Source organism: Cydia splendana, chromosome 1, assembly GCF_910591565.1.
Source record: "Cydia splendana chromosome 1, ilCydSple1.2, whole genome shotgun sequence".
Lineage (NCBI taxonomy): Eukaryota > Metazoa > Arthropoda > Insecta > Lepidoptera > Tortricidae > Cydia > Cydia splendana.
Genome location: NC_085960.1, coordinates 22947519 through 23210837, shown reverse-complemented (window position 1 = coordinate 23210837; position 263319 = coordinate 22947519). Strand labels below are relative to the sequence as shown.

Genomic DNA, 263319 nt, shown 5'->3' with positions numbered 1-263319 from the left:
TTGCAAAATTTCCACACGCGTATCCAAGTTTGAATAATTGTCGCCGTGGCGCATAAGTACCGGGTGTGGCCTATAACAAGAGCAAAAAATTAAACTGTAGGCTGTACTCCTCATACTGACCAACATTTGTTCAGCGACTTTTAAAAATAACTTGTGGTTTGATTTTTAATACACTTTAAAGTTTATTCTAAGACGCAATGTATTGCGAATTTTGTTATGTTTAAGGCGTGACAAGCAACGTCAATCACAATGATATGGCGTGGCGATGGCGTCCATTGAAGATAATATTTATTTTGTATGAAAAATAGGGAGTCTAAATACTTCATAATTTTTAAAAGTTGTTGAACAAAAGTGTCACGGTTTGAGGAGTACAATCTATGTTTTAATTCTTTGCTCATGTTACAGGCCACACCCGGTATGCTACATATTTCATTTTTCGATTAATAAGCAGTATATATTAATGTTCAAAGTACAAGAAAATTATTACACGACAAATCCGTAGTTAACTCGAGAAGTGGTAGGTACATCGCCGTCATCGTCACTCGAGTCTTGATCGGCAGCGGCCCATTTGCTGCAAGATATGAAATTTTTCTTGACAGCAGTTTGACGCGACGAGACATGACCAAAACAGCGTGTGCCTATGTTGCAGCAAACCTGAGTTTCACTAAATACTGCCAGGGTTCAGCTACAGATCTACCTTGGGTATCTCCCAAGTGCTAATGAGTCGGATGACCAAAACAGCATGTGCCTTTGTTGCTATAATTTTAGCAGTTCCAAGCAAAAGTAACACTAAAACTGTTTCTCAAACTGAAAATACCCGATTTAAGTTTGCTAACACAATCAGTTCATCAGCGTCGGATGACCAAAACAGCGTTTGCCTATGTTGCACCAAACTCAGGTTGGAACTCAGGTTCCAATAGGTACTACCAGGGTTCAGCATCAGCTGTCTTGGGTAATGCTCTACCAAGTGATCATCATGACGAATCAGATGTCCAAAACAGCGTGTGTCTATGTTGCACCAAACCTGAGTTCCACTAGGTACAGCCAGGGTTCAGCATCAACTCTATCTTGGGTACTGCCCTTCCAAAAATGCTCATTAAGACGTGTCGGATGACCAAAACAGCGTGTACCTATGTTGCACCAAACCTGAGTTCCGCTAGGTACAACCAGGGTTCAGCATCAGCTCTATCTTGGGTACTACTCTCCTAAGTGCTCATCAAGACGAGTCGGATGACCAAAACAGCGTGTGCCTATGTTGCAACAAACCCGAGCTCCGCTAGGTACTGCCAGGGTTCAGCATCAGCTATCTTGGGTACTGCTCTACCAAGTAAATTTTAACCCACCTTTGTATTCATCGTTGTTGATGGCGTAAGCGCCATCGACAATATTGAAATTGAAAATACCACATAGGTATCGTTGTCTGAGTACCCACAACACAAGCCTTCTTGAGCTTACTGTGGGACTTAGTCAATTTGTGTAAGAATGTCCAAATTTTTTTTTACTACTAACGCCATCTGTTAGAAAAATAAATAATTAACATTAGCACGAATGTTAATTCATATTTTTTCTAACAGATGGCGTTAGTAGTAATACAGTGTTATTCCTTTATTTTATTTTTATAGGTTTATAAAATGATGATATATTTTTGTTTGATAACACATCTAGACATGAATTTAAAATTACTATGTTAAATCTCATTCCTGAAAGTGCGATAGCTTTCCGTAAAGTGTAGGTACCCCAAGAATGCATAGATTGTCGAATAGTGAACACGTTATCTACGCCCGTCTCAAACCTTCTCAAACAGGATAGATAGAGTTAGACCAAGAAAATTCTGCAGCGATTTTGATAGCCCACGCAGTGCAAGTGTTATTAATTTATACGTCATAATTTCATAGAAGTTTGACGTTTAAAATGACACTTGCACTGTATGGGTTATCAAAATCGCTGCAGACTTTTCTGGGTCTGACTCTACCGTCATAACCCCGATAATTCACAACAAACACCGTTAACGAACTCTGCGAAACATGAAGTCATAAATGTCATGTGAAAAATGTCGTTCTGACTTTTTGACTATTTTCAAAAAGGTTAGGCAGGGCAAACCCTTAACCCGATCGTCTTTGTTTTAGGCTCAAATTGTAGCCGACGAAATTGTCCAGAGGAGTTTTTCTCAAATTTTTGATATCATTCTTCGTTTTCAAGATATCGAGCGCCAAAATCAAAAATTCGGAAAAAATTAAATTATGTTTTCACTATTTCGACCATAACTTTTTTCGTTTTTGACTTTCTCGAATAATACTTTTTGCACCTTACAGCTCTTGAGCCTTTTTAAATATCATATCTTCACAACTCTCCGAGATATCAGGGGATCGCACTTTTTCGTGAAATCGGGGCCTATACTGGAGCGAACGAAAAGACATTTCCAATGTCAAAAACTAAATTTTAAGCGATATAATTCATAAATACGGCGTAATTTCAAACATTCGTCCGCCATATTGTCATTTTTAACAGGACAGGTTAGGTATGGACGTAGTATAGAGGTTACAAAGACTGCAGTATTATGTCTAAATATCTTTATTTTTCGTTTATCGTGATTAATAGCGAAAGCCAAGAGTCTAGTTTTTAGGAACAATAGTCAGGAAGATATTACTACAGCAAAAGTTGCAATCGTTTTCATAAAATATAGTTTTAAAAGACACATTCCCGTAGAAAAATTTTCCACCGAAGTAATCGTCCACCATTTCCTCTACGTTCATTTTTAAATTGTAGGTGCCCTGAAAAAAAAGAAGGTACCTACACTGAGAGTTTATAAAATATTACATTACAGGGAACTGTGGAGAAGCTTATAAATACGTGAGGTAATTTGCTATACAAATCAACAATTTCCGGGTGAACTACCGATATCGATATAACTATTCGGTATACAAAGCTGATGCTTTTTAAGTAGGTATCTATACAGTGAAGGAAAACGCGAGGAAGATGATGACGTATAAAATCCGCCATCTACTACTTTAATGACTTATACTTATAAACGTAATTAGGTAAAATCCAACATTTGTGGCCGCTAATATTTATTATACCCAAAAGTATAATTACTGCACATTAATTTTAGGCATATTCTTATTTAATGGCGCCATCTACTTTTCAGATTATTAAATTATTAAACCTTTTCAAAGTACTCATAATGATTTAAATAACTGCGTTCAGTCAAGTCTCAGTTCACGTTTTGAAATTGTAAATAGCAATAGGATGGCAGTTTTTATACGTTAAATAACTTAAACTTATAATAACATTTAATGGCATCTGCAACATTGACGAATCTCGAGGCGTTGTATGGGGGCTGTCAGTCTTCTTTACTTACTACTAGACTCTGATATTACTTACCTTCAAGATCATGCAGTTTTTTGAAATCTTAAACCATTTCTCTAATAATGGTCTGAGGAACAGATGTTCACACGGGTTGTTCATTTGGAGTCTGAGCAACTCTTTACCATTCGACAGAGCCAATATTTTCCCCTGAAACATACCAATCTAATTATTTTATTAGGTAGGTACCAAACAAATAAAAATTCAAGATTATTCATTGGCTTTGGTCTCAGTTCCAAAATGCTTTATAATAGGTAAGTTTAGTATTTAAAATAGGTTCTAAGATGATCTACGGCTGCCGCTTGCGTCAGTGTCTACATGGCAGCACTATGTTTTTTTGGACTGGAATCTAAATGTAACGATTTATTTTTTGTTACATTTTCTGCTTGGTGACAATGCCTCTTTAATTTTGTTTATTTTTTAAGTTCGCATGAAAACCTAAATACATATTGACCCGTCCGTCAAAATAGACTTTTTGCAAAAACTTAAAAACCGCTTAACCGATCCTATAGTTTTCCATGAAAGTCTTTATTGCTTAAGCTTTACTTTCACGATTTTTTCATATTTTTTGAACCCTGGTTCAAAAGTTAGAGAGGCAGGGACCCAAATTTTCATTTGTTTTCTTTCAGAGCGAATATTCCGAAAATATAATGTTTATAAAATGATTCTTGAAGACCTATATTCGTTTTGAAAGACCTATCGAACGACATCCTGCACTAATAGGGTCGATGTAAAAAAAAACATCCCCACTTTTCGTGTAGATATTTGTCGGGGTAACTGATGCTGATCCATGCCAAGTTTTAGCTTTCTAGCGCTAACGGAGTAAAGCCGCCGACGAACGGACGGATAGACAGATGGACATGGCGAAACTATAAGGGTTCCTAGTTGACTAGGGTAAGACCTCCAGTGAATGAACACTTAAGCAATTATCCAAGTTTGAAAAATCATTTCTCAGCATTCATTAATAATTGGAATAATTAACTGCAATTTAATCAATCCTCATTTAATAAACAAGAAAGTAATTTCTGCGATTTTTTATTACTTTCATAGTTTTTGAGTTATAGCAGAATTTATCAAAAAGTACCCAAAAACCTAATGAATGAACATAAAAACTAGTGAATGAACACCGCAAAACCCAGTGAATGAACATTATTTACATCATTTTAATCAGCATTTAAAAAAACATTTTTAACATAAAAACCGTTTCTAGCTCTATTTTAGTAGGTATAGCTAAAGCGTTCATATCTTTTTATCCCTTCATATTGATTTCAATTAAATAAAATGATGGTTATTCACCAATAACACAGCAACCCGTTACATATTAATAAGAAAAAGAGAATCAATTTTTAAAACAAGAAATAACGTGCATATTTTGTTGAAAATAGGTCAGGCTTAGCAAGTAATGCTTAAAATAATAACCTTGTCATTACGTTATTCGTGGTTATATTGTTCATACATAGAATTAGTAGAAATCTAGTAAATGAACAAGCCACATTTTGTATTGTTCATATATAGGCATGAAAAATCTAGTAAATGGACTATAGAAATTTGGTTTGTTCCAATACTGGCTGAATGAATCAGAATCGTTTTCTATGCAGAATCACAAAAAACAAGCTCAATACCATTTCGGTTACATATAAATTTTGAAAAAAATGTAAATCTAGACTACACCAGTAAATGAACACACCGTTCATTTACTGGTTTCAGAACATTTGATAAGCCAGTAATGGAACTATAAAAAATAAAGACTTAATCGCATAATACGCCGACAAAGTGTACATTTATAGAAGGTTTAACTCTTAATCTAACCAAATAACTCAACTTTGTACAGGTAAACATTAAATAAGCACTTCATATGTTGCTCCAAACGTACACTGTTCTTACCTGGGATCTAATTTTTCCTTACAAAACTTCAAAACCAGAAACCTGTAAACTTCAAATGCCAGTCACATTCAAACTGGTCGAAAATAAATTTATCACGGGTTGCCATTGCATAGAAAATAGAGTTGTTAATAAGAAAAAAAATACGAAAAGTGGTGGAAATTGCTGTATTTCTTATTTTAGACAAAAAACGTGATTTTGTTCATTCACTGGGGGGTGTTCATTCACTGGAGGGTTTACCCTATGTTACTACCCTTATCATATTTGTTAAAAATAAAAGTGACGGTAATTGTTATTGTTTCCTGTCGGCCATGGGTGCCACCAGGTACTACGTTACCTTAGACGGAGTTGTGTTTTCCAAAACTGTAACCTTTGTGACCAGGTGTCCATTGTCAATCACCGTACCTGAAGGATCAGAATACGTGCAATTTTTGTTTTTAGGTCCCTGACACGAATCAAACTTCATAATATGCAATTGGAATGGTCCCTGAAACAAATATACTCGTACCTATTATTAAATTATAACTACATGTATAGTCTGGCCACTGGCCTACCGTGTTTGCCATTGCCATTAGATAAAGGAGCGAAGTTTTCAAAATAGTATAAGTAAAAGTTTTAACATTCATGGACAATTATAATTTTAACTATAAAATTATAATTGGTTATAAGACAAAGATAATTAGAACAACAATTCTCTAAGACATTAGCAACGCAAACCTTGATTTCCATACATTATTTAAGTTTCGATCGTCCATCGAAGACCCAGTTTCCCCTCTGGGTTGAAAGGTCAGATGGCAGTCGCTTTCGTAAAAACTAGTGCCTACGTCAAATCATGGGATTAGTTGTCAATTGTCAAGCGGACCCCAGGTTTTCATGAGCCGTGGCAATATGCCGGGATAACGCGAGGAAGAAGAGATTTAAGTTTCGATCGGCGTTTTATATCAACGATTGCCACCTTAGCTAGGCCCCTGGAGAACATGTCGAAGACTACGCGTACCTACCGTAAAATGGGGTGAGTAAGGACAAAACTGACATTCAAACCTCGATAAAACTTTATTTTTACATGTGGCAAACTGATTTTTATACATAATAAATGTTCCGGTCGTTTTTATTTTAGTTTTTTATGATTTTGTGTAGTTACATTTCATAACTTTAAAGATAAATACGAAATAGTAGGAAATCCCTGCTCACCCCGTAGTAAGGGTGAGGAGGGATTTCCTATTTAGGTGAGTTTTGAAAATTGTTGGATTGACACTTTGGGATTATGAGCATTATAATAGCTTGATTTGTTATTAGAATACCTATATAATTTACGTAGCAGTAGCCTGTAAAAACCAACTCACCCCTCTGTGATCCTTCCCCACCCTTTTCATAACTCATAACCCAACTGCCCTCGTAATTCCTACTCACCCCATTTTACGGTACCTATGAGAAATATCACTATGTTACGTTGGGTTGGGATAAACGGAGAAGCGATTGTTGTCCATGAGTTAGTAATTAGGTCAAATAGTTTCCTTCTAGGCTCGTCAGAAAGAGGAAGTCGAAGTCTATCAATTAGTCAATTGTAAGCGACTCAAGGAACTGAACATTGGTCTGTAGTTAAGTGTAGTTGGTTGATCGTTTAGGTTTACAGATTTAGTATTTGACATTATCTCAAAAGCCCACAAAGTCCAAACATAAAGTTTGCAAAAAAGTTATGTAGTGCAGCATAATTTTATATACATACATGTGGACATGGACATAGTACATACAAGACCTTGAACAGAACAAATATACATAATTAATAAATTTAAGTGTCATTACATTTTCACCACATATTTTCTATCTCTTTTTAATAATAATAATATAACAACTCACGTAGCCTGGAGAAGAACTAGACACACTGAAAAATGCGAATAATAAAAAGTAAAGCTTGATTAAATGATCCATGATCCAACGGCATCCAGTAGCGAGAAATGGATTTAAATAATAGTCGTTTTATACATACTTTTTTTATCTGATGGGCTTGCGGTTCGCTGCTCATAATAGGACTTATATTATATTTAATCATGTACAGTCAGCTGCAGACAAAATTCATACATTCAGTTATCTCTGTAGCTGACTGTGCGTCCGTTAAACTTATTACCAAAGTTATTAAGTACTAAGTTCATAGGTATGAATCGCTAAGTAATAAAATAAAGGTAGGTATAATTTGTTACCGCAAAATCCGAAATGCCTTTTTAAAACTGGTTGGAGGTATGGTTGTACCTCGTTATAATTACCTCGGTGATACTACAAATTAACCATAGGTCATAAATTAATTTCATCTTGAAGAAAATCAAGAAAACGCATGTTCAGCCAGCAGTTTTTGAAAACCTACAGTTAAATAAAAATATCCATCTTGGCAATCTTGGCAAAAGCCTTTCTCTAGTTACTTAATCGACTTGAAATCGATTAGACAACTTTCGACCTACAGAATCACGAACATGGGTCTAAAACGCACCATTCAAAATATCATCCATCCATTCAACTCTTATTGCACAAAACCTACAAACATGAAAATTGCTTAAAAAATATCAATAATATCCGCGATATCGGGCACGCGGCACGCACGCGTTCGAAGATTTCACGTCGATTAGTGTGACACTGTTGTGTTGTGGCATACATTATTTTGAATTCTACGAATATGTATGTATTCATCTCGCGTCGAATGAATGGTTCGGGACAGTTCCTTCGGGGCTGTTTTGCTTGGGCTAAATCAAAAAAATAATTTAAGAAATAATATTTTTACCGTATTTTTTTTATTACTCAAATGTTACGTTCATAAATAAATTAATGTGCTGAACTTCACGTGACAGCTACTCAACATAAAAATGAACTATCAAGGGGACCATTATTCGACGCGAGAGGTAGAGTTAGAGCTCATTCGCACGAGCGCTATTACAACGCGCGTTAATAAAGCGTTTGAATGACACAAATGGATACATGTGTATTTATTCACACGATGGCGATGGCGCTTTTTATCAAGCGTTGTTGGATTTTCGACTGTCGTTAAATCGAATTTATCGTGGGAAGGTATTCAAGCGCTTTTTAACGCGCGTTGAAAAAGCGCTCGTTAGTTGGAGGCCTTAGACCGAGGTAAGTCTGCAACGATTTTGATAGCACACGAAATGCAAGTGTTATACAGGTTGACATTTAAGTCGTGAACCGTAATATGTTTTTCTATACAATTTAACTCCATAAACAACTCGGAGTAAATATCAATGGAGCGGCCATTAACAGGCGTTCCCCTCTGCAAAAAGTCCGCGGCCGCCGGTCAAGGAGGTTATATAAAACTAGTTGCCACGCGTCATACGCCATTCAGCAAACGTCAGTCTAAGCGGAATGATAGGAGCCGAAAATGCCGAATTGCAGCGTTTTCTCGTTCAAAATGAGATCGAAAACGTCTAGTCTACAAAAAGAACACGTTTCTTATCATATGTAGGTACTATTACATCTAAATATTATCAAATAGTGCATTAACTTTACAAATAACTAAAAAACATTGTCAATCTGACAGTGATACCAGTGATATGGTATTAGATCTAATTTAGGGTAATTCTAAAGAAGACTTCCTAAATATTATTTAGGTACGAGTAGAATTTCTAATAGGAAATATTATGCGAAACTCTGCGTAGGGGGCGCGACTACCACAATCCATCACAATCTTGGGGTCCTCCGCGGAACAAGAAATATTAAATTTCGTTATCTAACCTCTCTATCACTATTGCATATTTGAGCGATAAAGAGAAAAGAGAAAATTTACTAGCTAGCTTAGTGCTACACTCTGGCGGCAGAACATTGCAGTAATACGCCCTATTTGCGTTGCTTTTTGTTATATAATTTATGTAACACATTATTTTTATATAACACCTTAGTTTCATATCAACCTAATCTATTTAATCAAATAAATAGATCCATAAGAATAAAGAAAAGGGGGACGGGGGATCAAAAAGTAGTCGAAAACATCTCGCGTGATTTGTGCACAACCCCTAAATAACGTAAAATTACCGATAGACTATTGTTTGAAAATTATTTTTTCCTTTAGTTTCTACATATAGCTGGTCAAGCAGATCTTGTCAGTAGAAAAAGGCGGCAAATTTGAAAAATGTAGGCGGGAAGGGATATCGTCCCATAGAAAATTTGAATTTCGCGCCTTTTTTACTGACAAGATTTGCTTGACCAGCTATATATTTTTATTTAACATGTCAAATATTTTATTAATTTAAGGTATTTACGGCTGTCACTTTCCATAAATAGGCACTTTTAATTTATTACTCTGGTATCACCATAGCAATATTAGTGATGGGACACCATAAAAACCAATATCGGTAAAATCGATATAAACATAATGAATACTATACAGATGGTCATGATGCCTAGCGAACACCAGCCATATCGTACAAACCTCAAGGAGTGATATTCCTAGGCAGATTATGATCTGCCTAGTGACCACCAGCCATATCGTGCTAACTTCAAGGTGTGATATTCCTAAGCAGATCATGAAACGCCAGCATGTCATGTTCTGACTAGTGATCACCCGCCATACCGTGCAAACCTCAACATTTAGGCATATCGAATAAGTAGGATGTCCTACATTTTAGCAAATGATAACCATTGAAATGGCTTGACAGCCTACTTATAGTACGTGTTTGGGTAGCGTATGATTTTAGTACCTACCTAGCACCTACGCATTCTGCTCCAAATGCCACATAGAATGCAGCACTAGCAGTGGCAAAAAATGCAAAAGGCAGATTATTAAATGGCGGAGTTTCATGATATGCCTAGGAATATCTCGATATGCCCGATTTTACGATCTACCGCCGATATATATACTAATTATCCCCTACTCAATATCCCTTAAATGACATCCTATGGCCGCGTTCCATCTCTGTCATCAGATCTGCATGCTCGATAGTATATTGCATTGCTTTCATAAGTAAACCAACATGTAAAATATTAACTAATGAACTGATAATAAAAAATCATTCTATATCAGCTTGCAAGATTCATCATCATCATCATCATCTCAGCCATAAGACGTCCACTGCTGAACATAGGCCTCCCCCTTGGACCTCCATACGTGCCGGTTGGAAGCGACCCGCATCCAGCGTCTTCCGGCGACCTTAACAAGATCGTCTGTCCATCTTGTGGGTGGACGTCCTACGCTGCGCTTGCTAGTCCGTGGTCTCCACTCGAGCACTTTTCGACCCCATCGGCCATCTTCTCTGCGTGCAATGTGGCCTGCCCATTGCCACTTCAGCTTGCTAATCCGGTGGGCTATGTCGGTGACTTTAGTTCGTCTACGGATCTCCTCATTTCTGATTCGATCACGTAGAGAAACTCCGAGCATAGCCCTCTCCATAGCTCGTTGAGCGACTTTGAGTTTTGAGATGAGGCCGATAGTGAAAGACCACGTTTCGGAGCCGTAAGTCATCACTGGTAACACACACTGATTAAAGACTTTCGTCTTGAGGCACTGAGGTATGTCGGACGAAAAGACATTACGTAGTTTCCCGAACGCTGCCCAACCGAGTTGGATTCGGCGGTTGACCTCTTTCTCAAAGTTGGACCTACCTAATTGGACTACTTGTCCTAGGTAGATGTACGAGTCAACAACTTCGAGTACCGAGTTCCCAACAGAGACTGGGATGGGCACAACATTGGCATAAGTTTCGTCTTGTCCATGTTCATTTTCAAGCCCACCCGTTGTGAAACTTGGTTGAGGTCATCGAGCATCATGCTGAGTTCCTCCATCGACTTTGCCATGACTACGATATCGTCGGCAAACCGAAGGTGAGTGATGTATTCGCCGTTGATGTTGATGCCAAGTCCTTCCCATTCCAGGAGCTTGAAGGCGTCTTCCATTACGGCAGTAAACAGTTTCGGAGAGATAACGTCTCCCTGCCTTACGCCTCTTCGCAATGGAATCGCCCTCGTGCTCTGCTCCTGTACTCGGACCGACATGGTGGCGTTACTATACAAACACTTCAACACTTCGATGTACCGATAGTCAATATGGCATCGCTGAAGAGACTCAAGCACCGCCCATGTTTCCACCGAATCGAAGGCTTTCTCATAGTCCACAAACGCTAAGCATAATGGCAAGTTATACTCTTCGGTCTTCTGTATAACTTGCCGCAGCGTATGGATGTGGTCTATGGTACTATAGCCTTTTCGGAAACCGGCTTGTTCGGGAGGCTGGAAGTCATCAAGTCTGTGTTCGAGACGGTTCGTGATGACCCTTGAAAACAGCTTATAGACATGGCTCAGAAGCGTGATGGGTCTGTAGTTCTTCAATAGGTTGTTATCACCTTTTTTGAAGAACAGCACCACCTCGCCTCTATTCCATGTTTCAGGCGTTATGCCCTCGGACAAGACGGAATTAAAGAGCTTCTGGAGGACTTTAAGTACCGGTGTTCCACCCGCTCTCAGAAGCTCTGAAGTGATTCCGTCTTTGCCCGGCGCCTTGTTGTTCTTAAGCTGCTTCAGGGCCATCCTAATCTCGTACAGACTGATGTCCGGGATATCTTCGGTATAATGTCGGGACAGCTTGGCTCTTGGATCTCCTACCAAGCTGTCAACGGGCTTTGCGATCGAAGTGTATAACTGTCCATAGAACCTCTCGATCTCACCTAAAACCTCCGCTTTGCTCGACGCTATGCTGCCATCTTCCCGTTTCAGCTTTGTCAGCTGGCTTTGCCCAATAGACTTGTCCTTTGCGAACACTTTGGAGGCTTGGTTTCGCTCAATAGTCTCTTTAATACGGTTAGTATTAAAGAGACGCAGATCATGTCGCAAGGACTTAGATATACGTCTATTGAGCTGCCTATATGACTCCGCGTCATCGGGAGACTGCAACTGTAGCGAGCGTCGTTCACCCATGAGGTTTAAGGTTTGCTCGGTCAATTTCTGAGGTCTATCTTTACGGCGGGGTCTAAAAAACTTAGACCCTACTGTGTGGACAGTTTCCACTAGCCCGTCGTTGATTTCGTCCACTGAAGCCAAGTTCTCTAGGCAAGCAAAGCGGTTAGAGAGCTCGAGTTGAAAGCTTTCGGGGTTTTGAACATGGGCTCGAGTAGGTCGGAGCGTAGACTTCATCAGGCTGGACCTTTCAAGTTTAATAATTGAATTGCAAGATTCGCCCTAAACAAATTGACAAACTATTAGAACAACATCTAAAAACAATACAAAAATTGAAAGTTAGTAAAATGCTGGTATAAAGACTTGATATTGTAATGTTATTATTATAATTGATAAAAGCAGATATTAAAATTCATTGTCAATAAAATATCGACAATATTATCGGCGCGTCCCTCGCACTATCTAGGTTTACTTAGGGCTACTATTTAACTGATCACCAGATTTAGTAAAATTTAATACCAAAAAAATATATTTTACCACCCTAAAATAATAAATGATCACCAAAATTATAACACCATTTTAATGTGAAATGATTACCAATTTTATTACATTTTACTATCCTATTAAAGGAAATAACACCAAAAAAATCATTACTAACCCAAAAATAGTAAATAATTACCAAATTTCAAATCCCATTTTAATGTGAAATGATAACCAAATTTTTACATCTTGCTGTCCTATTAAAGAAAATGACACCAAAATAATCATTGTAAACCCAAAAATAGTAAATGACCACCAAAATTAGAACTCCATTTTAATGTAAAATTATACCCAAGTTTTTAAACGTTGCTATCCTATTAAAGCAAATTACTCCAAAATAATCACTGTAAACCCAAAAATAGTAATAGACCACCAAAATTGTAACCACATCTTAATTAAAAATGTGCAAATATTTAATATATCGTTATCCTATAAAATTAATTAATCCACTTCGTCACCTTTTTCTAGTAGCATATTATTTCTGTAACAGTCGCAGTTCTAACCTAACCCACTTTTCTAGTAGCATTTCGTTTTTGTAAGGGTCGCAGTTCAAACCTAGCCTAACCCACTTTTCTAGTAGCATTTCTTTTCTGCAAGGGTCGCAGTTCAAACCTAACCTAACCCACTTTTCTAGTAGCATTTCGTTTCTGTATGGGTCGCAGTTCAAACCTAACCTAACCCACTTTTCTAGTAGCATTTCTTTTCTGTAAGGGTCGCAGTTCAAACCTAACCTAACCCATTTTTCTGGTAGCATTTCTTTTCTGTATGGGTCGCAGTTCAAACCTAACCTAACCCACTTTTCTAGTAGCATTTCTTTTCTGTAAGGGTCGCAGTTCAAACCTAGCCTAACCCACTTTTCTAGTAGCATTTTTTTTCTGCAAGGGTCGCAGTTCAAACCTAACCTAACCCACTTTTCTAGTAGCATTTCGTTTCTGTATGGGTCGCAGTTCAAACCTAACCTAACCCACTTTTCTAGTAGCATTTCTTTTCTGTAAGGGTCGCAGTTCAAACCTAACCTAACCCATTTTTCTGGTAGCATTTCTTTTCTGCAAGGGTCGCAGTTCAAACCTAACCTAACCCAATTTTCTAGTAGCATTTCTTTTCTGTAAGGGTCGCAATTCAAACCTAACCTAACCCACTTTTCTAGTAGCATTTCGTTTCTGTAAGGGTCGCAGTTCAAACCTAACAAGTAGTAGCATTTCGTTTCTGTAAGGGTCGCAGTTCAAACCTAACCTAACCCACTTTTCTAGTAGCATTTCTTTTCTGTAAGAGTCGCAGTTCAAACCTAACCTAACCCATTTTTCTGGTAGCATTTCTTTTCTGTATGGGTCGCAGTTCAAACCTTACCTAACCCACTTTTCTAGTAGCATTTCTTTTCTGTAAGGGTCGCAGTTCAAACCTAACCTAACCCACTTTTCTAGTAGCATTTCTTTTCTGTAAGGGTCGCAGTTCAAACCTAACCTAACCCAATTTTCTAGTAGCATTTCTTTTCTGTAAGGGTCGCAATTCAAACCTAACCTAACCCACTTTTCTAGTAGCATTTCGTTTCTGTAAGGGTCGCAGTTCAAACCTAACAAGTAGTAGCATTTCGTTTCTGTATGGGCCGCAGTTCAAATCTAACCTAATCCACTTTTCTAGTAGCATTTCGTTTCTGTATGGGTCGCAGTTGAAACCTAACCTAACCCACTTTTCTAGTAGCATTTTGGTTCTGTGAGGATCGCAGTTCTAACCTAACCTAACCCACTTTTATAGTAGCATTTCGTTTCTGTAAAGGTCGCAGTTCAAACCTAACCTACTTTTCTAGTACCATTTCGTTTCTGTAAGGGTCGCAGTGCTAACCTAACCTAACCCACTTAACTGATAGCAGTTCAAACTGATAGCAGTTTAACCTACTTTTCTAGTAGCATAACGAAATGCTACTAGAAAAGTAGGTTAGGTTAGGAAGGTGTGCGGTGCGGGGTACGGGGGGTTGAGCGGGAGGGGCTAGTAATTTTGGCATCAGTTTACTTTATTTGGCAATATACATACAGTATACATTTTTTGATAATCATAGTGGTTTATTTAGGTGAACATATCGCATTAATTTGGTCTTCAAGATTTGGTGATCATTAATGATTTTTGGTGATCATTCAATATATTTGGTATTTGAATACAATTTGAAGTACAGTCGTAATTAAAACGGTGGTACTTTTGTATTTTTAGGCCTTATTTTTTTGGTGTTCAGTAATTTTTTTTGGTAAGCATGATTTTTTTATTTAGGGTACCAAAGTATTTTTTGGTGGTCATTATATTTGTAGCCTTTACTTAGAACTGACGTCATCTCGTTCACGGACAGGGTTGTCTGTGTTTGTTCTTGTACTTGTGTGAATATAGTTTTTGCTAGTGTTTGATAATTTTGTCGTGTGCGTGTGTAGCGACGCATGCTAAAAATGCATTAGTGTTAACATTATTTGTGTGCGTTACCTCGTCCCCCGCGCCAAAAACGACAGAATTTTTCAGATAGAAATTAGTGCGCGTCTCTGCTCCAAACATATTTACTCCGAGATAAACAACGAGCAATTTAATGCCCCTACAAGTTGTATGGAGTTATGGAGTTAGAAAAACACATTACGGTTCACGACTTAAAATCACCCTGTATATAAGTCATGTCATAATATCATAGACATTTGACGTTTCGAATAGGTAACATTTGCACTGCGCGTGAGAGGCGTGTGATATCAAAATCGTTGCAGACTTATATCCATATACTAATCTTTGCTTATCTCGGTCAGACATTATTGCTACCGACGACCTCTTATTTGACGACCGGTCTGGCCTTGCGGGTAGTGACCCTGCCTGCGAAGCCGATGGTCCTGGGTTCGAATCCCGGTAATGGCATTTATTTGTGTGATGAGCACAGATATTTGTTCCTCAGTCATGTTTTCTATGTATTTAAGTATTTCTATATTATATATATCGTTGTCTGAGTATCCACAACACCAGCCTTCTTGAGCTTACCGTGGGACTTAGTCAATTTGTGTAAGAATGTCCCTAATATTTATTTATTTACTAGAGGTACTAAAAACTTTACAATACTGATGGTATAAGTAGTCTGTCCGTTTTGCTGAGATCAAGTACGCCATCCATAGTAAATGTATGGCGAACTTGATCATAGAAACCGGACAGGCTATACAGGCTATAACAGTTACCAAGGTTATACTATTACCTATTTGATAGTAACCTTAAGCTTGGGTAGCTAAAGCTTGTCAGTTGTCAGATTCAAAATGTCAGACAAACTCTATATTATCATCAAAATATTTACTATGTTACTAGCGATAGCTGCAGGTGGTATTTGGGTAGGAGCTGAAAGATTAATGACACAGAGACCTCGGTACAGAGATGAACAGACACTAGTCGGGGGCACGATATGGAGTCAAACTATCATCACCTTAGGACTTATCTTATCAGAATTAACTGATGATAATTTAGCTATATTGATTCATGGCTTTTTCTTGGCGTCCGGTATCTTGTTATTTTTATTGACTGGAGTTTTATTGGTGAGTTACCTAAATAATTTATAATAATATTTTAACTACATATTTTCTTTTTATTAGAAATGGGTTGGCTATCGAAGCTGAGTTTATCTTCAAAACCCTACTAACAAGGGCATACATATATCTTTCTTTTTCCTCGCGATATCCCGGCATTTTGCCACGGCTCAGGCTCCGCTTGACAACTAATCCCATGATTTGACGTAGGTACTAGTTTTTACGAAAGCGACTGCCATCTGACCTTCTAACCCAGAGGGAAAAACTAGGTCTTATTGGGATTAGTCCGGTTTCTTCACGATGTTTTCCTTCACCGAAAAGCAACTGGTAAATATCAAATGATATTTCGTACATACCTAAGTTCCGAAAAACTCATTGGTACGAGCCGGAGTTTGAACCCGCGACCTCCGGATTGAAAGTCGCACGCTCTTACCGCTAGGCCACCTTCTGCAGGGCAGGGGCATACATATATAATATATTTGTACTTAAACGTAGCACGGCTGCCTGTACTAATCGGAAACTGTAGTTTAACTGTAACTAATATGAACGATTGCAATCTACAAAAGTTACACGCGCGCTGCTAACAATTTTTAACCGACTTTAATTCCAACAAGGCGGAGGTGGCCCATTTAAGTTATTCTTTTTTTTGTTCGAAAGGTTGAGTTTACATCCAGAGTGGTTCCATATTATTTTGGTCGTGCTCTGATTATGGAATCCATTAGAATTGAGTGAACTCCGTAATTTTTAAAGGCATAAATGTATAGTGATTTGGGTGTTTCCTTAAGCAACTCAAGTATTTACTCTCGAAAACCGCCAGTGTGATGTAGTGTACCTGATGATGAAGACCACATGGAAACACATATGCGGAACTTCCGTTACGCAAGTTGGGTGTACTTATGATTTTGAACGTAGGTGGTAGTGGTGACTTACCAGTGACTTACCAGACTGAGAGGCAAAGGATTTATTTATTTATTTTTTTTCGATGTGGCGCGCGCACAGCTCTTGTGAGCAAGGACCCCGCTAAGGATACGGGTGAGCCTTGCTCATATGCATATCTGTCGCCAGTTTTCCCTTAGTTGCCTTATACGACACCCACGGGACGAGATGGGGTGGTGCTATTGAGAGGCAAAGGATAGGCGTGGGAGGTGAAGGCAGAGGGTGGTGTTTGAGGGGTCAACGATTTTGGGTTGAGGAGCTCCAGCTCGACAGGTCAGGGTTTGAGGGACTGAGGGCTCGGGACGTCGGGAGTTTAGGGTTCGGAGGCGGATTGCCTTCCATACTATCGAAGTGATCGATAATACAATTTTTGTTTTTGTAGATTTTCTACGAATTAAATGTTTGGAGGCGCGAACGAGCGAGACTTAGACAGCAGAGCGATAGAAGAGCCAGTTTGGTAAATATAGTGACAAGAACTTCACAGCGAACGCGGACGTTTAATTTATCCTATTGTTGCATCGGAATAGTATGTATTCTTGGTGGTTTGACTTGTATTATTAACTTAATATTAATTGTCTAAGTATGTTATAATCTCAATATAAAATATAATTACAATAAGTTAACGCCCCCGATTCTTTTTTTGTAATTTCTAAATATCATAAATATATTTGTAATTTTTTTGGTTTGAGTAAAACTTTAGGTACCTTCACTTAAATTTACTTATGCACTTAGATCATAACCACAGGATTACAACGACATAGTATCATATAATTAAAATTAAAATTTATAAAAACTCATGTTAGAAAGCACTAATATGTGATGTCTGATTTATAAAAGGCTTATTATTAACCAGGCAACTAAAATATTAAACAGGAACTTTCATTGGGCATATAATAATATAATTTGGCAGTGCATTAATATTTTAGCGCCAAAAAATATATATTCGCCTCAAATATAAGCATCATATTGTTACAAAAAACTGGCAGCAAAATCAAGCCACCCAAAAAAATTATAGGGAACTTAAAGTGATAGGTTGGCGACTAAAATAATAAATTGGCAACTAATATTGTAAAGCGATCATAAAATTTTGTTGTCATCTAGTTCACACCTAAGTAATCAACTATAGTCATAACTGAGCATGTCGTTTCAGCTAGGTAGTATTTTAACACGGAAGCAGTTAAATTTAATGTATATTGGTCACTTTTTACACAAAACACCTCAAATAAATTTACCAATACGTAATAGAATAGTCAGTATACTTATAGTCGAAATTTCTAATCATGAAACGCCTAATGGCCATTATACCATTAGATCTTTAAATTTTTAATTACTAATTTCAATGGTTACCACTGTGTTCTGCTAGAGTCAACAGATAGGTGCGACGACGAGCAAAGCGAGGAGGAGCGTGTAAGGTTGACCATATTTTTAGTTTACTTAATTAACCCAGGTGATCTGAGCTGGGTGAACAGAGTCAACTACAGGGTAATGACCAAACAAAATATTTTAAAAGAACTTCATTTTTGAATTAATAGATAGCCGTTTTCTTTTTAAAATGTGCTTCATAAATGGTCTCCAATATAATAATTTAGTTGCCAAATAAATACTTGGTACCTGCCTAAGAATAATCAAAAGCTGTAATGGCATAAAATACAACTCATATTGATATATTTTAAGGCTCCGTTTTTGTTGCCAAACTATTAATTTTAGTACCCATTTCTATTTTTTTAAACCATCCAAATTTGATTAATTAGTTGACCGGTTAAATACGTGCCTTTATAAAACACAATTGTACGAATTCCGATAGGTACTGATCTTTAGTAGATGTTACTCATCGTATTGTTTAACAATGTTAATCATAATTGTTTAAATAAACACCGGCGTATAGTCAACATAGTAATATATTGTATTAATTAAGGCAGTAATCCACCAGAAGCAAATATTTTGGTAGTGGCTTTAAAAGAAGACTATTGTCTTTAGGAGCTCATAGCCTCACATATTAAAACCATGAGAGTATCTAAGCTAGTTACAGGTTTTAAAATAGTAAAAAATACGTCAAATGCCTACTACATTCTTCATTGATCTCTATTTGGAGTTGTTTACGAATATTTCCACTCCTTTCAGATCCTGTCGGACTATTGTTATAATCAGGTAACGGGATCTTCCGGGGTGCCGTATATTTGCAACAACAAAAACAATACGAGTAGAGTTAGACCAAGATAAGTCTGCAACGGATTTGAAGGCACACGCAGTGCAAGTGTTATTTTTAACGTCAAACTTCTGACGTATCAGTTAACTTGTGATGTTCGGTGATTATGACTATCTAAAGGCTTATTATTAACCGGGTGACTAAAATATTAAACAGGAACTTTTACTGGGCATATAATAATATAATTTGGCTGTGCATTAATATTTTAGCGCCAATAAATTTATATCAGCCTCAAATTTAAGCATCATATTATTAAAAAAATAGCAGCAACATCAATCCACACAAAAAAAAATATAGGGAACTTGAATTGATAGGCTGGCGTCTAAAATAATAAGTTGGCAACTAATATTCATAAAATTTGGTTGTTTATATATGTACATATACAGAATACCTAAGATACCTATATACATAAGCTTTAAATACTCAATTTTTAAATAATTTAAACATATGCATACCTAGTACTTTAAATTGTCAAATTTCCTAATCCACAAAACACCACAAATGTATTTACTTCAAAACTTCAACATTTATTCAGCCAATAGGCCACAAGGGCACTTTTACACTTCAACATTGAATTTACATACAAGCAAAAATAATAACAATTACCAATGGTCAGTACCTATACTTATAAGCCGAAATTCCTAATCATGAAACACTTAATGGCCATTATATCGTTAGGTCTTTTAATTTTTAATTACTAATTTCAATAGTTATCACGGTGTTCTACAAGAGTCAAAAGATAGGTGTGACGACGAGCGAAGCGAGGAGGAGCGTCTTAGGTTGACCGTGTAGTGATCAAAGAAAATATTTTAAAAGAACTTCATTTTTGAATTAATAGATAGCCGTTTTTTTTTAAATGTGCTTCATTAATGGTCTCCAATATATTAATTCAGTTGCCAAATAAATATTTGGTACCTGCCTAAAAATAAACAAAAGCTGTAACGGCATTAAAATGTTGTCTTATATTGATATATTTTAAGGCCCTGTTTTTGTTGCCAATCTATTAATTTTAGTACCCATTTCTATTATTTTAAACTACTCAAATTCGATTAATTTGTTGACCGGTTAAATACTTGCCCTATCTAAATCGTTGCAGACTTCTTTTGGTCTAATTCTAGTAAATTGTTAAGGTTAACCAATGAAGAGATGAAAGGCACCCATTTTTGACGAGATTCGAGATTCGCCAACAATTCGAGTCAGAAATGGGTGCTTTCGCCCGAGTTAAACAATACTTGTTAGTTCAAATACGAGGAAGTAAAACACATGTGTAACTATTGAAGACAATTTTAGATAAAAGGATCGTTATTTATGCAATCGGAAATTAAATAGAGTTAGACCTATGTCTAACTCTCTCTCTGTAAGTCTGCAACAATTTTGGTAGCATACGCAGTGCAAGTGTTATTTTGTATACGACATAACTTCATAGAATTTTTCGTTTAAAATACCTCTTGCATTGCGTGTGCTATCAAAATCGTTGCAGACTTATCTCGGTCTGACTCTATTACAATCGACATTATACAACAAATCCATTTAGACCGATTTTTTCGTTGTTAATCGCAAAAAAGACCTAACTGGCAAGTAGCTAATGCTAGTAAATACGCAATATCAAATCTGTTAGTGGTTTACCACCTTAAAATTAGCAGCATTATATAAACTTTCAATGTATTTATTTAAGTTTCAATTCACTGAAGATTGCAAGAGAGGAACAGTTCGCTAAAATGGCAATAGGATTGTAAGTTTTGATCAGATACACTGTATTATATTTGAGTGTCTTGAATCCCCAATAAGGTATTCATTTCTTGACTAAAGCCTTGACCGGTTGACGCCGTACGCTGGATACACCGTCAATTTTTCCATACAATATCAGTTGTGACACTCTAGGTATGTACCTAGTAGTATATGGCATTAACCGAATAATCAAGGCACAACATGCATGATACAGTTACTCAGGCGTACCTATACAAAAAAAACAAGGACATCAACACTTTTTTTTTTCTTTTTCTGTCTGGAATTTGTTCTTCTGTCTGGCTGGATTGTGACCTGTTTTCAGCCTGATTTTGACCGGCTTGCTGGCCTTCGGCACGTACTGGACCACCAGGTACCTGATCTCGGCGGCGGAGCCTAACAATATCGCTACTGTCTCCCCAAACGACGACAGTATACTACGCTTGATGTTCAACAAGTCGTGAGTATAGTTTAATTTAACTTTGCACTGAATAAAATTAATTTTATAAAAATTAGGTAGTTTTTACATTATTAGTTTTTAGAAAGTAGATGCTGAAAGGCATATTTTATTAAATCGGTACCGTAAGGTAACAGTTAATTTAATTCTAAATACCAAATACCCAGATACGAAAAACATGTTAATTTCCTTTTCACCACACCAACTCGGAAAGGCTTACTTTGCACTTCAAAAACGGATAGCAAAGTTGCACTTTGCTATCAGTAATTCAGATGTGAGGCAAAGTAATCAAATGCAAATATTGAGTTGTTTTCTTATGTTTGCTGGTAGAATTGACTTTTAAATGATGATTTTGGATGATAATAGTAGATTGTTAACCAAGGGTTGAAAGGCACCCATTTCTGTCGAGGTAGTTTGGCGCTCGAACGCAGTGAGAGCGCCAATAGTCCGAGACGGAAATGGTGCCTTTCACCCGAGTTAAACACTCTACTTTTCATATCGAATGCGAGGAAACCAAACAAGACAAGGCAATTTCGTAAAATCAGTAATTGAAGTATACCTAATAGACCTACGGCCATGATTTTTTCCTTAAGACTTACTTGCAATCGGAGACTTTACATGTATGAAGATTAATAACCCCTAGCGAAAATCATTTAGATTGCAATATTTACGAAAACACACATTTTTTAACAAACTGCAGTATTTTAAAAATGATTTGTTCAATATAGTATGAAAATCAGCGGGATTGCCTCTTACTTTTTAATTTTATACTTTTTCGTTCTAAAAGCCGCAACAGACTACCGGACCGCACCGCGACCTTGGTGCGCCGCACCATGTAATAACATAATAAAAGTATTTTAAATATTAAATAACAATTTAATTAATAATATAAGAATGTTTTATCTTGTATTTTATTTTATTTTCATGAATATAGTGCTAAATAACTTTTAAAACCAATTTAATATCGTACAAACGTTTAACTGTGGCTGTATAAGATTCTGCCTTTGCTTATTTACGCAAGTGTAAGGTTTAAAAAAATATTTTTGGTGTATTCCTTTTGGTTCCCGTCTTATGAAATCGAGTAAATAGAATTCAACGAAAGAAATCAAGAATAAATTGTTTTTAACAATTTACTTACATCATTTTGTATAAAAAAAGGATCAACGTGGGATTAGTAAAATTAAACAATTACCAATTGTTCCAGGCGAGGAAATAAAGACACTATTTTTCCAATTTGTTTCTACCCGGTTGTTTGTGGGACGGGGACGCAGAGGAGTACACCATTTTTCTGCACTAGAGCATAAACGTATCACTTTCTGCGCACCTTCTAGAACAACAACGACCCACTTTCAGAGCATGAGATATGAAAATATTTAATAACATTCATTTGAATTTGATTTGGTTTGATTTTGTTTGATATTTTACATTTAATATTTGCTTCGGGTTGGTGTGGTGAAAAATTTTGTGTTTCACTCGGGGGCAAATTTTGTTTAACCCTCGTGCTTTGAAACCCTCGCAACGCTCAAGATTCCATTTTTCGAACCACTCGCTACGCTCGTGGTTCAATTTTGGAATCTTTCGCTTGCTCGGGTATCAATATTAGCACGAGCGGTTAAACAACAACTTTGCCCCCTTGTAAAACAAATAACTATTTAAATTTAATTACCTACACCTGCACTTATTTAAAGTTAACCTGAACGCCAGGTGCACCAATTCTGATATAAGATATGAAGTGTATTTAAAATATGAAATAGATTAAAATGTTTACTGCTGCATGTTGTAGGTTCTGTATAAATGTGGCTCAGTATTTTGAATGCTTAAAATTATGTAGTATTAGAAAACTAAAAAGAGAGGTGTCAATTAATCAAGAGTTTTAATCAGCATTAACGCTAAACATTATAGTAGATTGCACTTTTATTAAGTAGGTATATCTGCATTTTGGCTTTGTGTCTCGACGGTTTCTTAATATTTTGATATTTATAATATTTTTAATTATTCACCTACATTTCCAATGATAGTTGTTAACAACCCTGGTGGGTTGTAGGTCCCATACCAAACTTAAATGCGAAAGAAGAAATTTTTGATGAAAAATTTATGAAGTTTTATAAAAAAAAATATTGCTCTATATTTATTTAGATTATGTGATATTTTTTATATTTATAATAATTTATTTCAGTGGTTGACATCGCCATCAGCTGTCCCGCGTCTACTTGCATACCTACTTAGCGGACTCGCGAGGAAGGCATTTAACGTTGCAACTAATAGTGCTTAAATATTAGTCAAATTGTATTGATTATGTTCTTTTATTTATCATTTAATTTTAATTTCCACCGGATGCATCTGCAAGACAAAGTGCCTGCTTTTTCTGATGTTTCATATTTGCAACATGTTTCCAGTCCCACGAGATCGGCAATTTTAAACATCACATCTTGATTTAACTTTCAGTGCGTTTCGCTCAAACTCGTAAGCAAATTGCAAAAAAATAACTCTGACTAGGACCATTTTTGTACATTGGTACATGTGATACCTATAAATTCTATCTGAAATAACTTGAACACATTACATTATCGTCGGGTGACAAGCAAAACTCACTAAGTACTATCAAAAAATTAAAGTAATAATACACTTTATTACACTTGTAACACGGTTTATTGTCCAATAATTTCAATGATGTTAGTTAGTGACTTTTGCTTGTCACCCGACGATATGCTTCATTGATCGGAAATTGAAAATTATGCGTGAAGGTAAGAATGAAACTTGACATGGGAACTATGAACGTATTTAGTTTTAAGATTCTTATTAGATTTTTATAAGTTAGGGTACCGTAAAACCACCCAACTATAGTAAATTACTACAACCATCGTTCACAAGTTCAATAAGTAAAAATAAGTATCAAAACCAAAGTATTTTTTTGTATTTTACGAGTTAAATATTTCTCTTATATTTTATGAAAATGTTTTTGCTCAGAAATGCGTCATTCAAATAATAGTCACACCTAAATGATAATACTATTATTCTGTGCTTAAATTAATATATTGGAGTTCATTTAATCCATAGTTGGGAGATTTTGGAGTTTTAGGACTATAATTGGGTGGTTTTACGTTACCTATAATATAAATATTATAAATAAGTTTATTGACTTAGTGTGATTACATTTACTTTTTGTGTCGTCATTTTTATACGATGTACGAGTATTAAGTAAATAAAGAGTTTGAATAAGTTACACTTTTTTTCATCTCTATTACCTGCAAAGTGGGTCATTGTGTATCTGAGAAGAGGATTGAAAGTTATTTTCGTATTTCTCTTTGTCTCTGTCCCTTGAATTAGATATTGTTCTCATTCTATTTAACTCAGGATAGATTTTAAACTGGGTGTTATTTTTAACCGTTAACTTCGTCGTAAGTACGACTGAAGTACATTTAAGGAAACTAAAATAATTAAATGCTCCATCTATCGCTAGTGTAAAACAGGTATCTAATATAGTGGTATAATACGAGGTACCGCTGATAAATCATAGCCAAGCTGTGAGGACCGAGTCAGCGACTTCATTTCATTACATTTCAATGTTTCGTTTTACAACTTTGTTAACCGATTACATTATTTTTGTTAGTTTAAAAATAAACTAAGTACAAATTAGCCCCCGTATTCATAAAACTCAGCAAACATTTGTTATATTCTGTCCCTTCCTAACAAACACAAATGTTATAATGACGGATAAAGACAAACCATTATGAAGGACTTGTAAGACTTTATTATAAAATCTATTTTTTAAGTAAAGATAATGTTTACATTATAATATAAGTAGGTACCTATAAAAAAATATAAACCATTATATTGTTTTCTTTTTATCACTACGTATATGACGACAGACATAGCACATCGGGTTCTATCTTAGTCAGTGTTTTTCAAAATGTGGGTCGCGACCCCCAGGGGGGTCGCGGCACTTGTCCAAGGGGGTCGCGAAGCTCAGATTTGAAAGAAACTTATGGAAAGCAGATTTAATTTTATTTAACTTCTAAAATAATAATCCAATCCTTTAAAATTTAATGGTCGTTAACGTACATATCAATAAAACAAATTATTATTAGATAGGTAAACTGTATTTATTAAACAGTTAAATAAGTTAAGATCTGTTAGGCCAGTCAAATATGATTTTTTCCAGGAATTTATTCCCAGCAAGCTGGAAATCATCTTAATACCTTCATTTGGTTCTAAATTATTGTAATCCAAGTTTGCTCTATTCCAGGAATTGTGGAAAAATTTTTGCTCTTTTCAGTTTTTTGCTTGTAGTTCAAAAACGGTACGTCCGACAGATAATTTGCTCTAATCGTGATAAAAATTGTTATCTGAGGATCCGAAAAGTACCTTAATATGAATTAGTAGTCAAACATTGTATAAATGGCCGCCACTTTGAATTTGTTTTTTTTTGGTAAAATAGTGTTAAAATCCGATTTTTTTTACCAGTGTCTGATCCACAACAACCTAGCTTGGTGGTGACATTAATTTTGACGGTGGGTTCCTTCTACATTGAGTGGTTTTGTGAATTCAAGGTGAAATGTATGTCCCAGGGCTTCTAAAATTTATCCACACCTCCTGGCATGGAGCAAACTCAGATTATTCGCATTTAGGACCAAATGAAGGTATTAAAAAGATTTCCAGCTTGCTGGGAATTAACTTAACTTTATCTTAAATTACTTAATAATATGTAAGTCGTTTATATACGGATTTTTGCTCCCGTGATAAAAAAATACCATCCTATAAAAATAAATACATATATGTAGAGTGCGTCCTAAAACGCATATGTAAGTGAGTGAATGATAGAAAGGTGCGTTCCAAACACTGGTCTGTGGTTCCAAATTTGTTAGAGTCTGTGCGGAAAGAGAAGAGCCGTAGAATGTATGGGATCCCATACATTTCACGACTCTTCTCTTTCCGCACATGTGCAGTCTGCAGACTATTTTTACATAGACAGAAAAACGTAGAAACGGGGTTTGGGGGGTCGCGAAAAAAATTTAGTGGTCATAAAGGGCCGTGACACCATAAAGTTTGAAAAACACTGTTCTAAGTAAATCCCAAAGTGGTTATTATTTATTACATAATATCCGGGAGACCGAGCTTTCCTCGGAAAACATATAAAAATTCAAAAATGCACGTTTTCCTAGAGATAAGTCCTAGCTAGATCGATTTTTCGGCTCCGAAAACCCCCATATACCAAAATCGAAATCGTTAGAGCCGTTTCCGAGATCCCCAAAATATATATATAAATAAATATACAAGAATTGCTCGTTTAAAGGAATTAGATAGATAGATAGATTTGCATGACACTTTCTGACATCTATCTACTAAAAGATAGATACAGGGAAAAACCATATATGCCTTTATCTATCTGTCTCTATTAAGCCCTCATACATTGTGACATTGACTTACTCGACTTAAAGTCCTTGTTTCCCTTGGAAATCCACCATGGCGTACTTTATCGGGTGTGCCTCACCTTGGGCCATCATAGCCCGATTGACAGAAACTCGGGTGCCACTGAGCGACACCAGGGGGCCGATTTTTGAATTTCCAGCGCTCGATTTCGTGTGGCTCCCTGCAATATATCTCCACTCCTAGACATTTAAATTCTACTAATAAAATTGAAAACGAGTTGTCAATACCACTAGATTCCCAATTCTTATTGCTCTTATTTAAAAAAATATCAGTGCTCTGTTTTCCATAAATTTTCGAGTGACGAAATCGAGCGCTCGAATTAAAAAAAATTGGCCCCGTGGTGGATCACTATGATATGATAATTCAAATAAGTATTTGCCACGTAAAACAGCAGAAAGTTCCAAATGACTAGCATATCACTGGACGTGAGATGTTCGAGTGAGTGTAGTTGCTTAACTTTCCTTGTTGTCCTGATGTATGATCTCGTATTTTGTATTTAGATCTCACAGCAGTGAGATAATTGTAAATGTGATCATTGTTGTCGTATTCCTTCTTAAACAAATAAATATCACGTAAGCACTTTGAGTCATGTGTAAATACGTCTATTGTCTATTAGATCCGAAAATAAATTTATAATCGTCAGTCCATTTGAAGCCCTGTACGCGGGTTGCGAAGAACAACCAACTTCAACGATAATTAAAGAAACATATATTATGGACTTCGGAGTGTAAGTAATAAATAATTTATAATTAAAATTGTTCACAAGCAAGGTTATGTGAAAAATTGATTGTCTTAGGAACATGTCCATAACACCGTATATATTTATATTCTAAATAAATATTTGACTTAAAAACAAAGAAAATATATTTTGTAAAGATCTTGGCCGGACACACTCCCCGTGACCCGATTGTGAGCTTAATAAATCAGTCAATAAAATAAATAAATTAGCTTTTTAATATATAAATTATATTGACTGTCTAATTGCAGGATAATGTTCATAGCAACAGTGATGTACGGAGTAACTGTATACATATGCGGTATGCCACGTTCAAGTGATGTGAATAGTCTTTCAGGCGACCTAACAATACCCGGCCCAGTCCTATTTTCAGAATTATTGGGAAAATTTGAGAATGAAAATCATACAGTGGACAATCTGGAGAGGAAACTTGTCAATCTGAGTTTAGAAGCTACGGATCATGATATAATGTCTCTGACAAGCAAAGGTATAAACAAATCAATTTCCATAGTTTATGAAGTTATCATCTCCTTTTCCATAATAATTTTAGGATAAAAGATATTAATAAATCAATTACATTTATCGCCTTTATCACCAGTATATAGTTTTTTTTTCTACAATGCAATTAAATTTTGTTGTGCTCTGTGCTGCTGTGACAACAGGGGGTATTACTTTAATGTTCTGCCGCCAGAGTGCAGCACTAGCGCCTATAGTAAACCCTAGAGTAACTTATACATACATACTGTGCCTTAAACTGTTTTTTGACAAGTTTTCACAGACCATTTGTTAACAAAAGCCTACCGGGAACGCGAAAATCGAAATGTAGTTATCTGCCTCTTTATCGCTCGAATATGCAATAATGTATCCCCTACGCAGAGTTTCGCGTAATATTCCCTATATAAAGTACTTTTTTAAATCGTAGGAGTAAAATTACCAATAAATAAATTGTCTTAGCGTGTTTATTTATAAAAAGGAATTTACTATTTTACAAACAAATTATTGCAGTGGCACATTGTCTAACTTTTTTTGGAATCTAATTACGATTTTCAGTTTAAATGAAATACAGTAGGTAATAATGCCATGACAATACAATGAAACTGTAAAAAGGTATTGGAATTATGTACTTACTTACCTACTTGTATTATCGAACGAGCGAGCGAAGCGAAGTGAAGTTCTTACATTCAACTTCGAGCACACGGCTGGCTAGGGGCACGTCCCGGCATTTCGATGTGTTTAAGCTGAACTATCAGAGGATAGTTTGATACTCAATAACTTAAAGTCGGACCAAAAAAAGTCTGCAGCGGATTTGATAGCCCACGCAGTGTGTGTTATTTTAAACGTCAAACTTCTATGAAATTATGACGTATAAATGACACTTGCATGCACTGCGGGGGCTATCAAATCCGCTGCAGACTTTTTTTAGTCCGACTTTATGTAAATTTGTTCTAATTTAAATGAAATTGGGTAAACGGGTAGTCGAGGGCATTATATTTTAGTCATTAAATTATGAGCAGGCTCGATCAAGGGGTTATTGAGCTGGAAGAGCTTAGAAGGCCAAAAGGCTGTTTGTGAGGGGTCTTGCTATTCTGGTCATTTTATTTGCAAGAAAGTATGGTCGAGTTTGGTATCAAATGAAAGTGCTCGGCTTACACTTTTATAATATCGTTTTTAAATTTACAAATTAGCAAGTAAAAATAAAATAAAATAAACATAATATAGATATTTGATATTTCGGCTTACCACAGATACAGTTTATTTTAATCTCTATGGCAGCCATTCTCTAAGTGTGTTCCGCGGAACCCTAGGGTTCCGCGACACCCCTGCAGGGGTTCCGCAAGAATTTAGAACACTATGCTTTAGTCGCCTCGAAAAATTTTACTATGCAAAAACACACTTCTAAAAACTATTGTTTTATTGTAGGGTTCCATCAAGTATTTCGCTTTCCAAAAGGATTCAGTCAAAAAAAAAGATTGAGAACCGCTGCTCTATGGTGACTTAAATCTATCAGTTAAGGGCTCCACAGACCTTGCAATAAATCTACGCAATTTTTGATCCATTGCCGCATATAGTGCGACATAAAATAGTAGAAATTAAATAAAATGGAACTCAAAAATTTAATGTCCATACTAAATTGTTGCCATGTGTAAGCATTTTACGTCAAAAATGTGACAGTTACGTAGAAAGTGGCGCCCTCATTTATTAACCGACTTCCAAATCTCAAAAGGAGGAGGTTATCAATTCAATTGTTTTTTTTTAATGTTTGTTATATCTCCGTCATTACTGGACCGACTTTGAAAATTATTTTTTTGGTTGTATGTATATGCATACAGATTGGTCCCGTTTTTGTCAAAGCCCAGTTCTGATGATGGGATCCATGAGGAATCGAGGGAACTCCTCAAATCTTAAAGGCATACATATAGTGATTTATGTATTTTTATCAACAAATCAAGTATATACATTCAAAAAAGTGACATTTGATGTAGTGGAACTGCTGATGATGATCAGAATGGAACTCTTCAACGACGCATAGTTCACTTTTGGCGATTTGTCCTCTTCGTTATGTTTGTTAAGCAAGTTACGTTTTTAAGCCACATTTTGTCAAGCTCGAGTTCTGATGATGGGATCCATGAGGAATCGAGGGAACTCCTCAAATCTTAAAGGCATGAGTATAGAGATTTTTGTATTTTCATCAGAAAATCAAGAATTTACATTAAAAACTGTCGCATTTGATGAAGTGGAACTGCTGATGACGATCAGAACAGAACTCTTCAATGACGCATAGTACAAGTTTGGCGATTTCGAATTTCGATTTTGACGGAGCTGGCCCTGGACCCAGACCTGGACCTGGATCCGGACTCTTATCTGGACCTGTACCCGGACCTGGACCTGGACTTGGTCCTGGACCTGGACCAAGACCCAGAACTGGACCCGGACCCGGACTCGGACCTTGACCCGGAAAACCACTGATACCTATACTAAATAAACCACTATGATTACCTACCATAAAATGTAGGTCTAAAGTATAATGATGCCAAACTTACTAGCCCCTCCCGCTCAAACCCCCGTAAACCGCACCACACGCGCCGTTAAGTGGGTTAGGTTAGGTTTGAACTGCGATCCTCACAGAACCGAACAAAAGTGGGTTAGGTTAGGTTAGAACTGCGAGCCTTACAGAAACGAAATCCTACTAGAAAAGTGGGTTTGGTTAGGTTCGAACTGCAATCCTCACAGAACCAAACTGCTATCAGAGAAGTGGGTTCGTTAGGCTAAAACTGCGACCCTTACAGAAACGAAATGCTACCTACTAGAATAGTGGGTGGTTTTACCTCCTTTTCTACATAGTGCACCATCTATGAACAATAATCTTTTACCGGCCCCCATAGATGTCGGTTTTTTTTTTCTTAAAAATTATTTTCTACTATTTTATGTCGCACTATACGAGTAAGTAGGTGCAACAAAGTCAATCGCTCTATATAATTTTTGGAAAACCGCGAGTTCTCAGTTCGGGGCGAACTACTAGTGTTAGTATTTTAGTAATAGTAAATGAAATAAAACAAAATTTGTAAATTAAATGTAAACAGAACTTTAATTGAAATTATACAAGAACGTACTAAATGTTAGCGCCATCGCCACATCGCTTGTGATAAGTTACATCTTTAAAATAGTCCTACTTAAACATTATGTTTCCGCAATACAATATAAATACGGAAATGTAAAGCCTTTTATTAAGTACTGATTGAACACTGATACGTGATGTCGTTATACTGTATATCAATTTCAGACCGTTCCTTTTTTATCAAAATGCACGTAAGGATCGTGGAATTATTTCAGTCGGCTTCCGATGAGAAAAGGAGGGTTGAGGGTGTTTTTAAACAGCGGCGTTTTATTTATCACGGCCAAAAAAAATTTTTTTTTTGGTTTATCATTGTCTTTACTTTCCTGTGACAAAGTAAATATCCTCGGCTGTCATAACATCTGTATATAAAATTGCCTACGCTTCTATAAACATATAATTATTGGTTGATAACTATATTTTAGAAACTTATGTATAGTTAGCAGATGGGCTCAGAGGATTTTCGGAAATTTACGAATTCAGAAAGACTTAGGTATTAATGCGTTGGCCTAAGGCATGTTTTCATTTGGTAGAGCGATATTATTTGAGATAAGTCAGATAAGTATAAAAAAAAACTCAAAAAATCACATTCATAATAGGTATAAAATTAAGTAATATTTTGTTTAAATACTCAAGGACTGTCGTGAGAATATTCACGCAATGATATTTATTTGATTACTTAGGTACCCAAAAAAATAAAAATGAATGCATCGAAAATTACGCACAATACACGACCGTGAAGCAAGTTCATTCCAAAGGTTATTCAATTGACTGTATACTGTACATCAATAACACGGCCGCAGTGATTGTAGAAACAGCGATTGACTCTAGCAAACCATTGTCATGCTGTACATTATCTTAAAAGTCAAGGTTTCTTGTACGTAATTTGCTTTATGATTGGTATTTATTTTATAGCTATTTTAAGACAAACGAGACACGACCTAGTGTAATAGGTTTGGAAACTCCATGGTTATGATGTTTATGGGCTCAACAGACTGCGTTTTATCAACACAATACTTACATACATAATTATTAAGACAAAACTTGTCAAATAAATTGCTGCTGCTATAAGCGGTGACATTCATACCCTTTAGCAAGAGTTGTTTAACAGTCGACGGCGTACTCGACTCGACGTATAAATAAATGCCATTTTCCTTATGTTAAAATTTTAATCTTGATTGTCAATTTTATAAAACCCTTCTAATACTTACCATCTACTTTAATGAAAATCCTAAATCTATCAATACTTATCCAAATATACTGTTAATGTGCGTTTCAATTTACTCTAAATTCTCAGGTACTTCTAACTAGGTGACCTATCTTTGTTGTTTTTTGCTTTTCGAATGGATGCCGTCCATGCCTTTTCCGAATGGAGTTTTTGAATTCGTTGTCAGGTAGTAAGAGCCCTGCGCACTGAAATCAAATAAATAAAAATTACAATTAGTGTATTTGATTACTTCTTAGAATGCCTCCTCCTTCACGTTTCCTCCTTGTCGTCCATGTAATACCTAACCTCACGACATTGAAGAAGATTGATGTGTTGGTGCTGCGCTATTTTTCTACGTTGTTTTATTGTTACCCTTATTCAGCACATTCGTAGTTTACTTAGTGCTAAGCAAAAAGTAAAAGATTGTATAAAGTTAATTGGTACCAATGAAGCTTTAAAAATAATAAAGATGTCGGCAAAAAACCAGTGACGTTGTTATCAATGAAACAATATTTTAACTATTAGGTATATGTATTTTTAAGGACTCGGGACTCTTATTCTTTGCGGTATGGCTGTGTTATTGTAAAGGTTAAGTAAGTGGTAAGGCTATTACGCTTACCTGGTATCACAATTTTCGCCCATGTAGACCATTCCTTCTTCCGGAGTGGGGTTGTCACGGAACTTGTGGTAAGACTCTGCAGGGGATGCTGGGAATGCCTCGGGGTTCCGAATCGACTCTGCGTAGAAACGCCACGACCTCCAGTGACTGCATAAATCTGAAAATATACAAATACCGAGTTAATCATCATTCATATGTCAGCATTATGAATAACGGTGTGTTTATCTCATAATAATAATTTATATTCTCTAAAACTTCCGTATAATTTTCGCTGTGCATAAGTTTTTGTGCAATTTAAAGCATTTTATGGCAGTAGCTCGCGACAAGGCGAGCAATCGGCGACGTATCCTATTGTATGCGCAAGCGAGCCAAGCGAATCCCACAGCCCACAGCTTGTCATAAACGCGATGAGGGTAAACCGCTTGTTTTTAGTCGATAGTCTGACATGATCAGGTCACGAGTCACATCACCGCTTCTGCCCTCGAACACGGGTAGGTCAGGTAGTATGCTTCAAAGAAATGTAATAATACATTTCTAAATACTTGAAGCAAATACCCGTTTGCTAAATACTTGAATCATACATTTCTTGACAAATAAAAGGAGTAAATGAAACTCGTACAGGGGGCCGATTTTTTAATTTCGAGCGTTCGATTTCGTCACTCGTAAATCGGTGGCAAACAGCGAAATGCTAATTTTTGAAATACGAGCGATAGAAATTGGGAATCGAGTGGTGTTGACCAGGACCACTCGTTTTCAATTCTATTAGTAGAATTTAAATGCCGGGTACTGGAGATATTATTGAACGAAATACACGAAATCGAGCGGTCGAAATTCAAAAATCGGCCCCCAGTATGTACTTACTATCATCAGAGAGCGGTATGGGCGCGAACCTCGGGCAGCCGGGCTGTATGCTTTTGCCGCCGTTGGGCCAGAAATCCGCGGTTCCCGTGCGCACGGGCGCGCCGTAGCCGCCGGCGTCCGTGTGGATCACGTCCACGAACTCTGCGTCCTTGGCGCTGACGTGCTCCATCATCACGCCGTCGGGGTAAAACGCTGGGAAGGCCGGATCGAGAGCGGTTAATCTAAAACAAAATATTAAATATTATGTCTATGAATGGTTTCAGCGTGACAGATATGTTCAAAACATGCATAAACGGACATTCGAAGTTTGTTTAGGTACCTAATTAATTTCCGTTGACTTATTTTTAAACAAGCAGATACGTCTGCGAGCGTTAGTCCAAATTTTATATTAAAGGAAAAAATGGATAAAATTGCGGAGGTTGCAGGTTCAAGTCCTGCCGGAAGCGTAAATTTTCCAGTTTTTCCTTTAATATAAAATTCGTTGACTTAGTTTTAAAGTTCCGTGTGCAAACATTATCTACCGTACGGTTTGAAATGGTATTCTAACCTTTTGACAGTCTTTTGATATTTGTTCTTGAGCTCCCTCGCCGTGTAGCCGGCGACGTGGCTGCCGAGCGAGTGTCCGATGACGTGCAGCTTATCCAGCTGCAGTCCCGATTCTAGTAGATTGTGGATCTGCTCAGCTGCCGCTGCGCCCACCTGAAAAGTGAACAAACAAACATTTATTTCCCAAGAAATTCAGCAGCTTGAATATAATATAAACTTCTCGGTATTATGATTCAATTGTCGATTGAGTTCTGCAATCGACTTCTATGGAAAATAACCGTTTACGCACTCAATAATCTAGGTATTCTAGGTAATTGAATTGCGATTGGTTTTGTTTTCTATAAAAGGCGGGTTGAACAATCGACGAACATATTAAAAAGTATTTAACTGTTATAATTAGGTATGTATTTTATATTTTATTCTTTTTTGGCCGTTTTAAATACTTTTGTCAAGTGTCAAAATACATATTCTACTTATTCTTATTGCATAAGTACCTAGTACCTAAGTACAAAATGAAAAGGGGATTTAATAATGTTCTCTATTAATCTCTATTCGAGTAAGACACTAAAGACTAGTCCCAAATAAAATATGGGTACTCAAATAGCAAAGTAAGTTTATGTCAATACTCATACCATATTAAAATACTTAGGTAAGTGTTATTAAATCAAGTAATAGGTACTACAAATTTTTAGTAAAATATGAGACACAAATTAATCTCATGATTATGAACCGTTTATAATCATTTATAAACGGTTAATCGGTGTCCAGACTCTAAGAGACATTATTTGCACATTCTTGTGAAACGCGGTACTTAATGTACTTATAGGTAAGTAAATAAAATAAAAATTATATTGTATAACCAGAATTATCGCTTACTCACTCATCGATATTATGAATGAAATAAACAAACAAAGAGAAACGCACATAGTCGACAATTTGATACAGATTTCAGGTAGGCGTTATTCATCTTCGTGTAGGTAAGGTAGGTAAACTACGTGTACGCTGTTACACGAGTAAGTAAAACCGGCTCTTATCTTAGTAGGCTGTGCCTCAAGGACGAATACCTATTTACATAACTATACATTTTTATGCAGTTTCTATACTGTGACGTTGCTAGTAAGAACTATTATGCCCATAATCTGTGGTTGCGCTATTGTTCCTAGAAACAGAAGACGAGACGACTTACTAGCGTTCAAATTTGGATATTATATCCATAGAGATATGAACTTAATTGCTGTGCATGTGCCACGCGCATTAATTACCTTTTTAGTGTTCCTTGCAGCGTTGACCAAGTACGAGCCATGTGACATATTAGACCAGTCCAGGAGCACGACATTGGTGCTGGGCTTCGCTTCCAAGTAGGCGCTCACCATGACCTGGAAACGGTTAAGGAAACAATTGTTATAATCTACATGTAGGTAGCAAAAGTCAAGGCCGCTTTTTATATTATTAGGTAAGCCACATAATTATTTCATGACGAGTATGTTTTCGATTGAAACTTTTTGAGTTAGGCACATAATAATAAACGACAGGATAAATATTAATGCAAGTGTAACTTGGGTAGAACGGTACGGTTACCATCATTTTGTCACTGACATAAACGCCGTCGAGAACGTAATTTACTTTCTATACATCCCGTTTGCACTAATATACGAAGTGCGAGCGAGAAGTACGTTAGCGGTAAGTACGTTAGTACGTTAAGTCATATTAAATGAACGTCCAAATTTCTCTATAGGAATGGGTGAATTCTATGTATATCATAGGTACCTAAGTACATATTGCATACATGTCTGTGGAGATACAACTTTATATCAGTTTCCTTTTTTTAATATCCTGTAGTTAAACAGTAAAGAATGACTCACGTTAGACTGGGCCGTGTCCGGCCCGGAGCTTCCGGCGCATCGTTTTCTATGGGAAACATCACGTGATCACCTGTCCTGTCAGAAAAGTAAGCCCCGGAAGCTCCGGCCCGGACACGTCCCGGTCTAAAGTCAGTCATCCTTAATTCCCACATAACAGATCTCTTGTACAATGGATAAAGAGTCACACGAACGTACTCGTATCAGCTGCCATACATATGATACATATAATTATATAGCTTTTTGTCGGCGGATACGTGTGGCTCTTAAGAGGATATACTAACTGAGCCCCTTTTCAGATTTGAGAATTTTAGCTAAATATCTATGTCGCGCTGACGGGGACCGCTCCTATAAAATTAGTGCGATAAGGACAAGATCAAAATTTCTCGCGACAAAAATATAAACTCTAGTTTTATTTAAACAAATTATAATTTTAAGTTTTGAGTTGTGAGGGCTTTTGTATCGCCAACGTTCATAACTTACGGATACGTAGGTACAAATTGCAATACAAAGCAGTTTTAGCGTTAACCCCAGCAGCTGTCTAGTTATCAATAATTTTTCAATGATTTGTCTTCTCTTAGTCAATCAAACAGATATATTGTTTTGAGATAAAAACGAGTCATTGTTTTAAATACCTAAGGGACAAAAAACAGTATTGTTATTGAATTATATGCCATAAACTTCTATGCCAGTGTAATAAGTTTACAGTAGATATCTAATGAAAAAGACATGTTTATTGTCTCCAATTTGAATTGTGCATAATATCATTAACCTCTCTTACATGCCTATCTGTTATTACTTATTACGTATCCGTTTTTAGGGTTTCATAGTGAACTAGGAACTCTTATAGTTTCACCATGTCCGTATGTCTGTCCGTCCGTCCGTGGCTTTGGTCCGTGATCGTAAGGTAAATTGTGAATGTTTTTTTATGCGTAGGTTCTATTTTAATCACCTGGACACTCTCCTGTTGCGCCGTTTCGATGAATCCATGTATGTAAAGCACAGTGGGATTGTTCTTGTCGAAACCCTTTATTTCGAATAGTCGAGAAGCTTGGCCCAGGGGAAAGTCTACGTACTCCTCTTCTGTACTCCTGAAGATAACAACATAATGAAATGAGCCTAACAAAAAAAAGTCCGTATTCTGGCGTATTAAATTACAAGTTCGAATTTTACTAAAAACTACAGGCCAATTCGAACGTACACTGACATCAGAATGATATCTAAATGATGTGCATTTTGCTCGTAAGTGTCCGTATTGGTGCGTGCGAGACGCACGGTAACTGAATCATCATTCTAATATCATTCTGATACGTTTTTAGTTTTCCACCATTTTATGTGAACTTTTATAGAAACTTTATCAATTATCTATTTAAATTATCATAGAATTGAGATGGGCCATTTAATTAGAGCAAAGATCTGTTGCTTAAAATTTGTGTAGGATGTGTAATTTTTTGACGTCACGTATATTAACGTAGCCAGATAAAGTAGTAATAGTTTTCATTTGACTACATTTTACCATTAGCCTCATGGCCTCATGGTTTGTGCCTTTGTGTTAGGTATGTATGTGACAACATATATCAGCTTCAGTTATTCATTCAACCAAGATGATGAATAATTGATTATGATTTATGATACTGTGTGGAAAGGTGAAAGGAAAGCAAGGCTACATGATTGAGCATGAACATTGAGCACGTAACTATACTAACTATAGTGCGACATAAAATAGTAGAAATTAAATAAAATGAAACTAAATAAATTCTACACTAAATTTTTGCCATGTTTAAGCATATTACGTTAAAAATGTGACAGTTATGTATAAAGTGGCACCCTCAATAATTTTCTACAATTTCTTGTCGGACTATAAACAGGTTACAAAAACCAATTGCTGCATTTATGAAAGTAACAGTGAAGGTAATTGTGTAATGCCTATACTGTAATTAATTAACAGTGATCGTACATTTTCCAGCATTTTTGGTGCAGCGGAGTGGTGTTAACGGATTTGGTATAAATAATTTCAACCCTAATGATTAATTAGCGTTAATTACGTTAATATTAACATTAATTTACGATTTCAGTTGAAATTATTTATACCAATTCCGTTAACACCACTCTGCTGCACCAAAAATGCTGGAAAATGTACGATCGCTGTTAATTATATATTAAGACAAAAGTGACGACACAGATATGATTTTGAAACAGCAAACCAAATATAAGTAAGGAAAAACAAGTACATTCTTATTTTGGGCTTTATTTGGGTATAGTAAAATAAAGCTTGGTGTCCCCATGCTTGTTATTTTTTTTTCAACATATACCTTGTAGTTATAAAAAATATGAACTTACCCGTTGTAAAATCTTAAGTAAATGTCTTCTATACGATTTGTTCGGTCTGGCAAAATCCCTGAAACAAAAAAGTGAAATGTAAGTAGCTAATAATGTAATAAAGTCTTTATTTCCTTATTAATAGCCCAATATCACGCTATTTAGCGACGGCTAATTAATTACGATCGTCGAAAATTGAAAGATTCAGGCTATGATTTGTTCATATATGTAGGTAGGTAGGTATATTATATATGTATTATACTGAAACCATGTTTTCATTACGATTTGCGCGAAATTATTTACCGTCTTCCTTATCATAACAGTTTTTCCTCGTTGCAAAATAAATATTTGAATAATATTTACGATAAATACCATCGTCGATTTTAAAAAACTCGAAGACGTCTATATCTGCTATCACTATCTCAAACTGTAGAAAACAATAAATGATACAATAATAATAGAATTTCGAAAATGACTGGAACAAATACATTGCGACTTCTTAAGAAACGTTTATATGTGAGTATTTCCATCATACGACCCACCTTTTATAAAGCCTTTGTACAGTCGGCGTTAAAATGTAGGCAAGTACCTACCTAGGTACCTAAATTCATCTACTAACTATTGACCTTCAATTATCACCCTTTATTGCGATGTTTCTTAACTGGCCACCTGTTAGTAACTGCCCACCCTAAACTAAAAATGAATTCTAGTCACCTAGGGGCTGTCCATAAATTACGTCATCGATTTTTGACGATTTTTGACCCCCCCCCCTATAATCATCCAAAAATCATGCTTCAAATGACCCCATTTCCTCCTACTTCATGCTACCGTCATCCGATGTCTAGACCCCCCCCCCCCTAATTTGAAATGACGTAATTTATGAATAGCCCCCTATATATAAACAGAATTCATTTTAGTATAAGGTGTCTAGTTATTGAAGGCTGGCCAGTTATTGAAATCTTAAACTAAAATGAATTCTGTTTATAGATGAATAGAATTCATTTTTAGTTTAGGGTGGCCAGTTATTGGCCGGTGGCCAGTTATTGGCCGATGGCCAGTTACTGGCGAATTACCCTACTTATTTACATGTTGATTGGTACATATATTAGGATCTCTGAAGGTTCTTTGAAAGGAACACTTTGAGGTCATATAATAAAACGAGGCATGGAATGCATATAAAAACAAAAATATAATATATCCATGTAATTACGACTTCAACGTGATCTACATCAATTACAGAGTTAGAAAAAAATGATCCTGATCACCGATTAAAAATCATCGTGTATATGTCATTCGGCTGTCATTTGTATTTCAGGATTGTGGACGAGTCGAATACACGCGACATGCAGCCCCAAAAAATGAATTTCTAGAGTTGGGTATCTAATTCTGGATACAAACATTAAAACTAAAATAAACTAACTTATCTATAAAATAAAACTAAATTAAAACTAAAAACTAATACTAAATAAAATAAAATTAAATAAAATTAAAATACGTCTAAGAAATTGGGCCCCTTTGGCATGGTGCCGAGGACGCTGGCAGCATTTCCCCGCTGTATTGCGAAGCTAATACGTTGAGCGAGAAAGCTGCCAGCTCTTCGGTCACCAGTGAAATCGATAAGCCTTTTTGAAAGGTCTTTAAAAAGTTGTAGGGCATTAGGACCCCACAGGCCAAGGGTCTCAACCCCAAATGGCATAAAAATATACTCGGGGCCGAGACCCCTGTACTTATGGAATTTGAGCTTTTCGGCCGCTTTAGCCGCCGCACCTGCTTGGTGACTGGTTCCCGTGAGGTGGGAAGGGGCCAGAGTGTATTTCTAGAGAAAATATTTTCAATATTTGGTTCAATTGTACCATATTTACTTAGGTATTTAGGTAGGTATTATATTAGTGTAACATTGTTGGAAAATCTGTGTTATTAGACATTTTTCAATATATTTTGCCTAAAGCCAGTTATTGTTATTAAAAGTATATAAGCACACTTAATATTAGGGTTAATATACTCAATATAATTCCTTGAGTTTGACATTGCTTAATGTTTATATACTTAGTCCGACTGTACTATCATCATCATTATGTAGGTATAATACAAATAACATACTAGTTTGAATCATTTCCGTGACATTAGCTTATTTAGTCCGTAATGGGCCTTGTTTACTCGGAAGACATCCGGAATATTTTGATTTTTAATCTGCCGTTACTGCTGCTACCTGCTACTGCTGCTAGCAACTAAATGAAAAATATATCTTCAGATTGAGGAAATTAAAAGCCGTCTATTTTTCTACTTGCAATCACAGTAACGTATCTGGCTCACTTTTCTATCATAGCTGGGCTTTATTCCTTTTTTCATGTAGACCGCATTTTTTGCCGGTGTCAAAAAAAGGAAAAAAAAAACATGAATATAAAACAAAATAGCTGAATTATAAAAATAATCATTAATTCAATGTATTATCAAAGCAAGAAATAAGCGAATAATTAAAGCCCTACCATAATTTTTATCAAATTATTACATAATATTTATGTAGACCGCCTTTTTTGCCGGTGTCAAAAAAAGGAAAAAAAAAACATGAATATAAAACAAAATAGCTGAATTATAAAAATAATCATTAATTCAATGTATTATTAAAGCAAGAAATAAGCGAATAATTAAAGCCCTACCATAATTTTTATCAAATTATTACATAATATTTATGTACAAATAGTCATAGTCACGCCGGTAACGGTCTCAAAATTTCACAGATCAAGATCTGTTAATTACGATCTCTTCCACTTTATTGTGTCCCGATTTGATAATTTTGAATATTACGAAAGAATAAATATTTGTGTTCTTTTGTTCAAATGTATGTACCTGTACTTTACATAATAATACCAACTCGTACCTACCTCATTGAAATTGTTCTCGCCTTCTCGGGTTATACGTTATCGTTAGGTCTGTCTAATGTAGGTAACAGCGGCGGCTGGTGACTGTATTATGGGTGTTTACTGACAGTAAAAAAAAAAACTAAAACTACACATTCAATTAACCTCGCAAAATACCTATAGGTACGAGTAGATGTCGGTTTGCGTCCACCCGGTCATTGAACTTTCTTATAGATTTTCGGTATTACGAATATCTTGACGACCGATAGACGCCATCAACTGCAGCTCATTTTAGAAATGGATTCGAGGTTGTGAATGTTTCTTTAAAATTGTATGGAAAGATGAGCTAAATTGATAACACACCGGTTTCGGTCAAAACAACTCACCGCACAGCCGCCGCCCGCGCCCGCTCCAAAACACAAGACATAGGTAACACGAACAACAAAATACCTAGTTACTTTTATCACTGTCTTGGGTGAGATTTGAACTCACGGCCTCGCTCTGCCATCTGAGCCACCAAGACCTCATCCGTGCTCATCATTGCTGGCTATGGATGAGGTCTTGGTGGCTCAGATGGCAGAGCGCTGGAGTATCGATCGAGGCCGAGAGTTCAAGTTTCACCCAAGACAGTATTTTTTCCACTTTTAAATTTATTCTAAGCTTAGTAGCATCGTCAGCAGACGTTTCTGCTTGTTAAAAAATTAAAATTACTTTTATCACATCCACACAACACAACCACGGTGTTTTTGCATATTGATCCGATTTAGACATAGTTTTTTTTTGACGAACATTGTTACGAAACTTCAAAGTTGGCTTTTTGTATTTAACTCGAGTCGATTTTGTAAACTTTTTTCACATTCTGACGTTAAATTCATTCATTTTTAAACACCTCACAGCAAACTAATTATGTGCACTCATTGTTTAATTATTTATAATGAAAATCGCATTCACGCGCGTACTTTAAAATTGACTAAGGTCTGTTTACAAACAAGTGACAACATGGCGCGCGGAATGCGCGAGCATTAAATGAGAGGGCGCAAGATCAAACGGGCTAGGCGCGAGGCGCGCCGCTCCAATTTTACCTCTTTCTTCATAGAAAATCTTCTATTTCACGTGCGAAACTGTGGCTAAATTTCTCTTTCGCTCTTATTGAATTTCCTATTGATTTAATGTACATAAATCTTTTTTCACAGGAGCGCAATCCATGATTCCTATGAAATTATAGGAGTAGTATATAGGCTGTGTATAAACTTATAACTTATAATGAATAAAGGTAATTATTTAATTGGTATTGACTTTTTTACGATAGATCTTAAAAAGTAATATATTAATTAGGTACTTACTATAATTTCATTATGAATATTTATGGGAGTGCACCGCACAAGCGCTCCATTGGGCGAGCCGTGCCTGGTAGGTAGGTAATGGACATGTAAGCTGAGTGGCCTGACTGACACTTAACCCGGTTCTACTCTAATGGCATTTCATCAATCTACAATCTGCATCGCTGATTATTCCACAATTTCTTTGGAAGTTTGATCCCCAATGGAGATTTTGTAGAACTGTAATTTGAATTTTTAACAAGCAAAAACGTCTGTGAACGATGCTATTAAGCTTAGAATAAATTTAAAAGTGGAAAAAAATACTGTCCTGGGTGAGACTTGAACTCCAGGGACCTATCCAGGGGTCGTGAGTTCAAGTCTCACCCAGGACAGTAATTTTTCCACTTTTAAATTTATTCTAAGCTTAACTGTAATTTGATTTTAAATTAGAGCAGCAGAGAGCAAATTAAATGAGAGATTCATAAACAGGTAAAAAAAAGGTTAGTATTTATAATACTTGGGTATGAAATAATTAGAGTGCTTGTTATGTATATGTTTTACGAAATATTTCAAACATTAAATACAAAGGGCGCGTAGTGACTGGTGAGTGGGTGACTAAGTGAGGTAAAACCTTAACATTATAGGCGTTAAAAATGACTCACGAGAGTTTAAATCCGATTATATACATCTATAACTATAAAAATCGTTAAGTGCTCGAAATCATAGAAGGTAAACAACATCACTAAAGCTGTAATTGTTTTGGCCTTATACAAATTATTTATTACATAATTGAGGTCAGTGCCGCTGGCCCTTCAGAGGCCGTTGTCATGTCAAGTCTGGGAAACTTTATTGCCCTTGTGTACGTCTCTCGCGGAAAATTGACAGGCGTGTGACACCTTGCCGCGCAGGGATATTGTTCACAACCAAACCTCGTCTCACGTGAACAAGTGTATTGACCTCGATATCCGTAACAACTATTCGTAATCCAAACCCAAGGTCTAAATTATACAAGTCTACCTGAAGTTAACCGTCCAGTTAAGTAGAGATCGCTTTTTAGCGATAAGACCGCCTGTTGTTTAACCTCTTCTTCCTGTATTATTTGTATTGTTTTCTGTAATGAGGTGTGCAATAAAGAGTATTTGTATTTGTATTTGTATTTAAGTAATGTTTATATAAGTTTTATAACAGTCCAGGTATTTTATCCTTGCCGGTGTAGGAATTCACTCTAATTGCGATTGAATTTCCGGAATAAGTTATTTTTGTTCTAGTTCATAAAATTTTACAAAAAATAGTTCATTTATTTTTTATCCGCTAATTTAATGACAGAATAAGAGAAACCATGGCCTGTAGCGCGTTTATAATTAAGCCGTAAGAAACTTAGTTAAAAGCATACTTAGGTACGAAAGTAAACTGTAAATTGATATGCTCATGAAGAATTACGGCACATCCAATGTCTTCCTGTTACTAATTTCATGTACCCACTCAAGATAGTAAGTTAAACATCACGTTTAAACTCTAGGTCCATGGGGTCCCAGCGCGCATAAGTTGTTCGCAGAAATCGCGAAGCGTCTGGTTGACGTAACTGGTGACCGAAGAGCTGGCGGCTACCTCGCACAACGTATCAGCATTGCGATACAGCGTGGAAATGCCGCCAGCATCCTTGGTACAATGCCTCAAGGGCCTATTTTAGATTTAAGCTAGTTATTAATTTAGTTTAGTAGTACCACTGTATATATATTGTATGTAAAAAACCGGGCAAGTGCGAGTCGGACTCGCGCACGAAGGGTTCCGTACCATAATGCAAAAAAAAAACAAAAAAAGCAAAAAAAAAAACGGTCACCCATCCAAATACTGACCACTCCCGACGTTGCTTAACTTTGGTCAAAAATCACGTTTGTTGTATGGGAGCCCCATTTAAATCTTTATTTTATTCTGTTTTTAGTATTTGTTGTTATAGCGGCAACAGAAATACATCATCTGTGAAAATTTCAACTGTCTAGCTATCACGGTTCGTGAGATACAGCCTGGTGACAGACGGACGGACGGACGGACGGACGGACGGACGGACGGACGGACAGCGAAGTCTTAGTAATAGGGTCCCGTTTTACCCTTTGGGTACGGAACCCTAAAAAATGATTAAAAAATGTATACACAATTACACGTGCAAGTATTCTTGGCTCGCGGTTATAAATAACCAGTTCTGCTACAATTAAGTGTTAATTCATAATTACCACTTGGTTTATTTCAAGATAACATGGACATTTATACATAAAATTGAACAATGTTTATGAATTATGATTAGAAAGAAAGTTTTCATGGAAAGTGTTCTTAGTTTCATATTTAGTAGGTACGTTCCCTTTCCTTTCTTAAATTTTAATAGAGAATCTGTATCCATTTTTTTTTTAAATCGAGATATAGAAATATGACCACAATGTCATGTTTAAAAGCGTCATGCCTACTAGAACTACAAGAATGTTGTCTGTCCCTATAAAGTATTATTTAGACACAAATAAATTTTAACCAAAATTACTATTCTACATCAGTTGTGGCATAGCATATAACATTAAGTAGTCTATATACCTACAAGGTGTCCCAAGAAGTAGTGATATACTGAAGCTGGGAGGTAGAGGACCTAGAGGGCTATCTGAATCACCCCCATGTATGTTCCGTGAAATTTCGTATTTTCGGAGTTATGAGTTTTTTAATTTTTCACCTATCGCCGAGTACGATGAGATTTTTATTTATGGTGACGTGAATTATTGCGGTAGATGCTTGTTTTTAGGGTTCCGTACCCAAAGGGTAAAACGGGACCCTATTACTAAGACTTCGCTGTCCGTCCGTCCGTCCGTCCGTCCGTCCGTCCGTCCGTCCGTCCGTCCGTCCGTCCGTCCGTCCGTCCGTCCGTCCGTCCGTCTGTCACCAGGCTGTATCTCACGAACCGTGATAGCTAGACAGTTGAAATTTTCACAGATGATGTATTTCTGTTGCCGCTATAACAACAAATACTAAAAACAGAATAAAATAAAGATTTAAATGGGGCTCCCATACAACAAACGTGATTTTTGACCAAAGTTAAGCAACGTCGGGAGTGGTCAGTACTTGGATGGGTGACCGTTTTTTTTTTGCTTTTTTTTCGTTTTTTTTTTTTTTGCATTATGGTACGGAACCCTTCGTGCGCGAGTCCGACTCGCACTTGCCCGGTTTTTTTTGTGTGCTAAGCTGATAGATAGGCTAATTCAGTATGGTAACATTTACTATCGTTAGATCTTTGAATGGAATTAAAAAAAAATCATAACTCCGAAAACACGAATAGGTAGGTAGTTAAATAGGTACCAATATGTAAACGTAACAAACTCATAGACATATCATTAAAAAGTAAAGTTGTAATTTGATACATTATTGTTATTGCCTAAAATGATTAGAATTCATATTTCTTGAAATAAACAAGTAGAGAGAGACCAAGAAAAGTCTGCAACGATTTTGATAGCCCAGTACCTAGCCCACGCAGTGCCAGTGTTATTTTAAACGTCAAACTTCTATGACATTATGACGTATAAATAACACTTGCGTGACTTTTTCTTGGTCTAACTTTAAGTCAATAAAGCGAACGATTATAAATGTTCTGATTTATCGTCGGAACCTTAACCCCATAGGAATGTAATCATCAATTACCCCATTGTTCGCATGCCACATCAATGGAGACACTCACTTCTGATTAGTGCGGGATTCTTCCAATTACTGATACTGCAGGGGCCACATAAGCTAGCTTTATAAAGAGAATGGCTGCCATGAATTATGCGATGATCTTGTGGTCAATGAAAAAGAGAACTTGAATTATTAAAGTTAAAATGAAATTCAATAAATACTTCTCCTCGGTTTCCACCAATGCAATATCGGGTTAGCAACGAGATTCAAAATTAAATTACTATTTTAAAAAGCGTAGGTCGGTTTTTGGCTAGCGATTTCAGATCATTTGCAAGCAAAGCTACAAGAAACAAAGAAAATAAGCGACTCCCATTTTTTAGATAAATGATAGTCAAACATATCATATTGATGTCGGTATACTTAATTATAACCACTACGTTTTAATAACTTCTCCAATATGACGGAACTTATCATATTTGTCAATCATTTGCCAACCGACTGTCATTCACGTACATCAATCAATCAGCACATCATGCACGTAGACGACATTGTAAAGCATCAATTAATTTGAATGCGTCTATTCGTTCGTGATTGATTCACGTTAATAGTCTACAATTACCTATAGCGAGGACGTAAAACAAAGCTAATTCATATACATATGGGACGCCGGCTCGACGCGGATCGATTCCAGAGTTGACTGATCGAAATCGAATCGTCCTATAGGCATATTATATTACTGTAACTTCGGAATCCGTAAAATTCTATATTATAAGTATTATAACTGGAGATTACACTTATATTGCTGCGATTGTACATGATTGTATATACAAAAAATTCAGTAAAGAGACATAACTTATTTTATATTATGACAAAGTTTCAGTAAAACGTTCTGGAATTTAAGTATATTTCATTAAATTTCAACGTTTAATTTAAGTTAATTTAGTAGTTTAGCGGTAAAAAACTAAAAGACGATAGACATAGTTAGGTACTTCTGCATATACGAGCTGTATATAAATCAAATATGCAAACAATAATTTTAGTTGTACTAGCAATATAAATAACATTAAGTGATAAAATGATTAGTCCCATTCCAGTCTTTTTGACCTAGGTCAACATGCAAAAAATATTTTATAAATAAGTGTTGGTAGCGATTTTGATAGAAGAAATTATAAATCACAATACACGATAGTTTTCCCTGGTAATAAACAAAACAATTGAGTGTAACGAATGCCCAGAGTAACGATTACCTACATATTTATATATGAGTGTAAAATAAAGATTGTTTAAAACACAAGCATAGCTTTTCTTTCGCAATTGGGTAAAATGAATTAGCTGTGAAGTCATCACGGGCTTCATTGGATGCGTTTGCCTCCAGGCCAAGGTTTCATGTTGCGTGTTATCTGCATATAAACCACTCGTTAACTTATAGCGTCTTGTTGTGACTATAGAGCCCTTATGATGATTAAATAAATGTTAAAAGGATGTGATCAATAAATATTAAGTATACGGTTCTATGACTGCTAACAACCCAATTTGTAAATATGGTGAAGTACCTAAGTAAGTTAATATAGGTACAGGGTATTCCGATTAGTACAGTACGGTTACCAACAGTTTGTCAGTGACATAAACGCCGTCGAGAACGTAATTTACTTTCTATACGTCCCGTTTGCACTAATATGCGAGTGCGAGCGAGATGTATAGAAAGTAAATTACGTTCTCGACGGCGTTTATGTCACTGACAAACTGATGGTAACCGTACAGATCAAACAAAGCCCAATGATAACAAATATTTTAGATAAAGCACTAACAACACAATATTGATGATTTCTCAGGAACCATTAATTTGTGGAACATTAACCACTCTGGATCTGGACCTGGACTCGGACCCGGACCTGGACCTGGACCTGGACCTCTTGGTCATGATCCTGGACCTGAACCTGAACCTGGACCCGAACTAGGACCAGGACCCGGACCCGGACCCGGACCAGGACTCGGACCCGGACCCAGGCCTGGATCTGGACCTGGATAATTTATATGGCATTTCAAACAGTTTTGAGAAATCGGTTTTTTCTATTTAAGATTATTGTTCTTCATCTCCAGTGATACTGGATTATGTTTCTATCGACTTTTGTAGGTAAGTATGCACAATTCTACAAAGGTACGTACCTGCGTCATACGCAATACCTACGCACTTAACTATTAATCAAGTCACATTACATTAGGTAGGTATCCGTGTTATGTTTACATTATTTATGAAATAGAAATGATTAAACCATAGCCATTTTCGAAAAAAATATGATTAATTGAATAGAATATAGACAGATAGGTACTTTATACGAAAACACGATGAATGATCGCTCGTGAGAACTGGAGCGCGGTAGTGGTTGGGAAATTATAGTTGGTCGGCGGCTATTTAAACATGTATGAGGACCAAATTGAAACAGTTTTGATTTACTTCCATTCATTTTTTTCATGGAGGGAGATAAAATTAGCTCTTTGATTCTTATATCATTGTATTTTGTAATTAGGTACTCATATAACAATATTGAATTCAGCAAATAATTTAAATACAAGAAAGATTTTAATCATAACATTATACCTACTTAATACATTGTTATTCGCATGGAAAATTTAATTTAAATGTAATAATGATTAATCTGATTTATTAATTACCAAGATAACTTAGAACAATAATTAAATAATACGTTAACGATAACACATCACTAGATAGGTTCGATTAGAACCTAATCACGGCCATTGAAAGGGCCCTTTTGCAAAAGATAACGATTAACCATTACAACGCACCACTGATATCGTATTTATACAGGTACTTTGACGCCAACGGACGGTAGATATGATATGAGAAACGTCGGAAGAGAATCCTTATCAGTTTCGCGAGATAACACACCTGTCAAAGTCTTATACAACCACGTGCTCCGGAAAAGGCCGAGCGGATACGAAGCAGAACGAACGTGGACGTAAATAGTCTTGCGGCACGCGTACTTCGCACCGGTATTAATTTGGTTCCCGTTACTTTAACTAAGTTGTTGAAAAAATGTGGAGTCGCAAGGGTGAGGTGGCGACCCTATGCGATTTCGCGCCGGAACGTAATATAATTGGGAAGTTTATTGAGGAAGTCGTGATTGGTTGTTCCGTACCTGTTCCCCACCAGTAGCGCTTCCAGCCTTCCGTCACGGCGCGCAGCATGGCGTCCGCAGCCGCCTGCGAGTCGGTACCGACTGAGACTGACTCACGATCACAACACACCGATTCGAAAGTCAGCTTCACGCATTTTAATGGATTCGAAAAAAACAACCCTGTCTGTGACATAATGAACGTGTCTTTAACACTAAAGAAATCAATTTGAACTCATTAACATTTGATTGAAATTCATATTTGAAACATTAAACTTTAGTTAAAAATGTGACGTTTAGTCAAAAGACTTATATTTTATTGTAAACAAACGATCACGACATTTCAAAATGACTATAACCGCTTAACTTAGCTAAGTATTTAATAGGTTTTAGTAGGGTCTTTTATGTAGTTCAGCAAAGGGCTCTTCGGAGCATGCTGATTCAATTAATTCCTAATTAGGACGAGAGTGCTCTTAATGGCAGAGTAGACTCGGATTTGACATCGTCGCCTGTCAGGGTAAATGGGAAACTGACAGGCCTCGCCTCGTCTATCGGTCGGTGGCACCTACCTGCCTTTATAGGTCACGGCTAATTTAAAAGGGAAATTTTGTTGAACAATTAATAATATTTATATTTATTTGCTTAATGTTTCAATAAAGGTTTGGTATTGGTAAAAAAAAACTAAGTATAGGTATTAGATATTAGGTAGGTATTCAACTATGTAAAATGTATAAAAATTGATTAGGTACTTAACTAGGTATCTATACCTAAAAGTAATGGTAATTATCTATGGATATATCACAGTACGTTTTTATAGGTACTTTTCAATGTACCTACATAAATACCTACATACTGGTATAACGTACCTACTTAATAAAAAACTTAAGAATTTAGTTCATACGATTTATTGATCTAAAATCTAAAAAAAATATCTAAAGTCACACACACGCATAACACATTTTTTAACACTATGCACATAGATTTAATATGCTTACTTTAAACGTTTTATTACCTAAGTAATTTAGACGAATACCTGGGTGTCCACGTGTCTAGGAAACATGGAAAATCATTGTTTTCACTACCTAACGAAACCTAGCCACACAATGATATATAAAATGAGTCATTTACGTAACTTATCAGCTGATATGACGTTTTCGGGCTTACGTATATTTAAATAAGATAACTGTCTAATTTCAATGATCCTCCACTTTCTTAGTGCTATTTTTACAAAAATTGCCTAAACTACAACAAAAAAATAATATTTACATTACTTACATATATACGAACACGAACATTGTCACAGAGCCTACTGCGAATTTTCACTCCAATTAAAGTGTAATTACTAATTACTAGAGAGACAGAGAAAGAATTCGCGAACTTCGAGTTTCGGTGTTCGCGGTAGGCCCTCAGTTATAGTTGGTTATAGTTATAATAGGTCTTCTCATCGCTAGTAAAGTAGTTAGGTTGGTACCATAGAGTTATATATTTGACAGAGGGAATGTCACTTAAGACAAACTGTGACACTGCAATGGCGGACGGTTTTTTTTTTTTTTTTTTTTTTTTTTTTTTATGGCATCGCGCTCCTGGCGCATTCAGCCAGACGAGTAAAGCAGGGAAACGGAATTAAAGGATTACATTATAACGGGTAAGACGGAATTTTGGAAAAGGATCAGGAAAAGGTAAATTATAGGCAGTTAGAGTTTAATGTTATGACGTGAAATAAATGAATACAATGATTTAAATATATATGGAGAAGAATCATTAATATACAGGAGTGTTGTAATAGATGTGGGAAACGGAACTTTAAAATCTGACAGCTGTCTTAATAGTATAGAACGATCATAAAGGTTACATGCAAAGAATATATGGTTAAGATCAGCGGGATCAGCTCCACAAGTACATGCAGAACTGGCCACGCGATTTAGTAGTTTGAGGTGTTCCGGTGTACATACGTGACCCAATCTCATTCGAATTAACATACTAGTTGCAGGTTTTGGCAGAGAGATTTTAGCAAACCAAGGTTTGGCAGGAATTGATTTTTGAATGCTTCGATAATGTAACGCAGCAGCACCTGCACCAGATGTCCATAAATTCCTCCATTCCTTTCGTAGGTATAATTTAGGCAGTGCCAACAGGTCTTCAGACACATTCTTAAACGGAAACATGTCCCCACAACTAATGGCATCTCGAGCTAAATCATCCACCCTTTCATTACCTTTAATCCCTCTGTGTCCAGGGATCCAGGCAATGGAAACCGAATACCCTTTAATGTGACATTTTAACAATAGGCTACGGATTTGATAAATAATTGGGTTATTAGATTTAGATTTGAAAGGAAATTTACATATTGCCTGTAGTGAACTTAGGGAATCTGAGAAAATAATTGTTTTTTTGAGATGCATTATAATGATGAACTCTATTGCTTTCAGGATTCCAAAGCACTCACCACTGTACACAGAGGATTCTGGTGGCAACTTTATTTTTTGGTAAATATTAGATTGGGTGTGGAGAACACCAACGCCAACACAACCATTCTCTGACGTCTTAGAAGCATCTGTGTACATATGATGAGCACCCAGGCCATCTGTTCCAATGAATCCCAGGAATTGTTGATTTTGTTCAACATCATTCTTGGAGACTCCAACATTGAGGAGAACTGGAGGAATAAGTGTCAGAGAATCATATTCATATTGGAAAATGGGAAGTGTTGAAGAGCTAACAGTGGGACCTGATATAGATTTAAGTTTTTGAAAGCTTTTTACTAAACAAGGAGGACTTTTGTGTTTCCAATAGTTGGAAGTAGTTATTTGAAGCACAAGGTTAGACAGGATAATCCAGAGTTGGTGATTAGAGAATTGGGAACAACGGAAAATAAATCTATCACTAAGATATTGGCGTCGTAAATGAAGTGGAGGCTCAACACACTCAACTTGCATGGCATTGATAGGGCTTGAATTCATGGCCCCACAAATCAATCTGAGTGCTTTGGATTGAATACGATCTAGTTTTTGGAAGCCAGCTACATATCCTGGCTCTAACAAAAATGTCCCATAATCTAAAATACTTCTTATCAAGGCATTATACATGAGTTTCATGCAAAAAGGATGTGAACCCCACCAAACTCCTGAAACGCACCTGAGGATATTAATATTTTTTTCACATTTAGAAACTATGTAATCACAATGTGGAAGACCCGTTAATTTATTATCTAAAATAACACCTAGGAATTTGGTTTTATCTTTAATGGAAATGGAGCAGTTATTAAATTGCACATTGATCGGAGGAGGAAACATTTTTCTAGTAAACAAAACTACAACACTTTTATGCACTGAAAGTTCCAGACCATTTGAATCTAACCATAACTTCAATAAGCCCAAAGAAGAAGTGACTGATCTACTGGCTTGTTCAATAGAAAGGTTTGGCGAATATAATAATAAATCATCAGCATATTGCAAGACTCTAACCGTGTCATTTAAGGATGATTCTAAATCAAATGTGTAGATATTATATAGCAAAGGACTTAATACGGATCCTTGGGGAAGACCTCTCCACACCAAACGGGAAATCCTATTGTTGTCATCTATGAGAAGGCTAATGGACCTTTCTGATAAAAGGTTTATTATGAAATTGGTTAACATTACTGGTATAGCTAATTTGTGAAGTTTTGCTTGTAACACTGAGACTAAGACATTATCATAAGCGGCGCTTATGTCAAGAAAAGCAGCTACTATAGACTCATTTCTAGAAAATGACAATCGAATATCTGAAATTAAAATACCCAAGCTATCATAAGTAGACCTACCTTTTCGGAAGCCAAATTGACTATGAGAAAGTAATTGGTTTTTTTCTACAAAATATTCTAGTCTGTTTTTAACTAAATGTTCTGCTACTTTAACAAATACTGAGGAAAGGGCAATTGGACGATAAGAAGAAACATCTGACACTGGTTTGAACGGCTTTAAAATAGGAATAACTATTTGAGATCTCCAAGAATCAGGAATTTTACCAGACTGGATAACAGAATTTATTATATTTAGATAATAAGAAAGAATACCATCACTAGCATTTGCTAAAAAGGAATAAGGAACTCCATCTTCCCCAGGTGAAGTATCTTTTAAACCACTTAATACAGCTTTTAACTCCTCCATTTTAAAAGGCTCATTTAAAGTATTATAATAGCATGAGTCAAATGAAAAGGCAGCAGGGTGAAATACATATTCTTCGGGGACGGAAGCAGGTGCTAATCTATCCATAAACTGTGTAGCAAGGTTAGGAGGAAGGATCTGTCTAGAGGACTCATTGAAAGCATGTCTAAATCTTTTAATATTATTCCATACTATGGATGGTTTTACGCTAGGACTAAGAGACAAACAAAATCGCTTCCAGCCTTCGAACTTTTTCTTTCGCAACAATTTTTTTGTCTCACGAGCAACTTGCATGAATGTCTCAAAATTTTCATTTGTCATAAAATTACAATATTTTCTTTCAGCCTCCTTACGGTTTCTGATAGCTTGTGTGCAATCATCATCCCACCAAGGCGGAGAAGGTATTTTACCTGATGCACTGTTTTTAACCGGAAAAATTTCATCAGCTGCTTCAGTCATTATCTGAGCTAATGCAACTGAACAACTAACTACATTACTATCATCTATGGACGGTAAACACAACAATTTCTCCTCTACACGGGTTTTGAAAAGTTTCCAATCAACATTACTTAAATTATACTTAAGCCTAGGGCTAGGTTTCGGAGATGGCGGAATAGAAGATGGAAATGTAATAATGATAGGGTAGTGATCACTCCCATATGTTGATTCCAGAGTATGCCAAGTGAGAGAAGCCGCAAGATCAACTGAACAAATTGATAAATCAATAGCGCTAATTGACTCTGTTGGAGCTGTTCGGCGGGTTGGAGAACCGTTGTTTAAAACACAAAGATTGTGTTGGTCTATGATATGAATGAGGCGATCTCCATTATAATTAGACGATGAACTACCCCAAACCTGGTGATGTGAGTTAAAATCTCCTAAAATTAAAACGGGCCTAGGAAGAGAAGAAATTATTTGTTCAAGCTCAACAAAAATAGATGATGAGGGATGAGGAATATATACAGAAATAATACAGATGTTATTTACAATGGCAGCAACAATTGAAAAATCATCGCTATGGGATGGAAGATGAAAAGGTGAAAATGATATGGAATTCCTGACAAGTAGAGCTACTCCGCCCCATCCGCCAGGAGTGCCAGGTCGCGAAGGACGGTCCTCTCTGAGACATGAATATCCCGTGACTCTAAGAAGAGCCCCAGGCTTGAGCCATGTCTCAGAGAGGGCAAAAACAAATGGTTGAAATTTGTTTAATAAATGAATTAAATCTTGTTTTTTATTTATTACACTTCTGCAGTTCCACTGTATAATTTTGGCCATTATTTTTAATAGTTGAGACAAGTTCTTCAAGCATGGGGGCAACGTGGGACGGTATTCTTACATTAGGCTGAGATAAATGATCAATTAACGCTTGTATTTCCTCAGCTACTGAAACATTATCTTTAGGAGACTCTTGCTGTAGTGCACAGCCATTTTGAGGAGATGGAATGATATATTCTTTAACTAAAGCATTGTGAGCTGCTGCATCATACCCTGTTGTTATAAGTTTTTTAACTGTACGTGGTTTCAAAAAAGTTGTCTTTTTATAACTGTGTGACTGCATGTTTGTACCCGGGGCTGGATTATTGACACTGCGATGTAAATTTGGCTGAGACTGTGGCTGTTGGGGTGATTGTGTCAGAAGGACATCGGCAAATGATTTTGAAGCAGCTGGATGTAATTTAACAGCCTCACCATAAGAAATACAATTGTTAGCCATAGTTACTTTAATATCCTTCTGTCTCTTGTGTTCCGGGCAAGCCCTGTTCGTGGCGAAATGGAAACCATTGCAAAGGCAGCAAACGGCATCGTCCTCCTCCACTGAACAGGTATGACCGGAATGCAATTGACCACACTTAAAGCACTTGGGTTTAGATCTGCAATTAGTTTTCGTATGACCAAATTTAGTACAGTTGAAGCACTGGATTGTGGGAAAGATATACAGTTCGACAGGCAGTGAGTTGTAGCATGAGAATACCCGTTTTGGTAAAACTTGACCATCAAAAGTTAGGACAACTGTCTCAGAGGGTTGCCACGAAACGGCACCATTAACTGTAACTCTATGATTCAAACGCCGAACTTTAAGCACTTTTCCACACCCAGTGGGCACGGAAATGTTGGACACTATTTCCTCCTCGGACCACTGTGATGGAATACCACGGACTAGGCCCATGCGCGTTACTGTAAATGATGGTATGTATGCTGTTAAATTTTCGTTGTCAAGTTGAGGATTGGTTACAAACAAATTAGCATCGATATGATTTGCAAAAGCCATGGAAATTCTTGTCCTACCAATACGTTTCACGCTGCCATTTATAATATTTTTGAAGCCGTTTTTTACTAAGAACCTACCAAAAGACACCGGGTGCAGAGACGAGTTTGGATCAGTTTGTTTTAATTGAACATGCACCGTAAACGGTGCAACATCAGCTGTTGAAAATAAATTTCTGCCAACTTTTGTTGTTTGAATATCAGAAACTACTTTATTTGTGTCAGTATTTGTTATAGAATGAGCTTGGGTCTTTTGTACAATTTCACACTCGCAAACATATTCCCCACCAGCATTTCGCTTTCTCTTTTTGTTACAATCTTTACACCTCTTATTTTTATATACTTTTCTTTTTAAATCATTTTTATTATTTACAGATGTATCAGTATCCATGCTAGACTCTATTTCAATATTTATACCAACCTGGAGGTTTTCTCCTCCAGGGTCGGGAGGATCATCCTCCCCCATTGTAAAGAATTACAAAAGACTTACCTAATATGAGTGAATGTCACAATATATACAGAAAACAAAAATATTTACATGTAATACTATCTAAAATATATACAAATTACCAATTCCTTGATCTTAAATTGAATTAAATGTACGAGAAACCAAAACACACAACCGCCACGTTTCACGTTTCCCGCGCTTTCCCCGGCGGACGGTTTGAAAGTGTGCTTGTAGACGAGTGATACCATGTAACACAAATTCTCCCCTAATGGTGAAACAATTATTTTCAATATCGTCCTTGTTTTCAAATATTAAAATAGGACAGTTTTACGTTAGACAATAAAAAAAAGTGTGTATCTAACTGATTTTATAGGTCTTGAAAATGCGCATTGTTGCACAATTACTTTGTGCAAATATTATTTTCAATACCTAATGATATTTAACTTGTAACATATCTGGTTTTAAACAATAAATAAATATAAGGTAAATGTACTAGTGCTCGACATGTTAATGCCCAATAGATGACACCTTGCTGTCACCTCTATTGACAATGACTTATAACTCTAAATCATAATTAGATTCCAAAAAAAGTAAGACAATGTTGCCACTTTTTACTAGCGCGTCTTGTATTTATGTAAAAATAAGTAAATAAAAGTACTTTTTTAAATCGTAGTCGTAAAATTACCAATAAATAAATTATCTTAGCGTATTTATTTATAAAAAGGAATTTACTATTTTACAAACAAATTATTGCAGTGGCAACATTTTTTGGAATCTAATTATGATTTAGAGTTTAAGTTTCAAGATGACATGTACTGGACTGGGACCGCGTCGAGCACCATGTGTATGTTTACCTTACATAACAAATAAACGTTAACTATCAAACATTATTCATGTAAACGTCTTTAATCTCCTTATTATCGGGAAATTACCATACCGACCTAGTTTGAAATGCAAAATCAATAATTTAGCTATTTACCTAAATATCCTAATCAGGGATGTTACGGAGCTCCGGTTCCGTTTCCGTTAAGGCGGAACTTCCGTTTGGTATTACACATCTGTTTCTGTTCCGGTTCCGTTATGTTTGAAACGGAAGTTATAACGGATGTCAATGCTTCGCGCGGCGGCGGCGTACATCAAAAACAAACAGGTTCATACCAGTCATTCGCTCATCGCCCCGCTTGCCACGTGCTACGCTAATTTGTTGTTTGTTTGTATACTTTGTTTTATTCGTGTTATTAAAATTAAAATCGTATGTGTTCTGTTGTATACTGACTACTGACTGTGTGTAGTGTGTGTGGTGAATGTTAGTGTGTAAAAAAACGCACAATGAAGCCGAAATCAAGTTCGATTTGGAACTATTTTGATGAAGTTAGTGGGGACACGGCTAAGTGTAAACTTTGTCTGAAGGTTTATTCTAGAAAGGGGAAAACGACTACATCGTTAAAAAGTCAGGCTCCGATTATGGTTCCGGTTCCGTTTCCGTTTTCGGTTCCGTTTCCGTTTTCGGTTCCGTTAAACTAAATTGAAAACATCTGTTTCCGTTTTCGGTTCCGATAAAACCACATCCGTTACATCCCTGATCCTAATTAATGATCTCTTATACACATAATGATTTAATAAGAAGGACATCAATTACCCTACTTTCGGGAAATTACCCTATTCAACTTACTGGTCACACTCCTGTTTCGCATTTATAAATAATGAAATATGGAGATTTTATGTACTATACCGTGATAATTCATAAAATTAGCTATGAAAAGTTATTCCGTCACTTTTTTTCTTTCGATCGGTACAATTCTTGCAGGATTTAACTACGCATGCCAGCATATTTAACATTTTTCTTGGACAAATTTACTTCACTGACGTTTCCATCCGTCTGACGGCAAATTGGTGGATGAGAGCATTGAGATAACTGTCAATGTGTGTGTGTCACGCGTAAATACTAGGAAATTGGTGGATGATGGAATCACAGTTTTTGTCTTAGCAAAACTACGTCCGATGGTTGGTACAGTACCTAGTTGCGTGGTAATTTTATATTCTAGTAGAAGATAGCTTAGTTTTGGAAGTAAATCTAAGTAGGTAAGTACTACTTTAAGTGTAGTAAGTACTAATTCTCCTTGGCAACCGGTAAACACGTCACTAAAATCAGTTTCTTCCACAAAAATATTTAATTTAACTAATATCTACAAATTCGTCGATACAACAAATAAGCCAATTTATAGTCATCGCTTAGCGGATGGTATTTCTCCGCGGAGGCCGCAGGCAGCAGGCCTAGCCTAAACCAAAGCCTAAACAGAGCGCCGCTACATGGCTTGTTTGACATATCAAGAATGTCAGTTAAAAATATCAACAACTGCGAATGCACAAATTTTCGTTTACCAGTGATTTTTATTGTGTTCTTTGTTATTACACGCCCCCGTGGCTCCGAATCTACCTAGTGCGTATACCTACTTAGGGGACATAGCGCACTGTAAGTTCTCCAGTTCAAGTACAGGCAGATACGGCATTGCTACAAATAAACGGCTGCGTCCGGAGGTACCTATTTCGCTCCTGTGAAACAATCCGCGGATTTAAGACTGTAAAATCTGTTTTAACCACTTTTAAGTTCTTTATATTTAGGTACCTATTAGTGTTCCCTTTTTCTATAGGTAGCCCTCGTTTGTACCTATTTATTTTTGCGGAAAATGTTTCGAATATCCTTTTCTAACGTTTCTGTTTGCTAATTCACTAGTTCATAGTTATTTAGTTTCCTATTTAGTTTAAAACTTTATACTTCTTATACTTAAGTTTACCTTTTAACTCATTGCTATTTAGTTTTTTCCAATGCAGGCTACGTCTACTTCCCATTCGCAGTGCCCTCACTGCCCTAACTCCTCGCGCACCTTCTGTCCTCATGGGTTGAAAGTTCATATAGGACTCAAACACAAAACACAAACGATCGCCCCTAGCCTCACGCCCACTATACAGCGGCAAGTGCCCCCTAATAACACTAATAGTGTAGACCTGGACGACCTCGCAATACTCAAACAATCTGTGCGAGTTTTGCGCCACATCCCTAAGGGAGCCCGCAACTTGGCGGCTGGTAAACTATCTGATACTATAGATAAATGTTTACATAGCAATAATACGGCAGACTGGTTTTCACTGCTATCGTTTGCCTACACCGCTTTAAAGGCACCGGAAAAAAACGGCGCCAGCAGCCTAACCACCATAGTTAAGAGGAACATAGAATCTTCTGGGGCGATCGATTCACTCTTTGTCGAAGCCGACGCGGCGGCCCTGAGACCGCCCTCGGTTTTAAGAACAATTGAATCCAAAGTTTACGAGGGCGATCTGAAGGGTGCGGTTCGAATTCTCATGTCGGACGATAGAGTGGCACCTTCCGATCCTGAAACCCTCGCTAGTTTAGTACTGAAACATCCAGCCCCTTCACGGCCGCTCCTTTTTCCACCCGAACCGGACAGGTCTTGCCCCGCCCTTTCTGCCAAGCCAGATGAAGTCGCGCAGGCACTTAGCTCCTTCAACAACAGTTCTGCTGCGGGCTTAGATGGTATCCGCCCCTTACACCTGAAGGAGCTCACTTCAGGTTCTACCAGCGACAACGGGCACGTTTACTAGAGTGCTTAACAAAACTTTGCAACTTTCTCCTTAGCGGCCAGCTGAACCCCGCAGTCTGCCCATACATCTACGGAGCATCATTATGCGCTCTATCGAAAAAGGATGGAGGCATAAGGCCAATCGCTATTGGAAGCGTATTTCGCCGTTTGACCGCCAAGCTCGGGTGCCGTGCTGTGCGTGATGAAATGGCCTCCTACCTTCAACCACGCCAACTAGGGTTCGCCACTAAACTGGGTTGCGAGGCAGCCATCCACGCCACCAGAACTTTCACGCTCAATCCGAGCAATACAGACTGCGTGATCGTCAAGCTTGATATTAAAAACGCCTTTAACTCATTAGAGCGCGATTCTATGTTATTGGAAGTTAAAGAGAAAGTTCCAGCACTATACCCCTTTCTGTACCAAGCGTATTCATTTAATTCCAAACTCTTTTTCAGTGAGTCGCCCATAATCTCTCAGGTGGGTGCTCAGCAGGGAGATCCGCTTGGCCCCCTTATCTTCAGCCTAGGTATCCAGAAAGCAATCTCAACACCTCGATCCCCACTAAACGTTTGGTACCTAGATGACGGCATACTCGGAGGCAAGCCGGAAGAAGTACGTGAAGACCTACTGACGCTTCTCCCACTTCTAAAGGAACTGGGTCTTGAGGTAAACTCGAGTAAATGTGAGTTTTACCCCTGCAGCGCAGACTCTCGGGAGAGTTTTCCTTCCTTCAGTGCCATACTTCCCGGACTAAAAGAGCTGTCCACCCAAAACTTCCAGCTCCTAGGATCCCCCATTTTTCCTGAAGCCGTTCCCGAAGCCTTCCAAATAAGAGAACAACTCCTTCATTTCGCCAAAGAAAGGCTTAAAAACCTATCAGCTCATGTGTCCCTTACTCTGTTACGGTCCTGCTTCGCCGTTCCCAGACTAACATATTTTCTCCGCACAGTACCAACCTGGCTATACCCCGAACATATCGACTCCTTCGACCGTACACTAAAAGAATCGGCCGAGTGTCTGCTTAACGTATCCCTTAACACAGACCAATGGGATTTGGCATCGTTGCCCATTCGGAATGGTGGCCTAGGACTACGCCGCGCTCGTGACGTGAGTCTTCCGGCCTTCTTGGCGTCGGCGACAGGGGTTGTAGAACTTGTCTCTAAAATTTTATCTTTGGATGGAGACAGGACTACCATACCCTATGCCTCTGACGCTCAGTCGGCCTGGATGGCTCTCAACTCGGTTGCGTCTGTACCCGAAAAACCGTTCCTCCAACGTTGTTGGGACGTCGTGGGCGTCAAGCGGATCTTCGATTCCCTGATGACAAACGCTGTTGGTGCAGATAGGGCCAGACTAAACGCAGCTTCGAGGCCTGAAAGTGGTGCTTGGTTACACGCCCTTCCATCTCCAAATCTTGGCACCCTGCTCGACAACGACTCACTGCGGGTGGCCGTTGCTCTTCGTCTGGGCTGCGATGTATGTCAACCTCATTTGTGCATCTGCGGCTCTATGGTGGAGAGTAATGGTCATCACGCATTGAGCTGTTGCCGCTGCGCTGGTAGGTTCCCACGACACCATGCCCTGAACGACATCATCCGCAGGGCATTAGTGTCGGCAAACATCCCCTCCACGCTAGAACCGCCAGGCCTCAGCCGGTCGGATGGTAAAAGGCCTGACGGTCTGACACTGGTGCCATGGGAAAAAGGCAAGTGCTTACTATGGGACGCTACGTGTGTAAGCACTTTTGCCCCCTCACACCTTTGTCGCGCAGCCGCTGAGGTGGCGGCCCTACAAAAACACCAAAAGTACTCAGCACTCACCAATTACCTGTTCGTCCCAGTAGCCGTAGAGACGTCCGGTTGTTGGTGCGCTGAGGCAAAAACCTTCCTTAGGGAAGTAGGTCGCCGCCTGCAAGAAAGGGGCCTTGACCCGCGCTCCGGGTTTTTCCTGGTGCAAAGGCTGTCCATCGCAATTCAACGCGGTAACGCAGCGAGTGTGATGGGCACCTTTGCGCCGGGGGTAGCGCGTGGAGGCCTGTTTCAGTAGTTTTTATATTCCTTGTTTTATTTTAGATATATTTAGGGTTGTTAGTTTTAATTTAGTTTTATTCATAGATGTATTTAGTTCATAAGTTATTTATTTGTCCTTTTACTGTCTTTTACAATGAAACAAAATTTTTCTCATTTACGGTTAAAGTGTGGTTGAGAATAAATTACCTTTAAGTGTCTGTTTAGTCATAGTATTTAATTTTTAAAATTTTATTGCACGTATATAGCCTCCATTCCGTAAACATTCATAACTTATTACCGTCTCAGTTAAATGGTAGACTATAAATTGCTATAAATAAAAACTTGTAAATATTGTTTTCACCACACCAGCTCGGAAAGGCTTACTTTGCACTTCAAAAACGGATAGCAAAGTTGCACTTTGCTGTCAGTAATTCACATGTGAGGCAAAGTAATCAAATGCAAATTTTGAGTTGTTTTCTTATGTTTGCTGGTAGAAATGACTTTTAAATGATGATTTTAATGATAAATATTTAATAACATTCATTTGAATTTGATTTGGTTTGATTTTGTTAGATATTTTACATTTAATATTTGCTTCGGGTTGGTGTGGTGAAAAATTTTGTGTTTCACTCGGGGGCAAATTTTGTTTAACCCTCGTGCTTTGAAACCCTCGCAACGCTCAAGATTCCATTTTTCAAACCACTCGCTACGCTCGTGGTTCAATTTTGGAATCTTTCGCTTGCTCGGGTATCAATATTAGCAAATATATTAGCAACAACTTTGCCCCCTTGTAAAACAAATAACTATTGTAATCAAGATTTTACGCCATCTGTGTTAAAATCATGTAACTATGAAGTAACATAAAAAGCCATCATGGTGAACTCTAAACAGTAAACAGTCTCAGGCAGTGTAAGTGCTGTTGACTAGATGGCGTTGTGCTACATCTTTTGCGTTCTGGATTTTAGGTCCCCAGAATACTTATTTATGAAAGAGCCTAACGGGTAAGACAATCATTTAGTTTTTCCAACACTTGAAAGTTTTTATACTTACTAGGATCTGACGGTGTCAAAAGTGAGAGTTTGGTTGAAGAAATGTCACTTTTGACACTGACAGGTCAAATCCATATCTAATCCAGTAGGGCTAACTATAGTGTAAATAACATTATTTGCGGTATTTGACACATTATGACTGACGTATATAGAGATGTAACTAACGCAAATCGATTGTCACAGCAAGCGATTACGATTGGATGGCACGTAGACTGAGGTATCGAATTGTGACGTATAATGAATTTTTATTTGAGATTTAAATAAAGCTAGAATTATATGGTTGTCCCGCAAGCTACCGGTCGGTCGGTGTATTTAATACACCGACCGAGTAGGTCGCACCCATTGTCAAAATTGAAACTAACTGGGGATCTATTTTAAAGTTTATTTATGTTATTTCTGTGACAAATTTGTTGTCTGTTAAGTGACGATAAATATATCCATATTTACAGTTAATTATCCACCTTTTCCTTATTTTTATTAAAAGAAAAATGAAAAATTCATATCGATTTACTTAGACGACTACCGATTCATAACGGTGGTGTCCGGCCAACCCTAAAATTAAAAAAAAAAGACGTAGAACGTAAACGTTCGCAGTGCAGTTGTTTTCCTTTGTGATTTCGATGTGCAAAACATTTTACGTAGTATTGCTGTTGTGAGTGACAGACGTCAAATACCGCAAATAATGTTATTTACACTATAATAGACTAGACATAAAAATTCAAAATCGCTCTCCTTCTTGATTCGACTGGCAAATCATATTACTTTTTGGCAACCGGGTTTTTAACCTAATTAGACCCCGCTGAATCCGAATTTGCCGGTTGCTTGACCGGAAGTGAGATATTTGATATTGAAGGTCCCTTTTTTTAGTTTTTCGTAAATAACTCCTAAACAGTGGCGCATAGCAAAAAATAATTGTCTACAAGAAAGATACCATACAATTTTTCGCTAGGATCAATATTCAAAGAGATATTAACGCGGGAAATTTAATTATAATCACAATTTTATAAATAAATTAAATTTAATTAATTTATAAAATTGTCTACAAGAAAGATACCGTACAATTTTTCGCTAGGATCAATATTCAAAGATATATTAAAACTCGTAAACGGTGGCTAATATCAAAAAATCTTGTTAAACTTTAATAATCTACACAAAATTTTGTACAAAAAAGATTCAGTACACTTTTCGCAGGGATCAATATTTAAAAACATAAAGCAGCGGATTGAGTCCTTCGTAGTTGTCGTCCTCATATAATTGTATTTTGTACCTTTTATCAAAGATGGCTTGTTTGTGAATTCGATCCGTGCCCGCCCTGAGCACTGGAAATTCGTTGTATACCTCCAGGCATGTTGTGTGAAGAGCTCCTGTGATGTTAGACCATATATTGAGGGTTCGCAACCTTACCGCTGAGAGACAGGCCTCTTGCTGTATGTGTAGGTGCAGCGGTGGAAGGTTTAGCATGACCTCCATGGCTGCAGTCGGAGTGGACCTCGTGCAGCCAGTGATGGCCGCGCATGCGAGCCTCTGGAGTCTTTGTAACTTGTCACGTACGCTGCCTAGGTTTGTTCTTGGCCACCAAACCAAAGCAACGTAACAGAGTAGGGGGCGGATTATAGTCTTATAGAGCCAAAGGGTAATTTTCGGGTTGAGTCCCCACCTCTTACCAATCATCCTTCTGCACTGCCAGAAGACTACTCCCGCCTTGTCTATTACGTTTGTTGATGTGATTGTTCCAGTTGAGTTTACTGCCGAGAGTTAGCCCTAAGTACTTAACTTCATCGGTCAGCTGTAGCTCAGTCTGGAAAAGTGTTGGTCTGGTAAAGTTGCCAAGTGCCCTTTTATTGGTGAACTTACCATTTCTGTTTTGGTGGGGTTAACTGATAGGTCAAATTCTTTACACCAATGGTGATACCTACCTATTATACCTATAAAATATCTACCGCTTTGCGCGTTAAAAGTTCAATATCCTATTCGTCTTTTATGTTTTCGACGTGTTTAATTAAAGCTATTGAGATTGGTTTCAGCTGTTTGAGTTTCGATAGCGTCCAAATTTATGCAAAGGGAAAGAAAAATCACTCCCTCTCGAAAATATTTAGTGTTTGCTCTATTAAATAAAAAGTCTAAATAATTTTAAGCACTGTTCTAAATCTGCTATTTTGTGGCAATATGAACGTATTACCCTCTATTTACGGTTCCAAATTAGAAGGAAACCCATGAGTTAATAGGAGTTCTCGGAGGTAACTCTCGGAACCGTCACTAAATCAACGGATTCAGTTTATCACGCGCCTGCAGGTAAGCTTTCCCACATTTGTTATAGTTTGGTACAGTTACAATTATTTAGTTTAGTAGATTAAGAACAAATCCAATTTAATCGTACTCAACAACCGTTAGCGAATATGTCAGTTTGACACTGCTAAGGCAGTCGTGGTAAGGCTACTTAACTGGTACGATCGAAAGTATTAATTTATGACCCATTTCGTACCTTTGTCACAGTAACAATCAATATGAAAGTCGCTAGAGACCTCATACTATTGTCACTGTGACAAGGTACAAAATGGGTCATAAATTAAAACTTTCGACTGTATAGTCAGCATCAAAAGTAGCGGATCAGACTACGCGTCAAAATTATCTATTACCATTCCATAACAGCTTAATGAAAAGAGATGTAGTCTTGCGGCTAGCGAACGATAAGTCTTTTAGAAATCTATTTTCGTTCATGTCGTCTCGGATATGGATGAATATGGTATCGATGCATTCAGTGTAATATCCTCACAAAATCTAATAATATCCTCACAAGGTCTAAATTTACATTGAATATAGATAAATCGAAATCTATACGCTACCTAAATCATCATTTACATAACACCGACGTACCTGACCTAGTTTTGCCTACAGTTACTCTCACAGACCTCAATCGTGCGTTGAAGTCTATGAAAAAAACGCGCGGGACCATGGATATATATGACATATCGCTGAACATGCTCGAGTGCATCTGGCCGGTTGTCGCGGGGCTACTATTAAAACTCGTTAACACCATGTTTACATGCGGCGTTTACCCCGACGTACTGAAAAGCACTCGAGTATGTCCAGTATACAAGGGAAAGGGGGAAAAAAGCGCCGTGGACAATTATAGGCCCATTACTATTGTACCAAATGTATCCAAATTAATAGAATCTGTTCTATCCAACTGTATAATGCACCATCTTGAGACAAATAACCTACTGACAGACAAACAATTTGCTTACCGAACAAATAGGTCCACCACAACAGCTGCATATAAAATATATGACTGCATAACAACAGCGTTAGATGAAAAAGACAAGGCGGCAGGGGTATTCTGCGATCTGTCAAAAGCGTTCGATGTAATTAATCATGAGCTACTCTTAGAAAAGATAGGGCAGTACGGAGTCAAAAATAATGCTCACAGATTACTTACATCGTTCCTTAAAAACAGACGACAGACAGTTCAAGTCAAAATAGAAGGTAAGAACATTAACTCTAAAGCCGGAATGTTAGAACTGGGCATACCACAAGGCTCGTCGCTCGGAAATACCTTGTTTTTAATGTTCATGAACGACCTTCCTTCCTCTGTTGCCGAAGGTATGATGGCACTGTTTGCTGACGACACAACCGTGGTGGTGAGGGCGAATACATACCTACAGCTGGAACAAAAGATTGCAAATACATGCAGCCAACTCCACGAGTGGTTCTCGGCGAACGGCCTCATCCTTAATGTCAATAAATCAAACGTATTGTTGTTTTCAGCCAGTAGCCAGGTTAACATTCCGCAAATGCAGATTCCGATACCGCGCTGTGATTCGTGCAAGTTCCTCGGGTTTACTATCGACGCCGGACTGAAGTGGAAGGAGCACGTTAACAACTTGTGTGAAAGGCTGGGCAGTGCAGTATTCGCACTGCGCAAACTGAAGCCAGTTGTTCCCAGTGACGCATTGCTCCAAATCTATTACGCCTATTTTTTTTCACTTATGTCCTATGGTATCGTCCTGTGGGGGAACTCAACACATTCGGACAGAGTGTTTAAACTGCAAAAGCGAGCCATACGCGTATTGGCAGGTGTAAACTCGAGGCACTCGTGCAAAAACCTTTTTAAAGATTATAGCATTATGACGCACTACTCGCTATATGTGTATGAAGTCATAATGTTTACACGCCGTAATATAGACAGTTTCAAACGGTCTAACAACTCGTGCAGAATAACCCGCCAGACCGGGCGCCTGCTGCCTGTGCGGCGGCGACTAGCGCTGCTCGACAAGTCACCGCGCGTTATCGGCCCTGCATTCTATGAACGCCTACCCGCTAGTCTCAGAAATGAAACCTCCATTGATATTTTTGGACGCCGACTCAAAGAAATGTTAATCACAAAATCGCTGTATTCTGTTAAAGAATACACTGACATGAAACGCGATTAAAATGTAAATATTTTTCTATTATAATTTAATCTGACATTGTTATATTTTATTGTTTTTATTTCTTATTGTTTTTAGCTGTTTGTTTGGAATTTTATTTAATTTGACTTTGCAATATTATTAGTTATTATGACATTATATTAACTAGGGTGCCCTAGCATTATATACATTTTGACCGCTTTATTTTGACATACATAGGTAACTTTTTGACATTTAATATTAATATAGGTACTTTTAATTTTTATTATGATTATTTGATTGTTTTATATTTTTTACTTATTTTTTAATTATTTTAATGTATTATTATTATTATTGTTTACAATCTGACGATCTTTTTGTGAATTCATGTTATTTGGAAACATTATGACATTTATGACATTGTTAAATATCATGTAATTTTCAATAAGAAATAAATTAATCTAATCTAATCTAATCTCAACACAAATATATGAGATGACAAGCGCGAAAGTGGTGGGGGTAGTTGCTGTGACGTAATAAAGTCGGCAGTACAAACTTTTTATTTATTTTCTTTTAAACATACCATGTGGGGTACCAAATGAAAGGACTTTGTGAGTAGATCACAAATATGTAAGTAACATAATATTTGTGATCTACTCACAAAGCCCTTTCATTTAAATTACAAAGAAGCTGCAGTTTATTTTAAAACAGATAATCAAAATAGATTAGTTAGACTGTGCCAAATATTTTTTAACGCGAACTGTAGATAGGTATATATTTCTATTTGGGAGAGTATTCCAGGGTGGCAGATACTTTTGGAACTGACTGTAACTAATTCAAAATTCTCATCCTGATACTGATGTTAAAGTTTTATTTATTTTTCTATTAGTACCTAGGTATAATGTTTATTTCTGCTTAAAATACTTAGTCCTTCTTGGTAGCTAATTTCCTTTCCAGCGTAGGTATCCCTTTTAGTCTCACTAGTGTTTAGTTGGCGGCTTCGAAATATTAACAAACATATCAGAGCATGTGTTGTCGTTCTTTGATCAAATACTAAAGCGATTATCAACCACTGTAACGTAAAGTACAAGAAGTGTTCTGCACTCACAAATATTACTAATGGAATGTAGTTGTATCCAGAGAACAGTCTCAGGAGCGGAGAAACGTGCTCGTAGATTATTATACTGTGGCCGCATCTGATAATACGTATAAAATATACAAGGTTGCTAAAAAATAACCGCATTCCCGTTACCAGGGAGGTTTTGGGATTATACTGAACAACTTTTACCATGGAACCAACCCCAAAATCGCGAAAAATAATTTTGGCTGTTTCATACATTATGGCTAGTCCATTTTCTATGGGAGGGTAAAAAAATTTTTACGCGATTTCGGGGTTGGTCCCATAGTAAAAGTTGTTCAGTATAATCCCAAAACCTCCCTGGCAACGGGAATGCAGTTATTTTTTAGCCACCGTGTATATTAGGTACTGATCTGTGGGGGCTGTGAGTTGAGTTAGTAATCAATGTGTGTCGTATTGGAAGGTTAGTTAGACCACAGATAGATGACTGAAGATGATGAGTAGAATCTTCTCAATGGCCAAAAAGGTGAGCTATGTTTCACTAACTTAAATTTTTTTTTTTTGAGATAATAATAATAATAGTCTCACTTACGTAACAACATAGACAGCAAGGAACATAGTTAACACGATAACTCCAAATACGAGGTTCTTGGGTCTTCTCCTCGGCACCAGGAGGAGGTCCAATATGATGAAGAGCAACGGTATTTTATGTTAGTGGTGCAGCCGCAGCGGTACCAGCGAGTCCACCGCGGCCGGCGCCACCAGCTCGCGGTCCATCTACAACCATAACTTCCAGAATAGGATATCGGAGAGCTAGAAAATACATTGGAGATGCGTACTATATATGCGTGTTTGTATGTTTGTTGCTTTCCTGCATATAAAGTAGGTAGGTACTTTTAGTTTAATATTTACTGATAGGTTTATTTTTTAAGGTGCATGGGATCCAGTCAGCAGAGTTTTGAGAAAGCGCGCTTGTAGATCATAAAATAATACAGTTTCTAAAAAATATGAATGGTAATTTCGTGGCCTCTGCTGGTTCTCTAGTAATTTTATTGATTCGGAACCTAATCGAACAACTTTCGCGTGATAGAAACAAAACACGAACACATTTAGGTCTAAAACGCACCATTAATTTTTTTTACTATTTTTGCACAAATGCTATTAATATGAAAATTGCTTCTAAAAATGGGTAATGTTATTTTTAATCGAATTCATTGATAACTTATTTGATGATAAATGTTACTAACCGTAGGTATTAATCTAAGCAATCGACGGCTTTATCTTCATATTTAAATAAAAATAACCTTCATTTAGTACTAACTTCATGTAATAAAATATTATATTTGGGTATCAGTTTCAATTTGTTAACAAGCGCGCGTAGGTACTTGCGCGTATTGCCGCAAGCGAGACACACGGCATTATTTTGACATCAAAATATATCGAATTGGCTAAACTTTTACATATTTTGAACAACTTGCCCTCTTAGAAAATTCTGCTGACTATTCTTGTCTCTCTCTAGCCATTCTACTAGTAACTACGTAAATGGTCTTCAACTGAGTTGCTGAGTTCGGTGCATGCAAACTAAATAAGTTTAAGTGGTGAACTGGTGAGCTACTTCCTCTGAGCTTTGCACGCTATATTGACAACATCGCCTCTTCTCTCCAACAACTAAATTTAGTTAATCGATGCCATTAGATACTCGTGCTTGAATCTATTTAAGTAACAAATAATCAGATACCTAGTTTGCTACATGTAATGGCTAAACTGATAATTTCAATGGGCAAGCTGAGAATTGGACAGGACAGGAAAAATGCTCGAAATAGTAAATGGAAATTCTAATTGTAGATACAAAAATACTTTGAAGAGCTTAATATATTTTTCATCACACTCGCTCAGTAAATGTGGAATTGCACGCAGGTTTAGCGGGAGTTATAGAAAAAGCGTTCTCCCTTGGGAGTTATGAAGTTTCTAGTGCCATAATTGACAGCTTTTTGTCTTTATACCTACTTAATTTTTGTATCGCAAGTGTGATGAAAAACATTGTGTGTAACTCGGGGCGTAATAATATTGCAAACTCGAGTCTATAAATCGCTCCGGCAAGCCGTCGCGATTTAACTTACTCTCGTTTACAATATTCAACTTACGCCCCATGTTGCACAATGTACTATTACCTTAGTAGGTATTATTACTTTCTCGCCCATTGCAAACCTTCGGAATTTGAAAGAGTAGGTACCAATGTGACTGTAAGCTGAGTAATGAATATGGTTAAAAAAATATGGTTGACCTAAATTACTTACCTACTCCCTTATCATTTACTTTTTAAGAACGAACATATTTAATACTAAGTAGATACACTTAAATTCTGTGCATTTTTAAGTTTCATTTGAAATATATTTTAGTTACTTATATTATACACATTACCTAATACCTACTGTTATTAGACGTTTGTAAACAAATGTTGACCAAAATTTGAGTAAAATTACTTGAACGTATTTACAAGTGTTTACTTGTAAATACATTAATGAAAGATAATATATACTAAACCAGTTTAGCATTAGACTTAATGTGTCAAATGCTAGCCAAGTCAGCTATGTTATTTTATATGTATGTTATTACTTTATTTGAACTTTCTTAATTGCTAAAGTTAAAGTGTAATCTAAACTAGATGTAATGTCACTCGACGGAGATTGATAATTTCTCTAATCAGAGCTTATCTTCAATTCGTAAGAAATAATTCGTATAATATTAATTTCGAATATATAACACTTGGACTCGTAAATAGTAAGTGTGACTAACAAATTACGTGGACAGGTGGTTTATTAAAACGGCAGATCGTGACGTCACGTCCGAACGAGGTGGCGCCATTTTGCCAGGTTAAAATCGGCTGATTGTGACGTCACGTCCGATCAAGGTGGCGCCATTTCGCCAGGTATAAAAGACCTGGATGAGTGGACAACTGATTATAGGGGTCTTTTACGGTTGAGCTGTGAAGCCATTCACAAGTGATAAGTTAAAATTAGTATTGTATTGTAAAAACAACTTGTTAAAATAATAGTATCATTATCATTTTGCGGTGTTAAACTTAATAAAAACCTAGTGACTGAAGTTCTGGTGTTCTACTTTTGACCACCTGATTCCTCCTAGTAGCAATCAAAATGATTAATCTGAACATTTGATATGATTAATATTTTTGCTGATATTTGATTGATTGAGTCACAAGAAGAAATAAGTAGCTTATTAGGAAACTCACACAAGTAGACGGGAATCTAAAGTCGTTAAGGATCGTGGCGTGCTTCACGCCGCTGGTGCCGATGCCGTGGAGCTCGCGCCTGTCGCAGTAGATGCAGATTGGCATGTACACTAATGATATCAGCTGCAAACAAAATACCTACTTAACGGTGACAGTCCATTTCCAACGACAGCTGCACTACTGTTAATTTTACTATGGGAATTGATAATAACACCGACGCGTTCAGTACCAGTAGTGCAGCTGCGGTCAGAAATGGAATGTTACCCTAATGCAAATTTGACCATTTTCTACGAGTACTATATTTTTATGTTAATGTAAGTAAAACCTTAAATATATCGCATTATCTTGAACTATATTTACCTACCGTAAAACGGGGTGAGTAGGTTTCGCGGGGAGAGGTGGGTTATGAATGGGGAGAGAAGGTTTGAGAGGGGGGTGATAAGGGATTTTAAGGCTACTGCTACAAAAATAATGTATTCCAATTTAAAATGGAGCTATAGTAATACGCATAATAAAAAAAAATCGATCCAACAATCTTCCAAAATCACCTGTGTATCCCTCTCACCCCAAATACGAGGCACTACGGGGTGAGGTGGGTTTTCCTCTTTATCGTCAAAGTCATGAAATGGAACTACCCAAAATAAAATAAAAACTAAAATACAAACGTCCGGAACACTTATTATATACACCATTCAGTTTTCATATGTAAAAATAAAATGTTATCGAGGTTTGAATTTCAGTTTTGACCCTACTCACCCCATTTTACGATACTCGTCTAGTCTAGTAGGTAAATCTATAAATCAGGGTGTTTTAGGTGTAGCATAAGACATACATTTTAATGTTGCATAGTTTTAAAAAATTAATAACGCGGTACTCTTCTTGGAATATACGATTGTATAAAATAATACCTACATGTATTCTATACATGTAAAAAAACTCACATTAAACCACGAAGTATTAAGCAACCAGCGGTTGTGGACATATAATCTCACCGGATATTTAGACACGGGGAAGTCTATTCGAAGCTGAATAATAAACATAAGGTTACAACATAACAAACATACTGTTAAACTATAAAACCATAATCTTAATTTCAATAAATAATTTTTACTCGTTATGTTTCTGCTAGCGAAATATTATTATCTTGTGAATTGATGTGGTTAAAGTTTGTTCACCGATGGAAACAACTTTACAGACTGATAAACATTATGCTAAACCTAAGGAGTAGTTTTTCCGGTTTGAGCTTTGTTACCCCGGTGTTCTTAAACGTGTTTGATGATTTTGTACGAGTATAGGTAATTCGGTGATTATGTTATTTCGAAAGGTGTTTTTTTGGTTATGGCATGGTCGGTGACGCTTGATGGTTATCTTCAAAGATCGTACGAGTATGTCGAGTATCATCAGCGGTAACCGAGAGAGCACTGCAACTTTCTTTTGGGCAAAGTTAGTCCAGTGCACAAAGGAGTCCTGCCACTAAAAGGTGCCGCCTGTGAAGCCCGGAGAGAATAGCACGAAGATATGTCACTTGATGGTGTAAAATTGAAAATAGGTATAAACTATACACGCGAAAAACGGCAAATATCGCCGTTTTTGGAACTTCAAATGCGATTTTGTCAGAAACAAATAATATTGAAGGTACAGTTTTACATTTTTTTTAAAGCTTATAATACATTGAATGAAAATATATACATACCCAGTCTTTTAATCCTATAGACTTCGAGTATTAGCCGTGGGACAGCAAAAAATACCAATTTGAAAATTGACCCATTCAATCTAAAAAGATTTCACTTTGAGTCAATAACTAGTCGAACTTGCGATATTTCAGAACACCGGTCCGATCACTCTTAATAAATGAGCTGACGTTTCTGGTTGAAGAAATGTCACGTCATATCTAAATCATATCCTTTTATTTAAATTAGAATACACTTGATAGAGGATTGCCTATTTTTTATATATACGTTGCAAAGACAGCCTAGTAGCAAACAAACTATCTTGATGTTATGTTATCTGCGTGCACGATGCATTTGTTACCGAGAAGCTGCTTTTGTAAATAGAACGAGGGACATTAACTAAGTAAGAGAGATAACGAGACCTGCTGGTGACTTGATTATTTAAGCAATTCTAACAGGAGATAAACAAGATTTGTGTTCTGATTAGTTTTTTTTTTAATTATGCCAAGGCTCGACACGGAAAACGGATTGTTAAAGTGTCCAAATACTAGCAAAAAGCAGAGCTTTGTAAGGGCTCGCGGAGTTTTTCTACCTAGACGTACCGGACCGCGACTTTGATCCAATTCAAACCCGAGCTCCACTAGGTCCTGTCAGGGTTCACCATCAGCTATCTTGGGTACTGGTCTACCCCAGTGGTCACATGACGAGTCGGATATCCAAAACAGCGTGTGTCTATATATGTTGCACCAAACCCGAGCTCCACTAGGTACTGCTAGGTTTCAGCATCAGCTCTATCTTGGGTACTACTCTCCTAAGTGCTCATCAAGATGAGTCGGATGACCAAAACATAATGTGCCTTTGTTGCACCAATCCTGAGTTCCACTAGAAACTGCCAGGGTTCTGGGTCATTTTGTTAAACTGCACACCGACGTTGCAATTGGCGTGCAGTCGGCGTGCAGTTCCCATACAAGTTGCAGTCGTGTATCGGCCCTAAGTCACTGAAGTTTGTATTAATATTATGCTTATATTTATTTATAATTTTAGCAGTTCCAAGCAATAGTAACACTAAAGGCGCCATTCATTAATTACGTAAGACAATTTTTGTCAGTTTTTGACCCCCTCCCTCCCCTATGTAAGATATATTAAGAATAGGTTGACCCTATATTACCATATATTACGTAAGAATCTAAAGGAAAAAATGAGTACAGGTTTGGTCTGTTTTAGTGTTTATTATTCAAAAAAATATTTGTATGAATGTTAGTTTGTGTACAAAGGTACTTGAGCTCGTTTAAGCTTACTCTGCACCGTGTTTGATAGCATAGTGTGGAAGTATTATTATTATTTTAAACGTCATACTTTCATAGAAATTAAAAAAAAAACGCATCTTTGTGATCTTACGCCAGAACTATGAAAACCCCCTTGTAAGAAAAAATAAGATATGTTCGACCCCGCTCCACCCCAAAATTGTCTTACGTAATAAATGTATGGCGCCAAAAACTGTTTCTCGAACTGAAAATGCTCGATTTAAGTTTGCTAACACAACATGACTGATCAGTTCAACAGCGTCACAAAACATACGAGTAAACTGACCTCCGCAGTGAATAATATACATACAGCAAGATTGATTGTTCTAGTAGGTATTCACAGAAACTTAATTGCGGAATTGGGAATCAAACCAAGCGAAGCGAGGTGGGTCTGAATCCAAAAATTTAACCCACTTTTGTATTCATCGTTGTTAATGGCGTAAGCACCATCGACATTATTGAAATTGAAAACACCACATAGGTATCGTTGTCTGAGTACCCACAACACAAGCCTTCTTGAGCTTACTGTGGGGCGTAGTCAATTTGTATAAGAATGTCCAATATTTATTTATTTATTTACTACTAACAGTCCTCTAACAGTAACCTCGTAACCAGTAACCTCGTAACCAGTAACCTCGGCTGGGCGGAGCTGGAGGAGGCCGCGCTGGACCGCGAAGAATGGAAATCCCTTCTGAGAGCCCTATACGATACAATACAATACCATTTATTTCTCTCATATAAGCTTACAGTAGGTAGTTTACCAATTCGCTTACACGGTAAATAGAACATATGACACATTAACAAATTATAAATTCAAAGAAGTAAAACACAAATACAGTGAAAACAAAACAAATAGAAATATAGAGCAGATAGGAAAACAAATACAAATAGCGGCATAGCCTTAAACAAAGGTAAAAATTTAATATTAACTACCAAGTTCGGTATGGTTTAGAGCAGACAATCATGGTGGCTTTGATAAATTTCCCCAACCTGTCAGTGAATAAGTCGGCATCCGGGACCTGGGGGCCGATTTTTGAATTTCGACCGCTCGATTTCGTGTATTTCGTACAATAATATCTCCAGTACCCGGCACTTAAATTCTACTAATAGAATTGAAATCGAGTGGTCAATACCACTCGATTCCCAATTTCTATTGCTCGTATTTAAAAAAATTACATTTCGCTGTTTTCCACCGAATTCCGAGTGACGAAATCGAACGCTCGAAATTCAAAAATCGGCCCCCTGGGTGAGTATATTATTTATTAGAGAGATGGCTCGGGCGGTGGGCGCGTTTGCGGCATACGAGTACACAGTGCGTGTCTCAGGGCTCGCCAGGAGGCGTCGGCAACGCGCGCCACCAGTACTCGTACCTTCCAAACGGAAGCTCGGCGTGGGAACTACTAGACCCACCCGGCCCAAAATAGTGGGATTGTCGATCCCGCCATGAATCAGGGAATGGTAATGCACTATTAACATCAGTTTTCGTCTGAGCTCCAAAGTACCGAGGCCTACCATTCCCAGGACAAAGCGGGATGGAAAGAGGTATGGATAGTATCCATAAGTCCGTTTATAAACGTATTTTCGTTGAACTCGCTCAAGCATGAGCCCATACTTTGTTTCGTGCGGGTCCTATGTCCCTGATGAGGGATAACAGGATATCCTCATCATCACTACTTACAGTACTAACGCCATCTGTTAGAGAAATGAATAATTAACATTATCACGAATGTTGATTCATTATTTTGCCAACAGATGGCGCTAGTAGTAATACAAAGTGTTATTACTTTATTTTGTTTTTTTAGGGTTATAAAATGATATTTTTATGTTTGATAACACATCTAGACATGAATTTAAATTACTATGTTAAATCTCAAACCTAACAGTGCAGTAGTTTTTCCGTAAAGTGTACCACAAGAATGCATAGTTTGTCGAATAGTGATAGGGCTCGCTTCGCTCGCCCTAATTACTTACGGATTAGTGGTCTTCATACAATTCTACAATCTTAGTGCCACTTGCACCATACCACTAACGCGGGGTTAACCGGTTAAACCATTAACCTAGTGTCAAATTGTACTGGTAACCATGGTTACTCTAGGTTGAATCAGTTAACCCCGTGTTAGTGAATGGTGCAAGTGGCCCTTAAAAGTGTAACTACTGGTGAGTTAATGTCGGTAATATAGGAGTAAACCAAAAAAAAACTAGGGGTTTGTGAATATTTTTTTATTTACGATTTCACTTTATCTGTTAATTTTCTCCAATATCTTATCCATAATTAAAATAATTTAGCACCTAAATATTACTTAGAGACTAATAATGTATGTATATTGTAGGATCTTGCAGGTATGTTAGCTAATGCAACTACATGTTTAGTTTAGGAAGTTTTTATTTTGTTGCTGTTTTTAATTTGGCTTCCAGTATTAGGTAATTCCATTTTATCTTTTCTAGTTTCGTTTAATTCTAATTGGCGACTTGGAAATCTTAGTAAAGATATCAAAGCATGAGTTTGCGTCGTTCGACCCCATATTAAATCGAGTATCAGCCACTGTATTGTGAAGTAGAAAAAGTGTTCTACGCTCACAAATATTACTAACGGGATAAAATTGTATCCACTGAACAGCCTCAGCAGTGGGTAAATGTGCTCGTTGTTTACTATACTGCGACCGCATCTGGAAATATATTATTAATATGTAAAATTATTCAGCGTTGCACCCACGTTATCATTCTTTTATATTTGTATAGTATGAACATACGAACATAGATATATACGAAAAATGTTTACCTACACATCATCATAATAATAAATTGCATATCAATATAAATTAGGGTAAAATGCTTTTGATGTGCAACCATTTCCGTCACTATTAAGAAAAGGTATGACTTTAGAAATGACTGAGAAATGATGACAATGGTTTGCCGAACCAACTATAAAATACAAAATAAGTTGGTTGGCCAGTGTATAATCTTATTTAAAGCCTTGAGTTTTGAGAATTACTGTAGTCCAGAAAATGTCAAGGATTTGTGACAAACATTTGCGATAAAAGTTTTTAAACGTGAGTATATGCCCGATTCGAACTTTAAGATAATAGATCAATTAATAGATCTAGAAACGATATGGATTAGATGTGTCAGTGTCAAGTGACGTTTTTGTTTGAAGAAACGTCACGTTTGACACTGACATATCTAATCCATATTTTTTCTAGATCTATTAACTAACGTATCTTAAAGTTCGTTTCGGGCAGTATGTTCCTTGGGGCTCCTCCTTCACTTACGTGACAGCGTAGGCAGCTAGAAACGTTGTCAACACATAGACCCCAAATTTTAGGTTTTTAGGTCTTCTCTTCGGCACCAGCACGAGGTCTAACAGGATGATGACCAGCGTGATGGTGTGGAGACAGTGCTGCAGCCACAGAGGCACCAGGACGTCCACTGCAGATGGCGCCACCAGCTCGCGGTTCTTCGTCCACAGCCTCCAGAACAGGATATCTGAGAACTGGGAAACAGTTAATCATTAGAAAAACTTCTTGCTTGTTGCTTGAAGAGCGCGAGAAAATATGCATAGTTCATTATTTATGTGTAATATCCAAAGCAAACAGACTTTTCCAGTATTTAACAAAATTCTCTCTACAGCTTTTATTTTTGATTTCATCTTTTATCATGATATTCATGATTCTACTTTTCCATAGAAATTAACATATCTACTTCCTTATTGAGACGATTTTAATGAACTCGGTGTAACCACATGTAGCGTTGTTTTATCACCGAGTTCATACATAATGAATATCTCAATCGTGTCAAACAATCTCAATATTTGTACTTTGTAGACACAAACCCCTATTTTACCTTATTCTGAACTCTACATCACTATTTACTATACTATCGTATCTACCTATCTAAACTGATTAGAATACTATTTATTTATGAATCATGCACATAACACAGTCTTGATCCTGATATTTAGCCATACAGTTCGTACTCAAGCGAGTTGGTAGTGGGTGGGAATCCCAATATACAAGCTAAACGGGTTTGTTTTCATTATTAAAATGGCATAAATTGCGATTGTATTAAAAATTGTGTAGTTGTTTTGATAAAAAAAATTTTACCTACGACCTTATTTTTTGACATTCAGTCACCTTATTTTTAGGGTTCCGTACCTCAAAAGGAAAAAACGAAACCCTTATAGGATCACTCGTGCGTCTGTCTGTCTGTCCGTCTGTCACAGCCCATTTTCTCCAAAAGTACTGGACCAATTAAGTTGAAATTTGGTACACATAAACATGGTACACGTAAACAAATTAATTTTAAACATGGATGGAAGCCACTTTTAGGAAGTAAATGAGAAAATTAAAAAATAATGTTTTTAAACTATTACCGTGTTACATATAAAATGAAAGAGCTCATTTTGAGAATCTCAAATATATATTTTTTGTAATTTTAAAATAAATAGTTTAGAAGTTATTTAAGAAAAATAGCCAATAAATGATCATTCCCCCCCTTTATCTCCGAAACTACTGGGTCTAAAATTTTGAAAAAAATATACAAAATAGTTCTATATCTACACCGTGTTTTTTTTGATTTCCGTTAATTTCAAGGGTGCATTCCTGAGCTTAAATCAAGTAACTTTCTCAAAGACACCGATGTTCTAATTAAGTCCATTTCGGAGATAATCCATAATTTATTTTTTTCCTATAAGGCCTCTACAAGCGTGTACACTTGCCTTAGGGCCGGCTTACATATTGATTAGTGTTTAGAATGAGTTCATATATTTGCTACTAAACTTAAGTACAATCTCGGTCGATTGATGTACGAAATGACATTGATATGTCACAGATTTCAATTGTTTGGTTGAGTTAAATGTAATGCCCGTGTTACAACAACGCTATATGCTACATTTAATTACTTTTTAAACAAAAAAAAAACAAAACTGAAAACAAAAAAAAATTTTTTTTTTGAAAATTAACTATGCCATTTAGTTCTTATAAACGTACTTAACTATACCCCGAAGTTAACGGAATTCAATAAAAATATAGATGACAAGAAAATCTATTAGAAGTATGCAGTCAAGCGTGACTCCGACTAATTACTTAGTTTTTGATCCGACCCCTACGGGTTTTTTAAAGGCAATTTACTCGCGTTTCACATATAAATAATACGTTGTTAAAAATTGAGTACGGAACGCGAGTCCGACTCGCACTTGGCCGGTTTTTTGACACCGAAATACGAACTGTGTCGATTTCGCACCATCAAAAATATGTAGTAGCAAGTTCAAAATTTGCTCAATAAATATCTTTAAATATAAATAATTTTTAAGCGTATTTTTAAATAAACTTAAAAAACACAAGGAAACTTACACAAGTAGCTGGGAACAGGATGCTGGAGAAACATACGAATCTGAATTTGTTAAGATTGGTGACGTGCTTCACGCCGCTGGTGCCGTGGAGCTCGCGCCAGTCGCAGTAGATGCAGATTGGCGTGTACACTAACGATATTAACTGCAAACATATAAACAAAATAACGCATTATATCAACAAATTAACAAGCACATCATTCATGAACTATTCCCAGAATAATGCGGTTTTATATTTATTTCGTGCCTTTAAACTTTCGATTGAACTTGTGCTAGTAAGTAACACAATACATATTCATAATTTCAAAACCTTTATTTCAATATGTTCATGTTTGACTCTTTCTAAACACAATTGTCAAAATGATAGACTAACGATTATTTAACAACTTGTTATAACTTTTTCATAGAAACGTTATTATCTTCTATAACTACATATAAAATTGTCAAACATCATTTATAAAGTTTAGACAAAAAAAATCCTCCAGTTGATAGTGTTACATATTACGATCAAAATCCATCCAATCACAAATGGCACACCGATACACATCAGGACGTAAAATGCAGAAAAAACAAAAAAAAAACCTGAAGTTACCTGTATACCGGAGCATAACCTCTGGCTGTGACTTATATCATCCAAAACCGGGCTCAATATAGTTTTCAGGTAGTTATATCAAACGTTTTGGCAATTTGTATCACAAATACAATATCCTTAACTTTCGGGAACAAATGAAAATACTAAATGTAGGTACTTATGCTTGATCCATAGACACCATAGATATACTTATTGCCTTAAAAATACAAATAACAGGGTCATTGCGTCAGTTTACCGTCCAGTGCCTGTTTCCGTTCACTTGGCGTAGTTTCCACAAAGAATTGTCTATAATTTTAATATATTGAAATTATACGCAATTCTTGAATCCTTGAAATTATAGGTACACAATTTTTATAGCAACTACGCCAAGTTGACGGAAACAGGCACTGGACGGTGAACTGATGCAATGACCCTATATGCTACGGCCACTTACATGGTTAGTTAGATGTATAGATACATAATCATAAATATTATTTATTTTTTAGTCAAACTATTAAAAAAACTCACATTAAACCATGAAGTAATAAGTAGCCAGCGGTTGTGATGATACAGTCTTACTGCAGGATCCTCGGCAACAGTAAAGTCTATTCGTAGTAGTATTAACCCAGTGACGACCATGAAACAATATGTTAAACTGTAAAACCATAGTCTCATTTTCAATAAATATTTTTCACTCGTCCAAATACTGTCACTTAAATATTCATTTAGTATTTTTGACATTGTAAGTAAACACTTTGCAATTGTATGAATATCAAAACTTGTCCACCATCCAAATCAGACGCAAGGACTGCAAAAAGTGTGCCATATAGCACGTATTTATGGAGAAACGTTAAACTCGTTTGATGTTTTTTCCTGGTAGATACAGTTATAGTCGAGGGTGGAAGCCCTAAACGACGGCGTTGCATGAACAAAAGATTTCCTTTGGTAGGATTGGTTCTTAGGACCCAAGGATGGTTTTAAGAAGTGGAGCCGCCGAGATTTTTGATGTTAATTTTTAGGGGCGGGGGGGGGGGGGGGGGGGGCTCTCAGCTTTATCTTGATATCTATATCATTTTAGTTACTAGGCCAAGTTTGGTATCGTTTTCGTATAAATCGGGGATGCCAAATTCATTTATGATATCATTCCGGCACCATTCCGAAGTAAAAACACATAAAATATGAAAATATTTTTTTTTATTCCTCTTCACGCTTAAACTGCTGAACCAATTTAGTTGAAATTTCGTATAGAGATGGTTTGAGTCCCAGGGAAGAACATAGGATACTTTTAATCTCAAAAATAATCCCTAAAGGGTGTAAAAAGGGAGGCGGAAATTTGTATGGGGATTCAATAACCGCTGAACCGATTTAGATAAAATTTGGTATAGAGATAGTTTGAGTCCCGGGGAAGAACATAGAATAGTTTTTATTCCAAAAAAATCCCTTAAAAATGAAAGGTAAGGTGTAGGATTGTATGGGAAATCAAAAAACGCTGAACCGATTTGGATGAAATCTATGTCTACATCTTTGATTTAGTTGAAAATAATACTAAACTTGACTTATAACCTAAACTTAAAGAATTATTAACCTCAGACGTCGCAGACGCTTAAATCCATCCTTGGGTCCTAAGGACCAATCCTGCCAAAGGAAATCTCTTGTTCATGCAACGCCGTGGTTGACCATTTTATGCTCTGAGCACACTCAACTATTAACAAAACCTGTGGTCCTCCACTACTACGTAGTAAGGTATCTAAGTGTAATCAGAAAAACAACGTTTGTTTTGTTTTCTAGATTGCTGTAGCCAAATAAGAAATGATTGCCAAGTCTGTTACATATGGACAATAAAGTCAATAAAAACACTAGTAGGTAGCGTAGTGATAAGGCGTCCGGCTGCCAAGCCAAGGCTGTGGTATAAACCTCGGCTTGTAGCAATAAATGATGGCATATTGAAATTATGATAAATTAGATAGGTAATAAATACCTAATGTAATGTAATGTAATGTAATGTTGTGTATTGGTTATCTTTTCCCGGATTAGCAAAGTAATATTTTGGTTTTAATTAGGTATTAAATAGTAAAAAAAAGTTATAGGTTTACATAAATAATCTGGAATACATTTATAAATTTTTCTCCGTCTGTGTCGTACCGTACATGTAGGGAAATAACAATAAGCTGTGTAACATACCTACACAAGTGTCTTTTAATATTAATAAATAAATAAATATTATAGCACATTTTTACACGAATTGTCTAAGCCCCACGGTAAGCTAATGAAGGCTTGTGTTGTGGGTACTTAGACAACGATATACATACATAATATATAATATATGAATACTTAAAATACCTACATAAAAAACAACCATGACTCAGGAACAAATATCTGTGTCAACATCACATAAATAAATGCTGTTACCGCGATTCGAACCCGGGACCATCGACTTCATAGGCAGGGTCACTACCTACTATTTAGGTCAGACCGGTCGTCTAATATTATAGTAGACAATTAGACATCATTCTTGTATCTATAGTACCTAACCATGATCAAGATGCCTTATTCCTTTCCTCAAAACGTGTTGCAAAATTATTCAATGAGGTCAATGACACCTCATCAGTAGTCAGCCCCTTTGGGCGGTTGGGACAAAAATCGCCAGCCACAACGTACCGTGATATGCTTAGGTACTTTGTGGCCGATTTCGATTTTGTCTTTCCCGCACTAATTACATAAGTAACTGCTAGGTGGTGTACCTAAATGCTGTTAACAGCAGATTTTTGACCTTGTGTTAACTAGGTACTCATTACTGTCTTTGCTCTTATAATATGTACATATATCCTATTTTCCCCAAAATAACCAAACTATTGCTGAACAGAAACTCTAGGAAAAATTGTTTCGTGCACAATAAGGGGTCGGAATAACTTCAAATAACTTCCAAGGTGTTGACGTCAAAGTTTGTCGAACAAAAATCAGACTGATGTGATACCATAATATTTTTCTATTACCGATTCTTCCAGTGCATTATTTTTATTAATCTTTCTTTTTGCTATATTTTTACTAAGAATACTATGAGTAAGTACTTAAGATGGTGATTGTGTCTATATAGATGCTTGTTACTCAAATGATTGTTAATCAAAATGTATTTTATTCGTGCTAGTTAAAAAAAATAGGTATGTAATTATTTGTAGGTAATAAAAATTAAATACTTTAGGGGGTTTCTGTATTTTCCTGCCCTCCCTTCACTCCTTGTAAATTAAATAACTAGTTGTTGTTGCAAAAAAAAATTGCAATAGAAGCCTATTATGGATTCACTGTCTATTCCATTAATTAGTTTTCGAGTTTATTGATACCAGCCCTCGGAAGCTGGTAGCTTAAGTATATGGCGTAGGTACATGATCTGCCGGCCTAGCTAAGGTTACAATCGCTATCGCTTCGACAACGAAAAGCATTAGGTCTCTCTATCACTCTTCCATATTAGTGTGACAGTGACAGTTGCGTTTCGATCGCTACGGAGCGTAAGCGATTGGCATCTTGGCTTCGCGGCCTGACAAGGTGTAAAGGCCAGCGCACACCGGATGCGAATGTCTCACGTCACGTCTCCGTCTGCAGTTCCTACCAAATAAAATTGAGACTATAGTAAAATTGAGTGTATGGTCTGGGTCATATTTCAGAGTGCCTTGTTTCCATTCGGCTGTTATAAACGGCATACTTAGTTATTTAATTTATTCCAAATATTTTATAAGACGCGATAGATACGTCTCATTATTAATATTCAAAATTGCCTGCCGTGAAGTTTGGTTCCGGACTGCAAATCAAAATTATAAGGGCAAGTCTCGGCCTGGCATCTCGGGTTGACATGAATCTCATTGCCGGAATCCCCAACAAAGTACTGGAATTTATTTGGGCTTTACGATAAGAATGTCAAGTTAATTAAACTTTACGCAATAATTTTATCCCTTCGTTAATTGACTACTGTTTAAAGTGAAGTAGAGAAGACTTCGATGTGTCTTCGACAGATGTCTTGACTTCACGCATACTAGAGATATTACTCTTGTGTCTATGTATTCATTCGTCTTGTTATATTAAATGTACATAAAACTAAGATGAACATTTGTAAAAGCTGTTACTTATTCAATAGTATATAAAACTATTATGCAATATATTTAAAAACAGAAAACCGACTTGAAATAAATCATTTTCTCAAAATATGTTCTAAACGGTTGTAGCGCCATCTCCATTAAGCTTTGCGCGTTAGTTCTCGTATATTCTCGCTTAAGAAGTTTTAGTAGCCTCTGAGACCCAGAAGAATTAGTTTTGTTTTTGAATTTGGAACCCGTAGTTACTTAACAAAAGTTCAAAATAGATTAGGGAAAATGTATAAAAAAATATACGCAGGATCTTCAAAATTAATTTAGTAATACCTGGACCAGGCACGCTATTACTTCGCAGTATTCTGTAGTAACTAGATATATAGCTGAAAAAAAATAAAGGTTTATATAGGTTTAGTTTCTATGTAGTTACGAAAAAAAATTATACTCACTAGCGTGTTTTAGCATTTTATATACTACTCGCATATTAGAGGAATACCCCTATTCAACGAGAAATGAATAAACCATACCGAGTATTTAATTAGTTCTGCTCTATGCTATTCAACAGTTATGCCATCTTCCACTTTTATTAACACGTATGAGAAGTTTTCAGGGACAGCTCATGTGCAGTACAATATTAAAATCTACATGTACAATAGTACTCTACATACTGTATTTAAATCTATATCTGCAGTATTAAAAATAATATTGATGTTTTAATAACGTAAGAATCTGTTTGGGATTCTACATTCATTCTTTTGACCTCAGAAATGCGTGGTTAAAATTATTCGGTTTCCTCATGTTACACCGTGTATAATGTAAACTTTGTCATAATATTATTACTTAGCTTGCAAACCAATCTGCAATCTAATGCATCATCATCTTTTCCTTCCTCGCGTTATCCCGGCATTTGCCACGGCTTATAGGCACTAGTTTTTACGAAAGCGACTGCCACCTGACCTCCCAACCCAGAGGGGAAACTAGGATTTATTAACCTTTTGAGCGCCATAGAATTTGTCATCGAGCGTGCTCGTGTCGCCGGGGGGCACGAAGTTATACGAAGTTTTGTCTTATTTATCAGACCGCGGCGAAATGAGCCCGATGTTGTTTGTCTTGTATATCAGACTACGGTGGTCAATAGGTTAAGGGATTAATCCGGTCACCTCAAGATATTTTCCTTCACTGAAAAGCAACTGGTAAATATCAAATGATATTTCGTACGTATATTGGCTCCGAAAAACTCACTGGTACGAGCCGGGGTTTGAACCCCCAACCTCCGGATTGAAAGTCGCACGGTCTTACCGCTAGACCACCAGCGCTTGTCAATCTCAGGCATTATCATATTCTAGTAAAAGTGTAAAACTATACGTATTTACCTTGTTTTAGCCGTTCACAATTCAAATTAACAAACACGAACCAGTTTCTTGAATGATACTTCAAATCAGGTTTGAAACTACAATTTTCCTCGTCTTACTCCTAAGAGTTGTACTAACTTTCCTCAAGTAGAAGGGGAGTCCGGAATACCTACATAGACATGATGGGAGTCTACATAAGTGTATTCATATTCTTTATTTGTATTGATCATACATTGTCACAGAATACAGATGCGTAATTTATACAATAGGTATGTCAGAGATATACAATTAAAATTAGGTATCATTGTAAACATTGGAAAAATAATAATAATTAGATTGTCAATAAAATAGTTATACCCCGTTCCAATACGTTGGGAATAATAATAATAGCTTTCCATTTAACATTCCTTAGCCTTCTAGGAATTGTAACTAGTTACCATAAGTGTACACAGTTTTTTAAACCAAAAACATTTTAACATTTTATAAATATATTATTTGGCATGCAGATAAAATAAACCTATTGTGGTTTTGAAACTTCTGAAATAACAATGGTTCAAGTCTACCACTTGGGCAAGTCTCCCGGACTCCCCCTAAATAGTTAGGCCTATTACCTAAGTTTCTCACAAGAACCTTAAATACGATAAATATTGAGTCTTCGTTTCTGGCATACTCGTATACCTGCGGTATGAATTATCGACTCTCTCTTTCAGGAGTATGGAAAATACCAATGTGTTTTCCGTCAGTAAGGCGGTTATTACAATGGCGCCGAATGCGAATTGCGAGCGAGACAGCGCTATGCAGCCCTACTTTATCTGTCTGTTTGTTACCTCTTCAAGCCTAAACGGACATATTATACAGAATACTGGTAACATAATATTGTTTGGCGTGCCGTTACTACCGTTACGTTACTTTGCGATTTGGATATTCCCAAGAGGAAATTCTCGACTTACTTTTATTTGTTTACGTAAAAATGTCCACAGAATCAAATTAAGACTGAGTCGACCGTCCAGTGGCATATTGGAGTCATACTGATTCCCCAATACTATATGTGACAAAGACAAAAGGGTGGTACTGGGATTTTTTTCTCAAAAAGCTAAACTTTTCAGTAGCTACCACTGGTTAGAATTTGGTGATGACTTATATTTTTTTTTTAATAACCCTGATAAATAAAAATCTTTTTCTTACCTTTCTAGTCGCTTTTCGAATACTCAATATTTTAAAAAGTTATGACCAGTCGCATAAAATTAAAATAGTTATATCCTTCAATTTGTTTTACAAAATCGTGTTATCCCGGGATTGCTTATAATAAGAACAGGAGGTCGGATCTGATGCAACATTTTGTTAAGGGTTTAATTTGTTTTGACACGACCTGAAAATCATTCACGCTGATTGGTTCCGCGCGCGTGTCATACGGCCCGATTAGAACTTTAAATTACGTCGATATTACGACTAGATGGTGACATGGACGACGATATGGATTAGATATGTCGTAAGAATATCGTATAAAGTCGTGTCATAACCAGTGATCGTACATTTTCCAGCATTTTTGGTGCAGCAGAGTGGTGTTAACGGAATTGGTATAGATAATTTCAACTGAAATGGTAAATTAAGGTTAATATTAACGTAATTAACGCTAATTAGGGTTGAAATTATTTATACCAATTCCGCTGCACCAAAAATGCTGGAAAATGTACGATCTCTGGTCATAACATAAGGCATTTCGCTCGTTGTTCATGCGCGTGAAATGAACTGCCAGCCGTGCTGCCGTGTCACGCCTAACTCCGTTAACTCTAGTTACATGAGTTACGGATAACCAGTCTAAATCGTCTTAAAAACCATTTAAGATATATCTTCTAAGAGAAAATTTTGAAAATCTTCATTATTTACTGAGAAAAGCATATGACTAACTCATGTAACTTCATTTTTTTGCCGATGGCGTCAGGCACAACTCAGTTAACTTGAGTTGTATGACTGACACAACCAAAATAATACCATCGTTTCTTAAGTTGCCGGAGTTAGGCATGACTGGCCGAGCGCTTGGTTTATACGACAACAATATTGGTCAAGTAATACGTGTCACGTTTTATCACGCGTATGTCATGTAACTTGACTTACATGACTTCGTGTGACCACTATAGTATGGAAGAGTTGATCATGCAGAACCATTTAATTCGAATAAAATGAAAACTATTCAATTATGTGGAAAAAAAATTAAAGGGCCTATTCTGTGACCATATTTCCTACATGTAGATTAGAAAAATTAAAAAATTGACGATGAACCGTCAACGATAACAGCAGTTGAATCTTTAAAACTTTAAACGTAATTATCTCGAAACTCAACTTTTAAAGTTACATGAGATGCGCGTGACACGGCAGCGTGTCAAGGTCGTGTCTTAGCAAAATCAAAACTGTTACAAATTGATAAATTTGAATCGGCATTTAAGCAATATGAATAATGTAACAACGTGATTTATCTGGACTTTAACCACTAGCCCCCGTGCAGTTAACGGCGTTTATAAAACCGTTTAACTGCGCTGTAAATTAAAATCCGCTCTTTTATCCGCTTTATAAATAATGAAAATGCGTTTTACTTGCTGCACTGGTAAATAACGTATAACTATGGTTAGAAACTGAAACTATTATAAATTATACTTGTCGGACATTATATTCTTGGTCATTAAATTATTTTTCTAGTTTCCGTTTTTAGTGGAACTGAGTGTTTAGATTCTTTCTTCTTTTTAGGTTTCCGTACCCAAAGGGTAAAACGGGACCCTATTACTAAGACTCCGCTGTCCGTCCGTCCGTCCGTCTGTCACCAGGCTGTATCTCACGAACCGTGATAGCTAGACAGTTGAAATTTTCACAGATGATGTATTTCTGTTGCCGCTATAACAACAAATACTAAAAACAGAATAAAATAAAGATTTAAGTGGGGCTCCCATACAACAAACGTGATTTTTGACCGAAGTTAAGCAACGTCGGGCGGGGTCAGTACTTGGATGGGTGACCGTTTTTCTTTTGCCGTTTTTTGCATTATGGTACGGAACCCTTCGTGCGCGAGTTTGCCCGGTTTTTTCACAGCAGTCTCATTTCTTAGTAGTCTACTGTAACAAGGTGACAAAATAGTAATATTTATGAATATCGGTCAATGAAAAATCTTATTACGTACTGCTTTCAATTGAAAATTTAAGTAGATTAGTGTTAATATTATAAGCTCCAATAGCAAGCGTATAGGATCTATGTAAATTACAGTTTTATGTTATTTTTACGGTCCTGACCCTAAACTTGTTGGTATCCATCAGCAAGGCGTCGTAACGGCTCTTCGGAATAGTAGTTTAGAACTATTCCAATCAGGAACACATCGGTTTGCCGCGACACAAACTTCTTTAGTCGCGATCAAATTCACAAGTCTTCAAGATACTCAAACGAATTCGCTGGAGAGCGAAATTTACTCCTACTGGGGCGGGAAGACAAATAAGCTTACAAAGTCACTGGCTGTGAAATTTCATTTCATTTCATTTATTCATGCTAAATAACATAAGTATACAAAATATACACATCATATTATTAAACCCGGGTGGGGCATAGCAGAAAAATAATTATCTAGAACTTAAAAACGAAATTATCCTAATTACAATAAATAATAAATAACAATAAATACAAATCTTATGCGTACTAAACATCTTTGTCCCTGAAATACTCCTCTATATGATAGTAACATTTGTCTACTAAGTTCTTTCTTAATTGTTTAAAAAATACTGTGTTGTTCTTTTCTCCTTTTAAGGTGTCACTCAATCTATATATATAAAACAATCTATATATATAAAACAAAGTCGTGTTTGTTCCAGCATCCATAACTCGAGAACGGCTGGACCGATTTTCATGGTTTTTGATTTGTTGGATTAGTCTCGGCCTAGAATAGCAGAATAAGCATTAAAAACATTGAAACATTTACGAAAACAAAATAATGAAAGAATGATCATTCCCATACAAAATGTTCCTAGGTATCTTACCTGTCAAACATTTGATCTTCATCCCGTCGATAAGGTAAACTCTCACCTCAAATTAAAGAACGTATTTTAAAAGGGTTTCGAATCGACAAGATATATCCACATATATACTCCGTATTTGAGATTTTGAAATTGTAAAATAGTGACAGTAATGACAAAGGATTGACATATTTTTATTTATGCATGCATGCATTATAGTGATGAGGCTTAGGTATCGTTTGTCAAATGGAGCGATTATAAACTCCCTGTTAAACACTTTCGAACGCACCCATAAACAAAATGACAACCAACAAATACATACATACTAAATAATAGTACTACCTTAAGGCCCCAGTACACAATGGGTCATCGCCGGCCACTCCAAGGGACGCAGCCATGCGGTAGAATGAGATAGCAATATCACTTGCTCCCTCTAACGCATAAATGCGTCCCTTGGAGTGGCCGGCGATGGCCCATTGTGTACTGGGGCCTTTACTCTTTGGTACTACCGTAAGTACATAATGGACACTTCCTACAAAACCGAAGTTTGACAGCGATTCAGGGATGAATCTTGCTATCCCTTTTTAATGTATGGTACTATCCCTTTCGGCTATTTAGGGTTGTCAAAATTCAAGTCATTATCTTATCTGTGGTCGTGCCTGCAAAAGGACGTCAAATGGTAGCAACCCTAATAACTGCTCGCAGCAATGCTGAGCCGAACGGAGCCGAGTTTGCCCGAAGCACAGAATAAATAATAGTACTACCGTACAGAAAGGAAACTTCCTACAAAACCGAAGTTTGACAGCGGTTCAGGGTCGAATCATGCTATCCCTTTCTAATATATGGCACTATCCCTTTCGGCTATTTAGGGTTGTCAAAATTCAAGTGATTATCTTATCTGTGTTCGTGCACGCCAAAGGAAGTCAAGTGGTGCCAACCCTAATAATTGCTCGGAGCAATGCTGATCCGCGCGGAGCCGAGTTTGGCCGAAGTCAGGAGTTTCGCACCCCTGCCCGAAGTCAGGAGTGTCTCGCCACTGTCTGAGGTGCCAACAGGATTAAAAAAACCGGCCAAGTGCGAGTCGGACTCGCGCACGAAGGGTTCCGTTCCATTACGCAAAAATCATCAAAAAATCACGTTTGTTGTATAAGACCTTACTTACATATTTTTGTTGTTCTGTTTGTTGTCATAGCGGCAACAGAAATACATCATCTGTAAATTTCAGCTGTCTAGCTATCACGGTTCATGAGATACAGCCAGGTGACAGACAGACAGACGGACAGCGAAGTCTTAGTAATACGGTCCCGTTTTTACCCTTCGGGTACGGAACCCTAAAAAACAGCGTTAAATTTACGTGTCCTGGATGACTGACTGACTGACTCATCATCATCACGCAGAACCGAAACTACAATTAATGTTAGAAAGTTGACATCTGCACACCATTACAGGTTACATTTGTAATGTGTACAAGAAATAAGAACAGATTTTGAAGTTAGCACCTCTATTTTATCGGTCATAATCTTAAGGCCCCAGTACACAATGGGCCATCGCCGGCCACTCCATGGGACGCATTTATGCGTTAGAGGGAGCAAGTGATATTGCTATCTCATTCTACCGCATGGCTGCGTCCCTTGGAGTGGCCGGCGATGGCCCATTATGTACTGGGGCCTTTACAATCGAATAAAAGGGAATCGGCAAGCAAAATGGAGTTTGCAACCACACCACACCACCTGATTTGATCAAACAATTTAATCAGATTGGAGCAAGACTGTTCCCGTCTGGACTGGTTTAGTTTTAAGTACCCTGATCCAATCTATGGTAAATAATAAGCGAATTCATTTAAATTTAATCATTTATTAATATACGTAATCTAACTACCGAATGTAACACACAACAAGACCTACGTTTCAACACTTTCAATAAGTAGATAAGTGTGCACCTACTTTAACTAAACGTATTTTAAGATGTATTGAAAATGACCACCGCTTTTCTAGACACATAAATCTGATTCTTATGAATACTCTTGAGATTATTTAGTCTGCCAAGAATAAATTCATTGGTTTCACAGAATTGAACACCTCAATTATCTTTTGGCGAAGTTCATCGAGGGCATGGTATAATAATATACTCCGCCTGGTACTCCATTCCGAGATTCGCGTATGACCTAACTGACACGCGCCTACGTCATCATGCTGTTTACAGGTTCTCAAACTTTGAAATGTGGGAGAATTTTAACCAACGGTGAAAATTATTTTAACGGCATTAATTTTAAGTTATTCATGTAGAAACATAGTAAAATAAAACAAATCTAATGTATTAAATTAAACTTTATTTATCTATACAAGACAAACGTTTAAAAAACTAATTCACAGTTACACATTAATTACCAAGCTTACGACGTGAAAAGTTTGGAAAACACTGCGACTGCTGACACTGAGCGAGAAGGAAATAACAATTAACACGCGTTCGACAAGGATGACGGTCAGGGCATGAAGTTATCTAGATCCGAATTGTCAAATGTGCACAGCGCTATCCTGTGTTGCCAGTAGTATAAACAGAATTACCCGAAAGTCTGAAATTTCTTTCGTGAATCGGAAGATATTGCTAACGAGTAATTAAAAATGACGTGTTATTGTAAAATTTAAGCTAAAATACATATAAATGAAAATTATAAAATTATAAAGAAATATTTTAACTTATTAACCATAGGTATAATGTACCCATGTAACATGTTATGTTGAAATAAAGTGGCAATGTTATTGTGACGTAGGCCCGTGTCACTCTGGGAATGGAAGACCATGTTTTATTAGACCATGATCGAGGGTATTTAATTCCCGTGCGAAGATCGGGACTTCGAGGCGGCTATGCGACTGGGCCGTTGCGTCCAATCCATCTGCCAGGGAACTCTTGGTCTAAATGATATCGCACACTAATTAGAGTTAACTGTGCTGGCGCACAATCTTGCTGGAAATGGAGGTTCTCCAAATTTTGCTCCTGCACCTTTTGTAGCAAACACGTTTCTCAGGTATTGTTTTATTTAAAAATTTATTGTAAAATCAAAATTTGCGGAAAATCTAATTTCAATTGACAAGTGACAATTACTAATCAAAACACATTTACCTCATAAATACTCTGACAGGTGATTGATAACCAAAAAGGAAAGTGTTCATTTGAAATTATTTAACCTTCTTTGTTAATTATTATTAAATGTTAGGGTAATGTGAAGCCTAAAAAAATTGGATGAATAAAAAAATAGTAGTTTGTGTTACAAGGGATCAAAATGATATATTTCCGTCAAGGGCGTACATTGAATGAAGCGATGGATTCTAAAGTAGAATCCTGAGAGTAATGAGGGATTCAAGTGTTAACGCCTAAGACGATATAATTTTGATACCGTGTGACACATACTGCTTTTCACATCAACTATGAGGAAAATAAAAAAATCTTAGTCTTGACACAATCTGATGCTTAAACAGATTATTTAAGCTAAAAAAATAATGTGCAAAAAATGTAAAAATAGTGTGCTAGAACAGAAAAGTGTTACTTTGATCCCTCCTAGCAGGGAAGAAAAAGCTCTTTTCCGAATAGGTGGTGTGAAAAAATACTTTTAATTATTTTAAAAGCATGAGACTTAATTGAGGGGCTTAATGAAGGGAAGATATATGTAAACCATTCATTTTGTATTACCAATTTAAAGTCACCTATATAGTAGAGGGACTAATCGATAACAATTTTTTTCAGGCCTGACTACAGGCGTTCGGAATGTTCATTATGTTTCCGTACGGAATGACAGGTGGGATCGGGACGTCGCTCTACAAATGCATGGTGCTGTCTCGCTTACACATCATGTCAATCAGTACCTACATAAAATTCTGAGCGTGTGCGGCCAGGCTAATCCGTGACGTGCCAAAAGGAGACATAATATAGATAGGTGATACGAAGTTCACCGGGTCAGCTAGTTTATTATAAATTTTAAATGTCATGGCGTGTGGACTTGTGCTGTGTAATTTCATTGTAGATCCTGACACTGTAACTAGATTATTTTTGAACCTAGATTCGTAACGGCGGGTCTGATCTAGGATAGAAGTGTATAGTTGCGGGTTTTTCCTGACAAATATACACACCTCACAAATGTATATGGAAACTAGTGTTAACATATCATATTTTCTAAAGTAAGGAATACAGCTCTCTGGGATTTTTATATTGGCGAGTATGCGTACACACTTTTTTTGAAGGATGAAAATATCTTCGACGTCTGTACTATTTCCCCATAGTATGATGCCGTAAGTAAGCCATGAGTATGCGTAACAGTAGTAAGATGTAATCGCGGAGTTAAAATCTGTAGATCTCTCAATGCGTACACGAAAGATGATAATTTTGATTTAATTTTGGCTATATGTTCCTTCCAATTGATATTTGAATCTATAACGAAACCTAATAATGTTGCCGAGTCCACGAAATCCAATTTTATGCCATTTATGTCGAAATTTAATGATAGCGGTCTTTTTTGATGAGGCCTAAATTGAATAATTTTTGTCTTTGAAATATTTAGTTTTAAGTTGTGGTCTTCCATCCATTCTATTACAGAGTTTAATATGGAATTTATATCTTGATTTGTATTTGTGCTGTCGTTACATGAAGTTAGAATTGAGATATTGTCAGCGAAAAGTACGCAATATTGGGCTATTGTTTTCGGGATATCATTAATGTAAATCAAAAAAAGGAAACATCCGATTACACTACCCTGAGGGATGGAATGCGTGAAGGACTGTTGATCAGATTTGACACATGTTATTTCGCCCGTTGTGTGATCCAAAAACTCAATTGCAACACACTGTTCTCTGTTTTTGAGATAAGACGTGAACCAATTGTGTGCAATTCCCCTTATTCCTATTTCATATAGTTTGTTTAATAGTGTGTCGTATTGAACCATATCATATGCCTTAGACATAACTATCTAGTAATATGCCAATTGCGTATTTTTTTTCATTAAGTATATTTAAAATTTCTAATATATATTTGTATGCAGCCAAGGTAGTAGAACGGTTTTTCCTGAAACCGTTTTGAGCGTCATCAAAAATATTGTACCTTTCACAAAAAGAATACACGCGGTTGTACATAGCAGTCTCGAATATTTTAGATGTTGTTAGAAGAGCCACGGGGCGATAGTTACTGGGGTCGGTTTTTTTGCCTTTTTTATATATCGGTTTTATAATTGATTTTTTTTAACATATCGGGAAAAGTTCCTTCTGTAAAGACTGATTAATTAATATGTAGAAAGGCAAAATTAATTCGTCGGCACATTGGCGGAATAGCATTGGGGGTAACTCGTCTACTCCGAATCTTCGTTTATTTTTTACGTTCATAATGATCCTTCTTACCTCTGGAATATCTACCGGACTTAAGTAAATTGAGTTTGTGGTGGGTAGGAGTACAGGCCGGCCGCGCGGCGCTGTACTTCCGGCTTCAACGGCGCCCACCGATGCAAAAAATGAATTGAATATGTTCGACACTTGCTTGGGATCAGACGTTAACTTATTATGGAACGATAGGCCAATATTGTGCCGCGTTTGCGTTGCGTTTTTATTAGTACGCTCTTTTATTACTTGCCACATAGCTTTAATAACGTTATCAGATTTTTGAAGTTTTCGAATGTATGTATTGTATTGGAGCCTTAAGTATGGATTTTTTAAGTAGTTTTTGGTATTGTTTATAATGTTTAGTAAGTGTTATGTCGTTGGACTGGGTAACCATAATTTTTAATTATCTTTTTGTTTTACAAGAAATTTTGATTCCCTTTGTGAGCCAATTTTTTTTTTAACTAGTTTTTACTTTAATTGTTTTTAAGGGTATACATTTACATTTAGAATTTTTTGTAAGGTGTCATTGAAATTTTCGTAATTAATATTGATATCATTTTCTGGTTTAATTAATTGATACCAATCAATGTTTCGTAGCATCATTTTAAAGCTTTGAATATTTTTTCACTAAAGAATCTTTTTTTGTATATATAGAAACCGCTTTTACTTTTTTGTGGTATATGTTTCTGGATAATGTTACTTTTATGATCTGAGAAACCTAAGTCGCATACTTCCGTTTTTATAAGATCATGTGTGAAATTTGTAAAGATAAGATCTAAACATGTTGATGTAGTGTTAGTTACGCGGGTGGGATCCTTTATGTGTTGGATAAAATTGTATTCCATCATGAAGTCTAGGAATTGTCTTGATTGTTTATTATTTTGAATCAAATCTAAGTTAAAGTCGCCGCCCACTATAATTTTTTTCCCCAATTCTTTACAAATACAAATACTTTCTTCAAATACATTGCAGACCTAAATTATTGTAATATGCGGAAATCATGCCTTTAGCTAAATAGGATCTATTATATACAGGTTGTTTGGTACATCGTTTGCCAAATTAAAACGGCAGATAGGTTGAGTCATTTGCTATCTTCCCAGGCCTAGAAATTTTTAATTTTGCGCACTTTTTTTTTCCAGCTCTATGCCAGTTTTTCGTAAATTTGAAATTTTTACTTGCGCAGTAGTAAAAAAAACCATGGCCATTTTTTTTTCTAGGCATGAGTAGATAGCAAGTGACCCAACCTATCTGCCGTTATAATTTGGCAAACGATGTACCAAACACCCGTATATATATGTCAGGCGAAATATCTAGTAATTATTAGTAACTATTTAAATTATAATTAAATATAATAATGCAAGAGGTGTCAGTTTTACGAAAAGCGAAGCGCATATAGCAATGTATATCCCGAAATTGCCACTTAACCGATTCCAATGGCTGTCTATGGAATTTGTCTCTCCAAATGTTTCTTTATATTTCAGGTAGGTACAATTTATTTTTATGTTATTCATTAACTCGTGATAATTACGGATTTACATAAAACAATATAGTTGAAATAGATGCAATATCACCACGCCGGGCAACTGCACTAATGCGTTGCACTTGCATTTACGCTTCTTCACTCCCCTACTCATGGTTCGGCGACCAGCTAAAAGGCTTTAAGTAAGATAAGAAGCCTCGTTAAGTGAGTAAACTTATCCTGAAGGATTAGCCTCACGGTGTTAGTTGCAATAACACAGCGCAGGGCAATGACATACGAGGAAAAACAATTCGGTTAAGTACGAGTCAGATTTATGATAGGGTCCTTGCGTCAGTTTACCGTCTAGTGCCTGTTTCCGTCCACATGACGTAGTTGCTACAAAGAATTGCGTATGATTTGAATTTGATTGAATTATACGCATTTCTTGAATATATAGGCATATATTCAAATTATACGCAAGTCTGTAGCAACTACGCCAAGTAGACGGAAACAGGCACTGGACGGTAAACTGACGCAATGACCCTATACGGGTTCAGCGCCACCTTATAGTACGTTGCTTCTGGAAAAAAATATATGGAAAACTTGGCATAATTAATAGAAGACTTTTTTCAATTGGGATATGTACGTTATGGACCGAAGTTATTTTTCATCAACCCTCCCCAACCCTCCCCCCTCTGCGTCACCCCCCCACACCCCCGCAAAGGGCCCGAAACGCGGTTTTTCTAAATTTTTAAGAAAACCGTTCAAGATATAGAAAAAGTGTGTAGGAACGAAGTGATCCTTAGTAAATTTGCTATTTATCTCTTATACACACTATAGTGCTATCACTTATAGTTTTTGTGAAATCTGTCACCATGTATGCAGCTTTTTTAAGAATTTACGTTTTTTTTCTTTTGTAAGATAACTTTTCTCAAAATATACTTACGACATCGCCAAATTTTGTTTAAGTTAAATAAATAGTTAATATGTTCTTTAAAATGGTGTATTATTTATTATTAAACTTCTTCATTTGACGATGCTATGCCATTTTGAACATACATCGTCTTCAAACATTTTTAAGCTCACCGAACATCGTTACTATTAACCACTTTACTGTGAAACAGATCGCACGGTCGCGTTTTTATAGCTTGCCTCACATAAAAGGTAGCCTATAGAAGTGATGTGCGCGTGCCTCCGTGAGGGACAAAATATACGCAATGCGACAATATTAAAAACACGTTTTAACATTCCTGACAATATACCAAAAACAATAATCTACGTATTTCGGTCGGGTTATTGAAATGAAATGAAATGAAAAATTTTATTTGTTGCCCACCATAACCCATACTAAATTTATGGTGGGGAACAAACAGAAAGTGAGACTGTGACAAGGACAAGCAATAGTACCGCTTTCTTGCTACTCCTACTGAAAGTTCTATAAGTGTATCTCGTTCGGTCATTTGGCCCCTCCCCCGTTTCCTCTCTAATATTGTACCTCTATGTTGCCTCACCATGCCTGTCACGCTCTAACAAGTATGTAAGTGCGAAAGGGACGCGCATAGTGATAGGCGATAAAAATGGAACCGTGCTGCGCCCGCTGACCGAATTTTATACAACACAAACGAGGGTGAACTCACGATTTTTGACCACCACACACATGAAAAGTTCATCATATTCTTCGCGTTGTTCCCGGCATTTTGCCACAGCTCATGGGAGCCTGGGGTCCGCTGGCAACTAATCCCATGATTTGACGTAGACACTAGTTTTTACGAAAGCGACTGCCATCTGACCTTCCAACCCAGAGGGGAAACTAGGCCTTACTGGGATTAGTCCGGTTTCCTCACGATGTTTTCCTTCACCGAAAAGCGACAACTAACGCGAGGAAGAAGATGTGTGTGGTGATCAAAAGTCGTGGGTTCACCCTCGGTTGTGCTGTACCTATAAATTTCGGTCAGGATCCGTTTCATATACAGACAAGTGGTTAATAACGATATTAGCTGACATTGAAAATATTTGAAGGCGATGTATTTTAAAAATGGCATGGGATCGTCAAATGAAGTAGTTTAATAATAAATAACACATACATTAATATAATCACGCCTATTTCCCGGAGGAGTAGGCAGAGACCACGGTTTTCCACTTGCTACGATCCTGACATACCTCTTTCGCTTCCTTCATTTTCATTACATTCCTCATACACGCTCGCCGGTTTAGGGTGCTCTTGACCTGGCCTTTCTTCAGGATTTCCCCGATCTTATCAGAGAAAATCCGCCGAGGTCGACCCCTTCCAACTCCCACTTCCACTTCTCCCGTATACACTCTCTTTGTTGGCCTTCTTTCGCTCATTCTTTCCACATGTCCAAATCATCTCAAAATACCTTTCTCAATTTTAGTCACTACATCAACATTCAGTCCACACTTTTCCCTTATCACACTGTTCCTAATTCTATCTTGCAATCTCACACCACACACACTTCTCAGCGCTCTCATTTCCACTGCATTCACGTGGCTCTGATGCCTCTTCTGCCATACCCAACTTTCGCTACCATACATAAGTGTAGGCACCAACACCCCTCTATGAACAGCCAACCGTGCTTTTTGCGACACCTTCTGGCTGCTCATAAAAGCGTTAAGTGCCCCATTCACACGATTTCCAGCATTCACTCTCCTTTCAATGTCTTTATCATGCTTACCGTCCCTAGTGAACAAGGTTCCCAGATACACAAACTCTTTCAATAAATAATACCCATTTTAAATAACATATTAACTATTTACTTAAATAAAAAAAACCGGTCAAGTGCGAGTCGAACTCGCGTTCCAAGGGTTCCGTACATAAGTCCGACTCACGCTTGACTGCACATTTGTAATAGGTTTTCCTAAAGTATTATTTTGTGTATTTTTTCAAAATTTTAGGCCCAGTAGTTTCAGAGATAAGGGGGGGGGGGGGAGGAATGGTCGGACAGACAGACAGACGCACAAGTGATCTTATGAGGGTTCCGGTTTTTCTTTTGAGGTACGGAACCCTAAAAGCGTGAAAGATATCGTAAGTGTTATTTGAGAAAAGTCATTAGAAGAAAAAAAAACACTGAAAATGCTAAAAATAGCATCTTCCGTGACGTATTGCTCAAAAACTATAAGTGATAGAAATATAGTGTGTATAAGAGATAAATACAAAATTTAATAAGGATCACTTCGTTCCTACACCCTTTTTCTGTAGCTTGAACGGTTTTCTTAAAAATTGAGAAAAACTAGCTTTTGGACCCTTAGCGGGGGTGTGGGGGGGTGACGCAGAGGGGGGAGGGGAGGGGAGAGTTGATGAAAAATAGCCTCGGTCGACAACGTACATATCCCAATTAAAAAAAGTCTTCTATTAATTATGCCGTAATTTTAGCTAATTTCACTGAACTATTAACACGTCACACACACACGAAATTACTCATGAGGAGAATTTCGATTCAATATCGTCATCTTCGTGGTTTTTCTCGCATCTAAAAGTCAAACAGTTAGGTAGTGTAAATTAATTCTTATCACCTTTTTTGAAACAGCCTGTAACTATGTGTCTGTACATAAGTGAGCAATAAGCTAATTATAACAATTTGAGAAATTTGTACGTTAGCAACACATGACTAATCCAGCGTGAGTAAAACATAGCTAGCCGTAGATTGTGGATACTGAACGCATCTTAGATAATTTAATGATATGTAATTCGAGTTTAAAAAACATTATAATGATTGCTGTAAATTTCCTGTACTGTAAAAATAGTAACTTTGATTATCTCCTTAAATATTGAACTTAACATTTATCGTCATGACGTCACGGCCCCCTGAGCAATACTTTCTTGTGTAGCAATTTCCTGAGGCAAAACAAACGCTTACGAAATATTTACTCATTTCTTTATAAGTACACCTACGGGAATATTTTATGTTATAAAAACAAATAAAGATTGAAATAACAAGCCCCGTACGAGTTGATATCTATCACCACTTTTATTTGTAAATACAAATAAGCACGTCTAGGGCAATTTGTAATCTGTACCTGTTTGTTTTCCTTTTCTTGGGTAAAAGCATTAGATGCCTAAGCCGTATGAGCGAACTTTTTTTATACAAAAGATAAAGATAAAGATATTTTCACCAGCGCGGAAAGGTACTTTGCACTTCAAAAACTGATAGCAAAGTTGCATTTTATTCACATGTGAAGCAAAGTAATCAAATGCAAATTGTAAGTTGTTTTCTTATGTTTGCTGGTAGAATTGACTTTTAAATGATGATTTTGGGTGATAAATATTTAATAACATTCATTTGGATTTGATTTGGTTTGATTTTGTTTGATATTTTACATTAAATATTTGCTTCGGGTTGGTGTGGTGAAAAATTTTGTGTTTCACTCGGGGGCAAATTTTGTTTAACCCTCGTGCTTTGAAACCCTCGCGACGCTCAGGTATCAATATTAGCACGAGCGGTTAAACAACAACTTTGCCCCATTGTAAAACAAATAACTTTTTATTATTCAAGTAGGCATATTACAATGCGTTTATGAACGTCAAATAAAGCTACACCGGCTCCAACCCTACACCTCTGCCTCGAGAAGATTTAAGTCCACCCTCAATTGGAGGAGGGTATCCCAATATGGGACCGGCAAAAAACCAATGCATCATTCATTGTGAATTCTACACACTTTTCTCTGAGATCAGGCTATGGCTCTTTCGCATAGCTAATAGTCAACACTTTTTAATAAACTTAGTACGTGCCTAAACTAGCTTAGTTCATTCTGACATCACGAGAATCTTTGCGAATCATGTCGCTTCAGTCAAAAGTCAGCGTATGATAGTTTAAAGGGGCCCACTGATTAACAGTCCGCCGGACGGTATCGGCCTGTCAGTTATTCGGAAATGTCAAAACTGACAGGCCGATACCCTCCGGCGGACTGTTAATCAGTGGGCCCCTTAAGTTAAAGTGAAACTGTCTGTCAACTAATTCACTTCACTCGCTTTTCTCTTGCCCGGATTACACGCACTCGTGTAAACAACATTTGAATTTCGTCATTCAGACGCGAATATAATTATTTATTATTTGTGGTTTTGAATTCTAGTGTAATTTTGCCATCATTGGCGGCTCATAACAAAGATATTAGTAGGTAAGCGTGGGCTAATTGACTTTTCTTTACAAACTTAGAAGTCAAATCTTGCTTCCCGGATTCTGATGAAGCTGAAAATATGCAGAGGTACATATGTAAATTGGGTGACAATGCAATACTATGGTACCATCGAGCTGATCTGATGATGGAGACAGGAGGTAGCTATGTAAACTTTTGAGATAAAACTACGTACCTAGTAAAATGAAAAATACAGCCAGTGATATAATTTTGTTTTAAAGATGAAATTTTTGACAAATAACTTATTTATTTGTAGTAAGTAAATCAACTGACTCGAGTACTATGGACATTGCTAACTAATCTAACTATGCCGATGCCGCTGAGTTTACCTAACAATGAACTCTCCGTTGGTAAGTTAACTTATAATACCTTATGTATATTAAGCACTGCTTTATTATTAAAGCAGGTTTTTAGGTGAAGACTGACGCATTCAACTTGGCAACACATTTCGTACAGCCACGCCAACTAGGATAGATTATGGTAGCTACTTGTGACCCAAAAATATCTGGCAAGTCTCGTTAAGAGGAAAGGGGCGGCCGTTTCTCCATACAAACATAGTCCTCGTTTTCCTCTCTGGATATAACAGAAAAGATTTTTGCATAATTTGATGTATATTAGCTATGCCCCTGTGTTTAACTTTTTTTGATTTTCATGTAAAAATTAGAAGCGAAAAACAATTTCATGCAAAATTTTAAATGCTTCTAACTCTTATACTTAATAATCAAAAAATAAACGTAGGGGCATTGCTGTGGTTGATATACAACCAATTGCGTCAAAATATTTTCAATAATGGTAATATCTAGAGAGGAATATGAGGTGTACGTTTGTATGAAAAGGCGATTTCGCGCGGGTCCTCCACTTTCGTCCTAATGGTTGCTTTGGTCAATAAACGCGGTTGAAACTAGCGACAAACTCCAACATACTAGGTATTTACCGAATTCGCTTCAAGTCGCAAGTTCAATATTTGAATATTCGTCATCAATAGTTTCGATACAAATATTTGGAGAACTTTGGTTCTATAATAAGATCGACCGTATTGTGTTATAAAGTTGACATGGTGATAATATGGATTTTCTATGACGTAGGTATATTATAAAGTGGTCTAGTTCCGCAACATGACCATTATTTATCATACATATTGTTATAACACTTATAACGCTTAAGCAGCTAAAGAGTTTATGCAGTCGCTAACGTAAATGTCAAGTGTCAACTCGTGGTACGGCTAAAGAAGGTAAATGCAATTTGCACTAACCTACCTACTCACTTTGACAGTGAAATCCGAAGTGAAAACTAAAATGAGCTAATTATGGGGGTTTCGGGTTCGAACCTTATTACAAAGCAAACCTTTACTTTATCTGCACACTACTCAATGAAAAATAACACGAAAACCGGTTAAACTTGAATGAGTTTTATAATGATTTTTACATGAATATTTTAGTACATATATATACGGAATCCTCGAAGCGCGACTTGCACTTGGGTTTGGCCAGTTTTTTAGTTACCTGTTATTACATCGTTTAGTGTCACTTTTAACTATATTCCCTGTTATTTTACTTATTTTTGACTATTTAGAAAAACTTGACATTAAGTAAATAATAAAAATATGTACTTATTTTAAACAGAACGTACCAATGAACAGATTAGCGCATGCGCTATAAAGAGTGTCGAGTTGTGTGACGCTCGCTCCAGTAGTAGGCCTGTAGAACCCGCCGGCACCGGCGCTTTAGCCACCACGGCTCCAGTTACGAGAAAGTTTTTTCAGAATTAAAAAGAGAACTATTAAAGGGTAGTTTTCATTAGTGTAACGTGGAGTGCCGTGATTCAAGCAACATGCGGTGGCTTCTGGTGGCGATTTGTTGCTACGTGGTCTGTTCAGGTAAGTTTGTTTACAAACTTTTTCGTATGCTCTCTGAGTTTTGAGAGTTTTTGATAAGAAAAACATAAAACAAACATGTGTTATGTAAGTTTACAAAGGATAACGCGTGTTCTGATATAATTGTCCAAAGTAAAATTTTAATTATCAATGGTATCGTAAAAATCCTGACATCATTATCGTCAAAAATAAAATTGGGTCAAGGCGTATTTGGGTTTATTAGAGTCCATTTTCGGAATTACCCTACAATGGATACAATGTAAAGTACTCGGAATGACTCTATTACGCCTTAGTAGCAAATCTTTTTTTATATTATGAGACGCATAGATAGTTGACCCCCCTGCAAACAAATTTCTATGCAGGGGGTCATTTAGTTATCTCTGCAGCTAACCCTAGCTTCTTAACTGGTAGGTAGGTGGGTAGTAATACTCGTATCTTACATCAAATCAATGTTAGTAATAAGACATAATACAGGGATTCATGTATTAATAAATTGAACTATAAATTATTATACAGATAGGTAAAAAAAATGTATGCTTGTTATCTGGTTCATTTATTCGTAAATTTATCTATTTATTCCTGAATTTATTATTAGTAGGTACATACATAAGTACAGAAATAGAGAAGCGCTGGTGGCCTAGCGGTAAGAGCGTGCGACTTGCAATCCGGAGGTCGCGGGTTCAAACCCCGGCTCGTACCAATGAGTTTTTCGGAACTTATGTACGAAATATTATTTGATATTTACCAGTTGCTTTTCGGTGAAGGAAAACATCGTGAGGAAACCAGACTAATCCCAATAAGGCCTAGTTTCCCCTTTGGGTTGGAAGGTCAGGTGGCAGTCGCTTTCGTAAAAACTAGTGCCTATGTCAATTCTTGGGATTAGTTGTCAAGCGGACCCCAGGCTCCCAAGAGCCGTGGCAAAATGCCGGTACAACGTGAGGAAGAAGAAGACATAAGTACTGAAATTAAGGTAGATACTTAGATACCAACTTTGGAAGTTTTAGGATACAAAAGTTAATAATATTATTAGGAAATAAACAAACCGAAAATGAAGCCAATGTTCCATATTACATTTTGGGACGAGAATTCTGGTCACGTTGTGAGCCGGGGTTAAAAAAAGTTTGCGGCACCGGATATCTCTTAAGAGTCACGAGTTTTTGAAATGGTAATAAAAAGGGATGTACCTCCCTACTGTTTGTTCTACAAATAGGAAAGAAAATAAAGCAACAGCCTGTATTGCTATTATTTTTATTAAGTTAGTAATTTAGTAATTTTTTAAACCGTATACTATAATTACGAATACGTACGTAGATATAATGTAAATAGAACAAGCTTTATCTACTCGTATAATGGTGATTTTTTCCATTTAATTTTTCTCACGCAAATAAATTGTCATTCTTTTTAAAATACTTTTTTCTAAAGGTACCCACAGATTACCAGTTCGCCGGACGATATTAGCCTGTTAGTTGTTCGGAACCTTTTACGTTTAAAGCGGCCCACTGATTAACAGTCCGCCGGACGGTATCGGCCTGTCAGTTAGAACAAAATTTTGACAGTTCCGTACAACTGACAGGCCGATATCGTCCGGCGGACTGTTAATCAGTGGGCCCCTTAACTGACAGGCTGATATCGTTCGGCGAACTGATAATCTGTGGGTCCCTTATACCTTGATAAAATTACCGGTATTCTCTTTATTCAAAATTAATACTGACTGAAAAACAAGCTTTGTAAGCAAGTACCTTATGGTTAAAGGTATGAGTTGGAATTTTTTAGGGTATCCGAATGTTAAATTAAGGCTCTTCCTATAAATTAGACGTTTAAAAAAACTAAACGCGCTATTCCTCATTGATTAAATAATTAATAATTATCATTATCACGTAGTCACGTACCTCATTTTAGATTAAAATGACCTGAAATTAATATTATTATTTAGATACTTGCCTATGCAACTTTGTATTTCAAATCTCTGAGTTTCCGAAACTCGAAACTATTATGTGTATTGCACAAACCTGCACATTATTGTTAACTAGGTATGCACATTAAGTAATGAATTTCGCTAGTAAACCTTAAGGGTATACGAGTTTAGCACAGTAAATCCTGCCAACTCCACAGTCCACACCCTGTATAGTACCTTCATTTCATTCAATACAAACAGCGCCACTGTTAGGTAACATTGCAGAACGAGTCAGCAACAGTTAAGTACCCGCAAAGTTTGTAAAAATATAATATTGTACAGTCGCGGAACAAGTTTATTACTGAATCAACTCGCAGACGGAGTTAATACTCTAGGTAAGAATTCCGCCTTGGACTTCTAGTGACTTATTATTTTCTTTTAATTCCAACCCGTTCATTTAGTAACAACAAACCAATAAAATATTCGTTATAATATTTTCTCCGTCCTATTTTTTCACGTAAACTCTAAGAGATGTGCACATTATTAATACATATATAAGAGTGCTAATTTGTATTTTTGTTAGTTTTCTCATTATATTACTAAAAATACATAATGCTTTTAAGTTATTTCTTTTTTCAAAATAATATCCCGCATTGTGTGATATAAAAACAGTTTTATTGATAAACTCAACGTTCGTAATGGCCATAATCAATTAATCATTCATAACATAAAGCAGCAGCCCATTTCCTGTCACCCAGTAGGTACTAATTTGATAAATGAATAATAATTATAAAATCGTGAGTGAGACGAGCATTTGTGAATAAATTACTATACTATACGATTATATAATACCTACTTAATCCTCAATTGTCATATAAAATGTTGTAAAAGTGACACATAAGGCGCGCACGTCTGTTTAATTGGGAGGTCAGCCGGTGTGTCAATTATAGTTCATTCAACCAATAAAGATACACACCTACTGAGCTATTATAGTGCCAATGGCGATGACGGAAGCTTTTCACGCGATTTATTTTTAGGATTAAAAATTTTAATGTGCAAGAAGTACCTGTAAGTTTACTAATCCTGCTATCGAAGCTAATGTACGTGACCGCCGAAGTGTCAAATATGTCGCAGTAACATAGGTCGATATTCGGTCACTCTCGTGTATTCGCGGTAATTAACAATTTGATGTCGCCTATGCGAAACGATAGGTTTATGTGTGAAATATCATGATGCGAGGCACAGTTACGGTAACGATCGGATGGCAACTGCAGACTGCAGCTGCATAGCAGCGGCCTTAACGCGGGCGCTGTCAGTTTCCTTGATAAAATAGATTATTGCAACTGCAATTGCCATCGGAATGTCACCATGTTTTAAGAAAAAAAAATTTTATGCGTCATTTTACTGCGAAAATTAAAAAAAATGTCGATGCCACCGATCAGCTTAGATAAAACTAAGATTTTGGTAGGTAGTTTCTGGCGTCAAATAAAAAATGACCTTTCATATATCTTTGATGAGTATTTAATCTTTGATGAGTATTAATCAATACCGATATAACACGTTGAATCACGCCTGGCCCTAATATTGAAAGGTTGATTGATGACGCCATCAAGCCGTTGATATACGAATAAAGTTTTACGAGATATAAAAGCTTGCTATTAGACAATTTGATCATTATACAAGGAAATTATAATTTTACCGCGGTATTTGCCATTAGTGAGGGTAATAGTGGTAGGTGCGGCGACAGCCACTCCCTAGGCTAGGGCATTCGCCATTTCAGCCAATGACAGGTCAACGACTCTGACCTAAGTAATTGCAAGTAACGTTGTTGCAGTTAAATAGTAAACTTGTAGTTGGTAATTTTGCCTACTATGTCGTTCACTATATTAAAAGATTCATTGTCAAAAGTTGCGTTTAGTCTCGAAAATGTGTACCTACGATGAAATACATATATGTATTACTAAGTGGCTGAGTATAAGGTACTGCTGTATTCAGGGTGATTGATTGTGAAACGTGAGCAAGACTAATTCTGCACACTCAGTAACTTATAATTTAGACTATTAGGTGTATATAGAGGGAAAAATCTGGTCTGGTCACCGTCGTATTTAGGTGGAACAACCACACTTTTTCCTATTTTTGAACGTTTTGGTGAGGGCAAATTTAATTCTCTACAATCATGGTCGGGTGGTCGGGTGGTCTTGTAGGGTCAAGACCTAATTAATAAACATAAAACCTCTTTAACCGTAATGACAGCATTTTAATTACGAAGAAAATAAACTGTAAAACTTGAGTGATATACGAGTTTTCAAAAGTAACCAGACCGTGATGACAGTGATGGCATTCAATTTGACACAGAATATCGGTACCTAGTTTAGTATTCTAATTTTAGGGTGCCATGCATGTCATAAATAAATTAATCATGGTCTAATAAAACATGGTCTTCCATTCCCAGAGTGACACGGGCCTACGTCACAATAACATTGCCACTTTATTTCAACATAACATGTTACATGGGTACATTATACCTATGGTTAATAAGTTAAAATATTTCTTTATAATTTTATAATTTTCGTTTATATGTATTTTAGCTTAAATTTTACAATAACACGTCATTTTTAATTACTCGTTAGCAATATCTTCCGATTCACGAAAGAAATTTCAGACTTTCGGGTAATTCTGTTTATACTAGGTACTGGCAACACAGGATAGCGCTGTGCACATTTGACAATTCGGATCTAGATAACTTCATGCCCTGACCGTCATCCTTGTCGAACGCGTGTTAATTGTTATTTCCTTCTCGCTCAGTGTCAGCAGTCGCAGTGTTTTCCAAACTTTTCACGTCGTAAGCTTGGTAATTAATGTGTAACTGTGAATTAGTTTTTTAAACGTTTGTCTTGTATAGATAAATAAAGTTTAATTTAATACATTAGATTTGTTTTATTTTACTATGTTTCTACATGAATAACTTAAAATTAATGCCGTTAAAATAATTTTCACCGTTGGTTAAAATTCTCCCACATTTCAAAGTTTGAGAACCTGTAAACAGCATGATGACGTAGGCGCGTGTCAGTTAGGTCATACGCGAATCTCGGAATGGAGTACCAGGCGGAGTATATTATTATACCATGAAATTAATAACTTTTTTTTTCAAGACAACTAGAAAATTAACGTTGACCTTTATAATACTGACACGAAGCAGTAACTTATAATTTACGAAATTTTGGTTTTTATGCTTGCACTGTAATTAATTTTATCGTATAACTACTACTACTACCTACTTAAATATATCGTATACTCATAATACAGTTTATTTAGGAACAATTAAATACCCTTATCTTCTAGCAATTATTAGAAGCAGGAAACTAAAACAAACATAAAACCGTTGCTCGCACCAATAAATAACTGTATACATTCCCCAGGGATGTCGCCCCCAGTAAATATTGAGAATGGCGTTAAACTAGGAATGGAAATAGACAATACCATCCTTTAGTGCAATTTAAATGAAATAAAACGAGCAAGGTTTTGTAGCAACAATGTTTTGCCAGGCAATTTTTTATTTATCACGGTACAAAATATCACATAGAAGATATACCTACTTAGGTACTAGAAATTATATAAAACGACAGCAGTTTTTTGGTAGTTGCACCAAATAAGGCCCGGTTCTTAAGGTTGCTGGCTTCCAAAATTTCATACTTTTGTAAGGTACCTAACCGCCGCCATATCATGAAAGATTTGCTCAGGCATATCACAATGTGCCTTATTAATAATACCTACGACAATGAATAAGAGCAATGGGAGCAATGTCGGTAGCCTTTGATATTCCTATTGGAGTAATAGAAATAATAATCAAGAATAGAGCATTTTATGATACCTAAGTTTCTTTTGAACATTTTTAATCCAAGGCTATTCTTAATTCTTAGTCTAATTCAAGTACCTATGTAATAAATAAGAAAATTGTTTATGTTGTCGTCATTAAATTTTGTTTTCATTTACTTATGCTGAAGCTTTGAACACCCAACTTATTCTATATTAACGTCGATAGGCAAATCGTAGGTACACGTTGGACAAGGGACAACAAATATCTAGCCGCCTTCTTGCAATTGACAATAAAGTTATACGTATTTTTATCCCGGTATATATGTTAGACCTTGAATGTACGTTTTAAATAAATGCATTATTTGTCACATTAATTCGTCGAACGTGATGCACAGAGCGCTCGGCTCTGCCGCAAATTGAATTCATTTCGACTCGTCGCCCGGTGAGTGACGCGATCGGTCGCCATGCGGCGTGCCACTTTTGTTTTTATTTCATAACTGTCTATATACACATGTAGCTTTTCACCACACCAGCTCGGAAAGGCTTACTTTGCACTTCAAAAACTGATAGCAAAGTTGCATTTTATTCACATGTGAGGCAATGTAATCAAATGCATATTTTGAGTTGTTTTCTTATGTTGGCTGGTAGAACTGACTTTTAAATGATGATTTTGGATGATAAATATTTAATAACATTAATTTGGATTTGATATGGTTTGATTTTGTTTGATATTTTACATTTAATATTTGCTTCGGGTTGGTGTGGTGAAAAAATTTGTGTTTCACTCGGGGGCAAATTTTGTTTAAACCTCGTGCTTTGAAAGCCTCGCAACGCTCAAGATTCCATTTTTCGAACCACTCGCTACGCTTGTGGTTCAATTTTGGAATATTTCGCTTGCACGAGCGGTTAAACAACAACTTTGCCCCCTTGTAAAACAAATAACTATCTTCGCATGAATAATAATCAATTAATATTCATAATTGGTCATTTTCAGAATAGAGCTAGGATTGCTTAGTTACGTAATTGCTTAGTTAAATAAGTTTTTGGCAAAAATTTCATTTTTGGTACAAGCTTTTATCGCTGACTGTACTTTTCTTACGACAGACAAGTTGTCTGAGACAACTAATACTCATCGAGACAATTCTAAAAACCCCTAACACAATTAGGTTGCGTTGTTTCATCACAGAGTTCCTATGGCCACCTCCTGTCTCCATCATCAGATCAGCTCGATGGTACCATAATATTACATTGTCATCCGATGTTTATACAGGCATGCAAAGTTTCGGCTCAATCGGAAACCGGGAAGTGGATCAAATTTAACTTGCAAGATTTGATTACAGACAGACAGACAGACAACGGCCAGGTGAAACAAAATAAAAGCTTGTAATAAAAGAAAAAGCCTCAAAATATTGCAAATAAGAATATAAAATTATAAATTTAGTACGTTATAAGACTTCAAAAAGGCTTAATGGATGGTTACATTTATTATTTGTTTAAATGTATATATTTACCAGTTGTTCCCCGGTCCTAATTGCATTTTGTATAGGCGAGAGGATAATAAAATTCAGCGAAGACTGACGTAAAATGGGTAACAACGTTCGGTTGGCCTCTAATGAAGGAGTTGTAAGGCGTCCCTTTGACAATACTGTGCTCTAAGTTACCCACGGTGTTACCCTAATTTTCCCCAATTACGTACGGACCTAATGTATGGCATTTTCAACTTTACGCTTTTGCAAATAATTAATAAATTTGTGTATTTCAATTTTACATTAATAAAACGCACCGTTGACGATTTAGCAATTATTAATGGTTTCATATTTAGAGTTTGTTAATTGGAAATTATGGCAGGCAAACAATATTTGAACCAGTCGGGCAACAAAACCGTAACCGCATAATATGCTAGATAACATATGGTAGTTGATCAGATTTGTTTTGAGGATCAAATGTTTATGTAGGGACACATTGCATTGAAGCAATACAAATGCCAGAAATTACAGTCAAGGTCTGACAATTGTACTCTACGTTGCCAGCAAAAGTTTTCCTTATAGTGGAATGCCCGAAAATAATTTTCAGCCGGATATTAACACTCTTGTTTATAATTATTTTGTATGTCTTTCCCATCACGGAACAATGGTGTTCCGGACCTTTGGGAGGCATGCGCGGAGCCGAAGCCAACACGTAGAGGCCCTTTTGACACTTTAATGAAATGTAAGGGGTACACCGAGCGGATGCTGCCCTTGCCCGTGTCATGGGACGCACGCAGAGGCAGCACCCGCCAGGGTGTAAGGGCTATTGAGAGTTGATGGAATCTAAAATGAACTAGGTTATTGGGTGAAAGCGATGGACTAAGTACTGAGCTATGGGGTAAAAAAACCGGACGCCTGCCTAATAAAACGGTATGCAATTTTATTTCCGGCAGACGGTGACTCGCCCTCACAAGATGGGCCCCCACAAAAAGCGACATCTAGGATGGCTCAAGGGCAACACCGGTGTGAGCGGCTCAGGGGTGTCGAGAGGTGTAATTATTTTGTTATTAATGTTATTATTAATTATAATTATGTTATGCAATGCACGGTAACTTTTACATTATATGATACCGACAATGTTTAGTTTTATAGTTTTACCTTAAAAATAAATCATCTCTCTGAATAAACTGAAAATAAACATTGACAGACCCAATCAACTGTTAAATGGTGGTCATTTAGCAGTAGTAGGTAAGGTGACCATCATCTGACGGCTTCTTATTTTCCGAACACGCAAAAACTTTCTGCATAAATAACGCCGGTGTTGGCGTTGACTTTACGACTAATCTGTTAGGAAGTTGGAGTCATCATTTATTTATTTTTTCCGGCGGGGTTATAAGGGCACATAGTGAAGCAGAATCTCTTTATTCTTTTTATCTATACAGGATTGGTCGTTGTTAGAAAGAGATGGGTCTCGTAGTCGTGGCAGGTTGGAGTGTATAAATTAATCAAAGTGTGCATTTGACACTTTTGCACAATAACTGTCGGAATACCGATAGCAGAGAAGCTACATACTCGTACGCTACTACTATAAATGCAAATGTGCCTTTTTCAGCTCATGTGAAATTTATCTCTCAAAGTTTTCGGGCACTGCGGTTTGAATAATTAATATCTGTGTGACCGAGCTTTGCTCGGAAAACATACAAAAACTAAAAAATGCGCGTTTTCCCAGAGATAAAACCTAGCTAGATCGATTTATCGCCCTCGAAAACCCCCATATAGCAAATTTCATCGAAATCGTTAGAGCTGAGATCGCCGAAATATATATATGTACATATAAATAATTATATATAAATAAATAAATAAATAAGAATAGCTCGTTTAAAGGTATTAGATACATTAGCATCAATAGTAGGTACAAAACGAATGACTTTGTACAACTTGTTCTTGTTTATTTAGTGTTTCATATACTAACTAATTCTATCATTAAAATAAAATACGTTAGGTAAACTTTATCACACTCTAGTAACTAGTATCTATAAGTTTGATCATGACACGACACAAGTAGGTACCTATTTGTTTTGCAGCCTCTTCTTCTACCTATCTAAAGTTTGCTTTTGAAATGCGGCTCGCTGTTTGTATTGTGCCTATTATTATTATTCTCTACTTTCACAATGCGAACTGGCGTAGACAACGTCCCTGGTTTTTGCCATGTTTTATTATAACGATATTTATTGACTTGCCTAGACAATTTTAAATAAGTTAAATTTTCTTATATTCAAAAAGGGATCGCTTGGCAACGGAATGTAATAAACAATAAACGCTGGCATTCAGTTGGGAGCTATCGTCGCCGAGTTAATAACGCTAAGATCAGCCGTTTGTCCTCTTGACCCATCGTAATAAAGTTAAGGCGTTAAGCATTCAAGTGGGTACTTTATTAAGAGCACAACTATGTTCCGACCAGTCAGAGGTGTTGGACATTTGGACAATGATAAACGATTACAGTTTCATCGATACTTATAAATTAGGGCAAACAATTCAAGTCAGTTAGAAACTAAAGTCCTGTAAGTGACAGGGGTATTTCTATCCGTCCTGCAATTTATACAGAGGGTATTGACATTATGGAAAATACTTTACTACAATTAAATTTGATGTATTTTAATCATAGGTATTTGTAATATGGGACTTGTTGCCTGATTAAAATTTCTAAATAAATAGCTATTTGTAATTTTTCAATTTAATTATTTATGGGTGTTAGGGGTTTTAAAAATTTATATGAAACCTGTTTTGCCGCTCTTAACTTTTTTAAGAATTGTAAAATCTAAAAACTCAACTATTATATACTTAGCTATGATTAAAATACATCAAATAGTGTAAAAATATTTTCAATAATGTTAATATCCTGAGAGGAAAATGGGGAATGAATACGTTTGTATGGAAAACTGGTTTTGAGGCGGTCGTCCCCTTTCGTCTTAAATATATTGATAAAAAATATATATTGTTGATAGTTTCATGTCCAGTGTATAGTAGGTACATATATACCTATATTTTCCAACAGTACAGTGAATTCAAGCGGGCCAGATTTGATAAATTGCCGGAAGTAAATGTAGCTATTATAAAACTGATAAGTGCAAACTAGTACCAGTAATTAGGTACAATACATGATAACAACATATAGCATTTATTGTTTAGATAATTAGGGTAGCGCAGTTTAAAAATGGTTTATTTCTTCTGTACCAGTCCTTGCATGTAGTGGGTTTTCGGAACATCCTGTATTTTAGTGGTCTGTGTACATATTACTTTACCTTTAGTGACCACCATAGGTCCCAAATTTTATTTGCAAAATATTGAACTGGTAAAATGAGCATTTCCTCACAAGTCGATGCAAGGCAATTAGACAGTATTGTATTAATATTACAACTATATGTTAGCTTTATAATTTATGTCAATAGAAACACACAATGATGATGTGGTTAGTTAATAATTTACCAATTTATTAATTACACATATTTTAACACGCAAGTAATAAGGGGGGCAATGTGTTGTAATCATTCTCTAACGTAATTAATTACAGTAGCAGGTGAGAATTATTCAGGTCGCCATTTTCTGCGAGTTGGTGCCGGTCGCGGACCCTAATTAGATTGCCTCTTTTGTTTTAGTAAAAGCGGTAAATTGTGAAAATACGGGCGTATCAGTTACTTAGCGCATGTTGTATTCCGTTGAAGTTATTCGACGCCTATTAGCGGCCGTTTTAACTAAGAAGCTATTAGATACTAGCATTTAATGTTAGTTACAATACGTAAAGTGTTGTTATTTGTCTCTTTAAAGGTAATACATAATTGTTTTGATTTCCGTGATTACATCGCTATTTATCACATTAAAACTCTCTTTAAATAAAAACTAGTTAAGTCCAGTTTATACAGAATTAATATGATTTATGTGCCAACCCCGGACCAAGTACATACCTACACGTTATAGGTAAAATGTTCACAGTAGGTAAGCCTGTCTTTTACGAAGCTTCTGAAGACGGTCGAAGCTTGTATGGGAAAGCAAGTCATTTATTCAAGGATCAATTATACAACGTTGTAAAAGTTATAATCAATCAATCAATTCATTTATTTGTCGTAAAACAGGTAGTGTTACAAACAGGTGTTACATACATACATATAATTAAGTGCTCCACTTTTGGCCATATGAGGCATACAAATATTTAACGTGAGTGGCGGTGTAGCTCATGAGCACACCCCGTTATCAGTGTTGCAGATTCATTGAAATCTGGTACTAGGGTTGTTACATAATATTTATGTCGAGTAAATGTGACATATTGTTTAAATTTTTGACAGAAAAATATTTTAACATAATCATCTTACCTTTTGTTAATTTATTATTTAATAATAAATACCTAATAGGTAGGTATTATCAATGCAATTATTATTGTCAATGCAACATGTGTACTATTGCTTGAAGAATGTTTTTACAGGTAAAATAAAACATTTTTTTTTACTATCACATTATATTGTTTCTTGAATAAATATCATACGCAAAACATTTGTATACTTTCATTAGTGGTAAAATGTAAATTTATTTTATTAGTCATTAAAAATACCTACATTTATTTTTTCAAAAACACAGAAAACTAAACTATTTCTTCTAATATATTATACTAGCGACCCACCCCGGTTTCGCACGGGAAAATCACGGGTTCCTCTACTGTATTATGCATTCATTATACTTAAAAACCTTCTTCTCGAATCACTCCATCTACTAAAAAAAAGCCGCATCAATTGGTTGGGTCATTTTGAAGATTTAAGCATAGGTACATAGGGGCGGACAGACAGCTACAGTGACTTTCTTATATATGTACTATGTAGTGATTCATTACTTGTCTGAATAAATTATTAAAAGTTTTTCTAGATTAGCTGGCGTTAAATTTTGTCGTCTGTTACTGTATATCCATTTTAAATATGAAAAAGATCGCTCCACAGCTACAGATGTTATTGGTAAATATTTTAGGTAATTATAATGTTCCACTGTGTTTTTGTTAATGCATTTTGTAATTTCAGCTTCCCCATTATTAAGTAAATTTAAAATAACTCTTACTGTACTGAAATCGGGATTTTTTTTTAAGACTGTGTTCAACTTCGTATATACAATTTTTCCTTTGGGGTGAAGGTTTGACATAGACAACTTTTTTTGGACACCAATAACAATGCACATAGATTCTTCTAACGTTAATTTGGAATTTTGTAATTGATCTATTGCAATTGTTAGGAAACAAAATTTATCAACTATGAAATCAATGTCGTGCTTTAAATTTGGACTGCAAAAAACTCGCTTCGCCGCTGCTATGGCAACAGCATCTCGACTGTTGAATTCATTTATTACGTCTTTGATTTCAGTAAAGTATTTTTGATAATAGGTAACTGCCTCTAGCCATGTACCCCATCTTGTGATGACCGGACGGGGAGGTTTTGGAATTGAAGGAAACATGTCTTTCAGTTTCTGAAGTCGTTTTGGCGATTTACTAAATACTTTTTTGACGCTGTCAACCAATTTGTTGACATTTGGATATATACCTCTTATCGTGTCAGCTACTCTGTTCAATGCGTGGGCTATACAAGTTACATGAGACATATTTGGAAAAATCTCTTTAAGAGTTTTTGCAGCCTTTATCATGTACGGGGCAGCATCCGTTGTTAAAATTAGTAGCTTATAAAGATTATTTTCGTAATTGCCACCCCACAGGTCTTTTAGAGTCTCGACTACTAAATCTGACACAGTGCTATGATTTGTGGTTTCTAAAATTTTACTTGCATATATTCGAGGTGTTGAGACACAGTTATCCATCTTCCCTATAATGACATTGGCGATGCTTTTTCCATGATTTTCAGTCTCATCAATGCTCAAATATATGTAGGAGTCCTTTAAATCTATTCTTATCTTTTCTTTTTTTTCTTCATATATGACTGGCAAGTAATTTAATCTTAATGTAGACTCACACGGAAGGCTGATGTCATTTCCATATTTATGCGTCAAGCAGTTTTGAATAAATTCTCTAAATTTGGGGTTATCCAATTGGCTCCAGGGTATATTACAATTAACAAAAAATTCAGTCAAATCTTTATTGAATTCCGGTTGCATATTCTTTATATTTCTGTGTTTTAATGTATCACAATGCTTTTGTACACTGAACTTGGAGAAAAATAAAGATACATTACAAGATTTACAAAAAACTCTGGAATCTTGAATTTCTAAATTTTCAGCTTCAAAATCCAGGTCAAAGCAAGATGGAGAATTGCCGGCTTTGTCATTGTGACCTCGAGTTTTAAGATGTGATTCCAAAATAAACTTTTTCGGTTTAAGTTCTATATCACATACCTTACAAAATATAGTCTGCCCATGGGTTTCAAACTCTACGTTATCCTTCAGATAATTATCCATGCTTAGTGTACAGAAATACGCTATATTTTTTAAGAATATAGTTATTTCGATTTAAGTATGACGTCCATCTAAGCACTCAAGTCAACAAAAGACAATGTTGTAAATAGATTGACATTGTGAGTAAGAACAACTGGCCAGTAATTGCTTTGATGGATAAGGTTTATCTCGAGGGCCCTTATGCGAGAAATAAAAGGATGTTGTGGATTTACAACCGCAATTTAATTAAGGATATATATACTAAACTAATTTAAATACTTTTCAATCAAATTCACTACTTCAATCCAAAAAGGTTCCATTTGTTGAGGTGATATTTTCATAAGCATTTTTCTTAATTTCGATGTCTCCCTATTGCACGTGCAGTTGAATTCCCCTTTTGTCCATCCATTTTCACATTCTGTTGTATATTTTCTGAACACTTTAACTACTTCATCCCAACAATCGTCATAGTTGTATATGTCAACATGTTTTAATAAGAACCGAAGGCACCTTACTTTAAAATTTATGGTGCATTGGCACAAATGTATCATATTTTTATCTGTAACAGAACAAACCCGTAAATTTGATTTAAAAGAAATAATTAAGTATTTATTCGAAAATTAATACTGTATGTATGTACATTATTTTAGCTAATTTATACCTACACTGTTATTTGTACAAGGTATTAAATTCACGAACCATTTCCGCGTCGCATTCGGGTTACTTCTAATTTCGCCATCAACTCTGTATTAAACCGGGAAAATTCTAAGTGATCATTTAGGAAATTCATGACTTTAACTGAATATTGAGAACGAATCATATACGACATAAATTAAAGTTTTGACACATAAATGACGTTACGACATATTATAGACTGAAAAGCAATATATCCTTTTTTAATTACCGGATGAAAAGAGGTTTATTTTGTTAACAACTTCAAACACCATGTCGAATTAAATTTAAATGTAAAGTGTCAACCCTAGCGTTTTCAATGAATCTGCAACACTGATAACGGGGTGTGCTCATGAGTTTCAAACTAATTGTCATCATCACGTCATCATCTAAATATATAAACGTGAAAGACCTGATTGACTGACTGACTGACTGACTTAAATCAACGCACAGCCCAAACCGCTGGGACTAGAAAGTCCAAATTTGGCAACTAGATTCCTTATAAGGTCTAGGGGTCCACTAAGAAAGGATTTTTCAAATTTCATCCCCTAAAGGAGTGAAATGGGGGTCCAAAGTTTGTATGGGGAAACAAGATTAGTTAGACTATTTTATTCCAAATTTCACAGGAGTATTCCTAAAGATAAATGAGTAAACACGTGTTTCAGGTTTTTTGAAAATTGAATCCCTAAGAGGGGGAAAAGTCCCCAATAGGGTTGATATCTCAAAATATCAATATGGGTATCGTTTTCATAGTATTTTGAGACGCTAATAACAAAAATGGCATCAAAATTAAAATTAACGTAGCCGAAGTGAACAATCATCCCCCTGGTGGGGGTGCAATGGGGTTGAAATTTCAAAATATCAACATGGGTATCATTTCCATGGTTTTGTGGGACGCTAATTACAAAAATGGGATCAAAATTAAAATATAACGTAGCCGACGTGAACTATGGCCCCTGGTGGGGAATGCTAATTACGAAGATAGCATAGATGGTTGTAACATACACGCTGATTTACAGCCACACGTGATCCAGACTTTTGAGAATGCAAGGCCTTAAAGTAATTTTTTTAAGCTATTAGTTCAGGGAAAATTTCACTAATACCTACAATGGCTGTTGAATTGTTGGATATTGATGGGACCATGTTGGCTCACACCGTAGTACCTATAATTGGAGATGGAGCCTGTCAGGCCGCGTAGCCAAGATGCCAATCGCTTACTCTCCGTAGCGATCGAAACGCAACTGTCACTGTAGCGCTAATATGGAAGAGTGATAGAGAGACATAATGCTTTTCGTTGTCGAAGCGATAGCGATTGTAACCTTGGCTAGGCCGGCTGTTTCGCGCCATCTCCTATCTTCTGTATGATACGCAGGTGATGGCCAAGGAGGTGCACGAGCAAATCGTTAGTCACGTGGTGGCCAACTGGGAGGAGTTTGTTATTATGTCTCATTAACAGTAACGGTGATAATTACTCCAGCTCCGTTGAATACTGCCTTGAAATGTCGCGCCCGTTTACTTACGGTAGTCTCTGCGAGTTGGTAGCGGCAGGACAACTGTTTCCGTGGGTTTTCGAAGTTTACCGCAACAATGAGCTATATATGAGAGTTGGTACTGTGGGTAATCCGGTGGGCCGACTAAGATTTTCAAGTGATTTGTCTAGCGGTCATTTTGACGTATATATTCGCAGTGAATTACTCGTAAGACCCACAATATCAGAGCCCCCTTCTTCACTCCTCTCTGTGGTTGCCAAGAAGATTACCACGAGAAGGAATGAGGATATTACCACCCCATTTAGAATCAGACTCATCATTATCTCTTACCGCTACCAAAACAGTTACTAAAAAACGCCGTGCCAGGTTCACGAATACTACACGGAACAAACAACTAAAAGCTGCCGCAAATAAATATATGCAAAACAAATCATCAGATCACCAAGCTGCCGTAAGCAATTACCAAAAAATGAACCCTGATGTACACAGAGAAGCAGTAGCTAGGTATCAGCATCAGCAAGCCCACCCCGAGGTAAGCCGTGACACCTCCGCTAGGTATCAGCAAACCCACCCCGAGGTAAACCGTGACACCTCCGCTAGGTATCAGCAAATCACACACACTGATACACTTCATCCATGTAAAACTCCGCACCATTTTGCAATTCTCTCTCAAGTTGCCGTTTAATGTCGTCCGAAAAACTGTCCTTATATTTTTCCCAGAGACTTAACGGGTCAGTAAGTTGACAAAAAACTAACATTATTATGAAAAGTTCACGCAGCTTGAAGGGAGAATCGCACAACGCAGCTTCCTCTAAAATTGAGTCCCAATGTTTATCGTCCTCTAGCAATCCAAGGGAGAACCACTAATGTAGTGTATAAGGAGGTGCTATAGGTACAAAAGGCTACAACTACATAAATAAAAAATATAAATTAAAAGGTGTTAGGCACAAAACGTACATTAGATTATATTAAATAAGTCGAGCTCGATTAATCGATATAATTACAATTGGTGTCTTCAAGTCAAGAGTGAATACTGTGAATAAGCTTTTACTGAAATAGTGAGCTACACCTTCGTAGGGTTGCAAATAGAAAAAAAAACCAAATGTTTTTTTTTTCAAATTTATAAAAAAAAAACATGAAAAAAAACCTGGCACCATGGTTGGGGAATCCCTGAATTCCCCGATGCGGCGACGAGAGGCGTTGGTGTTGCCAACAGTAAATTGCGATAACTACCACTACAGATTTCATTTATGTTGTTATTAATCAAAGTTGTTAAATTAAATTGGTTTAATGGTAAACATAAACTGACATAAAGTCTAAAACAAGTAAAACAACCGTATACAAGTATTAACTGCCTTGCAAATTTTGAGTTTTCATACTTTTGAATAAAAACGTACTCCAGAAAAAAAACGTTTTTTTTCACGGTTTTTTTTTCATGTTTTTTCTCAAGTCAGAAAAAAAAACGGTTTTTTTACAACCCTACACCTTCGGCCTTGTCATCACTTTCCAGCAGGTGAGACTAAGGTCAGTTACTGTTCAGTCCGTAAAAAAAAAACAAATTTAAAAAAACTCTCCTGCGCGTGCGAAGCCGCGGGCAAAAGCTAGTCCTAATAATAAAAGTCAACTATTTACATACTGCGTGCTTATCAAATAATGTCAAAATTCTAATTGTTAAATGTCAAATTAAGGCCTATATTCTATAGATAATAAATTACATATACATGTATCAAACAAGTCCGTATAATATTTATATTTGTATGTCTTTCCCATCACGGAACAATGGTGTTCCGGACCTTTGGGAGGCGTGCGCGGAGCCGAAGCCAACACGTAGAGGCCCTTTTGACATTTTAATGAAATGTAAGGGGTACACCGAGCGGAGGCTGCCCTTGCCAGTGTCATGGGACGCACGCAGAGGCAGCACCTGCCAGGGTGTAAGGACTATTGAGAGTTGATGGAATCTAAAATGAACTAGGTTATTGGGTGAAAGCGATGGACTAAGAACTGAGCTATGGGGTAAAAAACCGGACGCCTGCCTAATAAAACGGTATGCAATTTTATTTCCGGCAGACGGTGACTCGCCCTCACAAGATGGGCCCCCACAAAAAGCGACATCTAGGATGGCTCAAGGGCAACACCGGTGTGAGCGGCTCAGGGGTGTCGAGAGGTGTGCGCCGCTTTCTACCCAGTGTCTGTTAACAGCCACTGTGCCAACTCGCGTCTTATGCATATTTCACTTCCACCCCTGGAGCTTATAGCTCTAACGACTCCACTCTGGCCGGCCGGCTAAGGCAAGCCATATTTATATATTATTATTATATTATTACATAATATAATTATCAGCTCGTGAAGCCCGTCCTTGACTGTGGTCCTAAATCCCGAATAAGCTGCGAAACACGTCCGCGTATCGTTTTGCAGAGTTCACGCCGGCCACGCCGCTGAGCGGTGCGTGACGCCAGATGACGCGCTCATCGATAACAATAAAAAATCTCATTGCTCGTACATTATAGTGAACGTTCCCGTTCCTAACGTTCCATTTGGGATTTAGGCATTGCTAACAGTTTGTATCGTCTCTGCGTAGACAATGAATCCTTGTGAGCTTGTTGGGTCGGCATCGTGGCCCAGTTGGATAGGTAGTGACCCTGCCTATGAAGCCAATGGTCCCGGGTTCAAATCCTGGTATGGGCAGTTATTTGTGTGATGAGCACAAATATTTGTTCCTGAACCATGGGTGTTTTCTATGTATTTAAGTATTTATAAATATGTATGTATGTATTTGTATACAATACTTTATTGTACATAGAAATAAAAACACGAGAAACACAGTTACAGAATGAATTAAAAAATACAACAAAGGCGAACTTATCCCTGTATGGGATCTCTTCCAGTTAACTTTATTATTATTATTTAAATATTATATAATTATATCGTTGTCTAAGTACCTACAACACAATAATGTCCTATAATACTTCTAAGGCAACTATTGTTGAGAATTTAATGAAGAATATACTTCGCCAACAAGAGGTAGGTACTTACGATAATTTGTTATCCATGAGTATTCCTATATTTTTTACTTGTTACGAGTGATAATGATAAGTACGCCATGCACCGAAAAAAATAATTTTCTACAATACTACCAGAACGTATAGTAATTAAAAATATAGTTATACCTACTAAAATCCGGTAGTAATAACAAAAAATGTTGTATCGTGTAAAACTTGTTTTTTAAACATCACTGTTTAATTCTAGTTAAATGCAATTTAGTACTGCTTACAATTTCGTTGTATATGTAAAGATGCAAGTGTTGTAAATATTAAACGTTTGTCTCGTTTAATATATGCATCGTAACACTAACTATTGATATGTAAAAATAAAGATACGAGTGTACACGTTACAAGTTATTATGTTGTGGTTACTATAATCAAAGAGAATAGATAGTATAGAGGGGTCCTGTCATAGTAAATTTTGTAGTCAAAGTAAATTTACTGCCATCTATCGACACACGACCAAAACTCAAAATGAAAACGTATAAAACTATCAAAAAATTAATATATTTGGATAAATGATTTTATTATTTTTATATCATTTTGACCCATGTTCATTCACTGATACCTATGTGTTAAATTTGTTAAATATGAAACGGCGTCGTCACCGCCATCTAGCCGAGGATAGGCCAAAGGTGTATGCGCCATCTGTCCGAGAATGACTTTTTCTTGACTTCCGAGGCACGTTTTTTCCTTAGACTTTATTCATCTTATACGGAGTTACATATGTCTTTGCTATAATATAATGCATTGTAGTCTGAACGAATCAAACAGTTGTGCCAACACCACGGTGTATGCGCGGGTGGCGGGGGGCGGAGAAAGGAATTGCGCAATTCACAGAACGGCAGCCATTACGCCAGCGTCTTACGTTCCGGCCGGTCGATGTTTTATTTACGTAGATCCTGTCCATAATTTTATTGTAAACTAGTACAAGTGTATAGTATAAGTGCGTGTTGTTTGCGTGTTGCTGACACAGTGAAATGTGCGGGCTCCGATTAAGGAAAAGTCCTCCCGCACCGATGTGGATAAGGAGGGATTCAAACTGGTGGAAAGGAAACGCAAGGCGCGCAGGGCGCCTCGTAAAACTCTGTGTGGCACTGCGGAGCCGGTTAATTCTGGCCTACGAGTTGCGACACCGAGTAAGGCGCTCTACGTGTCTCGCCTGCATTACTCCGCCGGGGCCGACGAGGTGGTGGAGTACGTCCGCCGGAAGACTGGCTACACGCTGAGGGTGCACCAGCTACAGTCGCGTCACTATGTGCACTTCAGTTCATTTGTAGTGCGCGTGCCGCGGCCTCTGCAGGACACCATCGCAAGCGCGGACTTCTGGCCGAAGGGTGTGGTGTTTCGGCGGTTCCGGGGCAACCTGCCGAATCCTACGCCGAGTCAGACGACGCTACGGAGCCACGCTGTTACGTCGTCGCCCAAATCCAATGTTTAATTTGTATGTCATTTTTGTGTCTATTGTTTTCTTTGTGGAGACAAAATGTTTTTTTCTTTTGTAGTGTCACAGTGCCTTGGTTTTACTGTAATGCTGTGTTACTTATTTGATCAATAAAAATAAAAAAATAAGTGTGTAAAACTTGTCTGTATTTACTAGAAGAGCAGTGTACTGGTTATATATTGTTCACGTAACCAGAACCCACTGTGCTGAAGGGACTTCTAAACGGGCCATATGTTCACTGCAATATGTGGCCGGCAACTATTAGTGTCCCTCTCTAACATGTGAGTAAGAGGACACCAATAGTTGCCGGCCACATATTGCAGTGAACATATGGCTCGCTTAGAAGCCCCATTAGCACAGTGCGTTCTGGTAACGTGAACAATATAAAACCAGTACACCGCACAAATCGTTCAGTTACATATACTGAATACCTTGTTATAACAACAGGACAGGAACGTATATGTTACTGTATTATTTAGTAACCATTAACAGACCGGCTAGTTGGGTTTACTAAAAGTCTTATACCCACTACTATACACTTCATAGAATTAACAAATTTAATTTAACAAGAATGGTCTGGTTATGTTTACAAAGTGTCCTGTCGTCACATATACAACAAGACAATATAGTACAGCTAACCAGATTCTGGTTACCAGTACCAGGTTTTTTTTTCAGTGTGAAATTAAATTAATGATAGAGTATTTAGACCGATCTTCAACAGCAATTTTAAATTTTTCAAAATAGTTTAGACCAAAAGGGTTTAAATACTTTAAGACTCAAGCCAAGACTCCAGTTTAAGATTGTCACCAAGTCGTTGTTTACAGCGCTAATGTCAAACGGAAGATACTCAGTTTTAATGTAGGTACTTATAATAATGGGCAAACAGTGAGTGTATGGTTTCCATATTATACTGAATGCCTGCGACTCCGAGTCCAGACGTATACATATAAAGAACGGTGCCGACTTTTGAAAAAAAACCGTAGAACCCTGTTTTGAAGGGCTCCATTAATACTTTTCATCGAGAAAAAAGGACTTAGATTACTTACAGGTTTCGTCGTGTTGCAGTTGAGGTAGAAATATATTTGAACGTGAGCCTTTGAGGACGGCAGGATTGACTTGAAAGCGTTTGATTGCTTCGTTGGAGTGTAGGTTTACGTTTTCATGGCGTTCAAAGGATAGTTCGTACATTTAAATAACACACGTACCAAACAAACCTCGTGATCACTTAAATCCTTTATGTTTCAATTTGGGACTCAGGGAAGGTAATCAGTATAATTCAGGCCATCTATTTAAATTTCAACTGGCGCGGTTTGTATTTTAAGAATATGTAAATAAACTGACACATGATTTTGCAAATATTCTGGTAACCATTTGCTATTAGAAATGCTACAATTAGGTACGGGCATTTATCTCAGTCTTGTCACACTAAAAGGAAAATGTTGCCAGTTAAAGGCGTGGCGTATTTTCTAACCAAAGCTACTTAAACACACATTCGCCAATAGAAAATGGTAGCAAATTTTAAAAATGCTAGCGCGAAGGGTCAATATCTAATACAATTTTTAAATTTTGCGACTTCATCTACTGCAAATTGGTTTACCAGTCTAAATTTAATACTAGGTACCAATGAATCTTATGATTCGGTGCCTATTGTACTTCTACTTTCATTTTGCTACGCTCCCGGTCCATCTTTTCTGTAGCTTTGCTTGGTCGGACGTCAAAGGGAAAGCCCGCTTGGCGACGTGTGACGTCTATCGTTCTGGGACTCGAATTGAAACGCCCGTAAAGGAATATTTTTGTAAATTCACGCTCGAGTGATTTTACAAATGTATTTTATAAAGGTTCACGCCGTTTACGTCTGACGCGGCAGGGCGACGAGCATAGACAATTAGACACATATAAAAAGACAATTCGACACATGTGAAAGAAAACTCTCTAAGTATTATAGCTAAAGGTGTTTTTTTTGTAGTAGATATTTGAATATGCTTCACACGGTTAGGTAGGGATTCTTGGTATTGATTGTATTATATAACAACGTGTCAGTCCTAAATGAATTACTTAAAATACAAAAAAAAATATTAAATATAAATAAAACGTGTCAATGTTAGTCTGAACGTATTTATACGTTATTTTACTAGACCAAAACTGAAAAGTTCCACTTTATTTAACGCTTTGTATTCGAGTAACATCTCGACTCCAACCACATGTTTCTTTAATATTAGTTTCAGTTTGTTCCATTCGATATTTATTATTGTCCCAAGTCCAACTGCGAGAGTTGGAACATAAGTACCTACCTTCAACATCATATTTTCATCTGAAAGATTGGATTGGTTTTTAAACTTAGGTATGATATTTATATATTTTTGAACTGTTTCTTTTATAATAAGCATTAATAAATAGTGATTTAACTTAAATAATTATTAATTCATGGTTTTTTCAAACTGTCAGATTTCGTCCCATTTATCGTGGTTCATCTGAATTTGATTTGTAATATTTGTACCCTCTCGGGCCTTGATAAAAGATAAGATAAAGATGAATAAGGGCCTATTTTAGATTTAAGCTAGTTATTAATTTCGTTTAGTAGTACCTCTGTATAATATATTGTATGTAAATAAATGATTTTGATTTAGATAAAGATCATTTCTTATCAATTATTATCATCATTCTACATAGACGACGTCGCAGGCAAAAGTTAGTGACATAATAAAATTAACAATGTCAAAAAAAAAATATTACAATTTATATTTTTTTATTAGGTCATTTTGAACAGTTGAAAAAAAGGACAACTGACTAATTAAAACATACCTATTCAATCAAATGGTATGATTGTATAGGTATGTTTTAATTAGCTTTATAATTAGCTGTTATGGAAAAAAAATCTATCAGGTAATTCATGTGTACGAATGTTGGTTTCACTCAGAAGTTGTGCAATCATGGTACTCCGCAAGAGTATTGTTTTGTTTGTGTTTAACACAATATGTTTGAAGCACTTTATTAAATTTCCTTCGAAGCTTCACAAAGGTTCATTCGGCACATTTAAAATTAGATTCCACGTGTCCGGGATTGCATGTTTATGTGTTGGAGTTTATATATTATTTTAGTAAAATTTTATGTTTATCTTAAGTAAATTGAGTTTGGGGTGACGTGTCTTTTATTGTTTAAACACATATTTGGGATGCGATACTGGAAGATCCCCCTCCCCCCTCGCGGCTTTTCTATTTTCCACAAGAGCTGAGCTTCAGCTTGAGCTAATAGGCACTACGAAGTTGTATATGATCACAATCGTCAGACATGAGAGAAACGCCACTTAGGATGACTCACGCTAGATCCGGGCCGGGGCCGGTCCGACATGGCATTTCCTATGACGGCTGATTGGTGATCACGTGGTGCTTACCATAGAAAACGGAGCGAAAGAAGCTCCGGCCCGGCCCCCGCCCGGTCTAGCGTAAGTAATCCATTATGCGTAGAACCCTTAGGCCCACTTGCACCATCCCACTAACCCGGGGTTAAGCGGTAAAACCGTTAACCCAGTGTCAAATTGTACTGGCAACCATGGGAACTCCAGATTTAACCAGTTAACCGCGGGTTAGTGGAATGGTGCAAGTGGGCCTTAGTATAAGTAGGTAAGTATTCGACGACCGGTCTGGCCTAGTGTGTACTGACCCTGCCTGTGGTCCTGGGTTCGAATCCTGATAAGGGCATTTATTAGTGTCATGAACACAAATATTAGTTCCTGAGTCATGGGTGTTTTTCTATGTATATAAGTATGTAGATCGTCGCTTGGAACCCATAGTACAAGCTTTGCTTAGTTTGGGGCTAGGTTGATTTGTGTAAGATGTCCTCTAAAATGTATTTATATTTATTTATTAATTTACAATTTTGTGTACGTACAATCGAAGTCTGTTTTCTTCTCTTTTCTTTTAGCGTGACTAGTCTAATATTACTGATAAAGATAGATAAAACACATTGATAGAGATACCGTGGGGTAGGGAGGCACGAGGGCTCCACAATGCGCTCAGCAAACGTTTCAGGGAAGCCACAGGTGATGCTAGTGCAGGCGGATTTTTCGCGCACAGATTCGCCATACCAGAATACCGCCTGCGTGATGGGCACCTTACCTAGGAGGCAAAATTTAGAACATGCTTTAATGTAACTTTATTTATCAATTACCTACTTCTATTTTTATGTTATCGTTTAATTTAGTTTTTACTATGTATATTTAATTTATGTAAGTACCTATCTTTGACTTCTTATTTTCCCACTTTATGCTATAGCATGTCAATGTAAGAGATATTGTTAAATGTTCATTTAACAATGTCTTGATCTACTTACTGAAAATTTACTTACTTGTAAAATAATTACCTACATTAAGACTGCCCTGTCTGTATACTATGTATCGTGGTGGAACACTTATAAACAAAAATATAACCTGAAAGATCTAAAGTTAGACAATTATTAAAACATTAGGAACCTTATCGATTAAAGCACGGAGGTCGGTAACTTTTACAAAAAGATAGCGTGTTAACGGAATGCCTCCGAAATTAGTATAAAACTTGTAAATCCGTCTAAGTTCGTCTGTAGCGGCACAGAAAACGCACCTACAGCCAAAAGTTAATATTACGCCTGAGCGGGGTTGGGGTCCCAACTTATGTAATAACACTAGTGCAACGGCCAACTCCCACCTTATTTAGGTACCTATGTATGTATACTTTGTTTTGCTTTCGCCCTCTGATCTTCAAGAACGAGCGTCTTTGACGAAACTTCAGCTTAATGTTTAGCTGTACAATCGAATAGAGAGTTGAGAATCTTGGCAGTAGGTTAGCTGCTGACGTATATTTCGTGTGACCAAACTAGCTTACGTCTATGAAATTGTCTAATATTTTGAACTTAATGTTCTTTTATTTTGTTATTTCAGTTAGCTATGGGAATGCATTTCAATGCAGTAGATACCTCAAATAATAAAATAAGAGGAAAAGGTGGATGGATTGCGTGAGAGATGATATGAAACGAACGCAAGTGAATGATGAAATGACGGGCGACAGAGAGGTGTGGAAGAGAAAGACATGCTGCGCCGACCCCACACCGAAAAAAATAATTTTCTACAACACTACCAGAATGTATAGTAATTAAAAATATAGTTATACCTACTAAAATCCGGTAGTAATAACAAAAAATGTTGTATCGTGTAAAACTTGGTTTTTAAACATCACTGTTTAATTCTAGTTAAATGCAATTTAGTACTGCTTACAATTTCGTTGTATATGTAAAGATGCATGTGTTGTAAATATTAAACGTTTGTCTCGTTTAATATATGCATCGTAACACTAACTATTGATATGTAAAAATAAAGAAACGAGTGTACACGTTACAAGTTATTATGTTGTGGTTACTATAATGCATTGTATTCTGAACGAATCAAACAGTTGTGCCAACACCACGGTGTATACGCGGGTGGCGGGGGGCGGAGAAAGGAATTGCGCAAGTCACAGAACAGCAGCCATTACGCCAGCGTCTTACGTTGCGGCCGGTCGATGTTTTTATTTACGTAGATCCTGTCCATAATTTTATTGTAAACTAGTACAAGTGTATAGTATAAGTGCGTGTTGTTTGCGTGTTGCTGACACAGTGAAATGTGCGGGCTCCGATTAAGGAAAAGTCCTCCCGCACCGATGTGGATAAGGAGGGATTCACACTGGTGGAAAGGAAACGCAAGGCGCGCAGGGCGCCTCGTAAAACTCTGTGTGGCACTGCGGAGCCGGTTAATTCTGGCCTACGAGTTGCGACACCGAGTAAGGCGCTCTACGTGTCTCGCCTACATTACTCCGCCGGGGCCGACGAGGTGGTGGAGTACGTCCGCCGGAAGACTGGCTACACGCTGAGGGTGCACCAGCTACAGTCGCGTCACTATGTGCACTTCAGTTCGCAAGCGCGGACTTCTGGCCGAAGGGTGTGTGGTGTTTCGGCGGTTCCGGGGCAACCTGCCGAATCCTACGCCGAGTCAGACGACGCTACGGAGCCACGCTGTTACGTCGTCGCCCAAATCCAATGTTTAATTTGTATGTCATTTTTGTGTCTATTGTTTTCTTTGTGGAGACAAAATGTTTTTTTCATTTGTAGTGTCACAGTGCCTTGGTTTTACTGTAATGCTGTGTTACTTATTTGATCAATAAAATAAAATAAAATAAGTGTGCTTAGAAACTTGTCTGTATTTACTAGAAGAGCAGTGTACTGGTTATATATTGTTCACGTAACCAGAACCCACTGTGCTGAAGGGACTTCTAAACGGGCCATATGTTCACTGCAATATGTGGCCGGCAACTATTAGTGTCCCTCTCTAACATGTGAGTAAGAGGACACCAATAGTTGCCGGCCAAATATTGCAGTGAACATATGGCTCGTTTAGAAGCCCCATTAGCACAGTGCGTTCTGGTAACGTGAACAATATAAAACCAGTACACCGCACAAATCGTTCAGTTACATATACTGAATACCTTGTTATAACAACAGGACAGGAACGTATATGTTACTGTATTATTTAGTAACCATTAACAGACCGGCTAGTTGGGTTTACTAAAAGTCTTATACCCACTACTATACACTTCAAATAACAAATTTAATTTAACAAGAATGGTCTGGTTATGTTTACAAAGTGTCCTGTCGTCACATATACAACAAGACAATATAGTACAGCTAACCAGATTCTGGTTACCAGTACCAGGTTTTTTTTTCAGTGCAAGTGAATGGGACAAGGGCAAGTGAATGTTGATGAGATACCTCAAATAATTAAATGACATGTCTTAACACATTCAGCGCCAAGAATCCGACTGTCGGGTACACTGTTCGTAGCGACTACGCGCTCCATACGGCGAAACCGTGGCTACGCGCTACGAGCGTAACCCGTAGCATGGCAATGGATGTGTTAAATATTAGGTACCTTTAAAATTAACCAATTTTTAAACGACTTTACATAACTGCATAAAATGCTATTAAATTGGTCTTTATCAGCAGTTTCAATTCACCAAATGGTGCTTTTCGAGAGCAATAAACGAGTCAAGGTGTCATTCGGATATCAACTGTAGCTGCATGCTGCATTACTGCGGCGGCGTTGTCGCGGGCCTTATTACTGTCAATTTCTCTAATAAAATCAAATAAAATTAATGAACGTCGCCGCAGTAATTCTGTAACATCAATACAGCTGTAATAATAATAAATAATAAAATAAATCACTAATAAATAGCCCTATTGTACGCTTAATGATCGTTAGTTGATTAAAACTTGTATTCAAGTTTGTAGGTCCAACTTGGAACTGCCTCGTTAAATTCTTTTCACGCCACTGTTCGGAAATGTGGCAATAGATGGTCTAAAACCAAGCTGGAAAGTAGGCAATAGCTGTAGCACCTGCACCACCACTACTACAATGTTTCATTGTTATCATCATCTGTCATTGGTGACGGTTCGCTACAGCAATGAGTATCATTTAAAGCGGCGGTCGGCAACCTGCGGCCCGCGGGCCGCATGCGGCTCGTGAAACTGTCACTTGCGGCCTGCGAGCCTCTCTGGCTATGTAATATTGAGAAACGACAATGTCTGATAAAGTCATAAATATTAACAAAGTGCGGCCCGCGTCAACTTACTCATCGTTAACTACGCTACTAAAACTACGCAAAAAAAGGTTGCCGACCGCTGATTTAAAGCATGAAAATCAATAAAAGGTCTTTTTTGGCGCATCTTTTTCATTCTAAAATAAAATTAGGTTATTTATAGGACCAATTTCTTGTTTAAAAAAAAAAGAAATGTCAAAACCATTCATTCATTCAGTCAGTTCATTCAGTTCACGCTGAGGGCGTTTTTTACTTTTGTAGCTGTTTGTTGTTTTTTTTAGCAAAAACGCTTCTAAGTTTAGAGTCGGTTTGAAGCAAACAACAGATAAACGCAGAGTTAAAAGTGATAAAAAAAGTAAAAAAGACGAGATCGGAAAATACGTACTGAATTGGATAGTTTAAATTGTGTTTGACTAAAAAATACAAGAAACACGTATCTACGCTCGCTATAAAAATGAGTTCTTTTAGTGAAGAAAATTATATTCTTACGCTGACGCCTACCGAAATTCAAGAGACAGCACAGGCAGTACTAATGGACTCATATTATTTGAGGGCCTCCACTGACGTGTCGGCCCTCAAACTCACTCGTCCATCTTTTACCGGTTTTCCGTCCTCTCCTACAATGTACTATAGTAAAGGTTGTTTGTATGAAATTTATAAAAGTCAGAGCGGTTACTAGGGCATTAAATAGAAGTCTCGATCATCTGGGCTAGCATCGATTCGCCTGTGACGTCACGGGCGAGACGTCGCGGCGCGACAGAGCGTCGCCAGCGCACCCTCCAGAGGGGATGATAAAATCCCCTGACCTAGATGTGACGACGAAGCAATACGCTACTGCGGTATGCTCTAGCGAGTATAACTTATTAACTTGCGTTACTGGGATTAGTAAATTGACAACTTATGTAGGTTAAGTTGTCATTATATCGGGTAGAACAGAACGCGGGACTTTATTACTTTATTTTTACTTATTTATCACGTTAGTATTTCTAACCGTTTTTGAGATACAATTTGTTAAACATGAGTGCAAATGTGTGTGTTTCAACCCTAGCAAGAAGATCCTATTAATGATATTGATATGACATGTGTCAATTTAAAATGTAAATAACTTTGTATGGTTGTCACTGATATAAAAATATTTCATTTTAATGATTTTGTTTTACTTTTAAATCCAGCTTTACGATTATAATAACTCGATTGTATGATCACTTAGATAACACTATCCTTTCAACTCAGTCCCTAGAAATGTTCCACCCTGTATACCTAAAACGATCGATATTTCCCATTAAGCTTTTATTATATTTACAATGTGACTTTTCACTACAAAATCTATTAGGTACACTAAATCTAATAAAAGTTTCGAAGGACAAAGTAGATAGATAAGGTTATAAATGTCACGGCAATGTTAAACAGACCGAGGCGACATTCTCCACTGCCCCAGGGACCCTTGGGCCTTGTTGAACGTTTTTCGTTTTTCTACTTGATCGGTTGGGCTGTTAATCAAATCACAGACAGAGAATTAGGAGCCAATTTGACTCGAGAAAATAGTAGGTGCTGTGGTACATAACCTGTGTTGTATATACCTTTAAAGTACCTGTCTATCCTAAGGGCCACTTGCAGCATCCCACTAATCCGGGGTTAAGCGGTTAAACCGTTAACCCAGTGTCAAATTGTACTGGTAATTTATTGTTCTTGCTGTGCTCACTTAATTTTGGATGGCATTTATATATAAAGCCTACCACCTTTATTGTCATCATTCAATCATTTCATTTCATTCAATCATGTATTGAATGTCGTCTGTATATTGTGCCTTATAAATAAAATAAAAAATTAATAATGGGGTAATTGGAATGCTGTAAGTGGCGCTAAGTAAATTAACCTGATTCAAACTGATTATTAGTGATTAATTTAACACGAAATTAAATAGTTAAGAAGAAGAAGAATTAAATCTGTTTATTTAAAAAAAAAATAGCATTAGGTACAATTTCTTAAACCTAGTTACAATCTTTAATATTTAAGATTTTATTTACTAGGTAGTGTGGGGGACTTAATCCCTAGTCTTATTTTCTAATATTTATTATCATTAACATTATGTATTTATATATGTTTATGTGTATATGTATTATATTTATGTGCTTACTTAACTATTAATTATTCTTGTACTATGGTATTGTGTTCTTTTTTATTATATACTTAATCTTTTTAGGCTTATTAATTATTTCTAGTAATACTCTATTAGGAAAGTTGTTTAGAATAGTAGGTAAGTATGAATTCCAAACTCTATTGCCATATTCATTATTTGTTTTAGGGACTATACACTGAGGTTCATTGGGTAATTGTCTGAGGTTGGTCGGTCTATATGGTATCTATCCAGCTTTCCTAATAAGTCTTAGTATTCAAGAATCACAGCCAGTTTTACTTTATTAAATATGCTTAGTACTCTACAATATTGAAACAGTTTATGATAGTTATGCTTATATTTTTGCTTTATTTTTAATGGAACTATGGTTTTTAGTATTCTTATTTTTTGTATTTTATAAATTTTTTGTAGGTATGTATTGTATGTTCGTCCGTAGCTAGATATCCCGTAGTTAATTGCGGAATCTGCTAGGGCCATATATAGTAAGCGGAGTGTGTTGTATGGCATTTTATATTTGAGTGTACTTAAATTACTAAGTATTGCCCTCAGTTTATTACACACATAGTCAATGTGAGGCCCCCAGTTGAATTTGGTGTCAATTTTTAGCCCAAGGTAAGTATGGGTTTCAACTATCTCTAACGACTCACAATTGCAGCTTGATAACCGAGAGTGCATACACGAATGTTCGTGGGCTATTATTCTAGGAGTTGTGGTAACCTTAATATATGGTGAGTGGATATACATAACTTTAGTATTTTTATAGTTAAGGGATAGCCCAACATCATGTGCCCATTTACATAATTTATCAAATTATAGTTACGACCCTACGATAGTTTACGATTGCTTATACAATTTAGAACTGGGGAAAGAGTGATTCAGATTTATACTAAATCATATAGGTACATATTGGTGAATCAATGTATATTGTCCGAATATAACGGTGAAAGCGGAACGCAAAAATTGATTTCGCCTTGTGACTCAGTGCTCCCAGACAAATAGATCTCGCATGATAAATAGACCTTGAATAGCGGACCGACAAAGCGGACAAAGTGACGTCCAAAACTTTTCGCCTTATTACAAATTAGTAACGTGCAAAGGTGTAAAAATATATTTGACGTCGACTGTACCTACACGATAGAAGTAAGGAGCTGAGGCGACTGGGTGACGCTAGTAGACACATTTTCTAATGAAGCTCTAAGATAATGAAATCAGGCCATGCATGATTTATGGTAAATCTTTAAAATGAATGCGTATTTTCAAGCAATTTTTATTAATTTGTGGATATCACACTACATCAGTGCGTGAGATCTTAGAAGAACCTTCGTAATTTAGAAAAAGACTTCGGTTATCGGCGGTAACGTACGAAGGTGATACTGCTGCCCTGCTTTCTTAATAGCTGATAAAACTTTTTGAAGTTATCGTAAAAAGTTAAGTGGACAATTAGCATCAACATAAAATAAACCCTAATCTAAAGGCACTTAAATTAAATTTCGCTAGATAACTATATTGCGATTAGACTTATTGTCATAATTTAAATAAAATCGAATCAGAATTTGAATTTCGACCGGAGGTAAATTTGAAAACAGAATGTCATCTCACCATGTATCGCTTCTGGAAGAAATCTGGGGGCACGGCCGTGCCCCCGCCAAGACGAGACAAAGGGCAAAAGGCAGTGCATATCTTTTCTCGGCACGTTTCGTCGTATTTTCGAACCCTCGTAGTTTGGGCTTGGATGATGCTAGAGGGCTGAAATTTTTAGTATACCATGGCGTTAGTAAACTTATCAAAAACACCAAGTTTTATTAGGCTACCTATTATACTTAAAATTTTATAGATTCTTTAATTTTCACTGTCCGAACCCTATGAAATTCGTGTCATAGAAAATACAGACTACTTCCTGAAGACCTAGAAGGCTGAAATTTGGCATGTAATGATAGGTCTGTATGCTAACACATATGGTGATGAGAAATCTGTAACTTTCGCCCTGCAACCCCTTGAAATGGGGGTACCTAAAATTTGCCGTAAACCTGAAAACATTGGTTCCTGAAGTACTAGAATCGTGAAATTTTGTGTGGGAGCAGTGATCGGAGTGCTAATAAAGAAAACACAATAAAAAAAACCAAAAAGTTTTCGAAGTTCAGATTTGAACCAGCTTCACGTAAACCAGCCAAGCAGCGCCCTCTATATTGGCACTGTTTCTTGTCGTAAACTTTTCAAAACCTTACTTCCTCTACAAAGCGAATTTGAAATAGAGGCGGATTGTCATAGTGAATTTACTGCCATCTTTCGACAGATGTTTAAAACTTTTAGAACGCCATTTAACTTTGATCCTTGTTCTTTCACTGATATGTGTTAAATTTGTTAAATATCAAAAAGTGTCACCAAGATGATGATCGCTCGAAAAGAATACCTTGTACAGCAGAACAGCCGGAGACAAGAAAATATTTTTGCCGAACTGAAACGGTTACACGGTTACACTCGCTTGGTCAATACAGAATAGTACAAATTTTAATTTTAAAAATAACCGGCCAAGTGCAAGTCGGACTCGCCGCGCTCGAAGGGTTCCGTACCATTACGCAAAAAAAGGTAAAAAAATAAGTTTGTTGTATGGGAGCCCCACTTAAATATTTATTATATTCTGTTTTTAGTACCTATTTGTTGTTATAGCGGCAACAGAAATACATCATCTGTGAAAAAATTGAAAATTTCAACTGTTATCACGGTTCATGAAATACAGCCTGGTGACAGACAGACGGCCGGACGGACGAATGGACGGACGGACGGACGGACGGACAGACGGACAGACAGACGGACAGACGGACAGCGGAGTCTTAGTCTCTAAAGGGGTCCCGTTTTTACTCTTTGGGTACGGAACCCTGAAAATGTCTAATGATATCGAAACCGCTACTTCTTTAGGCGCTGATCTAAATACAATGACTCCGTCATTTTGTAAATTTTCCATAAACTGAATCAAAAAACACGAGAACACAAAAATAATCGTGAATCATTTTTTTAAATTTCTAGAAACATACAATTTGTAATACATACAATAGGGAGTATTGCTGCAATGTTCTGCCGCCAGAGTGCAGCACTAGTGCACCTACTAAATCATAAAGTAACTTATACATACTAGGCCTTAAACAGTTTTTTACAAGTTGTCACTATGACATTGATGCATCAAGGCGGTTTGTTTACAGGTGGCCTACCGTGAAATTTCGTTATATATGCCTCTCTATCAATCGAATAGGCAAGAGTGATAGAGAGGCAGAAACCGAATTTTCAACTGCCGTGTTTCATGGTAGGCCAAGTGATTGAGTTAGTGACGCAAAGTTTTGCGTAATATTCCCTATTGTCGTTTCTCATATCGCTAAAGCACGCGGTACGAGCAAGGTACGAGGCATGCCGTGGTACGGGGACGGGCTAAAAAACTGAGACAACTATCACAAAATTATTGTCGTCCTTATCATTGCGTTCATGTATGGAGGTTCTAATACACTAATTAAAGAGTTTTTTGTAAACTGTGACATGACAATTTCAAAAGTCATCAACACGTCGGGTTGTCAAAACAAACCAAAAAATTTGCAAAACTGGTATTAGATTTTCTTTAAAATGGGTTACGATATTCGAGAGTTGTTAATACACTTGGAACTGCAGCTCAAGGCTTAAGGCTTTATCGGAAACACTTCTCAAATTGACGACATCCACCGGCTTTTCAGTGAGAATAGGCCAATCGCCCCTGGTCAGCCTGAAAGGGCCATGCACGGGACCGTGCCAGTGCAAGTTGAGGAAAGGTTTCTCGAGCACTTTAGACAGGTACCAAACCAACGTCAAGTACCTACTCGTATTATGTGGAGATGTATTATTTTATTAAAATGTGGGGTTTGTATTGAAGTTTAATTTAGTTGGTAATAAAGTCGAATTTAAACTGTTGTGAGACATTTACTAACATTGAATAATTTTACGGTTTAGACTCACTTGTTTTAAGTCACTCGGCCGACATGTTTCGCGATGTGTAGTAGTAGTCAACTGTATAATTTATATAGGCCCTACATAGAGGGCGCTAGCAATACGTAACTTTTATAAAAACCTGAATGTTAAAATCTTTTAAAATTATTCCCGTTTATATGACCCTGTCCGTAGGTTCTATAAACGAATATGTCATTTCTAACTGGTATATCACCTCTTACAAAAATGAATGAAATCCCACCAAAAACATTTCATGTAAAGTGTTGCCAAGACTAGGCGCATAAAGCTTTTACACTAAAAAGTTATCAGATCCCGTAGTAGGTACCAAGACTTTTACTCTGTAAGTCCTAACTTTATAAGCTCTAAATGTATAAAGCCAACATCTTGGTCAAACAGTACGGCTTGGCCGTTTCGTTGCAGTTACATAAACACTCCCTGGGTGGACTTTTTGCACAAAGTAGTAACACAGGTCTTACAAATTCAGAAAGTGTTCATAAATATGGCAGCAACGAAACGGCCAAGCCGTACTGTTTGACCAAGATGTTGGCTTTATGCATTTAGAGCTTATAAAGTTAGGACTTACAGAGTAAAAGTCTTGGTACCTACTACGGGATCTGATAACTTTTTAGTGTAAAAGCTTTATGCGCCTAGTCTTGGCAACACTTTACATGAAATGTTTTTGGTGGGATTATATAGAGCTGAGAATACCTATCGCATATTGGATTTTCTTCGATCATACAATCAGACGTGGCACGCACATGCATTAAAAGACGTATTATTACTGGGAGTGTCGATGGACGAATGAGTAGAGGGCGTGCACCCAGAAGATGGACAGATGTGGTCCAAGACGTTACCAGGACTTCACTCCAGGCAACTATACAAATGGCTGAAGATCGAACGGCCTGGAGAGCAGTGACAGAAAGAATAGCCCAATAAAGTCACGTCCCTCAGTCATGAGGTCACGACCAAGAAGAAGGAGAAGTAGATTTGAATTTATAATATAAAAGTACTAAAACTTCAAGATTAGAAAATTGCGTTAATATTACCATTTTTAATGCTATGGTGTGAGCCTATCATCATCACTATCGGAGTCATGTGTATCAATTATAAATTGGTCACTGTAGTTATCAATTCTATTTTCGTATTTACGGAAATTTTCTTCACATTTAACTGCGTGCTGACAAACTTTTCGCCAGTCTTCCGGACCGATCATATTAACCTTTTCTCGGAGAAGATTCCTGATGCTTGTCATGTTCATATCAACATTGCGCTGGGCTACATATTGTTTTATTTGAGCCCATATATTTTCGATAGGGTTAAAATCTGGGTGATACGGAGGTAACCGCAGAACAGAATGACCATGTTCAGCCATTATTTTATCTATTGAATATTGAATATGTTCTGGTTTGTGTTTTGAGATAATTTCGTAAATATCGGGTTTGTTTAGTCGGGTGTTTACTGGAATGTTGCGAGTTTTCAACCAATCTGATAGATTGGTTGAAAACTCGCAACATTGCGTTGCGAGTTTTCGACCAATCTATCATATATTATCTTGTTTCCGGGTATTAGAATTTGGCATCTTTTCGGTATGTTTGTTGTGATATGGGGTATTATCAACTACTAGCACGGAGTTTTGCGGCAAATTTGGAATGAGCTGATTTTTAAGCCATTTCTCGTAGTTTTCGCTGTTCATCTCCTTATGATAATCTCCTGTTGTGTCCGTAGATTTGTACATAAGCAACGCACCAGGTATAAAACCATTTTCACTGCCGGAATGAGCTATAATAAGACGTTGCCCTTTGGAAATTGGTTTTTTAATCCCTGCGTTGCTAGAGTCTGACCAGCCTTTGCCATTAACGTGCGAGGTGTGTATGTACGATTCATCCATATACACTATTTATTTTCCTTCTTCTCTACATTTTTTTATTTTAGATAAAAATTGTGTCCTTTTAAGTCGCACATCATGTTTTTCCATTAAAGTTTTTCGGTTATCTTTGGTTTTGCAATACCGAAATCCCAATTTTCGTAAAATTTTTCGTAGCGTGAACGTAGAACCATTGAAATTTATCGCTTCTATTAATTTCAATCGCAAATTTTTCAAATTAGGGAGTTCTTTGAATCTATAATGAAAGTCATATACCATTCTCCTGATTACGTCGTAATCAAAACTATCTAAATTTAATAAATAATCTTTTTTCGGTCTCTTTCTCTGTGGCGTTTCAAAAGGCATAAATGGAGATTTTTGTTTGGCTTCGTTTAAAATTCTTTTTAAAGTACTTTTTGAAATGCCTGTTGCTTCTACCACCCGGTCTTGAAGTTTATTAAAATATTTACAATTATCGCTCTTCTTAAAAGTTGCCGCTTGTTTCGCAAAATATTTATATACATTATATACAATTTCCCGCGATTGACTATTTACAGATATACCCTTTTTGAAACGTGTCTCCATTAAAATCATTTTTTTAAAATATCTAATGAAATAATAACGAATATATTATGGTGGTATTAACTGCTCTATATAGTTCAAGACGAGAAAAACGACTGCACTCTTTGGGTGTTGGACTGCCACTAATTCGTCAACCAAAGTAATTGAAACTGTCATTTTCCATTACACGATTACGTCCGATTATAGCCGAGACCCGAAGGTTCTTCTAAGATCTCACGGACTTGTAATTTTATTAAAATACAAACACAGTGTATTTGCCTGACTGCTGTCATTGGCACTGAACTGCAATGAAAGCATATTAGACTAAATTTGTCTTCCAAGAACAACGTTAGGATTGGTCTGTTATAATACAAGTAAGGTTATAAGTTCTAAGCATGCGTATTAAAAAAAAACGAGTTTTACGTTCACTGGGTATTTTCAGCATTTTATCAGAGTTCGACAGGTGGCCAGGTCGCATTGAAAAAATATACTTATAGAGTAGAGGAAATACTCATTGTTAAAGACAAAATGTAGTACATAAATAACAGATATAATCATTATTCTTAATACTATTTGTCAACAAAAAAAAACAGTCGCTATTTACTAGTATATGCCTATTCTGTGACAATACGCAAGTGAAGCATTATAACCGAATCTACATAAATATGCTTGTGATAGGCTAATTAGGGCATGGTTTAACAGCAGCTGTTAAAGCATGGCCTGATGCAGGCGGGATGCAAATGCGGCTAATAACGCGATGTGCATCCGCTTTAATGGCTTAGTTTTACGTCTACCATAAAATTATACAGCTTTTTTAGATTATTACATGTATTTCGATTTTCATGACTATTTGCTATTTCAACAGATTTATTCTAATATATTTTCTGCTGTCGATCCATAAATTAATCTCAATTTGTTAATTTTCGACAGCTCTGAGAACGCGATTATTACCGCATTCTCAGAGAATGGGACGAATATTAACACGCTAAGGCACTTACTTTTTTATAAAAAAGGAACAAGTTCAGAAAACAGAATGCCATTTTTTGGATTTCATCAAATGTCAGTTTCCGAGAAAAATTGCATGAGTACCTGACTATAATAATTACCTAATTCAGTATATGTGTGCTTATAATAATTAAAGTTTTCTCGTTTCATACAGGATCCCATAACCTTTTAACGGTCAAGATTTAAAAAAATACACAATTTAAGCATAACACACCGCATCAAAATTCTACATAAGTAAAAAAATGCAAAGGATGGTGTTGTAGGGTGGTCACTTTTGCCATATAATATCTAAAGCTAAAAAACAATGCTGACGACTTGGAAATCGCCTCCTTTTTGATGACAAAAGGTAGACTTAAGTAAAAAACCTCTATAGTTTCCCAATGGCATCCCGCATTCGCTTCAAAAGACATAGAGAACCAAGTTCCTACTTACACTTAAACTACCTACCTAAAAAGGAGGGTTCGGAAGCGGAATCCTTGCCTGGTCAATGTTGAGGAGCTGAAGGGAGCCTTGCTGGAAGAGTGGGACGCGATTCCTCATCATCACATTACCAAATTAATTAGGTCTATGAAAAACCACTTAGTTTGTCAAAGGAGGTCAGTGGGTGGCAATACCAAGTATTCATTTAATAATAATAATCGATATTGTATTAAAAAAATACTTTTATTCTTAAGTTTCCCGATTTATTTTTGGAGCATTATGCGACTACTTTCAGTTTTCTGATTTTTTTAGGCTTCAGATTCGAAATTTCATTGAATTTACTTAATTAATATTTCTAATGCGTTAAATTATAACTTTTCAGTTGATACCAAAATTTTCAGAATCGGGTATAGAATTACAAAGATATTGGGTGCGGACGAAAAAAGGCAAAGTGATGCAATACTTTTGCACGCGAGTGTAAACTTATGTACTTAATTATTTCTATTTGCAAAAGGTATCATTACGCTAAAGTTTAATGTATAATACACCCAAAATAAAAGCCTACTTCGTAAACATTGTCTTAACGCCCTCAATGACTGCCAAAATGGGAACTCATCGTCCATCATGAATTATTACCTCATTTAAATATTCTATTTTGTGAGAATAAATTAGAGTCACACCCTGATTCAGTAGGAAGAATGTACCTGTATATTAAAAGTAAATTCACGCTATTTAGCGGAGGTTGAAAATAAACAACAAACTTTGCAAGAGGTCGATATCGTCAAAGGCCGTGAAGGTTACAGCAACTGGTTTAGTTAAATATACCTTATATATTGATATAGCGAACCTGTATTTAATCATTAATCAAATCTAATTATTGGAACCTTTGACAAAGTTTTAATGATAAAGCCTTCAAAGAAAATCCTCCGATTCAGGAGTGTTGTTTCAAAGTTGTTTTCGTAAAGTTATTATAGCTCCATACCGCATTACTTAGATAAGTGAAACGCTTATTACTAATAAGTGAGGTATAGCAATATTTTCCATGCTTTTATTTATAAAGTGCTCATGTTTATATACCTATGTACCAACAGTAGAATAAAACAAAACCAAAAATATCGTGTGATTAAAAAAACGAAAATCTCATCCGGTTTTGGCGTGTTCTGCTGGGAAATTGAATACTTGCAGCTCTGTCATCCCGCTCGCCGTCGCGTCGGGAAAATCGCTCACCGGCTCATTTGTTGCGACTGCGATACACAGAGATAACAATCGTGCATGAAATAAGTTTTTTTTTTATTTCACTTCCTTTCATTTCATTTCCTTCATATGTATGCTTTAAACACTACAGGTAGGTAAACAAAACGCTGCAGCTGTAGGTATGTTTAATCTTATGAATAAGGGTTTTTACTGTATCTTGAATAATAAGTTGTATAAAAAAAAATAGCCAGAGCCAAGCCACAATAGTAGTTTAATTCAGATGCCAAGCGACCCGCCGCCAAAAACCGCCCCAGGTACAATCGAAGTTACGCTCTCATTTTAAAATGGCATGCTTAAATAACATATGTATCTTGACTGAGGCATATTTCAATATGGAGCGAAACATGTCGAGCAGTTTGTCAAGCTACAAAACGTAAGGACTTGTTTAATACCGGGTGTGGCCTGTAACACGAACAAATAATTAAAACATAGATTGTACTCCTCAAACGGTGACACTTTTGTTCAGCAACTTTTAAAAATTATGACGTATTTAGACTCCCTATTTTTCATACAAAATAAATATTATCTTCAATGGACGCCATCGCCACGCCATATCATTGTGATTGACGACATTGACGTTGCTTGTCACGCCTTAAACATAACAGAATTCGCAATACATTGCGTCTTAGAATAAACTTTAAAGTGTATTAAAAATCAAACCACAAGTTATTTTTAAAAGTCGCTGAACAAATGTTGGTCAGTATGAGGAGTACAACCTACAGTTTAATTTTTTGCTCATATTACAGGCCACACCCGGTATAATGTTGTAACTAACAAATATTCTAAGAAGTTACTTTGTAACGAGAATCGTAACACTCGTAACGATGGATGTACGCTTAGCAACCCGCTAGGCAGGAGCTCGTACGGGCCGATTCCAACAATCTTTTTATAGTGACAGTATCGTATCGCTGTGACATCTTATAAGCATTATTTAAATCGGGCCGGTAGTTGATTTTCGCTACATAATTATGGGATTTCTCATGTTATCGGCTACACCTGTAGCGAGTACCTAGCACGCGCTGCCACTGAATGTGTTAAGTAGCTACTGTAAGTAAAACCTATCGAAGTTTTCGCAGTGCTACGACGCAAGTCTACGATGGCGTTCGCGAGTTGCTACGCCACTGCCAGACCCGTTAATGCCAATATCGGTCAATGTCAAATGCAGAGAATTGCTGCATATTTCAGCTGAAATATTCAGTTTATGAGCTCTGTCAGATAGATATTCACTTTAATATTTCACTGACAGAGAATGACAGGGATTAAGAAATTATATGAATAAGATATGTTTTTTTTTCATAGACTTACAGCTCATTAGACTTCTGTTGTGATTTTGAGACTTCTTTCATGAGAGAGTCATATGAGAGAAATGAATTGCAGGATGTAGGAAGTTTTTAATTTAGGTAAATGTAATTACTCGTAGTCATCCGTGTTGCTACAAATTCCGCTCGTAAGTTGTTAGTTGCGCCGTGAAAGCCTCATAAAATGATCACTTATCTGCTGCCGCCGTTAACACGATTAAGTATTCTATTGAAGGCGCCACGGTACTTAATTTAAACTAAGTGTTTCAAGTTATGTAGTTAATTCTACTAGCGCGCAATGCCATTATAGTGGGAGCGCTCTATGGACTCACAGAGACGAAGCTTAGTATACATGTCGCAGTCGGATCGTATAATCCGCCGTATTACATTACGGCTAGCCGTTTTCAAAAACAGGGGCGTTTTGAAATGCGGCGGTTTAACGATTAGCCGGATTGAATGCGGCTGAATGAGAATCCGCCGGAATGTATTCGGCACCATACGTTCTTCAACACGGCTAGCCGTAATGTAATACAGCGAGTCATTAGCCGCCGCTTTGACAGTTTTTAGTTCCCATTTTTAACACCTGTGGCGCTGCCTGACAAACGCTGGGGTGTCCATCAAATCTGGAGTTCGTCGGACTGTTTCTTTTCAAAAAACATTTCCTTCGCAACTTAATTAGACGGAGCCCCGCTTCGCGGGGCTCCTATTTCTGAGCGGTTTGCCCTTCGGGCATCTGAAACTACCTAACGAACCTAACCTACCTACCTATTGATTTAGTGAGACGTCTGTGAAAACATTACACTTTGAGGAAAAAAGCGTAGGTAGGTAAGTAGGTTAGGTTCGTTAGGTAGCTTCAGATGCCCGAAGGGCAAACCGCCCAGAAATAGGAGCCCCGCTTGCGGGGCTCCGTCTATTTAAGTTGTGAAGGAAAAGTTTTGGAAAAGAAACACGTGTAGTGCGATGGGACCATGGTAAAAATAAATTAAATTGCAAACATTGTCAAACTCCGGTTACGTAGGCGACCGAAAGAACTGGTCACTCTACAATCTAAAATAGTAGTACGATGCGGCTAAACGTAGGCCGCCTTATTGAAGAACGTATCGCAATGACAATCCGGCTAATCGTCGAACCGCCGCATTTCAAAACGCCCCTGTTTTTGAAAACGGCTAGCCGTAATGTAATACGGCGGATTATACGATCTGACTACGACATACATATACCTAATTAAACTGTCATTGTATTATACATACTAGTCCCTGCCAACGATTTAGTCCGCGTAGAATTCGATACATTTTGTAACAATGTATTACTGCAGCGGATAGGTAACCTCCTAATCCTCTAGTGCATGTCATAAAAATATATTAGTTTAAATTTGAACTTTAACAGATGTCAATAGAGTTCAATGTTATGACTGTCATTATATGGCTTCGCATTAACTATTAGAGGCACTGGAATGCTGATGCTGAATGCTGGTAGCAAATATTATCGATATTTGTTTTTTGTTTCAGGTAAGGCAACTCTTTTGAAATAAAAGTCGTAATGAGTAGGGTGTATCTATTTATAACAGGCGAACAGGTACCTACTCAATGCTATAGGTGAAAGTTAAAAAATGTAAGAGCACAAAATATATTATAACATAACTTTGAGCATTTAAATTGTTGTAAGTATTAGAAGGATAATATTTTGAAACGACGCCGCACTCTTGTTGGTGTGTATTTCACGGAATGAAATAAAACGATGTTGAACAGTTCACAACTATATTGATAATCCAGTATATTTTACAATCGACCGTTAGGATTCCAAACCGTCATACGACTGAACTCGTTTGAAGTCCGATGCCCGTTCATTCTTCAATCCACCCTCAATATCGAATAATCAACTGTCAACTTATTAGGTCCGTCTTCCTACAACTAAAATGTTAGTGGGTGGTTACCTTCATTATAAATTAATGTTACAGTCGGCCATCCGATTTTAAAACGAGTCCCTTCGTTTAAGAGATAACTCATTGAACAGATTTCACTCAACTATACATCATTTAGAATCTTCATATATATATTTTTTTCATGAGATAATATTTGAGCAAACACAGATCATGTTACTTTTTCATTTACGATATTACATTAAATCTACATGATTTTAATCTAAGATAAATAACAAAAGGAAACAACATTTAACATCCTGAATATAAATCAGTCTTAAAACTAAGATGTCAAAGATCCGTCTTTAACATTCAGACATAACTCATTTTGAGCTATGTTCAGTCATGATAACCTTAATCATGCTCCAAACGATTACCGGTATTGATTCAACATCTCATCCTAAAGGTAATAAATCTGAATCTAACGTATGCAATCTACTCTTCCGAGGAACTGTCATCAGTAGAAGATTTGCTAGTAGGATCATTATCATAACTCATCCACGGGAATATCTTATCAAGCGAGACTATACCTTCATAACGTCTACCTTTCTTCGTAAGGGGTGTGTCTTCAATTACAAAGCGGTCATGGGGCAAGACTTTTTTGATTCTATAGGGCCCTTGACACTTGGATTCAAGTTTCTTCGACTGACCTGTTCCTCCAACTATAGCTCTAACTACCCTAACTAGATCTCCTTCTTTATACTGAGTACCCTTCTTTCTACTCCTATCAAATCTATCTTTATTCTTTTCTTGGTTTTTCTCTATGGAATCTCTTGCCTGTTCCCTAATTTCTTCTAGGTTTGGTTCTACTACATCTCTATCTATTTCCTCTATCACCTCGCTTAAAATTCCCTGAGAAGCGTTGGTCGCTTTCATGCCAAAAAGTAACTCGTTCGGTGACTTCTTCGTTACCTCATGCACCGTAGAATTAATTCCAATTTGAACGTCTTGGACATATTCATCCCATTTATCAGGGCTTTGGCCGTGAGACATTGTGCTAAGGGCAGACAAGATGGTGCGATTATAGCGCTCCACCTGGCCATTGGCACGTGGCGTGGCCACTGCGTTCAATATATGTTTGATTCCTAACTTTTGGGTAAACGTTTTAAACTTTTTACTCGTAAAACTTGTACCTCGGTCTGTCACTAATCGCGTAGGGGGTTTGAAATAGCTAAAGTAATTTTTGAAGACCTTTATACTTTCCTTCGACTTAGTGCTACGGACAGCAGTTAGATTGACGTATTTGGTAAACGCGTCCACAATCACAAGTAGGTACGAATTTTTGCGCTTACTTCGTACGAACGGTCCTAAATGATCTGCATGTACCGTGTGAAATGGCACTTCGACTTTTCGAATCGGGTGAAGTTCTCCTTCTTTAGCCCCAGTCGGAATTTTGTGGTGGGCGCATTCTAAACAAGCCGACACATACTTTTTGGTAAACCGACGCATCTTGGGGAACCAATAGTGTGATTTTAGCCGCTGCAAGGTTTTTTCGAAGCCGAAATGACCCACGTCATCGTGGTTGGCTTTCAATATTTGCCAACGGACGCCTCTAGGAACCACCCAACGCATCGTGTTCTCATCAATGATACGATACACTCGACCGTTTTTCAATTTATATTCTTTATGTATATTTACAATTTTTGTAGTTGAAGGGTCTTGTAGAATATCTTTAATATGTTTTATTTCCGTATCACTAGATTGGACAGTCGTGATCCAGTCTTCAAGGTTCACTGAAAGGACGTCGAGTACGTGTGGTGGTTCCTCATTGTCGTTGATGGGACTACGGCTAAGCGCATCAACGTGCGCCATTTTCTCTCCTGCTCGATATTCAACTTCACAATCGTACTCTAAAAACTGTATCCACCATCTTGAGATACGAGGAACAAGATCCCTCTTTGTGAATGTTGAACGTAGGGCATTACAGTCGGTGACGATTGTGAACTTGACCCCGAGCAGGTATACCCTAAATTTCATAAGTGAGCTTACGACAGCCAAGGTTTCAAGCTCAAAGGAATGTAGCTTTTGTTCGTCGATAGTCGTTTGTCGACTATAGTATGCTACGGGGCGCCAAGGGTCGGAACCTGAACGCTGCAGCAAGATGCCAGCTAAGCCCATTTTGCTTGCGTCTGTATGGAGCTGCGTTTCAGCAGTATGATCATACAGAGCAAGTACAGGCCTTTCGACGAGACGTTTTTGTAGGCTCTCAAATGCATTAGCCTCGATTGAAGTCCATCTCCAAGGGGTGTCCTTCTTCAAAAGACTCGTCAACGGCCTAGCTATTAATGCGAAATCCTTGACGAATCTTCTAAAGAAGCTTGCCAAACCCAGAAACCTTCGAATGTCATGCTGGTTTGTCGGAACAGAGAATTTTGAAACGGCTTGCACTTTTTGCAGCCCAGGCTTGACACCCTCTTTACTTATTTCAAATCCCAAAAATTCAATACTCTGTTGGAAGAAGTTACATTTTTGCTTCTTAAGAGTAAGACCACTTTGCTGCAGTACACTAAGAACTTCTTCCAGCCGAGTCAAGCCCTCCTCAAAGGAGGCCGCTGGGATCAAAATATCGTCCATGTAGATAACAACATATTTGATCTTGGCCAGGACCTTATGCATTACCCTCTGAAATACTGCTGGTGCGTTTGCCAGGCCGAATGGCATGCGGGTATACTCGTACTGCCCATCCGGCGTGACAAACGCAGTCTTCTCTATGGATTCTTCTGCAATGGGTATTTGGTGGTACCCTGACGCGAGATCGAGCGTTGTGAACACCGTCTGTCCAGATAACTGGTCCAGCAAATCTTCAATCCGAGGCAGGGGGTAGTGATCGCGTTTAGTTTTATTGTTGAGTGCGCGATAGTCGACGCAGAGTCTCTTTTCACCAGATTTCTTGTGTACCAAAACAATTGGACTGGCATAGGGTGACTTGGACTCCCGAACTATCCCGCACTCAACCATGTCATCTACCATACCCTGGACAAGTTGCCGTTCTGAATGTGACATCCTATATGGTCTATAAACCACAGGTTCCGAGTCTTTAAGCTGGATAACAATTTCAGCTTCGGTTGTGAACCCTAAATCACGTAAACCAGTTGAGAAACAGGTTTCATATTTATCCAGTAATCTATTCAGCTTATGATTTACATTGGAAGGCAGATTGTCTCCGCATCTAATCGATTCATCTGAAATGTCCTTCTGTTCAGCTGTAACTGACACATTCTGCACATGCTTCACCACATTCAAATATCTGGCGCGAGTAACGAGTGAACCCTTAAGAATGGTTAAAGGCTTTGCACCTAAATTCTGTACGAGTAGCAAACAAGTGCCTAAATTGATTTCATACTCACCCGGCAAAAGATAATATTCACTACCAACACCCCCCTAACCGAGCCACTAACGTAGACAATTCCGCTGAATTGTTTATCCGCAATGACCCGAACTGCACTCATTGAGCCTTCAGCGATTGTTACGTCTTTTTCCGCTTTAAGTAACAGTTTCGTGTCATTGTCTTCATCTACTCTCACAAATCTCAATTCCGATGATGTTTTGATAATGCAAACATTTGGTCGTTCTGTATAGGAGTGTCCTAATAGCAATGAACAGTTAATAAGATGGTCGTCAACTATATAAATCTCTACTCCCTTTTCAGTGACGCCCTGAACATCAATTATGGCTTGGGTATGCCCCAACGGAATGTATGGTATTAAACCTAGCCCCTTTAAAACAGTACCATTAACTGTTGTCCACTCTAGTCCTAACGTTTCCGCATCTGACTTACGGATAAGAGTAGTCTCAGAACCCAAATCTACGAGACTAGCTATCGGTTTGCCATTAATTTCAATTACCATCTTATATTTACTGCTGGTATTGTCATTTGATGAGTCATGCTGATTCTTGTCATCTTTGTTCACATGGATAACTCTCATAACGCTTTTATCCTTTACTTCAGGTTTAGTTGCCTTTTTGGGACAGTCACTAATAGCATGACCTATAAAATGGCAATACGAGCATTTAACAATGGGTTTTGGGCATTTAGAACACGGGTGTCCCTTCTCTTTGCAATTAAAACACACCACACTATCTGAACTTTGCCGTGGTTTAAGAGGGGTTGCGTCGCTACTGCTAGTTCTGTAACTTTGTTTACTAAACGTGTTATTATTATTAGAAACTTTTCTATCTTTCTTCAGGTCTGTACTGTTTTCTTTATTCTGAACTTTAATGGTTTTAAAGAATTGCAAAACTTGTTCTGTTTTCTCAAAATGTGCCGCTTGAGCGCCTACCCTGACCCCTCTGTCGTCTACACCATGTATAATGCAATCTATAGCTTCCCTACCGAAAATTTTGCAGCGATTTAATAAATTTATTTTCGAGAAATAGTACAATTCTAAGGATTCGCCGAAACGAGCCCTCTTAGCTAGCATCTCTGTTAATAAATCTGCATAATTCTCGGTTGCAGGGAATGATTCCGCTAGAAGAACTTTCCATTCGGGCCAAGTTCGTTTCAGGGATGGTAACCCTTGGTACCATAACTTAGCATGACCAGTTAGCTTAGGCAAAGCATAGTGGATAGTTTGTCTGTCGTTCCATTTATACATTTCGGCACATTCATCCACTTTGCTTAGCCAAACAGTAATTGGTTGCTCCCTACTCAATGGGTCAAAGTCCGGAATAACATTGTTTAAGACAGGAAAACTGTTATTTTGCTCATTATTCTGTTTCTTCATAACCTTTAAAAACTCTTCAAAGAAACGAGATGTTGAATCATACCTGACCTCGTCGTCCCTTCCAGGGCTCAGTCTTCGATCACGAAGCTCCAAGTACCTCCCGGTACTCTCATTGTCCCTTGCAGGGCTCCGTCTCCGATTTCGGAGCTCCATGGACCTCCCGGTCTCCACGCTGATGTCCCTGTCCGGTGTTCGTCTCCGAATAACAAGCTCTGTGAACCTCCTGGTCCTCTCACCTTCTTCAGGGCTCCGTCTAGAACTGCGTAGCTCCGAATCTCTATGACGCGCGCGTTCCTGAAGTTCCTGTCGATCACGCTCGTTCCTCAATTGACTTTCTAAAACACGTAAGCGCTGTCTCTCGAGCTCCAGCTCCTCCCGTAGCCTATCGTTGCGCAGAGAACTACGACTACGAGTACGACTTCGCGTTTGATCATGTCTCCGATTGTGAAGGTAATTTTGTTCGTCGTTAAACATACGACTACGACTCCGACTGTGCCTTCTGACGATTGAGCCAACACTAGGGTTTCGAGTTCGACTGCGACTCCTAGCCGTTCGAACACTACCAGTACGGCTACGGTGACGACTCTGCCTAGGAGTGGATAAGATTCTCTCTGACCTTATCTCTTCTCGGTGACCGGCATTTGGCACACGGTGTGCAGCAATAGTAGTCCTTGGTCCTTGTAGCACAGGGCTGCTTGGAGCTGGCTGCCCATTGTCATCATCATCCTCCATTATTTAATTTTGTCTGAAACTTGCAATAAACACACTTGTATATGTTATCATAGCCTAGTTAGAACTAAGAAAACTAGAATAGTTTCTTCAGACAAATAAGTTATAATTTAATGACTCAGTGTTCATAGGTTCATAAAAGTATAATGCATAATATTGACTATTACTGGAGGGTCAAACATGTAAATGTTCACTTTATCTTAACATGGGATCATTCAACATTATAACCTACATAACATTTTGACAATTATTTTAATGCAAACATGTGTCTCGTCAACTGAAGGGTCAATTGTAGGATGTTTGCTAAAAGCACTTGTGTACCATTACTTACTAAAGAAATGTATTTTGGTAGGTTAAAGTGCCATAGATGTAAGGTTGAAGCAGTGACCTACAAACATGTAACTAAAACTAAGTAATGAGTGTAATGACTGTGTTTAGTTTTAACACAGTAGGTATATAGATAAAGATCAACCATTTAAAAATATTTCGTAGGTCCTGCCATGGTCAATGCCTTCATCTTTATTACAGTAAGAACAGAACGCTGGTGGCACCAAGGAATATAACATTTTATTAACAACAATATTTTGTAATAAGTAAGTAGCCTAATACTACTGCGTTTCAATCACGATTAGGCAAATAAACTGTCAAGTCTTATGTAGGTACTCCACAGTAGAATGAGTATTTTTTTTTTAATAATTTGATATACGTCGGTTGCAATGCAAGCCTACCTCTACGGGAATAAGGTAGGAAGTGACATGCACCCTTACTGGTACACCACGATCGCATAATTCGGTCTCTTTTTTTTTATGATTTGGCTGTGCATTAAATTGACATTGTTCTATTCCAAATCCATTTATAGCCATACAAAATGATTTGGTAGGTTTGAATTCCAATAACAGTTCACCAAGTCAAATTTAAAACTAAATGAACAACAGATATGAAATATAATTAAACCCGCATACAGTAAAATCGCAATTAACTCACTTTTGTTTTGTTTTAATATGGTTATCATTATCTTACTACAACATTTGAAAATTGTCGGTAATCACGTTCTATTCTCGACATACTAGATAGACTATGTTTTATAAATCTCTATAATAATTCTTCATAATTCTAAGTTTAACAAATATTTACTGTCGTGAAACCACTGAATACCTTTGATTATGATCATTTGTCATCCAAGCGGAAAAGAAAAAAAAATCTAACCGAATTAACGGTAATTTACCTTTTCGTGGGCCTGTGTTTTTATCCCGTCTACTGAAGTTGAAACGACGCCGCACTCTTGTTGGTGTGTATTTCACGGAATGAAATAAAACGATGTTGAACAGTTCACAACTATATTGATAATCCAGTATATTTTACAATCGACCGTTAGGATTCCAAACCGTCATACGACTGAACTCGTTTGAAGTCCGATGCCCGTTCATTCTTCAATCCACCCTCAATATCGAATAATCAACTGTCAACTTATTAGGTCCGTCTACCTACAACTAAAATGTTAGTGGGTGGTTACCTTCATTATAAATTAATGTTACAATTTCTTTTAGTTTTTGATACTCACTTTTAGGAGTAGTAAAAATACTATATCGGTAATGCTACTTAATTGAGGCTCAATTAGATCGGCTATCATTATCCAAGTTTTGTAATACGCGGCGGTGTGACACCAGAATGGTTTATTAATTTTATTATAATGGTGTAGCCACCTAATAAAAGCATATATTTAAGAATAGGAAATAAATCATACTCAATTTAACATCATTACCTTTTATTTGAAACAACTGAGAATAACAAATATATTTGATAACAAAATACGATAACAGAGTTACCTTGTTAACTCGTTGAACTCCGAACTAGAAGTGGCCTCCTTCAGAATGACTGGCTGTATTTATACCCCATTTATAGACCGAAAAAAAAAATACTAAAGGAAGGTAGCATCACATTGCTTGATTCACATCTACCCGGTAAAATATTCAATAAAACGAAGGTAAATTTACTTAATTTGTTTACAACCACCCATAATTTGTATGTTATTGTAAATAAACTCCAAACGACGCTTACACTAATATAAATAATTGGCGTAAAAAACAGCATGTGAAAAATTCTTAATGCTAGATGCCATTCATGCTACGTATGGAAAACATTTTCTCCCATTTATGACTTTCCTAATGCCCTAACCTAGGTTTGTTCCCTAAGAAACTTTTGATCCCGGACTGACATAAAAATGTTATCAAAGTTGATGATTTTGTGGCTGACTGTAATTTTTGTCCAAAATCTATAAATGTCAATAATAGGGTTGTTGACACATGTCAGTTATTGACAATTGTATAACTAAATTTAGTTACGTAGATAGAAAATGAGCAATTTATCACATTAAATAGGAAACTTATAAAATATATGGGTGTAATAAAAAAATACAAGACCTCAAAGATTAAACAAAAATTTTTCAACTTGCAAATAAGAAAAAAATAATGGTACCATTCGATTCCTTACATTTTATTTAAAAAAATATTGTATACCAACATTATACATAGGTAAACGCAATATTTCACCGACAAAATCACAATTTCCTTGTTTTCCATACATCGAAACGGCCTCAAACGTTACATGGTGACGTCACGATGTATTGCCATTTTGTTAAAAGCGTTTCGTCAGTAAAGTGCGGGTGCCAGGCTTTGACCATAATTTGTGACTTTGTATTGCTTTATTAAGACAATGGGTCCCATACAGACATTTGATCCTCAAACCAAACCTGATCGATTGATACCATTCATAAAAAATTGTCAAATACCCTATTGTTGATAAAAAAGTTAGAGAAGGTCTTCTAAAACCAGAGGGTTTGCCCTCAGTGCCATTAAAAAATCCACCTGAATAGCATTCGACTCTTCATTCGAACAGCGAAGAGAAAAAAACACAACGGCAACAAATACCCTAAATATCTTAATGTTCTTCTCTGCGTCGGTTGGTCTATGGCTCGTGATTCTGTGATGAAAAAGAAAATAATTACAGCATAATTGGTTAATAACATTTTATTTACCTCCCGGTGATAACAGAAATGTTGGAGCTCATAAAAAAATGCTGTTTTTTATCGGCATGTGACTTACAGCATTTTTGTTTTCCCTATTTTTAGAAGTATGTTATTAACAACATTTTGTTTAGGGTTTAATGTCTACGAGGCCCTGTGCGAGTAGGGTGTGCGTGGATACTTACGGCAATTTAAAGCATATCTTTTTGGCAACTAAGGTACGTAGGTAAGGTAGGTAGGTAGATAGGTAAGGTAAGGTAGGTTGGTGCTCGACGCGGTCCCAGTACATGTCATTTTGAAACTTAAGTCATTGTCAATAGAGGTAACAGCAAGTTTTACTGGTAACTATGGTAATTCCAGGTTTAACGGGTTAACCCCGGATTAGTGGAATGGTGCAAGTGGTGCTAAGCAAGTTAAAGCAGAGGAGTGCGAAATTTAGCAAACGGTAATCCTTCTCTTATGCTTCTGAAAATCTTCTCAACCTAAGTAAATACTCAATCAATTAGTTCTTTACAGTTACAATTTCAATTAATCAATTTATTTGCAATTGTTTCTTTTCTTTTGTATCTTTTTACTGAGGTGTGCCAATAAAGAGTATTCTTTCTATCTAAATACATACTCCTTATAAATGACTATATGGTATGTGCGGCAACCTCTATTGGTGGACCGGGAGTCGTTCGATTTATTACCACGTGAGTGCGTCTCGCCATCAGGGAACAAACGTCAACACATTACTCGTTCATGGTGCGAGTCTAAGGTTTTGGGAATCAACATTGAGAATTTGCTCACAAATCAGTTTAAGTCTCACTTAACTTGACCAAAACGTTTACCGAATTTCGTTTAAGGACCTGGTTATTGCTACTCGATGGAAACCCAGTAAGATAAACGTCCCAGTGTTTGACATGCTAATGGTCATTAAGTGAAAATAACGAAATCCTTAATTAAATATTTCGAGTTTGTCTTATGAAACATGGGTGATAAAGAAAATAATAAGATTAATTTAGGAGGAACGTAGTTAAATAACACACAGAGAGATTAAGGTAGAAGAAGGTAGAAGGCAGGCATGTATGACATGAATAAATCGTTATTTATAATACAATTTAGAATACTCCCTTAGACCGCTTAAGCAACAAAGCATTTGCCACGCCGGTCTCGCTTCGGCTGCACTGTGGCGATATTCGCTGCCTAACTGTCAAAACGTGCTGACGGCTATTTGGTATGCGTTGGATGAGAACAGCGAGATGAAACACTAGGTTTTCGGTTATACACATATAACAGTCAGTTATTTTCATTTAAATACGTGCACTGGTTTTATTAGAACAAGAAGACATTGACAACTGAATAAAATATTCAGCATGCAAGTTTTACGAACTGCCTTAATTTTGTTTCCACACACCAAATACTTACAAATACCTTGGACGTCTGCGAGAGCGATGGACAACTAATTTCACATTCGTAGATATAGTGGTTAATACTAAAAGTAGATACCTACTATAATAGTAGCTACAACGCTTAGTATCTAATTTAAAATTTACCTGAGTGTCAGTGCGTAGCGTGAATAAACATCTACTATGCATAGCGCGTGTAAGCTCAACCGTAACAATAACCTAATTCCCACTTGAACTTTTTATATGTCAATAGGGTTGCCAACTTTTTTTTGGTGGAATATAGTATTTTCCAGAATAAGCCATCAAAAATATAGTACATTTCAAAAAAATATAGTACTTTTAGATAAAATACATGAGTGTAAAATACGTTTAATCGGAAATATAGTATTTTAGCGTACTATATATTTTTCCAAAAGTATATAGTACAGAGAGCCAAAATATAGTACAATACTATATAATATAGTACGGTTGGCAACCCTAGTCATTACTGTCATTAGCACATACCTACGTAAATGAAAAAAAAAGTACCGTCTTTAAGTGTAAAGTCCCTATTATTTTATTTCTTTTATTTAGGCACATGGAACCTTGAAACCTCGGTATTTAAGTGATTAAAAAAATATATTTTATGGAGTACATTTTAAATGATTGATTAGTTCTGTTATGTCCGTTTATATTAAAATCTTAAAGGAATATATAAGTTTAGTTTGGCTGAATCTGAACATAAATAGAAGTTACGTCGCTGTCTAGATTATTACCCGTTCACAATACTAAACGTATGGTTCAAATACTTATGTTAACTCTAACTCTGGGTTTTCTTTTAAAACTCTTCTGATATGAGAAAAAATAGAATGGAAGATGCGTTTATTCATATTTTTATATTTTCCCTTAATTTGCTAATGCACTCTACTAGTTGTCCTAGGCTCAAAATCCCCGTCTGATTGTGCAAGTAGGTATTTGCGGCGTGCCTTTGCTGTTACGTTCCACTGCGATATCCCGCATTACTACCGAGACGTGCTGATGCATATGTCGTAGTCAGATCGTATAATCCGCCGTATTACATTACGGCTAGCCGTTATCAAAAACAGGGGCGTTTTGAAATGCGGCGGTTCGACGATTAGCCGGATTGTCATTGCGATACGTTCTTCAATAAGGCGGCCAACGTTTAGCCGCATCGTACTACTATTTTAGATTGTAGAGTGACCAGTTCTTTCGGTCGCCTACGTAACCGGAGTTTGACAATGTTTGCAATTTAATTTATTTTTACCATGGTCCCACCGCACTACATGTGTTTCTTTTCCAAAACATTTCCTTCACAACTTAAATAGACGGAGCCCCGCAAGCGGGGCTCCTATTTCTGGGCGGTTTGCCCTTCGGGCATCTGAAGCTACCTAACGAACCTAACCTACTTACCTACCTACGCTTTTTTCCCCAAAGTGTAATGTTTTCACGGACGTCTCACTAAATCAATAGGTAGGTAGGTTAGGTTCGTTAGGTAGCTTCAGATGCCCGAAGGGCAAACCGCTCAGAAATAGGAGCCCCGCGAAGCGGGGCTCCGTCTAGTTAAGTTGCGAAAGAAATGTTTTTTGAAAAGAAACAGTCCGACGAACTCCAGATTTGATGGACACCCCAGCGTTTGTCAGGCAGCGCCACGGGTGTTAAAAATGGGAACTAAAAACTGTCAACGCGGCGGCTAATGACTCGCTGTATTACATTACGGCTAGCCGTGTTGAAGAACGTATGGCGCCGAATACATTCCGGCGGATTCTCATTCAGCCGCATTCAATCCGGCTAATCGTTAAACCGCCGCATTTCAAAACGCCCCTGTTTTTGAAAACGGCTAGCCGTAATGTAATACGGCGGATTACACGATCCGACTGCGACACATACATCCCCATAACGCGGCCTGAGGCGGACGGGATTCGCTTAGCTCGTGGATTACCGGTGATTGAGTGGTTATTGTTAGTTGAGTAGGTATAATTGAAAAGCAGATGGATATGCAGATATGTTGCTGTTAAAACGTGTTTTCCTGATTAAAGTTAGTAATACGATACCTAGTGGACAACTGCTTTGCCATACAAACATAGGCCCCCTTAACCTCCCTAGGTATTACACTGTAGAAAATATTTTTACACAGTTTAAAGTATATTGACGATAGCTACGCCCGTTTGTTTGATTTTTGTTTCGATTTTTTAATAATTATGTATAAATGTTAGGAACTTTTAAAAATTTACATGAATATTGTTTTTCGCTCCAAACTTAATGACCACTAATCTCAAAAATTCTAATTAAGTACATAACCGAAAAATAATCATCTTACTGCCTTGGCGGCAGCTGGAATTAACGACTCTACATGAACTTATTTCTATTAAAGTATTTATTCGCTAAACATGTAAACCATATAATCTAAACCTAATAACTAAACGATAAACTAACGTAAATTAATAAATTGAAGTTAGTTGTAACCAGGCAATACACAAAAAAAATTGATAATAAATACAGGAAACGCGACACACCAGACGTGGGTTATACCTAATTTATACAAAAAGATATATTTAAAAAATGTACTTAATAAAGATAAATCATATCGATAACGAGGTAATGTATTACATTTCGGACTACTTTTGACGCCCTTTTTATTAAAGATAAGATAAAGATAGTTTATTTTTCAAATAGGCGTTTACGCCGGCTCTAACCCTACACCTCTGACCCGAGAAGATTTTAAATCCCTCCTAAATTGTAGGAGATCCCAATATGGGACCGGCAAGAAACTCGGCGGGACACATCTTAGTAACATGCATTAAATAAATAATAAAAAAATATATAGAATTTAAAAGAAACTCATAAAATAACATACAAGAGGTATTTTTTTAAGTATAGAGATTTGATGCAATAGATTGCTAAGCAGAACCAGAACGTTATCATTGCCAAACATTTCTATCCAGCATATAATCTGTCCCTGTATTCACAATGAATTAAAATGACATCCCAGTAACTGGCAGCATCTTTTCTACTTTTATTAGGAACTCTTTTAGTTCGCAATCATTCCGTAATTATTAACTCGCCTGGGTATGTCGCGAAGAGCGCCTTTGTTCTTTTCAAACAGTAGGTACTTAATTTGTTGAACGTAAGCTTGCTTTACTCTTAATTGCAACATTTTGACGACTAATGTGTGAATTACTTTTAATTAATTAACGGATCAATTTAAAAAAAAACCTAGCCATATTGGCAGTTTATAGTTCTCATATTTCTGCCTAAGCAAAAATAAACACAATAAAATATGTATGTTATAGGTTGGTCATATTTGTCTTACACGACTTTTTCTCGGTATTTATCTAATAGGTACTGAGACTACTGAGTCTGTGTGTAATCGAAATGAAACAGTATACAAAAGGGCTACTTTGCGGTTTCACTATCCCCAAGTTAATTGACAGAATTCAATTCGGAAACAATCCGAAATTCCATGAATACGGTTAAGTATATAGTTTCAAATGCTGGTTTAATTAAATGTTATTGCATTTAGACGTTAGTATGGTAGATCTGATACTATTAAAATGCATTATTAGAAGGCATTACCGGCCGCTTCCTAATCATTGCCTAGGTTTGGGACTGTTATATCACACACCGCAACTCAACTACAAAGAATGCTGCTAATCTCAGCACAGCGAGCTTTGAAGTTGGACTCACAATGAATAGAGCGAAAACTCAGTTAATGACATACGTATAGAGCAAGGCTATGGTCACGGTAGATGGACAGGACATACAATATGTTGATGAGTACATATACTTGGGCAATATAGCATCATTATAAAATAGGTAATCCGTCGAAATCGATAGACGCACCGAAAAAGACGTACCTGGACGAGCTTCTGGTCCGTGAAGGCGCTATTGAAGGATGACCTTCCCCTTTGTTTCAAGCGCCGACTCATCGACATGTGTAGATATCCTACCTATCCCTACCTATGGCGCTCAAACAAAGTCCAAACTCAAGGTTTCCCAGCCAACGATGGAGCGCAGTAGTATGTTCGCAGAACTGATCGAATCAGAAACACGGAACAAATTAATTGAAATAAATGTGTCCGGCTAAAGTGAGACTAGGCTAGACATATTTGCTGCATACACCGAGAAAGGTGGGCTAAAATGGTTACTGAGTGGGATTCACGGAACACCGCATGCACATATTATATAGATGGTGCAGGTCGGGGTGCAGGCAGACCGAGAAGGAGATGTCGGGACGACATACGCATTCTACCTGAATTGGTGGCAAAATGCTGACAATATGGTCGAGTGGGGGAAACAAAGGGATACCTTTGCCCAGCAGTAGGATTAAATTAGGCTAATGATAGAAAAAAAAATATATCAATCTTTTTTTTATTTTGCTAAAAGAGCTTACGCGATTGATACATGGCTAAAAGCGTAAAATAGTTTAAAACTTGCTAAAACATGGGGTTGTAAAAATAGCATAAGAAAAACACAGAACAATTCGCTCTGCCTATGCTGCACTGACAAAGGACACTTGTCGTGACTATATATGTATTTCCTTTACACAAACATTTAAAAGTGGTAACTGTATTTCCACAAATAGGCATGTATGTAGATATTTCTAAAACAATGAAATTTACGCGCACTTGTGTGTAGGTACAGAAGGCAAGCTTAAATCCACTTTGAAACTCCACGCAAAGCTATTTAAACTATTGTAAACTTTGGTGCACATCAATATTCCAGCATGTTATTAATTTGCCAACAGTTATATAATGTCAGGCGTACTCCAAACTTTGTATAATTGTATATGTATGTGATTTATTGTACATAGAAAAAGAAACACGAGAAAAACAATTACAGAGTAAATTAATGATCTCTTCCAGTTAACCTTTGAGGAAATGAGTTGAAAAGAAGTAACGATGAATGACAACAAAAACAAAAATGTACAACCACTAAAAGTACGAAATGCAAGTTTAGAATAGGTACACATTGATACAAATATACAATAGGTACATATCGGGTGTGGCCTGTAACATGATCAAATAATTAAAACATATATTGTACTATCCAAACAATAAAACTTTTGTACTTATAACAACTTTTAAAAATTATGAATCCTTTAGACGTCCTGAAGAATGAAAAATGTCATACAAACCGAATAGTACACTGTAGTCTTCGATTTACACTGTATTCATCTGCAATAATAAACATGTTACTCTTCGAATGCCGCAAAAATAATATATGTGACACTCTCTTATGGCTCTACAAATAAGATCGTGTCAGATATTTTTGCGGCCTTATTGTAATTGACGTTACTTGTCACGCGTCATGTGTACATTATGGATTATAACACGTATCAAAATAATGTAGATTTTATTTTCGCATCGGTATTGTGCTTTAATTCTAATCAATAACATTGAGATGAGCCTCTGATTAACTACAAACATGGGCATTTACCTGTCAGCTAATAATCCTAATAAAACTCCTATCGGTATCCTATTACAATTTTCGGTTGTATATCACTAGCTCAATCTGGCCTGTCCACTATGATTAAGTCAATTTAAAACGTATACGCGAGCGACCCTTACTCAACTTTACTCTCCGACGGGAGATCTGTCGTCTTCACAATAGACAATTGCGTTAGCACTGACGTGATGCTGAAATTTCATTTCGTATTTCCCATTCGTAAAACGTCCCTAATTTACTCATCAAATTTTCAAATCAAATTTTCAACCGGGAATTAATTTTGAATTACGGAGCGCCACAAATCATACACGTATAGAGGTAGGTAGGTACCTAGTGTTTTCCCGCGGGGATCGCGTGCACTGGCTCATAAATTGGCCGCCTTTGTAAAACGGAATTGGTTTTTCTCCAAGTTCGATATAGACATCGGCAAAAAAAGAAAAAAATCCGTTATGAAAACAAATGGTACTGATAGGAGAGATAGATCGTGATCGGCAAGCCTTGCGGCCAAGTGAAAAGTATTAAGGGAAAACGGAATTTACTTATGGACTAGATACAGCTATACGAGTATTAATTAAATGATATGGCCCGATCTAGTTTTGTAAGTAACACTTTAATGTAAAGATGATTGTAATTATTTTTTGCATAAACCATAGCGACTTTGAATCTAGCAAAGACCATATATATGTGTATGATAAGTATTTTCTAAAATTTATATTATAAGCTTATGTCAATAAGAGTGAGATAAATGCACCAATATGCAATAGTTATTTGTTTTATAAGTTGAAACAGTTGTTGTTTAACCGCTCGTGCCAATAAATATTGATAACCGAGCAAGAGAACGAGTTCATAATTGAACCACGAGCGTAGCGAGCTTAATAAAAGATTAACTCCCTATTACGATTATATGTAACTCCGACATGTGCTCGATTTCTGAAAACCGACATGAAATGCTGTAAAATATTCATAAAGTTTTCTTTTCTCAAAAATTGTGTAGAATTTACAACATCATGATGCAGGAAAATGAGTTTTGCGAAGACCTCATTGTCACAAGCAGGATCAAATTAGCGGTCTCATCACAGAGGGATTGCTTACGAACGAACGTGGCGTGCGGTTAGAAGTCGGCAGACTTGACGCCTTCAACAGTTATCGTCTTAGAAACTTGCTTTAGTTGGCTGTTGCTTCAGATTTAAGATCTCTATATATTATGGTAAATACGGTAATCGCGACATCGTAGAAGATGTACACTGGCGTTCAAAAGAGCATTGAACATGTTTCAATCGTAATATTAAGGCATTACGGTCGACATCTGTCCATGCACTTTTGAACGCCACTGTACTTTTCCTGACTTCATTTCGCTCACAGACAAGATAAATGAAAACATGAAAAATTTTTAATGAGAGAAACTAATTTTAAAAGGCAATATAATATTTTCTTCCAGCAGGTTCAATAAGCCAATCAACTATGCCAGTCAGGCGTGTTGCAGTCTCGTCTTTGTTTAAACACCTTATTTTAGTAACAGTTTAATTTGTTTTTAAATCATATAAATTATTGACTCACAGTAAACTAAAATAAAAAATGCTTAGTGCAAGTTAACCTCTAAAATGCCAAAATAATTATGATTAATGAATGGAAAAGGAATTTAAATCAATTTAAGAATGAAGATGAAATTAATGAAATATATTGAAATGATAGTTGAATCATTTTGAATTAGTTGGTACTGCCGATTATAATCAGGCATATACCAACGACCTAACAGAGGATATATTTTAAATTTTACATAAACCGTTTAGCACAGTTGAGCATCGAAGTCTCGCTATAATAGCTCTTAATGTCCCGCCGTCCGCCTTGAATGGATTCTTATTTTTCTAGACGCAATAACCCGAATGGTAACGATGAAAGCAGGTGGCACCTCCTGTTCAGAACGGCGAGTAATGTGCTTTTTTCTCGCCAAACCCTTCAGGCGAAGCTAAAAATGATTTCACATTTCAACAATAATTGTATTGTGGAATGGTCAATGTTGTTTAATTGTTACTTTTTGAAATGATTGCAATATTTAAATTAATACGATTTTAGTTTACGAGATGAAGTAGAATGTTTAAGTAAGTATACATTGTATATAAACTTTAAAAAATCTACATTTTTGTTTGATGTTGTATTTTTTATTAGTGACGGTTTTTGTTAATCACTTTTCATACCATTATTTATTTATTTAAGCTTTATTGCACAAAATATATACATACAACAATGTACAAAAGGTGGACTTAATGCGAAATTGCATTCTCTATCAGATACATAAAAAATAAAAAAATAAATCAGTCAACCATAGGTCCAAACAGTCCTACCTACAATTCATTCAATAGTCAGTACCTACAATTGGTAAAAATTAGCAATTATTAATTAATTTTAAAATGAAATAATATACAGGGGTCAGGGTTAAGTGAATGCAAATTTTAATATCTGTCTGAATATTTTTGCACTGTTTTTATTCATGAATATAGTACCACAGAATTAGTCTCGTGATATTATGTTTATTCACGCCTTTACTTTGTTAATTATTTCCCCATTTAACATTTATTTAGCTTCAAATTTATTTTTTCTTCTTAGGTGCGATAATAAATTGAATTCGTGGTCATATCAAAATAATAAAAATGGTCTACCCGTCGGGCATCGGGCTTCTGGTTAACAATTTGGACTCTCTTTAATAATTTGGAATTTATCGCATGATTGCACAATGTACTATTAATACCCAATCCCAAACCTACTCGACAATGAAATGGATAAATCTTGCAGCAATCCGAACCCTATCGCATATTGACTTAGGATTAGCCTCAGTGAGCTATAAAAGTTAACTTTTGTGATATATTCCAAATGAAATATAAGCTATACGTAGCCTCGTTCTGCCCAATATTCTGAAAAAAGAACACTCTATTTTATGTGGTTCTTGCCTAGAAATCCCAAAATTGGAACGAAAGTGTCCTTAATTGATAACATTGGGTAGAAAGTTTCTTAAAAATGCTTGGGCAGGAGGAGAAGATATGTATATGAGTAAAGATAGGTGTGTAAAAATAGTATGAATATTCTAGTGTACTTGGATATTTATTATTAATTCTTATTGACAAATAGTTGTACGCTTATTATGTAAGTCAAAGTAGTTTAAAAATAGTATTTTATCATTATAATTCTTTACATAGAAATCCTTACTCAGGTTAAAGTTTTTCAACGTACCTATATTCGCAATGAGTATCAAGGCAAGGTTTATCCATTCTTGACAAAAATAATCATTAATTCATCAAAAATATGCTATAAAGAAAACTGATTATGGGCCCGATTCGGATTTTGAAATAGACATCTATTAGATATCTTTTAGACATCACCAAGATACGATAACGATATTTTTAAGATCTAACCTGTCAAATTTGACATTTGCGCGATTCTGGAGATAATCTTGAACGATTTCCACAGGATATGACTTAGAGATCCAATTCACATCTAATAGATATCTTACTCTATCTAACGTAAAAGTGACATTGGTTGTCCGAATTGCGCTGCAAAAGAGAACTAGTTGATATCTAAACTATAACGTATCTAGAATGGATCTAGTACGTGTCGTCTCTTGTGAATATCTTGAAGTTCGAATACGGCAGTTTTTTAGTTTTAGTTTTTAGTTCTCGCTTTCAGTCCAGTAGTAATTGCCTTTATTAATGGCCTGGCAATCTTATTAAACAGGCCAAATTGATTACTGATGACCATTCGTTTAGTGTTTTTTTAATCCTTTTTTTAATCCTAAGTAGACAAAAGTTTGAAATGGAAACTCGACATTATTATTTTTCATATTTAAATATCATGCAAAAATATAAGAAGTAAGTTAGAAATTGTTTGAAAATTGACAATATTAATGTCATCGCTCTTCGAAGGCTGCCCCTGAACATTTATATCGGTCGCATCACTACACCTTTTAAAACAAAGTCCCCCGCCGCGTCTGTCTGTGCGTCTGTTTTGTGTATGTATGTTCGCGATCAACTCAAAAACTAATGAACGGATTTTCACGCGGTTTTCACCTATCAATAGAGTGATTCTGGAGGAAGGTTTAGGTGTACCTATAATTTGTTAAGGTTACCCGTGCAAAGCGGGCGCGGGTCGCTAGTACCGGATATAACTTTATCCGAGTAGCAATACAATTTTTTTAAGACTCTAATGCACGGTTTCAGTTTCAAAGTGATATTGTCTCTTGGCCAGGAACAATGGAAAATAAGTGTGACGTAAAAATATTAAATTTATAACGTCACAAGAATTGAACGCGCTCCGTTATTAAATCAGGCGAGTTGAGACAGCAGGTGTGCCGCCGATATTGCATTGTTCGACTATGCTTTAAAGTATACAAGGAATTTATAATTTGTTATCCAAGAAAAAAAATTATTTACATAATTAAATATACAGAGGTAGGTACTACAATACAAATAGGTACTAAAATAAATTAATAACTAGCCCAAATCTAAAATAGGCCTTTGAGGCATTGTACCAAGGATGCTGGCGGCATTTCCTCGTTGTACAGCAATGCTGAAACGTTGTGCAAGGAAGCCGCCAGCTCTTCGGTCACCAGTTACGTCAACCAGACACTTTTTCTACAACAAAACGATTGCGCGGTGAGACCCTACGGAGTTAGAGATGGAGATGTAGAGTTTAAACTCCAAATGGTACAAAATGGTAGACGGTAGACCTTGGCTTTAATATTTATTATGTTTCAAAATCTCGGCGCATTCCACTGTATATTTAAAGCTATGTATATATATTAAAAGCAACAAAACAATCGAAATGTAAGAAATAAAGCTAAAATTGATTTTAACACTGTGGTTAAAACGAATCCTCAGTAAATAACCCATTTTCTCCGTCCGTGCGTTAAAAAGAATGAATAAATAATTGCGTCTAACTAAGTGACAGGTGTTTATTTCTCACTCGAAAAATATGTTCAAAAATAAATCTGTTTTACCTTACGGAAACGTGTACCTATGTGTAAAGTCGTAAATCTAATTTTCCTCTACTTATATGAATTTACAATTTTACAAGCATTATAAATAAAAAATGTTTGCAATCTAAGTAGGACTCATCAAACATGAGTTTTTGTAGACACCAGCAATTCAGCATGTACCTGTGTGTCCTTGAAGCAGAAACGCTGAAATATCGCAGCCAACCCCGCCCCGCCTGCGAGTAAGTGCGCCACTGCACTCGCTGCATCGAAGCCGTACAATACAACTAATGCTCTGTCGTAATATATATGCTACGAGCTAACCACTGACTGGGATACGAATACCAAGAATTAACAATATTTTATTCAACGTCTTGTATCTCTCTCTCTCTCTCCCACAAACACGATTTGCGGCGATCAGATTCAAAACATCCCGTACCATCGAGCACGTGTAAATCCTTGAGCTCCACCAGACTACTTCCTATTCCTTTGGAACAAACTATTATACCTTATATAATAGAATATATATAAGTATGCACCCAAAAGTGAATTACGTAAGTCCTTTCCTAAGATTGCTATTTATCTGTTATAGACTATAAATATTTAAAACTAAGTAGTAGAATGTAGTCTTAATCAGTGAATAGTGGATTCCAACATAGGGATTAAGTTTAAGTTAAGTGAGAGGGATCTGTGTCCGCCACTCAGGGTAGCTTAGTGCAGCATTCGTTAACTTAAAAACCCATCAGCTTTGGCGGGCATTGGAGCGTCTAAATGCTTTGTGTAGTCAGATACCTACTGGGTCCAGAACTTTGAAGCAAAATTAGTTGCGACGGACAATTTATTTTATTTCTAACACCTTCGCTTTAAGTGAATTGCAAATTGAGGTGTGAACGCAACGCTTCGGTGGGCTAATGGCCTCGGGGAGAATTTGACGTCTGTTTCAGCATCTGTATTCGAAAGCCATTTTATGTTAGATATTTCATACAGGATTTGCTACACTTTTAGAAAACGGCGAAGTGGAAAAGAATAGGAAGAAAATTGCAAACAGTAGGTGTTGAAAAATAGTGTTTACTTATCGAAATATTTAAACAAAAATTGCAGAGCTAATCCTTTCAATTTCATTTTTATCTACTAAATAATTGGTTTGATGTTAATGTTAAGTTTATTACCAAGTAGATATACCAACAATTTGTCAACTTGAGTACCTACACACCAGTACCTAATCTGTTCAGTATACTCGTCCGCTGTTTCTAACGCAACCACTAATGTCGACTCTAACCAACATCGCAAACATGGCGTTATCTCACATTTCTCGTCTCCAAAGGCACAGAAGCATGTTGTGTAAAGATAAGCTTAACCGACAGGTGACACAACAGGCCGATACAAGTTCACTCAGTTACAATTAAGTAGGTATTCGGTTTAACGGCTTCTACCTGGAGAAAGTCGCCGGCAAAGACCATTATTTTCATTAACGTAAGGAAAGCTCCAAAGTCAAAGGTTCGAAAGGAAAACAAACTTTGTTGCCTATAGTGTGACGTAACTCTGTTTAATATTTAAAAAGTTTTTTTTTTATTAACCTTAAACATAAAATACCTGTAAAATTGTAAGTACCTACCTACCTACCTACGTACCTACTACGTAAATTTATTGGCCGTAGCAATAACCTTTTTGGCAGCCTCTTAATTCTATTTGTTTCGTCTAGGTATGTTCATTTGACATTGACAGAATTAAAAACAGCGCGCAAGGCTATGTTAAGTCTTGACTTACACAGAAAAGTGCTTCACGAGCATGGCCATATGTTGTGAACATTAATGCTTCACGGTGGTTTTGGCTTCTTGCGATCGAGACTTAAATGGGTCAAAAACAATACTGTGTTCGCGTCTTTCCTGTAGACATACACAAGAGTTAAGGACTATTAAGGTTAATTTTCTTATTTAACCCTTATCCACGTGAAAAGTCCTTTTATTTAGAGAACTATGATAAAATCATTACTTACATGCCCACAAGCTGTTAACTATTGCCCACAGGAGAGAAAACTAGCGTGTTCGCGCGAACTGTACATTTTTCTGCTTTCTGCTGCTTTCATTAATTATATAAAGCTGCCGCTATTACAATAGTCAAGTGAAAAAGCGATAGGTACTTCAATGTATGGATATACATAATCTCATGACATTGTTAAAGGGCTTGTGCACAAATCACGCGAGGTTTAATAGGGGGAGGGGGGTCCCGAAAAAATCACGATAGATCACGTTGGGGGATGGAGGGTATAAGGAAACCTCACGTTTATTTTTCTACAGTGAACGAAACTAAGAAAAAAACCTACCACATGAGTAGATACTTTTTCTCGGTTTCAGTAAACATAAATCCCAACAAAAACATAAATGTGAAATGAGAGCCAAGTTCAATATTACGAATATGTGTTGTTGTTGACTCGCTGACAAAAGAATTGAGATCTATATGGGTGCCAAGTTCTGTGCTGTGTAGAAAATCCTGAAATTATAAAGGATTTGTCTTGGCTAGTTTTTACGTATAGGTTATTTATTATATTTGACTAGGTACGTTACTTTTCTAAAATTTGGTTTGTTGGTAAAAACTAGCCAAGACAAATCCTTTATAATTTCAGGATTTTCTACACAGCACAGAACTTGGCACCCATATAAGGTAAACGGCCCCAAGTTCGTGTTAGTACGTTATTTCGGTAGTTTTGTTTCTGGCGCAAATAATAAGGAATTCAATTATTTTTTATTCAAATTATACATATGAAAAAAATCTGTATTATTTAATCTCTTCAATAAAATAATAACCAATATTTAAGTAATTAAACTGAGAGTAATACGACGGTCGAAACTGTCAGACGGCCGCGAACAGCTGTGTTGTATGCGTGCACTTTTTTCAGGCGTAAGGTGCGCGCTCTCACTTGTTAAGCTTATAGGAAGGAAAAGCTAAACCCATTCGAATAAAAGTTTTTGGGAGTGTTTCTGTGGGTTCCTTAGTAATTGATTTGACAAGACACAGCAGTAACAAGTCCATCTCGTCAGGGTGTCAAGCCAACGTTTCCAATCGCTCCGTAGCGTAGCGTAGTCATCTCTCTCTATCACTATTCCTTATTAGTGCGACAGAGGTAGTTGCGTTTCGTTCGCTACGGAGCGTAAACGATTGGCACGTTGGCTAGCCACCCAGGAGTGACGGGCACGGGAGCGTGATGTGTGAAGATAAGCGTCACCTGTCACCCGGCGCCTTCATGGACGATCGATAACCGCCACTATTCGTCCCCAAATGTTAGAACTTTAGGGAAAACTATTGTTGAAGCTTTTTGTCAAAGTAAGACTATGGGGTAACAACTAGTGTCGTAGGTAAAGATTCATTGATTGGATAAAATTAGTCCAATAAAAGAAAAAAACCGGCCAAGTGCGAGTCGTGCCACGTATAATGGAGGGTTTCGTACCTTCATAAGATAAGGAAAACAGAAGAGTGTTATTATTTTACATTTTTCGCACTTGTATCGTAATGTACTATGTTCATTACCTAATTTTTACGCGGATATAATGAAAAGACAAATTTGCCAAATTTGACAAATGAAATGATAAAATAATTTTAAAAAGTTTGTACTATTCAATTAACTACAGGCTTGCATCTCATTTTCAATTATTTGTAACAAAATTATGGGTTTATCGATTAACAGAATCGGATTGTAAGAGTTATTATGGTCAGCTCCGAACTGGTTGAAGGCTGGACAGCATGAAGTTGATTCGTATTAATTTAGTCAGAATTTAAATATAGGCTTGTTTTAGTCCCAAATCTCAGCTCATTAGTACTAGAAATCATCGCGTTATTTCTTTAACCGCCTGACTTAAGTGGTAGACCCATAAATTGCTTAAATCAGTCCTTGATAAGGTCAGATGGGGTAAGACAAACACTGAGGCAAGAGTAACATTTGGAGGGAATCCTCATACTGTTACTCTTGCCCCGAGTAAAATAAACTTATCCCACATGACCTTAGTAGATAGTTATGTTTCTCTTATTAGTGTAGGAAACGAAGCAAGTTGTTGTATGGAGACCCATGCATTAATTTCTCAGTCGATGAAATTTTGCTTGGTTATTGTATAGTATGAGCCGAAACTAGCATATAAATATCCAAAAAAAAAACCGGCCAAGTGCGAGTCTGACTCTCGTTTCTAGGGTTCCGTACATAATTTGGCTATTTGTATTTTCTTAAATAACTTCGAACCTATGTATTTTAAAATTATAAAAAAAATGTCCATCTTTGGGTTACTAATTTACAAGTGTGTACCAAATTTCAACTTAATTGGTTCAGTAGTTTCCGAGAAAATAGGCTGTGACAAACAGACAGACAGACGCACGAGTGATCATATAAGGGTTCCGTTTTTCCTTCTGAGGTACGGAACCCTAAAAACACTCCTAAGTTAGGTATGTATACTTAAAAATACAAATCTGTTTATATATTTAACCGAGTAATTCCTCCGTCCAAAATTTTTTTACCAAATAAGTTATTGGTATTTCTGCTGGGATATATTTTTTTTATATTTCATATATTGTTGCAATACGTTACATGAATAATATGTCCGGTGAAGACGAAAGTTTGAACGGAGCATTTTTCAGTAAAAAGATATGAACGATTTAAGACTTTAGGTATTTACTTAAATACTATTATTATTATTCTTTGGATATTTATACAATACTTTTTATTTTTTTATACTTTATCATATTGTAAAGTTTTTTCTGGCAGAGGAATTACTGCGGGGTCCACTACCTTTATTTACTAAGTACACTATATCCCACATGACCTTAGGAGATAGTTATGTATAAAATCGGTTAATATTATGTTAATATAGAGGTATATAACTAGGTAAGTTTAAAGGCACGACAGTGTTATGTGAGCCTCGGTCTTCTTTTACGCACTTAAGAGCGAGTTTTATATGACTAATTAAGTTATGGAGCTCACGTCCACCACGTCTACACTGACACTAAGAGATCACGTACAAGTTCAGAAGTTGAATAGACCTACGCTTTTTCAAAATAGGGTTGCAGTATGGATTTATCTATAGCGAAAAGAAATTTAACCATACAATACAGACAATACAATAATCAAATAAAACAAGCGTAATTATGAATCTTTTAGAATTTGGTGCTGTAGAACGAACGCAACATGCAATTTGTGAATAACATAAAAAAAATATAATCATCAACGTATTAACCTATTAAAAATAGAAGTAGCTTAATGTATAAATACTTAGACTTGGAACACAAAACACTAAAACCTCAACCATAACTCACATCTTTCGTTTTAATAAGTATGTAGTCCAAAGAAGCAAAGAATACTGTTGTTCCTATACGAGTATAAGGCTAGCGGTAACACGAACATACATTATTGTTGAAGCGGGCACGACGTGAATGACGTTAATATGAAACGTGACGCCGCGCCGAGCGTCAAAAACTTCATAAAAAGCTCAGATTCCTACCACTACTTCCTTGTCTACTCATCTTCCCCGTTGCTCTGTTAAGGCACCCTGGTTTAATTTGTTTTACTCTTACCTCCTAAAACCTCGAGGAATTATGAAAAAGTGATTAAATTTAAACAAAGCAAAAGGATTATGTTTCAAGGTGAAATAAGGTCACATGTGCCTACATACTAGAAAAATGTGAGGCGAACTGTAACAAAAGAAACTGCTTTAGCATTCAACACACTCCTGCTCATTACTGCCGTCTCTGTTCTATTATTTACGGGCTACGTGCACTCTTTCTACAAGCCTTGCAATCCTTACATAAAATACCTTAACTTGGTAAAATTTTAAAAGGGTATGATATTAAACTGAGTTTTTAACGGCGCGCCCCAAGACGCTAACTTTTGAAGAACCGATAAAAGTTCTACGAAGACCATTCTGTAGTGTTTGAAACAATCGCAACTAATACTTAAGTTTATGCAGTTGTCTCGTATGTGCAGGTATCTTGATGGCCAGAATTTTATAAAATTGATTACAAATATTTTGCAAGCAAGTTATTATCGATGTTCATTCATTAAATGATTATAGTAACGTTACTTTGTTTTTGCTTCTCACACTTCGATGTTTCGTGGAGAAGAGAAACTCTTTAACAAGCCAAGATATGAACCCGCGAGACCCACAAACTCTTCTGAAAACCAAAAACAGGATGCTATCGGTGAGGGAGAGGCAGTGCGCGTCATAGATACATAATTTATAGTTCCTACTTATTTCAATATATACCTATTTGAATTTCTGCGAGGTACTATGTAAAACCTGTCTGTAAACTCTACTCTTCAAAATACACGGTGTGGCCTGTAACACGAGCATAGAATTAAAACATAGATTGTACTCCTCAAACGGTGACACTTTTGTTCAACAACTTTTAAAAATGATGAAGTATTTAGACTCCCTATTTTTCATACAAAATAAATATTATCTTCAATGGACGCCATTGCCAAACCATATTATTGTGATTGACGTTGCTTGTCAGTGTCACGCCTTAAACATAACAAAATTCGCAATACATTGCGTCTTAGAATAAACTTTAAAGTGTAATAAAAATCAAACCACAAGTTATTTTTAAGAGTCGCTGAACAAATGTTGGTCAGTATGAGGAGTACAGCCTACAGTTTAATTGCTCATGTTACAGCCCACACCCGATGTAGATACAAAGTACAATAAACACGTAATGTATGCAATGTACAAAGGCGAACTAGGCATATTTATTTCAAATTGTACATGCAGAAAACTTTAGAAAATAAGATAAAAGTTAAAGAGACAATAGTTCTATTGGTAGTTAGCCCTGGCATAGTTCAGCACGGCAAAACTGTGATGTACTTATACCTATATGTAAGTTACAATGTAAACCACACCCGAATGATATGCAATATTTTCCCCATATTATTCGGGTGTGGTTTTGGTGGTTGAATGCCGAAATCAAGCCGCAATTTTGTTAAATATATTATTTAATTTATAAGGTTCGATTAGATTATAGGATTAGAGTTCATATTTTTTAATAGTTAATACATTGCCAGATTCACTTCAACTGGGTATCGTGGGGAAGTGGACAAGAGGCAAGCGGGGAGCCATTTTGCTTACCTACTTGATTTGATCTGAGTTTTGGAGTTCGAACTATAGTATAAATTGACGATTATAATTATTTAACATAAGACTTTGCAACTAAGCATCACGCCGCTTCTGACAATTTATGTTAAGATAATATGGCTGCCGGAATACATACCGCATTATCCATGAGTGCAAGTGCCCAGGAATAGAAGTATCTATTAACAGTAAAAGAACATCATCTACTGTGATTTAGTATTTTGATTGAGCTTTAGTGCTACGGGAGTTAGTTACTGCTAGGTGTTCGTAACGAAATGTAATTTAACTGGTTTTATTGCGTTTTAACAAGTAAATATGCGTAAAAACGAAGAGGATTCCAAATGCATATTAATTCGTTTTATCGCTACAAAATGTTACTAATAATACAGATTAAAGCGTTTGCAAACTGCAACGTCTTTAGTAGGTTGTATGGTAGGCATATTATGTTGATCTTGGTGACCAACTGTATACCAAAATTGCAAAAACCAATTCAATGCTGTACAAAGAGCTATATCGTGATATTCAGCCGTTTATTATAAAGATCGTGTACTAGTGACATAGTTTTTAATATTTTTATTAGCATAATTGGGCAGAGTGTGTACAAGGTTGTTTGCAAATTTGGCGCACAGCCAAGTGTCATTCTGGCGAGGTCGTTTGAATAAATATCAATCGTCAGTCTTGTAATTTCTTATAATTTTTTGGTGTAAAAAATTAAATATTGAGAAATTATTATCATGAACTATTCACCTACACACTTTACTTTTACTTATTGTTGCCTATCATTTATTATTTCTACTTGTTTAAATGCTTGTGTACAAACAGCTGCAAATAAACTAAACTGCGAATTGCATGGGTAGGTACTATTTGAATCTTATTTGAATAGATATCCTTCAGCTGATTTGACATAGGTACTACATACTTGCTACAGACGAAATAACATAATTATGTATTTTTCTCAAACATGCAATGAAATATTGATGTTATGTTCCTTATAATAGGCTGCGAAGTATGACGTTTCAGGTGCGGCTAGGACAAAAGGTCGTTAATGGAATTTCATACACATCTTGCAGGCCTAGGCCGGCAAAGTCCTCTTTTTTAATTTTCATTTCACAGATATTTGTGACACAGCATCGTGGCATTCATCCATAAAAAAAAAAATCGGGCAAGTGCGAGTCGGACTCGCGCACGAAGGGTTCCGTACCATATAAAAAAAAAAACAAAAAAAAAGCAAAAAAAAAAACGGTCACCCATCCAAGTACTGACCACTCCCGACGTTGCTTAACTTTGGTCAAAAATCACGTTTGTTGTATGGGAGCCCCATTTAAATCTTTATTTTATTCTGTTTTTAGTATTTGTTGTTATAGCGGCAACAGAAATACATAATCTGTGAAAATTTCAACTGTCTAGCTATCACGGTTCGTGAGATACAGCCTGGTGACAGACGGACGGACGGACGTACGGACGGACGGACGGACGGACGGACGGACGGACAGCGAAGTCTTAGTAATAGGGTCCCGTTTTACCCTTTGGGTACGGAACCCTAACTAGAGGCAGTATTTGCTTTATGGTTCGTAATGACAAACTGCCACTACGCCTATAAAAAAAAAAACAAAAAACAATGTTTGCTATAATTTGCAGTTTTATTTGTATAAAATCAACATGAACTTAATAAATAATACATTCTATAATTTTATAATTTTAAATTATAAATTTAACTACACAAATAAAAACATTTAAAATATTTCATCTAAACGTTAGCGGTAAAAAGGTCTACTCAAACACGCGTAGTTATATTTTTTAAATTGTTATGGAGGTAAAGTTGAAAAATATTCATTCTGTTTCATTGGATTTATGGTGCGTTGTTGATTTTTTGACTTTAATATGAGTTACGACGAAATAATGAAATTAATATTAATTGTAATCGTAGGTGTTGGAATTGGCAGCGTAAGCAGAATTGATTTTAATAACTTGCTGCCTCTGCCGCCAAGTCAAAGACGAAGTATGTATATGGTTGCTTATGGCAATTTTATTATTTGAGAAACTAAGAAAAATGGCTTACAGTTTATTAGAAACAGTTTTGTGGCATAAGTATTTTAAATGAATGTAACTACAAATTCGTCAACACTGTGGAAATTATACTTATTTACTCCATGCATAAAGCAACGATGTATGTGAAACATGATATCAACATGAAAGACTATGTAAACTTATGTGACGAAAACGACAGTCAGACGGATACAAGGCGAAAAAATCAAAGATACATGAAAATATACGGTTAGTAAAAATACACGACTCGTGTAAAACATACGCGTGATAATGATATAGGTACGTGTTGGTTATATTTTGGGTGTAGTTTACTTTTAGTTTTTTCTATAAATAAAACGTCGGTTTCGTGGATTTTTTATTTTATTTATTTCATTGCATGTTTGAGAAAAGCACTATACATACCTCGGCGGGAAATGGGGTTGCCCGCGCTCAGACCTATCCGGTCTATATGTCTTCGACCGGCAACCCCTTTCGTCCCGGCCTCTGTAGTAATGTACTATTAAAATACTGCCGTGGTGAATGAGTGGATGTATTTATTTATAGTCTAGTTTTTTTATTGCTCATTTCGTTCCCCTTTTCACTAATGTAAGTAAGTAAGTAAGTAAGTAAATATTCTTTATTGCACCAATAATTATACATTTTACATACATGTAAAACTACAAAGAAATTTTAACGGAAAAATAGAACCAGGTAACAACAGGCGGTCTTATCGCTAAAGAGCGATCTCTTCCAGACAACCTTTGGGTAGCAGGAAATGTAGAACTCAAACAAAAGTCAACAGGTAGTGCACGGAGCAAACTATGGAGACATGTACTGTACTGTATGTAATGTACTATGTGTGATGAACCTAATAGGTAGGTACACATTTATTTAATATAAAATTTTCATGAATAGGTAACAGAATCTGATATTCCAGTATAAAGTACGAGATTTGGCTCGGTTTGGCTCGGTGACACATATTAATAGAACTTACTCGACTTACATAAATTTTGACGAATATTTACTTCCGAAGAGGTCACATTTGTAAGAAGACTAGAGTGTAGATATAGGGTAGATCAAACTTCTGTAGATATTAAATGGCTACAAATATAATGACCACCAAAAAATACTTTGGTACCCTAAATAAAAAAATCATGCTTACCAAAAAAAAATAATGAACACCAAAAAAATAAGGCCTAAAAATACAAAAGTACCACCACTTTAATTACGACTGCACTTCAAATTGTTTTCAAATACCAAATATATTGAATGATCACCAAAAATCATTAATGATCACCAAATCTTGAAGACCAAATTAATGCGATATTTTCACCTAAATAAACCACTATGATTACCAAAAAATGTATATATATTACCAAATAAAGTAAACTGATGCCAAAATTACTAGCCCCTCCCGCTCAACCCCCCGTAGCCCGCACCGCATACCTACCTAACCTAATCTACTTTTCTAGTAGCATTTCGTTATGCTACTAGAAAAGTAAGTTAAACTGCTATCAGTTAAGTGGGTTAGGTTAGGTTAGCACTGCGACCCTTACAGAAACGAAATGGTACTAGAAAAGTAGGTTAGGTTAAGTTTCACCTGCTACCCATACAGATACGAAACGCTACTAGAAAAGTGGGTTAGGTTAGGTTTGAACTGCGACCCTTACAGAAAAGAAATGCTACTAGAAAAGTGGGTTAGGTTAGGTTTGAACTGCGACCCATACAGAAACGAAATGCTACTAGAAAAGTGGGTTAGGTTAGGTTTGAACTGCGACCCTTACAGAAACAAAATGCTACTAGAAAAGTGGGTTAGGTTAGGTTAGAACTGCGACTGTTACAGAAATAAAATGCTACTAGAAAAAGGTGACGAAGTGGATTAATTAATTTAATAGGATAACGATATATTAAATGTTTGCACATTTTTAATTAAAATGTGGTTACAATTTTTGTGATCATTTACTATTTTTGCGTTTACAATGATTATTTTGGAGCCATTTGCTTTAATAGGATAGCAAGATTTAAAAATTTGGTTATCATTTTACATTAAAATGGAGTTCTAATTTTGGTGGTCATTTACTATTTTTGGGTTTACAATGATTATTTTGGTGTCATTTTCTTTAATAGGATAGCAAGATGTAAAAATTTGGTTATCATTTCACATTAAAATGGGGTTTGAAATTTGGTAATCATTGACTATTTTTATAATAATTATTAGTTTGGTGTCATTTCCTTTAAAAGGATAGTAAAATGTAATAAAATTGGTAATCATTTCACATTAAAATGGTGTTATAATTTTGGTGATCATTCATGATTTTAGGGTGGTAAAATAGATTTTTTTGGTATTAAATTTTACTAAATCTGGTGATCAGTTAAATAGCAGCCATATTAAATTAGGACTCTTGAACTGACCGCCCATTATTTTAATATAGGATACTGATAATATCAAAAAGCGTTGGTAGAGTTAGACCAAGAAAAGACTGCAACGATTTTGATAGCCCACCCATGCAAGTGTTATCTATACGTCATAATTTCATAGAAGTTTGACGTTTAAAATAACACTTGCACGGCGTGGGCTATCAAAATCACTGCAGACTTTTCTTGATCTAAGTCTAGCTTAGCGGCAAAGGCATACAATTTATAATCCAGAGGACGTGGGTTCCACCCCCGGCTTGTAAAAATAAGTTTTTTGGAATTTATGTACGACATATCGTTTAATATTATGAAGACGGAAAACTGACCTAATCAAACCTAATCCCAAAGAGGCTCAGATATCCTCTTAGATGGAAGGTCAGGTGGCAGTCGCTTTTGTAAAAACTAGTGCTTATAGGCCTACGCCAATTGAAGAGTTTACCCAACCCAAGGGATTAGCTGCCAAACGAACGTCAGGCTCCCATAAGCAGCGTTAAAACGCTGGGACTACGCTCGAAGAAGAAGAAAACTGTTAATATGAAAATAAAATGTAACGCATGTTCGCAAATACCGGTAGTAGCTAATTGATTACGCATCGTCGCAGGTACAGCTGAATTCCTTAATGAGCCAATTGCCCGCTCCGGGAGGAACAATCGTTAGCAGAACGAGCGCTCGCCATTTGAAATGGCACATGTGTAAAGCACCTGCCAGGAATCAGGATGTGTGAAACCCTTTATTAAAATAGTGCAATGTGGTTACTGGTTACCTAATATTTATATAACGAGGTATTTTTATTTGGTTTTTTGATAGAACTGTACATAAGTATTGTACTTATAACAACTGGTTTAGTTATGTGTTCTGGATTCAGTAAAATATGAGGTTATCATATACTATTTACAGTCACATGCATGACCACACATGACACATTGCATCTTTAATAAGTAAAATGTTTCGTTTTCAAAATTGCACCTGATAATGATTTATTAAAAGCAGGAGCAGCATCCGAACATAAACTGATATGATATGACTCTCAATATATAATTATATAAGTACGAACGACATGCCTGGGCCATTCTGTCGAAATTGGTAACTTCGAATCGGCTCCTAGCGAAGGCTGATTGTGTCCACAGGGGAATAATATTGGGAGCCTAAGTTTTATTGAGACTCGGCGAGAAAATACTGTACAACGAGGTAGAGACCTGGCGTAATAATGAAAGAATTTAAAGTCTTATAAACTGAACGGCTTTTCGCAATGTAAAAAAATGCTACAAGAATGAGGAGTTATTCACATCATAGAAAGAGTCGTAACATAATGATAATTTTCAATGTTTAAGTGTTGTAGGAGGCTTTATTTTTGCACTGCCTAATGGTATGTAGGTGTTATTGGTAAAGAAATGTAACGGATTTAAACGTTCATATATTGTCGCAATCATAATTCCTCAAACCGTTCCCGACGAATTCAGACTTCAGTTTATCGTATAACTTGTTTAATGGCGGTACTTCAAACTTGCAATTTTCATTAAAACGCGCTTAACATGAACTTTCCGCACGATTTCGAATGCATTCATAGCGTTGAAAATCGGGAGGGAAGTGAAATTTTTGGAGCGCATTCGTATGACGACTATGATAACTTGCAGGACTGTGATGTTTGTTTATATCATTTCATGACCCAGCTGCTAATAAATCTTATTCTATTTTGTGATGTAATCAAAATAAAACTATACATAAAATGCATAAATAAGCAGTGTTTGGCAAATACTAAACTTTAGGTGCAGTTTTTTTATAAGATTCTGAAAATTAGGGGTATTTAATCAAATTTTCTCTTTTTTATTTTCTCAGAAGCAAAATCATCGTAAAAAGACGCGATTAACCATTAAATAGGATGGTCAGTTTGATTTTAAATAATAATCACACTCTACATCGGTAAAGGCATTCAGAGGTTATGGTGGAATAAAGAAACTCACATACAAACAGGAACATTGAAAACAACAACATTATTTTTTTTGGTCAGTCGTGTAAAAATAATTTAACACAACAGATTTTTTCTAATTAAAATTAAAAAAAGTGTAAGTTTTGTCATTGTCATTTTGAAAACACATGACTCGGTTATTCAAATAAACATTTAACAGATTGCAAGCAAGTTTATCATACCTAAGTAGCATATCAGCCGAAGAATTCCGCTCTTACAATGAGAGTTGGTTCCGTTGCCTACACTCTATTCAGAATGTGAGCCAACATTTTTCTGATACAACGCTTGTTAGGGTCGTAACAAGCGCTCTTCACAGTTGGCTGTAGCTCGGAAAGAAAGCCTGCGATGCGATGATGTCGGACGAAATAAAATGTATATATCGTATAAAATTAGTTTATATTCATATATAGTCTTGTTTACAAATTCATCAACTTTAACAGACACTGCGCCTACTTCATCTTTCTGGTTTAACCCATTGGTTGACTGGCAGAGAATGGCCTTAAGGCATTATGTCCGCCATTTGTACCTTCATGTATTGTGCAATAAAGATTAAAATAAAATAAATAAATAAAATGAAAATGGTACCTACATTTTGCCTTGCGTCGGATAAGGTACTAATGCTGGTTTTTTATATTTTGATGGTGATGAAATGCTTATGTGCCCCACCTCGTAAGCCCTCCGGGTCATTGTCTCATTCTGGGATAACCATAACATGTTTCTGACTTTTCCTACCAATGACGTTACGTCAAATGTCACTGATAATATACATAGTGGAACATTTATATACACTGAGCTAAAAGGATAGTGATATCTAAGTGATCTACAATCGAGTTATTATAATCGTAAAGCTAGATTAAAAAGTAAAACATAATCATTAAATTGAAATATTTTTATATCAGTGACAACCCTACCGCTACAAAGTTATTTACATTTTAATTTGACACATGTCATTAACTTTGACTTTACATTCGATGCTCGGATCTACTTGCTAGGGTTGAAACATGCAGATTTTTGTACTAATATTTAGCAAACTGTATCTCACAAACGGTAAAAAATATTAACGTGATTAATAAGTGAAAAATAAACTATGTAGCCTAAACAATTCCCGTTTGCATAAAAGTCCTTCGTTCTGTTCCACCCGATATAAGTGGAGCATATAATTGCAACAAAACGATTCCTATGGTCTAGCCCTCGAGATAAAACTGTCTCTTCATCCCTGGTCGACGTTCTTGCCCCATATTCCAATCTGAAATTGAACAAGCGAAAAATCGGGTTTAAATACTATTTGGGCTATAGTTCCTATCACATCTGACATGCTCTAGTAAGTCTAAAAATCCGCTCTTGGTTTCTCCTATTATATTGCATGTTTGTTACATAATTATATTGTATATATCTACGGTAAAACGGTAAATGCAACTAGGAAGTAGCTAGTTAATTTTGTGTCTGCTTTAAGTAAAATTTATTAGCACAAAGTACAGGTACACTTTTCTTTGTCATTCTTAATTACAATGAGAAAATTAAACATTATTTAATTTTCCAGAATAGAATAACTTAATGTACTAAAATATAAAGCTTTATAAAAAGCTCACTGTAGTTATTTTAGAAAGGAAACATTTTCTTTTCTTGCGGAAGGCAAGTCTTTGGAACTTGCAGGCAAAGGATGTAAAACTCTCTCAGTCCTCCTTTTTATGATGCTTTGGTGACATGTTTTTAATGATAAGCTTTTAAAAATCTACCAAAAGCTGATTTAGTAAAGGACGATACCCATATTTAGTGAATTTTGTTCTTCATGTATATTCACGTAAATACTATTTACGTGAATAAACATGAAGAACAAAAATGTCTGTTTTTCTAACTACATATGATAAAGTACTACGCCATAATGTAAATCCCGCTTCCGTGCAAGTATTTATTTGCTCAATCAATGAATTTCATGCAATATTGATAATGAATACAATACGCACGTTGTCCACCAATAAATGTATTTCAAAAACAGTTTTAGGTAGAATTTCATTAATACTAGGCTTCATATTTATATCGCAGACTAGAAATTTAGTTCATTAAATCTAACTACAGGTACATAAATTCAAATGTTCCACTAATAATGAAAATTCATCAATACATACATGCCAGTAAACATATTAATATTTTGTATACAAATAGTAGGTATTCCTTTAATTATTCATTATTGATTTTGTTTTTTATTCATTAACTTTGAAAGAATGGAACGATATGGCTAAATCTGAGAAACACATTGTTTGTTCGGGAATAATGGAATGTAGGTACTGTGCTTAAATCATATCAAAGCCACTTAGTAAGGATGCTAGACTTACAAAATTAGACCTACTTATCAATAACAGCGATTCTTTCCTGTTGTGATGGTAAGGACAAGATACATATAAAATGTCATCATGAAACTTATAAGTTATAATTATAAATGTAGAGGTGCTTAAGATGCAGGGAGGCAATTTCACTGCGGGGTAATTTAAACTAATCGAAATATCTTCCATGTTTCACATTATTAACTAGAGTGCCATCTGACTCTTACCTTTTTTGGTCTTACAGGACCGTTACCATAATCCTTGCATCTCAAACCATCGTTTATAACGAATTAATTGACCGAAGCGTAGCAAAGGTCTACGTTTTGACTCGAGCAATTTGCTTTCGTATGTCCGGATGTTCTCCTCTACAGGTCGCAATTCTTAACTGATTCTCATGAAATTTTGTGACCAGATTCTATGACTAAATAAAATTTTTTTGTCAATCCGGTTTTTGGAAATTTTTAAAAATGGCGGAGTCGTGATACCTGTCGCCTAAACAAATAGTCGTATCGATATCATAAGAGTTTTTTCTTTTTGAGACATGTTTACAGAATTAATAGCAAAAAATGCACAAAAAAATTATCGCTGGTTTAGGCGGTATTTAGATATTTAGTTTTGTATTTCCGGATGTTCTCCTCTACAGGTCGCAATTCTTAACCGATTCTCATGAAATTTTGTGACCAGATTCTATGACTAAATAAAATTTTTTTGTCAATCCGGTTTTTGGAAATTTTTAAAAATGGCGGAGTCGTGATACCAAGCGCTTAAACAAACAATCGTATCGATATCATAAGAGTTTTTTCTTTTTGATATATGTTTATAGATTAAATGTCCAAAAATTCAGAAAATTTGTATCGCTGGTTTTGGCGGTATTTAGATATTTCGTTTTTACTTGAGAATGAGTAGCTAAATTTCGTCAGCTTTAGTAAGAACTATCATGGCCCATTTTGCAAACGTTCGCTTTTTTTGTTTGCATCGGGAGGTCCCTGGTTCCATCCCCAGTAATTGTATGCTGCTACACAACTTTTTGTATTTTTTTATACTTTAAATTTCGTATCAATTGTTGTTTTTTATTTTATTATTTTATTTTGAAAAGCGCGGGCTAAGCGTATTCGTTTAATTTTTGCAAGAGATGATGGCTTTTTGCGCTTTAAAGAAAATTTGATTCTTGAATATACGGCGCCATACCTTTGGCCTCTATGCTCGTCTAGACGGCGACACCATTTTATATTTAACAATTTTTGCTCATATCAGTAAAAGAACATGGGTCAAAATCATATGGCGTTCTAAAAATATAAAAAATAACATTTATCCATACATATATACATTTATTGATATTTTTTATTCATTTTCATTTTAATCCTGTATCAAAAGATGGCATTAAATTTACAGCACTGATTTACAGTGACTACAAAATTTAGTACGACAATAACCCTCTACTATAGGGACCGTGCGCGTTGGAGGGTCTGCCATCTTGTGGTCTGAATCGGAAACATGTACATTGCCAAAGCAAGTTCTACCATCTACCGTTCTTGTAGGTACGTTTCCTTATGCATAGTATAGGTTCTGTCATCTTGTGGGCTACATCGGAAGCATAAACGTCACATTTACGCCTCACGCCAAAAATCTGACGGCTCCTATGCCGCCCCCTATAGTTCACGCACGCCCCCTATAGGGACCGTGCGCGTTGGAGGGCCTGCCATCTTGTGGCCTGAATCGGAAACATATGTGCACATGTACATTGCCAAAGCAAGTGCTACCATCAACCGTTCTCGTAGGTACGTTTTCTTGTGCATAGTTAGGTTCTGCCATCTTGTGGGCTACATCGGAATCATAAACTACACATCTACGCTTCGCGCCAAAGATCTGACGGCTCCTGTGCTGCCCCTTATAGTTCATGCACGTCCCCTATACAATCTATTCTCTTTAGAATTTAGATTAGTTAGATACAGTGAAACCTGGTTAATTGGCACCTGGATAAATGGAAAACCTCAATAATTGCAACCAAAAGTCCGGTCCCGGTCCCTTGAGACCAAAAGGCCTCTATAATTGAAATTTTGGAACCTCTATAATTGCAATTTAGATTTTAGTGCTTTTCGTAATTTTGCCTCTGTAATTGACCACATCGCAACTAAGACCTCTATAATTGATACTGTGCTAAAAAATCCGTTATTTTTGTTCTTGTTTTTATTACCTCTATTATTGAAACGAGTCTTACTTATTACCTCTGTAATTGAAATAATGTAGTTGTAGACAGCAGAAACAATATTTTAATAGCAATGATCATTTTATTTATATCTTCATCCAGAATTCAATTAATTGACCGAAGCGAAGCGAAGGTCTACGTTTTGACTCGGGCATTTTGCTTTCGTATGTCCGGATGTTCTCCTCTACAGGTCGCAATTCTTAACCGATTCTCGTGAAATTTTGTGACCGAATTTTATGACTAAATAAAATTTTTTTGTCAATCCGGTTTTTGGAAATTTTTAAAAATGGCGGAGTCGTGATACCTGGCGCCTAAACAAATAGTCGTATCGATATCATAAGACTTTTTTCTTTTTGAAACATGTTTACAGAGTTAATAGCAAAAAATGCAGAAAAAAATTATCGCTGGTTTAGGCGGTATTTAGATATTTAATTTTAACTAATTTTAATTTGAGAAGGAGTAGCTAAATTTCGTCAACCCATCTAAGAACTATTTGGCTCAGTTTGTAAACGTTCGCTTTTTCTGTTTACACAGAGGGTCTGGGTTCGATCCCCAGTAATTGTATGCTGGGATATTATAACTTTTTGTATTTTTTTACACATAAATTTCGTATTGTTTTTCTTTAATTTACTATACACCGTGTTTTTATTGAATTCCGTTAACTTCGGGGTATAGTTAAGTACGTTTATAAGAACTAAATGGCATAGTTAATTTTCAAAAAAAAATTTTTTTTTTGTTTTTTTTTTGTTTAAAAAGTAATTAAATGTAGCATATAGCGTTGTTGTAACACGGGCATTACATTTAACTCAACCAAACAATTGAAATCTGTGACATATCAATGTCATTTCGTACATCAATCGACCGAGATTGTACTTAAGTTTAGTAGCAAATCTATGAACTCATTCTAAACACTAATCAATATGTAAGCCGGCCCTAAGGCAATTGTACACGCTTGTAGAGGCCTTATAGTAAAAAAATAAATTATGGATTATCTCCGAAATGGACTTAATTAGAACATCGGTGTCTTTGAGAAAGTTACTTGATTTAAGCTCAGGAATGCACCCTTGAAATTAACGGAAATCAAAAAAAACACGGTGTATTTAAAGCTCTTAGCACCATGTTATTTCAAGCTCTGCCCGCGAGGTCTACAGCTCACAGAGCCACTAGTAATCTGAATTAAAAACTATTTTATATTTTTACCATGCAGAGCTGCCAATTTGTGATCCATAGCTAATATTAATGACTATTCACCAACCAAAGTAATGTCTTTCCTTACAAGTCACTAGGTACAGTCACCTGCAATAATATGTTATTCATCGAAGGCCGCAAAAATATCTGACACGATCTTATTTGTAGAGCATTAAGAGTGTGTCACATATTTTTGCGGCCTTCGAAGAGTAACATATTATTGCAGGTGACTGTACTACATACAAGAGTGGCTTATAGTTTCATTTTCCTTACGTGACGGATTCGCTAGGTCGCGTCATTCCCTGAAGATATATTATATGACTTACTTATTTATTGAAATGTTTGAACTTCTAACATAATATAACAGCATCTAACCGTGAAACAGCCGCAAACTGATGCGTGTGAACATTTGAAGTAGAAACTTACTCCTCCGTTACAAATGACGCCAGTTAGACTCCGAAATTCAACCAAATTTCCAGAATTTACAAGATGAATTTGAAATAGGCGTTTAATAACGACGATGGGCCATTTTGATCCGTATTATGTGGAAGGATAGCCTAAACGCTTTGGAAATGCTATTAATTAAATCTCAGGCATAAGCACTGGCAATTTACGTGTATATACAAATAATATGCAAAGCTAGCCTTTGAAGTAGATTATTACTTAGATATATTCAAAGGATCGCCTTGGTCGTATGCCACTTTACCTTAAAGTTTATAATCGTTGCATACGCGCTAAGCGATCCTTTGAATATCTCTGTAAATATATAAAAAAATTAGTAAATTACATTACGTTATATTTTTTTATTTAAAAAATTATAACATTTATAATACTTCCTGCATGATAATTTCAGATAAGAATTCTATCTTGTTTCATATTTTTAGAGCGCGATTTGCAATAGTCGGGTTTTAGTTTTTGAACTTATTTTTTATAATGTAGAACTACAATTCAAAGTATATTAATGTCCAATTCAACATAAAATAACATTGCTATTTTATTTTTATTTTTTATTTGTGTTTATAGGATGAACGAAAATTATGGACGCACCTCTAAATCAATAAGTACTTAGAACCCCTAAATTATGAATAAAATATTTTCAAACAATGAAAAATCGATACATCTTGTATGGAGGGTCCAAATTTTCTAATTGTGGTAGCTACCCCTAAAATGTATTTAAAAATTACAATGGTTTTTTTAGTGGTAGATTTTACATTTAGCGGGTGCCTCGTAGAAAAATATGACTTCGACGAAATAAGGACCACCTTTAAGCACAGGTAGGTAACATGTTTAATAGCCATAGGCGTGTAATGAATAGTGTTTGTTAGGTATACGAGTAATTAAAACGTTTTGAGGTACTAATAGGTACTCATGTATGTAGACTTAAATATTTTAAAATAATTTCAATTTCCAAATTAGTTTAGGTATTACTTTCATTAAACTAGTGGAAATTATTCAACAGCAGCAAAATACGATAGTGTTAAGTGTCAAATTTTTATGTAAATATTTAATGACTACTAGAAAATGTCCGCAGTGGCACTAGCGGAAAGCCAGAAAGGCTATTCTCGTCTAACATTGCATTGTTTCAATTAATTAACAGTGCTACGAAGGTCCATTTTGCGGTTCGAAATACAGCTTCTTAGAACGGAGCCAATACTAATCCTAATTTACAAAACACCACTGCACATATTTTGAATTGTTGACTTGCAATGCTTCTAGACAATTTTCTAAATGCTGAACGTTATTGTTTACGAATTACATAATTATATACCATCAGCTGCTCGTCTTAACCACCTAAGATTCGCTGACGATATCGCAGTCCTAGCAGAAAATCATCACGATTTAGAAAACATGATACATCGATTAAACACAGCAAGTATAAAAGCAGGCCTACACATGAATTTAAATAAAACTAAGATAATGACAAACAGTACTAAGAAAAAAATCATGCTAGACAACACCGAACTAGAATACGTCGACCACTACATATATTTAGGGAAGCAAATATCGTTCTCTAAAACAAACAACGCGGATGAAATAAACAGATGAACCAAATCCAGCTGGAACAAATACTGGGCAAATAAAGAAATATTGAAAGGCAACTATAATCTCCATATGAAGAAAACTGTCATGGACACATATATTCTTCCATGCTTAACATATGGCTCCCAAACTTGGACTTAAACAAACAACATAAAAAATAAAATAACATCGTGCCAAAGGGCGATGGAGAGAAGCATTCTAAACTTAAGAAGAATCCACAAAGTCAAAAGCCAAAAGATCAGGGAAAAAACTAAATTGACCGATGCTCTACAACAAGCGCTCAAATTGAAATGGCGAAGGGCCGGCCACGTAGCCAGGTACACTGACCAGCGCTGGACCCTCATATGTACCAAATGGACCGGTCCTTATGGAAAACGAAGCGTGGGACGACCTCAGCAGCGCTGGGAGGACGAAATAAAAACGGTAGCAGGAAACAACTGGCTTAAAGTGGCACCCAACAGAGATAAGTGGAAGAAATTGGAGGAGACCTATACCCTGCCAAAGGGATCCCAATAAAAAAAAAAAAACTAAACAGAGAGAGAGGACATAAAAACTATTAGATTTAAATACATATATATATATATATATATATATATATATATACTTTTTCTTTATTAGTTAGTCTCTAATGAAACAAATTTATAAATTATTAGTACTGTTACGGGAAATAAAAGGTTTTTTAATTTATTTATTTTTTATACCATCAGCTACGAGTATTAAACCGCGCTTTATCCAATAACGGGGGGTCCGATATGTCAAAAATTATCGATGTCGGATGTCGGGTGGCCCCCTATGGGAAAGACTGATGTTAGCAGGGCTCGGAACCGGTATTTTTAAAAAACCCCGAAATAGTCCAATATTTTGGATTATTGTATGCTCTTTATGTAGGACTGAATCATGTATTTGGTTAACGACTTTGTATTATAACTATTATAAGATTGTCCAATTAAAAATGAAATAATAATCCAAAGAACGAAAAAGAACTTAATAATACCGGTATTTTGTATGGAGCAAATACCGGTTTCCGACCCTTGTATGTTAGAGAGTGTCATGTGACATGAAGTCCGCCTTTTATGTTATCCGATATGTGAAATCGGATCGGACACGCTCTAAGATTAAATGCTAATATGGTAGTAATTTTGCTTTTTTACACCTACGCAACAGAAATAACGGCCTCCTAGCCTAGTCGGTAGTGACCCTTACTGAGCTAACTGTGGGACTAGTTCGATCTGTGTACAAATGTCCTATAATATTTATTTATTTAAATAACGCTACTTCTTTGTACCAGTCGGGTCACTAAAAGTGTAACAGGGAACCATGCATAACTGAAACAACGTGCCAAAAGCATCTTGGAATATTTATCTAATTAATATCTGTTATAGTCTAATTGTTCTACATATTAGACATATTACTTTTTGTTAAGCTAGAGAGAGAATGGTACCTATATACTTTTGACGCGTAGCCGATACTTTTAATGCTGACTGTACTCTGTGTCTAGGTTTATGTTACATAGGTATATTTTTGCAAGCAATCTACATTTCATATACATATTATTTATTCATATTCATTTAATCCATTGTTCTCATGCTCATCAGTACAATAGGTCTTACATTTTAGTCTTCGTAGGTGCATGACACCCTGCTAGGGTATACAATACAAGACATGTTACTTAATAACTAAATAAAGTTTACAATTACATCTTTGATAAACACTCGTATTTTGCATTCATTAAGGCACTCGGTCTATTTTGTAATACTTCACAAGTTTTATTGCATTCCGTCCCAAAGTGCTTCTTGGGTCACATTGTTCTCATTATATTTTAATTTATTAAATTTACCTTTTGGCCAGGGGACACAGGAAGCCCGGTAGGTAGTCCCTCAAGATTCAAACCGTACATACCTATTTACTTGTAAATTGTCGGTTACGTTATTTATTGTCTTCGAGAATAGACAGGAAGTGTCAAATTAGCAACGCTCAAAGAGCCTCGCCAATGGGGAAGATATATGACCTCCTAAGTAGCTCGTTCAATATGAACTCAGCGCACTCAATAGAGCTACTTCATCAAAAAGGCTTAACAGGAAGCCTTCTTTGCTAGCTATTGAAATTTGGGTACTGAACGTCTGATAAATTTCTAAGTAACACGGTAGAACATTTATTTATTTCTCATAATAACAGAAACTCTGATAGAAAAGTCCGTATTGCAAATGAAAGAAAGAAAGAAAGAAAATACATTTATTTAACGCCACAACATATTACATATAGAAAACAAAGACATACAGACATAAAAAAAACATTGGACGCTAAAATATTAGGACCCCACTCAGCATAATGCCGCGGCAATCCGTGGCGCTGGTTTTCAGTGGGGACCTGACTTAAAACTATGAGACGACAACACATACGCCAGCGACACAAAAAACAGACATAAAAAAGAGAGACACTAAAATTTATACATAGGGGGAAGCGGGGCAGATAGGCACAAGGGGCAGTTTTGAACACCCACACTAATTCCTTAACTAAAAACTTATGTTCACCTTCTGCAACACTAAAACGTGGCTTTGTATGTGTGATTGAGGTACCAGCTTCGGCACATCTCTCCTGCCAGCCGTTGCCGCTTAGTGCGTGAAAACGTGTTTCCGCGGTCGCATAGTAAATAAATTATGATTTTTTTATCGAGTTGTGGTGCGAAATTTTAGACTTTACCGGATGAACATCATAATGAGCGCTTAGTACGTTTATTCAGTAATAGAGTAAGCTTATTATTTTAAAGTACTTAATACTTAATAGTATATTTTTAATAAATTATTTTTCATTTATTTGACCATTGGGGTACTTTGGTACAATAAAGATTGGGGCAGTTTTGAACATGTCAAAGTGCCCCTCTAGTGTATCTAAGTGCCCCTGCCAGTTTGTTTGTTGTGAAATTTTTTTTTTACTGAATAGTGCGAACGTACAAAGAGAAAAAAAATTGACAAAGAAAAAACAACCAAAGTAGCTTTTTGTGAAAAACTGACACTGATTTCATTAAAAGTTTTTTTTTGTAGTTTTAGTGCACCTGCTTAATAACTGGTTGTCAGCACTTTTTATTTTACTTCGAGTAAAAAAACGCCGCAATAACTATATACCAACATGACAAACATAATTAACTTTAACTTACGAATGTAACATATTGAATATAAAATAACTTATTAAAATAAACTAAAACTACAAAGAAATTAAAATTAAAACTAAAATAAAAGAAACTTACCTATAAAATAAAAACCTAATTATAAAAAGAATACCCCCTCTAGCAGGTCCGCCTGTGGCATGGTACCCATTACGCTGGCGGCGTTTCCTCGCTGAACCGCCAGGGCGATTCGTTGCGAGAAATACGCGCCAGCTCTGGGGTCCCCTGTGGCGTCAATCAGCCGCCCCGACAGGGCCCTCACAAAGGCCTGCATGTCGGCTGACCAAGGGCCCAGTGTCTCTACCGCGAGCGCCGCAAACTCGTAGTCCTTAAGTAAGGACGAATATTTGCGGCGCTTGAGAACCTGGGCCTGGTCAGCCGCGCCGCCGGCCTGGGTGCGGGTCGCCTGGATATGGGACTGTGCGAAGGTATCTACGCACGTTGCGTCCCACACCAGGGCCCTACCTAGTTTCCACGGCACCAATGTGGCCCCGTCGGGGCGCCTGCCATCGTCCCTCGCCATGCCCGCGGGTTCGAGAATCGCAGGCACAGACGCGGTGGCAAGCGACCGACGGACCAAATCATTGATGGTACCGTGGCGAAATAGGCGGCCGGCGCTTTTGGGGCATGAAAGGCCATGTCGGCCCAGCTGATCGACGTTTTTGCCACAGGCGCAAGTGTGAGGGACACATATTTTGGACCCAAGCCTTAATCATATAGCTATTCTCAAGTTACTTGGGTCCAAAACGGTGCCTATTTGACGGGAAGGGAGTGCTCGTAGCCAATGGCCCGACTCGGGGGCTGATACGGCTAGAATTCGGGCACGTTCGAAGTCGTCCGGACTATCCTGAAGAAGTGTGGTATGAGCTGCTTTTAAGGGAGGGGAGTCCCAAGCCCGCTGAATGTGACGGGCGACTGGGATGTCCTCACCCGCCCACGACTCACACCAGGCCTCCCTGGCCTCACTTAGATTCGCTATCTCATCGTCAGGTATCTGAGGAAGGTTTAAAATAATACCGACGAGAGATAGCGAGCCGTATACTGAGGACAGGAACGCGGGTAGAGCCAAACTGGCCGAAGTGCGAACGCCCAGTCCACCCAGCCTTATGGGTAGAACCGCTTGGGTCCATGAACTATTGTCGAGATGAATGTTCAGTGTTTTGGAAAGGCTTGCCTGAAGGGAGGAGTCTATGGAAGACAGGATGGACGGAAATTTCCAAATTGGGCAACTGCGGAGTAAATACATAAATTTGGGTGTAAACAAGCAAACACGAATGATGAAAAGAGCCATATGGGGATTTATTTTAAATAGGAGGTCTGATGTATTATTGAATAAATTTAATTTATAGTTAATGACGGGTGCGATTGATTCGTCAAAAAATGGTGAGCCTAAAAGGGTGAGGGATGTTTTTGAATGAACGGAAATATTAGGTAAAACTGCGTTAAAATTTGTTAGTATATCTATTTTTGTATTCAATGGAACGTGATCTGGAATAAAAATTTCGCATTTAGTGAAATTTTATGCAAGCCCGATTTTCGAAAATTTATCTATGATAGATTGTATATCTTGTAGTACGGTTAGTGCGTCTCCGCCAAGGGAGCCGTCATCTAAGTACCAACAATTGAATTTTGAATTTAGACTAGAGATGATGGGGTGAATGACCAAACAAAAAATGGCAGGCCCAAGCGGATCTCCCTGTTGGCAGCCCATACTTGACAAGATAATATCATTTCCAAAAAGTAATTTTGAAGGTGCTCCGTAGCATTGCCAAATGTATTTGTAAAGTTCTGGTAGCTCTTTTTTTACTTCTGCTAACAGAGCACCGCGGTCGACCGAATTAAATGCATTTTTGACATAACTGTAGTATGTTCTAATAGCACCGCACTTAATAGACGTTTTGTAATGTTTAAAAAGTTTACTACTGGTCAGCTAACTGAGTTGATCTGTAAAGTGTGCTCTGCGGGGCAGTTTGAAACGCTTACGGGGCACTTTGATTCACGTGCCAAAGTACCCCAAAACGATGTATCAAAGTGTCCCATGTAATGTATCAAAGTGCCCTGCAGGTGGGGCACAATTGAACAAATCCCATTTTTTGTTAAAATCCATATATCTATTTTACTGGCCATAAATTTAACAAAAATAGATATACTTTGTATACCTTAGTAAATTTATTATCTACTAAGTACAAAAAATATATATTTAGAGTTCATTTTGAGGCCTAAAATCGATTTCAAAAAAAGGTGTACCAAGCTGCCCCGCTTCCCCCTACTGAACAACAACAAAAGAAAACGAAAAAAAAAACATACTAATAACATATATGTAAAAAAACACACTGAATTATAAAATATACATCAAATTTAAAAATAATTAAAAGAAAACCTGTAACCTAAAAACTACCCACAAAACAAATTATCGTTATTTTAATAGAATGACGGTATCAAATCACAAACAGCTACGTCTCCAGAGAGATAATGTGGTTAATGTCTACGTGTGTTACTTATATTGCAGTGATGTTTCAATTTGTGTTTGTAATAAGTGAGAACGACATTTTGACTTGAAGCCACTCAACGACTTCAGCGAACGGATTGGTGCGGATTTCAGCGAGCGAATGAAGCGCAATAAGAACTCTTCTCTGATGGAAAGCCACATAATCGAGTTTCCCTGTGAATTTATTAATGGCTCTTGCCTTTGTTAAAAGTGTAACAATTCAATATAAAAAGTACCATTTTGTGTTAGCCCGCTCTTAACCATCGCTCGATATGCAACTTCGCTGCTATTTATCACGGCGGCCTCCGCAAACGCTTGTATCTCGTCGAATCCATTAAATTTATTAAACAACCATTATGTTGCCCTGTTCAACGTTCGAAAATTATTAATGGACGAATATTTATGGAAATTACGGCCACGAATGGCCTGAAGAATAAGAAGTACTCAAGTTTTTTAATTATTTTTCACGTTTAGTCACCGTGCTTTGAGTTTCTGTCTAACAATACGTGGTTATCACACTGATGCGAATTTGCACGTCGCGTCGCTCCGGTGTATGAGCGTGACAGCGCTATGTGCGTATACGATGTCCCACTCGCACACCGGAGCGACGTGCGTATTCGCATCCGACGTGAAGACTGCCTCAGGAGTCAGGGTGTGCTCCCGGTAGGTACTAGTTTTCGAGATAAGTAATATCAGTTCCGAAAATGGGAATTCCCAGTTCTCGTCATACAGATTCAGTCCCAGGAGCATTCCCTATTCTGACTTATGTTTGGGAAAACTTTTGAAGAAAACGGAACTGAACTTGATGAATTTGATTTGAGTTGTTGATTGTTAGTTTTTATGTTCCTATTAAAACAAGAAAATTACTTTAATATTACAAACTTAACAAAAAATATATACCTACTTAGGTCTAGCATCAGCATTAGCATCTAAATGTTTTTGTACAGGTAACGGAAGCACGTTTTTAATATATCTAATTAAATAAAGAAACCTTTATTCGATTATTTATGCAAGAAATATCGCGGTTATGCCATTTTGTAAAGAATTCATGAGCCTAATAATTCCAACTCTAATGGTACAGATTAAGCTTCGAACAGAATTTAATTCCTAAAATTATTATAACGTTAAACACTGCAGTAAACACATTTCATCGGATTATCAACGTGAGGCCTGAAACGGCACAGAGATACCGCAAAATATAGCATTTAAAGGCGCGTAAATTATTGGTTTCACTGCCGGCTTGGCGAGCGGCTGCGCCGTCAAGCGGCGCTGTGACGCGGCAATGAATGTGGCACATAAATTAATGGCGCCTCCTGATATGTAGCGGCTGTAGCACTACGTTACGGGTTACGGGATATTGGAATTCTAGATTACTGGCCTAACTAATATACGATCAGGCCAGTGTACAGCAGTGGCGCAGTTGTATAGTTACTTAACATATTTTAGGTGACTGAAGTAGGTAAGAAATAATTCCTCAGAGATCAGAGTGCATCTCCGTATCCGTATTTCACAAACAAGTAGGACTCTCAAAGTGTAACCGCTAATCATCTTATATACCTATTAAGTGTGTTTACAGTGTAGACACACCTAATAGCTAAATCCTGAATCTTGAAATTAGCGATAAATTATTTAAGAAACAGTTAAAGGAAATGTTAATAGAAAAATGTTATTATTCAATGGAAGATTTTTTTAATGATGAAAATCTGATTATGGAAAATGATAGTTTATAAATTTTATTATAATTATTAATATTTTATTGTTAAATTTTATTTTTAGAATGACTATGATTCATGAATATTAATGATTATGTGAATATCTTTTATGCATGAATTAGTCTTACTTTATTATTATTTATTTCATTGACATTTAATATTTCTCGAAATTAAAATTATGTATAAGTTAAAATCCTGTATTGTACACCCTAGCAGGGTATCATGTACCTACTTGCCAAATGTAAGACCAAATGTACAAATGAACATGATTACCTACAATGGAATAGATGATATGATATGATATGATAATAGATGGATATCCAGCATACAAACTCAAATTCAACTTTAACTTTATAATTACAAGCTACATTGGAGTTATTTCTCAACGAAATTAAACCTGACAACTTTGTGTTTTGAAATAATTTCCGCCGTTGAAAACAGTCGTCTCCAAAGTTGAGATCTACGGACAGCCTAGCCAATCTGTGCCAACAAACGAAGATTATGCAGATTGGCTCATTAATATGCACGGCACTCCTAAAATACCCACTTGATTAACAGGGCCGCAGCGAATCCCTAAGCAGATAGTTTGCCATTCATAAACGCTACGCACGAATTGTGTCAAATCAAATCAAGGTGATTAAATCAGTCTTGTAATATATTTGGGTTTGTAAGTAATTCACTTAGCTCCTTAAGTGTGCCGAGCCTCCAGAGAAGTAGCAAACATTTTGCAACCATCAGGAATCTATACCGGTAGCTTTTAAATTGTCATTTATCTTACTCAAATTGATCTTTTCTCACAGTAACGCCTGTGTGCTAGTACGAGGTTTAAAATCAGAGACATTGTTCGGTAAACTCTGATTCGCTAAAGTCTGATTTAAAACTGCCTGCTTACTTCTGTGGAGATCTCTCTCAATTTCACGCTGGTTGAAAACTAATTTATATGTATTAAATTTTATTATTAATTTTAGCAAGTGTCCTTAACAATTAGTAGGTACCTATATATTGTCCAATAGGCATCGGAAGCCGACGTCTAAGTAAGTACTCCTGAATCGTAGAACTGGGTTAAGATGTTTCAAGGGGGTCAAAGGACGAGCTTAATTTCTACTTGACCGACAAGCTCAAATATCAAATTATACAAACGGCAAAATAAATTCGGATTACGAACCTAGCAGCGCAATGTTATCAAGGAAAATGACTAAAAATCACCCATTATTCGCAGCTGCAATATTGCACCAGCAACGCTGCAGCAGTCATGCTAAAGTCGCAGTCCAATGTCATCTTTGAACCAACGGATGTTCTCTTTAAATGTAGGTTAACTAGAGTTTGTAAAAATAATTATGCGAGTATGTTTCTACAAAAGAGTTCATACACAAATACTGTGGAAATATGCGAGTAAAAACAAGCGAGTACAAGGAATGGCGAGTTTGACATTCCGTTGGAGAAAAATAACTTTGTTTTATTACCACTTCTTTGTAAATAAAACTGTTGAAATGTTTATAACCCTGGGCCCCCTAGGAGTAATTCGTGGAGTTTTGCTAAAAACGTGTATGTAAATCGTAACAAGTAGGTAACTAAAGAACTCGTAAAAGAGTAATTCATTTCTTCATAGCAGTAAACAAAGTATTTTGAATAAATGACATAAGGAGTGGTCCGGAAAAACGTAGCACACATTATGTGGATTTTTCATTTTATTTTGTAATAATTTGTAAACAGTTCATTTCTATAGTGATCTGTAGATACTATTCTTTACAATTAAATACACTCGTATTTAATGTAAAAGAGTGAATTAGAGTTTTCGCGTTTTATATTACATCTCTCATGACACTTTTTGATCAGTGTCTCTTGAAGGAAATTATAAGACACACACATCGTTTTTTCTAAAAGTTTGATAAGCGAATTAATACATTATTAAATTATTTTTCGTTCCATATAAAACTTTTTTTATTTGACTTCACTTTGAGGTAGTTTCATGGAATTTCTACTTTTGTATATTTGCCATTTTTATAGAGATTTGTCTTCCACAGAAAAACCTCTGTCATAGGTTAGATTGGGGAGACTTCCTAACTACCCAAGATAAATTCCAGTTTATTGGAATAGCTTATTCGTTAGATGATGTTCTTAAACGCATAAAAAAAGTTATGAAACTGGAACTTCATTTGTGGCATTGTAGAAAACGGCCAAATATTATCAAATTGTACTGTTCAAAAAGTTACAAAGAACATTGCAATAAAAATGAGAAAAGTCGAACAATCTCATATTTATCGACATTATTTTATTATATATTTTTATTGTATAGTACCTATATTAACTAAATTACAAAAAAATAAACTGCTTTATAATTAGCAAAAAAAAATAGCATAATTATAATTCACAACTACTTTTTTAATGGACCACTCCTTACAATAATATTTTAAAACAGTGTAGGTACTTACTTTAGACATCGGCAAGTACCCTACGTACCCTAACCTACGTTAAATTATATAATATCGGCCACATTAACAAGTTGCAGAAATGTATGTGAAAAATTCTAACAAAATCACTATATATGTTTAAAAGGGTGTAGCAGGATAAGCCTTCAAAAATTGCCCCCAAAGCTTTGAGTTCAAAACTACTACCAGTTGATGCCCCGTCAAATGAAAATAATCCACACCAATTTTTAACCCTCTACTGCCGCCTGGAACCCCGTGACATTCATTTAACCCTAAAAAGTTTTTATTTTTTTTCTCAAAAAGTATAAAACGGACAATTATGAAATTTTTCATAAATGTTGATGTCATCTATACAAACTATCAAAAAAAAAACTAACTCTCTACTTACTTATTTTCCTAGAAAAAAACCTAAATAAAAAAATAAAACACCCTGTATATCAGTTCAAGCTCGTCGTACTATCACCATTTTTGTACTAATTATTAACCAACTACCTATCTACATAATATATAAGTTTCATGTAAATAACAAAGGTGGAACAGTGTGAAAATATAAGTATTGTTCAGTACGTACCATGTATGTAACACGCTTACCTACCAAACGTTGACGACACTAGTAAAAGATATCGGCCCGCCAACCGGGAAGCCATCCGTAATCATTTTTTTTTTGTTAATTTGAAATGGAGGACAAATGAAACTCATTAATACTTATTCGAACAAGTGTTTCTGTTTATTTTACTTTATTGTTTTGTAAAAAGGTACTACGTAATTGAGTTACTTAGCATTTTATGTAAGTTCTTGAGTCCTGCAAGCGAAATAAATTAAAAAAAATGGCCCTCGGCCGTGATGCTGGCCGTGTTCGATTTTCAAACATTTTTTTCGTAATTCGGTCTTTGGCGTGAAGCATTGGTGCTGTTTTAAAAGAAAAAAATGTCTGCAAACTGCGATTTAAACTTAAAGAAAAGAAAATTAATTGCTAATATTTTCAAAAAACGAGTTAAGTCCTTATATGAGCTGGCATTTCAAGTTGTTATTACGCCACTACAAGAAAAAGCAAGAACTTATTTAGAGAATGAATGGAGACTGTCCTTGGACGAGCGAGTGGGTACCGATGAATTTATTTAATATATCTTATTAACTGTAGAGTATAGTATGTTATTAGTTGGATCCTTCATGCGGCTACGCTCCTGTGGCAAGAGTATTTTGGATATATATTCGGAACTGTTTATTTTTCCGAGATAAGTTGATACAAGCTATTCCTATGCGTATATGACATGACATGACGCTAATTCAGTGGCGTGTTAATTTCACTCGTATGTAGATATATTTATTTGTTTAAACCAATGTTACGGTTTTATTAGCATGTTACAAAGGAAAACTATATATTGATGATTTTATGATATTTAATTAATAATGTCGATTATGTTTACGGGTTACAATCATACTTGTAATATAAGATTGATAAAACATAGTCAATAGGAAGCTTGTATATTTTCATTTACAATTTATTTCGTATTTGTTATACAGATAAAAAGTATTCAGCGATCATTTTCAAGAAATTGGATCGGAATGCTGATTCCAAGAACAATAGAAAATCAGTTATTTTTGAATTGTCTTCCATGTGAGGATATTTCGCCGTGGCTTGAGGATGAAGGCATCATAACAAGCGATTTCTGTGGCAACTGTGGATATCGTAAACAAATCACGTGTTTCAACTTACGCCGCCAATTTACTTACGCCGATTTATATTGTCCTCGATGTTATCATACATTGTATTCAATAGAAAATAACGAATATTGATATCCATGTCCGAGTTCATTAGATAGTTTGTGTAACTACTTTAGATAATTGATTACGATGATAATTAATGATAACAAATAAGATAGGCGTGTAGATGTTGCATTTGTAATCACTTTTATTTATAAGTAAGCACTTGTAGGTACAGGTACGAGTATGTCTTTAAAGTGTGTAAAATGTGAAAGATTCATTCGAAAAGTTAAAGGACAATTTAAAACTCTGACTGAAAATGATGACCTAGTGTATATATCTGCTACTTTTGAGATAACTGTTGAAGAGGGTGATGTGCTATGCAACTATTGTCGTTTACAAATATACAAAAGGAAGTCACAGTCTATTGAAAATCCGGACATAGATACTAGTAATGACGACGTGGATGCGACTTTCATGCTATGCACATCTACATGCCCGAAAGCTGAAGAATAGAAAGAAAGAAAGAAAAGAAAGAAAATACATTTATTTAACGCCACAACATATTACATCTATAAAACAAAGACATACAAACATAAAAAACATTAGACGCTAAAATAGGACCCCACTCAGCATAATGCCGCGGCAATCCGTGGCGCTGGTTTTCAGTGGGGACCTGACTTAAAACGAATACGTAGAACTTCCTTTTCAACGCCTTATTGCAACACATAAATACTGCTGTATATGTGGCTCTAGCAAAAATCTAACAGTTGTACCATTTGAGGCAAGATTACAGTGCTATTCAGTAAAACGTATTTATGTACCCTTAAATAATAGATGTTGCAAGAGCCACTTAATGAAGAAAAAGTTTTTCGAAAATGATATATCGCACCTTAGGCCGTATTCCAACTACAGCTCAGTACCTTTGTCAGACATTAGTCATATTTTTAATTTGAGTCATGGCTGCACACCATTTAATGCATTATCAAATCATTGCATTACAGACCAACAACTGATAGCCTTTACAGGATTGACATGGCCTGATATTTACGAATTAGATGAGATATTAGGCTTACGAAAGTCTATTAATAGAACATCAATACAGGCTATAATAGTATTTTTAATGAAACTTAGGACGGGAAATAGTGACGAACTATTGGCCTCCATTCTTGGATTAGAGTATCATCAATTAGTCTCTGAGTATGTGACTTCAGTTAAAACAGCCTTTGAAAAAAAAGTTCTTCCATCATATTTCGGAATATATTCAACCACCAGAGAAATAATACAGTCTCGAACTAGTGAGGTAGCAAAAAAAATACTTGATGCTAGTAATGAGCAGCTTATTATTATATGTGATGGCACGTACATTAGACATCAGAAAAGTTCTAATAATATATATCAGAAAAAATCTTATTCCGGACAAAAAAAAACTCCTCTGTGTAAACCCTTTACAATATGCACAACTGATGGGTATGTGATAGATATGGTTGGACCATTCAACGCTAACTTGAACGATGCATCGATAATGAAAAAAATAATGTCTGATAAAAACGGTTTATCCAAGCTATTGAAACCCGGTGATATAGTAGTAGTTGACCGCGGTTTCCGAGATATAGTAAATGATTTGGAGGGTAAGGGACTGAACGTGTTAATGCCTGCCTTAAAAGGAAACAGAGCACAGCTTGACACTACTGAAGCTAACAAATCGCGGGTTGTAACTAAAGTAAGATGGGTAGTGGAATCTGTTCACGGGATAATAAAACAAAAATATCGTTTACTCGATCATAAAGTCGACAATAAAATATTACCAAATATCGGCTCATTATGTAGAATTGCTTGTTTTTTAAATAATAAATACGGAAGGAGATTGCTTAGTGACACAAATAACACTGATGCAATAATAACACATTTAAAAACTAAATCTGACATGACAGTTAATAACATGGCACAGTTAGTTGAGGAAAATGGATGGATAAGAAAGAAAACTATCTTTAAAAACATATCAAGCAATGACCTATTGGACTTTCCAGAGCTGACACAGGATGATTTGCATATATTCTTCGGAGGTTCATATCAATTAAAACAATCAATATGCTACTTAGCGGAACTACAGAATCCGGACGGGTCAATTAACATAGAGTATTTAAAGGAAAATGAAATTCTAAGAATTCATATCAAATCGCGACATATAAATAAAAAGACTTATCATATTTTCATTCGTTACATTCCCAATCAAAACAATTACGCAAGCATCACCGACCATTACTGCACTTGCCCGAATGGAAACCGAACTGCAGGCTGTTGCTCACATATTGCTGCAGTGATTTACTATCTAACGAATGCTAGATATATATCTAGAATTATAAAGCCAGCAGAAATTCTCACAAATATATTTGATTGTTTTGTAGATAATCTGACTGTAATAAATGAAAACAGCGATGAAGACTAAATACAGGCTGTATTTTATGTTAGTAGTTAGCATCTTATAGTTAGTTTGTTGTCATGGAGTAACACTTATGTTACGTTACTAAAAATATATAAATAAAAATACTTGCACGAATAAGTATTAATGAGTTTCATTCATCCTCCTTTGCAAATTAAAAAAATCAATAACGAATGGCGTCCCGTTAGGCGGGCCGATATTTTTTTTTAAATATCGTCATCGTAAGTTAGGTAAGCGTGTTACATGCCTACATGCGTACCATGTAGGCATGAACAATACTTATATTTTCACACTGTTCCACCTTTGTTATTTACATGAAACTTATATATTATGTAGATAGGTAGTTGGTTAATAATTAGTACAAAAATGGTGATAGTACGACGAGCTTGAACTGATATACAGGGTGTTTTATTTTTTTATTTAGGTTTTTTTCTAGGAAAATAAGTAAGTAGAGAGTTAGTTTTTTTTTTGATAGTTTGTATAGATGACATCAACATTTATGAAAAATTTCATAATTGTCCGTTTTATACTTTTTGAGAAAAAAAATAAAAACTTTTTAGGGTTAAATGAATGTCACGGGGTTCCAGGCGGCAGTAGAGGGTTAAAAATTGGTGTGGATTATTTTCATTTGACGGGGCATCAACTGGTAGTAGTTTTGAACTCAAAGCTTTGGGGGCAATTTTTGAAGGCTTATCCTGCTACACCCTTTTAAAACAAAACGACCAGCAATGATAAATGAATCATAGGAAAGTGACAATAAAAGTGCCTTTATTAAGTTTTCGTTGTCTCGTAAGGTACAACAATATCTCAGTGATCTGAAACCGGGGCAAAAAGCCAGGTCAGGTCGGCGACAGAGTGTCTGGCCAACACTGGTGAAGTTAGAGGTCACGTGAATTAGTGCGTCCTAAAATTGACCTTTTAGCGATTAAACAAACACGAGACGAGATGTAACAAAAATATTTTCATCTCTCACACTTTGAATGTGGGTCATTATTATGTAATCAAATATTCTCAGGCAACACAGTATGGCGAATTGTTTCTTTAGGGTTCCTTTTCTACAGGTACAGGTAGAGGGGATGAATGTTTTATTGTTTATGGTGCCGTTGTCCTCTCACAGAATTGAAGCCCTGTAGGTGTAGGCAAAGCACATGATTAGCGCGACAGTATCTCGCCCGCGTAGAGATGGGTAGTGAGTAAATACTCACGGGTAAATACCGAGTAAATACTCCGTATTTACTCGTTTATACCCAAATTGGTGGGTATAAACTATTTAGAGTGCTGAAAGGGGTATATAAATTTGAAATATAGGTGTATTATGGAAGCCGCTACTGGATTAAGTACTCAAAATTGTAAGAAATGTATTTTTAAGCGGGGCACTCCATACATGTAACTAATTGTCACGAAAAAAAAATTCAGAAGCCACCAACGTGTTGCACATCATTAAATTGGTCTTTAAAAATAACTGGATTGTTTCTAAGAACTTTTTAGGATAAATTGAATATTTTTGGAAAAAAAACCGTTTCGAAAGGCCAAAATATTTTTTATCACTCTATAACTTTAGAACCAAAGTTCAGAAAAAATATGAAAACATATCGGGAGATTAGCCGTATAATAGAGTACAAAAAACAATATTTTGAACATCATCGGATGAGCCATTTATGAGTTTACTTTAAAAAACCCTTAATAAAATTTCGTAAATGCCGCGTAAACACGCACTTTTGCGCGACATGCAGTTATCTAGAACATCGATAGAATTAAAGTACCATATTTTTAAAGTAAATACCTTCTTATTTAAAACAAAATTGTTAACTATGCATTATCACAATTTGCCTCTCACTAATAATTACCCTTTTTTCCTAAATTAAGCGTCCTATTTGCTTTTTATTTTATAGATATTGTTAATACACGTTAGCACTCTTCAATAAAAGACAATTTTGTTCTTAAATCTCACTTTTTGAATATTTTATAAGCAATCGTTTTTACCCACCTAAATGAGTAAATACGGGTATTTATCGGGTGCTTTGAGTAAATACCGAGTAAATACTCAGTATTTACTCACCCCTACCCATCTCTGGCTCGCGTGATAGACTACCCGTTTCTCTTTAATTAATACAGTTAGAAAAAGACGGGTAGTCTATCTTGTAGGCGAGATACGGTCGCGCCAATCATGTGCTAGCCCGGCTGAAAATAAGTTTTTTTAATAAGTAAAAAATTTATGATTACGAATTTTACCTCCTTACATAGGTACCTAAAACGGGTCAGATCGAAAATTAAAATTCAGTACACCACAGTTTTATCGCAAAAGCGTTAAATTAAAAGCGGATAAGAATGTCAGAATAAATCTTTTTACTTAGCATTAAGCTGTCTCCGTCTGAACTCAACATAACTTGAAATATTCTAAAGCCTTTAATCCGAATCGCTATAAAATCGCAAACGTAGGCAACGTTTTAGGGATATATCTTTGAAAACCGGCAGATTAATTTAAATTTGCATGGACAGTCTCTCGTATTCGTTAACGAATCACTGGGAATGATATAGTAAGAACTAGGTACCTACTCATTAGTTAAAATCTTGAGTGTGACTAAGAAGAGGTGACAATCGCAACGTTTTGTTCGTGTATTACCATGAAACACCCAAGACATTTTTAATAATTTTTATTTCCATACTTTTCTATTAATTTATCATACTTTCTTTTTACCTTTTCATAAAATGCGATACTACCTAAAAATGTATTGGATAAGAATAAACAAAATACGAATAGATTAGCTATTTTAGTATTTCAACAAGCAAAATTGTTAGCTTCCCTTTAAATATTCCTGACGGAAATGTTACGAAATGTAATATCCGCCCCGTGTTTAGAACAAACAATATTAACCTTTATATTTTTAGACGATAAAAGGAGTAAGTACGACTTGCTCTGAACGTGGCCCGTGGACAAGAATCCAGGGTGTTATAGATAGTAAAAAACAGAAATAAAGGGATTAGTTATTCAGTTTTCATGAAAAAAGCTTGTTTGTATGTCGTAAATAACGCCATGATAACAAGCAAGGTGATTGGCTGCGCAATTGGAATATCGGGACACTTAAGTACCCTGTGGTAAAATAACATGTACCTGAACTAATCGTGTGTGTTTAATAAATACTGCTTTTCTGACAAGATGGGTTTAAAAGCAGGCTTTTCGCCTACAGCAATATTCATTATGTCACGCGCTTGGCGGTTTCGTCGCTAGCAAGCTCATGAATTAAGGTAGGGGACATTATGGCAGACAGGAAATTTGCACGCCTCGCGTTTCAGATGCGTAGATACGGCTATTTTATATAATAACCCAGCCTGCTGCAAGCATGTTTATGAAGCCGAATGCAGAGAAAATATTTAGACAGCTAAAAACGTTCGCTCTCAAAATATTAATTATTGCTTTAAAGGGTATATTTTTTAATAATAAAATAGAAGCAATTTGGAAGCAATAGCCAACTCATCATAGTCGCCCTGGGAGGCGATTTTTATATTTCGAGCTCTCGATTTCTTCACTCGAAAATCGGTGGAAAACGGCGAAACACTGATTTTGGAAATACGAGCGGTATAAATTGGGAATCTAGTGGTATTGGCTACTCGTTTTCAATTCTATTAGTAGATTTGAAATGCCTAGTAGTGGAGATATTATTGAACGAAATACCCGAAATCGACCGATCGAAATTCAAAAATCGCCCCCCAGATCCTACTTAAGTACCTATACTAGTGGCTCTGTGAGCTGTAGACCTCGCGGGCAGAGCTTGAAATAACATGGTGCTAAGAGCTTTAAATACACCGTGTTTTTTTTTTTTTCCGTTAATTTCAAGGGTGCATTCCTGAGCTTAAATCAAGTAACTTTCTCAAAGACACCGATGTTCTAATTAAGTCCATTTCGGAGATAATCCATAATTTATTTTTTTACTATAAGGCCTCTACAAGCGTGTACAATTGCCTTAGGGCCGGCTTACATATTGATTAGTGTTTAGAATGAGTTCATACATTTGCTACTAAACTTAAGTACAATCTCGGTCGATTGATGTACGAAATGACATTGATATGTCACAGATTTCAATTGTTTGGTTGAGTTAAATGTAATGCCCGTGTTACAACAACGCTATATGCTACATTTAATTACTTTTTAAACAAAAAAAAAACAAAAAAAAAATTTTTTTTTGAAAATTAACTATGCCATTTAGTTCTTATAAACGTACTTAACTATACCCCGAAGTTAACGGAATTCAATAAAAACACGGTGTATAGTAAATTAAAGAAAAACAATACGAAATTTATGTGTAAAAAAATACAAAAAGTTATAATATCCCAGCATACAATTACTGGGGATCGAACCCAGACCCTCTGTGTAAACAGAAAAAGCGAACGTTTACAAACTGAGCCAAATAGTTCTTAGATGGGTTGACGAAATTTAGCTACTCCTTCTCAAATTAAAATTAGTTAAAATTAAATATCTAAATACCGCCTAAACCAGCGATAATTTTTTTCTGCATTTTTTGCTATTAACTCTGTAAACATGTTTCAAAAAGAAAAAAGTCTTATGATATCGATACGACTATTTGTTTAGGCGCCAGGTATCACGACTCCGCCATTTTTAAAAATTTCCAAAAACCGGATTGACAAAAAAATTTTATTTAGTCATAAAATTCGGTCACAAAATTTCACGAGAATCGGTTAAGAATTGCGACCTGTAGAGGAGAACATCCGGACATACGAAAGCAAAATGCCCGAGTCAAAACGTAGACCTTCGCTTCGCTTCGGTCAATTAATTGAATTCTGGATGAAGATATAAATAAAATGATCATTGCTATTAAAATATTGTTTCTGCTGTCTACAACTACATTATTTCAATTACAGAGGTAATAAGTAAGACTCGTTTCAATAATAGAGGTAATAAAAACAAGAACAAAAATAACGGATTTTTTAGCACAGTATCAATTATAGAGGTCTTAGTTGCGATGTGGTCAATTACAGAGGCAAAATTACGAAAAGCACTAAAATCTAAATTGCAATTATAGAGGTTCCAAAATTTCAATTATAGAGGCCTTTTGGTCTCAAGGGACCGGGACCGGACTTTTGGTTGCAATTATTGAGGTTTTCCATTTATCCAGGTGCCAATTAACCAGGTTTCACTGTATCTAACTAATCTAAATTCTAAAGAGAATAGATTGTATAGGGGACGTGCATGAACTATAAGGGGCAGCACAGGAGCCGTCAGATCTTTGGCGCGAAGCGTAGATGTGTAGTTTATGATTCCGATGTAGCCCACAAGATGGCAGAACCTAACTATGCACAAGAAAACGTACCTACGAGAACGGTTGATGGTAGCACTTGCTTTGGCAATGTACATGTGCACATATGTTTCCGATTCAGGCCACAAGATGGCAGGCCCTCCAACGCGCACGGTCCCTATAGGGGGCGTGCGTGAACTATAGGGGGCGGCATAGGAGCCGTCAGATTTTTGGCGTGAGGCGTAAATGTGACGTTTATGCTTCCGATGTAGCCCACAAGATGACAGAACCTATACTATGCATAAGGAAACGTACCTACAAGAACGGTAGATGGTAGAACTTGCTTTGGCAATGTACATGTTTCCGATTCAGACCACAAGATGGCAGACCCTCCAACGCGCACGGTCCCTATAGTAGAGGGTTATTGTCGTACTAAATTTTGTAGTCACTGTAAATCAGTGCTGTAAATTTAATGCCATCTTTTGATACAGGATTAAAATGAAAATGAATAAAAAATATCAATAAATGTATATATGTATGGATAAATGTTATTTTTTATATTTTTAGAACGCCATATGATTTTGACCCATGTTCTTTTACTGATATGAGCAAAAATTGTTAAATATAAAATGGTGTCGCCGTCTAGACGAGCATAGAGGCCAAAGGTATGGCGCCGTATATTCAAGAATCAAATTTTCTTTAAAGCGCAAAAAGCCATCATCTCTTGCAAAAATTAAACGAATACGCTTAGCCCGCGCTTTTCAAAATAAAATAATAAAATAAAAAACAACAATTGATACGAAATTTAAAGTATAAAAAAATACAAAAAGTTGTGTAGCAGCATACAATTACTGGGGATGGAACCAGGGACCTCCCGATGCAAACAAAAAAAGCGAACGTTTGCAAAATGCGCCATGATAGTTCTTACTAAAGCTGACGAAATTTAGCTACTCATTCTCAAGTAAAAACGAAATATCTAAATACCGCCAAAACCAGCGATACAAATTTTCTGAATTTTTGGACATTTAATCTATAAACATATATCAAAAAGAAAAAACTCTTATGATATCGATACGATTGTTTGTTTAAGCGCTTGGTATCACGACTCCGCCATTTTTAAAAATTTCCAAAAACCGGATTGACAAAAAAATTTTATTTAGTCATAGAATCTGGTCACAAAATTTCATGAGAATCGGTTAAGAATTGCGACCTGTAGAGGAGAACATCCGGAAATACAAAACTAAATATCTAAATACCGCCTAAACCAGCGATAATTTTTTTGTGCATTTTTTGCTATTAATTCTGTAAACATGTCTCAAAAAGAAAAAACTCTTATGATATCGATACGACTATTTGTTTAGGCGACAGGTATCACGACTCCGCCATTTTTAAAAATTTCCAAAAACCGGATTGACAAAAAATTTTTATTTAGTCATAGAATCTGGTCACAAAATTTCATGAGAATCAGTTAAGAATTGCGACCTGTAGAGGAGAACATCCGGACATACGAAAGCAAATTGCTCGAGTCAAAACGTAGACCTTTGCTACGCTTCGGTCAATTAAAAATGCGGAAGTAAACTGGCTGGATATATAGTGCTAGTGAGGAACTTAACACATTTAACAGTGTATTTCTGATCATATTTAGATGTTAATCATCTTTCTTTTCGAACATTATAACATCTGAATTATTTTCAATGACTTGGTGTAAATTTTAATTGCGATATACATATATTACCATTTAATAGGATAACATACTGATGGCGACTATAGCAACGTTGCTTTTGTTATAGCTGCAGTGGTTAATAAAGACTTTATGACATCAAAGTGAAATGGAACACTTCGCAAAACACGTTCGTAAAATAAACATTACAATGAAATACAGACGAAAATTATAGTAATTATACCCGTTGTTTATTTATTTTTCGATTGACGCTAACGATTGACTATTTTCACCTTGATCACAGAATAAATAATAGTACTAGGTACAGAAGATTCACTCTCTAACAAAACGCGTCTGTTACGATTAGGACAGATATACCCGCTACTTAGGTGGCGACAGCGCCACGCGCGCCTTATTTTTTTTTATTTTATTATTCAAATAAGTTACACAGCATGACAGTATAACCAGTACACCAAGTCACTGCGGAACTACAAGTAAATTTAAATATGTATAAACAATATAACAAACACATTGCGATACAAACATACTACTATATGTTTTACAATTATAGTACCTACTTTTCAAACTGTCGAAGGTCGGTTATCAATCATCTCGCAAAACCTCAAGCATTCGTTTCGCATTTATGGCTAGCCACCAAAATTGGTGTGGGACGGATGTACTTGTAGCTACCTGTTGCAAAGCGACGAAATCGCGGAGTGAGCCACGCCTGCCTTGATTACCCTCCTAAGGCCCAAGGTCCTACCTATAATACTTATTCAGTTCGATGAAATTTAAATCATATTCAATTGGAACAGAGTCGCTTTTCTTTTGTTTCGTTAAATTTTCAAACAAAACCAAAATCAACTCTATTCCTTGCACTAAAGGTCCAAATTTCAGTGGCAAATTCTTGATTTTTCATTTGTATGGCTGGGTCTTTGAAGGTTACGCTTCCAAGGAAGGTAAGTTATATAGTAAACTGTATAAAGTAAATTTTATGTTGAAACTCGTCCCCTAGGCGGTTGAAATTAAGACCTGAAGGTTTAATGGGAATGTCACACTGAAACGAATGAATCTGTGTGCTGAATGAATGAAAATGATGCTCTATAAGCTAAATATTTCAGTAGCACCGAATAATCCATTCATTCATTCATTCGAAATACGGTAGTCCTCAAAGCTTACAATTAATTTCAATTTACAGGTAGTTAAATATTTAAATTCGGAATTATGGAATAGGTACAGGCGTATTTTATCGTTTTCTTTTGGCAGACTTTTTCTTTATGATGGAGCATGAAAATCTAAAGAAAGCATGCAAAATAGATAGGTATATGTTTCTATGATGAAGGAAAATAGGATAAAATTTAGCTCTACTAAGCCTGCGCTACGTTTAATCTGCATACAGAAACGACTTTATATGATTAGTATTGATACTTTGTATTACATTAATTAATTCTTACAAACAATCAATCAATGATGCAATAAATTTTTATGCCAAAACGAAATCGGTTCAGGCGGAGTATGTCACTTTCTTAGGACGTCACATTCTGAGGACGTCACATTCTGAGTTCGTCACTTTCTGAGTACGTCACTTTATGAGAACGCCACTTTCTGAGGACGTCACTTTCTGAGTTCGTCACTTTCTGAGTACGTCACTTTCTGAGTTCGTCACTTTCTGAGTACGTCACTTTCTGAGAACGCCACTTTCTGAGTACGTCACTTTCTGAGGACGTCACTTTCTGAGAGCGCCACTTTCTGAGGACGTCACTTTCTGAGTACGTCACGTTTTTTAGCATAGGTACGATATCATCATCATCATCATATTTCCAAGCAGATGAAGTCGCGGGTCGAAGCTAGCTCAATATATTATTTACAGTCCGTTAACTCTCAGAATGACCTTCGGATTTTAGAAAGATACATCGGGTATCGGCGGTAACACGCGAAGGTGATACTGCTGTTCTGCTTTCTTACTCACTCGCCAAAAGTTAGGGATACCTATTGTCTCAATGTAAAACAAGCCCTAATTTAATGACGTTATGCTTAATATTTGGTTGATGACTATATTGCGATTTGACTTTTTGTCATAATCTAAATAAAATAGAATCAGAATTTGAAAGCAGAACGTCACACCGTCATTTACAACTTCTGGCTGAAATTATACAGAGTGGTAATAATAACAGTCACATATTTTTTTGTAGGTAAGTATATTTTTTATAGTTTGTGTTTTTTATTTTATCTCTAGTTTTAATTAAAATTTACTTTAACATAAAAAAATATTAAAACAAAAATTTTAAATTTAATTTGTAAATAATTACACAGTACTTAAAAGTCACATATTTTAATATGAATTTAAATATTTACATTTACCTACTAGTTATGGTGGTATTAACTACTCTATACAGGGTGGTACAAACCTCGATGTCCAAAATTTTTAAGTGAAAACTTCTTTAGCGGCGCTCTCCACTTTTTGTGATGGGGAAAAAATGTTAAACTCGCGACAGGTCACGTGACCGTAAGATTCGTAAGACGTAAGACGGACACGTGGCTTGATCGAAAAACTGTTACAATGTCATTGAGTTTTCACTTCTGCCGGCACTCCCGGAGTGCAACCCGTTGTTTTTTTTTTTAGATTCTTCACTACGTGGGCTATCAGATTACTAATTTGGGAACTTTCCACCTCGATTCCTTTGACCGGTGACTCTGTCAAATTATGACTATTGTCACTTTTTTTTACCTTTAAAAAAACTTAGGGACTAGCAGTTTCTAAAATAACCAAAAGTCGTTGAACTCGCTTTTTTTTTTTTAATTAGGTAAAATCTAAACTTGACCTGCTTGAACGTAAAACTTTGACTTTTTTTTTCCAACTCGCAGCCAAGTGAGGATGCTGATTTTTTTTAGCAACTGCGTCGTTTGTAAAGGATTATGTTATAAAAAGAAACATTCAAAAAAGTTCAATAGTTTTTTTTTAATAAATTAATTGGTTCGGCCCGGAATTTCTTAACAAAAGTTAAAAGTTCATAACTCGTAAACTACGAAAAACCGGCTAACATACATATTCTATAATTGAATTAAGGAATCTAAAAAAAATTTTGGACGTCGTGGTATAGACCACCCTGTATAGTTTTGAGTGTTGGATTGCAAGTTGCAACTAAATCAGTACGACGCTGTCATTTTCTATTACGCGAATACGTCCGATTTTACCCGAAAAACGAAGTTCATTCTGAGAGTTAACGGACTGTAAGTGGTCAATCAAATTTGTCATTAAATAATAACAATAAAAACTACACTCATCCTTTTCTTTTGGGTGCTAGTACTAGTGTAAGACAAAGATAGTATGTTTATCTCTGTCTATGTTTGAAATGAGACAGTCCTTTGACAAACTTTATAACCTTTTTGTAGTTTCGGATTTTAAATAGAAAAAAATCAGCGATGTCAAATCGGCGACATGATAGATTTTTATTGTCAGGCTAAAAGTACAATGTAATATTAATTTAAAAATTCATCGTGTAACCTATATAGGAAGAAAACAAACAAATAAATTACATTAAATATATGCAGAACATGAGAACTATGAGAGTATGGGAGTGATCCATACGCAGAAGTGATTGATGGCTGAACATATATTCTGAATATGCCGTTGCCGATATCAAAGACATAATAATATGTAACTTCGTATAAGACGAATAAAGTCTAAGGAAAAAACGTGCCTCGGAATTCAAGTAAAAGTCATTCTCGAATAGATGCCGCACACACCTTTAGCCTATCCTCGGCTAGATGGCGTGACGACACCGTTTCATATTTAACAATTTTAACACATAGATATCAGTGAATGAACATGGATCAAAATGATATAAAAATAATAAAATCATTTATCCATATATATACATTTTTTGATAACTTTATACGTTTTCATTTTGAGTTTTAGTCGTGTGTCGATAGATGGCAGTAAATTTACAGTGACTACAAAATTTACAATGACAGGACCCAGATACTATCTATTCTTTTTGCCGATATGAAGAAAAAATCCTTTGACGCCTATTCTCCACAGGTGACACGAGAAGAAATATTGTCTGAACCAAAACTGCAAGAGCTGATTTTTATACGCAGATATCCAAAATTTACACCATCATCTGAAAAAAAGACGTGAGTTTATGGAGACATGACAGAAGACGCGGTATGTTGAAGAATATGTTGTCACGAAAGGAGCGGCAGTCCGTTTAAATGTAAATATGTGGGAATGACCTTCTACTGGTGTCAGCGAGCTTGCCGTGATACCTTCACCAGCTAATCACAGCGGCGAATGATAAAATCATGGTTCCTACTGTGCGAAACATTTATGTGTATTGAATCGAAGCTGTTGCCGGCCTAACTCCAATCTGTGGCTAAATGTTTTGGTGCTTGTAGTTTCTAAGTATTCTGAATTAAATAATGTTTTAAACATAATTAGATTGTTTTTATATTATTTATTTCTCTATTTTCACTTTATTGCACGAAACATAGGACGTTTTGCCAAATGGAATTCTCTACCAGTCAGGCGTAAGGCAAACAGAGATTGGTATTGGTATGTAAGATATAAAAGCGACCGTATGTCAAACAGCTAATCTGGTTGCTGGCAGTATACATTTTTCGTGCAGGTATATTATACTGTTAAATCGTACCTATGCTAAAAAACGCGACGTACTCAGAAAGTGGCGTTCTCAGAAAGTGACGTCCTCAGAAAGTGACGTACTCAGAAAGTGGCGTTCTCAGAAAGTGACGTACTCAGAAAGTGACGTACTCAGAAAGTGGCGTTCTCAGAAAGTGACGTACTCAGAAAGTGACGAACTCAGAAAGTGACGTCCTCAGAAAGTGGCGTTCTCAGAAAGTGACGTACTCAGAAAGTGACGAACTCAGAATGTGACGTCCTCAGAATGTGACGTCCTAAGAAAGTGACATACTCCGCCTGAACCACGAAATCATGTCATTAACTAAAAAACGAAACCAAGTGGCGTATTCTAATTGTAATACTCGTAACAGTTTATAACCTGAATTCGATAAGGATATGATCCGTCAGTGTCAAAAGTGAAGTTTCTGGTTAAAGTCATATCCATAACAAACCCAGATCAACTTCATAACCTGTTTACAATCAGAGTAGGCCCCCAGTAAAATGATCCTAGGATGAAATTAGTAAATCACTAGCGATGCAACGATCGGTACCGCTGCCAGTAGCAATCCATTATCTCAATTCACCATCAGTCATAAGCGGCAACAATGGAGCTTATAATTTAATAATGTAAGTACAATTCGGTAATTTATCTACCGTAAGGTGATACCATAAATAATGGTTCATCGTCAAAACATTTTTTGAGTACCTACCTTCATTAAATGTATTTTACAGGGATAAATAAAAACCGGTTACAATTTTTACATATATATTTCGGCCTCCACGTGCAGGAACGGTGGGCACCCATTAAAATACACTTTATGTTTTAATAATTAATGGTATGTTAATTAATAAAGTTTTTAGGCAACTATGAAAATACACATTCAAAATAATGTTTAGGGCTACTGTAGCTAGCCAGAAACCGATGTTAAGTTACATACATAAGTAATTAAATATGTGGCTCTAACTAACAAAGGAACATTACACGTTACCCACCTGGTCCTGTATTCCCAATGCATTGCACCCACTATTGTTCGTCGCAAACAAACCAATCTAGTAATCTCCAAATTACGATGGGGTATTCCATCGTAAAAAATCTTTTTCCCGATGTTTCTTTAGCTAACATCGTCATTTGACCGAACGTGTTGTATTCAAAAACAATAAATCTACAAAAAAATTGAAAAAAGGATCTCATAGAAGCTGTTTGGGACCGTTGAGGAGACCAGTTCGAACTTTCATTTTAACAAATATTTGTTATCATTCGCCCATGCGTCTCGCTTGCGCTAATATATGTACGAAGAAATACGAGAGAAATGCACGCACGAATAATAACAGTCAGGTTGATATCTAAATGACATCACTACTACGCGTTCAGGGAAATGAAGCAAATGAAACATCGGACAAAAATATTTCGAGGTTGCGATAGGTGCTGATAAATAGTTGTTGAGTACTTACTTAACTCGAGGTCACAGTTTCACTGGTATTCCTCAGACGTTAGCTTGCTTAGGGCAGGAACGCGGCGGGAACAGTGAAACAAGTAGCCGTCGTCTGGTTCATAATTGTCTCCCGGAGGAGCTAGTGCAAAGAAGGTAAATAGGTTAAGTAATGTTCCTCCCCGCAACAAATATTATGTTTTTTGTGCTTATTACTCAAATTTACGAGTAGGTACATTATTGACAATGTAAATAAGCATTTTAATTAGCAGTTACTTACTAAATCACCAATTGCAGACAGACGGACGGCTGGACGGACGGACAGAAGGACGGACAACAAAGTGATCCTATAAGGGTTCCGTTTTTTCCTTTTGAGGTACGGAACCCTTAAAATACCTACGTTTAATATCTCGATTACTGTCTTACCAAAATTCATTAATATCGTGAGGCTCATTACATTTTACAATGTACACTCGGTTTTAATGGAAATTTAATCCTTCTTAAAATGTTAAACCCATTAAAATAGGTAACATTTATTTTGTTTCATCATTTTATCGAACAATGAAATTCAACTGAAGCAAAGTAATATTAAACAAGATACATATTTGCTCTAGCAAACATTTTGTATCGTGGGCATTAAGAAGAATCCGAATAGGTAGGTAGGTATCTTATCTATTTATATTTACCTAAAAATATCGCAAGACAGCCTTTTAAAAATCTAAAGACCCATGACATATATGTGCTTAGTTAAATTGAGTAATACTAATAATACATAATAACTTTGCACGACTGATTAATTAAAATTCAGTATTAAGAAGAAAAAAACATCGATACTTATACACATTTTTTCTATAAGTTTATTTGAATTGATGTATGCTGCTTTTAAATACTAGTAGGTACTTTCCAGCACACTATTTGTATCTATGTGTATTTGACAACCAGAATCAAATGTATAAGTGGCCAACAAAATATATGTATAAGGCGTATTAAAAGTACCTAATTTATAATTTTGAACCGTCACTAAATATGGACCCAGACAATTATTTCATTTTAAAGCAATAAAGAACACATATAAACAAGTAATGCGAGTTTTGTGCGTGTGTAAAATATAACAATATATCTAGAAAACACGACTTATGTGCGGGTGTAAAATAGAACAAGAATATACAGGGGCGTATTTACCATAGGGCCAAGGGGGCCATGGCCCGGGGCGGCAGGCCGCAGGGGGGCGACGAAGCCGCCCCCTTGCGGCTTTTTCTGGGCGCCTTTTATAATCAAAATTAGCTATATTTTTTATTATATTTTAATTGACATTTAAATTAATAAACAAACGAACGCTTCAAACCCCACCAATTGCTAAAAATATCTACCAACAAGTACCTAAATTAAGCAACATTTTCGTTCAAGAAGTATTAGTACGGCGCAGTGCCGGATTTACCACTAGGCTGAGTAGGCTGAATCCTATGGCGGCAGATTTTAGAGGGCGGCAAATTTGGGTCAAAAAAATATTTTATTAGCTGTTCAGATAGGGTCGACCAGAATTTTGTCGCTCCCCTATTTATTTGTAAAATTTAAATAACAAGCCTTGTCGATTTTGCCGCCCTCTGTCATGTCAAGACCCTTATATTGAGACAGACAGACGGCCGGACGGACAACAAAGTGATCTTATATGGGTTCCGTTTTTTTTCTTTTAAAGTACGAAACCCTAAAAATGTACCTACTATTTTCTCGAAAAAATTTCGCGCTCGCTACGCTCGCGTTTTCACGTACGTACCTAACATTATTTGTTACCCATCTGACTATATACATACGGGCGGTTCTTGTGTCTTCGTGGTATTGAATCTCACTAAATTGTTCCGATCCCATGCCGAAACTCAGTACAGATAGAGTGCTCTCGATATCAGATACAAATACAATACTTTTCATGACTTTCCAGCACCACAGAATGAGGGATAATGGTACGGCCTGTGTAATACGCATCCCTACTACTGTCGTCTGCATAGCAATGATTATCATTGATATGCAGCGATGACAGCACAGAACCTAGTGCAACGCCAGAGGTAATGTCCACACTATTGGAGCAGCTTCCGTCTACTATACGGCTCATGTGAAAGCTAGCGATCCATTTGTATAACATATAGTCCCTCGAGCAGACTCGATGCCAGACCCGACCGAACTCCTTAGCTATATCCAGCCTGACTGCTATATCTCACCTTGATTCTCAATGGCCAAAACCCAGCAGTACCCACCGGTCACCGATCAGATCAGGCAAATATAACGAGGTCGCATCGTCATTGAGTGACAAAAACGGCCCATATAAATCTGTATCTAGAATAGTGACATTAGTGACGTCACCTTTCTGCACTCAAAAGAATAAAAAAATATCTACGTTCCACTATCAGCGGAGAGCGCCTGAATAGCTTAGCTCTTCTTAATATAGACGCTGAGCTGACAAACGTTTTAAATTACGACAGCGTTATTGATGATTTTGTCAACCAATTTGTACATAGGAAAACAATGTAAATGCCTATGTGAGTAAATGGTAAATGTTTAGTTTTTTTTTATTTCACGCCCCAAAGGTACATGTTGCAGGTTTTTTTTTCTTAAATAAAATACTTTATCGTCACTGATGAAGGGGGGCGGCAAATCAAAATGGCCCGGGGCGCCAAATTTGTAAATACGCCTCTGAGAATATATATCTAGAAAACACCGACGACTACATACCCGTAGCCATTAAAACGAAATGTGTCCAATTTTAACCATGTTTCGAGTGACCCTGAGCCTTATGCTGTTCGCGTGACCCATTATCCCATTAATTAGGTGGTTGATGCCACCGCGCCGCCGCTCCGTTACCGGCTGCGTAGCCAGTGTTGACTCTGCCACGTCACTGCAAATACCCACGATGTTCATGGTCATTTACACCAAATCCTATGTTATTTTCAAAGCTTTCCTCTTTACTTACTATTATATGAGCTACATTTCTTCTTCTTCTACCTAGCGTTATCCCTGCCTTTGCCAGGGTCCGCTTTCCTACGAGCCGTTTCCTATTTTATATGAGCTACATTTATGAGACATTACATGAGGCACATTGGTGAGAACAGGTAACAACTCATCTATAGTACCTATCAAGACCAACTCTATTGTAATTTACCCTACGGAGACCCTACCCTAAGTCTAGCGAGGACATCCACATAGCATCCAAATATTTCTAGAGAAACTTTCATGAGCTCGATCAAACTAAGCCATAAATCTGGCAAAAAGGACCTAGCCACATGCAATTATATATTAGAATGCTCAGCCGAAGTAAGACGGACACTCATTCAACAACAACGCGTATTTATCAACTGGACTTCCTGCCCTGCACGAGATTACACTCTCTTGAGTAGATGTTACAAATGCCAGCTCTACGGACATTCTGCCAAGTACTGCAGGGAAGCTGAATCCATATGCAGTCACTGCGGATTATCAGGACACACCATCAAAGAATCCACTAAACTGTCTGAACATCCGAAATGCGCTACGTGTATGCGTTTCAAAAAATCATCCGACCACAAAACCGGAGATGAGCAGTGCCCAGCGAAAAAAAGTGCCCAAATAAGACATTTAAATAACATAGACTATGAGGGCGCCTAAAACGCCTCACTACGTCACTACTATACAGGGTGATTCAAGAGACGTGAGCAGGACTAATACTGCGCATTTCGTAAATTATAAGCAACACTTTCGTATCAGTATTAGTGAGGTTAACGTTAATTTTCTAGTCGTGTTGAAAAAAAAGTTATTAATTTATTTACGACATGCGTGGTCACCCTAGAATTAGAATACTAAACTACCGCTATTCTGTGTCAAATTGAATGTCATCACTGTCATCGCGGTCTGATTACTTTTGAAAACTCGTATCTCACTCAAGTTTGACAGTCTATTTTCTTCGTAATCAAAAAGTTAAGAGGTTTTATACTTATTAATTAGGTCTTGTAGGGTGACCATGATTGTAGAGGATTAAATTTGCCCTCACCAAAAAGTTAAAAAATAGGAAAAAGTGTGGTTGTTTCACCTAAATACGACGGTGATCGATCAATTATCAGTTACGGAGTGTGCAGGATTAGTCCTGCTCACGTCTCATGAATCACCCTGTATTGTCAAAGTTGAATGTTTTAATTCACTGTTATTTATCTATGTTCTTATACTATTTCATCTTTATTGTTTTTGCACAATAAGCACCTAACTTACACTACATTGACCTACTAACACGAAATATCTAAGATACAAGTATTAAGTTACTTAGTTTAGGTATTGATGTTAAATATGTTAGAGCCAGTTACAATTTTTGCTTACAAGATTTTTTATTTTATGTTTTTTTTCTAAACCATGATTGTACATTTATAATATTTAAGTAACTATTTAAGCGTATTATGATTGTTTTAATTTTTGGATATTTTTCAATGAAATAAATTTTATCTTATCTTATCTTTATCTTATCTTATTAAAACCATGTGAATAGTCGACAGTTTTAGATTACCTATTAATAAAATCAGACTTACTGTTTATTGAATTACTTTAAATCTAAAAATTGTACGACACACCACATACTAACCCAATCACATATTACTGACAAAAGACATTAAAGCTTGGCTTGACCAACGAAATAAAGGTGCGTTCACATAATATATGTACTTGTCCTTTTAAATAGAGAAGGTTCCAAACTCAAAACTGCAATGCCTCTGGGACTTGGGATGCTATCACTACACCTTATAAAACAAAGTTCCTCAAAAACTACTCAACGGATTTACTGACAACGGGCGGGTCGCTAGTAATGGATAATATGTCAAAAGATTGCTTTAGAAATATTTACGTCTATGGAAAACATACAGTTCCGTATGCATTTTTTGAAATTAATTTATAATCAGTTTATTTTGTGAGTTTATAATGTTTTACCTGGTAACATGAATAAACTTTTTGTTTAATTCCAGAGGGAGTGTAGTGAAGCCGCTAACGATCCCAATATTTAATGGCGTGTGAAATTAATAGGGGAACTTTGATGGATTTTCCTTAATTATGCTAAAGTAAGCAATGAAGGGCTTCAAATAAACGGCAGAACAGGTGTTCGTATATTAAATGACTTTATATTATAGGGCAGCCTTGGTGACTTCGGTGAGGCAACGAAAAAAATGCTTGACGAAAAACGGAGCTATTAAGGTTATGATAAATAAGTTTTTGGCAAAAATTAAATTTTTGGTACAAGCTTTTATCGCTGACTGTACTTTTCTTTCCACAGTCAACTAATACCCAACGAGACAATTCTAACAACCATAAACACAATTACGTTTTGTTATTTTATCACCGAGTTCCTATGGCTACCTCCTGTCTCTATGTCATAATAATATTGCATTGTCATCCGATTTATACATGCATGCAAAATTTCAGCTCAATCGGAAACCGGGAAGTGGATCAAATTTAACTTGCAAGATTTGATTACAGACCGACAGACAGACAACGGGACAGGTGAAACTAAATAAAAGCTTGTAAAAAATAAATGTTATAGGAATTTTTTACGCAGATCGACCTAGTACCGCAGAAAGCTCAGGAAGGTTTGTGTTGTACACCTACTTATTTACTAAACGATGACAGGTATATATATATGTAATACATTATTGTTTGTATTTATATAAATAGAAAACATCCATAAGAAAATATCCTGCCAGTTGGTGAATGTGTCAATTCTAAAGTAGTGCGCTAAGTTTTAGGTAGAGGCATTTCCGTTTCATATTGACCTCCCAACTCATCAGTTCTGATGCTGCAAGGTTACTGCCTGCCTTAATCGCCACGATTGATAAAGTTCTGATTTCAAAGTAGGATTTAAAGTATTGGCAGTGGCATTTGCATCTAATATTTACCTTCAACTCCTCAGTCGTGATGACGCAAGGTACCTAAATGCCTACCATAATTGCCGGTTGGTGATTGTGTAAATTTTAAAATAGTGCTGTAAGTTTTAGGTAGTGACGTCTACGTTGCATAATGACCTTCAACTCATAAGTTCTGATGCTGCAGGGTTACTGCCTGCCTTAACCAACAAGATTGATAAAGTGCTGATTTCAAAGTAGGATTTGAAGTATTCGGCAGGGGCGATTGCATTTAATAATGACCTCCAACTCCTCATCCGTGATGATGCAAGGTGGCCTGCCCACACGAACCCCTAGCTTGGAAAATATGCGAAGTTCCAAGTAATAATTTTAGTATGAGGGTGCCGAAGAAAGTTAAGTTCTGTGTTTAGCACTAACATTCCGGACGCTTCGGGCCTTCGACCTTACGCGGAAGTCGGAGCTCGGCTTTCGGCATTCGCATTGAGATACTTGTACTATTGTTCTGTATTTGAGCATTAAGCTGCCGGACGCTTCGGGCCTTCGGCCTTACGCGGAGCTCGGCCTTCGGCCTTCGCATTTAGACATTTATACTATAGTTCTGTGTTTGAGTATAGGTATTAATCTCTCGGACGCTTCGGGCCTTCGGCCCTACGCGGAGCTCGGCCTTTGGCCTTCGCATTAGGACACATGTACTAATGTTCTGTGTTTGCGCACTAATCTTCCGGACACATCGGGCCTTCGGCCCTGCGCGGAGCTCGACCTTCGGCCTTCGCATTTAGACACTTATACTTTAGTTCTGTGTTTGAGTAATAACCTCCCGGACGCTTCGGGCTTTCGTCCCTACGCCGAGCTCGGCCTTCGGCCTTCGCAATAAAGACACTTGTACCATTGTTCTGTGTTTGAGCACTGAAAATACTAACTGTAAATCAACTCTCCGGAGGACTCCGATTAGTATAATAATTTTTATTTTCTAGTTTTTGGTACACTTTCTGATTAAAATAAAACCGTTTAACTTAAAACTTTTTTAATTTAATTTTATATACTACTTCAAAGTAGTTAAAAAAATTGGGCACTTCCAGTGTTTATTATTTACTTTACGAAGAAAATGCGGGCATTACAAATTGTAAAATAGCATTTATTTAGGTTAGTATTTTCTCTTCTTCTTCCATGTATCCATATCATAATATTTTCTAAGCCGTTATACCAATACTATGGCTCACGACGTGAGAAACCCATTCAAAAGAACATTTCCAGGAAATAAGGCATGTTAATAGTGATTGTATGAAATAGCTAACCGAGTTGTACGGTCTCTAATGGGCATGCTGCTGTCACATTTCCATAAATATTCGTTTATCGGGCTCGCCGTGATTCGAGAAGAAATGCCTCGTAGGCAAGAAACACAGGCGCGGAAAACAATAAACGCCCGCTTTCTTACGTCTGCCAGCACAAAATGAATAGGCAAAATTTAAACGAGAACTTATCGATGTTGTTGATATCTCGAAAAACAATGTTTTAACTTTAAGAGTATTTCACTTCTAACTTTTTAACGAAATTCGGTAGGTGTGTAGGTGTGTGTTGTGGTTCTGTTGTGTATTCTTGATAAGAATAATGAAGCTATTAAGTGCATAATTGTTTTCCATCGTATTTTCTCGGAAAATTTCGTTTTTTTCATGCTTGTTCAGTCAATGTTAGTACTTTTTTTACCGAGACTGACTGAAATAGCAAGACACGCTCGTAAGTTTCCGTGAAAATACGATGGAAAATAATTATGCACTACATCCGTAACTTTAATTTTTAAGTAACTACAGTAGGTACCTAACGTAGGTTTACAGGTGATAGCCGTACGGTCATACAAACTTCATAGTCACTTGATACAGCTACTGGCGCATTCTCACTTGATGGTCTCATCGGAAGATCAGCGCTGGAAGCCACCAGCAACATGCTGAGATGGGGCCATTTCGTGGCACTTTAATCTTAATTTGTGTTTTCTTTTATACTATGTACTGTTCCGATTGTTTGTGCTTACGAATAAATCTATTCTATTCTATTCTATTCTATTCTATTCTATTATTTTGACACTTCGTTAAGAATAATTAGTTTAACCTTGCAGTTTGATTCTCTATTATTCTTTGCAGTTTTTCGGTACCAACTAATAACTAACGGAAACACGTAGCTACACTTATGTACAAAAATCATTTTATATAAATATAGATTCCTATCCAGAAATTTTAAAATAGACAACTATAATGTGCTTGTGTAGGTATAGGCAGTTATTACAATGTGTAGTAGCTGTATTATTATCGTTACCATCATTTAGTAGTCGCGGCACGCATCTAACACGGAACGGCCGGCTGTTCCATATATTATGACAAATGCTATTAATTATAAATACGTATGTACCGCGGAGTACAATATAGACTTTGAGCAGTAAGTCGTATCACAAATATTTATATGAATTGGGTAACTTTCTTTCATACTACATGTATGAAAAACCGTTTCCTATAAATTGTGGCTTTTCTAGTACAAAATCTGTAAATGCCAATCATCGTTAGGCACCTACTTCAAAATTTAGGGAAAGTCTCCTAAGTCAATTTTTGCGTAGCAGCACGAGATCAAGTAGCTGGCTTCAGTGCCTACTAATTTTTTTAATTCTACCCTGTATACCTGTTGGTACTCGTAAAAGCTCAATAAATACCTACTGAAATTTTACATATCCTTTTTAATACAGTTGCTCAAAAAGTGCTACTTTAAGTAGCTGTTTAGCGTTCGCAAAGTTGTTTTTTGCGAACTAGTGCTTTTTACTTTTCCACCTTTTTTAAATTTACGTAATTCTGACCGTAACCGATAGGTCCACACCAAAGAGTTTAGATGTTCAAAAACTTTATATAATTTTAATTTTGCCATTAAACATTTATTACGTACAAAAAGTATTGTTACAAGATAGTTAGTTATTATATAAATAAAACGTTATTTAATACCATGTTTCACTAATTTTTTTTTTATTATTTGGCTGAATGGAACTATCATTGCCACGTTGGCTGTCGTTAACAGAAAAAATGAAAAATTAAAAAGTGAAACCGGCGCCCGCCATTTTGACTGAAAATTTAGTTGTATCAAAATAATTAACTTAAATTGCAACTGTAAGAGTGTTTTTGTATGACATGAGTTAATGTGGTTAATTTTTGCAATGTAAATCAACGCTGAACGTAATTTATAGTGCTGTATAATATACAATATCATTCAAGTTCAAGGGCAAATTCGTAACTGTAAGTGTTAATACTCATGTACTTAAATCATGTAACCAATATTTGTTTTATTTTGATTTTTTCGCAAACGTATTAAAAAATTCACAGATTTCGTGCCTCACACGACTATCGAGCACATTGGAAATGAATCTACGGAATTCGAAAAAATATAGTCGCTGAGCGACGAGAAAGTCTGGATAAGGAAAAAGTTACAAAATAAAACTACAACGTTGAATGATAATTATTTAATTCTTAGACTAACACAAGTATCCTGGACATAACGCATGTGAACACCCCCCTCTCCCTCTCCCTCTCCCTCTCCCTCTCCCTCTCCCTCTCCCTCTCCCTCTCCCTCTCCCTCTCCCTCTCCCTCTCCCTCTCCCTCTCCCTCTCCCTCTCCCTCTCCCTCTCCCTCTCCCTCTCCCTCTCCCTCTCCCTCTCCCTCTCCCTCTCCCTCTCCCTCTCCCTCTCCCTCTCCCTCTCCCTCTCCCTCTCCCTCTCCCTCTCCCTCTCCCTCTCCCTCTCCCTCTCCCTCTCCCTCTCCCTCTCCCTCTCCCTCTCCCTCTCCCTCTCCCTCTCCCTCTCCCTCTCCCTCTCCCTCTCCCTCTCCCTCTCCCTCTCCCTCTCCCTCTCCCTCTCCCTCTCCCTCTCCCTCTCCCTCTCCCTCTCCCTCTCCCTCTCCCTCTCCCTCTCCCTCTCCCTCTCCCTCTCCCTCTCCCTCTCCCTCTCCCTCTCCCTCTCCCTCTCCCTCTCCCTCTCCCTCTCCCTCTCCCTCTCCCTCTCCCTCTCCCTCTCCCTCTCCCTCTCCCTCTCCCTCTCCCTCTCCCTCTCCCTCTCCCTCTCCCTCTCCCTCTCCCTCTCCCTCTCCCTCTCCCTCTCCCTCTCCCTCTCCCTCTCCCTCTCCCTCTCCCTCTCCCTCTCCCTCTCCCTCTCCCTCTCCCTCTCCCTCTCCCTCTCCCTCTCCCTCTCCCTCTCCCTCTCCCTCTCCCTCTCCCTCTCCCTCTCCCTCTCCCTCTCCCTCTCCCTCTCCCTCTCCCTCTACCTCTACCTCTGCCTCTATCTCTATTTCTATTTCCACCACCACAAGAATGCATAGATTGTCGAATAGTGCGTTATCTACGCTCGTCTCAAACAGGATAGATAGAGTTAGACCAAGAAAAATCTGCAGCGATTTTGAAAGCCCACGCAGTGCAAGTGTTATTCTGCCGTCATAATCCCGATAATTCATAACAAACACCGATAACGAACTCTGCGAAACATGAAGTCATAAATGTCCTGTGAAAAATGTATTTCTGACTTTTTGACTATTTTAAGGTTAGGCTACAGGGCAAACCCTTAACCCGATCGTCTTTGTTTTAGGCTCAAATTGTAGCTGACTAAATTGTCCAGAGCCGTTTTTCTCAAATTTTTGATATCATTCTTCGTTTCCAAATTATCGAGCACCAAAATCAAAAATTCGGAAAAAATTGAATTTTATTTTCACTATTTCGACCATAACTTTTTTTGTTTTTGACTTTCTCGAATAATTATTTTTGCGCCTTACAGCTCTCGTGATTATGCCTCTTTTGAGCCTATTTTTTAATATCATATCTTCACAACTTTCCGAGATATAAGGGGATCGCACTTTTTCGTGAAATCGGACCGTATACTGGAGCGAACGAAAAGACATTTCCAATGTCAAAACGTCGTTCAATGTACGTGTGGAAGTGTTATTATTTACTTGTCCCGTGTCTTTTATTCGCCTACGGCTCATAAAAGACATCTCGGGACTCGTAAATAATAACACACTTTCCACACTTGCATTGAAATGTACTATTATGTCAAGATGTCAAATCATCCATTATGCTTGTTAGGTAAAGTGATCCTTGCGGTGGTAAACAACGTGTACGCTGTGCGTCTTTGTTGTCAAATCACCTTATTGACAGTCCGACACTCCCTTTCATAATCACCTATTCAGTCATGTTAATTGGATACCTCTAAAAGAAAAATATAAAGAGGAAGAGTAGGTTGTTTGTGAAAAGTAAGGTAAGTACTTAGATATCTAAATGGTAAAATAGGAAGAAATGCTTTGCGTCGCTCACACAATAATATTGATAGAATAGCAAAATGAAAAAGAACAGCTTTAAGGGTGACTCCGAGGCCGAGGCGTCCGACATGTAATTTTCTATGACGGCTGATCGGTGATCACGTGGTGCTTTCCATAGAAAACGAAGCGACGGAAGCTCCGGCTCGGCCCCGGCCCGGTCTAGAGTGTGTCATCCTTTACTCGAATTAAAAAGCTCCACATACGTGCGTGGGTGGACGACATCAAAGCCACAGCAGGAACCACATGGACGAGAGTTGCCAAGGATAGAGAGGAATGGAGAAGGTTGGAGGAGGCCTTTGCCAATAAATGGGAGACAGACAGAAAAAAAAAACGCAATTCTGTAGAAAAATAATGCAATTTACTGTCTGAAATAAAGGATTATTACATAAGTATTACATTACATACGTGCGTAGCTAATGTTTTGAACATTTTTTGCTTAAATTTGTGACTGAGACTGTATATTTTGTAATAAAACTGATGGATAATTCTCAACTTCAAATCTTCAAATTCTTGAACGCGCCTGACATGATACAAACTAATTTTGCTTTCAAGTCATAAAAGCCCTAATATCTACGGAAAATTAGATACGTTCAACTTTAGTCAAAACATAACTTCCCTGAAATTGATTGAAGTTATTCGCAACGCAACGTCAAAAGTTTGCAATCAAAACTCGACTTCAATTTGAAGCTTGTCTACATTAATAAAGTAATTTAACTTCCTATTTTATGATCAGACCTGAAGTTAAGTGCATGATGAATAAGTAGTTAATTTTGAGTAATCTTACACTATGAGTATATACTTATATAGATTTACCAAATTGTAATAGTACTTATCTAATTTCAAAATTGCATACTTCGAAAATCTTCAAATCATTAAACTTGTAATGCTCTTTCGCACTTAAATATTCAAGATATGTACATTATTTTGTTTAAAAATGTCAATAGCTAATATAGTAACGTTTTAATTGCTTTTAAACTTTGATTTCGAATCTTGTAAGTACATATATTTAACTACATGCCTACATTAATTTTGCCTTTGCTCCCAGCATATTCAAGTATAATATAGACCCATATTTTTTTCTAGTCAATTGACTCCCACATAGTATAAGAAAAAGCCAAAGAAAAGATAACAAAAAAAACTAATATTTAAGCATTCGAAATAAACTACCGACAAACGGAATAAACGGAATACTTTGAACTTTTTTTTTCTGATGATAAACGAGCCGAGGACGAAACAAGATCCTTTTCACGGTCTTTGCTGTTCATGGCGTAAATAATGAAAAAACAGTACGTGGCCTGAATGCTCAGAGAAATAACCAGTTATTTTAAATACCTCAGTAAAGAAGGGAGCTTTATTTCTAAGACGTCGCTGTAGTTTCTGTTATGATTGTTATGAAATATTCCAGAGATGTTTTAGCTCTAGATTTATAATAAGTTTTTGGCAAAAAAATCATTTTTGGTACAATTTTTTATCGCTGACTGTAATTTTCTTTCCAAAGACAACTAATATTCATTGAGACAATTTAACAACCCCAAACACAGTTACTTTCCGTTGTTTTGTCACAGAGTTCCCATGGCAACATCCTGTATCTCATAAATGTTATGCATTATATGCATTGTCATCCGATTTACATATGTATGTAATGCAAAATTTCAGCTTAATCGGGAAGAGGGTCAAATACTTATAAACCACCTAGCCCTAAAGAACCACACTAAGTAGCAGGGCACGTTAAATAAAAACTTGTAAAAATGGTCAATTTTAATACTTACTTAAGAATAAAGCATATTTTAGGCAGGCAATTAAACATGTCGGTAATTTAATAAAATGTACAATTGACCATTATGTCTTTTTATAGTTTCAGTTAATTATTTTGCCAACTTTTAGAATAAACATCCTTTATGACAAATGTTGAAAACAAACCTCAACTGAAGATCATGCGAGTTCCTTTTAGTCGTTATTAAGCACTTGTTAAACAAAACTCTTCTCGGTGTAATTACGCAACGCTCGAGGTGCGAAGCAATACCTGTCAAGATGATTTATTAAGAGAGTCTTATTGGTCGCTTCAACCGCACCTCGTCACAAGCGAAGCGCCAACTCGAAGGATTAGGTACTAAACATATAATAATACACAATAATAATTATCATCACAATTTCCAGCATTATACGTAATATGTATGTATGTTTGTATTGCCTGGGACCGTCATAAAATTTATAGAAATAACCAATTTTTAATTAAAGAGAAAAATAAACATTTCGGCCTAAGTCCCGAATGTGTGACTCGTGCCACCCTCTAAAGTTAAACGATGCTATCGAGATTTACCCATCTGCGGCAAATATTTCTATCATATCGTTTTAAAGGGCGTAAAGGTCAAAAAGGTGAAATGAAGGGGCGGAAAATGTACGTGTTACGCGAAGAGAGGAGAATGGAAATGCATATGGCTTAATATTTTCCGATTTTCCATAAACCCGTTTTCCTTAACTTGAAATGAAAGCGTATTATGATGGAATTTCCTTATATGTTATTAAATAAAACATCTAGCGATACCCACAAGAACCCATTAATCAATCAATCACAACATCTACCTACTGCGCTTCAATGCGTTTTCGAATGGCATGTACCTACGTTAGTTGTTGAGCGGATAGTCTAGCGGTAATAAGCCTACCGGACACACGAAAACGGACGTCGAGGGTTAGTTTTCAATGTATAGAGGCCAATTGCAATGATTTTTTCAAAACTATTAATTTTGGCTGAACAAGTGAACATACAGGAAGGTCAAATCAGTAGCCCTTAAGGTCCTCAATCAAATCATTGATTCGAACTGGACGCGGCATCCTATTAGCCAGGCCAACTTTTGCTCCCTTTACCACCTAAGTCACATAAAACACGAAAATGTATGCACAACGTTGGCTCAAAGTTACGAAATAAAGTATTTCTCTCCATGTAAAATTGTATTTTCTCGACTTTGTGAAAGAACCACAGTCATTTGTTTGTTGGGATCCAAAACGAGTTTGAAACAAATTCACTTGGGTGATTCGTGCTTAACATTCTCGGTGAATCCTAATTCTACTCGTATTAAAGCGGGAAAGCGGATTCTCCTCGGTTTTATTTAAAAATAACTAACAGTACCTAGTAGTAGCAGCGATCGACTGGTGCTTTACTAACATTCTGCGCAGAAAGTTGTAAAATGTTATTTTAATTATTACCTACCTACCTGAACGCTTATTCTGCTCTGTGTTGATTCGTTGAATCTAATACAGTAATAGTAGATTGTTAACCAAGGGAAGAAAGGCACCACTCATTTCTGCCGAAGTAGTTTGGCGCTCGAACGCAGTGAGAGCGCCGACATTCCGAGGCTGAAATGATGCCTTTCACCCGAGTTAAACACTCTACTTTTCATTTCGAATACGAGGAAAGTAAAATGCATGTCTTTTTTATAAAAACATGACTAAGTATAATTTTTTGAGGGTACTTTCAATTAACAATTTAGGCAAAACTATCGTTATTTATGGAATGGGAAGTTAAATATCAAAATGGAAATTGTATAACAAATCCATTTATACCCTAATTTCCAGAGGGCGGAATTGCTCATGGCAAAAATCAAACGTCAATAGAGTTGGAACGTTGAATTTTATCGACTATCGAATAAACTGAAATTATATTTACCTAGCGTATCTTTATTTATTTATTAACAAAACTAAACCTCAAATCATGCACTTCATATGAACATTACGGAATAACATTTAAATAAAAGACAATATAAAACGATAATTTTAAAAACTACTTAACTTAGTACTACATTATTAAAACTAGCTAGTCAACTAGCTAATCAAAGGGGTTAATGTTAAAGTCAGAAATGTAAAAGGTGACTGAACTTATATCGATAGCTGAAAAAGTCGATAAAATTCAACGTTTCAACTCTATTGACGTTTTTGCCATGAGCAATTCCGCCCTTTGCTAATTTCAATTGCTTATTGTAAAAAAAATCGTACTTGGAACCTAAAATGCTCTAGTGCAGAAGCGTATTATTTTCTGCACACCTTTTAGAACAACAATGACCCTCTTTCAGAGCATGAGAAATGAAAAATTACTTACGGTACGGAAAAAAACATATATATTACACAAATATCGACCTATACATACATACTTATCCTAAAATTAATACTAATACTTATGATTATCATAGAAATAATACGTAGCTAACAAAGATACAATAAGTTGTCAAAAATATAAGCCACGGAACAGATTCCCTGAATAATCCATTAAAAAGTGCAGGGTCTTTCTACATAAGTTTCTCAAAGTTTCCATTGAACTGTCAAACGAAGCACCAAATAATTCAATAATTTTACCGTCAAAAACAAAACTTCACAAGTTTCAAATAAGATGACGTTCCACTCAGACTTAGTTATGTTGGTAATGTAGCTACTTAAATGAAGTTCTGACGTGATCCCCGCGAATACAATTAGTGTCTAAGGAAATTTAAATACGTTTAACATTTTGCGTGTAATAAGATTGTCACAACCTAAAAAGGGTAACATAACAAGCCTTTGTATTTCAGTTCGGGTTTTTTTTTTTAGTTCACGGGTTGCATAGACACAACTTTTTTCAGACTTAAAATGTACCTGTTTATAATAAAATCATATCGAAAGAATAGAAAAATAGAATACATAAAGGTTATTTGGCGTAAAACATTAGGTATGGTACATAAAAAAAACACACACTTTAAGATATATTATGAGCAGGGAGCAGCATCGTACATTTTCCAGCATTTTTGGTGCACGAAGTGTTGTTAACGTTGGTATAAATAATTTCAACCCTAATGATTAATAAGCATTTATTACGTTGATATTAACCTTAATTTACCATTTCAGTTGAAATTAGTATCTATACCAATTCCGTTAACACCACGCGAATCGATTTGGTGCAGCGGGGTGGTGTTAACGGAATTGGTATAAATAATTTCAACCCTAGTGATTGGTTAATTACGTTAATATTAACCTTAATTTACCATTTCAGTTGAAATTATCTATACCAATTCCGTTAACACCACTCTGCTGCACCAAAAATGCTGGAAAATGTACTATCACTGATTATAGGACATTTTTGTGTGTACTATTCACGCAATTACCGCGTCCAACCCAGCGTTTAGGGTCGACCTATGACCATGAGTTAGTTTGTTCTGGGTATAACAATTAACTCATTCTTGTGACACGATTAAACAATGTTGTTAAGTTTATTTACATATATTCACCTACTACGAAAAGGAATAAAAAGTTTATTGTTGTTTTGACTGAAGAACCGGATTACATTTGTGTATCTTGTAGTGGTTATATTTTGGGGACAAGTTTTATACAACTAATTTTTTTTATGACCCAAAAGTTATCGAGTAACCTATAAATATTTTTTAATTAAATATTTTTCACGTAATAGCTGTGGAGCTCGTATAATTTGAAGTTGTGGACTTATTGACGTCGAGCAACAACTTTTACTATAGAGTGCCCGACTGCCCGTCTCACAAGAAGATACTTATTAACTTTATAAAAAGATTCTTTCAGGCCGGTTGACTTCTGTAAGTTTGTTAGTAGGTTCTTTAGTTGTTAGATGAATAAAGAGTTTTTTTTATGAAAATATTACAACAGGTACAGTGCAAACTAACATACTCGTACTTTATAAACTCAATATATTATGAGTGCCTAATATATTTAGAATAATTTTGTATTTCTCAAAATAATTGATTGACGGCCCGATTCGAACTTTAAGATACGTCAAATATTACGTCTAGATACGATATGGATTATACATATATGTCAGTGTCAAAAGTGACGTTTCTTCAAACAAAAACGTTGGGCCATTTGCACCATCTAGGGTTTGCCACTTAACACAGGGTTAAACTGTACTGGTAAGTCTGGGTTAACCCCGAGTTAGTGGCTAACCCTGGATGGCGCAAGTGGCCCTTAATGTGCTTTAGCTAATGTGTACTTGTGTAGGAGAACTTTTCACTTCTAATGTAGAGATATTGCAGCAAACCCACAGTGAAATACTACCCCCTTATTCATAAACGTTTACTAAAGTTGACAAGCCGATAATAATCGTTTGTCCCTTTCCATCATACCAATACGTCGGAAAGGGACAAACGATTATTATCGGCTTGTCAACTTTAGTAAACGTTTATGAATAAGGGAGTTAGACAATAAAAGTTTTATGTTGTTGTACTCGTAATGGAGCTTCTTCGGAGAAACTAGTGTTAGACCAAGAAAAGTTTTGATACCCCACGCAGTGCAAGTGTTATTTTAAACATCAAACTTCTATGAAATTTTGCACGCACTTGCACTGCGTGGGCTATCAAAATCACTGCAGACCTTTCTTGGTCTGACTCTACATTAAAGTTCGTCGATTTTTCAAAGTGGAACCAGGAAAACGTCTCTACAATTAGGTAGATCGAGATGAAAATACACTTTAATACACTTTTAAGGGTAGTGCTGTGCTACGCCAGGAAAGCCTTGGTCCAAAATGACTGAAGAAATTACGATAAATATATATTAAAATACTCTGTAGAAATAAGTCTATTTTACCTAGTATTTATTGTTATGGTAGTCACGTCACAACCTCTGACCAAGTGTAATATGCCCCTCGTCTCTTTCATTCGGTTGGTTTCAGGAGCAGATGTTGGTTTTTAATTCGTCTTTAAATATCTTGCTATAGATGTAAATATAATGGGTTATCTAAGTATACCTACATTTGAGGACCTATGAGAGTTTTGTTTACGAATATCTTGTTAAACGCCAAGATATTTACTAAAAAACACAAAAAAAGATGTGGAGAATTCTTGAATTTTTTTTTTTGTATCTCAGGTAATCATTTTTCTAAAAACAGTGAAAAACTAGGCAAATACTACACAAAAGTGGGTAAAAGGGGACAGCATCTTGATCCCAGCCTGTTCCACTTGATAAGTTGCTTCCACTTCTATTTTTTTTCTCATCTACTCTACTTAAGCAAGCTTTCTTCTAGTTGAGACTATACTTTTAAAATTTGTTAGGAAATTTTATGAGGTGTCCCAAATAATATCTACTTAAATTGTGTGAAGTATTATTTTATGTATGTAGCTACGAATATGCCCTACATAGGTAAAGAAATGAGAAAGAAGGTATATCGGAACGTTATGTAAAATCTGGTAAAATGAAAGGTTTTCAAGCTTCGTTACTCATCGGCGCAATAACCGTCAAAACGATTTATTTCTTGTGTACCTATTTACTTATTTGAAAGAGACCGCTCATTTTGCACTATTTGTTGTACTGGTTATGAGAAATGATGTAGTTTATCTTGAGCCCGATTGCATTTTCTCTCATCGGATCAGATTATGAAAAGTTTAAATTTTTGGTCGGTTTTAACGATTTCCGTATATCTTTTCCAGTCTCATCGGCACCGGCAGAAAGCGATGAACCGTACCTGAAAATAAATACTTTGAAGAACACGTTCAACGTCGGCGAGAAAAAAGCAATCTACTGCGAAGGACAACATGTAACGGGGGTAAGCACTTTTTCAGTATTGCCTTTAACTGTAATTCAATAATATTTTGCATCTCAAGTCATTCAGGACAATTAAAAAATGTAGGTACCTAATTTGTACAAATTCAAAAAATTCAAATTTAAAATATATTTTTTTCCTGGAAATACAAAAATTTCAATAAAAGCAGTACAGTGATCCCGATGTTGCGGCTATTATTTTGACAGAATAAAATTAATATCGACTACCTACTACATTATAAATAAGATTTTTTTGTTATATGACTAAATAGTAACTATCCAAATACTACTGTTTCTTTTGCAGGATCTGGAATGGTATGATCCCTCTGGCGCTAAGATACCGTCGAGATCTACCAAGGCCAAGAGGATTTATGTGGAGCCTCGTGGTGCCACTACTGACGGACCCACATTTTTGCCTTTGATGATACAGAATTTGATTCTTGCTGACTCAGGAACCTACATTTGTAAGGCCGGGGATCTAAGTGGCAATATTACTATTTTTGTGGGCGGTACGTAAATCTAGATACATTATTGGTACTGATATATTTTAATATTTAACACCTACTTGTAGTGAATTGATGACGATCGAATCCCAATCTTGGCTAGTCAGTAGTATTTGATGAAACTTTATAGTTTGTTATTTATTTTGGTCTATACTTATACATATAGGTATAACAGCGAGATTGATATTAATAAAACTACCTATTACCGTCGAATTACTTTTTTCACAACTTGTAATTTGTAATTTGTAGTTTGAGTACCCAGAATTGTGCGTCTAGACGCACCCCCATACAACCATTTCCAGTCGCCGTTACGACGCGGTGTTGACACATCTTGTGTCGACACCGTCTGTTTCGGTCACAATTCCAGTCGCAGAGTCGTCGCCGTGTCGACACAGTTACCAGAAATGGGGAAGGGTCGACACATGACACAAAGTGACATAAAGTGTGGTCGCCGTGTGCACACATTGTTTCGGGTTTGCGACTACTTTATGCCAAAATCATTCGTTCATTCGTTCATTTTGTTCCTGTCAAATGGAAACTGTCAGATGGAAAAATACTTAAATAAAAATAAGTGACATTAATACGCCATCTCTAAAACGGATTACAAGACGTAATTATATATTGTTTGCATTTATATTACAATATGACTTAAATTATTATGGGGAATTAAACTGCTCGAGTGATTTGATAAACTAAGTGTAATATAATCAACGCGCCACCACATTGTTTTAGTTTAGCCGGAAATGAAATTGTTTACTTCTCAGTGCCTGTGTTCATAACTATATTATTTGAAGCATTTTTAGTACTTCGATGCGTATACTATACTTAAATAACAGAAATAACGCTTTACATACTACGAAACTTGTTAAATATGATGTATAAATATGGTTTAAGGCTGAGAAATATTGCAGTCACAAAGTAGTTGCAATGTTTCGACTTTGTGTCGACTCTGTGTTGACACATGACACGCGCTGTCAAAAGTAATAACAAAGTTACTGGTATGTTACTGGATTTGCAAAATGGCTCCTTGTGTTGATTTGTTTTCAGATATTCTCAAAGTGTAAAAATGCCGTGGTCAGAGATGGGCATTAATCGATTAACTTCACAAGTCATTTATTTACATACAATATATATACAGTGGTACTACTAAACGAAATTCATAACTAGCTTAAATCTAAAATAGGCCCTTGAGGCATTGTACCAAGGATGCTGGCGGCATTTCCTCGCTGTATCGATTAACTGTTTATTCGACTAATTAATGGAATAAAAAAAGTTAATTCTCAAATTTTAATCGCGATTAGTTTAGTCGACCTAACATAGATTGAAATTGAATTAATCTGAATATTAATCGAATAAATTATCGATTAAATCTCGATTGAAAGTTGACAGGGGGCCATTTTTGTACGTAAAAATAATAGAAATGTCTTGCATGCAGATGGTAGCAAAACACTTTGTCATAAAAGTCGAGATGGGTGTCGATATATAGGTTTTAGGGAGTGCCGATTTCGAAAATAATGACCATTTTGGAATCCGAAATGGCGGCCATGCACTGTGTCATAAAAGTCGTCATGGATGTCGTTTTATACGTTTTAGGGGGCCCCAATTTTGAAAATGATGACCATTTTGGAATCCAAAATGGCGGCCATGCACTATGCCATAAAAGTCGTCATGGGTGTCGTTTTATAGGTTTTAGGGGGCGCAGATTTCGAAAATGATAACTATTTTGGATTCGAAGATGGCGGCCATGCACTATGTCATAAAAGTCGTCATGGATGTCGTTTTATAGGTTTTAGGGGGCCCCGATTTAGAAAATGATGACCATTTTGAAATCCAAAATGGCGGCCATGCACTATGTCATAAAAGTCGTCATGGGTGTCGTTTTATAGGTTATGGGGGGCGCAGATTTAGAAAATGATAACCATTTTGGATTCCAAAATGGCGGCCATGCACTATGTCATAAAAGTCGTCATGGGTGTCGTTTTATAGGTTTTAGGGGGCGCAGATTTCGAAAATGATGACCATTTTGGATTCCAAGATGGCGGCCATGCACTATGTCATAAAAGTCGTCATGTATGTCGTTTTATAGGTTTTAGGGGGCCCCGCTTTCGAAAATGATGACCATTTTGGAATCCAAAATGGCGGCCATGCACTACGTCATAAAAGTCGTCATGGGTGTCGTTTTATAGGTTTTGGGGGGCGCAGATTTCGAAAATGATAACATTTTCAATTTAAAAATGGCGGCAATGCACTATGTCATAAAAGTCGTCATGGATATCGTTTTATAGGTTTTAGGGGGCGCAGATTTCGAAAATGATGACTATTTTGGATTCCAAGATGGCGGCCATGCACTATGTCATAAAAGTCGTCATGGATGTCGTTTTATAGGTTTTAGGGGGCGCAGATTTCGAAAATGATGACTATTTTGGATTCCACTTTTATGACAAAATACGTAGCCGCCATCTTGGATTATAAAATGATCCTCGTTTTCGAATTCTGCACTCCCTAAAACCTATAAATCGACATCCGTGACGACGCAAGTTATCTTTATTTTCAGATCTAACAAATTGCTACAGAATACAAAGGACAAAAAAGAAGCGAGGAGGTAATGAAACAAGCAAAAATACAGATGATTCCTCGACGCAATTGGGTGATTCTTAAATTGTGTCCAGATTTTTTTTGTCATAAAAGTTTATATTTTTCACATACTACTCTCACAAGTTCCGTGACATTTCGACCTTGTAATTTTTTAAGTAAATGTTTTTGTTTATCTATGAGGATCTCACTAGAATAGTATAATCAAGGTATGTTTATGTTTGATGAATGAAATAGTAACGCAAAAAAAAATATATTTGTGTCTTATATTCCTGCCGAAGACTTTTATTTTACCTTTTCCTTCTACACAAGTTTGGCCAAGTAATAAGAATTTAGGGCTCTCAATTTTATTTTGACTTCTACAACAGTAAAGCTACGAGGCCATGTTTTGGTATCGTTTTCGTATAAATTCGCAGTACCAAATTTAGTTAAGGTATCACAATGACACCATTCCGAAGTAAAAACATATAAACTTATTAAAATACTTTCTTTTAAACTCCTCTTCACGCTTAAACTGCTGAACAGTTTTAATTTAAATTTGGTACACATATATTTTGAGTCCCGAGACAGGATATAATAAGTTATCTCAAAAATCATCCTTTAAAGGTGTGAAATGAGGTGTAGGGGGGAATTCAGAATTGACTTCTTGAAGTTAATACTGTTTAAGTTTAGGTTTGAAGTCATGTTTTTTCATCATTTTTAACTAAATCAAAGATGTAGACCATCCCAAATTTCATATAAATCGGTTCAGCGGTTATTGATTTCCCGTACAAATTTCCACGCCACTTTTCACACCTTCAAAAGATGATTTTGGTTATAAGATCTATCCTATGTCCTGTTCCGGGACGCAAACTATTTCTATACCAAATTTCAACGAAATCGGTTCAGCGGTTAAGCGTCAAGAAGAGTTTCAAAAAAACCGGCCAAGTGCGAGTCGGACTCGCGTATTAAGGGTTCCGTACATTAAGTCCGACTCGCGCTTGACTGCACATTTCTAGTAGGTTTTCCTGTCATCTATAGGTAAAGAACTATTTTGTGTATTCAGACGGACATACATACAGACGCACGAGTGATCCTATAAGGGTTCCGTTTTTTCCTTTTGAGGTACGGAACCCTAAAAAGATTTATTTTTATTTTGTGGAATGGTGTCAATGTGATATCTTAAATGGATTCAGCACCCCAGATTTATACGAAAACGATACCAAACACGGCCTAGCACCTTCACTGATATAGATATATCAAGATAAAATTGAGAGCCCTAAATAAACTTTCAAGGGCGGATATCTCAAAAACTATTCAACATATCGAAAAAATTGACTGAATAAACTTGTAACAAATTAAATTAACTTTCATTTTGTATAAGTGGCCATGTCGCTGAGATGCATAGTTTCCGAGATATAATCGAAAAACGGGAAAATGGGACCTTCAAAGCCCCCTCTCTCCCCCCCGCTCAAGGGCTACGGCCGGGGACTTTTGATATGTTCACCTCCTAACTTGTCAAACCGAGTTACGGAGTCAAAAATTGTGTTCCGAGCATTTCCCTCTACAACTTTTGGAGCATTCGTTGCCTGACCTAAGTAGCTTATTGAATTTCATTAAAAACTTTTCTGTAAAAGGTTGACGGGTGTTGGGTGTTTATATGGTTTCGGTCGATTATTATCATTTGCATTGCCCATGATGACTTACTAGAATTACGAGCACACGAGACACTAATAGTAGTTTGACAAACCTTGGTTTTCAAGAGGTATTTTATATTGACATTTGCTGTCACAAATTTGCTGTCAGATTTAGTCGCAAACCGCACGCAAAGTGCACACAAATGTGTCGACACCTTGTTACGGAAAAGTGTAGACACGGCGACGACACTTTGTTTCGAAACAATTCTAGACACATTGTGTGGACTCTGTTACGACACATCTGACATTTAGTTACCACTTTGTGATTCTGCGACTGGAATGGTTATATGGGCCATCCAGTCAATCCTGCCGCAACACAAAGCGACTTCCCATAATTCTTATATTATTTTAATGCCAATAATTTACTGTAAAAGATATTTATTTGTACACAGGTAAAAATGCACCCAATAAATGTATTGACAAATTGATAGCCACGACGATGAACACAAGAATATTCCTTTCTAAGAGATGAATGTTTTTGTTAGACAGAGAAAGTGGGTTAGTAGGGAGTGGGAAATTTAACGAACAACTTTTATTCGCCAAACTACGAACACGTAGTTTTCGACGGCTTACCTATAAGTACAATTGTGATAAATTAGAAACCTAAAGTTCAATAATAATTCCTAAATAAGTAAAGTAATGTTGGTCAAGCAGATCTTGTCAGTAGAAAAAGGCGGCAAATTTAAAAAATGTAGGCGCGAAGGGATATCGTCTCATAGAAAATTTAAATTTCGCGCCTTTTTCTACTGACAAGATTTGCTTGACCATCTATATGTAGGTATGCAACTACTTGCCGTAGGACAGTCAGAGGTCCTATCACGAACACCGAAGTTCGCAAATTGTGGGCATCAGTCTCTTTTACTCCAATTAAGGTGTAATTAGAGTGACAGAGAAAGATACCCGCAATTTGCGAACTTCGGTGTTCGCAGTAGGACCTATGTTTTGCTTAGCACTGTTTCATTAATATTCATTCTCATTTGTTTTCCCCAGAAAAAGTAGTAATTAAAGAATCGGAAGAAGATCTAGTCGAGGAAGAAGGTCATCATATTGATTTATCCTGCCAAGCCAAGGGTACACCAGTACCAGATGTTCAGTGGTATGATAAAGACAGCCAGCCCATAGGTATGTATATTCCAATCTGCTATGTGTATAGGTACTAACATAATTAGCGACGACATGATTTATTTTATCAGGTTGATTGTAACAATACAAGTCATACAACCACTTTACGGAAAAATTAAGAGTCGATGTGTTAACGTAAAACCCTTTTTTAGTAAAAACATGTTTTCACTTAAAACGGGTTTTCACTTAAGTCGTACGCTTCAATTAACCAATTAAGATTTGCAAATAAAAATACGTTTAGTAAACATAGCCTTAATTATTAAAACCATTATTTAAGTCATACGTTGATGTTTGGCATGTCCTACCATTATTCTAAAATTTTTCCTTACCTTTTCAGTTAATAATGCAAAATACAGGATCACGTATAAGCCTAGATCCAGCACTAGCGTTCTAAGAATAAATGACCTGAGTCATATGGACCCCGGTACTTATAAATGTAAAGCAACACAGGAAAAGATTTCACATTTTGCGGAAAAGTTTTTCCACTTAAGTGTGAGGCGTAAGTGTTTATTATATACTTAATAGGTCAAATTGTAGTAATATTTATTTGTGATTTATGTGAATTATTATTATCAATTAGTTTAACCAGTGTTAGTTAAGTTTACGTGCTGACGCGATCGCTTGGACAGGTCTCCACGGAAGACCAGCGTCAAGTTACCTTTCAGGTCAAGCTGAGGGGAGACCTATTCAGTGACGTTTATGCTTTATATTAATAAAAGTGTTGTATTAGTTTTAAGCAATACTGAATATTTTTTTTTCCTCTTCTTCTTCTTATATTTTACATACCTTAGTAAATGTATACAATTATGACCTAAAATCAAGACAACTATTTTATCAACAATTACCTACTATAATATCCCTATGGCTTGTATAGTACAACAGAATAGAACAGAGTTTAAATAATATTCCCGCTTGTTGTTTACAGACAAGCCGGTAATAATCAACGAATATTCGGAGAGTGAAGTGTACGCTATTTTAGACGAATGGTAAGTTAAACATTAACCTCCTTATTCTCAAATCATTACAAGCCTAATTAGTAATTTATTTTTATCCCTTTCTTACAAATACATTAGTCAAAACAATAAATTAAGACAAACGATGAATTAGCTAAATGAGGCTTGTAGCGTGTTTATGAATAACGGGTGTATTCCCATTTTGTCCATGCCCCACGTGACCTCCTCCATACATGAGGAAATGATTTATATGAAAACACCTATTCCCATCTGTGTCCGGCGGAAACAAATGGGAATACGCCGAATAACGCCATTAATCGACTATAAACTAACCACAAACCAAAACATCACTCGTCAAAAAAACCGTCAATGAAAAGTAACACCTTACAATTTTTGTAGTGAAACTATTATTCTCGCTTTCACTTAATCGTGGTGTATTATTTTTTTTCAGGAAAAATATAACGTGCAAGGCCATCGCATATCCCGCGCCTACCTTCACTTGGTCGAAGCACGACGATCACTATGACGAGGAAATGAGAAGCGATGGCACGGACCATAAAGTGAGTAATTCACACATTTTACCAATATGGGGCATTATCTATGAAAAGGGACCTTATTGTCGATGGCGCTTACGCCGCACAGCGTCGCGCGGCATCGTATTTATATGGGAGCACCGTTTATAATGGAGTAAGCGCCATCGACAATAAGGACCCTTTTCATAGATAACGTCACATATAAATATTTAGCCTATGTGTGTATTTCGTAGATGATGTATTAGGACTCTCTATCAAACCAGCCGGCGTATTATGGATGGCTTTATCCATCTTTATCCACGTGATAAAATAACTGTCACTTTTTAACACCGTGGGATAGAAAGTGACGGACACCGTTTTATCACGCTGTCACGTAGACAAGAACGACCATCATATCCGTACAGTAGTTGTATATATTTTTAGGATTTGAAATGTTGTTAAATGTATTCTAGAGCAATTACGTTACGCCTTTCTTAATTTAATCTTTAATATTAAAGACCGTTGCTGATTCGTCTATGATTTAGATTTTAATATTAATGATAATTTTGTATTCATAAGTTACAACCGGAGTGCGTCTGCAGCAACGTTGACACTGCAGTAGCGGGAAATGAGCGATGTCACTGTCAATCTCTTTGATAAATTGTTCACCTGTTGATTCAACACATTACTTATTCTGTAATTTAGCTGTACTCGTGTTAATTCAGTCCCTGTATTGGAATATTTCCGAGATGAATGTATGATTCAGGGATATGTTTGGTAAAATTTAACCCTTTACAGATCACCACGTCAAAAGAAACAGAAGGGAACTCAGTGCTGACGCTACACATAACAAACGACACACTCGAAAAGCAGTACAAGTGCACGGTAGAGAACCCCAAGGGTCGCCAGAACTTCATGTTCCACGTGTCGCTGGGGAACAAACCTGACCCACCAACCGCTGTAAGTGTATTTATAATGAATATAGGTAAACTTCTGTCTGCATACGACAACTTAACTTGCCATAGGTAAGCAATTATTATGCTTGTAGTTCGCCCCAAACAGGGACCTCGCGACACATATTGTATAATGCATATTTTAGTACTTCTACTTTCTTAATAGTTTGTGCTGTATAGCACGTGATCGGCCATACAAAAAGAGAAAACGTTTTTCCACTTCAAAATATTTTTCATTCTCCATGTTATTGACACAATAAAAACTAGGTTTATAGGTTTTCCCTTTTTCGAAATTTACAATAAAAGAACATTTTTTTTATTAAACAAAAAGCGACCTATAAACCTAGAATATATTATGCTGCAGCGATCAACATCAAAATCTAAGTGATATGTTAAGATTTAGTTCGCGGAAAACGTTTTCTCCCGAAATGGAAATTGTATGAAAAAAGTACCTTTTGTCAGTAGCTATACTTGCCTTTTAACGTCCTGGCCGATCATTATCATATTCAAACATAATAATCATATTTATTTGAATTACATTTATGGTCGGTTAAAGATCACTCAAGAAATGTAACAAACATGGAATTTGAAACAAACACGAACAGTGCACCCCTAGTTAAATAAATTTCATACCTAAATAAATAAATAAATAGAAATGATTTATTCAGTAACTTAATAAGTAGCTTAACAGTATGCAGGCTGGTGTCTCTTTTTAAGTAAGTATACAAGATACCTGTGTCAAGAGACACCGCTCTTCCTTACTGGTTTGCTAGTTATACAAACTATCAGTTAAAAGAAACAAAAACATAACAAGAAATAAAAACCAAAAAATTAAAATATTCAAATTAAAATTAAAATTAAAATTAACAATACATTTAAGTTAACGTAACAGGAACGTAGATTATGAGTAACAGAAAAGTACTAAATACCTAACTACTAACTAACTAAATAATTCGGTTGCATCAAATTAGTCTAAGAAAATGTAGATGCCCAAATATACATACAAAAATGTAATGTAAGTATAAAAAAAACCGTGAAGATCCGTGTAAGGACATGGTCGGTATCGTATTTTGATAAAGAAAAAATAAGAATAAATATTTTTAACCAATTTTTTTACTTGAAGGTGACGCTTATTTACACGTCCTGCTCCACTCCTGCCACAATTTTGCTTAAAAATAAATACTATTTTATAACTGAATACCGATTATTACCGATTATTGTCTTTGCCTTTTTATTGCGAATCATCCTGCATAAAACAGCAAGTAACATTATGTCTTATATCGTTTCCAGGTTGTGATGTCATCTGCAACTGCAAATAATATAACATTCGAAGTTTCCTGTGAAAACTGTACATTTTACAAAGACGATGGCATAGCTCCTAAACCAGAAAATCTCCCTGTTCTTGGTGAGTTTTCTATTTAACCAAATCATATCCTTAGACTTATATCGACCGGGATATAAATAATGTAACTAACCGGGGCAATTTCTGAGGGCCGCAGAAATCATAAGTCTCTCACTAGTGAGGGTACATAATGAGGGCAAAAACAAGTCTGTATTACTGTAGAAATTATAGTTTTTGTCCTTTAATTTTAAGTTCTTAATTTAATATTCGCACGCCAGAAAAGGTGTAATATTTAGAACAATTTTGTGCCTACTTTAAGACCATTTTGTAACCACATATCTACTGCAAATATACCATCTGTATTTTAGTTTTATTTAAAATAATCTTTCATTAACGTATTCCAGGTTATGTCTTCGAAGTTGTACCGCACATGGAGGGTTTTACGGTACCATACTGGCTGAATGGGACGCAATACACGTTCGACATTACTTCCGATAACGGTAAGAATGTTATCATAAACACTACTTTAAATAACGAAAGAAAAACAAAAACAGACATGTACTGCCGCTGTCCGTCTGTCCGTCTGTTCGTCTGTATGTCCGTCCGTCTGTCTGTCTGTCACCAGGCTGTATCTCATGAACCGTGATAGCTAGGCAGTTGAAATTTTCACAGATGATGTATTTCTGTTGCCGCTATAACAACAAATACTAAAAATTGTTTTTTTTTAAGTGGGGCTCCCATACAACAAACGTGATTTTTTGCGTAATGGTACGGAACCCTTCATGCGCGAGTCTGACTCGCACTTGGTCGGTTTTATTAAAAATTATAATTTATTTTGTTTCAGAGACTACGTTTACAATCGGCAATTTGGAGAAGACGACAGAGTACCACGTACGGGTAGCGACACGAAATATTGCAGGCCAATCCGATTGGTTCGACGTCGAAGGATTCCCTAAAACAACGGATGGTGCTGCTACCTTAACCAAATCGATTGGGTTACTTATATTTGCCTTATATGTCTCCCTAAGATACTAGTGTTTTATGCCAACTACGCGATTCTCAAAGAGAAATGTGTCTAATAATATTGCTTTCTATGAACATTTTGCTCCGGAACGGCTAACATAACTTAATTGAAGTTGTCGCAATAAATAGTCTCTTTCTTATCAGTAGTTAAGAATAGGTGACGACAGTTAAAGCTCAACGTCAGTTTTGTTAGCCATTTAATTGTTGATTTTGTAACGGGGAGGTCAGATTTCACTACGGCGCCATTTTAATACAATGCTGTAGATTCTCGTAGCTGGTGCACAGATTCTAGCATACGTGACATCCAAAATGTAATTAAACGGCACCGTAGCGTATCTCGGAGTAAATGATTTCATTGAGACATTTTTTTTACAAATGTTTTCAAAGTGTAAATGTGCTTTGTTATTGTAGAGCTTGATATAAAACCTTGTCCCTATGACGACATTTACAAGCATAACAAAATTGTAGATAGACAATTAATACTTGTATAATTATTTTAGAATAGCTACATTACTATTTTGTACTATTCAATCTTTCTTGTGACAAATAGGTGGAGAGCTAGTTCCGGAATCCGGAAAAAGGTATATAGTTTTGAGAGCAGTGAAAACCCTCTATAGTTAGTTTACTATATTATCTTTACTACTGGGTCTGACTGTCTGACAGCTAGACTTATATCGACCGGGACATATCCCGGTCGGTTCGGACGGTTCATAAACCGTGATGACCTTTTGTATTGTTTTCAAGCTCCCAATATTTCGACGCAGTTACATGCATCTTATTCACGGGTAATCACGGTTCAAATCTCGATCGATATAAGTCTAGTGAAACTAACCATGAAACATTCAAACTGTTGTCTGACAGCTGTTTATTTGTGGAGGTCAGAGAAATATGCCAGCAACAGGGCTTTGTCAATCGCATTGTAATAAAGACACCGCGACATAAAAGTAGATTCGATTTAGGTATCATTCATAAAAACCGCCTTATTACGACTCAACGAACGACGAGATTGTGTAACACAAACTTATCCACACACCCACATACAAACATACATAGACAGACTGCTAAAAACATTTCCTTTTAGCATTGCAAATGACAGCAGAGCCCGGAGTCATACAAATTAAAATATACCTTGCTGGCACAGGCCAGAACACTCAGTGACTGTTAGTGATAGCACTCAGACCTTGGCCATAGCCGCCAGAATCTCGAATTTAGTAATAAAGAATCGTACCTATAGCAAAATAACTAGGGGTTTTATTGCTCTCAAAAATCATTTCCTTTTTTCTGGGCTAGCTCTTAGTCTAAGAGCTAAATGGCTGAAATATAAATGTTGAAAATTACTAAGTATGCCACAAAATATAAGTAAAAGACATGTAATATGTAAGTATTTCGCAAACAAGAAATAAATCCATTTGCAAGCTTAGCCATTTTGATATAACATAATTAGGCTTTCATATTATTAGGTAGGTACGTGTAATTATTTAAATATTTATTGAGAAGGGCACCAAATGAAGTCGCATATTTTGCAAGCTATAATGAGTTATATTTATAAAAAAAAATCCCTCGTCGGAAATACCATAATTTTAAAATGTATTTATTTATAGAACATTACCTAATAAATACTTACTAGTCCAACGCGAAGACACGATCACCATGCCATAATGCCTAAATTCCGTTTTTTTTTACTATAGACAAAAACACGTCTAAGATCGGATAAATTATGCAATTAAAGAATTACGCCAACTATCATAATTTGTAATTTGTTTAAGGTTTTCAGAATTTTTGTCCATTACTTTTAGCCTAAATACATATGGTGCGGTGCGGTATCAAAATCAAACAAATATATCATACTAATATTATACATATATATCTATATATTATAATTATTTCCTAAAAGATATATAAAATAACAGATTAGTAGCAGTAAAACGTGCATAATATTGTTTATGCTATTGGCTTAACCATGATAAACTTAATGTTAGTATTAACTTGTAATCGGGTTGATTTTGCTTTGTAAATAGTCTACGACTTGTTAACCTCAATTTAAGCAACTAGGTATTAAGATTAAAGGACTTGTTAATCTACATAAATATTTTGTTGAGTATTTACTACAAGAGCGGATGTGTTCTCTAGCTTACACAGTAATCGGCCTATAATTAGGTCTAGAGTATGAACCGATAATTACTAACTACACTCCCTAATCCTAAAGATTCATTGATTGTATTAGATGCGTACGATCGTGCTTCAAATTTTTGATAGCTAATGTATATATGTCGTAGTCAGATCGTATAATCCGCCGTATTACATTACGGCTAGCCGTTTTCAAAAACAGGAGCGTTTTGAAATGAGGCGGTTCGACGATTAGCCGGATTGTCATTGCGATACGTTCTTCAATAAGGCGGCCTACGTTTAGCCGCATTGTACTACTATTTAGATTGTAGAGTGACCAGTTCTTTCGGTCGCCTACGTAAACGGAGTTTGACAATGTTTGCAATTTAATTTATTTTTACCATGGTCCCACCGCACTACATGTGTTTCTTTTCCAAAACAGTTCCTTCACAACTTAAATAGACGGAGCCCCGCTTTGCGGGGCTCCTATTTCTGGGCGGTTTGCCCTTCGGGCATCTGAAGCTACCTAACGAACCTAACCTACTTACCTACCTACGCTTTTTTCCCCAAAGTGTAATGTTTTCACGGACGTCTCACTAAATCAATAGGTAGGTAGGTTAGGTTCGTTAGGTAGCTTCAGATGCCCGAAGGGCAAACCGCTTAGAAATAGGAGCCCCGCGAAGCGTGGCTCCGTCTAGTTAAGTTGCGAAGGAAATGTTTTTTTGAAAAGAAACAGTCCGACGAACTCCAGATTTGATGGTCACCCCAGCGTTATTCATAGTTTGTTGTTGTTATGTCAGGCAGCGCCGCGAGTGTTAAAAATGGGAACTAAAAACTGTCAAAGCGGCGGCTAATGACTCGCTGTATTACATTACGGCTAGCCGTGTTGAAGAACGTATGGCGTCGAATACATTCCGGCGGATTTTCATTCAGCCGCATTCAATCCGGCTAATCGTTAAACCGCCGCATTTCAAAACGCCCCTGTTTTTGAAAACGGCTAGCCGTAATGTAATACGGCGGATTATACGATCCGACTGCGACATATACATGTAGATGGTTATCAAAAATTGACGTTTAACAATTCAGTGACCACAAAACATGGAGCAGTTTATGTTATTTAGCTGACAAACTCGGAAGCACCATTTGTCTCAAACTTTACACATCTTTTACTTGTTTGAATTAATGTTTGCTAATCCTCAATTCTTATTACACTTTTACTAGTTCGAGTTAGAAGGCCGTTCAACCATGAAGTACCTAATAGAACGTTACGTTTTTGGATTAAGAAAGTTTCTGTCACACAACTCTAGTGATAAGACTGATTTCTTATAAAATGCCTTAGACGAACACGCAGCTGTCTTTTCGCTAGGCACATCTAAGGTCTATTGTTTCAAACCGCCTGAAATCATCAATTACAATCGTTATTTGTTATTGCCCTTGTGCCCTCTTGGGTTATGTTCGGTGCTAAGCTAACCTAACAAAGCCATTATCCTGTTCACAAATCTCCAAATTGCTGATTTTTATTCACGATGTAAAATGCCCGTAATAATTGTTTGGCTTCCAGAAATTATTTTATTATAAAATTATTATTTATTGCAGATAAAGAGGAAAGAAAACCAGTACAATGATACTAGATAGTTTGTACAGAGTAGTTGTGGTACTTGAAATTAAACTTTTGTTTATTTCTGTACCTAAAGTTCTATTTATTAGGTAGTAAATTTAATAAACCTTCTTTTTCGGAAAACGTTCGTAGTTTAAACGTGGTGTATATTTACGTAAGAATATCTAATTCTGACGTTGCACTTATTTACAGGTAGTAATAAATTATTCTTTAAGTTGATGTGTGATTTCAATATAATATTTAGTTTTAAATGTGTAATGGATGAAAATCTATTTAAAGAAAGACAATATGTGTACAGGTAAAATACCAAAGATTTCGTTTGTTAGAATTAACCAATGTATTTTAATATCTTTTAAGGCATTCCTATATAATTATTTATTTTATAATTTTTAAATAACAAGGGTGTATACATACTAAGGCAATTATTGTGATTATGATCAACCAAAAACAATAACATCCGTCAATTTTATAAGAGATGACTAATGGTCTAAGACCTAGCCGCGGGAAAGGTTTACAATTTAAAGATCAACAATAGATACCCCATTGAGTTGTATCTCATTACCTGATCCGACCTGATCAATGCAGGTCAGTATGGAAGCCAAGGAAGGGGTTTTCCAGGGTTAGCTCTTGGTCCATAAGGCTCATAGTTTTCTTAAGACTGAGTTTCTTAAGTCTGTTATTACTAAGGCAGAACATGCGGAATTGATTTTTGGAAAGTCGAAAATAAAGCTAACGCCGTGCACACCGTGCAATTATTACAGTAGTATTGTTTTTATTGACTTATTAGTAAGTATTTACCTAATAAAATAGATCGACATAGGTATATACTATACAATATACCTAACTACGCGTCTTGTTCTGTCTACTCCAAAGACGGTGACTATCTCAATACCAACAATAGGTACTTACAAAGTAAGCCTTGAAAAGGAGACTAATATTGAAGCATAAATATCCAGCAATTATTAAGAGTCTGTGCAATTAGTATTTTATACACCTATAGATCGTTAAAACCCATTTTCTCAATGACAACGATATTAAATGTAGTCAAAACAGCGCCATCGACAATTAAGTCTCCGTGCGCATAAGTCACATAAATACGCCAAAATTAAAGGCTATCTCCGTTCTGACCCAGCATTTGCTGCGGCTCATCTATGAAACACGAAATATTTGACCATAGTTAAAAAAATATACCTGGGATCTAATTACCATAAGTCATTTGAATTAGGGGTGGTCCCTAGTCAGTATACGCAAATGCAGACATACGTTTTAAAAAAAATACAGTTTTGACTTACTAATAACTGTTAAAATTAAAGATTGACGTAATATATTGTAATGATTGTTTATAAAATGTTTATATAACCGTTTAATTGGCACTAAGTGTTCGGCAATGTCTTTTAAAATATAGAAACCAAATTTGTTTTCTACGACTGCAATTCTAGAATTCTACGCGTTACACTGTCAACACTAATGTTTCTGCCTCCAATAAAGGTGATTCATAAAGACATAATATGTGTGTATTTTTTTTCTTGAAACCTCAGTATTATTTATATGCAAATAGTGTTAGGTATAACACATAGGATGACTCACGTTAGACCGGGCCGTGTCCGGGCCTGAGCTACTGGCGCATCGTTTTCTATGGAAAGCTTCGAGTGATCGCCTGTCTAGTCATAGAAAAGTAAGCGCCGGAAGCTCCGACTCGGACACGGCCCGGTCTAACGTGAGTCATCCTTTATTCGGTAGGTAACATTAATTTAAAATCTCTGGGCGATATAATCAAAAGGTTTTCGAAATAATGAAAGATACAGGTCGATTCACAAAAGCTGGCACGAATGGAATGAATGAGCGTATGAAATATCAGTATCACATTACCAATAATAAAATGGTGGTTTTGACTGTATCGGATACAGGGTGTCACTCATACAATGAAAGTTTCGTTTATTCCGTTTGTGCCAGCTTTCGTGAATCAATCTGTACGTGTTACCACTTACCAGTTTAGTAACTGTTTTCTTAATAAAATACAAATAACTTCCGACTTTCATCAGAAGGAAAACGCTGTGTTAGTCGAAGGACGTACGGGTCGTTCTAGTGACGATGTTTTTTTTTTGTTATAATTTTATTACATTTTGAAAGTAGTGAAACTGGGGTAAAAAAACATAATTACGAAGAAATGCTTTTTAATCCACACACCACAGAATGTTGTTTGAAAATATACTTAATAAAAATACATAAAGCTTGAGATTTCTCCAGCACTATCCACTGCTCACTAGTTGTAAATTAAACAAAACATTAAGCGAATAAAATAAGTAAATCTGAAAATACTGTACATAACTTAATGGTTATTACTAGTTATAAATAAGGTAAAGAAGAAGATATCAACAAAACAAGAGAACATAGTTACTAATTTCAATTCAAAGCAACCTCACAACTGTTATAGCCATATTCTTGTACAGTCGTCGTCAAAGACATGTTTACACTTTTGCACCTTACTCCTTTGTAATAAGGCAACTGTACATATTGTACTTTCGACATATTAAATTAGAAAATTATTATTATATGTTATGAAATTTAAGTGGTTTTAATATCAAAAATTGCGAACCAATAAACTGAACAATATAGTAAAAAGCATAACATTCAAATAATATCGGAATTATGAACACGATCCTACACCATCCTTACAACGAAAGTGCAACCGACAGCCACTATCAAAACACCTGCGGCAAAGAACAGACCGTAAAACCTTCCAGAATCTTCTGATGGCGGCGTTGCTTGCTTTTCGGTAGTAACAAGCGAATCGTCTTCAGTTGTATCTGGCTCGGGCTCAGTGGCTTCTTCTACATCGCGATCTTCTTTTATTTGTTGGTCTTCCGCTTCATTTTCTTCTTCCTCGTCGTCTTTTCCTTCTTTAGTTGCTGCCCTAATTGAGTTTGACCACAGTGAGTCACCGATGTCGTTCTTGATGCGTAATCGCACCCAGTACTCAGTCGATGGCTCTAAACCCTCTAATACAGCCATGGTGCCTGCAATTATGCAATGTTTAGTTAAAGTCATTTAAATATTTATCATAAACACATTTTTTTTTTTCGATTAGATTGGATTTAGTTATAAAGTCAAATTATAAGCCGATACAAAAGATACATTTTTCTTCAATTGCAGTCTAATGAACAACAAAAATAACAATTTGGTTACTTACATTTCTTATCTGGTTTAAAAATTTAATAACATAAAATGGGGTGACTCTAGGAAATTTTGGGGTTACTGTGATACTTTGAAATCGGCTACTTAATTAGCATTATTTTACCGAACTGTTCGTTTAACAAGTAGATTATAATGAATTCTTGTTAAATTAAAACAAAAATATTGCTTCACTAGTATGAATTTTTCGATATGTACCTATCGTATCAAAAATATACGCTGTATACTTATACATGTGACTCATAAAAAGGAATACGTACTATCTTCAAGTACTTCACCAGTCGGGGCTGAATATAGCCTTGAATGTTTCCAATCTCTTTCTCTCAGTGCAGTCGCTCTTTTTCTTGGTAGTTGCGCCGTTGGCATATACTGTACTTCAATTTCTAAAAGTTAAGAAAGATTACGAGTTAATTTGGATACGATTAGAGATACAACTGTAATATGTGACTGAAAACTTATTAGACTACTTGTTCGAATAACAAGTTAATGAGTTATTACGTGTTTCTCTTTTTAACAATGCACATGAACGAGTCCTCCAGGATACAAGGACTTCACTCGTCGAGAGGCATATTGCAATAACAACATTTTGTACATAGATAAATTATCTTAGAAAACAAAATTTCCAGATATTTTTGAGAATGTTTCCAAATTTTCACAAATTATGTTTGGGAGTTACATGACTCTCATTAGGTAAGTGCCTGCTCCAAAAGCAAATCTGTTTGCTTTTGGCATGAAATATAGCGAGAATGCGATCAACTTACTGCTTATATCAAATCGTATTTCTTCATTCCACGAAACATTGAAAACAATGGTTTTACTTGTCGTTAGATCTTCGTTAATTTCTACCTGAAAACGATATACTTTCATGAATAATCAACAAACAAAACATGTCGCTATTAACTCCCTTATTCATAAAACTTTACCGGCCTGATTTCGTTAAATTATGTTTTATCCCTTTCTTACATGACAGGAAAAGACAATAGTAGATAGTACAACAAGGGCATAAAGTGACCCATTTTTACCCGAGGCAATTTTTTGGTCTGAGCGAAGCGAAGACCAAAATAGTAGACGAGGGTAAAAATGGACACTTATGCCCTTGTTGTACACTCTGCTTTTCACTTCGATTGCGAGGAAAATAAATTATATTTTTCAGGGCAATTTACACCACGAAATTGTCGTAAAGCGAAAGAACATAATACGTAACCAATTCCCGCCAACTAACTTTTTAATATTTTTTTTTTAATTTTCAACATGTGATCAGAGTTTCAGACGCTTGGTTTTCTGCCAAGTCAAACATTTCGAAGCATTTTTGAACGATAATCGACTCCTATTTTATGTGATTTACTAAATTTAATGACAGAAAATACGGATTTCTAATAAATTGTAGCAAAAATAAAATAATATAACAAGTTTTGTCATCTACACAATTTTATTGCTCAGTAAAATTTGCAATATGTTTTAACTGTTTGGCTGTTGAGACCGATTACCTTAGTCTTAGGAGAAAATTTTACTTTTATGCTCTAGAGCATAAACTGCGATTTTATGTCGTCTACGCACGACATAAAGGTGCACTTTTTGAGCATGAGAAGTGAAAACGATTATTAGCTAATTGAGGCTTGCAGCGTGTTTATAAATAAGGAGGTTAGTAATACTTGTCCCAAAATATGATGATTTCACTGCAGTCTTGAAAACAAGTTTAGTGTATTTTAATACGGTATTTTTTGCGTGGTCACCAAAAGTCATTAAGTTATCAGTGCATAAAAATAAAAGCACCTTGTACTTAATAAACTAGCTACTGAAGTACTTTGTTCGCGTGGGATCCACGTATAGATAAAATTCTTTCAACTGAGCTTGTTCACTTACCTATACTAACAATGGCATTGTTCTATTACAATCCTATTATCTGCTTTTGTTCTCGTAGGCGCCAACCAATTTAGTTACAAAATAAGTTAGAAGTACATTGCATGTAAATATATTGAATTCTAAACCTTATTTCTTGTTGAATGGGGTTAAAATGGTCTAAAAAGATAATATCATATTCAATCTTTTGGAAAGTCACATGCACCTTAGCCACGACAGGTGTCGATGGTTGTTAAATGCAAAAAAAGTTGGGTTAGCCATTATTTAGTTAGTGTATTTTGTAGTCTATTGTTTAAAGAAATAGAGTCGTTAATCTATACTAACATTTCAAGGCGGTTATAATCTGCTTTTACTACGAGGGGATTATCCTAATTTGTGGTTTACCACTCAATGGTATTGTATTCTTGAGACTCTTTGAGTAAACTAGCTCAGATCGCTTGATTCACACTATACAAACTTCCACTTCCACCCCATTTCACCACAATTACGGGATGATTGAAAATTAATATTAGTATTTAAATAAATCAATCTGTGCGCCATATCTATTCTATTCTATATCCATAGTAATCCATACAATACAATATAAATGAATAGACAGGTATATATATCCCTATTAATCCCTACTATGTATATAAAATATTATAAATGCGAAAATAACTTTACAGTACATATGGTGCTATTTTTCCGCACTAGTGCGTAAAATAGCACTTTTCGTGCGTATGTCAAAAGTTTAAAGGGCCATATGTACTGTAAAACGTTGTACGATACACGTACGAATAGGTAATTCGCAACACGTGTCGATTTAATTTATCGCCACTCGTTTCGTTATCTATATCTATTGTCTGTCTGTCTGTTACCTCATCGCTGATCGGATTTAGATGAAATTTGGTACGGAGATAGTTTAAGGCCCGAGGAAGGCCATAGGATGTTTTTATCAATCATGACCATGATTCCACGCAGACAAAGTGGCGGGCAGAAGCTAAGTAGTTAAATATAAATCCCTTAAACCGTTTCCGCATGGTTGAGGAAAAACATCCGAACAAGCATCTCATTAGATAGTGAGAGTGAGTAATAAATAATAATGTACCTCATCAGGCTTTTTAGGCATCATAGATTCCAGTATATGAAACTCCAATTCAACATCTCCCAGCTGGTTTGACGCTTGGCAAATGTACTGACTATCAAAGCTGTCTTCTGTCACCTTTACTGGTAAAACAGAAGCGGAGCCATTATCAGCGGAGCCTATTTCTTTTTCAGCTATTTGTACTGCATTTGCTCCACCATTTCTTACGAACCACTTATAGGTTGGTAGAGGGTAACCATCGGCCTCGCATCTTAGAAATAAACTGAAACCGATAAATAAATTTCGTTTGATGTTAGGGCCACTTGCACCGTCCAGGGTTAGCCACTAACTCGGAGATAACCGTTAACACACGGTTAAAATGTACTGGTAACCCCGGGTTTAACCGGTTATATTGGCTAACCCTGGACGGCACAAGTCGCCCTTAATATAAGTAATAAAAAGAGGAGTCGGTAACAGTTACCGATAGTTACTATCGCTGTTATATACCGTAGTTTTTCGGAAGAGTTCGTGATTGGAATGCAGTCACAAGTTATTTAATTTTTTCTTGAAAGTTATATCGTTCGTGTTGTGTTACTGTTATTGTAAGTATGTTGTTGACTAGCGTTTTGTCAAAGCGGTGTTCAAAAATATTATTGGGATTAGAAAACACTCGTGTTTGAAAATATGACTGTTTTTTTAATACGGGGTACCTAATTCCAAAATAAAGTTAAAATGTTTTTTGTGTTGTATGAGTACCTGGTCTACACATGGGACTAAAAACGCCGAACAGGAGTGGGCTCTAAAATATGAACATGTATCCCTACTGCTAGCGAATAGAGCGGACGGCAACGGAAGATCAGATAAACATGCCGTCTAATATAGTACCAGAATCGGTTAATTTAAGAGATCTTTCTAAGTTTGAAAATTCAAAAGGAACAAAACGCACCTTTCACTTTCCATTCCATAAACATTCTCCTTCGTCCTTTCTCCAAACGTAGGGGCATCTGCAAATGACGGTTTGTCGGTACAATTATGTAAAAGGAAAGGTCACATTCATAATGTTTGATTAACTGTGAGAGTTTCCATAGCCCAATGTTGTTTTCATCTAGGTAAGAATTTAAGAGCATAATATTTGCTACAAGTTATGTTCACACTAAGGTAAGAGGAAAGGAAAACCAATTAAAATGTGGATGGACTGTGTTAGAGATGATATCAAAATAAACCAGTTGAACGATGAGAAGACTGTCGCTAGAAAGATATGGAAGAAAAAGACATGCTGCACCCAATCCCAAGCGAATGGGAAAAGGGCAAGCGAATGACGATGAGATAAAGGATGACTCACGTTAGACCAGGCCGTGCCCGGGCCGAGGCGTCCAACATGTAATTTTCTATGACGGCTAATCGGAGATCACGTGGTGCTTTCCATAGAAAACGAAGCGCCGGAAGCTTCAGCCCGGCCCCGGCCCGGTCTAGCGTGATCCTTAAATCAGTCAATAATTGCATAAAACTTACGGTTAATATTTAGCACAATATCTACAGTTTGGTTTTTTCCACATTTGTCCGCTAATTCCGTTTCTTGGGTGGCAATACAAGTATACACGCCGCTATCCTCGACACTTAGTGACATGATAGTTAGTAATCCCTCAATTCCTTGTCTGTTATATTTCGTCATTACTCTGTACTTTGGCATGTCTTGGTAATCAAATTCTGTAATAAAATATATACATAGTTATGACTCAACTATTCAACCATATAAAAATTTACTCTCGGTGTGGTAAATCATCCACTGGAAAAGCTAACAAAAAATTACGTTGGAGACACAAAGTATACGATTAACCTATGTACAAATAAAACTGATGATATCTCAGAAATGTGTCTCGAAAAGTGCTTAGCCCAGTACGTTACAACACGGAACTGCATGAGTTTTCCTTATTTGTACGTTACGTTACCGTTTATAACTCGTCCGTTTCTAGTCCAGGATATCGTGGCCTCGGGTTCTCCCTTGGTCTGGCAGGACAACGTGTAGGAGCGACCCTCATCTGCAGCTACTTCAGTAGGTGTTCCTTCGAAATTCGTAGGATCTGAACACAAAAGTACATAAGGGCAAGGATTAGCTTTAGAAGTAGTAACACATGTTGACCAGTAAACAACTATACTCTGTATCTTTGGGTACTTAAACAAAAGTAAACAAATAATTTGTAGGTACATTTTCGGGTATAGTAATAACATTTATTGATTAACCAACCAAATACAAAACCACCTAGAACTGTCACTGAACGACCTGACTTTAACCTACATTATTTGATCATATAATGTTTTCATCTACCCTCAACTGGCTTAAGACGCCATTTGAGGGTAGATTTTGTTTACTTTTTTTTAATACCTAAAGATACAGACTATATTTCATTTCATTAGTGGCTCACTTGATCGAAGTTCATCCAATAATCACTGTAAGTATTATCTAAAGCCCTCGGAATCTTACCAATGACGCAAATGGAGACATTCCTAACGGTGTCTCCCGCGCGGCACACCCACACTCCACTGTCGTGCACTTCGGCCTCCGTGATGTTCAGCACCAGCGCAGGCGCACGCGGGGACTGCACGAAGTACTGCGACGTGTACACACGCCCGGATTGTATGCGAGATATGGCGAGGCCTTTAGGGTTGTACCATTTTATCTGCAGGTATTATAATTTTATGTTGACAACTGCTAATAGTGCTAAATGTAATTGATGTCTTGTTCAGCCATGACTATAGAAACAGTAATAGTCGGACCAAGCTAACTCTACACCGAGTTTGTCGTGACAAAGGTAGAAGTACAGAGTTAACTTGTCTTGGTCAACTCTAGTTGTATGACCATGAATGGGGCGCTGTGCCCTGCCTCAGTTTCCAGTAATCTGGCTAATACTAGTAATTAGTCATCACTGGGGCATCTCTTCACCAGCGGTTAATTATTATTATATGATCAATAGGCCTGTACTGTGACATCATAAACCAGATTAGATACTATATTTTATTGCATTTTCTTAGAATATCTGTCTTTTAACTGTTAATGTTCCTAAAGTACTTAAGTATATAAAATATTTATAAAGCAGCGCCGAGAGCGAATACGGCGCGCGAAAGGTCTGAATTGCGCGCGCGATGTCGTGACCGAGCCGTAAATAAACGTGCCGCGAAAATAACGATTACGGCCCGATTCGAGCTTTTTCGAAATATATGATGTATCTTAAAGTTCGAATAAGGCCGTTTGTGTCAGTCAAGGCAATTAAGGACAAACATTAGTAGATACATAGTAGGTAAGTTGATAACTCTTAGGGTATGTGCGGAAAGAGAAGAGTCGTAGAATGTATGTGGCCCAATACATTCCACGGCTCTTCTCTTTCCGAACAGACTCTAATAATTGTCATACCTCTTGGTTTTTGCCCGAAGCTTTACAGCTAATAATTTTTCGCTCTCCCGCGGCAACAAATATCCCATCTCCATAATCCGAGTTGTCATCTAGTGTTATTATTTGGTTACTGCCAATTCCGTTAGTGTTCAGTCCATAAACTGAAAAAAATGTGTTATTCAATATTGCATAAACTCTTTTAAATTAAATTCCAATAAGTAAATTTAGAGATAATAAATAGACAAATTATTTGTAGTGCGAGGGACTACCGGTAACGTAGTACAAACACCATACTACATATTTATTGGTCGGTGCGTTTTAAATCTAGACTATTTTTCTATAGGCACCTACTGCTTTTGTTAGGGTAGAAAATCATATGTAACAGCATGTCAATATGTAGGTACAAACTGGGAAGAGTTTACCTACCTATATATTTGCTTATATTTAATTAGGTACCCGGTAACTATGGTGCAATGCATTGAAAGTTAGGGTTGGCAACAATCTGTATCTTAATACCACCCTCTTAGTACTTGACTTGATAATAACTAACATTTAATCACAACAATATAGGTAACTACTCACCTGATCTATAAAACATATACACAAACACGATTACATAAAAAACCCACTTCATCTTAAAAGTGCAATTTTTTTTTTCGACACAAAGGTAAACTATTCCAACATCACTTAAAATATTTGCGACAATTTCGCGGTGCCAGTTGAATCGTGAATGACCAAACCGTGTGTTGTACCAGCCTAATTAAAATAGTTAATGCCAACAATGTCGCTTGAATTAACACGTAATATTAAAAAGGTCACAGAATTGAGCTTAAACAGGGAAATTAGATCAGGATGGAAACTATCAATTACGTGTGTTATGAGGACGGTTATAGTATCATCTACATATATGTATAAGTGGTTCAATCGGCTTATAGCGTTATCACCAATTAAAGTTCACCCTCTACGCACATCACATAATATAGCCAATAACGACGTTTACTCCTAAATAGTACGAGTAGATTGTTAACCAAGGGATAAACGGCACTCATTTCTGCCGAGGTAGTTTGGCGCTCGAACGCAGTGAGAGCATCAATAGTCCGAGGCTGAAATGATGCCTTTCACCCGAGTTAAACACTCTACTTTTCATTTCGAATACGAAGAAAGTAAAATTCATGTGTTTTTTTTTAAACATGGCTAAGTATACATTTTTAACCAGATGAAAATTTAGTCCATAAAATAAGTGTAATACTATCGAAATTAGAAACTTGGTTTAAAATTAATGGTCTCAAGTTAAACTCGGAAAAGACACATCATGAAATTTAGTACCTGGCAAAAAGAGAATGATAATATTGAAATAATTACCTCCAAAGGTGTAAAACTCCAAAGTGTCCAAAACGTGAGGTTATTAGGGTTTGATTTAGACCCTACTTTTTCGTGGAAGATGCATATAAATTCGATTTGTGGAAAGTTAGCAAAAGGTGTATATATCCTTAAGCAGTTAAGGACCCTTATCTCTAGCGACAATCTTAAAGAAGCGTACTATGCATATGTGCACTCAATCCTTTCATACGGAATCCTGTTATGGGGAAATGCAACAGATTTTGAGCGAGTCCTAAAAATGCAGAAACGTGCAATCAGAGTCCTGGCTAACGCAAAGTACAGAGATAGTTGTAGGGACCTTTTTAAAAGCCTAGGAAACTTAACATCAGTGTCAACATATATTTATGAGGTATTATTATACGTAAGAAAAAACCAGAGTGAATTTGTATGTGCTAGGGATATCAGTGTTCGCCCAACAAGGTATCCAGACAATCTGAGGCCAATAAAAAGTAGATTGAACATTGCTAAAAAATCCCCCAAGATAATGGCTCAGAAATTGTATAATAAGCTGCCAAAAGAAATTAAAGCCGAAACTCATATCAACACGTTCAGTCTCCAAGTAAAGAAATTGCTACTCAATAAGACAGTGTACAGCATAAAGGAATACCTAAATAATGAATATAATGCGACCTCAAATGTGTAATTTAATATTGTAATTTGTAAACAATTATAGCATGTATTATTTTATTAGATTAATTTGAATATTTTTTGACGATCTTAATATGTATTCATCTTTATATTCGATTGTAATAAAAACATGTAATACTTATTGAGAAATAAATGAATCTAAATCTAAATCTAAATCTATAGTATTTTTTGAGGGTACTTTCATTTAACAATTTAGGCAAAAGTATAGTTATGGAAGGGGTATTATTTGTATAGTCAAATATCAGAATGGAAATTGTATAACAAATCCATTTATACCCAAATTTCAATTGCTTATCTTAAAAAAAAAACACACTTGGAACCTAAAATGCTCTAGTGCAGAAACGTATTATTTTCTGCACACCTTTTAGAACAACAGTGACCCTCTTTCAGAGCATAAAATGAAAAGAATTGAGTGCTATCGTTTATTACGAAATTGTAATTAACCTGCTCGATTCAAAAACAAACAACATAACAATAAAAATGTAATGACCCATCTAGGTAGTGAATTCTCATGCAGCTGATTTCACCAATTAGTAGCGATATTCAAGCTCTTATGAAAAACATCATATCAAAACCTTTACAAATGGTTAAATCAGAGTCGGCCTACAGTCCGTCAGTATGAATATGAATGACCTACCTACAGACAGTAATTAAACTGCTTAATGAATCATTACATTATTATTTTAGTAATCCAACAGTTCTACTACATAGGTATTATTACATTTTTCAATAACTTAAAATCTTTAGAAAGAAAAAATAATAGCTTATAGCTATTAGGATACTTTAGAGTATTTGTTTTAATTATTTTGTAAGTATATACATAATATACTTTTTGTTGACAACATCAACAGTTATATTTAGGGTGCGAGTTAACTTACATAAATAATAGTTAAAGCTATTTGTTACGACTTATTGATTAGTCACCACGATTACCACATGATTAAAAATTATGCGACGAGTCTTTAAAGTTTGGCTCTATATTTACTATCAGGCGTTCCATTAGATATTTTTGTATACCTTCAATAATTATATTATATTTTTCATGAGAAAAGGCTATAACAGGACATAATTTAACGAAAAGGATCCACCGTCTAAAATTTGTCTTTTAAATTTAAAACTTCCAAATTTGTTTTACTGTAATTTTAATCCGCGTTTCCATCATTACCAAATTGCGCCACAGTTAATGTCAGGCGTGGTGCTGATGTGAGAATACCTCGTAACGGTAAACAGTTTTAATATAATTATTTCTATAGCCTAGTCTGTAGTGACGCTGCCTATAATGCAGGAGGTTCCGGGTTCAAATTCGAATCCAGGTAAGGGTATTTAATTGTGCGTTTACGAGTTTGGTGCTTGGTCGATTTTTTTTTGTGTAAGATTGTCCCCATTTTACGAAATATTAAGAAGAGTTATTTAGAAAAGTGGATAACCGTCCCGATTATAGACAAAAAATAAAGTAGAAGTCGAACTCGCGTCCCAAGGCTTCCATACCGTCAGCCCGTCACATTATTTTTCAATGTTTTTTTTTTCGTTTTGTACGTTTCACTGGATCAGTTTTAATATTTTGTCGCTATGGAGTATGTTTATTATATCACGTCCAGTTTTAACTTTGTACGTTTATACGCTATAAGTAGATATTTTTATTATTATAGCGGCAATACATAAACATACTCTGTGAAAATTTATTCCAACTCACTCTGAGTTTATTTTAAAACTTTCTACCTTTAATTGAGATAGAGCCCGCTGACAGATACACGGACAGCATAAGCAATAATAGGGCTTCCTGGGTTCGGATTTTCTCCCGTACAGTATGAAATTCAAAAAGTACGTACTACCTGTACCTATGTATAATTCAAGTATAGTAAAGGCGAAAACGAGTTCCAGAAGTTCTTAAGGAAATTATGGTGACTGTTGTATAACTTCCCGGTTCCCGAAGGCAGGTCGCCCTGTTACATACTTGAACATTATGCAACGAACATTATTGCTGCTTAAAAACAGATATGCCACCTAAGGGATTCAATGCGATATATGTTTCATTTTACCTCATCAGTGCCAGTGATCGGGGATTTGGTTGCCACTAGGGGTAAATATTTTTTTTTCTTATGAAATGTTTTAAGTACTTAGGTTCAAAAAAAGCGTTTTTGAAGAATTTAATCCATATTGCGGGCTTACTCCCGCATCCATACAAAAAATGATCCCGCGGCGTTGCAACTGAACTAAAACGGACTTTATTAACACCAAGTAAACCGGCTGTGCATGATAAAATTGCTAAACCACGCTATTGTTTAAAGGGGCCCACTGATTAACAGTCCGCCGGACGGTATCGGCCTGTCAGTTAGAACAAAATTTTGACAGTTCCGAACAACTGACAGGCCGTCCGGCGGATAATCAGTGGGCCCCTTAAGGTGGTAGTTTAATTATTCATTTAGATTTCTCTCACAAAATGCTTTTTAAATTTGTTTGAGCAATTGACGAAGATTTTTACTTAACCGATCTGAAAAGTAGCCATTCATTAGCACGGAAAACTGAGATAGCCGTTTTCACTTGACTAGAAAACAAGTCTGAGAGCCATGGCTCTCATACATACCTGCCCTAAAAGCTCCTTCCCTATTGGCTGCAGTCTACGACCTACATACTACAAGTCCACGTTGAAAATGGTGGTGCGCAAGCGCAAGTAAAAGTGGCAAGAAATAAACTACTTTGTAGTCTCACAAGAAACACATGGTCATTGTGATGATATCCCTAATTTATTTTATCTAATTGTAATGTTTAAGTCGGTGATTAACTTTAATGAAGCTTCGTTATCATGACGTATGTTAACCTATGGCTTGGCTATAAGCATAATATATGTACGTATATAATACTAACGTAAAAAAATTACTTCTGAAGAATCAGTTATCAATGTTATTTTTTTAAACACGCTAAATATCAACACACACTCAGAAAAGTACGTAATCTAAATATTATACAAATATTATTTGCGCCGCGTTTTTATATCCATATCAATCTTGTGTAAAACTTATAAAAGGTAATGAGATGTTAAAAAGAAAGTTTAAGTATAAATGTAGGTACTCCAACTCTTGTTTACACTATTGATTAATAAGCAATCTCAAAAGCCTACAGCTGGTTCACAAATAAAAAATAATGAACTATGTAGGTATAAAACTCATTTATTGTTCGGTAAACTTTTAATTGTACGAGCGATGAGAACTAAATTGGCAAAAAAAATCGCGCATGACCATTTATTACAATCAATGCAATCACGTGTTCGCAAGCGCATACACCAATCAACATTGTAGCGACATTCACAACAGCATCTATTTCATTCAGCAGAAACAAACTTTAATTGTCCATTGTTGTTAGCATATTGTGCGGTTCAACAATTATGTAGGTAGGTAAAGTGTCATTCTATGGAACTTGCTAACTATGTAAACAAACCGCCATATTGAAATTGTCTCTGAACGATGAATTTACTAAGTAACTTTTGTTTACATAGTTAGCAAGTTCTATAGAATGACACTTTAGGCATTTATTATATTTACGAAATTTCCATGTCATCTTTGACATGAACAGATTTCTCTTCCATTACACTATGAGTGCAAAAAGTAAGGAATTTGTACAGGAGGTGTAAGCACGTAGTGCTCGCCCTCTAGAGTTGGTCAAAGGCGCCTAACCTTTCAAAGATTGCATATGTACAGTACATATGTACTTACTCGAGAAATTGGGACGGGTACCACCATGACCGGATGGCCTACAGGTAAATAGTTAAAACAGCGTTAGTCTCGTAAGCTGAAGACACTCCCGTTTTGACATCGTCCACGGCACTAGAGGGCTTGGTCACTTTTTTTTAGTAAGGGTACTTAACCTTTATGATATGGATTTCAGCTTAAAAAATGTAAAAACATTATACAACAGA

At 36.4% G+C, this 263319-nt stretch overlaps 5 protein-coding genes and 2 long non-coding RNA genes across 9 annotated transcripts; 3 read left to right on the top strand and 4 right to left on the bottom strand.

Moving 5' to 3' along the window:
• Positions 1-2612: 2612 nt before the first annotated feature.
• On the bottom strand, positions 2613-6617 carry LOC134790688 (uncharacterized). The gene is made up of 4 exons (XM_063761624.1): positions 6588-6617; positions 5582-5731; positions 3382-3513; positions 2613-2771 (listed from the first exon to the last, which is right to left on the bottom strand). The coding sequence occupies exons 1-4, from the start codon at positions 6615-6617 to the stop codon at positions 2613-2615; spliced, it is 471 nt and encodes a 156-aa protein (XP_063617694.1).
• A 14374-nt stretch (positions 6618-20991) lies between these two features.
• Positions 20992-25284, top strand: LOC134801349 (uncharacterized). Its single transcript, XR_010145664.1, has 3 exons — positions 20992-21067; positions 21386-21520; positions 23694-25284. It is a non-coding gene; the product is annotated as an uncharacterized LOC134801349 (long non-coding RNA).
• A 6675-nt stretch (positions 25285-31959) lies between these two features.
• On the bottom strand, positions 31960-49825 carry LOC134792094 (inactive pancreatic lipase-related protein 1-like). Of its 2 annotated transcripts, none has more exons than XM_063763283.1 (8): positions 49688-49825; positions 38729-38786; positions 37341-37479; positions 35792-35905; positions 34531-34682; positions 33984-34204; positions 33123-33279; positions 31960-32709 (listed from the first exon to the last, which is right to left on the bottom strand). In XM_063763283.1, exons 1-8 carry the CDS (start codon positions 49734-49736, stop codon positions 32613-32615), a joined length of 987 nt encoding a protein of 328 aa, XP_063619353.1. In that variant the 5' UTR covers positions 49737-49825; the 3' UTR covers positions 31960-32612. The 2 variants fall into 2 exon arrangements, with proteins under 2 accessions (XP_063619353.1, XP_063619360.1); XM_063763290.1 differs by lacking the exon at positions 49688-49825 and adding an exon at positions 39080-39203.
• A 1645-nt stretch (positions 49826-51470) lies between these two features.
• Positions 51471-52807, top strand: LOC134792091 (uncharacterized). Its single transcript, XR_010144387.1, has 2 exons — positions 51471-51683; positions 52093-52807. It is a non-coding gene; the product is annotated as an uncharacterized LOC134792091 (long non-coding RNA).
• A 24399-nt stretch (positions 52808-77206) lies between these two features.
• Positions 77207-89640, bottom strand: LOC134801188 (androgen-dependent TFPI-regulating protein-like). Of its 2 annotated transcripts, none has more exons than XM_063773826.1 (4): positions 89496-89640; positions 80220-80360; positions 78141-78361; positions 77207-77537 (listed from the first exon to the last, which is right to left on the bottom strand). In XM_063773826.1, the coding sequence occupies exons 1-4, from the start codon at positions 89514-89516 to the stop codon at positions 77243-77245; spliced, it is 678 nt and encodes a 225-aa protein (XP_063629896.1). In that variant the 5' UTR covers positions 89517-89640; the 3' UTR covers positions 77207-77242. The 2 variants fall into 2 exon arrangements, with proteins under 2 accessions (XP_063629896.1, XP_063629828.1); XM_063773758.1 differs by lacking the exon at positions 89496-89640 and adding an exon at positions 81315-81638.
• A 14181-nt stretch (positions 89641-103821) lies between these two features.
• On the top strand, positions 103822-244384 carry LOC134797444 (neural cell adhesion molecule 2-like). The gene is made up of 11 exons (XM_063769688.1): positions 103822-104052; positions 233364-233479; positions 233780-233984; positions 239237-239368; positions 239706-239867; positions 240294-240354; positions 240773-240881; positions 241632-241793; positions 243077-243191; positions 243533-243628; positions 243973-244384. The coding sequence occupies exons 1-11, from the start codon at positions 104007-104009 to the stop codon at positions 244161-244163; spliced, it is 1395 nt and encodes a 464-aa protein (XP_063625758.1). The 5' UTR covers positions 103822-104006; the 3' UTR covers positions 244164-244384.
• Positions 244385-250483: 6099 nt separating this feature from the next.
• Positions 250484-258114, bottom strand: LOC134797344 (limbic system-associated membrane protein-like). The gene is made up of 10 exons (XM_063769566.1): positions 257961-258114; positions 257400-257539; positions 256473-256668; positions 255940-256071; positions 255503-255697; positions 254937-254994; positions 254015-254273; positions 251829-251913; positions 251328-251450; positions 250484-250892 (listed from the first exon to the last, which is right to left on the bottom strand). The coding sequence occupies exons 1-10, from the start codon at positions 258010-258012 to the stop codon at positions 250537-250539; spliced, it is 1596 nt and encodes a 531-aa protein (XP_063625636.1). The 5' UTR covers positions 258013-258114; the 3' UTR covers positions 250484-250536.
• Positions 258115-263319: the final 5205 nt, after the last annotated feature.

What these genes read in the sequence shown, in the direction of transcription:
- LOC134792094 (XM_063763290.1), bottom strand. Translation starts at nt 39,197, where the DNA reads ATGTATTTGTTCCAGTCATTTTCGAAATTCTATTATTATTGTATCATT. An exon ending in GTTTTTTAAAATCGACGATG is followed by an intron (nt 38,787 to 39,079) that starts GTATTTATCGTA and finishes TTTTTGTTTCAG; the next exon opens with GGATTTTGCCAGACCGAACA. An exon ending in TACTTAAGATTTTACAACGG is followed by an intron (nt 37,480 to 38,728) that starts GTAAGTTCATAT and finishes TGTTATCTTCAG; the next exon opens with GAGTACAGAAGAGGAGTACG.
- LOC134797444 (XM_063769688.1), top strand. Translation starts at nt 104,007, where the DNA reads ATGCGGTGGCTTCTGGTGGCGATTTGTTGCTACGTGGTCTGTTCAG. An exon ending in AAGGACAACATGTAACGGGG is followed by an intron (nt 233,480 to 233,779) that starts GTAAGCACTTTT and finishes TTTCTTTTGCAG; the next exon opens with GATCTGGAATGGTATGATCC. An exon ending in TAAAGACAGCCAGCCCATAG is followed by an intron (nt 239,369 to 239,705) that starts GTATGTATATTC and finishes TTACCTTTTCAG; the next exon opens with TTAATAATGCAAAATACAGG.
- LOC134797344 (XM_063769566.1), bottom strand. Translation starts at nt 258,012, where the DNA reads ATGAAGTGGGTTTTTTATGTAATCGTGTTTGTGTATATGTTTTATAGA. An exon ending in GTATATGTTTTATAGATCAG is followed by an intron (nt 257,540 to 257,960) that starts GTGAGTAGTTAC and finishes CATTTTTTTCAG; the next exon opens with TTTATGGACTGAACACTAAC. An exon ending in TGGTGAAGTACTTGAAGATA is followed by an intron (nt 250,893 to 251,327) that starts GTACGTATTCCT and finishes GCATAATTGCAG; the next exon opens with GCACCATGGCTGTATTAGAG.
- LOC134790688 (XM_063761624.1), bottom strand. Translation starts at nt 6,617, where the DNA reads ATGAAAAGGGTGGGGAAGGATCACAGAGGG. An exon ending in TGGGGAAGGATCACAGAGGG is followed by an intron (nt 5,732 to 6,587) that starts GTGAGTTGGTTT and finishes TATTTGTTTCAG; the next exon opens with GGACCATTCCAATTGCATAT. An exon ending in AAAACTGCATGATCTTGAAG is followed by an intron (nt 2,772 to 3,381) that starts GTAAGTAATATC and finishes CTTTTTTTTCAG; the next exon opens with GGCACCTACAATTTAAAAAT.
- LOC134801188 (XM_063773758.1), bottom strand. Translation starts at nt 81,527, where the DNA reads ATGTCAAAAATACTAAATGAATATTTAAGTGACAGTATTTGGACGAGT. An exon ending in TTATTACTTCATGGTTTAAT is followed by an intron (nt 80,361 to 81,314) that starts GTGAGTTTTTTT and finishes ATATGTTTGCAG; the next exon opens with TTAATATCGTTAGTGTACAC. An exon ending in CTAGCTGCCTACGCTGTCAC is followed by an intron (nt 77,538 to 78,140) that starts GTAAGTGAAGGA and finishes ATATATTTCCAG; the next exon opens with ATGCGGTCGCAGTATAGTAA.